The sequence below is a fragment of the Dendrobates tinctorius genome, unplaced genomic scaffold (genome assembly GCF_039654945.1).
Source record: "Dendrobates tinctorius isolate UK_male_01 unplaced genomic scaffold, ASM3965494v1 ptg000075l, whole genome shotgun sequence".
Taxonomy (NCBI): Eukaryota; Metazoa; Chordata; class Amphibia; order Anura; family Dendrobatidae; genus Dendrobates; species Dendrobates tinctorius.
Genome location: NW_027361743.1, coordinates 44,237,210 through 44,479,467, shown reverse-complemented (window position 1 = coordinate 44,479,467; position 242,258 = coordinate 44,237,210). Strand labels below are relative to the sequence as shown.

Genomic DNA, 242,258 nt, shown 5'->3' with positions numbered 1-242,258 from the left:
TGAAACGAAACCCGACCCTAGGATGAGGTTGGCCAAGAGGTCGGCGACTTACGCGCCAAAGTCGCGTTTCAAAAGTTTGTTTTGCGCTCTTTTTCAGCCAATCAGGATCCACGGACACTGTGGGCAACGTCATGACATAGGCAGGGGTCACCACCATCTTTCAGAAGGGCATGCAAGTGATTGGCTTGCTTTGGTGGGCGTCACAGGGGTTATAAAAGGGCGTGCACGCCGACCGCCATCTTACTTCTGCCAATCTTAGCATAGGGAGAGGTGCTGCTGCTGATTCTGTAGGGAGAGCGTTAGGCAGGGAAGAAGAAAAAAAAACTGCTTCTGCTGCTAGCGATTTTGCCTGTACAACACACCAGTCACTGTGTGTGCAGTGCAAGGGGAGGCTATATAGTGGTGGATCAGCGGTGTTGGTTGTTAGGCTGCCTTCTAAGGCTTCCTGACAGCTGCATTGCTGTTTACCCATTGCTCTGCAAACTGCTTTTTTAAAAGCAATCCCAATTTTTTTTTTGTCCTGCTGAGGTACTGAGCGTGCATTTTTTCACACCATACAGCGGTGTACGCTCCTCACACAGTACCGTGTAACGACTGTTATCACAGCCACAGTGAAGCTATCTGTGTGTCACTCTGTGAGAATAAGTCGAGGACATGTTCCATTCTTACAGACCTGCACCTACTAGTTTTGTCTAGCTTTCAAACAGTTAAATATATTTGCTGTTTGATCACATTCAAAACTATAGAGAGACAGCGTGTGTCAGTCTGTATACTTAAAAAACACGGAGCTTGACAATTTTACGTACACCGGACAGCCGTGTACGTGCACGCTCCTCTCAGTACCGTGTAATGGCTGTTATCACGGCCACAGTGAAGCTATCTGTGTGTCACTCTGTGAGAATAAGTCGAGGACATGTTCCGTTCTTACAGACCTGCACCTACTAGTTTTGTCTAGCTTTCAAACAGTTAAATATATTTGCTGTTTGATCACATTCAAAACTATAGAGAGACAGCGTGTGTCAGTCCGTATACTTAAAAAACACGGAGCTTGACAATTTTACGTACACCGGACAGCCATGTACGTGCACGCTCCTCTCAGTACCGTGTAATGGCTGTTATCACGGCCACAGTGAAGCTATCTGTGTGTCACTGTGGAAGGATAAGTGGAGGACTTGTTCCGTTCTTACAGACCTACACTCTAGGGAGATTCCTTTTCTGCCCAATTCTACATACACCTTGTAGTTTGTGATACACTAGCCAATTTCTGCCTGTGGCATAGCGCTCTGATATTCAGTGGGCCTCACACAATCCAAAAGTATCCCGTGTCCACTAGTGTGTGCAGAAATTCAAAATCTCCCTTATCCTGTAGTCACTTTTTTCACACCTGTGCCATCGAGCCTGTGACATAGCGCTGTGAAATTCAGTGGGCCTCACACAATCCATAAGTGTCCAGTGTCCACAAGTGTGTGCAGAAATTCAAAATCTCTGTGATCCTGTAGTCACTTTTTTCACACCTGTGCCATCGAGCCTGTGACATAGCGCTCTGATATTCAGTGGGCCTCACACAATCCATAAGTGTCCAGTGTCCACAAGTGTGTGCAGAAATTCAAAATCTCCCCTGTCCTATAGACACCTTGTACCTTGTTTTACATTACTATATAGTTTGATGGATTTTGTCTACATTTCTACAAAAAATGAGGAAGGCTGGTGGAAGAGGCCGTGGAATTGGGCGGGGGTTGGCAGCTGGTAATGATGGTGTTGGTGGTGGATCTGATGGTAGTGGCAAGAGCAAAATAGGACCGAATGCAGGAGGTGTTGAGCCTGCGTCATTGTCTGGCTCCATAAGGCTTCGAAGGCTTAGTTTTCTAGGAGTTGGCAAACCGCTTTTAAAGCCAGAGCATCAGGAAAAAGTTTTGTCTTACATTGCTGACTCAGCCTCCAGCTCTATCGCCTCCTCTTCTGAAGTTGTAAAAAGTAAAAGCACTGAGTCGTCATTGGAGGCTCATGTTCATGAACCACACCTTTCCTTGTGTCCTTCACCCCAACCAAGATTGAAGGATGACGCAGGCCATACTACTGATTACTCCATGGAGCTGTTTTCACATACCATGCCTGGATTATCAAGAGAAATGGTGAATTACCCAGGCCAAGATGAATCTGACATGGAGTGCACTGATGCACAGCCGCTGATAGATGATTCTGCTGGTACATTCACTCAGAGCACTGCATTGTCCTCGCAGTGTACAGAGCCAGATTCTGACCCTGATGAGACTCAGGTGCCCCTTCCCGCACACTATACCACCATACACGGAGACACAGAGGAAGGTGCACATGACATTGAAGAGGAGGTGATGGATGACCCAGTTGTTGACCCAGATTGGCATCCATTGGGGGAAGAGGGTGTTGCTCCTATAGCTCAGATGAGGAGCATCCACAGCAGACATCGACATCGCAACAGCTGTTATCTGGCAGGCCCGGAGCACTCCAAAGACAGGTTCCAAAAATCAAAAGAGTTGCTGGACAGCTTGTCCAGAGGGTCAAAAGATCACAGCGTGCTAGGCCGCAAAATGTCTGCCAAAGTAGGAAGAGTGCAGTGTGGCACTTTTTTGAACAAAATCCTCATGATCAGGCCAAGGTTATCTGTAAGAAGTGCGCAAAGACCTTTAGCCGAGGGAAAAATCTGAAAAATTTGAATACCAGTTGCATGCTTAGACATTTAACCAGCATGCACTTGCAAGCGTGGACACAACACGAAACCTCAAGTGCCACATGTGCAACTGATCAAAAAGAAGGTAGTCAGCAACGATACATTGTTTCCCCCACTGTAAGCCCACCGGTTAGCACAGCAGCAAATGTTGAGGTATCGTTGCAAGGCCACAGCAGTCAGGGAATCCCACTGTTATATCAACGAAATACTGAATCTAGGCCATCAGAAAGAACACCAACTCCATCACCATCATCAACCCTCTCTCAGTCCGCCCTGTCCACCGCTACTTCCACCATATGCAGCTCTCAAGTCCAGCTCACCCTCCCAGACACTATGAGCAGGTCAAGAAAGTACTCAGTCTCTCATCCGCGTACACTGGGTTTGAACGCCCACATTGCCAAACTAATCTCGTTTGAGATGATGCCCTATCGGTTGGTGGAAAGCGCAGCTTTCCGCGAACTCATGGCCTATGCAGTACCACGCTATGACCTACCCAGTCGCCACTTCTTCTCTCGCAAAGCCATCCCAGCCCTCCACCATCATGTAAAAGACCGCATTGTCCATGCACTCAAGCAGTCAGTGAGTGGAAAGGTGCACCTCACAACTGATGCATGGTCCAGTCGGCATGGCCAGGGCCGTTACGTGTCCATCACTGCGCACTGGGTTAATGTGGTGGATGCAGGGTCCACAGGGGACAGCGGTGGTGGGACAGTGCTGCCTGGCCCACGGTATAGGAAACAGTTGGCTGTAGGCGTTCGACCTTCCTCCTCCTCCTCCTCCTCCAGAAGCGAAAGCTCGTCCACAGAGCACAGTCGTACGAGTACTCCATCTGCAGCTGCCACTGTTGCACACGAGGTGTCCCCCTATCGAGCAGCTAGTGGAAAGCGTCAGCAGGCTGTGTTGCAGATGATGTGTTTGGGCGACAGACACACCGCCGAGGTGCTGGCCGAGTACTTGAAGCGACAAACTGAGTCATGGCTGGGCAGTGTACATCTTGAGGCAGGCAAGGTAGTTATTGATAACGGCCGTAATTTTGTGGCAGCCATAGCCCTTTCAAAACTCAGCCACATACCTTGCTTGGCTCACAACTTGAACCTGGTGGTGCAGTGCTTCCTCAAAAATTATCCGGAGTTAACAGCCCTGCTCCAGAAGGTGCGAAGAATGTGCGCGCACATCCGCCGGTCGCCTGTACACTCCGTTCATATGCAGATGCTGCAGCGATTGCTCCACCTTCCCAACCACCGCCTCATTATCGACATTGCAACAAGGTGGAACTCCACCCTGCACATGGTGGAGCGGCTGTGCGAGCAGAGGCAGGCCATAATGCATTTGTGGGAGGATACACGGCCAGGCACTTTGAGAACAGACATGGAGTTGACAGGTGTGCAGTGGTCGAAGCTGAAAGACCTCTGTAAAGTCCTTCAGTGTTTTGAGGAATGCACACGGCTGGTAAGCGCAGACGACGCCATCCTAAGCATGAGCATCCCACTTATGCGTCTGCTCATGCAAACTTTGACGCACCTTAAGGAGCAGGCGTCTGCAGCCAGTGTTGACGAGGGAATCCTTGATGACATTCAGCCATTGTCTGCTCAGGGACCTCTTCTGGACGAGGTGGAGGAAGAAGAGGAGGAGGAGGATGATGATGGGGATGATTACTTAGGGGAGGAGGATGCATCTCGTGGGGCAAGTGAAAATGTTGGCGTGGCAAGGTCTGGTACAGGGTTTGTGCGTGACTGGAGGGATGTGGAAAGTGCTCCTCCAACCAGCACTCGCAGTGCATCATTGTCACCGGGAACATTGACCCACATGTCAGATTATGCCTTGCAGATCCTAAAAAGGGACCCCCGCATTGCCAAAATGATGAACGATGACGACTACTGGTTGGCCAGCATCCTGGATCCACGCTATAAAGGCAAATTACAAAACATCATGCCACAGGAGAACCTTGACCTAATATTGGCTAATAAACAAGCAACGCTGGTAAATCGGTTGCTTGAGGCATTCCCAGCACACAGCAGCGGTGATGGTTCTCACACGAGCCGTACGGGCCGGGGGCAGCTTGGCAGAGGTGTTCATGGTGCACACAGCAGAAGTGGCGTTGGAGACAGGGGTTTCATGACAATGTTGTGGACTGATTTTTCAAGTACCGCTCACACAACTGGTAATACTGCATCGATGGAAAGTGACAGGAGACAGCAGTTGTCAACTATGGTTACAAACTACTTTTCCTCCCATATCGATGTTCTCCCACACAGGTCTTTCCCCTTTTACTATTGGGCCACTAAACTGGACACCTGGCCTGAATTGGCACAATATGCCTTACAGGAGCTCGCTTGCCCAGCTGCAAGTGTGCTATCGGAAAGAGTCTTCAGTGCAGCTGGATCAATCCTGACAGAAAAAAGGACCCGTCTGTCAACCCAAAATGTGGATGATCTAACCTTCATTAAAATGAACCATGCATGGGTTTCCAAGGATTTTGTCCCACCTTCCCCTGATGACACATAAAGTGACAGAAAAATGGCTTGCTTTGGTCCACCTCTTCCTGGGACTTGACCTATTTCGCCTTTTGCATCAGCTGAATGTCCAACATCAACATATGCCACTTTCTAAAACTCCCTAACTGTGCTGCCCCCCCCCCCATGGCCGGGGTCACCACCTAGCGCACGACACCGGGCGAGTGCCGTTGCCCTGGACAGGTGGGTAGGCCGACTCTTGGGCGCGGGCACTGGCACAGGGTCCCTCATAGTGCAATCAAGTGTCTCTGACGGTGGTGGTGCACACCCGCCGTCAGACACACCGCCCTACTATGAGGGGCCCAGTGCCAGTACCGACGCCCACGAGTGGGCCCCCCTTGCTTGGGCAGGGCCCCAGCATTTGCAATCTTTACCTCTCCCTGCTCCTCCGCTGTGTAGTCTGGGCCGTCAAATCCATACTGTGCCTGACACCGTCTGAGCCTGCCTCCTGATGTATAGACATATATTTTGAATGTGTACGCTATCCATACATATTATCCGGGGATACGGTACCCTTTCTCACCTTTGTGCAATCACGTGCAAGCCATACTGGGCCTAACACCGTCTGAGCCTGCTTCCTGATGTATAGACATATATTTTGAATGTGTACGCTATCCATACATGTTATCCGGGGATACGGTACCCTTTCTCACCTTTGTGCAATCACGTGCAAGCCATACTGGGCCTAACACCGTCTGAGCCTGCCTCCTGATGTATAGACATATATTTTGAATGTGTACGCTATCCATACATGTTATCCGGGGATACGGTACCCTTTCTCACCTTTGTGCAATCACGTGCAAGCCATACTGGGCCTAACACCGTCTGAGCCTGCCTCCTGATGTATAGACATATATTTTGAATGTGTACGCTATCCATACATGTTATCCGGGGATACGGTACCCTTTCTCACCTTTGTGCAATCACGTGCAATCCATACTGGGCCTAACACCGTCTGAGCCTGCCTCCTGATGTATAGACATATATTTTGAATGTGTACGCTATCCATACATGTTATCTGGGGATACGGTACCCTTTCTCACCTTTGTGCAATCACGTGCAAGCCATACTGGGCCTAACACCGTCTGAGCCTGCCTCCTGATGTATAGACATATATTTTGAATGTGTACACTATGCTATCCATACATGTTATCTGGGGATACGGTACCCTTTCTCACCTTTGTGCAATCACGTGTAATCCATACTGGGCATGAGAACGGCTGGCGAGCTGTTAAGCAAGCTACAGCACCTGTGGTTTGCACACGTAAGTTTTTCATTTTTTCAGGAATGACGGTTAGGCCTAATTCCGGAACTGCGGTTGACCTGCACTTACTGGGAAATCATCGTTCGCGGGTAATAATTGTAATCAGTGATCCCCATCACTAACGTTGTTCAGCGGGTTATCTACACCTGTAAGCGACAAACGCTGGCCTTTTCAGTGTAGCGCACATGCAGCCAAGGACATGTAAGGGCATGACACACCAGTTATTGGCCAATCTCATGTGCCAGAGCCTCACGTGTCCCTCTAGTAAGCCGGACTCGGACCGCGGGGCATGACGGAGTCTCGTTCGTTAACGGAATTAAGCTTGCAATGTGTGCATCTTTTCTGTTGCTGGCATGGTTGAGGTTTCCCAGGTGGAGTCGAATTTAACCGTAGGCTCCACTCCTGGTGGTGCCCTTCTGGACATTCCTTTAAGGTTCAGCTTTGCAACCATACTGCCCACGTAAAACAAACACTTTGCCTTCATGAATGCTGTTTGGAGGGTCATGACTCGTGGGAATAACGCCGCCCAATCAGTTAACGTGCTAGAGAGATCCTTCGTTGCTCCCAAGCATGACATCACACTCCCTAGGAGGAAGGTAATGCCACTGTGGCGACCGTACTCCTGGGGGCGACACAAGTGCACTGATGCCCAGCCACTGCTCGATGAATCTGCTGGTACATTGACCCAGACCACTACATTCCCCTCGCACGCTACACGGCCTGAATCTGACCCTGATGAAACTCAGGTTACCCTTCCCATATACAGTTCCATCTTACACGGTGACAAAGAGGAAGCTGCAGATGAAAGTGCAGGTTCGGCCCACCCGCCATCAGACACACCACCGTACTATCAGGGGCCCTGTGCCAGTGCCGTCGCCAACGAGTGGGCCCCCCCTGCTTGCTCAGGATCACAGCACTTGCAAGGTTGAAATACTGTGCAGTGAGATGGAAGATGGGGACGACGAGGAGTCCAGACTAGTACAGGGATTCCCTAGCGAGGAGACTTATTTGATTGTTTTCAATGTTGGGATAGCAATTTTTGGGGAGCACTATACTCTGGAGAATGATAGATGGGGCCCACCATACACTGGAACATTCCAAAGGTGGACATCAGACACTGGAGCAGCATTTACAGGGCCCAATATACACTAGAGCATTAGAAATGGGCCCCATTATGTTTGGAGCATTATTTGGGCCCATAAGACAGTGGAGCTTCATCCATGGGGACCAACATATACTGTAGCATTATGTGGAGCTCATCATATACTGTTTCAAACATTATATGGGACCAATGATTCTGTATGGAGAAATAGATGGGCCTCGTCATGAGATGTAAAAAGTGAAGTATTTTTCATTGTACTATACCGCTATTTCTCTGCCGTATCAGAGCATGATGAGTTGTGGTATGTGTTAAAGGGGCGCTCTTTCGCCCAGGGCACATGAAAACCTGGAGCCAGCCCTACCCCCCCACAACTTTAGCCAAATAACCCCCATTTTTCAGTGCATAACTTGTATTATGAAGTTACTTAAGGATGACAAGCTTAAGTAAGAAGTATTGATGCTTTTGGCATTCAAATGGGCACTGTAGGTGTGTTTCCTGTCCTCCTCTCACTGACGACTTTTATTCCCCATTGACTTACATTGGGTTTCGTGTTTCGGGACGACCCCGACTTTTCCCTATAATCGGCCGATCTTGCTCTACCCGACTTTTGGAAAAGTCTGGTTTCACGAAACGAAACTCGACCCTAAAAAAACAAAAGTCGCTCAACTCTAGTAAGTAGTAGTAGTAAGGGTTTTCTGGGCTAATCATAACTTTTTGCAGTCATTCTGCCCACTTAAAGGGGTTGTCCCCTACTAGGACAACCCCTTCTGAAACTAAATGTTCATCCTCGATAAAATAATAAAGCCTATATTCACCTCCCGTGCAGATGCCGTTCTTCTCGAACCGTGATGCAGTTTTGTGATACCGGCGACCCCTCAGCTCTGGCGTCAGGTTCTCTACCTTTGTTTAAACTGAACATAAAGAGGAAGCCAGGGCTGCAGCTAATCCCAGACTTGCTGCTCTTCATGTTCAGTTTGTCTGAAGGTGGAGACATTGATGCCAGTGCTGATTAGGAGCCAGGCATCACGTGTCATTCCACCGCATCACAGACACGGGGATAGCGAGACGACACCACTCGAACGGAGCCAGCACGGGAGGTGAGTATAGGCTTTATTATTTTATCCAGGCAGAACATTTAGTTTAAAAAGGGGGGATACAGAACCACACATTGTTATCTGCTCTGACCTATGATCACATGGTCGCTATTGACCATTATCAGCCGGGTATCCCGGCGCATGCACACATTGCCGTACATGCCACCCGCACAGCCCACGGCAATGAAAGGAGGCCGCACATAGCCGGGAGGTGTGGGCACAGTCCCGGGTATGTGTGGACACCCATATGGATGCCAAAAACTGCGCACGCGCACACCACAGGCTATGACAAGTTAAAGACTCAGGTGAATACACAATGGTGGTATAATGTAACAACAAATCAGTTCCCTCAGATCATTAATGTATATGTATGACAACAATATAACTTGTTCCAGGAGCTGTGAATTGAATGTATCTATGTCAGAGGTAATCCAAGGTCAGTCCAACATTCAAGAGATAGAATTAGTGGGGAAGAAGATACCTGAACGGTAGAAGAAGAAACAGCCAACATCATGAAAAATAAAAATAAAATATAAGTAAATAAGACAATAATAACCTAGTTAAAAAAGAACATTTAAAAATGATACTATAAATTTAAAGAAAGGTGGTGAAGATCAAAAATTCATTTAACCCATTGGGGGTCATGATTCCCAATTCAACAATCCATTTAGTCTCTGTGAGATAGAATTTCCTTGATGTTGCCCCTGTGTATACCCCTATGGATGATGTCAATGCAATGAACCATAAAGGTCTTGGGATTACTCCCGTGATAATTTTGAAAATGTCATGGCACCATCTTTAGTGTTGTAGTGTTGACCACTGCATCAATGTCTCTCTCATGCTCTCTGACCCTTATCTGTAATTCTCTCGAATTCTTATGCATATTTTCCCGCAACCACATGTTGCATAGTAGACAACATAGCAATTTCCGCATGAGATGTGATTGATGGTATATTCACGGTCCTCAGAGGCAAAGGTAGTGCTGCGAGAGACATTGGCGCAGGGCAGACAGTGGCGGCATGGATAACAACAATTAGCGGGTCTTTTTGACCCAAAAACGTTTGATTTTGGTGCAATATAGTGACATTTTACTTTAAGCTTATGATAAACTCAGAAAAACCCTTCATGGGTCAATTCAGAACAGGCTATCGCTGACTTCATACATTCCTCTATACTGATTTCTCCTTACGCTGACCACCGAAACTTCACACAGTAACAATTAAATAGCAACTTGCTTCTCTGAACTCCTGTCAGTTAAACATTAGGTTGATGGCTTCCAAACTCAGCCATGTTCCTTAGAGCCATTCTGTAACCAACCCTTCCTACCACTCAAGTTCCAGATGTTATACTACAGGATTGAACCGTCAAGTCCTCACATGCCTCAGGGCAGCCAGTATTCCGCTACAAATACAGCTTGCTGGCCACTTTCAAGTTAATATGGAAAATGGAAACCTTCAAAAGGAACCTGAAGACCTACCTCTTCTGACAAGCCTACAACCTGCAGTAACCACCAATCAACCAAACCGCTACATGACCAGCTCTACCCTCCCCTACTGTATTCTCACCCATCCCTTGTAGATTGTGAGCCCTCGCGGGCAGGGTCCTCTCTCCTCTTGTACCCGTCATGACTTGTATTGTTTAAGATTACTGTACTTGTATGTATTATGTATACCCCTCCTCACATGTAAAGTGCCATGGAATAAATTACACTATAATAATAAATAATAACAATATCCCACAATTTTTAGTAGACCCAGCTATTGCCATCCCAGGGTTATTATTCTCTCCAACTCAACCAATGTTCGCTCCCTTTGTTTATCATCTCTCTCAAAGCCCCCGAAGACTCCCCACAACTGACTTCTTTAAAGTTGACAGCACACTCAGTCCATTTCACTGAAAGGACAACCCACACATCGTCCTGCAAGCTGTCCCACACTGACCGCTTCACTATCCCAGACCACTACCCTAAAATAGCAAAAGTTTTCCCAGTCAGCCTAATGTCTGCTCCAATGACTTTCCCCAAGCCTTGATAATGTCTTGATGGTAGATCTGGCCTATGAAACCCAAAAATGCAAATTAAAGGGATTATAAAGACTTAGGGAACAAGTCAGAAGTCACTTTATGTGACTGTAGATTTGTGAATCCTGACAGTGGGCACACTGTGCGCAGTGAGAATTCTCCAGTGTTGGAACAACAGGTCCATGACCGCAAGTATGCGATTTGCATACAAGTGGTCACATGCCGACTAGACATGCACAACCTCATTCAATGCAAGTGAATTGAGTGAGGCCAGACATGTCTAGTTGGAATTTGGCCAGAAGTATGCAAATCACATAGTTGCAGTCACATGATTGCCTGCTTACAGCGCCGGAACTGGAGAATCCTCACGGTGCAGTGGGCGTACTATGAGGTTTCACAAGTCTGCAGTCATGCAGCATGACTACAGACTTGTACCCCAAAGCCAGACAACCCATTTAAGTTACTCACTATACAGTATTTCCACAGGTTATTTGCCGCTCACTTAGGTCTCAAGCCCACTCTCTCTTGTGATTCAGACAACCAACACTTCATGAATATCAAGATAGCAAAAAAAGATAATGGCAAGCATAATATAGTGTGAAAAAGTAGAGAAAAGAATCTTTCCACTGGTAGGTTTCCAAAGGGAGTACACCACTAGATAAATTACCCACGATATGAATATGGGAAAAATTCTGGGCCAACTGCAGAACAATTAAATACAAAAAGCAGAACAGAAGCAGTCATGAAGTCCATCTGAGTAAATGAATCTATATCAGTCTTTATTGATCACAAACAACAGACAGATGGCTTTTGGCTTACAAACACTGATGTGAAATACTGATTAAATACTGATAGTGTGGCCATAGCCTAAGGGACAGATGGGGCTAAAAGCATAGTGAACAGAGACCAGCATCCATAGCATACCTTAGGGCAGGTTAAACCACGTTTAGTAGTGGAAATATCAGGACACATGCAATATAATAAAAGAGATCCACATTCTCAAAATTCAGACACATATATGTATATAGTAAGAGGCAATAAATACCTTAGTAAAGTGCAAAGGCAGAATCTCCCGTGGTCTACCCGCCCACCCGACGCGCGTTTCGGATGCGATTCCTTCCTCAGGGGGCGTGCTTGAATTTTGAGAATGTGGATCTCAATTATTATATTGCCTGTGAAGGGCTTGATCTTTATCTCTCAACGGGAGATCTTTAGATATACCGGATGGTAGCCAGATTGATAGTGTGTTGCCCGGGCAAGGTGACAGATCGACACAGAGACAGGTTATGTATCTGCAAGATGCCACGCTACGCCTGGCGAATTTTAATTAGGTCTAGCTTATATAATCATTTGAGTAGGCGGTTACATTACATCATCGTATTCCATTGGACAATTGATTATTCAAAAGTAAGCATAAATGGTTTCAACCAATCATTCATATTCGTTAACCAATCAGCTTGTATTCGGCCGTTAATTATTAGATACATTCGGGAATTTCCAGAAAAAGGTTAATACAGGTGTTGGTTATACAACAGCCTGATATTACTCTCATTAACCTGTCTTACTAAGGGTTCATAGCCCCTTTATCTATCTATTTCTAGGACTTTTGTACTCATTAGGGCTACGTGGAACTACTGATACATGAATCATAAGTGTCATAGAGGTGAGAGCACAGAATAACAGGATTAGGGTGAGAGTTGATTTCTTCTCTGTCAGCTAATATCATATAAGTATGGAGTGTGAGACCCTAAGAGTGTATGGAGGGACCCCATAGAATTATTGTTTTCTCTTTCACCTGTGTACTGATATTTCCACTATTAAACGTGGTTTAACCTGCCCTAAGTTATGCTATGGATGCTGGTCTTTGTTCACTATGCTTTTAGCCCCATCGGTCCCTTAGGCTACGGCCACACTATCAGCATTTCACATCAGTATTTATAAGCCAAAACCCGGAGTGGGTCAAACATGCAGAATTGGTGCACTTGTTCTATTATACCTTGTCCTCTGATTTTTCCTCACCTGGTTTTGACTTACAAATGCTGAGAAAAAACACTGAACAAATACTGATAGTGTGGCTGTAGCCTTAAGCCCCGGTCACACACAGCGATCTCGCTAGTGAGATCGCTGCTGAGTCACAAGTTTTGTGACGCAACAGTGATCTCACCAGTGAGATCGCTGTGTGTGACACTGACCAGCGACCGGCCCCCCTGCCGGGTATCGCTGATCGTGCTGGAATGGCCAGGACATTTTTTTGATCGTTGGTCTCCCACTGGCCAGCATGCATCGCTGCATGTGGCAGGCGGGAGAGCAGCGATCAGCGAGCTGGACGCTGGAAGCCAATGTAAACATTGGGTTTCTAAGCACCGCGCGGTGCTTAGAAACCTGATGTATACGTTAGATACCAGCACGCTTGTGCAGGGAGCTGGTAACCAAGGTAAACATCGGGTTTCTATGCGCCGCGCAGCGCTTAGAAACCCGATGTTTACCTTGGTTACCAGCTTCCTGCACCAGCGCGCTGGTATCTTAATGTACACTGTTGGTAACTAAGCGACGTGCGTCGCTTGTTACCCTCCTGTCGCTGGTGCTGATCGCTGGTGAAGCTGCCTGTTTGGCAGCTCACCAGCGATCATGTAGCGACACAACAGCTATCCTGACAAGGTCATATGTGTGACGGGGCCCTTTGTCTGTTGTTTATGTGATCAATAAAGAGTGTTATAGATTTATTTATTCAGATGGACTTCATGACTGCTTCTGTTGCTCTGCTTTTTGTATTTCATGAATATCAAGTCAGCTTCCAGCAGCTAGAATAATGCCGGCAACTCCTGCTTTATCTATACTGCTGACAGATTCTATGACAGATCATGATGGTGCGGTTGTGTACTGTAGCACATCACTCTACAGAATATTACAAATCAGCAAATTATACAGTAAAACAAATACAAGGCTAAAAAAAATCTGTAAACAAACTGTAAAACAAAAAGCTGAAGTAGATTTCACTTTCTGGCTCATCAATAAATAAAGATTTGCACGTTGCGGATTTGCTTGCGGAAATTTCTGCGCGGTTTCTACATCTCTTGGCAGAAAACGCAGTGGAAATTCTGCACATTTTTTGTGTGGATTTCATGTGTTTTTGATCCGGATTTGCATGCACATTTGGATTTGTTTGTGGATTTGTAAGCTAAAATAAGATTTATTAAAGAAATTTAAAAAATGTCATTTTCAAGTCCAACCTCCATTGTTGATGTACTTCAACCAAGATAGGCTCTATTCTAGATTCTTCGCCCACACACTCTTCTTCCTTCCGACATCGTTACTTTTTCATAAATCCGCTGTGTTTTTGGCACCAAATCCACACTAAATCCGCAAACCTTTTTACACCTGCGTTTTTAATGCAGATTTGACTGACTCAATGTAAGTCAATGAGTGAAAAACGCTGCAGATCTGCAAAAAGAATTAACATGCTGCAAAAATAAAACGCTGCAAATCACGACGTAAATTTCCGCATTATGTGCACAACAATTCCGGATTCACATTGATTAACCTTGCTTTAGGAATCCTTTGCGCTTTTGGTGCAATTCCGCGCAGAAAAAAAATGCTGTGGATCCGCAACAAATCCGCATCGTGTGCACATACCCTAAGGCATGCACCTCTAAATGAATTGGACGCAACTTACTGCGCTCCAGTATGCTGTTGATCCTGGACTTGCATATAAAATGCCTGTGTTTCTAAATTCCCCCACAGACTTTTATAAAGTGGTTGCCTTAGGCTGGGATCACACACAGCGAGATACGGCCGAGTCTCGCAGGTTAAAACCAAGCTCTGGCGCCGGCACTCCGGAGCCGAGCGTGCAGCCGCACAGCAATACATGGAGCTGCACGCTCCGCTCCGGAGTGCCGGTGCCAGAGCTTGGTTTTAACCTGCGAGACTCGGCCGTATCTTGCTGTAGTGTGACTCCGGCCTTATAGTGCTGCAAGCAGAAGCAGTTTTGTCTCTGTTGCATCGGAGGAGCAGTGGCTTTGAACCGGACAATTAGTGCTCACAATAGTGTGCAGATGTCAGTTGTCTGCTGGAGAACATGTGGGTAAGGCCGGGATCACAAATGCGAGAAACTCAGACGAGTCTCGCATGTTAATACCCGGCACTGCCGCCGACACTCGGGACACTGCATAGAAATACATGGAGCCACACGCTCTGTTCCCGAGTGTCAGCGGCAGTGTCGGGTATTAACATTCGAGACTCGTCCGAGTTTCTCGCATGTGTGATCCCGTCCTAAGGGAGCGACTGCAACAGGGGAGATTCCTGTTTATTATTTGCTTACACAGCCTATATATTTAGACTTTCCAGATTGCTACAGAGAAATGGCCTTGATGTTCTTCAGAAGCATAATATTTGAATGAACCAATAAAATGTACACAAGCATAAAAGCTGATGCCTTTCTAAGGAAGCACTAAAGCTGCCAATAAAAGGAGCAGAAATGGCTTGATAAAATAAACCGTCATATAATGTTCGTGCTCTCACGGGCAGTGCACAGAAATATGAGGGAATGGAAAGCAAAAATACTTTCTGAAGGCTCTATCTTTATTTCAAGCATATCCTATAAAGATGCAATATATCCATTGCGGACTTTCTCATTTATATGGCATTTATATATATATTTATATATTGTAAGGATAAAAGTTTACAGAGCCAACAGTGAGAAATCAGCAAATCTGTGACCTATGGGATTGCTTAGAATAGGACATATAATAGGAAAGCATATATACTAGGGTGGGCAATTAATTTCCAGACGGGGCCACATGAGAGACCATGACTGTTGTGGAGAGCCGAACCAATAGGCTGAATTAATTCTACTCAATATTAATATGAAAATAATAATTATAATTATTTTTATATTAATATTAATTGTATAACTTAATATTTAGCAGAACTAACTATGCTGGCACCCCTATATAAAGTATGAGCCCACACACAGCCCCCTATTTACAATATGAGGACACACATAGCCCCCTGTATACAATATGAGCCCACACACAGCCCCTATATAAAATATGAGTCCACACACAGTCCCCCTATATTACAGTATGAGCCTCCACATAGTCCACCTACATATACTATGAGCCCTTACATAGCCTCCTATACATAGTATTAGCCCTCACATAGCACCCTATATACATACAGTATGAGCCCTCAAACAGTCCCCTACATACAGTGTGAGCCTTCTCATAGCTTTCTATATACAGTATGAGCCCCTCACAACATATATGAATCCTGTTTACACATGAGCCCCAACATGACCCCATTATATAGTATGGGCTCCCACATAGCCCCCTATACACAGTGTGAGCCCCAAAAATGCCTCTCTATTTACAATATGAGCCCTTATATACATAGCCCCTATATACAGTACTAGCTGAAGAGCCCGGCACTGCTCGGGCATAGTAACTAACTGTGGTTAGTTATAGCAAATTATAATTATCCTCCATCCCATAGTCCCGTGCCCATATACCCATCATACATATCCTCCATCCCATAGTCCCGTGCCCATATACCCATCATTCATATCCACGATCCCATAGGCCCGTGCCCATATACCCATCATACATATCCTCCATCCCATAGTCCCATAAATACAATATGAGCTTTCACATAGTCCCCTATATACAGGCACATATTCCATACACATATGGAAAAAAAAACAGCACATACTAACTTCGCTTCCGTTCCCCCGGAGCTCTGCTCTAGTCTTCGGTGCACTGATGCCCCGCAGAAGCGATGTAGTGAAGTTATTGGGTTGTTGTCTCAGTCAAACATGCTGATTGATTGATTGAAGAAGGAGGCACGGTTCCTTCCTCCACCAATGCAGTGACCACTATCTGTATTCTCAGGATTCTGAGGCTGCAGATAAGGCCGGGATCACACTACCGTGTGTGATGCGAGAAACTCGCACGAGTCTCTCGCATCAACACCCGGCGCTACCGCCAGCACTCAGGACCGGAGCTGCGGCTGCATAGAAATACATGCAGCCACAGCTCCGGTCCGAGTGCCGGCGGTGGTGCCGGGTGTTGATGCGAGAGACTCGTGCGAGTTTCTCGCATCACACACAGTAGTGTGATCCCGGACTAACGTTGATATCAGGATGAGGGCAGCGAGGACAGGGGGTGGACAAGGGCCTGGTGCGACCTGTGGTCCACTGTTTTCAGCCCTTTGGCTGGCGGACTGGACTGGAACAGCCAGAGGGTAGGATGCGGCACACGGACCGCACTTTGCCTGGTCTGCTGTATAGTAAAGAGAAAGTTCTGAAAATTAGCTGTTTATATTTTAAATGCAAAATTGCCAAAAGCTAAGGAATTGATTTGTTTATGAATGTAGCAGGGCTGATTTAGTCATTTAACTGTTTCTTTTCTATAATAATATGAATTAAAAAGTTATTCCCATAAATAAAAGTTATCAGCTAGCCATAGGATCGACGAGGGTACGAGTGCTGGGAAGTGCCCAATCTGAGAATAAGTTGTACCTTTTAGAATGATTATTTATAAAAGGTATTTTCCACATCTAAAGTGTTTTCTGTATTATCAAAGGGTTACTATGGCATTTCTTTTTTATTGACTTTAACGGTTAAAAACAAAATTTAAGATTCCTAAAAACCGGATGTAAGAAATAATCTTTGTTTTGCTGTATGGTTTTAGATACGGTTGCTGCACAGCTTGACACTGCATGACTTATGGATATGGGACGGACCCCCACTCCATCTTAAAACCACCGTAACTACAGTAAACCTAGGCACTAGAATAAATACACAACACATTATTTTGGTTGTCAAAATGGCCACAGCTTTATTTAAATCAGAGGATTAAAGCAATCACAGTAGGAGTCAGGTGAAGTGCTGGTACATTGGGATTCACAAGTACTGTGATATCCCCAGCTGTCTGACATACAGAACCAGGCCAGACAGCCATAAAGGGGTGGCACGCACTGGCTTGCCATTCAAGCAGAGCCAGTAAACTTTCAGGGCACCAATGACCCTATTATCCTCACTCCTGTGCTTAACCCCTGTGCCCGCCCCTGATTGACGTTACCATTACAACGTCCTTGAGGCTGGCCACCAAAGCCGAGCCTGTTCACCACCATGAGGTTTTACATCCTCTATTATTTAAAATGAGTCCACCTTAACTTGTCTGCAACTTCCACCTGACTCCTAAACCGCCACCAGAGAGGCCATTTGACACCTTAAATGGACTCAACCCCCATCAACCATGCCTAACAAAGCCATCAACCATTTCTACATGCTATGGAAAGACTGTGCACACAAGTAATAAAAAATAAAATTCCAGAGCTCCGACAGATTAATTTTATCAATGCCATGCTACCAAGTTATGATCGATAACACGGTAACTACAGCAAAATAGCAGTTGCTAAACATCCTGCAATGAGGATCCCATAATGGGGAATGTGGAAAGTAAACCATAATTAAGGTCGTAGCCACAATCTGAATACCTGTATAATGACATCTGTCATGCCTCAAAAAACTAATATACTGCATGCATTGTAGCCAGCTCTAATAATTCACCAATTCACAGATTTTAGTTCTAGAAACCACCATTATTTACAGTAGCTGTGCAGTAAAATTTCTTAGACCCACTTACTATCACTACCCGAAAAGTGATGTACATATCAATAGAAAGATATTATAAATAGGGAGTAATTACAAACTATACACTGACGCTTCAGGGGTATGGACTGCGTCCAAGAGTGGAGCCACTGGGTCGCGGAACTGAGGCCCCCGGGACGAGCGCACCAGGTGGAACCAACCCCTATACAGGGACCGTTAGGGGCAGGTCCACGGGGGGTCAGACACCGCCACAGCTGTAACCTAGAGGGGCGGCTCAAGAGACTGGAATGACTACAGGCTTTAGACGTTTACCAAGGGACGGGACTCTGTGCAGGAGGAGAGAGGAGAAAGCACGGACGACTGACAGACAGTGGCAGGAGTACAGGACAGGGAACTGAGCAGACACTGGAGGATGGAACAGAGACAGGGTACCGGGGGACGTAGGCAGTGGCACCCGGACAGACAGGACAGAGGACGGGCAGGGAGACAGGACAACAACAGTAGCAGGGACAGCAAGACTGGGACTAGGAAGTGCACAAGACAAGGAAGACCTATAGACATGCTATAGGCGGCCAAATTAGAGCAGGTAGGCACACACAATAATCAGGCGTCCTCCCCTTATGGGAGACGCCTGATATATCCCCTGCTGGCGGGCGATTGGCTGACCGCTAATCGGTCGCCGCCCATCGCAGGGTTAAACAACCCGACGGCCGCGCGCCCACGACCTAATGTGCATGTGCAGGCCAGCAGCCGTCGGGAGACCAGGGAGGCGAGGCGCGCATGAGCAGGAGGAGAGGGGAAGCGCGCGTGAGCTGAAGAGGGGAGGAGGCGGCGGCACGCGACGGGCCGGGTAAGTAGCAGCCGCGGGGGAGCCGGTGCTGGGGGAACGGCGGCGAGCACGACCGCCGCCGTTACAGTACCCCCCTCCTTACATCTCCCCCTTCTGAGATTGGCTACAAACTTTTTCAGAATTTGTGGGGCATTTACATTCTCCCGAGGTTCCCAGGACCTCTCCTCGGGACCAAATCCCTTCCAATTGATAAGGAAGAAGGTTCTTCCCTTGACTTTTTTCATGGCCAGAATGTCTTTAATTTCAAAGACGTTATCGCCCCCCATTGGCTGAGGAGAAGAGATAGGAGCAGGACGGAACCGATTGAGAATGACAGGTTTAAGGAGCGAGACATGGAAGGCGTTAGGAACCCAAAGTGAAGCCGGCAATCTCAATTTGTATGCAGCATCGTTGATGCGTCCAAGTACTTCAAACGGCCCGATGTACCGAGGGCTCAACTTGTACGAGGGGACTTTCAGACGGATGTGTTTGGTTGAAAGCCAGACTTTGTCACCTGGATGGTAAGGTGGAAGGTCTCTCCGTCTTTTGTCTGCATGTTTTTTCATCCGGGCACTGGAATTCACGAGAGCCTCCCTGGTCTCTTTCCAGACTTGAGAAAAGTCAGTGGCGAGAGCATCTGCCGCAGGAACCCCCCGAAGACGTGGAAATGGGCAGCGGGACGCCAGGGTTCTGACCTGTAACCACAAAAAACGGTGACTTGGAGGTGGACTCATTAGGATGATTGTGAGCAAATTCTGCCCAGGGAAGAAGTGAGACCCAGTTGTCCTGGTGGGCGTTGGAAAAGTGATGCAGGAAGGACCTCAGAACTTGATTGACTCGTTCCACTTGCCCGTTGGTCTGAGGGTGGTAGGCGGAGGAGAAATCCAAAGATGTACCCATGAGCCGACAGAGGGCCCTCCAGAAACGAGAGGTAAACTGCACACCTCGATCGGATACGATCCGTTGAGGGAGTCCATGCAGCTTGAAGATCTGATGGACGAAGATCTCGGCCAACTTAGGAGCCGAAGGCAAGCCGGGTAATGGGATGAAATGGGCCATCTTGGAGAAGCGATCTACTACCACAAGGATAGTAGTACACCCAGCAGAGGAAGGCAGATCTGTCACGAATCCATGGCAATTTGCCGCCAAGGCGCCTCAGGAACAGGTAGCGGGTGAAGAAGCGGGCAGATTCCTAGGCACCTTGTTCTGCGCACAAGTAGTAGAGGATGCTACAAAATCTTTCACGTCCTGTCGAAGAGAGGGCCACCAATAGTAGCGGGAGAGAAGCAAGCGTGTCTTTTTGGTCCCGACGTGTCCTCCAATCTTAGACGAGTGCCCCCAACGTAGTACCTCCAGTCTTCTGCTCTGTGGAACGAAGGTTCTGCCAGGCGGAATGGTAGAGAGGCTCACGGGATTTTCGTAGGCTCAATGACATATGATGGATCCTCATCCAATTCTGGTGATTGATGAGACCTAGAGAGGGCATCCGCCTTAGTGTTTCTATTCCCGGGTCGAAAATGGAGCTGGAAATCGAAGCGGGAAAAGTACAGCGACCATCTAGCTTGCCTGGCGTTGAATCTTTGAGCGGACTGAAGATAGGCTAAGTTTTTGTGGTCAGTGAAAATAATAAAGGGATGAACCGCCCCCTCGAGCAGATATCGCCATTCCTCCAGCGCCATCTTTATAGCGAGCAACTCCTGATCTCCGATTGAGTAGTTACACTCGGCAGAGGAAAAGGATTTGGAAAAAAACCCACAGGGAACCAGACGTCCGGATGATGCCCGCTGGGAAAGTACTGCCCCAGCCCCGGTGGAGGAGGCAACCACCTCTAGGATGAAGGGCCTGCTGGCTACAGGACAATGCAAGATTGGTGCAGATGCAAAGGAGCGTTTCAAAGCAAGGAAGGCGTCTTCTGCCTCAGGAGGCCAGGAGTTCGATTTAGTTCCTTTACGGGTCAGGGCCGTGATGGGCTTGGTCACGGAGGAAAAGTGGGGAATAAACTTTCTGTAATAATTTGCGAATCCCAGGAAGCGCTGAATGGCTTTCACACCGACAGGACGAGGCCTTTTGAGGACGGCAGAGAGCTTCTCGGGATCCATCTCCAGACCAGAATCAGTGTTAATGTAGCCCAGGAACGGCAACGAGGTTTGCTCAAACAGGCATTTCTCCAATTCCGCATAGAGATGATTCTCCCGAAGGCGTTGCAAGACCAGGCGAACACTTCTTCGATTCGAGGATTAATCGGGTGAGAAGATGAGAATATCATCTAGGTACACCACAACACAGGAGTACAGTAAATCCCGAAAAACCTCGTTGACGAATTCCTGGAAGACTGCCGGGGCATTGCAGAGTCCAAACAGCATGACCAAATATTCATAATGGCCATCGCGAGTATTGAAAGCCGTTTTCCACTCGTCCCCAGCGCGGATTCGGATCAAATTATAGGCTCCTCGCAGATCCAGTTTGGTAAAGAGCCGGGCCCCCCTCAGCCGGTCGAAGAGCTCTGGGATCAGCGGAAGAGGATACCGATTTTTAACAGTGATATTGTTCAGCCCTCGATAATCAATGCATGGCCTGAGGAATCCGTCTTTCTTTCGGACAAAGAAAAAGCCCGCGCCAGCAGGAGAAGATTTTCGGATGAAACCCTTGGCCAAATTTTCCTGAATGTACTCTGTCATGGCTGAGGTTTCTGCTGGAGACAGGGGGTACGTTCTCCCCCTAGGGGGGGTGGCTCCTGGAATCATCTCGATGGGACAGTCAAAAAACCGATGTGGCGGCAAGGAATCTGCTTCCTTCTTACTGAAGACGTCGGCATCCGCGTGATACGGAGCTGGGAGTCCTGAAAGGTCGACTGGCTCCTGAGGCGGGTGAGTACGGACCACCGACAACAGACAGCTTTCCTGGCAAGTATGACCCCAGCGCAGAATCTCCCCAGAGCGCCAGTCCAGAACCGGTTCATGCAACCTGAGCCAGGGTAAGCCAAGGAGAACGGCGTGAGACAAGTTGGGGAGGACATAGAAAGCTATCTTCTCCTGATGAAGAGCTCCCACTCAGAATTCCACTTCGGCAGTAACCATGGTGATAAGTTTCGGAAGTGGTCTGCCATCCACAGAGGAAATCGCACGTGGGTTTTCCAAGGTAACCACCGGAATCTGAAACTTGTCCACCACCTCTACCCGAATGAAATTACCAGCCGCACCCGAGTCCACATACACCTCCACAGATCTACGCTCCCGACCTAGCATAATCAAAGCAGAAATGGTAAGGGGCAGAGAGGAATTAGGGTCACCTAGGGAGGCCTCTCTTACCTGGCCTAGGTGGAGGAGTTTCCCGGTCTCACAGGACAGGTCCGCAGAAAATGATTGGCTCCGCCGCAATACAGACAAAGGCCCTCCATCATCCTCTCCCTGCGCCATTGCTCAGACAATCTTAGACGGTCAACCTGCATGGGCTCAGGGGCGGAACTGGTAGAGGGTGCTGAGGAACGCGGAATAGGGGCTTGATAGAGCCTAAAGGGTCTCTTCTCCCTGGCTGCTTCGCGAGAACGTTCTAGGAACCGGAGATCAATACGGGTGGCCAGGGATATGAGGTCCTCTAGAGTGGTGGGGGTATCCCGACCAGCAAGCTCATCCTTTATTTTGCCAGAAAGGCCCCTCCAGAAGGCTCCCACCAGGGCCTCATTATTCCACCCAAGTTTCGAAGACAGTGTCCGGAAGCGGATGGCATACTGTCCCACGGTGAGCGAACCCTGACGTAGGTTAAACAGAGCCTCAGTAGTAGAAGCCAACCGCCCAGGCTCGTCAAACACCTTGCGGAACGTGTCAAGAAAATTTTGGATACTAGAGACCACAGGATCATCCCTCTTCCACAAAGGATTCACCCAGGCCAAAGCCTCTCCCTCAAGGTGGGACACGATAAACGCCACCTTAGCACGGTCAGAGGGGTATTGCTGGGGTAACAGCTCAAAGTGCAGTCTGCACTGGTTCAGTCAGCCCCGGCATAGCTTTGGATCCCCGCTATACTTGGGGGGGTTTTCCCAGGCGAGGTGGGGGGTGAGATGCTGGATCCCGGGGTTGGACCGAGGCAGCCGCTGAGGACTGTAGGGACAGTAGGAGGTCATCGACGGACGCCATGTAGCTTAAGGTGTGGGACTGGGCGTCGCGCTGCTGCGCTAGCTCCTGCTGGAGACCTGCTAATATGGAAGCATGCCCTGGGTCGGCAGTTTGAAGGGCGGAAAGCCGGGTGTCCATGGACTTCATAAAGGACATAATGCGGGTCTGGTTTTCCCGTAAAAAAGTAATTCTTTTTGCGTAGCGGCCGCGGCTCCAGCGGGGTCCATGACCTGATTATACTGTGACCCTTCAGGGGTATGGACTGCGTCCAAGAGTGGACCCTCTGGGTCGCGGAACTGAGGCCCCCGGGACGAGCGCACCAGGTGGAACCGACCCCTATACAGGGACCGTTAGGGGCAGGTCCACGGGGGGTCAGACACCGCAACAGCTGGAACCTAGAGGGGCGGCTCGAGGGACTGGAATGACTACAGGCTTTAGAGGTTTACTAAGGGACGGGACTCTGTGCAGGAGGAGAGAGGAGAAAGCACGGACGACTGACAGACAGTGGCAGAAGTACAGGATAGGGAACTGAGCAGACACTGGAGGATGGAACAGAGACAGGGTACCGGGGGACGTAGGCAGTGGCCCCGGACAGACAGGACAGAGGATGGGCAAGGAGACAGGACAACAACAGTAGCAGGGACAGCAAGACTGGGACCAGGAAGTGCACGAGACAAGGAAGACCTATAGACAAGCTATAGGCGGCCAAATTAGAGCAGGTAGGCACACACAATAATCAGGCATCCTCACCTTATGGGAGACGCCTGATATATCCCCTGCTGGCGGGCGATTGGCTGACCGCTAATCGGTCGCCGCCCACCGCAGGGTTAAACAACCCAACGGCCGCGCGCCCGCGACCTAATGCGCATGTGCGGGCCAGCAGCCGTCGGGAGACCAGGGAGGTGAGGCGCGCATGAGCAGGAGGAGAGGGGAAGCGCACGTGAGCTGAAGAGGGGAGGAGGCGGCGGCACGCGACGGGCCGAGTAAGTAGCAGCCGCGGGGGGACCCGGTGCTGGGGTGGTTACATACACAATATAACATCAACATTATAACCGACCATAAAATAACATTCAGAATATCTGGAAGTAGTAATTTAAATAAACCTAAAGCAGAGAAGGTCTACAAAGGCATTATTAATAACCCTGCCACGCCATTGTTAATTGTTTTTCATGCACTTGATAACATTAACTGTTGACCTTTCCAACTGGGTCAAAGGCATAGGAATAGGCATATTGCCCTTCATGTTAATGCACTTGATTACTTTACCCTTAGTCACTCCCACTGACTCAAGGGCACACAGATTAGGTACATTGCTCTTCAGTTTCATGCACTAGATAACTGCATTGTCTAGACCACAACCTTGAAAGAAACATTGAAAGAAACATGGTTTGGTCAATATAAACAGTCAAAAACCGTGCCTCGGCATTCTCAAGTCACATGAAAAAAGAGAGAGGGTCCTTGAAGCTATAGATTGTATTGAAAAGCATGCCTACCTTGTTCTCTTCTCCCCTCCAGCCGCTGTTCCTGGCTCAGAGGAGCCAATTTATTCTGTAGGCATGCAAAATATGATTGCCATGACCCCAGGGACTTTACCCTAACAGGGTCCTATAAAATATAAATGCTTCTGGAGACCAGGGGGCCATATCGTGATGGTCACCCTTCCATACCAGGGGGCCATACCCGAGATGGTTACCCCCTCCACACCAGGGGGCCATACACGAGATGGTTACCCTCCACACCAGGGGGCCATACCTGAGATGATTACCCCTCAAAACCAGGGTGCCATACCTGAAATGGTTACCCTTCCAAACCCAGGGTGGGGGGGGTCATACTGTGATGAACACCCCCCCAAACCAGAGGTCCATACTTAATATGGTTACCCCTACTGACCAATTTATAAAAAACTTCAAGGACCCACTAAAAGGAAAAAAAAACAAATAACTGTTTTTTTTGTTTTGTTTTTTTTAATTTTAAAATTTTTAATTCTTGTTCTTATTAAAATAAACATAAAATAAACATCAAAGCATAAATAACATTAACACGCTGGGGGTAGTCCTTGAAGCTCCCAAATCTGGTGATTACCAAACATAAAATGTACCAACAATTACTCCCAACCGTTACGCCACTAGCTTGGGAGCACCATAGCCACAAGGGTTCCAATGTTCACTTGAATTTCCTGGGGATCCGACAAACCCTTGCCAAAACTCCCCTCCACCTTTCACCAGGTCCAGAACCATATTAACTTCCAAAAAGAGTAATCCATATCCCAATGGATCCCCCAGACCAATTTCTAACCAACGTCAAGGGCCCCCGCAACCACCAGGCTCCAAGTAATCCACTCAGGCCTGTGCTATCCGCCATCTTAAGTAACATAAAATAAGCACTTGGTGGGTATACACCGATCCCTTTTTTTTATTTTTTATTTATTATTCACGCCTTTATTAAAACAAACATACAATAAAACATCAAAGCATAAATAATATTAACACGCTGGTAGGAGTCCTTGAAGCTCCCAAAATCCGGTGATTACCAAACATAAAGTGAACATAAAGTGTACCAACAATTACTCCCAGCCGTTACCCCACTAGCTCGGGAGCACCATAACCACAAAGGTTCCAATGTTCACTTGAATTTCCAGGGGATCCGACAAACCCTTGCCGAAACTCCCCCCCACCATTCACCAGATCCAGAACCGTATTGAATTCCAAAAGGAGGAAAACCATATCCCATTGGATCCCCCAGACCATATTTAACCAACTTCAAAGACCCCTCCAACCGCACAAGATGTGAGATAAGTGAGGGTGAAAACCATGCAGGTTTACAACCAAGGTATACAACAGGTTAATAATGGAAAATACCCCATCGTAAGGTCCAGAAATAGACAGAGATGGGCAATGCTGTGTTATATGCTGTAACAAAAAATGAGAAGCCGCCTGCTCCTCTACAGCAGTTACAGACAGACTCTAATCACCAGCTGCGCATAAATGGTAAGAAGTATGTAGGTCTAATATAAGCTGCCTGCAGCCATAGGTGAGTGAGCAGAAAACTGCAAGTTCTGTATCCCAGTCACTCTACTACATACAATTACAATAGACGAGAAACAGGGCTGAAAACTGGGCCCATGATGTGTCCTCCAGAGCAATGTGCAGCCTCACACTAGGAGTGCCTCCTCACCGCCCGCCATGTGCTGAGTTATTACTGCCCACTCACTGCCCGCCATGTGCTGAGTTATTAGTGCCCACTCACTGCCCGCCATGTGCTGAGTTATTAGTGCCCCCTCACTGCCTGTCATGTGCTGAGTTATTAGTGCCCACTCACTGCCCGCCATGTGCTGAGTTATTAGTGCCCACTCACTGCCCGTCATGTGCTGAGTTATTAGTGCCCACTCACTGCCAGCCATGTGTGGAGTTATTAGTGCCCCCTCACTGCCTGTCATGTGCTGAGTTATTAGTGCCCACTCACTGCCCGTCATGTGCTGAGTTATTAGTGCCCACTCACTGCCTGTCATGTGCTGAGTTATTAGTGCCCACTCACTGCCCGTCATGTGCTGAGTTATTAGTGCCCACTCACTGCCCGCCATGTGCTGAGTTATTAGTGCCCCCTCACTGCCTGTCATGTGCTGAGTTATTAGTGCCCACTCACTGCCCGCCATGTGCTGAGTTATTAGTGCCCACTCACTGCCCGTCATGTGCTGAGTTATTAGTGCCCACTCACTGCCAGCCATGTGTGGAGTTATTAGTGCCCCCTCACTGCCTGTCATGTGCTGAGTTATTAGTGCCCACTCACTGCCCGTCATGTGCTGAGTTATTAGTGCCCACTCACTGGCTGTCATGTGCGGAGTTATTAGTGCCCCCTCACTGCCTGTCATGTGCTGAGTTATTACTGCCCACTCACTGCCCGCCATGTGCTGAGTTATTAGTGCCCACTCACTGCCCGTCATGTGCTGAGTTATTAGTGCCCACTCACTGCCTGTCATGTGCGGAGTTATTAGTGCCCCCTCACTGCCTGTCATGTGCTGAGTTATTACTGCCCACTCACTGCCCGCCATGTGCTGAGTTATTAGTGCCCACTCACTGCCCGTCATGTGCTGAGTTATTAGTGCCCACTCACTGCCAACCATGTGCGGAGTTATTAGTGCCCCCTCACTGCCTGTCATGTGCTGAGTTATTAGTGCCCACTCACTGCCAGCCATGTGCTGAGTTATTAGTGTCCACTCAAATGTGCCGAGTTACCCCACGATTATTTATTGTACACATGATAAAACATAAACCATTCAGGCCTGTTCTATCCACCATCTTAGGTAATATAAAATAAGCTCTTGGTGGGTACACTCTGATCATGCAACATACGAGGGAGACAATATACAGAAACAGGATGGATATATCTGGCAGGACAGCATGTAACATAAGAGGAATAAAGGCAGCAATAGCTACAGAAATTAAGCACTAAGCTGGAAGTCATGCCAGATTATATGTACAGCCAGGAAAATGACCTGGAGACACAGGATGTCTATACCCAGCATGATCCGCATATAGCAGAGTGAGGAGTGATATCATGTATACAGACCTGTGGTACAGGTTACAGCACAGGGATGGAGCCTTTACACATATACCACATATAGTGAGTAACCTGGTTATACTGGATCTGTACACCCAGCCTCACAGTATGTCACAGAGATGAGGTCACATACAGATAATCAGACTCCATAACTGGGAAGGGGGATAATCAGCACACAGCAGGGTCAGTATACAGTGCACTGACATGAAGTGCAGCCTCTCATCATCATACATATCATACCATCCCCCGACTGCTCCTCTCACCAGTGTCTCTAAGGCCTGTTTTACACATCCGTTTTTTAGGTCAGTTGAAACCCGCCAAAATGGCGGAAAACGGATCCGTCGGCAGATTGAAACAAACGGGTGTCAGCAGACCGTCATTTTGACGGATCCGGATAAGGGAGAAATTTAAAGGAAACTGTGCGAGACAGAGAGAGAGAGAGAGAGAGAGAGACTACATGAATTGCTGAGGTAATATTGATCCCATACATAATGTAGGAGATGATACTACACTGGTACATGATGTCTGAGGTGAATGTGCTCCTATCAGCTGTCATCTGAGGTGATAACCCCCAGTATTATACTCCCTGAAACTGCAGACATGCTTCCTCCTGTTCATCCTGTGCAAGAAAGAGGGAGAGACACAGATTTCCTACTCTATATAAGCCCCACCCTCCTCACAGTAACCCACCAGGCACAGACATACTGGGCTTCTTACTCTGAAAGCAACATCACTCTTGCTTAAAATCTATACCAAAAAAGCTGCAGGAGTAAAGGTCCACCCATTCCCAAGTCATGTCCTCCTCTGCCTATGGCTCCAGTGGTTTCTTTACCACGTTAATAAGACACTAATGCTCTTTTACTCCAATGCTGTGAAGCAGTGACTATATTTCCTTCTCTAGAACTGGGAGCAATGCTGGCATATAACAGGGCACATTTCCAGATTTTTCCACTTAAAGGGTTTGTCTCAAGTTGTGCTTTTTACCAGCATGCCGCTCTCCAGTGTTAGCGTGGGTGGTCAGGAGCCGGAATCTCCAGGAGTGGACCCTCTGGACCGTGGCACCGAGGGCCCCTGGGCGAGCTGCCAGGTGGAACCAACCCCTATACAGTCATGGCCAAAAGTTTTGAGAATGACACAAATATTAATTTTTACAAAGTCTACTGCTTCATTTTTTCTAATGGCAATTTGCATATACTCCAGAATGTTATAAAGAGTGATCAGCTTAACAGCAATTACTTGCAAAGTCAATATTTGCCTAGAAAATGAACTTTATCCCCCAAAACACATTTCAACATCATTGCAGCCCTGCCTTAAAAGGACTAGCTAACATCGTTTCAGTGATTGCTCCATTAACACAGGTGTGGGTGTTGATGAGGACAGGGCTGGATAACAATCTGTCATGATTAAGTAAGAATGACACCACTGGACACTTTAAAAGGAGGCTGGTGCTTGGCATGATTGTTTCTCTTCTGTTAACAATGGTTATCTCTAAAGAAACACGTGCAGTCATCATTGCACTGCACAAAAATGGCCTAACAGGGAAGAGTATCGCAGCTAGAAAGATTGCACCTCAGTCAACAATCTATCGCATCATCAAGAACTTCAAGGAGAGAGGTTCCCTTGTTGCCAAAAAGGCTCCAGGGCGCCCAAGAAAGACCAGCAAGCGCCAGGACCGTCTCTTAAAAGTGTTTCAGCTGCGGGATCGGGCTACCAGCAGTGCAGAGCTTGCTCAGGAATGGCAGCAGGCAGGTGTGAGTGCATCTGCACGCACTGTGAGGCGGAGACTCTTGGAGCAAGGCCTGGTCTCAAGGAGGGCAGCAAAGAAGCCACTTCTCTCCAGGAAAAACATCATGGACAGACTGATATTCTGCAAGAGGTACAGGGAGTGGACTGCTAAGGACTGGGGTAAAGTCATTTTCTCTGATGAATCCCCTTTTCGATTGTTTGGGACATCTGGAAAACGGCTTATTCGGAGAAGACCAGGTGAGCGCTACCACCAGTCTTGTCTCATGCCAACTGTCAAGCATCCTGAAACCATTCATGTGTGGGGTTGCTTCTCAGCCAAGGGAATGGGCTCTCTCTCAGTCTTGCCTAAAAACACAGCCATGAATAAAGAATGGTAAGAGAATGTCCTACAAGAGCAACTTCTCCCAACCGTCCAAGAGCAGTTTGGCGATCAACAATGCCTTTTTCAAAATGATGGAGCACCTTGCCATAAAGCAAAGGTGACAACTAAATGGCTCAGGGAACAAAACATAGAGATTTTGGGACCATGGCCTGGAAACTCCCCAGATCTTAATCCCATTGAGAACTTGTGATCAATCATCAAGAGACGGGTGGACAAACGAAAACCTTCAAATTCAGACAAAATAAAAGCATTGATTTTGCAAGAATGGACTGCTATCAGTCAGGATTTGATCCAGAAGTTGATTGAGAGCATGCCAGGGAGAATTGCTGAGGTCCTGAAGAAGAAGGGTCAACACTGCAAATATTCACTTGCTGCATTAACTCATTCTAACTGTCAATATAACCTTTTGCTACTCATAATATGATTGCAATTATATTTCTGTACGTGATAAAAACATCTGACAAACACACATAAAAACCAGAGGCCAGCAGATCATGTGAAAATATATTTGTGTCATTCTCAAAACTTTTGGCCATGACTGTACAGGGACCGTTAGGAGCAGGCCCAAGGGTTCAAGCACCATGGTAGCCGGTACCGAGAGGGGCGGCTCAGAATGGACTGGAGTAGGAGTGCGGAACTGAAGTGTAGACTTTAAGGCTGGAATATGGAGAAATGGCTGGAACGGAACACGGAGACAGGACTGGAGTAGGACTGTAGTGGTGTGAATAGCTGGATGGAGCAGGAACACCGGAGGCAGGACTGGAGTAGGATGGAAAAGGAACGCTGGCGCAGGACTGGAGTAGGATGGAACTGGAACACAGGAACAGGACTGGAATAGGATGGAACTGGAACGCTGGAGCAGGACTGGAGTGGGATGAAACTGGAACGCAGGAGCAGGACTGGAGTATACTGCAGGGAACACGGGAGAAAGGGCTGCGAAGCTGCTGCAGGAAACACCGCAGATGGAACCGAGAGGCTGCAGAGAGCACAGGAGGAAGCAGAGCCCAGTGTGCAAGGTAACACAACAATCAGGCGCCTCCCTCAGGGGGAAGCGGCCTGATATAGCCCCGTCTGGTCTGCCATTGGTCCGAAGGTGCTTCCGGGTCAGGGCACAGCCGGAGCACAAGGAGCAGCAGGCGAGCCCGTCAGAGGTGACCGTCGTGGCCGTCAGGTGGAGAGGCTGCGGCGTGGGAGCGGAGACCGGCTGCGGCGTGGGAGCGGAGGCCAGTATGACTGAGCGGTGTAACATCCAGTTTCTTTCACCTAGCTGCCTTGTGTGGTGGACTCTGATCCCTTATTGGCAGTTCAGTAGCTTCTGCTTGCTACTGTGACACATTAACAGTATGTCATATCTACACTGTTATCACCATATTTGCATTCAGAGATAAGAATGCCGAAAGGCCCCGTTACATTTAGCGATGCACCAGCGATCCCGACAAAGATATGACCCAGTCAGGATCGCTGGTGCATTGCTAAATGGTCGCTAGTGAGCTGCCAAACAGGCAGATCTCACTAGCGATGCAGCAGCGGTCAGCGGTTGATACTTACCTGTCACACGCAGCTAGGGCGAAGTCTTCCGCCTGCATCCATGGAGTCGCTCGTCGGCGCCAGCAGGAAGCCGGCGACAAGAAATGGACCAGGCCGATCTCGCGCGATCAGCAATATCCAGCGGGGAGCCAGGTCGGAGATAAGAGTCACATGTAGCGAGATCGCTACTGATATCGCTGTTACGTCACAAAATCGGTGACGCTTTAGCGATATCACTAGCGATGTCGCTATGTGTGAAGGGGGCTTAAGTATGCACACAGCTCAAATGAGCAATCAAAAGAACTGCTGTGGAAATTGCAGATGGTGCAGATTGTGGAGACCACTCCCACATTCCTTTAAATGTCACCTGATGCATCAGCTGACTGTTGGTTATACAGGTCCTTTTGGATGCCAACCGTGCTGAAGTCAGGAGGTTGCTGGTGCAGTGGTACTTCAGCTGAATGCTGTTTTCTGGTGCCATAATCTACTGTGCGGTGCATTGCAGCAGAGAAAGCTAAGTGTGGTTTTTGTTACCCTGTTCCTTTTGCGGTCTGTGTATCCTTACCTTGTGTTGTATTAGTGCAGCGGTGGGACCCGTGTCCGCACTTGACAATTCCCTACTTAGGGATACGTGCAGGGCAAGTGAAGGCTAAGGCAACGGTTTGAAAGAAGCCATATAGGGATGTCAGGATAGACCAGGGCACATTCTCAGGAGAGTGCAGGAGGTGTCCATTTCCCCGTTCCCTATCGCAGGGCCCACCGTTGTAAATGTGTCCCCGGTGTTCCCTTGTTTGTTTCACCATTTAGTGACCGACCGATTGTTGGGTCGTGTCACACAGGGCCAGTCACTTCATGACATTTCCACTCCTTGTGAATCACCCCCAAATTTTTGAATGGCCTTTTCTTAACAATCGTTTCAAGCCTGCGGTGATCCTGGTTGCTTGTGCATCTTTTTCTACCACACTTTTTCCTTCCACTCAACTTTCCATTAATATGCGTGGATATACTGTAGCACTTTGTGAACAGCCAGCTTCTTTAGCAATGACCTTTTGTGGCTTACCCTCCTTGTGGAGTATGTCAATGACTGCTTTCTAGAAATCTGTCAAGTCAGCAGTCTTCCCCATGATTGTGGAGCCTACTGAAACAGACCAAGGGACATTTTTTAAATGTTTAGGAAGCCTTTGTAGGTGTTTTTGTTAATTATTCTAATTTACTGAGATAATGACTCTTGGGTTTTAATTGGCTGTATGCCATGATCATCAACATTAACCGAAATACACTAGAAATAGATCTCTCAGTTTGTAATGACTCTATACAATATATGAATTTCACTTAGTGTATTGAAGAACTGAAATAAATTAACTTTTTCATGATATTCTAATATTGTGAGAAGCACCTGTACATACAATATAATATGCAGGAGATGTAAATCCAAGTATAAATAGAGTAGGGCATGTGGTTACAAAAGCAAAGTAATACACAATTTAAATGTAATTAGAATCATACAACCCTAACACGTCCACAAGCCAGTGTCCCGGTGGGGAAGTGCATGCATGAACATCATAAGATCCTGCAGGGATATATGTGTGAATAAAAAAAGAAGCTACCTTAGCTTGGTATTGTGGTGCCACCACCCCAACACGCGTTTCGGCTGGCGTGCCTTCTTCTGGGGGAGTCATGGAGAATATGGATTATTTGCAAATTTTGTCCTCTACTGCTCCCTGCTTGCTGTCTGGTCCTCTGTCGTACCACATCTCCAGCCTGGTGTTCACTCTAAAAAAAAGAGCTTCTCCCTGGGAGCATGCCATGGAGTTCGCTGATGTTTTCCTGGGCCTACCCATGGCTGTATGTCCCGGCCTAAAGTGAACACTGGGCTGCAACTTCCATCACTGCACATACGTAGTTGCCTCCACAAGGTCTGCTTATACAATTGAAGCATGGATGACAGGACAGCAGGCAGGGAGCAGCGGGATTGGATGGAGAGGTGAGTATAACTATTTTTTCTATATTTTTACATCTTACATTTATTTTGCTGCCAAGGACTGGATAGACCCAAGAGCATAAGAACATCTCTACAAATTTAATTTCCCTGTGAAATCTGCACAAACAGCTGAATTTGAATTTTGACAGATACACCCATCTCTAGTACATATTCAATCAATGCAACTGTGTAATAAAAGTCAAGACAAGCCTTTCAGAGCGAGAGTCAATCTTTGTAGCTGATCTCTGCTCTGATCAGTAGATGAGGAGCCATCTCCACTAAGTAAGAAGTCCCTAATAGGGTATTAAAATGAATTTGCATTACTCTAGAGATCTTTGAACAAAAATAAGTTCCACAATTAGATGTCCTAAATAAAATGTTCCTGTGCTGAGATAATCCTATAAATGTGCCAGTAACAGTTCTGCAGCACAGGACTAGGGTAGAAGGGAATAAACTGACCCTGCACTGCAGCTAGGCTGATGCCCTACGATGGGGTGGGTGACCCATTCCTTGTGAATAGACCCACGGACGATCCTAGGCTAATCTCAAGCGAAGACCTATAGATAGGGGGAAGGGGATCCCTGCAAGATATAAGGACTGGGTGCAAAAATGGGTCACCTCCTAACAGAAAACACAAAGAAGGCTGCAGAAACAAACTGAAAACAGAACCTAAGGCTAGCGGAACCAGAGGTCCCAATACTGCACTAGTTAAACACACAGAAAGCAAAGCAAGGCTCCAAGCCAGATTTCAAGTGGATTAACACTGTTGTCCAGCAAGGAATGGTAGACAGGTGCAGACTAATAAAGGGTGATACAACCACCTGACCAAAGGCAAACCCAGCACCAGGGGAAAAAGACCAGCAGCCAGAACCCTACAAGAAAATGGCGCATAGTCACAAACTGAGCAGATTCTAACAGTACCTCCCCTTTAACGAGGATCCCCCGGATCCTCTAGGCCGAGCCTTATTCAGAAATCTCCTGTGAAAAGCCTTAATTAATCTTGAGGCTGAGACCTCCCCAGATTTCACCCAGGAATTGTCCTCGGGACCAAAACCCTTCCAGGACACGAGATACTGTAAGCCTCCTCTGTGCCACCTGGAATCAAGAATGCGTGAAATCTCAAACTCACAGTCCTCATCATTTGGAGGAGCAGACCTTATCAGGTGTGTCAACTTTGTTCAGCAAAGATACATGAAAAACCTGAATTAATTTTCCACGACGAAGGAATGTCCAATCTGACTGCTGCCGAGTTGACAATCTGAACCACTTTGAAGGGTCCTACAAACTTAGGTCCCAATTTTTTAGAAGGAATCTTTAAACGCAGATTCTTAGAGGACAACCAAACCATGTCCCCAACAACAAACCTCGCCTCCCTTCTTGTCAAAATATTTTTAGACCTCCTATTAGCCAGATTCAAATTATGGCACACACTGGTCCAAACCCTTTCCAAATCTCCAGAAAAACTCTCCTCCTCAGACACCGCTGCCCCAATCCTAGAAAAAATGGGTGCTCCCTAGTACAACAAAAAAAAGGAGAACACCCAGCCGAAGAAGACATATGATTATTGAGAGCAAACTCAGCTAATGGTAGATATTCCGACCACATCTCCTGATTGTCTGCTACAAAACATTTTAAAAACTGCTCAACGTCCTGGTTCTCTCTTTTGGTCTGCCCATTGGACTCCGGATGATAACCCGATGAAAATGACAAATGTCACAAAAGGCACGCCAAAAATCGAGCCACAAACTGTGGTCCCCTATTGGAGACAATGTCCGTGGGGACACCATGGAGTCTGACTATCTCTTTCACAAATGCCCTGGCAAATGTCTTAGCGCAGGGTAATTTATTAAACGGGACCAGATGACACATCTTACTAAACCGGTCTACCACGACCCAGATGACAGAAAACCCCTCAGAGACTGGCAGGTCAGTGATAAAATCCATTGCAAAATGCGTCCATGGGGAACTAGGAACCTCTAGTGGGCACAGCAACCCTGCCGCTGGGGCATGAGAAGCCTTAGACCTAGTGCACATGGTACACTGACGCACCCACTTGACAATTTCTCTTCACCACCCCGGCCGCCAGAAATTCCGACCGATCGACTTTCTAGTCTCGGCAATCCCTGGATGACCAGCCAAACAAGACTCATGACATTCAGCAAACAAAGCTCTCATCAGGGCTTTAGACACAAATAATTTCCCATATGGAGTGTTGGTTGGTGCAGCATCTTGAGCTTTAAAAATGTTATTTTCCAACTCAGAACCTAAATGTCATGATCCATGCTGGATCATGACACATAACATGTAACCTTTTTTATTTCCTTAAGCTGTGTGCTTAAGTTTGGTTTTGCCCCCGGTGGCCATTAGGATTATTACACAGTGGTGTCTTTTGTTCTAGTTTGCCCCCGGTGGTGGTGAGCATCATTGCACTCTGGTTTCTTTAGTATAGTGCATGTGATATAAAGCAGGTGTGATTGCTGGCTCTTACCTATAAAAGAGTGTCAGGTGTTGCAATCACTGTTGGTGATAGTTTTCATTTCAACCAACCTTGGTGGAGGAAGGATCTAGAGAGGTCCTGGCAGCTCAGTCAAAGCCCTGTTGTGGAAGGAGTCAGAGGGGATTTCCTTGCAGCTCTAACAGAGCTTGGTGGCAGCTATTCAGGAGGAAAGCTGCATTCTGGTGGTGGACTCTGTTGCTGGGAGCAAGAGCAGCAGAGCAAGGCTAAGTGATGTTTCCCTGTCTGTATTTTTCCCTGGTGTGTATTAGTACAGCGGTGGGGCCAGTGCCTGCATCACCCTGCTCCCTAGCAAGGGATAGGTGTAGGGTGTGCTAGGGTGACAGGTATCCTGATTGGCGCCCGGTGCGGAACCGGCCTAGGGAATGTTAGGAGTGTGAGGGACACTGACTCAGAGGAGTGCAGGAGGTCTCCACGTCCCCGTTCCCTATCGCAGGGCCCACCATTGTAACTGTTGCCCCTTTCCCCGTGTCTTGTTGTTTTAGTTACCGGCCTGCGGGCCGTGTCACACAGGACAGTTTCACGTGCCGTGTCGTGTTGTTTCAGTTACCGGCCTGCTGGTCGCGTCACACAGGACAGGTCCACGTGACACTAAAGCTGCCACCACCACCCTTTTCTGCAGAATGGATTCCTCCTTTTCCGTATAAACCGCTGGGGAGAAACTTCAAGAAAAAGTATCAGCTTTAACATTCTTTGTCCCCAGGATATATGTCACAGAGAAATGGAACCGGGCAAAAAATAATGCCCACCTAGCTTGAAGAGCATTCAAACATTTAGCAGCATCCAGATAGATCAGATTCTTATGATCAGTGAAGACTTGTGTAGGATGTCTAGCGCCCTCCAAAAAATGTTGCCAATGCTCAAACGCAAACTTAATAGCCAGCAATTCTCGGTTCCCAACATCGTAGTTGAGCTCCGCCTCCGAAAATTTCTTAGAGAAGAACGCACTGGGATGTACCCCATCCTCTCCCTCCTGTCACAGAATGGCCCCCACTCCTACTGATGAGGCATCCATCTCTACCAGAAAGAGTTTAGTCTCGTCTGTCTGGATCAGCACATGAGCAGAGCTGAACTTCTCCTTGAGATGCTCAAAGGCCTTAACAGCCTCAGGGACCATTGGACAGTATTGGCACCCTTCTTAGTCAGATCAGTAAGAGGTTTGGCGATAACAGAAAAATTATTTATGAATTTTCTGTAACAATTAGCGAACCCCAAGAATCTCTGAATTGACTTCAAACAATCAGGTCTAGGCCACTCCAATATCGCCTGAACCTTCACCAGGTCCATCTCAAACCCATCACTGGAAACAATGTACCCCAAAAAGCTAATTTTCTGAACAGCAAACTAGCATTTCTCCAGTTTAGCAAAGAGTGAGTTTCTCTCAGAATCTGCAGAACCTCGCGGACTCTCTGGCAATGTGACTCCAGATCGGGCGAGTAGATCAAAATATCATCCAAATAAACAATAACACTCCTACCAATCAATGGTCTCAGAATGTCATTGATGAAATTTTGAAAGAACGCCGGAGCATTTGTAAGGCTGAAAGGCATAACTAGGTACTCAAAATGACCTTCTGGGTTATTAAAGGCTGCCTTCCATTCATCGCCTTCTTTGATCCGCAGCAAATTATATGCTCCACGGAGATCAATCTTGGAGAACCACTTGGCTCCAACCAATTGGTTAAACAAATCCGGGATTAGCGGCAAGGGGTAAGGATTGCGCACAGTGATCTTGTTAATCTCCCTGAAATCCAAACACGGCCTAAGACCCCCATCTTTCTTTTTGACAAAAAAGAATCCCACAGCCACTGAGGACTTGGAGGGTCTTATATGACCTGCAGCAAGACTAGTCTGCAGGTATTCGTTTAAGGCCTCCCTCTCGGGGATCGTCAGATTAAATAAACGACTCTTAGGGAGAGTGGCGCCAGGGATGAACTCAATAGTGCAATCATCATCTGTGTGGTGGTGGAGCTTGTGACTCAACTTCAGAAAAGCCTTTCCAGAATTACTGAATGGGTTCAGGTAGCTCATTTTTCACCACAGCAGCGATGTGTACATCACAACATTTCCCATAACACCCCTGACCCCAGGATCTTATAGTATTTGACAACCAGTCCAGTACAGGATTGTGCACTTTAAACAGGGTAACCCCAGAATGACTAGAAAAGGCCATTTATCAAGTACAAACAGATCTAAAGATTCCTGGTGCTCCATAGTCACAGTGAGTGGAAACCCGGTGACCTTTTGGGAAATGCACCCATGCTCTAGCAGAGTGTTATCAATCGTAAGTACAGGAAAAGGGGATGACAAAGGTACAGACTCAATCTTATACTCGTCAAGAAATTGTTGATCGATCAAATTCAGTGCAGACCCACAGTCCACCATCACTTGAAAATCCATAGAATGACCATGACAGATAAAGAAACTCCTGCGGACTGTAAAAATACAATACAAACGGGGGGGTTACTCTGAGCCCTTTTTTTTTTTTCTTTTCCTGATTTATGCGACCTTCACATTGCTTGATAAAATGGTCAGTCTTACCACAATAAAGGCAAACGCCCTCAGAGAACCTTCTCTCCCTTTCCTGGGAATGAGAGGACATCGCACCAAGTTGCATCGGTTCCCCGTAGTCCACGGGGGACTTTTGAGAGACAGGACCCAGCAGAATTGAATCCTCATTCTGCCTGTCTCTCAGTCTTCTATGCACCCTCATGGCTAAGTGCATTGCAGCCTCAAGCGTAGCAGGTGCAGGGTAGAATCATAGAGTTGGAAGGGACCTCCTGGGCCATCTGGTCCAACCTCCTGCTCAAAGCAGGATTCGCTAAATCATCCCAGTCAGATGTCTGTCCAGCCTCTGTTTGAAGACTTCTATTGAAGGAGAACTCACCACCTCTCGTGGCAGCCTGTTCCACTCATTGATCACTCTGTCAAAAAGTTTTTTCTAATATCTAATCTGTGTCTCCTCCCATTCAGTTTCATCCCATTGCTTCTAGTCTTTCCTTGTGCAAAGTTGATCCTTCTACAATGTGACAGCCCTTTAGATATTTGTAGACAGCTATTAAGTCTCCTCTCAGTCTGGTATGCAATGAGCAAGTCTTTAACCCTGCAATTCAGATCTGCTAAAAATTGACTCTTGAGTGCTGGGTCATTCCAGCTGACTTGTGCAGACCATCGTCTGAACTGAGTACAATATCCCTCAGCATCACCAGAACCCTGTTTCAGCCATCTGAGTTTAGCTTCAGCTGTAGTGACCCGATCGGGATCGTCATAGATTAACCACATAGCAGAAAAATAACACTTCTACTGACATTAAACAAGGGTCATCTGGACGCAATGAAAATGCCCAAACTTGCGGCTTCCCTCGCAATAAGGACATAATCCCCACATGCTGTAATTCAGCTCCTGAAGACCTCGGTCTGAGCCGAAAATAAAGTAAACATGCATTTTTGAATGAAAAAAATTCCTGCCGTTTACCAGAAAAACATTCAGGTAAAGTCACTTTAGGCTCTTCGGGGCGGACCCCTGGGCAATTACTCACGTGCTGTTGTAAGCCGGAAACCTTCAACGCTAACCGTTACAAGCGTTGAGCGAAATCTTGAACGCTGTTCATATTGCATTTTTTTTTTTTTTTTTTTTTTTTTTTTTTATACTTTCTTGGTCTGGACAAACTGTTACAGTTCTGCAGCACAGGACTAGGGTAGGAGGGGATAAACTGACCCTGCACTGCGACTAGACTGATGCCCTACGATGGGTTGGCGACCCATTCCTTGTGAATAGACCTACCGACGATTCTAGGCTAATCTCAAGCGAAGACCTATAGATAGGGGGAAGGGGGTCCCTGCAAGATATAAGGACTGGGTGAAAAAACGGGTCACCTCTTAACAGAAAACAAAGGCTGCAGAAACAAACTGAACTCAGAAACTATGGCTAGCGGAACAAGAGGTCCCAAAACTGCACTAGTTAAACACACAGAAAGCAAAGCAAGGCTCCAAGCCAGATTTCAAGCGGATTAACACTGTTGTCCAGCAAGGAATGGTAGACAGGTGCAGACTAATAAAGGGTGATACAATCACCTGACCAAAGGCAAACTCGGCACCAGGGGAAAAAGACCAGCAGCCAGAACCCTACAAGAAAATGGTGGATAGTCACAAACTGAGAAGATTCTAACAGTGCCCACCTGATGAACGCTACACAACTTACGTATGCCAACCTAATGCACTCTACACAACTTACATATGCCAGCAGGATACACTCTACATCTACACAACTTACATAGTGTTCTCCAAAAGCAACATGACACCTGCAGACCGTTCCATCAAAGTCTGCATTCCAAAGCATCACTCTTTGCTTTAAGAGCCCTATCTTATGCCCAAAGAGTAGTTTTCCACCTCATATTGGTATCGAGGTACTCATGAAAAATTGCACAACACATTGAGGTCAATTTCTCCTGTTACCCTTGGCAAAATAAAAATTGGAGGCTAAAACAAAATTTTTGTGGGAAAAATGTGATTTTTTAAATCAACGGCTCAAGGTTATAAAACTTTGTGAAGCACCTGGTGGTCAAATATGCTCACCACACATCTAGATAAATTCCCTGAGGGGTAAAACAACATTTTTGTGGGAAAAAAACAAATTTTTATTATAAAAATAAAGCTGCAAAATTCTGTGACAATTCTGAGACATCACCAACCACACAACTGAGAAACCAATACCATGGCCTTGTGGAAGACGAAAATGGCACACCTAAGGATGAGGTGCTATGACCAAGCAAAGAAGAAAAGGGCACATAGCAACACCCAGAAGTGACAAAAAAAGTACAGCCAAGAAGCAAAGAAGAGTGGTAGTGGTGGGAGACTCACTACTGAGAGGCACAGAAGCAGCCATCTGCAGACCGGACGTAACCGCAAGAGAAGTATGCTGTCTCCCAGGAGTGAAGATCAAGGATGTGACCGATAGGATACCAAAGCTCATCAGTTCCTACGAAGTCCACCAATTTCTTCTGATACATGTTGGCACCAATGACACTGAAAGAAAGGACCTACCGACAATCTGCAAGGACTTTGAAGAGTTGTTGAAGAAAGTAAGGTAACTGGATGCATAGGTAGTTTTTTCTTCTATCCTTCCAGTAGATGGGCATGGCACCAGGAGATGGAACAGGATGTGCAAAAAATAAAAGGTAACCAGCTTCCCCCACTTTCTTGGCTAGTAGTGGTGCGTGGAAGCTCGGATATTTCGTGAAGCCACACGAGGAGTAAATTAATAATAAAAAAGTTTCCAGCTTCCATATATACAAAAATGTATTCAAGGCATATGTCATGATCCAGGACGGGGTTTCGCTTTGGCCCGTCCTGGTCAGACAGGGGGTTAATTTTTTCTGCCTCTCTCTGGCAGAGGGCGGCTATTTAATGCTCACTGGACCTGGGTCCGGTGTCAGTTATACTCCTGCCCTCAGCTGAGTTAAGTGACCTCTTGTATACGTGTGCCTTGCGCCTGATAACTTGTTGCTTGTTTGGTTGTGATCTGGTTCTGTCCCTGTTACGAGTTCTGCCTGACCCTCTTGTACCGCACCGTCCTCTCGTGTATGACCCTCTGCTTGTGACTCGACTGCTCTCTGCTCGTCCCTTTTGTACTGCACCGCCCTCTTGTGTATGACCTTTGGCTTCGTCTGACCTCCCATCTGCTTGTCCCTCCTGTACCTCGTTCACCCGTATTGTGTATGATCTCTGGTTTGCCCGACTCTGAGTGTTCTTCCATCTTAGCAAGCAGGACGCTAAACCCCGCCCCCTTGTGGTCACATGACTGTAGGTCCTGTGCCTGCTTGCTAATACCTCAGCGTTCAGGTCCTGTGCGTCTGTACTTTCCAGCTGTTACTGTATATACTACCACCCACCAATCAAGTTGCAACACACATGGTGTATAATCACAATAAAATTACATACCAAAAAAACAAAACACAAGCAATAGTTAAAAACAATCTAATATAAGATGTATTACCAGATATGGTACAATATATACATGAACAATTCCAATGTGCAACAAAGAGAGAAAAAAAAAAAGTTTGTACATATCAATACTGAAACATAATCTCTTTGCATGCATTCAATCCATTTGGGACACAGGTTTTAAGCTGAAACATCCAGAAAGCTTCTCTCATCATAAGGCGTCTTTTAAGATCACCGCCTCTCAACGGAACACACACTTTCTCAATTCCCATCACTTGAAATGAAGAAATATTTCTTTGATGTTGGAAAATAAAATGTTTAGAGGCAAAGGTATATTCCGATTGGAGCTGCCAAGAGAAATTATGTGTTCAGAAATTCTTATTTTTAACTTTCTCGTGGTACAACCCACATAATTCAGTTTGCAATCTGTGCACATGATCATATATACAACATTCTTAGTATTGCAGTTGATAAACTGCCAAATTTTAAATTGATGCACATTTTTACTATCTGAAAAAAAATGTATTACCTGAGAATGTGTACAGGTCCTGCATCTGGCTTCACCACATCGGTAAAATCCTTCATGTTGTAGTCAGGTGCGTTTATTGCATTGGACATCTGAAAAACTGGGAGAAATTATATTACCTAATGTGGCTGCTCTTTTAGCCACTATATGGCAACCCTCTGACAAAATAACTGAGAGTATCATCCTCATGTAAAATTCCCATATTTTTACGAATAATTCATTTAATGGCATTAAATTGTGGACTAAAATTAATGGAACACACCCGCTTTTTTATTTTTTGTATTATCCATACTATTATGACCACATATTTTTTGCGAATTCAATAAATCCTCTCTGTTTTTATTATTTACAATTTTTTAGCGCGATCCAATGCCCAATGAGGATAAACTCTTTTTTTGAGTCTATTACAACAAGAATGAATTTCTTGTGTCGGCATCAGTGTGTCACTACAGTTTCTGGTAATTCTGGTGAGTTCCCCCACCGGAATTGCTTTTATAGTATGCTGGGGATGACTACTCCTGGCATGTAAGATATTATTCCCCACAAGTGGCTGTGGGAGAGGGACCTCTTTCTGTCAGATGAGGATGCGTCAATGTGCCGTGTCCCCCTGTGGACGCAGTACATTGATGACATATTCTTCATCTGGCAGGGCAGCTCCGTCGACCTTGCGCAGCTTATCTCGAAGTTGAACAACAATGACCGTAATATTATACTTACTTTTACATCTGATGCCAATGAATTGGATTTTTTGGACGTTACTGTAAGGAGGGATCCCTATGGGACGCTGCAAACAGACATATTTAGAAAGATTACCGCGACTAATTCCTTATTGCACGCCTCATCCGCACATCCGAAACATGTCATTAAGGCAGTACCCATCGGTCAATTTTTACGACTGCGCCGTATCTGTTCTACGGATGAGACATTTTTTCATCGTGCGGATGAGCTCCGTCAAAGATTCTTAGAACGTGGGTATAGCCGGAGATCCATCAAAATAGCATTTAATCGAGCTAAGCATGCTACTAGGCAGAATTTATTATACAGATCAGGGATATCCAATGCGTCCAAGGGAAATCAAATTGTTAGGTTCATTACCACTTTTAGTTCTAGATCAGAGGCTGTTCGTTCTGCCCTTGATAAAGCATGGCCTATTCTTCGCATTGACCCAGTCATTAACAGGATTACTACAGAGAGACCAGCTATGGCGTTCCGACGGTCTAGAAATTTAAGGGACCATCTAGTTATGAGCCACTATTCTGGGGACTCTAAAACTACATTTCTGGATGGTTACACCCCCAGGATTGGTTGTTATCCGTGTGGCCATTGTGTTGCCTGCCCCAACATTTTGCGTTGTACTGAATTTAACAACTCTAGTGGAGACCAGGTCTTCACTATTAGACAACGCATTACTTGCACGACTAGATATGTCGTATACTATGCTACGTGCCCCTGTGGCCTTATTTATGTAGGCCTGACTACGCGCCAATTTAAGGTTCGAGTCAGGGAACACGTGTTGGGGATTCAGGCGGCTCATGGCCACACGGATACCTCCGCCCTGAGGACTATACCTAGACATTTCAAGGAGCGCCATGACTGTGATTCTACCCTGCTTAAGGTACGGGGCATTGAGGCCCTGAAAATCGATATTCGAGGTGAGGGTCTCTCTAAAAGACTGAGTCAATTAGAAGCTAAATGGATTTGGAAACTGAAAACAGTCCATTCATATGGCCTTACCGAATGTCTTTCATTCGTTCCATTTTTGTGATTTAAATAAATTTCTTTACTCTTTTCCTCATTTTTCCTCCCCCTTCCCCCGCTGAAGTGCTGTTACACTCTTGGAGTGACATATGTTGTGTTATTTTTAATATTGTTTTTATTTCAGTTTTTTAGATTTGGCATCTTTTTGGCTGTGTTGTCTGGGTCCGAAATATCTTTTGGAGGCTTCAGATAAATGTGACAGTCTTTCTGACGAATAGGATGACATTTTCCTGCATAAAAAGATGAAGATGTGATTCATTTGCTGCCAGCTCTTCTACTGTGTATGGGTGGACTTGTATACACTCACTGGCCACTTTATTAGGTACACCTGTCCAACTGTGTGTTAAGACTTAATTTCTAATCAGCCAATCACATGGCGGCAACTCAGTGCATTTAGGCATGTAGACATGGTCAAGACAATCTCCTGCAGTTCAAACCGAGCATCAGTATGGGGAAGAAAGGTGATTTGAGTGCCTTTGAACGTGGCATGATTGTTGGTGCCAGAAGGGCTGGTCTGAGAATTTCAGAAACTGCTGATCTACTGGGATTTTCACGCACAACCATCTCTAGGGTTTACAGAGAATGGTCCGAAAAAGAAAAAAAATCCAGTGAGCGGCAGTTCTGTGGCCGGAAATGCCATGTTGATGCCAGAGGTCAGAGGAGAATGGGCAGACTGGTTCGAGCTGATAGAAAGGCAACAGTGACTCAAATTGCCACCCGTTACAACCAAGGTAGGCAGAAGAGCATCTCTGAACGCACAGTGCGTCGAACTTTGAGGCAGATGGGCTACAGCAGCAGAAGACCACACTGGGTACCACTCCTCTCAGCTAAGAACAGGAAACTGAGGCTACAATTTGCACAAGCTCATCGAAATTGGACAGTAGAAGATTGGAAAAACGTTGCCTGGTCTGATGAGTCTCGATTTCTGCTGCGACATTCGGATGGTAGGGTCAGAATTTGGCGTAAACAACATGAAAGCATGGATCCATCCAGCCTTGTATCAACGGTTCAGGCTGGTGGTGGTGGTGTCATGGTGTGGGGAATTTTTTCTGGGCACTCTTTGGGCCCCTTGGTACCAATTGAGCATCGTTGCAACGCCACAGCCTACCTGAGTATTGTTGCTGACCATGTCCATCCCTTTATGACCACAAAGTACCCAACATCTGATGGCTACTTTCAGCAGGATAATGCGCCATGTCATAAAGCTCGAATCATCTCAGATTGGTTTCTTGAACATGACAATGAGTTTACTGTACTCAAATGGCCTCCTCAGTCACCAGATCTCAATCCAATAGAGCATCTTTGGGATGTGGTGGAACGGGAGATTCGCATCAGGGATGTGCAGCCGACAAATCTGCGCCAACTGTGTGATGCCATCATGTCAATATGGTCCAAAATCTCTGAGGAATGCTTCCAGCACCTTGTTGAATCTCTGCCACGAAGAATTGAGGCAGTTCTGAAGGCAAAAGGGGGTCCAACCCCTTACTAGCATGGTGTACCTAATAAAGTGGCCAGTGAGTGTATGGTGGCCATTTGTATACATCGCAATGTTTAGCTATACATATCATTGTCTACAAGTATGTTTAGCTATATATATGAGGGTAATCTGTAATAATGAGGTTGACAGAGATTGTGCTATTTACCATTTACTTAAATAAACCTTATACAAATTTGCAATAGCATCATTTCTGATGTAACTCCTCCCACTGGGATTGTAATGGGATTGAGTATATTTTTATAATGATGTTTTTTGATAGAACTGATATATGTTATGTATTCTGTTATAATCTTTATAGAACTGGAATATGTTAGGTTATCCTATATTTGTTATCAAACTACCACTACTCATATATTTAGAAGAAAAATAATTTGATGTTTGGTAACAATAAATTTTTATATAAGTATACTGATGTTTACTATGTCTGCCATCAGTTATGACTCCACCTAAGATGGCCGCAAATATTTTATGGTCGTCTGCGCATGCGCGGATGACCCCATCTATTTATGATATTGGATATTTGTCCAATATGCCTAATACAACTATTATGTGATTAATCTGATGCTTGTAAATATTTTGCGCTTGTTCTGGTTAAATATGATGCTAGATACTATGTCTCCTAGTTTGCCATCTGTTATGCCCCCATCCAAGATGGCCGCGACCATTTCATGGCCGTCTGCGCATGCGCGGGTGACGCGTGCCTAGCTCCACCCCCATCCACCCGTGGTCTGGCGTCTGACATCACGGGGCCCCGTGCATTGTCGTCGCCAGCCCGGATGTGTTGGTGGGTTGGTGGTCGGTTGCTCCCCTGATTGGCGCTCATGCTTATTTGGACCCCTATTTAAAGTACACACGGTGGCCTTTTTGACACACCCCCTGAGGAAGGAAGCGGTTTTGCTTCCGAAACGTACGTTGGGCTGTTTTCCTTGCGCCAGTGGTCTAGTGTCCCGTTTAGGTATGAGTACTATGTCTGTATTTTAATTTCCTATACCCCTTCTTGGGTTGCCTGACGGTCTGGGGATTTTACCCTTTACGCTGCTATGACTGGTCGGCCTGTGTATACTATATATGGAGATACATTTTACCATATTGACATACCGTAGGGATGCTATGTACCTCTGTGCGTTCTTCTTGTGTCACTCTTGTCATGCCAACTTTTATCTGTGTCTGTAATAAAGATTTATGTGATTTCTATTTATCTTGGATGTCTATGCACTGTTTTTTCGGTTGCTTCTTTAAGTGGCTTACAATGTGTAGAAGTAATGATGGGAGAGCCTGGAATACTTTGTAATTTCAAATCTAAAAAAGAAATACAGGTGGAATCCAACTGATAAGTAAAACGCAAGATGCAATCATTATTGTTTAAATACCCGACAAATTCCGGTATGGCAGACACATCGCCCCCCCCAAATAAAGAGGGCGCCATCAATGTATCTGCCATACCAGAAAATGTCGGGCACAAACACATTCTCTACAGTATATAAAAATCTTTCTTCCCAATATGCCATAACCAAATTGGCGATGGAAGGTGAGTGTTTTCCCCCCCATTGAAACTCCCTTACACTGGAGATAATAATGATGGTTGAACAAAAAATAATTGTGCTTTGAAATAAAACAAATTGCCAAAATGATATAGTCACTTAAATACTTGGAATAATAACTATATTTATCCAGATGGAATTGAACCGCTTCGATAATGATATGTTGTGGTATGGATGTGTACAAAGAAATAATGTCACATCCTAACCAGTGAAAGTTTTTTTCCCATATGATTTTAGACAATTGATTCAAAACTTGTTTTGAATCCCTCAGAAAACCTGCTGTGCGAATGCACAGGGGCTGTAAGAGGGAGTCAAGCCAATGACTTAAATGTTCCATAAGGGAACCAATGCCCGAAACTATTGGGTGCATTGGGGGAGGATTCACATTTTTATGTACTTTTGGAAAACCGTACAAAATTGGAACCACTGGGTGTTCAACTTTAATGTATTCAGATTGACTTTTAGTTAATAACCAAAGTGCAATTCCCTCATCAACAAATCTAAATAATAAGCAATGACTTCGCAGTGTTGGATGTTGATCTCCATGAGTTCATTCATCCTCATTTTTCACAGTCTTCTACTAGGCATTGCTCCTACTGGCCAGTTTCCTACTCCACACTGATGAGGGGCAACACCCCGAAACAGCTGTCAATGGATGGATACCATGTTTTGGCACAGGTGGTTTCCTTCATTGAAGACTGCCCTTCCCATGGTTGTTCCTTCCTGGGGAAAGACCTGGCTAGTCATTGCTTGCGTTGAGAAACAGATGGTGTCTCTGCGGCTTGTGTTTTGCATGTTACACAGGACTGGCGCATAGCAAATGTGATACCAATATTCAAAAAGGGCTCTAAAAGTGAACCTGGAAATTATAGGCCAGTAAGTCTAACCTCTATTGTTGGTAAAATATTTGAAGGGTTTCTGAGGGATGTTATTCTGGATTATCTCAATGAGAATAACTGTTTAACATATCAGCATGGGTTTATGAGGAATGACTTTTGTCAAACCAATCTAATCAGCTTTTATGAAGAGGTAAGCTATAAACTGGACCAAGGTGAGTCACTGGATGTGGTATATCTTGATTTTTCCAAAGCGTTTGATACTGTGCCACACAAGAGGTTGGTACACAAAATGAGAATGCTGGGTCTGGAGGAAAATGTGTGTAAATGGGTAAGTAACTGGCTTAGCGATAGAAAGGAGAGGGTGGTTATAAATGGTATATTCTCTAACTGGGTCGCTGTGACCAGTGGGGTACCGCAGGGGTTGGTGTTGGGACCTATTCTCTTCAACATACCTATTAACAATCTAGTAGAAGGTTTACACAGTAAAATATCGATTTTTGTGAATGATTCAAAACTATGTAAAGCAGTCAATACAAAAGAAGATAGTATTCTGCTACAGATGGATCTGGATAAGTTGGAAACTTGGTCCGAAAGGTGGCAGATGCGGTTTAACAATGAAAAATGTAATGCTATACAAATGGGAAGAAGGAATCAATATCACCATTACACACTGAACGGGAAACCACTGGGTAAATCTGACATGGAGAAGGACTTGGGGATCCAAGTTAATGATAAACTTACCTGGATCAGCCAGTGCCAGGCAGCGGCTGCCAAGGCAAACAGGATTATGGGGTGCAGTAAAAGAGGTCTTGATACACATGATGAGAGCATTATACTGCCTCTGTACAAATCCCTGGTTAAACAGCACATGGAGTACTGTGTAAAGTATTGGGCACCAGTGCTCAGGAAGGATATAATGGAACTAGAGCGAGTACATAGCAGGACAACAAAATTAATAAAGGGGATGGGGGAACTACAATACCCAGAGAGATTAGCAGAATTAAGATTATTTAGTCTAGAAAAAAGACAACTGAGGGGCGATCTAATAACCTATGTTGTGCAGTGAACGCTGTGACAGCTAGGGGGTGCTGTATGGGTCATGCACACAGGCATATCCATTCTGGTAATGGAGATAGGATGGTAAATGACCGTTTTATGTATCCCAGGGTGGGTGGCCCTGTGATGGAAGCTTGAACGTGTGTTGATCAGCAGAGGTACTGCTGAGGTTTTTGTTACAGTGTATCAGGGAGAGCTTCCAGGTGGCTGGTGAGATGGGTGGAACCAGTCACCTACAAACCCACCCAGGGGCATGTGTCTAAACGCCCATAGTAAGCCTGTATATATGTGTGTATGACTGGGTGTCTGAAATAGGACCTGCAATGAGGTCATACCCATGTGATCCGGTGGGCGTGGCTACGGACCATATAAGGTGACCAGGCTAGGTCACATGAGAGAGAGTGCCTGGATCTGATTGGTCCATGTGGAAAGGTCCCGAAAGGCTGATGTGCTGGAAGGTGTGCTGCCTTCCTGAAGAGCACATGCGGAGGCCGCTGACCATGTGAGGCCTGTGTATAATGGCCTGCGTGTGTGTGACAGTTCCCAGGAGGGAATGGACGTCCGGAGTGAGAAGCAACTAAGTGGTAACTCCGGACAGGGGGAAATAACTGTGAGGCTATAGAGCCTGGTTGCTGGAGAAAGCACAGCCTGTGTGACCACAGGGCTGAGAGCGCGGAGCTCTATCATGAACATTCTGTTGTTGGATATAAGACTGTTGCCGTATATGGTTTATGCTGATTAATAAACCGCATGGACTGATTTATGTGAAAAACCCGTGCCAGACCTGATTAATCGGCTGCCAAGCGAGAATCCCCAACATGAACAATAGGCGCTACCTTACAATTGGTGGAGAATACTACGGGCACTGTTGTAACCTTGTTGCTAGGGGCAACGGATGAGGTCTACAGATTCAGTTGCTAGGAGCAACGGTTCTAAGAAGCACATGTTGCAGTGCTGGCGACTCTGAGCCAGGAGAGCAGACGGTCTTGAAAACCATGAGTTATGCTGACCGGGGTCAGTGAGAGAAATGTCTACAGGATACCCCTGCGGTAGAGGGATCTGAGAACCTGCATGGCCGTCAGGTAACGGTCGTGAAAACCGTTTGATACTGACCGGGGTCAGAGAAAGAGACTGTGGATAAATTGTGGGATACCTCTGAGGAGAATGAGGAGAAGAGGCATCCGGGAACCTGTGTGGACAACAGGTAACAGACAGGAGTCTGTGGTATGCTGACCGGGGTCAGGGAAAAACTGTTTGAGAAGACGCTATAGGGTGCCTCAGTGGATAAGAGGTACCCGAGAACCTGTGTGGCTGACACCAGCTGGTAATGGACAGGAGTCTGTGAGAGACTGTGTATGTGTTTTTTGTTTTTTTTTCTCTTCTCTTTCCTATAAAGCTGAAGGTGTTGCTGTGACTCAGGGGGTCAAAGTTTTTTCAAGGCAGCTTGCGGTGGCTCAGTGGGGTCACGAAGGTGACAAGCGTCTAGTGGTAACTTGGTGGGGTTACGAAGATTGCGGTGGATCGGTGGGTCCACGAAGACAGCACAGCAGGAGCTGCAGTGACACCAGCAGCTGCTTGTGAGCGGCAGCCTGATGTGCAGGTGATTGGTGACAGCAGGAGCTGTGGCAGTGGCAGCAGGAGCTGGTGTGGCGTCGTGCTTAAAGGGCCAGTACAAGCCCGAACAGACATAAACTCTATTGTGTGAACTCGGGCCTAAGGCATGTAGAGGAGACATGGGGAATTTCCGAAAGGGGGCGGTGACCCAAACTGGGGTGGTAACTAGAGTTGAGCGACTTTGGTCGGATCAGGTTTCATGAAACAAAATTTGTTTCAGGTAAAATTGGTTCGACTAGGGCAAAAAAAGCCGGAGTTTCGTCCAAAACCCGACCCCAATGCAAGTCAATGGGAAATAAAAGTCGGCATTGAGCAGGTGACATTCATCCACTCAATGCAGACTTTTATTCCCCATTGACTTGCATTGGGGTCGGGTTTCGGACGAAACTCCGACTTTTTTTGCCCTAGTCGGACCAGTTTCATCTGAAACAAATTTTGCTTCCTGAAACCCGATTCGACCAAAGTCGCTCAACTCTAGTGGTAACCTAAAAAGGAGTGGAGTCCCAGGGGGAGGCGGAGTCCAGAAAGGGGATAGTGGCCCAAAAGCGGGAGGAGCATCCTGACATAAAAGGGGTGGGACAGATGAACTGTTGCCAGGGATAAATGTCCTATGTCTGTCCAGTCTGCCTGGTGAACTACCCACCCGACACGATGCTACAGGGGTGTGGCCTCCAGATAAATAACGAAGATGTGGTTGGTCTGGTCGACCCTGGGAGTCCGGTGACTCTAAAGAGGGTTGCTCCTGAGATACCCGGCAGAAAGGTTGGGATCACTTGCAATCACGGGGGCACTAAGGATTGTCCAGTGGCCAGGGTAGTCTTTGAGACAGGCTGGGACATTGCGGGACAGGATGTCGCGATAATCCCGAATCTGTCCTATCCAGTTGTTATAGGCCGGGACTCTAGACTGTTCTCTGGCTTGTGGGAGAGGGGAGTTCCTCTACAGAAGGGGGATGGAGACCTTTCTACTGTTGGGCTGGCAGACATTGAGACAGTGACGCCTCCTAAAGTGAACAGGGCAGATGTAGGAGTGACCGGAGGAAGGGGTGCGTCTGCCCAACTTACGGACCTGATGTCTTGTGACATGACTGATGGTGAGCTGGTAGATAAGATGACTGGAGCGGACACGTGGTTAGAGGGTAACTGGAGGGTTTACTCGGCTGATCGGGGTGACTCCGACTCTGGGGGTGTCTGTGGCTCTAAGGTAGAAAGGGAGCGCAGACTGGAGGACCTGGAGAAGGAAGTCTCTGAGCTCAGAGGTCGCTTGTCAACGTGGCAAAGTATGAATAAGACCCTCAGAGAAGATGTGGAAGTGCTCAAAGAAGCAGTAAAAGATCTTCTGCAGGAGAAGTTGGTGGTTGAAGACTTACAGCGGCCGAGTGCGAGTGATAACAAGACGGAACTGCCAGTACCCATCTTGGCAAAGGGTCTCAAAAAGGGTAAATCTCATGAAACTTTTGAGCTAAGAGCTGAAGAAGACAGTCACCCGGTCGGGACAACTGTAAACCCGGAGCCATCTGTCCAGGAAGAGAGTAAGCCCACGTTCTTCAAGTGCGTGATCGAAGTACCCGTGTCATGATCTCAGTGCGGGTTTGACTCGCACACGTGGGGTTAATGTCTGGAACCAGTGCTGATGACTGGCATTTCTTGGGGTTAAAGGTTGTGATCCCGATGCAGGCTTACCTGCACACCTGGGGCTATGATTGTGGCCTCTCCCTGGTTCTGGGAGAGGTTTCTTATAGCCTCAGGACGCTCCCATCCCTGTCAGTTATACTCTTGCCCTTGGCATAGTGTGGTGACCCCTGAGTGTGTTTTTTGCTGTGTTCTGGTTGCTTGATAATCTGTGTATGACTCGGTCTGTTCTCTGGATATTGCTTTGGATTCTGCTTGGTACCTTCTATGTCTGTTTGGTTTTAACTGCGGCTTGGTCCTGACTATCCGCTTTGTCTCATCCTTGGTTACGGCTATCTCTGTGTATGAACCCTGTTTTGATTGACTCTGAGTAATTCTGTATAGTGTCTTTCCATCTCACTAAGCAGGACGCTAAGCCCCGCCCCCTTGCAGTCACATAACCGTAGGTCCCGTGTCTGCTTGCTAAACTTCAGCATCCACAGGTCCTGTGCATCGGTACTTTCTGGCTGTACCTGACCCCGGTACCCCTTCAGTGCAGGTGAGTCCCTGCTCAGCGGAGGCTGCACGCCGGCGCTGACAGGATCCTGACACTCAGGACACGCGTACTGGCTCAGTGAGCAAGTACAGTGCGGTGTTCCTGACAACCCGAAGATGTACAAGAAGCCTGTACTGGTGAAGGTGTGCATGAGGCTTTAAAAAGGCAGTCCAAGCATGTAGTGTGAACTGGACACCAGAGACTTGACTGACTGTAGATCAATAAAGAGATGCAGAACATCAGATGGCAGCAGCCTTCGACCCAAGGTATAAAGACCCGAAGGGTTCCTCCAAAAAGTGAAATGGTAGGTGGCCGAAGACTGTCAGTAAGGCAAGAACGTCAAAAATCGGCAAGTGGCAATTGTACTGGTAATACGAAACTGAGAGACCTTAGCTCCTGTGAGACACTAAATGGGTCAGACTCAGGCCAGAGAGTTGACGCGACTGTAACTGTGACTTCTGACTGTACCCACCGGAAGAGCCAGCCAGTGAAAGAAAGGTCGGTTGACGGAGTGCACTGCAGAAAGGTGGAGACTAAAAAGAGTGTCTGGTCACGCAGATGGACTTTGACTGGAAGGCCAAAGCCCAAGGCCGATATACTGACCGCTTGGGGGTGGAGGAGGCCTAACATAAATATGAGGCCGCATGATGCCCAAAACAGACGGAGATGGTCCTCTCGACTTGTAGGGCAACGTGACATGGGTGCGTGGTGTCGAGACCCCTGGGTGATGTCAAGTGTTCAACCCCACAAGTTTGAACAGAAGGGGGAGGTATGTGGTGCAGTGACTGCTGTGACAGCTAGGGGGCGCTGTATGGGTCATGCACACAGGCATATGTTATGAATGAGTCACCATAGGAGGCAAAAGCAGAAATACAAGCTAAGTCCAGAAAACCAGAGAAGTTGGCAACTATCAGATTGCAGACCCCTGAACCTATCAACACAACTAGCAGTAGCCGTGGGGGGTTCCTACGATGCCCTAGACCCCTCGATCACAGCCGGAGAAATACATAGGCCTAAAGAAAGAAAGAGGAAATCTAAACTGCCCCGAAGCAGACCCCAAAGCAATAGGCAGCCCCCAACATATAATGACGGTGAAGCAAGATGAAAATACTAACACAGACAGAAAGATAGACTGAGCAAAGACGGGGCCCCAAAACTACCTAGATAGGAAAGGACAGGAAGGCTGCTGTCTGCAATCTGCCAAAACCCTATCAAAGACATAAGCAACCAGCTGATATGAAAAAGGCCCTGAAGCAGCTAGGCTTCAAAAACTGAATCAGCACTCAGGTATTTTCAGAAGACAGAGCTAAAAGAATTCAGCACACCCCAGCAGGGAATGGCAGAAATCCAGAAAAACAAAGCAAAAACAAAGTCAAAGCACAAAAGCAAAAGGCCGAGCAGCAAACTTAGCTTTGGAGGAGCAGGAATTCAGACTGGTCTCCAAGGATCCCACAGAGAAATCACCCGCAGGGCAGAAGGGCATCGGCAGCCTTATATCCAATCCGTAACTCCACTCAGCCAGTCATCATCGTCAGCCTCAGGTGTTTGACAATCAGGCTCACTACCTTTCTTTACCAGAAGAGGGAGTTCCTCGGGCCTCAGTAATGAAGGGGAAAATGAACTCACAACAGGCATATCCATTATGGTAATGGAGATAGGATGGTAAATGACCATTATGTATCCCATGGTGGGTGGCCCTGGCATGGAAGCTTGAACATTTGTTGATCAGCAGAGGTACTGCTGAGGTTTTTGTTACAGTGTATCAAGGTGAGCTTCCAGGTGGCTGGTGAGATGGGTGGAACCAGTCACCTACAAACCCACAAAGGGGCATGTGTCTAAACGCCCATAGTAAGCCTGTATATATGTGTGTATGGCTGGGTGTCTGAAATAGGACCTGCAATGAGGTCATAGCCATGTGATCCGGTGGGCGTGGCTACGGACCATATAAGGTGACCAGGGTAGGTCACATGAGAGAGAGTGCCTGGATATGATTGGTCCGTGTGGAAAGGTCCCGAGAGGCCGATGTGCTGAAAGAGGTGCTGCCTTCCTGAAGAGCACGTGCGGAGGCCGTTGACCTTGTGAGGCCTGCGTATGTGTGACAGTTCCCAGGAGGGAATGGACATCCGGAGTGAGAAGCAACTAAGAGGTAACCCCGGACAGGAAGAAATAACTGTGAGGCTATAGAGCCTGGTTGCTGGAGAAAGCACAGCCTGTGTGACCACAGGCTAAGAGCGGAGCTCTATCATGAACATTCTGTTGTTGGATATAAGATTGTTGCCGTATATGGTTTATGCTGATTAATAAACTGCATGGACTGATTTACCCGTGCCGGACCTGGTTAATCGGCTGCCAAGCGAGTGTCCCCAACACGAACCATAGGCGCTACCTTACACCATGTATAAACATATAAGGGGACAATACAAATATCTATCCGAGGATCTGTTTATACGAAGGAAGGTGATGGTCACAAAGGGGCATTCTCTGCATATGGAGGAGAGAAGGTTTTTTCACCAACAAAGAAGAGGATTCTTTACTGTTAGGGCACTGAGAATCTGTAATTCCTTGCCTGAGGAGTTGGTGATGACGAACTCAGTCGAGGGGTTTCGAGACAGGCCTGGATGTCTTCCTGGAGCGTAACAATATTGTATCTTACAGCAGGGTTCCCCAACTCCAGTCCTCAGGCCCACCAACAGATCATGTTTTCAGGATTTCCTTTGTATTGCACAGGTGAAGCAATTATCTCCTGAGCAATACTAAGGAAATCCTGAAAACATGATCATTGGTGGGCCTTGAGGACTGGAGTTGGGGAACCCTGTCTTACAGGTTAGGTTCTTTAGAAGGACGTAGATCTGGGGATTTATTCTGACAGCATATAGGCTGAACTGGATAGACAAATGTCTTTTTTTGGCCTTGCTAACTATGTTACTATGTTACTATGTGGGTTGAAGAAGCTCACTACATGTCTAGAGAAATTCCTTGAGGAGTCTAGTTTCCTAAATGGGTCACTTGTGTGGGATTTCCACTGTTTTGGCACATCAGAGGCTCTACAAATGCGACATGACGCTCGCAGACCATTCAATGTCAATCCTGCCTTTCCAAGCCCTGCCGTACACCCAAACAGTTGTTCCTCCCCACATATGGGGTATTGGCGTACTCAGGAGAAATCGCACAACACATTTTGAAGTACATTTTCTTCTGTTAGCCTTGTAAAAATAAAAAATGGGGGCTAAAGCAACATTTTTTTGTAGGAAAAATGTGTATTATTATTTCCACTGCTCAGGGTTATAACATTTTGTGAAGCACCTGGGGATTTAAGGTGCTCACCACACATCAAGATAGATTCCCTGAGGGGTCTAATTTTTGAAACAGGGTCAATTGTACGGGGTTTCCACTGTTTAGGCATATCAGGGGCTCTCCAAACATGACATGGTAAACGGAGTATAACGCCATAGAGTCAATAAACATAAATGGTTATAATATCAAAAATTATTCGGTGTGGGGAAAATTATGGAAAGGTAACCATGCTTACCCATAAGGAAAGTGCATATGCGTGGTGTCCAGCCCCAGAGCCCCTACGCACGTTTCGTGCTGGGCTTCATCGGGGGGCATGCCATAATTTTCCCCACACCTTTTTGCACAGCAGCACTTTACTGGAAGGTCCTGTATGAATTCCCCATGTCTTTGGGTATGTACTTCACTTTGGTAGTAACACTAGATGGCCAAGTGTGAGACTCTTCAGCATGGGTATCAGTCTTTATGCAGGTTTTTGGGGCCATGTATTATCATTTTTTGTACCATTGCATTTACAATACATGTGCGGTGTATCCATCCCCTCTCTTTCTTAGTGTCATATCCGACATCTGATCATATGATTGTATTTTGTAATGTACACCTTTTATGCACCTGTACTAATAAAGAGCGAATAATTTTTGATATTATAACCATTTATGTTTATTGACTCTATGGCGTTATACTCGGTTTTCTATGTAGGTTCATATATTTCTAAGGGAGTTGTCCTCTTGTTTATGCCATTATGAACGTTCTTTTTTCTAGATAGGAAAAAGTATCATGTTCATTGCTATGTTGGATTATGTTAAAACATGACATGGTGTCTGCTCTTGATTCAAACCAATTTCAAAAAGTCAAACGATGCTACTTTCCTTCTGAGCCCTACCATGCACCCAAACAGCAGTTTTTCCCCACATATGGGGTATTGGCGCACTCAGGAGAAATTGCATAACAAATTTTGGAGTCAATTTTCTCATGTTACCATTGAGAAAATAAAAAAATTGGGAATAAAACAACATTTTTGTGGGAAAAAGTTAAATGTTCATTTTTTCCTTCCTTATTGTTTTAATTCTTAAGAAGCACCTGAAGGGGTAATAAACTTCTTGAATGTGGTTTTAAGAACTTTGAGGGGTGCAGTTTTTAGAATTGTGTCACTTTTTGGTATTTTCTGTTACATAGACACCTCAAAGTCACTTCAATTATGATGTGGTCTCTAAAAACATGGTTTTGTAAATTTGATTTTGTAAATTCTCAAAAATGAGAAATTGCGGATCAACTTTTAACCCTTCTTACAAAAAATGATGTTTCAAAAATCATGCAGATGTAAAGTAGACATGTGTTAAATGTTATTTATTAACTATTTTGTGTGAAATAACTGTATAGTTGAAGGGCATAAAAATTAAAATTTTGAATTCGCCAAATTTACGATATTTTCACAAATAAACGCAAGTCATATCGAACAAAAGTTACCACTATCATGAAGTACAATATGTCACGAGAAAACAGTTTCAGAAGCAGCGGGATCCATTGAAGTATTTCAGAGTCATTACCTCATAAAGTGACAGTGGTCAGAATTAAAAAAATTGTCCTGGTCAGGAAGGTGAAAACAGGCTGGGGGGGTGAAGAGGTTAACAAAAACAGTTGCATAATGATATTTTTGTCTTTAAGTTTTCTAACTGTGCAAAATTTTAATAATTTCAATACGGAAATCTATCTATCCAACATATAAATATTTTATTGGAAATTAAGTGATGTCTGCGCAAAGCTTTTTTAATATCCCATGAAAGATTTGAAGTGTGCAATTATGTCTGTGATTTCACACCGTGTATAAAAAGGCTGATTGCTAGCAAGCGTAATTTGATTTTCCACCATATATCTGCAAGGCATCTATAATCCAGTCATTTAATTAGATGCCTCTGAGCAGCTTGATTTTCATTTATAGAAAAAGAGTAATGCTTATTCTCTAAGAAGACTAAATGCAGTAATGATAGCTATTCATTTCTAGTAATTTTTCATAGCGTACGTGGTCATTCTTAGATCTATATTTCATTGACCTACACATCTAAAATGTTATCATTATACTTCTTTACTCAGGGTATGTGGACATATTAGGTACTGCAGACAATTTCGCGTCAAAAATGTGCTCCTTGGCAGGAAAAACAATACATATAAAACGCTCTTTTGACACTATTTTTATGCTTTTCTCATTTATTAGAATGGGTGAAAATGCTGCAAAAATACTGAAAAGAAATGACATGCTGCAGATTTCAGAAATGTCACTCTAGTAGAGACTAGAGATCCTGACCCCGTAGTCCCTAGTGGTTCCTGTGTGAGCTAAGATGGCCCTAATCAGACTAGACAATGGCAAGTCATACCTACATTGGGTACGGAAAGTATTCATACCCCTTTATATTTTTCACTCTTTGTTTCATTGCAGCTATTTGGTAAATTCAAAAAATTTCATTTCATTTCTCATTAATGTACACTCTGCACCCCATCTTAACTGAAAAAAAACAGAAATGTAGAAATTTTGCAAATTTATTGACAAAGAAAAACTGAAATATCACATGGTCATAAGTATTCAGACCCTTTGCTCAGTATTGATTAGACGCACCCTTTTGAGCTAGTACAGTCATGAGTCTTCTTGGCAATGATGCCACAAGTTTTTCACACCTGGATTTGGGGAACCTCTGCCATTCTTCCTTGCAGATCCTCTCCAGTTCCGTCAGATTGGATGGTGAACGTTGGTGGACAGCCATTTTCAGGTCTCCCCAGAGATACTCAATTGGATTTAGGTCAGGGTCTGGCTGGCCAGCCAAGAATGGTAAAAGAGTTGTTCTGAAGCCACTCCTTCGTTATTTTAGCTGTGAGCTTAGGGTCATTGTCTTGTTGGAAGGTGAACCTTCAGCCAAGTCTGAGCTTCAGAGCACTCTGGAAGAGGTTTTCATCCAAGATATCTCTGTACTTGGCCACATTCATGTTTTCTTCAATTGCAACCAGTCATCCTGTCCCAGCAGCTGAAAAACTCCCCCATATCATGATGCTGCCACCACCATGTTTCACTGTTGGGATTGTATTGAGCAGGTGATGACCAGTGCCTGGTTTTCTCCACACATACCACTTAGAACTTTTTGGTGATAATTCTATCTTCGTCTCATCAGACCAGAGAATCTTATTTCTCATAGTCTGGGAGTCCTTCATATGTTTTTCAGCAAACTCTAAATGGGCTTTCATATGTCTTGCACTGAGGAGAGGTTTCCATTGGGCCACTCTGCCATAAAGGCCTGAATGGTGGAGGGCTGCAGTGATAGTTGACTTTTGGAACTTTCTCCCATCTCCCTACTGAATCTGTGGAGCTCAGCCACAGTGATCTTGGGGTTCTTCTTCTTCCCAAACTTTAAGGATTATGGAGGCCACTGTGCTCTTAGGAACCTTGAGTACTGCACAAATTCTTTTGTAACCTTGGCCAGATGTGTGTCTTGCCACAATTCTGTCTCTGAGCTCCTTGGCCAGTTCCTTTGACCTCATGATTCTCATTTGGTCTGATATGCACTGTGAGCTGTGAGGTCTTATATTGACAGGTGTGTGACTTAACAAATCAATTCCTATCAGTTTAATTAAACACAGCTGGACTCCAATGAAGGAGTAGAACCTTCTCAAGGAAGATCACAAGGAAAAGGACAGCATGTGACTTAAATAAGAGTGTGTGAGCAAAGGGTCTGAATACTTATGACCATGTGATATTTCAGTTTTTCTTTTTTAATAAATTTGCAAAAATTTCCACATTTCTGTTTTTTTTCAGTCAAGATGGGGTGCAGAGTGTACATTAATGAGAAAAAAATGAACTTTTTTGAATTTTCCAAATGACTGCAATGAGATAAAGAGTGAAAAAATTAAAGGGGTCTGAATACTTTCCGTACTCACTGTATGCTGCCTGAAAGGTTATCAAGTGCTTCAAGTACCGGAGAGCAGAGCAGAATGCAAATTACTTACAATAGGGAAAGTGTTCTGAAAAAAAAGAGATCCTACAGTGATTATAACAAACCACAAAATATGAACTAAAGGATTAAGTATGTACTTTTGGAGAATATGCCACCTACTTCTTAAAAAGAAACTGTAGATAGGTGCAGGGTAAAGAATAAAAACAGCAGAGAGATCAACCCTAGCCAATCTTCCATTGACTGGCTTAAACTACAGTAGTATGGCTGGACATCCAAATGAGACTATCACCAGCAGGAAATACCAGCAGGAGGAAAGTATACAAAACTGCACCCAAAAGGTGATAGGGCAGACAAATGAGTAAATTAAACACCTGTTACATTAAAAAGACTGAAGCTAGGATAACAGAAACTAAACAACCAGAGAAAATGTGTATCTGCTAAGGCTCAATGAAAAGAGAAGCCTACCAGAAACCACAGGCTAAAGGGTTTGAAACGTAAGACATTTATGCATTCACTTTCTTAAGTTTTCAGAATTCAGGTTTATTAACCTTTTGGACAGATCAAAAGCATTGTAGTTGTTCATTAATAAAAAGGAGTCAAATTGCCTAATAATTGTGCGGACAGTTTATGAGCTGTAGTACAATAACCATTCATAGACAAGAGTTCAAAAAACAGTGGTGTCACAGGTCCTAAGTGAAACAGGACTAAACAATCTTCTTTCCAGAGGATCAGACTACACAGGGTTTATTTATAATTTGCAACCATAAAGACACATAGGTTTGCAATAGAGCTGTAGGCATAACATAATAGGTTTTAATCCAGACAATTTGCAAAGTTGATTCATGAATTGAATGTAGCAGAGCTGTAATACTGGAGGAGCATTACAAGGCTTAAAAGTCGCCTGACATTGGCATGCCAGGCTTGGCATGTCGCTCTCCACAAGAAGAAACGTTACCCCCTTGATACCGATAAGACACCTCTCACCTAGCCAAAACAGATCTTACACTTTGCACTGATGAGGGGCAGCACCATAAAACAAATTGAGATTCTGGTTTTGATTTTATCCTAAGTCATGTTGCAATTCTCGTTAAAGGATCAACATTGACTTTTAGGATTGCTGCTTCCAATAGTTTGCTATAGAAGGTGCAAAATACTTAATGATTTCTCACATAATAATTCACTAAAGAAAATCATCAAGTGACTTACTCCAACTGGACTGCGATCCTTCCAAGATAATAGTCTTTTTTTCTAACACAATACAGACCAGATATGATTTCCATTACTCAATATTTGCAGAAAATCTTCAATTGCAATTTTTGCTTTATTCAGACTTTTCTGCTACAAATTTCACTTTCATTAATAATATTCTTTATATTCATTTGCACAGCAGCCAGATAACCTTTGATGCATTAGATAAATGGGATGTCCAGGGACATTCACATCATGCAAAAGAAAACTGCGTTGGTCTGATGACCCGTGGATACATGTAAAGACATCTATATAGGGAAAGACAATTCTGCCACTTTAACAAAGTAAAGTTATATGAGCTTGTATACAATATTTTGGTCATGGTGTGACTCTTTATTTATTGGATACAGTGGACGTTTTTTTAAGAGTGGCTTCGGATGTCCATACGCAGACATGATGGAAAGCATGCAGAAATACATGGGAGGCAGTTTATTAAGATAACTTTACCTACACAGTGGCAACAAATATTAAGCTTACAAGTATTTTATGAGGCAAACTTCTTTTGGTCACAAATGTTATCCCCAGCTCTAATTTGAATAGAAGCTTATCTTCAGTACCCAGGATTGGTCACTAAACTGTGGTAGAGCCATGGTGCTGAGATCCATAAACTCTCTACATCCAACCACTGGATCGAGCAGGTGGAAATGTCAGTTGTCAGAGCCTCACTGATCTACAGGGTGATTCACTCACTACTTTACCCTGAAAAATGATCGTAACTTCTTAGGCTATGTGCACACGTAGCGTTTTAAAAAGCTTACTAAAAACCGGACTCCTTCCCAGAAATCGCGCGTTTTTTCCCGCGCGATTTCACCGCGATTTTACCGCGATTTTCGCGTGCGATATTCAAGCACTTTCCAAGCGATTTGAAGCATCACTTGGAAAGTGATTGACAGGTTGGTCACACTCGTCAAACATAGTGTTTGACGAGTGTGACCAGGTTTTTACTATTGAGGCCGCCTATGCAGCATCAATAGTAAAAGATAGAATGTTAAAAAAATAAAAAAATCGGGGTATATTTACCTTCCGGCGTCCCGCGCTGCATTCCCGGGCCTCAGCGTTCCCAGTAATGCCTTGCGAGACCTGTGATGATGTAGTCTCGCGTTGCTATAGCGATCTCGCGAGACCGCTAGAGTCACGCGAGACTACGTCATCACAGGACTTTGCCGCAAGGCATTACTGGGAACGCTTAGGCCGGGAATGCAGCGCGGGACACCGGAAAGTAAATATACACCGATTTTTTATTTTTTATTCTTTTTTTACAGGGGTATGGTACCCAGGGCCTGGAGGACAGTCTCCTCTCCTCCACACCGTGGGTACCAACCGCACATGAGACGCTTAACTTCCCGCATGGTGGGCATAGCCACATGCGGGAAGTAAGCAATTCTCATGCATTCCTATGGGTGCGGAATCGCGGCAATTCTTTGCGATTCCGCACAAAGAATGAACATGCTGCGATTTTTTCCGCGATGCGATTCCGCCGCGGAAAAAAGTGCAGCATTAGCACAGCATGTGCGGAATGCCATAGGAATGCATGGGGGCATTCTGTACACGATTTTTAAGCGTTTTCGCAGCGTTTTCACACCGAAAATCGTGGCAAAAACGCTTAAAAATCGCTACGTGTGCACACAGCCTAAAAGATATATCTGACCGTACTGAATTATGGACTGTACATACTTTGGTTCATGAGAAGTGAGAGTGCAATGATTCTCAGCGACAGTGATGAGAAACATCCTCGTGTCAATTGGCCTCGCAGACTTGTCACCCAGCCAGTCTTCTCCACTATGAGAGAATTCTTGCACGCCTTTTTGTGCGTCGGTAGCTTATATGTGGTACTTGCATTTAACTCCTGCCAAATTCCTTCTTCATTTGTTAACACTATATAGATACAGTTTGGAGGAGCATGTTTCTATTGTGAAAACTTATTGAAAAACTCTTCTTAAACACGTGCCAAAGTGAGTTTCTCAAGAAGTTTGGAGGTCGAAATCTGCCGTCTAAACCGTGTATATGTAAGAGTGGTGAGGATGGAGTTCTACTCCCCTGACATTCCCTGGTGGTTAAGTGTATTAAAATGTATTTTACATGTATTTTTACTCTACTGTATTTAAGAGTTATCCTTCTGTGGCTGTAAATTCCTGTTCGAAGAATAGACAGGGTTAACGGTAAAGGATGGCCCAGGTTGGGAAGGAGGATCGGGGATTGTGGGCTATAGAGAGGAATAGGAAGTTCAGTTAGTAAGTTCAGACAAGGGAATAAATAAAGGCACCCCTCTGGTCAAGTGATCTTCACCACGGTGTGTATGTGTGTATATGTGTGGAAGAGAAGAACAGAAGAATCTGTTCAGTTTGTGACTATCCGCCATTTTTTGTAGTGTTCTGGCTGCTGGTCGTTTAGCCCTGGTGCTGGGTTTGTCTTGGGTCAGGTGATTGTATCATCCTTTATTAACCTGCACCTGTCTTCCATTCCTTGCTGGACAACAGTGTTAATCAGCTTGAAGTCTGGCTTGGAGCCTTGCTTTGCCTCCTGTGTGTTTAATTAGTGCAGTGCAGGGACCTCTGGTTCTGCTAGTCTTAGTTTCTGTTTTCAGTTTGTTTCTGCAGCCTTCTCTGTGTTTTTCTATTAGGAGGTGACCGTTTTTGTACCCAGTCCTTCGATCTTTCAGGGACCCCCTTCCCCCTATCTATAGGTTTTTGCTTGAGATTAACCTAGGATCGTCGGTGGGTCTATTCACAAGGAATGGGACGCCCACCCCATTGTAGGGTATCAGCCTAGTCGCAGGGTCAGTTTTCCCCCTCCTTCCCTAGTCCTGTGCTGCAGAACCGTAACAATTTATTCCTGAGAGTAAAGAGTGAATCTGACAAATAGTCAAAAACCTGACCATAAGGAGTGATGAAAGATTGTACAGTAGCTACACCATTAGAGTGCCTATGAATGAAAACAGTTTCCACTATAGAAATGGTGAGTAGAGTATTGCCTGTGTGTGAGGGATTGATAAATGGCAACTTTGAATATAACATACAGGACACAGGTGTTTCAAAGACAGTTAACAACACTGCTGTCATTAGCAGTGACCAAGAGATGGGACAGATATAATTTCAAATATAATGTATACTGAGGAGAATAAGAGTAACAATGTTTTGAACTTTTGACTTTCAGGTTCCATATCTCACCATCCACTACTGCTTCTAATGTGAGACTGCAATTATTTTATAGATAATCATCTTGGCTATCTCATACATAAATTTTACTTGCAACTATTTAGCATATTAATAGTTATGAAAATTCTTGTCATGTCACTGCTTGTTACTGTTTTGCTCCTGGTGGTAGAAAATCTTTTACTTCATGTATACAACAAATTACAACCTGGTCTCACATTCCCTAATAGCTCAATGTGTTATTAGGCTGATTCCCAAGTAAAAGGTCACTGTTTAAATTCGCTGAGCAGCCATGAAGAGCATTTCCCAAGAAAAGAGAATTTTAAAGATGGACATGGTTGGAGTAGTGGTATTGCAACCACTAGCGGCAACACTGGCAGGTCTCGTAGTCAGGGCTAGCCAGGGTCGGTACACAGGAGCAGCAATGTAGTTAAAGGATCAGCGGGTCACGTAGTCAGAAATAGCCAGGGGCCTGTACATGCAGAAGCATACAGTTAGTTAAAGGATCAGCAGGTTGCATAGTCAGGAATAGCCAGGGGTTGGTACACAGTAGCAGCAGTATGATCTTGGAATTAAGCAGCAGGTGAATGGAAAGCTAGACTAAAGGCTGGGCACTCAATCTCGCAAGGAAGGAAGTGCAATGCCAGGTTTAAGTAGTATGTTCAATCTTGGTGGAGCCACTCAGGAACTCAGGGTGGAGACAATCAGAAATAACACAGGTACTAGTATCTTGAGTAGCAGGAAATTGTTCACTGTGCTGAATAGCTTAGAGGGAAGAGCTGCCACCTGGTGCACAAGAGCTTCTGGGTTTGAGTCATAACAGAGAAACAGCATCATCCAGCTCATCGATAGTGGACTCTCAGCAAAGAAACTGCAAACTGCATCATGTGAGTGCCATGACAGTTGGAAGAATGCAAAATGAAATCCATCCATTCAAAAGCCAAGAGGTGGACGTCCAGGCAAAATATCGGAGTCAACAAGTCGGTGCATCACAAGGTCTATCAGATCACAAAAAAGATAGGGAAGGGAAAGGGAATTTGTGCTCACCAAAAATAGTCCTGTAAGCCGGTCGTGCCTACGGATCAAATGGCTGACCACCATGTGTAACAAGCATAAGAAGAAGAAGATCTGGCACTGGAGACTTGATAAAATCAACAGGAAACTTTATTCACATATATCCAAAATAAAACCAGAAGGGGAAGGAACCCCCACGCCTTACGTGTTTTGAACCTCACAGCAGGTTCTTCTTCAGAGGCATAAACCAGAATGAACTGAAAACTAATTATAAACATTCCCAACCAACCGAGAGACCCCACACATGTGTGTAATCAAAGAGGCAAGCAATTAAGCCCTCAAATCACTGGTGGGGTCACTCCCTTGCTTGAAAAAAACACCTAAACATTAAATTACATACAACAAAACACGAGATGTACGAAAAAAAAAAAATCTACATTACATACATAGAAATATGGATAAATGACAATATACAAATGATATAATAATTATTCTACTCGTAATGCATAGAAGTTTACAGTCCTCAAGGGGAGAAAAAGGAATTCAAATTCAGTACTCAATAAAAATACATATCATTTCTATAGTTTAAACCTTGCGGGTACCGTGCATCAAGCGCAAGTATCCAAAATGCTTCCCGACAATGTAATAAATGCTCCCAATCACCCCTCCTAGGGGGTTTCGCTACCCATTCAATTCCCTTCACTCTGAGACCACATAAGTTACCCCCATGAATTTCAAGAAAGTGTTTGGATAAGCCAGACATATTCTTGCGACTAGACATGGACTCTGGATTGGAAGCAGTAATGTGCTCACCTAATCTCTTCTTCAAACTACGTGTTGTACAACCAATGTAATAAATACCGCACAATATGCATTCTGCCATGTACACTAAATGTGTAGTGTTGCAATTCATATAAGTTTTGATTTTATAAACTTCCCGTGTGCTATGATTAACAAACTTGTCTGCGATATCTATATAATGGCATAAGCCGCACAATTTTTCACCACACTTATAGTTACCCAAATAATTAAGCCACGTTGGTTTGGTGCAATTGGATGAATAGAGCGAGGGAGACAAAAAATGGGTCAGATTTTTAGGTTTTTTTAGGACACACCTATATCCTCCAGCTAATATTTGCGATAAAACCGGGTCTTGGTGCAGCAAAAGAAGATGTTTATGTAGAATTTTAATAACACCTTTATAATCTGAACTGACAGCCATTGAAAAAGTAGGAATATTATTATTATGATTAGTGTGTGATGTGCCACTTTGCAATAAACTATTCCTAGTTTTATTGTCCACCTTCTTAATGGCCCTATTTAACATCCACCCTTTGGAACCTCTTTTGGACAGCCTGTTACAAATTTTACGACTCTCAGACTTATAGAGGACGTCATCGGAACACGTTCTTTTGGCACGGATTAGTTCACCCAACAGTAAATTACGTATCACATGTGGCGGGTGACAACTATCTGCATGTAATATGGCATTACCGCTAATGTCCTTTCTAAAAAGGGAAGTATGTATATTCCCCGTGTTGACATCTCCCATAAGTTTCACATCAAGATACGTTGCACAAACACCATGTACTTCATAGGTAAACCTAATATTTAAGGAATTATCCCCAATATACCTAAAAAAATCCAGCATGTCTGGAGAGGGAGACACGTCAGTGCGACCAGACCACAAAAGGATAACGTCATCGATGTATCTCCCCCACCACAGAATGTTGTCTAAAAAGGGATTATCCAAAGTGTATATATATTTACTTTCCCAAAAGGACATGTATAAATTGGCCAGGGTGGGAGAAAGTTTGGACCCCATCGGACAACAACATACCTGAAGATAATATTGGTTATCAAACTTGAAAAAATTAGTGCTCAAGAGATGTTGTAATGCCATGATAATAAATCTTTTAAGATCAGAACCAAAATTACTTTTCTCAGTCAAAATAGTGGAAACAGCAGACAATGCCAAATCATGAGGTATGCAAGAATATAAAGCAACAACATCGCAAGTTATTCAGGAATAATGAGGCCCCCATGTAACTTCCCGAAGTGCCTGCAATAACTGTTTGGTGTCTCTAATGTGAACCGGCATTTTAAAAACCAAAGGTTGTAGTTTCCTATCTATCCACTCGGAGAGTTTTTCATTAACCCCTCCAATACCAGCCACTATAGGTCTAAAAGGTGGAGGGAACACGCCCTTGTGAGTTTTAGGCAAGGCGTGGAATACAGGTCACACTGGTTTATTCACATATAAAAACTCTGCCATACATTTATTCAATATTCCTAACGCGAGACCCTCTTGCAGAATTAAAGTTTTATCGCAAATATTAGCTGGAGGATATAGGTGTGTCCCAAAAAAGGCTAAAAATCTGAGCCATTTTTTGTCTCTCTCGCTCTATTCATCCAATTGCACCAAACCAACGTGGCTTAATTATTTGGGTAACTATAAGTGTGGTGAAAAATTGTGCGGCTTATGCCGTTATATGGATATCTCAGACAAGTCTGTTAATCATAGCACACGACAAGTTTATAAAATCAAAACTTATATGAACTGCAACACTACACATTTATTGTACATGGCAGAATGCACATTGTGCGGTATTTATTACATTGGTTGTACCACACATAGTTTGAAGAAGAGATTAGGTGAGCACATTACTGCTTCCAATCCAGAGTCCATGTCTAGTCGCAAGAATGTGTCTGGCTTATCCAAACACTTTCTTGAAATTCATGGGGGTAACTTATGTGGTCTCAGAGTGAAGGGAATTGAACGGGTAGCGAAACCCCCTGGGGGGTGATTGGGAGCATTTATTACATTGTCGGGAAGCATTTTGGATACTTGCACTCAGGGCCGGCCTGAACGTATAGGCGAACTAGGCGGCCGCCTAGGGCGCCGACCCAAAGGGGGCGCCAGAGAAAAAATAGAAAAAATTATAAAAAATTTTTTCAAAAGGCAAAAAGTTTTAGGGATGGAAAGAAAAGTGTACATATTTAAGGGCAAATATGATGCAAGAGAGGTTGGTTGGGTTGGCAACAATTTCGATAGAATCTGAAGTTGCTAAACAAATTAATCTCGGTGACTTAGTGTCATCCTTTTAAAAAAAAAAAGACAAGGAAACAAAAATTTTAATTACCTATGGTCGTTTTTGTTTTGTGTTATTGATTACTTTGTATATATTTGTCCTATACAACTTCTCAGAAGATTAAAGAGTTAGGAGGGAGTTAATTAATCGCTGTTGTTGTGGTTTATTTTGCTCCTAAATTTATATCCCATGTTTTCATCTACTGCCAAGAATAGTAGGGGCGCAACAAAATAGCTTCGCCTAGGGCGCCGTAATCTCTCGGGCCGGCCCTGCTTGCGCTTGAAGCACGGTACCCACAAGGTTTAAACTATAGAAATGATCTTATGTATTTTCATTGAGTACTGAATTTGAATTCCTTTTTCTCCTCTTGAGGATTGTAAACTTCTATGCATTACAAGTAGAATAATTATTATATCATTTGTATATTGTCATTTATCCATATTTCTATGTATGTAATGTAGATTTTTTTTTTCGTACATCTCATGTGTTTTGTTGTATGTAATTTAATATTTAGGTGTTTTTTTCAAGCAAGGGAGTGACCCCCACCGGTGATTTGAGGGCTTAATTGCTTGCCTCTTTGATTACACACATGTGTGGGGTCTCTCGGTTGGTTGGGAATGTTTATAATTAGTTTTCAGTTCATTCTGGTTTATGCCTCTGAAGAAGAACCTGCTGTGAGGTTCAAAACGCGTAAGGCGTGGGGGTTCCTTCCCCTTCTGGTTTTATTTTGGATATATGTGAATAAAGTTTCCTGTGGATATTATCAAGTCTCCAGTGCCGAATCTTCTTCTTCTTCTTATGTCTATCAGATCACAGCTGTCCATGCAAGCACCATGCGACACATGATACACAAGTCTGGAGTGGCAGCCCAAAAAAAGGTGAAGAGACGCCTCGACTTCAATATCGTTATAAGAAGCATCAGCTTGAGTTTGCAAGAAAGTATGAAAAGTGGACAGTAGAAGAATGCAAATGGGTGATTTAGAGCAATGAGACAAAAGTCACCAGACTAGGCTCTGATGAGTGCAAATGTGTCTGGAAGAAACAAGGGATAAAAGGGCTAACGGATCGAGAAATTGAAGCAACTGTCATGTTCGGTGGAGGAAGCCTAATGATATGAGGTTGTTTCACAGCTAAAGGCTGTAAATTATTCAAGCTTTCAGTGTTGAAAGCCAAACGTGAATTTACAAAATACTAGCAAAATAATAAAAAATAAAATTTGAATTTTTAAGGCCAATGCAGTGACATGACAAGAATCTGCATAACTAATCATATGAAAAAAATAGTTGCAAGTCAAATTTATCTACGAGATTGCCATCATTTTGTAGACAATCATCTTGGCTATCTCACGTTGGAAGCAGTAGTGGATGGTGAGATATGGAACCTGAAAGTCAAAAGATTGTTACCCTTTTCTCATCAGTATATGTGGCTATCTAATTGGAAGAACAGCTGCTGCAGAGAAAATTAAATTATATTCTCCATGCAGCCGCGTGCTTTCAGTTATGTGGGTGTGCCGTAATCACTCCCTCTTTTTCTTGACTGACATCTTGCTCAGAAAACAAGCTGCAGAGCTGCTTGTAAGTCTAAGATCAGGGTCAAGATTACAGTGCATACACTCAACACAATGACTGGAAGCTAGCAGCAGCTGGGAGAATATAACTTCACTTTCCCCTCTCACTTTCAATTACAAAATCCCATACAGTATATATTTATTTTACTCATTTATATAGCGCCTTTAATTCCACATCACTATACAGACATTATGGGCACGGTCACCATTATTTTCCCTATCAGTATTTCTTTGTAGTATGGGAGGAAACCGGAAAACGTGGTGGAAACCCACGCAAACATACATACAAACTACCGGTATTTGCAGATGTTGTCCTTGGTGGAACTTGAAGTCAGGACCCCAGAGCTGCAAGGCTGCAGTGCTAACCACTGAGCCACTATGCTGCCCTATATAAAATATTTACCTGCAGAATAGCACTATGGCTGCATGTAAATCACTCATTTATATCACTGAGAGGTTCTCTTTAAAATGAAGTACAGTGGCATATAATATGGGTACGTAGTGTATTTATGTTTAAATTTAGAGGTTCTCCTTGTCTCCTTACCTGGCATTCAGGGAGAGTCATTCATAATTTTAAATGGACTCATGAGGCACAACCTTATACATCTGCAAGTAGAAAAGATGCACAAGAGCGATGAGTTGCGTAATTATTGAACAAATCTCCATTATCCTCTCGTCACTTTGGTCACAGGCAGCTGTGCCATCGAGCGTGTCACATAGCGCTCAGATATCAGTGGGCCTCACACAATCCACAAGTGTCCAGTGTCCAAAAGTGTACGCAGAGATTCAAAATCTCCATTATCCTCTCGTCACTTTGGTCACAGGCAGCTGTGCCATCGAGCGTGTCACATAGCGCTCAGATATCAGTGGGCCTCACACAATCCACAAGTGTCCAGTGTCCAAAAGTGTACGCAGAGATTCAAAATCTCCATTATCCTCTCGTCACTTTGGTCACAGGCAGCTGTGCCATCGAGCGTGTCACATAGCGCTCAGATATCAGTGGGCCTCACACAATCCACAAGTGTCCAGTGTCCAAAAGTGTACGCAGAGATTCAAAATCTCCATTATCCTCTCGTCACTTTGGTCACAGGCAGCTGTGCCATCGAGCGTGTCACATAGCGCTCAGATATCAGTGGGCCTCACACAATCTACAAGTGTCCAGTGTCCAAAAGTGTATGCAGAGATTCAAAATCTCCATTATCCTCTCGTCACTTTGGTCACAGGCAGCTGTGCCATCGAGCGTGTCACATAGCTCTCAGATATCAGTGGGCCTCACACAATCCAAAAGTGTCCACTGTCCACAAGTGTGTGCAGAAATTCTAAATCTCCCCTGTCCTATAGACACCTTTTACCTTGTTTTACATTACTATATAGTTTGTTGGATTTTGTCTACATTTCTACCAAAAATGAGGAAGGCTGGTGGAAGAGGCCGTGGAATTGGGCGGGGGTTGGCAGCTGGTAATGATGGTGTTGGTGGTGGATCTGATGGTAGTGGCAAGAGCAAAATAGGACCGAATGCAGGAGGTGCTGACCCTGCGTCATCGTCTGGCTACATAAGGCCTCGAACGCTTAGTTTTCTAGGAGTTGGCAAACCGCTTTTAAAGGCAGAGCATCAGGAAAAAGTTTTGTCTTACATTGCTGACTCAGCCTCCAGCTCTATCGCCTCCTCTTCTTCAGTTGTAAAAAGTAAAAGCACTGAGTCGTCATTGGAGGCTCATGTTCATGAACCACACCTTTCCTTGTGTCCTTCACCCCAACCAAGATTGAAGGATGACGCAGGCCATACTACTGATTACTCCATGGAGCTGTTTTCACATACCATGCCTGGATTATCAAGTCAAATGGTGAATTACCCAGGCCAAGATGAATCTGACATGGAGTGCACTGATGCACAGCCGCTGATGGATGATTCTGCTGGTACATTCACTCAGAGCACTACATTGTCCTCGCAGTGTACAGAGCCAGATTTTGACCCTGATGAGACTCAGGTGCCCCTTCCCGCACACTATACCACCATACACGGTGACACAGAGAAAGGTGCACATGACATAGAAGAGGAGGTGATGGATGACCCAGTTGTTGACCCAGATTGGCATCCATTGGGGGAAGAGGGTGCTGCTTCCAATAGCTCAGATGAGGAGCATCCACAGCAGACATCGACATCGCAACAGCTGTTATCTGGCAGGCCCGGAGCACTCCAAAGACAGGTTCCAAACATCAAAAGAGTTGCTGGACAGCTTGTCCAGAGGGTCAAAAGATCACAGCGTGCTAGGCCGCAAAATGTCTGCCAAAGTAGGAAGAGTGCAGTGTGGCACTTTTTTGAACAAAATCCTCATGATCAGGCCAAGGTTATCTGTAAGAAGTGCGCAAAGACCTTTAGCTGAGGGAAAAATCTGAAAAATTTGAATACCAGTTGCATGCTTAGACATTTAACCAGCATGCACTTGCAAGCGTGGACATAACACCAAACCTCAAGTGCCACATGTGCAACTGATCACAACGAAGGTAGTCAGCAACGCTACATTGTTTCCCCCACTGTAAGCCCACCGGTTAGCACAGCAGCAAATGTTGAGGTGTCGTTGCAAGGCCACAGCAGTCAGGGAATCCCACTGTTATATCAACGAAAGACTGATTCTAGGCCATCAGAAAGAACACCAACTCCATCACCATCATCAACCCTCTCTCAGTCCGCCCTGTCCACCGCTACTTCCACCATATGCAGCTCTCAAGTCCAGCTCACCCTCCCAGACACTATGAGTAGGTCAAGAAAGTACTCAGTCTCTCATCCGCGTACACGGGGTTTGAACGCCCACATTGCCAAACTAATCTCGTTTGAGATGATGCCCTTTCGGTTGGTGGAAAGCACAGCTTTCCGCGAACTCATGGCCTATGCAGTACCACGCTATGACCTACCCAGTCGCCACTTCTCTCGCAAAGCCATCCCAGCCCTCCACCATCATGTGAAAGACCGCATTGTCCATGCACTCAAGCAGTCAGTGAGCGGAAAGGTGCACCTCACAACTGATGCATGGTCCAGTCGGCATGGCCAGGGCCGTTACGTGTCCATCACTGCGCACTGGGTTAATGTGGTGGATGCAGGGTCCACAGGGGACAGCGGTGGTGGGACAGTGCTGCCTAGCCCACGGTATAGGAAACAGTTGGCTGTAGGCGTTCGACCCTCCTCCTCCTCCTCCAGAAGCGAAAGCTTGTCCACAGAGCGCAGTCGTACGAGCACTCCATCTGCAGCTGCCACTGTTGCACACGATGTGTCCCCCTATCGAGCAGCTAGTGGAAAGCGTCAGCAGGCTGTGTTGCAGATGATGTGTTTGGGCGACAGACACACCGCCGAGGTGCTGGCCGAGTACTTGAAGCGACAAACTGAGTCATGGCTGGGCAGTGTACATCTTGAGGCAGGCAAGGTAGTTAGTGATAACGGCCATAATTTTGTGGCAACCATAGCCCTTTCAAAACTCAGCCACATACCTTGCTTGGCTCACACATTGAACCTGGTGGTGCAGTGCTTCCTCAAAAATTATCCGGAGTTAACAGCCCTGCTCCAGAAGGTGCGAAGACTGTGCGCGCACATCCGCCGGTCGCCTGTACACTCCGTTCGTATGCAGAAGCTGCAGCGATTGCTCCACCTTCCCAACCACCGCCTCATTATCGACATTGCAACAAGGTGGAACTCCACCCTGCACATGGTGGAGCGGCTGTGCGAGCAGAGGCAGGCCATAATGCATTTGTGGGAGGATACACGGCCAGGCACTTTGAGAGCAGACATGGAGTTGACAGGCGTGCAGTGGTCGAAGCTGAAAGACCTTTGTAAAGTCCTTCAGTGTTTTGAGGAATGCACAGGGCTGGTAAGCGCAGACGACGCCATCCTAAGCATGAGCATCCCACTTATGCGTCTGCTCATGCAAACTTTGACGCACCTTAAGGAGCAGGCGTCTGCAGCCAATGTTGATGAGGAGGAAGAGGAGGAGGGAATCCTTGATGACATTCAGCCATTGTCTGCTCAGGGACCTCTCCTGGACGAAGTGGAGGAAGAAGAGGAGGAGGAGGAAGAGGATGATGGGGATGATTAATTAGGGGAGGAGGATGCATCTCGTGGGGCAAGTGAAAATGTTGGCGTGGCAAGGTCTGGTACAGGGTTTGTGCGTGACTGGAGGGATGTGGATTTGCCAGAAAGTGCTCCTCCACCCAGCACTCGCAGTGCATCATTGACACCGGGAACATTGGCCCACATGTCAGATTATGCCTTGCGGATCCTAAAAAGAGACCCCCGCATTGCCAAAATGATGAACGATGACGACTACTGGTTGGCCAGCATCCTGGATCCACGCTATAAAGGCAAATTACAAAACATCATGCCACAGGAGAACCTTGACCTAATATTGGCTAATAAACAAGCAACTCTGGTAAATCGGTTGCTTGAGGCATTCCCAGCACACAGCAGCGGTGATGGTTCTCACACGAGCCGTACGGGCCGGGGGCAGCTTGGCAGAGGTGTTCGTGGTGCACACAGCAGAAGTGGCGTTGGAGACAGGGGTTTCATGACAATGTTGTGGACTGATTTTTCAAATACCGCTCACACAACTGGTAATACTGCATCGATGGAAAGTGACAGGAGACAGCAGTTGTCAACTATGGTTACAAACTACTTTTCCTCCCATATCGATGTTCTCCCACACAGGTCATTCCCCTTTGACTATTGGGCCGCTAAACTGGACACCTGGCCTGAATTGGCCCAATATGCCTTACAGGAGCTCGCTTGCCCAGCTGCAAGTGTGCTATCGGAAAGAGTCTTCAGTGCAGCTGGATCAATCCTTACAGAAAAAAGGACCCGTCTGTCAACCCAAAATGTGGATGATCTAACCTTCATTAAAATGAACCACGCATGGGTTTCCAAGGATTTTGTCCCACCTTCCCCTGATGACACATAGGGTGACAGAAAAATGGCTTGCTTTGGTCCACCTCTTCCTGGTACTTCACCTATTTCGCCTTTTGCATCAGCTGAATGTCCAACATCAACATATGCCACTTTCTAAAACTCCCTAACTGTGCTGCCTCCCCCCCCATGGCCGGGGTCACCACCTACCGCACGACACCGTGCGAGTGCCGTTGCCCTGGACAGGTTGGTAGGCCGACTCTTGGGCGCGGGCACTGGCACAGGGTCCCTCATAGTGCAATCAAGTGTCTCTGACGGCGGTGGTGCACACCCGCCGTCAGACACACCGCTGTACTATGAGGGGCCCAGTGCCAGTACCGACGCCCACGAGTGGGCCCCCCTTGCTTGGGCAGGGCCCCAGCATTTGCAATCTTTACCTCTCCCTGCTCCTCCTCTGTGTAATCTGGGCCGTCAAATCTATACTGTGCCTGACACCGTCTGAGCCTGCCTCCTGAGACATATATTTTGAATGTGTACGCTATCCATACATGTTATCCGGGGATACGGTACCCTTTCTAACCTTTGTGCAATGACGTGCAATCCATACTGGGCCTAACACCGTCTGAGCCTGCCTCATGCTGTATAGACATATATTTTGAATGTGTACGCTATCCATACATGTTATCCGGGGATACGGTACCCTTTCTAACCTTTGTGCAATGACGTGCAATCCATACTGGGCCTAACACCGTCTGAGCCTGCCTCATGCTGTATAGACATATATTTTGAATGTGTACGCTATCCATACATGTTATCCGGGGATACGGTACCCTTTCTAACCTTTGTGCAATGACGTGCAATCCATACTGGGCCTAACACCGTCTGAGCCTGCCTCATGCTGTATAGACATATATTTTGAATGTGTACGCTATCCATACATGTTATCCGGGGATACGGTACCCTTTCTAACCTTTGTGCAATGACGTGCAATCCATACTGGGCCTAACACCGTCTGAGCCTGCCTCATGCTGTATAGACATATATTTTGAATGTGTACGCTATCCATACATGTTATCCAGGGATACGGTACCCTTTCTAACCTTTGTGCAATCACGTGCAATCCATACTGGGCGTGAGAACGGCTGGCGAGCTGTTAAGCAAGCTACAGCACCTGTCCAGACAAGTACAGGGATTCCCTAGCGAGGAGACTTATTTGATTGTTTTCAATGTTGGGACAGCAATTTTTGGGGAGCACTATACTCTGGAGAATGATAGATGGGGCCCACCATACACTGGAACATTCCAAAGGTGGACATCAGACACTGGAGCAGCATTTACAGGGCCCATTATACACTAGAGCATTAGAAATGGGGCCCATTATGTTTGGAGCATTATTTGGGCCCATAAGACAGTGGAGCTTCATCCATGGGGACCAACATATACTGTAGCATTATGTGGAGCTCATCATATACTGTTTCAAACATTATATGGGACCAATGATTCTGTATGGAGAAATAGATGGGCCTCGTCATGAGATGTAAAAAGTGAGGTATTTTTCATTGTACTATACCGCTATTTCTCTGCCGTATCGGAGCATGATGAGTTGTGGTATGTGTTAAAGGGGCGCTCTTTCGCCCAGGGCACATGAAAACCTGGAGCCAGCCCTCCCCCCCCACAGTTTGTAGCCAAATAACCCCCATTTTTCAGTGCGTAACTTGTAATATGAAGTTAATTAAGGTTGACAAGCTTAAGAAAGAAGAATTGATGCTTTTGGCATTCAAATGGGCACTGTAGGTGTGTTTCCTGTCCTCCTCTCACTGCCGACTTTTATTCCCCATTGACTTACATTGGGTTTCGTGTTTCGGGACGACCCCGACTTTTCCCTATAATCGGACGATCTTGCTCGACCCGACTTTTGGAAAAGTCGGGTTTCACGAAACGAAACGCGACCCTAAAAAACCAAAAGTCGCTCAACTCTATTTATTACAATTATTATACATTAAAAAATCCCCTGAAATAGCGATCTGAATGTACGCCATCTATTTGTCTGACGTCGCAGGCGCATTTACCACAATTTCAGCTTAATAAAACTCTGCATAATTGCATAGTTATTAACTTTCTATTTCTACCTGTTAAGCCATTGTATGAGTCAGGAATGAAACAGAGTGAGTGCAATTGTCAGTGCTACTCTGCACGTTCTTTCTCTTGAGACTCGTTTGTGTCATTTTGCTCCAATCCATCATAAAGAGTCCTTTTTGATATACGTTTTGCCTTTCATATGTGTGGCATTCTCCTTTTTAATGCCATCACCCTGCAATTATCCATCTAAATATCAACTTCATTCAAACAGGATCTAATATAGTGTCTGGTTAACTCACGATTATACTTTTGACATGAACTTATGATTATACTATTTGACAAGAATTTTGCGTTGGTTATTATACAAAATTATTATGCTCCTTAAGGTATGTGTGGACAAAGATAATAGGAACAATATCAAACTTGGAAAATTGACGAAAGTCCAAGATATGACATCTTTATCAAACTATCAGTATTAACTGGAATTTTCTATTAACTGACAAGTTAATATTGCTTCATGTTTAACCCGCTTCCCCTTCTATTTCTTGTTAAAGGATATTTGAAAATTGACAAAAACTAAGGGAAGGATGAAAAGAAGAAAAGCTACAGGATGAAATAAAAATGCAAACAATTTACACATACTGTACTGGTCAAATGTTTAGACACATATTCATGCAATGTTTCCTCTTGTTCTTATTGGAAAGGGCACATTGTAGTTTCAATCTGATGACCACAAAGGAAAATATCGAAACAAAGAGTGCAAACAAATATGTGAAATAAAACAGAAATACAGAATATGTGTTGAACCTATTCAACATATCGCTCTTGTACTCTAATGACATGCCCTCTCTACACATTTATTTGTGTATATATATTTATATATATATATATATATATATATACACACACACACACACATACAAATATACTACCGTTCAAAAGTTTGGGGTCACCCAGACAATTGTGTTTTCCATGAAAACTCATACTTTTATTAATCAAATGAGTTGCCAAATTAATTGAATATCTAGTCCAGACATTAACAAGATTGGAAAAAAGATTTTTATTTGAAATAATAATTTTCTCCGTCAAATTTTGCTTTCGTCAAAGAATGCTCCCTTTGCAGCAATTACAGCATTGCAGACCTCTGGCATTCTAGCAGTTAGTTTGCTGAGGTAATCTGGAGAAATTTCACCCCATGCTTCCAGAAGCCTCTCCCACAAGTTGGTTTGGCTTGATGGGCACTTTTTGCATACCATACGGTCAAGCTGCTACCACAACAGCTCAATGGGGTTGAGATCTGGTGACTGCGCTGGCCACTCCACTACAGATAGAATACAAACTGCCTGCTTCTTCCCTAAATAGTTCTTGCATAATTTGGAGGTGTGCTTAGCCAATATTAATCTTTTCCTTTTATTAGCCAGTCTCAGATATGGCTTTTTCTTTGCCATTCTGCCCTGAAGGCCAGCATCCCAAAGTCGCCTCTTCACTGTAGACGTTGACACTGGCGTTTTGCGTGTACTATTTAATGAAGCTGCCAGTTGAGGACCTGTGAGGCGTCGATTTCTCAAACTACAGACTTTAATGTACTTGTCTTGTTGCTCAGTTGTACAGCGGGGCCTCCCACTTCTCTTTCTACTCTGGTTAGAGCCTGTTTGTGCTCTCCTCTGAAGGCAGTAGTACACACCGTTGTAGGAAATCTTCAGTTTCTTGGCAATTTCTCGCATGGAATAGCCTTCATTTCTAAGAACAAGAATAGACTGTCGAGTTTCACATGAAAGTTCTTTTTTCCTGGCCATTTTGAGAGTTTAATGGAACCAACAAATGTAAAACTCTAGATTCTCAACTAGCTCAAAGGAAGGTCAAGTTTATAGCTTCTCCAATCAGACAAACTGTTTTCAGCTGTGCTAACATACTTGCACAAGAGTTTTCAAGGGTATTCTAACCATCCATTAGCCTTCACACAAAGTACCATAAGAACACTGGAGTGATGGTTGTTGGAAATGGGCCTCTATACATCTATGAAGATATTGCATTACAAACCTGACGTTTGCAGCTAGAATAGTCATTTACCACATTAACAATGTATAGAATGTATTTCTGAATCATTTAATGTTAGCTTCATTGGAAAAACTGTGCTTTTCTTTAAAAAAAAGGAAATTTCTAAGTGACCCTAAACTTTTGAACGGTAGTATATATATATATATATATATATATATATACGGTGCCTTGCGAAAGTATTCGCCCCCCTGGAACTTTTCAACTTTTTCCCACATATCATGCTTCAAACAAAAAGGTGCCAAATGTAAATTTTTGGTGACGAATCAACAACAAGTGGAACACAATTGTGAAGTTGAACAAAATGTATTGGTTATTTTAAATTTTTGTGGAAAATAAAATACTGAAAAGTGGTGCGTGCAATATTATTCGGCCCTGTCACGGACCGGGGGTGTGACCTTTGGCCGCACACGGCTATCACAGGCACAGTGGGCTTATCTCAGTTATCCCACCGCTGGCACCATGTGATAAAAACAGCAAGCTAGCCTTTCCCTAACAATTTACCGCAGGGGGGTTTATTTTTCCCTCCATTGCCACAATATATTACAAGCTGTCGGGATTTATGTATATCCCACTTTCCAGTTCCACTTTGGAACTTGCAGCTCTCCGGCACCCCCCTTACGCTCAGGTCAGTCAGGGAACTACACCTAGGATAATTAGCCGCCGGACGGACTACTTGTTGTGCAATGGCTATTAGGCCCGCTTGCAGTGAGGTAGTTATAAATGCTTTGGCCGCAGCCACAAAGTCAGCTTATAAAACCTGCTCAGTCACTGCCAGTGCTACCCACCTAGCCAGAACACACTTCGCTGCCACCAGCTTCCTATTTGTCTTATTAATATGTAAAATTAATAGAGGGGTACGAAGCAAACCCAAATCAGTAGCGCAATTAGCTTACAGGCACGTGAGTTCGTCACAGAGCAAAGAGACTGATCTATTAAATTTTATAGTTTATTCCCAAAAGATGGTCAGTGTTTACAGAAGATAAAAAGGTTTTACAATATGAGACAATAACAGTATGTACAATGCAACTACAATAAAATGGATTTAAAAAACAGAGAAACTAACATATTGCTTAGATCATTTCAGGCAGAACCATGCTGGGGGTGGAGCCATATGTCATAGTTCATGGATGAGGTCTTGTGGCAACAGGTCACAAGCAGCAACTAACTGGGGGGGGCTCAGTTGCAGACTTATACATCTGGGCTTGTGACATCACCAAACAGACTGGCTTGTGACAGTCCTCCCCTTTGCTTCCACAGTTACAATCTGGCTAAAAAACTTATCACAACCATAACTCGCAGAGGGTACCTCATATAGAAACGCACATAGTATCATCTTTCCCAGCTTGTCGCTGGCATTTATCCAAAACCAAACTCGAACTAGTTATTCCACACTGTTCAGGAGAAATCCTTTTCTCTGGTTCTGTTGGTGCTAGAATTTAGCAAGGACCACTGTAGTGAAGCCCGTTCGGAGCACATCCCAATTTGTCATTTTCATATTTCTGTCGTAACCTGGCAACTTTTTATGACCAAATGATTAGATTCTCATTATTGTCTATGAGAGTTGCTGCACATGTTGGAGACAAAGAGACCCCGTGCTGGGAGGCGGGAAGCCAGGGACTGGTAATTCAAGTTACACTGGTTGCGTGTGTGAGCTGTGGGGGAGGAACAAAGGGGTGAGTGGCTGCTGTCTCAGGTTACAGGCTGCCAGTGAGCCGAAATATGCAGGCAAAGGGAAAAGAAGAGGGGGGTCAAGCCCGCACACTGACATAGCAGAGCTCAGTATGCGAATAGAGGATTCTGCAATGTGATATTCAGGGGAATTTTACGTCATTGTTTACATCATCGTTACAGGCCCCTTTACTTTCAGTGCAGCAAACTCACTCCAGAAGTTCATTGTGGATCTCTGAATGATCCAATGTTGTCCTAAATGACTAATGATGATAAATATAATCCACCTGTGTGTAATCAAGTCTCCATATAAATGCACCTGCTCTGTGTTAGTCTCAGGATTCTGTTTGAAGCACAGAGAGCATCATGAAGACCAAGGAACACAACAGGCAGGTCCGTGATATTGTTGTGGAGAGGTTTAAAGCCGGATTTAGATACAAAATGATTTCCAAAACTTTAAACATCCCAAGGAGCACTGTGCAAGCGATCATATTGAAATGGAAGGAGTATCATACCACTGCAAATCTACCAAGACCCTGCTGTCCCTCTAAACTTTCATCTCAAACAAGGAGAAGACTGATCAGAGATGCAGCCAAGAGGCCCATGATCACTCTGGATGAACTGCAGAGATCTACAGCTGAGGTGGGACAGTCTGTCCATAGGACAACAATCAGTTACACACTGCACAAATCTGGCCTTTATGGAAGAGTTGCAAGAAGAAAGTCATTTCTCAAAAATATCCATAAAAAGCATCTTTTAAAGTTTGCAACAAGCCACCTGGGAGACACACCAAACATGTGGAAGAAGGTACTCTGGTCAGATGAAACCAAAATCAAACTTTTTGGCAACAATGCCAAACGATATGTTTGGCATAAAGGCAACACAGCTCATCACCCTGAACACACCATCCCCACTGTCAAACATGATGGTGGCAGCATCATGGTTTGGGGCTGGTTTTCTTCAGCAGGGACAGGGAAGATGGTTAAAATTGATGGGCAGATGGATGGAGCCAAATACAGGACCATTCTTGAAGAAAACCTGTTGGAGTCTGCAAAAGACCTGAGACTGAGACGGAGATTTGTCTTCCAACAAGACAATGATCCCAAACATAAAGCAAAATCTACAATGGAATGGTTCACAAATAAACGTATCCAGGTGTTAGAATGGCCAAGTCAAAGTCCAGACCTTAATCCAATCGAGAATCTGTGGAAAGAGCTGAAAACTGCTGTTCTCAAACGATCTCCATCAAACCTCACTGAGCTTGAGCTGTGTGCCAAGGAAGAATGGGAAAGAATTTCAGTCTCTCGATGTACAAAACTGATAGAGACATACTCCAAGCGACTTGCAGCTGTAATCGCAGCAAACGGTGGCGCAACAAATTATTAAGTTAAAGGGGCCGAATAATATTGCACACCCCACTTTTCAGTTTTTGAATTTCCACAAAAATTTAAAATAACCAATAAGTTTCATTCAACTTCACAATTGTGTTCCACTTGTTGATTCTTCACCAAAAATTTACATTTGGTATTTTATGTTTGAAGCATGATATGTGGGAAAAGGTTGAAAAGTTCCAGGGGGCGAATACCTTCGCAAGACTCTACAGGTAATGAGTGGATGACATAGCAGTCTCTTAAAGAAGAAGTTATAGGTCTGTGAGAGCCAGAAACCTTACATGTTTTTAGGTGACCAAATACTTATTTTCCAACATGATTTGCAATATAAATCTTACCAAATCAGACAAGGTGATTTTCTGGATTTGTTTTCTCATTTTGACTCTCATAGTTGTGGTCTACCTATGATGCCAATTACAGGCCTCTCATCTTTTTCAGTGGGAGAAGGCTCGGACCAGTAGCGTAGCTACCGGGGGGCAGAGGGGGCCATGGGCCTGCTCTCTGAGGGGGCCCACCCAGAGCTACGCTACTGTAACTGTATTGGCTTGCGCAGCAGGCCAATACAGTTACATTCTGCGGCACAGCAGGGAGAATCGATCTCCCTGCACTGCCGCCCAGCCGCTATTGGGCCCCTGAGCAGGTGGGGGGTTACGCTCCCTCTCCCATCATCCCCCTTCTCAGCGTCTGACTCAGACACTGACACCGGGCGCGATGACGTCACTACCCGGCGCCTGCTGTCAGGAGACATGCGGGCACTCCGAGCAGAGCAGAAACCAGGAGGAAGAGAGGTGAGTATTGGATTTGTTTTTTTTATGGGGCTGCATCATACTATACAGGCTGCCTGTGGGGGTGCACTATATTATACAGGCTGCCTATGGGGGTGCACTATATTATACAGACTGCCTATGGGGTGCACTATATTATACAGGCTGCCTATGGGGGTGCACTATAGTATACAGGATGCCTATGGGGTGCACTATATCATACAGGCTGCCTATGGGGGTGCATTATATTATACAGGCTTCCTATGGGGATGCACTATATTATACAGGCTGCCTATGGGGTGCAATATACTACACAGGCTGCTTATGAAGGTGCACTATATTATAAAGGCTGCCTATGGAGATGCACTATACTGTACAGGCTGCCTATGGGGGTGCACTATATTATGCAGGCTGCCTATGGGGTGCACTATACTGTACAGGCTGCCTATGGAGGTGCATTATACTATACAGGCTGCCTATGGGGAGTGCATTATACTATATGGAGGCCTATGGGAGTGCATTATACTATATGGAGGCCTATGGGGAGTGCCTTATACTATATTTGGGGCCTATGGGGAGTGCATTATACTATATTGAGGATTGTCTGGTGCATTATACTATATGGAGGCTATCTAGGGGGCCATCATACAGTGTGGAGATTAGTGTTGGAGCTATCAAACAGTTTGGGGGATACTAAGGGGTCAGTATATATACAGTGAGGGAGCATTAGACTGTATAAGAGAGCATCATATTGTGTAGAGGAGAGCTTTAGAGGGGGAGACTCAGGACATTATTAAATGTAAAATGGGCACTTATACTGTATTTTTCGCTTTGTAAGATGCACTTTTTTTCCCCCAAACGTGGGGGAAAAAATGGGGGTGCATCTTAGAAAGCGTACATGCCTTACCGATACCGTGGGTGTAGGCTGCAGGCTGGGATGAGGCTGGGATGAGGGGGGTTCCCGGGTGTTGCCGGGTTCCCGGCGGTTGCTAGCCGGTGCTGCGGGTGTCTCCGGTGCCCAGCATTGCTGCGTGGGTGTTCAACGCTGCCCGGGGCTCTGCCAACATTTTGCGACAGACCAGAGCCCCTGCACTTCCACGGTTCCATGTGTCAGCAGAGCCCCTGGCAGCACCGGACACCCACACAGCACCACTGGGCACCCGGAGACACCCGGCAGCAGCACAAGACCCCCCAGCAGCACAAGACCCCCCAGCAGCACAAGACCCCCGCAGCAGCACAAGACTCCCGCAGCAGCACGTCACACATCGGAGACCCCCGTCATCCCTGCCTGCGGTCTGCAGCATCACCCCAGCAGCGACCCTGGGACCCTGCTTCACCACAGCCACCACCCCCGGTAAGCAATAAAATGCAAGGATTAAAAGAAGCACCATTTTATTAAAAAATATTTTTTTCTTATTTTTCTCCTCAAAATTTTGGGTGCGTCTTATAATCCGGATCGTCTTATAATCTAAAAAATACGGTAAGTTTTTTTGCAGGATTCCTTCAGATTTTCCTTCAAAATGCACCATTTGTGTTTGGTGTCCCCAGGTATTATGACGTTGTCCCAGTCTATACAATTAAGCTCTTCCCTTAATTTGTTAAAATTAGCTTTCCTAAAGTTCCAGGTTTTGGCATTTCCCCTTTTGAATGTTTGATTGAAAATTACATTGAAACTTACCATGTTATGGTCACTGCTTCCCAAATGCTCCCTGACCTGTAGATCTGAAATTGTATCTGGTCTACTTGACAGAACCAGATCCTGCAGATTACCTCCCCTGGTCGGTTCATCTACCAGTTGAGAGAGGTATTTGTCCTGAACTGTGGATAAGAAATTGTAACTTTTAGCAAAACCAGAAGATTCTATCTCCCATTGAATGTATGGAGAGTAGTGTTGAGCATTCCGATACCGCAAGTATCGGGTATCGGCCGATACTTGCTGTATCGGAATTCCGATACCGACTTCCGATATTTTTTCAATATCGGAATTCGGCATCGGAATCGGAAGTTCAGTTGATTGACGGCCTGACGTCATCATGATGCGCGGTGTGTGCGCATCATGATGCGCCGTCATTTCGGGCCTTCCGGGGGTCTCTGCCGGCCTGCCGGGGGGCTGTGCCGGCCTGCCGGGGGGCTATGTGGACTGCCCGGGGTCTGTACCGGCCTGCCGGGGGGCTGTGCCGGCCTGCCGGTGGTCTGTGCACCCTGTGGGGGTCTGTACCGGCCTGCCGGGGGGCTGTGCCGGCCTGCCGGGGGGCTGTGCTGATGTCCGGGGGTCTGTGCAAGCATCGTCCGATGGGACTACAAGTCCCATCGGGCGATGCCTGCTACCATGACAGTGATTGACACATTAGCCAATGATGGGACAGTAGTAGTCCCATCATCCGGCTAATGTGTTAAATGTTAAAAAAAAAAAAATACTACATACATACTACATGCATGCTACATACATACTACATGCTACATACATACTACATATATACTACATACATACTACATACATGCTACATACATACTACATGCATGCTACATACATACTACATGCTACATACATACTACATGCATGCTACATACATACTACATATATACTACATACATGCTACATACATACTGCATGCTACATACATACTACATACATACTACATACATACTACATGCATGCTACATATATACTACATGCATGCTACATACATACTACATGCTACATACATACTACATACATGCTACATACATACTACATACATACTACATGCATGCTACATACATACTACATGCATGCTACATACATACTACATGCATGCTACATACATACTACATACATACTACATACATACTACATACTACATATATACTACATGCATGCTACATACATACTACATGCTACATACATACCACATATATACTACATACATACAATACATACTACATACATACTACATGCTACATACATACTACATATATACTACATGCATGCTACATACATACTACATGCTACATACATACCACATACATACTACATACATACTACATGCTACATACATACCACATATATACTACATACATACAATACATACTACATACATACTACATATATACTACATGCATGCTACATACATACTACATGCTACATACATACCACATACATACTACATACATACTACATGCTACATACATACTACATGCATGCTACATACATACCACATACATACTACATACATGCTACATATATACTACATGCATGCTACATACATACTACATATATACTACATGCATGCTACATACATACTACATGCTACATGCATGCTACATACATACTACATACATACTACATGCTACATACATACCACATATATACTACATACATACAATACATTCATACAATACATACATAGACATACAGTACATATAACATAGAGTAACATACTTACCAATACTTGTCACATTGTTCCCCGAAGCCATTGTCTTTTCCGGAATAAATATTAACATAACAAACCACAAAAATACTCACCCACGATCCGAAGCAGTCCACGAGTGTGTCCCACGACGATCTTGGGTAGAGAACGGCAGCATCAGATGATGCTGCCGTTCTCTACGGGCTGCAGGAATCCAATGACGGAAGGTAGGTATCCTTCCGCACTGTATTCCTCCGCCACTTAAAAAAAAAAAGTCCCTAGTCTCACTTTATGCCATTGCTGCGTGGGAATTTCCCACACAGCAATGGCATAAAGTGAGACTAGGGACTTTTTTTTTTAAGTGGCGGAGGAATACAGTGCGGAAGGATACCTACCTTCCGTCATTGGATTCCTGCAGCCCGTAGAGAACGGCAGCAACAGCTGATGCTGCAGTTCTCTACCCAAGATCGTCGTGGGACACACTCGTGGACTGCTTCGGATCGTGGGTGAGTATTTTTGTGGTTTGTTATGTTAATATTTATTCCGTAGACGACAATGGCTTCGGGGAACAATGTGACAAGTATTGGTAAGTATGTTACTCTATGTTATATGTACTGTATGTCTATGTATGTATTGTATGAATGTATTGTATGTAGTATGTATGTAGTATATATGTGGTATGTATGTAGCATGTAGTATGTATGTAGTATGTATGTAGCATGCATGTAGCATGCAGTATGTATGTAGCATGCATGTAGTATATATGTAGTATGTATGTAGCATGTATGTAGCATGTAGTATGTATGTAGCATGCATGTAGCATGCAGTATGTATGTAGCATGCATGTAGTATATATGTAGTATATATGTAGCATGTATGTGGTATGTATGTAGCATGTAGTATGTATGTAGCATGCATGTAGTATGTATGTAGCATGCATGTAGTATATATGTAGTATGTATGTAGCATGCATGTAGTATATATGTAGTATGTATGTGGTATGTATGTAGCATGTAGTATGTATGTAGCATGCATGTAGTATGTATGTAGCATGCATGTAGTATATATGTAGTATGTATGTAGCATGTAGTATGTAGCATGCATGTAGTATATATGTAGTATGTATGTAGCATGTAGTATGTATGTAGCATGCATGTAGTATATATGTAGTATGTATGTAGCATGTAGTATGTATGTAGCATGCATGTAGTATGTATGTAGCATGCATGTAGTATGTATATGGTATGTATGTAGCATGTAGTATGTATGTAGCATGCATGTAGTATATATGTGTTATGTATGTGGTATGTATGTAGCATGCATGTAGCATGCATGTAGTATATATGTAGTATGTATGTAGCATGTAGTATGTATGTAGTATGTATGTAGCATGCATGTAGCATGCAGTATGTATGTAGCATGCATGTAGTATATATGTAGTATGTATGTAGCATGTAGTATGTAGCATGCATGTAGTATGTATGTATGGAGCATGCATGTAGTATATATGTGTTATGTATGTAGCATGTAGCATGCATGTAGTATGTATGTAGTATGTATGTGGTATGTATGTAGCATGCAGTATGTATGTAGCATGCATGTAGTATATATGTAGTATGTATGTTGCATGTAGTATTTATGTAGTATGAATGTAGCATGTATGTAGTATGCATGTTGTATGTATGTAGCATGTAATTTTTTTTTTTTTTTTACATTTAACACATTAGCCGGATGATGGGACTACTACTGTCCCATCATTGGCTAATGTGTCAATCACTGTCATGGTAGCAGGCATCGCCCGATGGGACTTGTAGTCCCATCGGACGATGCCTGCACAGACCCCCAGAGCCTGCACAGACCACCGGCAGGCCGGCACAGCCCCCCGGCAGGCCGGCACAGCCCCCCGGCAGGCCGGCACAGCCCCCCGGCAGGCCGGCACAGCCCCCCGGAGCCTGCACAGACCACCGGCAGGCCGGCACAGACCACCGGAGCCTGCACAGACCCCCTGGCAGGCCGGCACAGCCCCCCGAAAGGCCCATACAGACCCCAGAGAGGCTGTACAAGGGCAGGAAAGGGTTTTTCTTATTCCGATACCGGAAGTCCCATAGACTTGAATGGGACTTCCGGTATCGGAATCGGCGATACCGATACTTTTTTTAAAGATCGGCCGATACCATCCGATACGATACTTTGAAGTATCGGACGGTATCGCTCAACTCTAATGGAGAGTTAAAACCCCCCATTACAAGAACACTATTACTGTTTGTGTGGCACAAAGGAACTGCCCCTCCTCCTGAGGTGTAGTATCCCACTCTCCAGGTAAGATGGAACACCTGACTAGCCTCCAACACCTGCATCCCACACAAACAGTAGTGTAGCAGAGCAACCTTCATGGCTCCCTGCTTGGAACACAAAGAGTGCTGGGAGGTGGGTGGAGCTTAGACTGCACAAGAGAGTGGGAGACCCGGACTGTGGCCCTGGGCGCCCAAGTAATGGCGATATGTGAATGGTGAATAGTTCGTGATGCCACCTGTGGTGTTCGGCAAGGGAGGTGTTAAGCCGACGCTACAGACAGATCCTCTGGAACAGATGGTGTGGTGCAGCAGTGATGGTATAGCCCTCCACAGGCAGGGCTGATGTCCCAGGGCAGTGTAAATGTGGGGACACTTAGATGGTGTAGTGTCCGGCGCTGGGGATGTAGCAGTGTCAGGCGGGCGGACGCAGGAAGGAATGGAGGACTGGAGGACACCAGGGCATGTAGTTCCAAAGATTTACTCACAGTCCATAGTGCCCGCTTCCGTGCCGTGTCCTCCAGGTCAGGGACTCAGTCAACCTCCAGGCAAGAAGGAAAGCTCCCTTCCACACTCCGACAACTTATGTGCCTTTTCTGAACGTCTCCTCTATAGCGCCTTTAAGTGTGAAGATCTCCTAGTACTGAGTTACACTGGAGTTCCTCCTGACAGATGTTCCCAAGAACTCTACTTGCACGGCAGACAGCTGTAGCCTGCTTCGGGGACTCTACTCCTGAGTCCCGGCTCTCTATCCATATTGCTGATGTGCCCTCAAGTCTTAGATGGGAGTAGTGCATTTACAGCCCACTACTCCACCGTTGTCTGCTGCAGAACCATTAGTGTTCATACAACCTCGGGACCGGGCCCCGGCCTTGCGCTTAGAAGTTCTAGGCAGGGCTCTTCCTCTTACCCACATCATCTGTGTTCCCTTTATCTCCTACGTTCCATACTTGTCTTTCCCTTCTATGGAAGCTCAGGCTTCAGGTCAATGTCCTTCTCCTTCTTTCCTTTCCTTTCCCGTGCCAGCTGGCTCAGGTCACTAAGGCAGCTGCAGCACTCCTTCCTCCATCCCTTCTTCCAGGGATCCCCACTCCTCCCGAGTGGCTTCCATCCTCACTGACCTCTTGTCAGACTGACTTGTAATCCTAAACCATCCCCTTTTATGTATCCTAAACTCCACCCACCTCCCAGCACGTTTAGTGTTCCAAGCAGGGAACCACCAAAGGTGCTCTGCTTCTCTCTAAGCAAGGAGCCGCAATGTGGTTGTGCTGAACTACTCTATTGTGTGGGGTGCGAGTGTTGGAGCGTGGTCAGGAGCCCCCAACTTACCTGGATGGTGGGGCACCACACCTTAGGAGAAGGTCCAGTACCCCTGTGGCGACTGAGCCTCAGGGGCGCCACAGATCCCCTGAGAGGGATGGAGTGATGGTGGTGCTGCAGCAGACTCCAGTGACCTGAAGCTGCTGGCACAGGAAAGAGCCATAGAAAGCCTGATTCTTCAGAAGGAAGATAGTTTAGTATGGAATGTAAGGTGAAGAGAACTAAGGACTAGTATGGCGCCCCTGAGGCTAAGTCGCCACAGAGGTACTGCACCTTCTCCTAAGGTGTAGTGCCCCACCAACTAGGTAAGTTGGGAACTCCTTTCCACACTCCAACACCTGCATCCCACACACAGGATAGTTCAGTAGGTCCGCCTAGCAGCTTCAGGCTGGGGGTAGCAGAGCACCCTTTGTGGAACCCTGCTTCGTAACACGAGATGTGTTGGGAGGTGGGTGGAGTTAGTATAAAAGAAGGGGAAAGTAGAGAATAGTAGGTCAGTCTGACAGAAGGTCAGTCTGGGGTGAGTCCCAGAGAACTTCAGTTCTGAAGTTCAGTTTTGAGTTCAGTTTGAGTTCAGTTTAGAAAGAGTGCTGCAGCTGCCTCAGTGATCTGAGCCAGCTGGCACAGGAAAGAGAAGAGAAAGAGAAGGACGTAGACCTGCAACGTCCGCTTCCATAAGAGAGAGAAGGAACAGCATGGAACGAAGGAGTAGGAGAACAGAGAGGAGTTGTGGGTTGAGAGAGTACCCTGCCTATAGGTTCTCAGCGCAAGGCCGGGGCCCGGTCCCCGAGGTTGTATGGACACTTATGGTTCTGCAGCAGACACCGGTGGAGTAGTTGGCTGTAAATGCACTACTCCCATCAAAGACTTGGGACACAACAGCAACTGGATAGAGAGCCAGGACTTCTGAGAGGGAGTCCCCGATAGAGGCTACAGCTGTCTGTCATACAAGTAAGGTTCTAGGAACATCTGACAGGAGGAATTCCAGAGAACTACGGTACTGGAGTTCTTCACACTAAAAGGCGCAATAGAAGAGTCGTTCAGGAAAGGCACATGTTGGCGGAGTGTTGGAGAGGAGAACCCTGACTTGCCCGGGAGGTTGATTGAGTCTCTACCCCGGAGGACACGGCACGGAGGCAGGCACCAGTGGGTTCCATGAACTGTGAGTAAAACTTTGAAACTGCAAGCCCTGGTGTCCTCCATTCATTCGCCGTTAACACCTTCAGCGCCGCCACATCTGGGTACCAGCATCTATACCATTCTGCGCCTCTCCTCATCCATTGCACCTACACTGCCCTGGGACTACAGCTCCACCTGTGGGGAGCTATACCATCTATGCTGCACCACACCATCCGTCCCAGCGGATCTGTACGCAGCGTTGGCTTACCATCTCCCTTGCCAAACACCATGGGTGGCGTCACAAACTATTCAAATAAACTTTAACACCATTAACATCACCGCCATCGATATTGGGCGCCCAGGGCCACGGACCGGGTCACTGCTGCTGTGACACATTCCCCCTGACACCGGCCCGGTACCGAGTACCCCGCTGCCCTGGGTGTGAGGGCGACCCACTAGGGTCAGAGCAGAACCCTTCCTGAAGTTTGAAGCACATGGCCGGGGTCCAGTCCCCGAGGCTGTTTGTGAAACTAATGTTCCAGCAGCAGACACCGGAGGAATAGGAGCTGTGACCACTCTATTCCCACAAAATACTCAAAGACACAGTGGCAACCTATGTGTGAGCCGGGACATGACGGATAGAGTCCCCGAAGCAGGCTACAATCACTTGTCATGCGAGTAGAGTTCCAAGGAACATCTGAGAGGAGGAACTTGGGTTTAACACACAACTACAAGTACATCAGCATAAGCGCTAGAAAGGAGACGTTCAGAACAGGCACACGAAAGGGAGAGCTGAAAAGGTTAATTCCATCTGCCTGGGAGTTGGCTGAGCCCCTGATCTGGAGACTGCAGCATTGAAGCGGGCACCTGTCTGTGCCAAGAACGTGAGTAAAAGAACTGGAACTGCATTCATCTGTCTCATTGCCTTCTTCCTGCGCCAACCCCCTCAGCACTGCTACATCTCTGTGCTTAACACTGCACCATCTCCTTCTCCTCTCTATCTCCTCATTTCCCAACCTCATCTACTCTGCCCTGGGACTAGAGCCCTACCTGTGGAGGGCTACAACATCATTGCTGCACCACACCATCTGTCCCAGAGAAGCAACCCAGCAGCGCTGGTCAAACTGACCAGAAACCACGGGTGGTGTCACGAATCATCTCAATGACTTTATCCCTATCACTCTACCCCTTTTACATTGACCGCCTGAGGCCACGGAACGGGTCATTGCCACTGTGACATCTCCCATTGTAATCAACGGGCCCGGCGTCGAATACCCCACGGCCTCTGAGGCCGAGTCATTTGCTGCCTTTTTAACTTGTTGCAGCATTTTATCCTCAGCTATATTAGGAGGCTTGTTGCAGCACATGGTTATTTCCAACAGGATAATGACCCAAAACACACAGCAATACAGCATCCAATAATTTCTAAGAGCATTGGACTATTTTGCAGTGGCTTCTATGAGATCTAATCTAAATCCTATTGAACATCTGTGGAAGAAGCTGAATTCTGCAGCCTGGAGAAGATACCATCATACACGAAAGACGAGGAGCAATTTGCTCACAAGAAATGGGCCAAAATACCTGTGGACGGGGGGGCAGAAGTCTCACTGAGAGTTACAGAAATCATTTGTTTGCAGTGATTATCTCAAATTGTTGTGCCACAAAATATTAAGGGTATCAAGCTTCATAAGGTCATTTTAATAAGTTTGATTTTTAAAATTTTCCGTTGAACAAAAATTCAAAAGTCTGATTCTCATTCATTAGTTGATATTCAGTAAATTTAAAATTACCTTTGTCAGTTTGAAGTTATTTCAATGGCCATTGTGGGTTGAATGACATGCGTACCTTCATCTGTATATAGAGAACTATCTAGTTCCTACAAATACAGCAGCATTGTATAGTACTATCATGCTCCTTCCAGTGGCTATGGAGTCATATATTTCCTGAATTATAAATCACTAATAATGAATATGAAATAATATTTGTCTACCGGTACATTTTAAAGGTTTCTGCCTATACTGTGCATCTACTGGTAGTTTCCTGGTGGTACTTAGTATCATGTGTCTATAATTTACGAACGTGTCTACCATTATCTCAATAGGTAATTAACAGTTTTTTGCCTACCGGTAACCCTATAAGGCACTGACCATCATCTGCCGACCAGCAGCTCTATAGAGTGTATGTTACCATTTATGTACAGGTTAAGCTTCTGCCTTCTGCTATATCCCCCTGGCTGCCGCGGTCTTCTGGTTATCACATCTGAAAAGCTTTATAAATCGAGATGAGCGAACCTGAACTTATAAGTTTGAGGTTCGTACTGGACTGTTAGGCTAAATGCCCACGTTGCAGAAAAGCTGCGGAAATGTCCGCAGCATTTCTGCAACTCCCTACCGCGGGTAAAATGCATGCGGAATTCGCATGCATTTTCCCGCAAAACACAAGCTTTTTGCAAGCATTTTTAGCTTGCAGAATGCTTCCACTTTCCAAGCGATTTGAAGCATCGCTTGGAAAGTGATGGACAGGTTGGTCACACATGTCAAGCATAGCGCTTGACAAGTGTGACCAACTTTTTACTATTGATGCTGCCAGAAGGTGAGTATATCCCTATTTTTAGACAGCCTCCTCTCCTCCAGACCCTGGGTACCATCCGCACATGAGACGCTCACTTTACGCATGGTGGGCATAGCCACATGTGTAAAGTGAGCGTTTCAATGCAGTCCTATGGCGGCGGAATCGCCACGATTCCGCAGAAATAGTATACATGCTGCAGATTTTCCCGCTATGCAATTCCACAGCGACAAAATCAGCAGCATTGACACAGCAACTGCGGAATCCCATAGGACTGCATGGGAGTGCTTTTTGTTAGTGTTTTTAAGCGTTTCCGCTGCTGCAAAAACACGGCGGAAATGCATAAAAAACGCAACATTGGACACACAGCCTAAGTGTCCTATGCTAATCGTCGAACACGGACTACTCCTGCAAGTCTGTGGCAATGTTCGGAGTTCTGGAGGAAGTCCAAAGGGAGAAAGAGAGAGACACTTTTCAGGTCCCCATTGTTTTCAATAGGGTTCGGTTTCTGGTTCAAGTTGGGGTACAGGTCTAGTACTCGAATTGAACTTGGGAATAAAGTTTGGGTCGGGTACCAGAACCCAAACTTCCACGGGTCCACTCATTCCTATTTATAAAGAAGAATGACAATATATCACCCACCATATGATGTGGCTTGAGGCATCAGAAGAGACATGCCGCCTTCCTCTCACTGTATTCAGACAATTAATATAATTATGTGCATATTTCAGTATTCGGTACCATTTCGTTCACAAGGAGTAGGCATAGACTAAAGTACACGCATTAGACACATTTCTTATACTTTGTAATATTTCCTTTCATTAGCTTCATAAAATATCCATTACAAGTAATTAATAACTAATGAAATGAAAATCCCATTTCATTAAGTTGTAAAATAGTTAAACTATTTTACCGCAAAGTTAACTGATGAGATTTGTAGGGGCAGCGAGGAAGGATTTATCCTTATATACAAATGCTAGACTGCCCTCTAGTGGTGACGTTCTCACTACACAGCTGAAAATGTTTGGCTAGAAGCATTGGATCTAGTGATGAGCTAATGAGTCGTGTGCAACTTGTGACCAGCGATCAAAAATCCAGCACATCTGAAAACAACGAGTCACGGTTAGTGTTGAGCATTCCGATACCGCAAGTATCGGGTATCGGCCGATATTAGCTGTATCGGAATTCCGATACTTAGTTCCGATACTTTTTTCATATCGAATACCGGAATCGGAAGTTCCCATAATGCTAGGAGCCCGCTCGATTTGATTCAGCCAATGGGGATCCTCAGAAGTGTGGGCATATCCTGTTAGGCATGTAGGCATGTTAACTACTGGCATGGCTGTGATTGGCTGCTGAAATGATGTCATGATGCACTATAAAAAGCGCTGCAGCCGCCATTTCTGGTCACTCTGCTGTGAATTCAGTTAGGGACAGGCTGCTGTTGAAGACTGTGAGGGACAGTTAGAAATAGCGATTCCACAAAACATATAGTGCTTAACCCAGGCTACATAAACCACCACTGTAGCTTGCTTTTCCCTAGCAGCGCTGTTTTCACAGCTGTCTGCAAGGGCTGTGTGAGTGCAGACCCACGCTGTGTAGTGTGTCCTGCAGGCACGTCTGCTTGTAGGCCGGCCAGCGTGTGTCTCTGCCTCATACACATTTTTCTTTTATTGCTGCTTTTTTTTTCTCCTGTATAGTGTGCTTCCATACGTATCCATATACGTTGGTTGCAAACACTAAAGGAGTGGACAGCGGAGCCTTTCAGCAGCCTTTCAGTGCTATAGCCCATTTCTCTGCACTGTTTTTGGCTGTCTGATAGGTCTCTCTGTGTGTGAGTGCAGCTCACGTTGCAGTGTGTTCTACAGCCACCGCTAGCTGTAGTCCGCTCAGCGTGCGTCACTGCCTCATGCATAGTCCTTTTTTTGCAGCTAATTTAGCCAGATTTTTGCTCCTATATTAGTGTGCTTCCAACCGCATCCATTGTTATTGGTTGGTTGCAAACACTATATAGGATTAGATAGAGGAGCCTTTTTGCTGGCTTGTGCCCTTCAGGGCCAGCCAGGCTAGTATCACCCTATTTTTTGGAGCCTCATCAATTGCATTGTAGGTTAGCTTCCTGCATTGTAATCGCTCCAAAAAGTTTGTGATACTATAGCTTTCAAACTTTGGTCACATCCTTTCCTTTCCCCCCACCCAAAAAAAAGGAAATAAAGTTGACCAAACACTCCACTTTACAGTTGTCTAGGCCACATTAGATCATATTAAAGTGTAGTACACACACTCTTAGTCAAATTAGTGTTTCTTATACTGGTTTGCAGGTGTTCAGGAATAAGAACACTAAGCCACCCCTTTTTTCCTTTTCTGCCTATCTTTATCAGTCTACCAAGATGAAGAAGGCAGGGAGTAAGGCACGTGGTCGTGGCTGTGGAGTTTCAGCAGGGAGAGGACGGGGGGATTCAGCAGGGAGAGGACGTGGGGATTCGGTATCTGCTGCGGCCACCAGTGACCCGGCATCCCCCACTTTTACCAGGCAACAGTCCTTCATGCGCAGCTTTGTAGGACCTCGCCGTACCCCACTGCTGCGTGACGAACAAATTGAAGCCGTTGTCGGATGGATGGCAGCTAACGCATCCACTTCAATGACTTCCGCATCCTCCCAAGGCCAGAGCACTGAAGAGCAACCATCTGTCTCTTCACCACCTGCCAAATTGCCCAGGCAGTCTGAGAGCCCTGGACAGGAGCCATCTCAATCTTTACTTCTGTTCTCAGAATCTGTTGGCTTGGAAAGAGGTGGCCAGCCAAGCAGCATTCTAGAGCGTGAAGAAGAGGGAGTATGCAGTGATGCGCAACTGCTTTGTCCCTCTGAATCTGAAGAGGCGGGTGGGCCAGTGCCTATGGTCAGCACACCTCAGTATGCATCAGATGATGATGAGACTCAGTTGCCAATTTCTGGTGCGTACGGTGCTGGCGAGACAACCCAGGACCTGCCGGTGCTTGAAGAGGGGAGTGGAGATGATGAGGTCCTTGACCCATCATGGCGTCAGCCACAGGAAGGTGGTGGGAGCAGCTCTGAGAAAGAGATTCCCCGAATGGCCAAAAGAGGAGGGAGAGGGCGGGGGCAGACTTGGTTGCCTGTAGCCTCCACTTTGGCACCCGTGAGGAGCAATCCTCTTCCAAAACACAAAACGGGCGCTCCCAGGACTTGCAGTGCGTGGTCTTTTTTTGACACAGTTGCAGATGACATTTGCTTTGTCAAATGCAAGCTGTGTCATCAGAAAGTGAAACGAGGGAAAAATGTGACCAACCTCAATACCACAAATATGTGGAAACATGTGCGTACCAAGCACGAGGTGGAGTTACACAGACACACTGAAGATGTAGGCCAACCTTCAGCAGCACCTACCACCTCTTCAGCTCGTGTTGGGGCCTCTTCCTCCAGCTCACACACAGCTGGTTCGGCTTCCTCACTGGAACGCCATGGAAGAACCACTGCCACTGTTGTCCAGAGACCCAGTGAAATTCCACCCACTGAACCACGTTCGCAGTCATCAGCACACTCCCAGGCCACTCACCAGCAATCGGTAGCACAGGCATGGGAGAAAAAGCGGCCATACTCGGCAAACCATCCCCGAGCACTGGCTATGAATGCCGGCATTGCCAAACTACTGGCCCTTGAGATGCTGTCATTCAGGCTGGTGGAGACTGACACCTTCCGGAACTTTATGTCATTGGCAGTTCCACAATACAATGTGCCCAGCCGCTTTTATTTCAGCAGGCAAGCTGTCCCTGCCCTGCAAAAGCATGTGGAGGGAAAAATTAAAAATGCGCTACTAAATGCCGTTAGTAGCAAGGTCCACCTGACCACCGATGCGTGGACCAGTAGCCATGGACAGGGACGATACCTTTCCCTCACTGCCCATTGGGTCAATGTTGTGGAGCCGGGTACAGATCTGGAGAGTGGCTCTGTACGTATTCTGCCAACTCCAAGGATTGCAGGAATGCAGTCTGTACATATTGAGTCCTCCTCCTACTCTAGTTCCTCGGAATCAGCACTGCGTGAGCCTGTTAGGCCAGATATGAGCACAGGTGTGGCCAAATGTCAACAGGCCGTCCTTAAATTAATTTCTTTGGGGAATCGGAGCCACACAGCACAGGAGCTCTGGAATGCCATCAAGCAGGAGAGCGATGTGTGGTTTGTGCCAGCGAATCTCCAGCCAGGTTTGGTAGTGAGTGACAATGGCCGAAATCTAGTGGCAGCTCTGGGCCTTGGCAACCTCACTCACATACCATGTCTGGCACACGTGCTCAATTTGGTCGTGCAGAGCTTTCTGAGGGACTATCCGGATCTTGATGCACTGCTGCACAAGGTTCGCCTAGAGTGTGCTCACTTGCGGCATTCCAGAATGGCAAGATCGCGCATTGCATCTCTGCAACGCCGATTCCGCCTGCCAGAACATCGCATCATATGTGACCTCCCCACCAGGTGGAATTCAAAGTTACATATGTTGGAGCGGTTGTGTGAGCAGCAGGCAGCAGTAATGGAGTACCAGCTGCATCAGGCGCAAACAAGTCGCACTGTGCGCCGGACACACTTCACCACCACTGAGTGGACCACTATGAGGGACATCTGCCAAGTTTTGCGTGCCTTTGATGACTCCACGCGGATGGCCAGTGCAGATGATGCACTAATCAGCATGACTGTCCCCCTCATCTGTCTGCTTCAAAAAACCTTACAAGCACTAAGTGAGGAGGTTTTTGAAGAGGTCGAGGATGAGCAGAAATGCCATCTGCTTCTGGCAAGTCTGCGCAACGTGCTTCCACACAAAGGCCCAGGCAGGGGACACTTAGTGAGGAAGATGACGAGGAGTCAATGGAGGAGGAGGAACACATCTCTCCAGAGGAGGGAGGTACACAAGGCTCTAGTAGTCAGTGTGTACAGCAAGGGTGGGGTGATGCTGAGCAGGCAGAGATGCTGCCTCAAGCTGGGGACAGCGTTTCCGGTCTAGTTGGCAGTCTGCAGCACATGGTTGATTTCATGCTGCAGTGCTTGTTAAATGACCGCCGCATCGCCTACATTCTCCACACGGCTGATTATTGGGTGTACACCCTCCTAGATCCTCACTACCGGGACAACTTACAAAGCCTCATACCACAGTTGAACCGGGAGCGAAAAATGCGGGAGTACCAAGAAACACTTGTGCAGGCCATCATGTTCTCCATTCCCCCCACAAGTGTTGCTGGTAGTGCTTTTCAAAGCAGCCATGTGGGTAGAGGCAGTGGAGGAAGCTCTGCACAAAGAGGTAGCAGAGGCAGTGCCGCAGGACAAGGCAAGGCCAGTATGGCCCAAATGTGGAAAAGTTTTGTGGGACCGCCACAAACGGCTACACCATCACAGACGGCTCCAGTCAGCAGGAGGCAACGTTTCCGTCAGATGGTGACAGACTACTTGTCGTGCCCTGTTAGTGTTCTCCCAGACGGCTCTTCCCCGTTCAAGTATTGGGTCTCTAAGCTGGATACATGGCCAGAGCTTAGCCAGTATGCATTGGAGGTGCTGGCTTGCCCTGCTGCCAGTGTATTATCGGAACGTGTCTTTAGTGCTGCAGGTGGTGTGGTAACAGACCGTCGCACGCGACTATCCGCCGATAATGTTGACCGGCTTACTTTTGTGAAAATGAACAAGGCCTGGATCTCACCTGAATTTGCCAGTCCTCTTCCAGAATAAATAATTGGCTGGCAACAGGATCCAGGTCTCCTGTTGTGTTCATGTTTCTATGACCTGAACTTTATTTCCTGGGCTACAGCAACGCCCGTTGTTGCTCAGAAGTGCTGTCCGCACAGACAAAACACTCGCTCATGTGTAAGTGGGGTTCGGTAACGTCAGCTGATCCCCTGCTGTGTGTATGGCAAAGTGTCCTGCTCCCTCCACAGTCAAACAACCTCAGATTTACACCTGGCTCCAAGTAGGCCTCGGCCTACTACCTCATTTTCCCTGGGCTCCGACAACGCCAGTTGGTGCTCGGAAGTGCTGTCCGCACAGACAAAACACTCGCTCATGTGTAAGTGGGGTTCGGTAACGTCAGCTGATCCCCTGCTGTGTGTATGGCAAAGTGTCCTGCTCCCTCCACAGTCAAACAACCTCAGATTTACACCTGGCTCCAAGTAGGCCTCGGCCTACTACCTCATTTTCCCTGGGCTCCGACAACGCCAGTTGGTGCTCGGAAGTGCTGTCCGCACAGACAAAACACTCTCTCATGTGTAAGTGGGGTTTGGTAACGTCAGCTGATCCTCTGCTGTGTGTACGGCAAACTCTCCTGCTGCCTACAACTTCTGACTACCTCTGATTTAATATGTTCTCTGATTTGCCCTCTGTCTCCACTCTGTTTTGAGTATTTCCTCCGGCCTACAACACCGCCTGTTTCTGCTCTCAAGTGCCGTCTGCACAATCCACACTTGTTCCTGTGGTACCTGGGTCCTGTAACATCTGCTCATCTCCAGAGTTGAGCACGGCAATGTCTCCTGCTTTGTCTACATTCCCACTACTTGTAGTGGAAATGTGGACAGAGCAGGAGACATTGCCTGACTCACCTCTAGGGAGAAGCTGCTGTTACAGAACCCCAGTAACACAGGAACAAGTGTGGGTTGTGCAGACGGCATTTCAGAGCAGCAACTGGTGTGGTTGGAAGCCAGCGGAAATACTCGAAACAGAGTGAAGACAGAGGCCTAATTGGAGTACGTTGACAGTTAGTAGTAGTCTAGAAACAATCGCAAACTGCCACCAAGTAGGCCTCGGCCTACTACCTGATTTTCCCTGGGCTCCGACACCGCCAGTTGGTGCTCAGAAGTGCTGTCCGCACAGACAAAACACTCGCTCATGTGTAAGTGGGGTACGGTAACGTCAGCTGATCCCCTGCTGTGTGTATGGCAAAGTGTCCTGCTCCCTCCACAGTCAAACAACCTCAGCTTTACACCTGGCTCCTAGTAGGCCTCGGCCTGCACCATGATTGTCCCTGGGTTCCAACAACGCTAGTTGGTGTTCGGAAGTGCTGCCCACACAGAAAAACACACTCGTTCATGTGAAAGTGGGGTTCGGTAACGTCAGCTGATCCCCTGCTGTGTGGAGGGCAAAGTGTCCTGCTCCCTCCAAAGTCAAAATACCTCAGCTTTACACCTGGCTCCTAGTAGGCCTTGGCCTGCACCATGATTGTCCCTGGGTTCCAACAACGCTAGTTGGTGCTCGGAAGTGCTGTCCACACAGAAAAACACACTCGTTCATGTGAAAGTGGGGTTCGGTAACGTCAGCTGATCCCCTGCTGTGTGGAGGGCAAACTGCTGCTGCCTCCAAATTGTAACTATTTCAGATTTAAACATTCTCTGATTTGGCCTCTGTCTCCACTCTGTCTCTAGTATTTCCCCTGACCTCCAACACCGCCAGTTCCTGCTCACAGTTGCCGTCCACGCATTCCACACTTGTTCCTGTGTTCCTGGTGTTCTGTAACGTGAACTGATCCCCCAATGTGTGTCCGGCACTGTCTCCTGCGCTGTCCACCTTCCCACTGCAAGTGGTGGGAATGTGGACAGAGCAGGAGACATTGGCAGACAAACATCAGGGGATCTGCTGACATTACAGAACACCAGTAACACAGGAACACGTGTGGATTGGGCAGACAGCTACTGTACGCATAAACTGGCGGTGTTGGTAGTCACGTGAAATCCTGGAAACAGAGTGGAGACAGATGCCTAATTGGAGCACGTTGACAGTCTGTTGTAGCCTACAAACAATCTAAAACTACCACCAAGTAGGCCTCGGCCTGCACCCTGGTTCTCCCTGGGCTCCAACAACGCTAGTTGGTGCTCAGAAGTGCTGTCCACACAGAAAAACACACTCGTTCATGTGAAAGTGGGGGTCAGTAACGTCAGCTGATCCCCTGCTGTGTGGAGGGCAAAGTGTCCTGCTCCCTCCAAAGTCAAAATACCTCAGCTTTACACCAGGCTCCTAGTAGGCCTCGGCCTGCACCATGATTGTCCCTGGGTTCCAACAACGTTAGTTGGTGCTCGGAAGTGCTGTCCACACAGAAAAACACACTCGTTCATGTGAAAGTGGGGTTCAGTAACGTCAGCTGATCCCCTGCTGTGTGGAGGGCAAACTGCTGCTGCCTCCAAATTGTAACTACTTCAGATTTAAACATTCTCTGATTTGGCCTCTGTCTCCACTCTGTCTCTAGTATTTCCCCTGACCTCCAACACCGCCAGTTCCTGCTCACAGTTGCCGTCCACACATTCCACACTTGTTCCTGGTGTTCTGTAACGTGAGCTGATCCCCCAATGTGTGTCTGGCACTGTCTCCTGCGCTGTCCACCTTCCCACTGCAAGTGGTGGGAATGTGGACAGAGCAGGAGACATTGGCAGACAAACATCAGGGGATCTGCTGACATTACAGAACACCAGTAACACAGGAACACGTGTGGATTGGGCAGACGGCTACTGTGCGCATAAACTGGCGGTGTTGGTAGTCACGTGAAATCCTGGAAACAGAGTGGAGACAGATGCCTAATTGGAGCACGTTGACAGTCTGTTGTAGCCTACAAACAATCTAAAACTACCACCAAGTAGGCCTCAGCCTGCACCCTGGTTCTCCCTGGGCTCCAACAACGCTAGTTGGTGCTCAGAAGTGCTGTCCACACAGAAAAACACACTCGTTCATGTGAAAGTGGGGGTCAGTAACGTCAGCTGATCCCCTGCTGTGTGGAGGGCAAAGTGTCCTGCTCCCTCCAAAGTCAAAATATCTCAGCTTTACACCTGGCTCCTAGTAGGCCTCGGCCTGCACCATGATTGTCCCTGGGTTCCAACAACGTTAGTTGGTGCTCGGAAGTGCTGTCCACACAGAAAAACACACTCGTTCATGTGAAAGTGGGATTCAGTAACGTCAGCTGATCCCCTGCTATGTGGAGGGCAAACTGCTGCTGCCTCCAAATTGTAACTACTTCAGATTTAAACATTCTCTGATTTGGCCTCTGTCTCCACTCTGTCTCTAGTATTTCCCCTGACCTCCAACACCGCCAGTTCCTGCTCACAGTTGCCGTCCACGTATTCCACACTTGTTCCTGTGTTCTTGGTGTTCTGTAACGTGAGCTGATCCCCCAATGTGTGTCCGGCACTGTCTCCTGCGCTGTCCACCTTCCCACTGCAAGTGGTGGGAATGTGGACAGAGCAGGAGACATTGGCAGACAAACATCAGGGGATCTGCTGACATTACAGAACACCAGTAACACAGGAACACGTGTGGATTGGGCAGACGGCTACTGTACGCATAAACTGGCGGTGTTGGTAGTCACGTGAAATCCTGGAAACAGAGTGGAGACAGATGCCTAATTGGAGCACGTTGAAAGTCTGCTGTAGCCTACAAACAATCTAAAACTACCACCAAGTAGGCCTCGGCCTACACCATGATTGTCCCTGGGCTCCAACAACGCCAGTTGGTGCTCGGCAGTGTCTTTGGCACGGGGACTCCCTGTTGCCCAGCCTGGTTCCAGCACGCCTGCTGTTTCCGGGTAGTGTCAAGGTCACTATGCCACCAATCCGTTGTCCTGTCGTCTTGCGGCCGGGTTAGCCGACTCTACGGTGCCTGCAGTTTAGGTGACTCCTATGTGGGCTGCGGGAACTGGCACTGAAGGCTGGATCCGTAGTGCCAATGGGACATGGACCCCCTGTAGGACTGTGGGTTTCGGTAACTGCGGCCGGCTTGCGGCCTGGCTACTTTGCTTTCAATGGGTACCTTCTGCTACCCACCCGGGTTCCAGCACTGTCTGCTGGTTCTCGCCAGAGCCTTTGGCCTAGGTGCCTCCATCTCGGTATCCGAGGTCCAGCACCGTCAGCTGGTCCTTGGTAGTGCTTTCTAGCACAGGTACTTCCTGCCTAGTAACCGTGGTCCAGCACCGTCAGTTGGTCCTCGGTAGTGCCATTGGCTCTTGTTCCTTCTGCTACCCATCCGGGTGCCAGCACTGTCTGCTGGTTCTCGCCACAGCCTTTGGCCTAGGTGCCTCCATCTCGGTATCCGAGGTCCAGCACCGTCAGCTGGTCCTTGGTAGTGCTTTTTAGCACAGGTACCTTCTGCTTAGTAACCGTGGTCCAGCACCGTCAGTTGGCCCTCAGTAGTGCCATTGGCTCTTGTTCCTTCTGCTACCCATCCGGGTGCCAGCACTGTCTGCTGGTTCTCGCCACAGCCTTTGGCCTAGGTGCCTCCATCTCGGTATCCGAGGTCCAGCACCGTCAGCTGGTCCTTGGTAGTGCTTTTTAGCACAGGTACCTTCTGCTTAGTAACCGTGGTCCAGCAAAGTCAGTTGGTCCTCGGTAGTGCCATTGGCTCTTGTTCCTTCTGCTACCCATCCGGGTGCCAGCACTGTCTGCTGGTTCTCGCCAGTTTCTCAGCCTTCTTGTACCTTCTGCTACATTTCCAAGATCAAGCTTTTTGAAATTGTCTTTGGTAATCCTTATTGATCTCCATGACGACGACCCTGATGATGACGACCCTGAAGACCACACCAAAGAAGACCAGAAATATGACCCTAAATAATAAGACCAAGAGGACAAAGAACATGAAAACAACCACCAAGATACAGAACAAAAGACAGAAGAACAAGAAGCAGAAGAAGCAAAAGCAGAAGAACAGAAAGCAGAAGAACATTAAGCATAAGACAAAAAATCAGCATAGAAGAAATCAAAATTATAAGCAGAAGAAGACTAAGCAGTAAATGGGGGTGAGTCCGTTCCTCCTCGTGGTGCCCCTGGAAAATGCCTGCTGCTGCAGGCCAAACTGAACGCGGACAAATCCTGTTGTAAATCTTTTGTGACAGGCAGAACGTAAGGTGTAATCTTATAACTTTTATAGATAAGTACTACAGGAATGCCTGTCACCATAAGAAAATGAAGAAAAAGAAGAATAGGAAGAAGATGAAGAAATAGCATATGAAAATTAATAATAGCTGAATAAGAAGAATATGAAGAATGGAAAAAAAAAAATTAATGGGAAGAAGGTGAAGAAGAAGAAGATGAATAAGGTGAAGAAAAAGTTGATGAAAAAAATGCTACTGCTGCGGATCATGAAGGAGAAAGTGTGGGAGAAGTACAAAAGAAGGTGAAGAGCATGGAAGTTGCGAAACATACATATCTGACTAAATATAAAAAAGTTAACATAGTCAATATCTTTTTAACTCCGAACGTCTTGAAAAAAAAAAATTGGAATTAATGCTATGCCATGTGATTTGAATAAACCACTATGCTTTTAATGTCTCCTCCACCTCCCACAATACATTCTACATGATTCTTATTTGTTTTCAATTATGTAGAATTAGCCAACAAGGAAATAAAGGCCTTTTTTTAATTCCGATACCGGAAGTCCCATTGACTTGAATGGGACTTCCGGTATCGGAATCGGCGATACCCGATATTTTTTTCGTATCGGGCGATACCATCCGATACGATATTTTTGGGTATCGAACGGTATCGCGCAACACTAGTCACGGTTGCAGTATGTCGGAAGTCACAACGCGGCACCATTCGAAACCATAAGGCTATGTTCAAACTTTGCGTTTTTGGTGTGTTTTTTAGCCTGTGTCTTAGGGTATGTGCACAAGTTGAGTATTTGCAGCTGATTTTTCTGCACAAAAAACAGTGTTGGTAGGAAGAATGCTGTGTAAAATATGTGCATTTTTTACACATTTATGATGCATTTTTAATGTGTTTTTACTTGCTTTTTTTCTCTCCATTCATTTGAGAGGGTGAAAAATGCTGCAAAAAATCTAAAAGAACTGCCAAGCTGCGGACTTGAAAAAAGCACTCTGATGGTTTAAATCTGCAAGGAAAAAAATATGCAGCTTGTGCATGAGATTTCAGAAAGCTCATTTACTTTTCATAGAATCGTAGAGTTGGAAGGGACCTCCTGGGCCATCTGGTCCAACCCCCTGCTCAAAGCAGGATTCGCTAAATCATCCCAGTCAGATGTCTGTCCAGCCTCTGTTTGAAGACTTCCATTGAAGGAGAACTCACCACTTCTCGTGGCAGCCTGTTCCACTCATTGATCACTCTAACTGTCAAAAAGTTTTTTCTAATATCTAATCTGTGTCTCCTCCCATTCAGTTTCATCCCATTGCTTCTAGTCTTTCCTTGTGCGAATGAGAATAAAGTTGATCCTTCTACAATGTGACAGCCCTTTAGATATTTGTAGACAGCTATTAAGTCTCCTCTCAGTCTTCTCTTTTGCAAACTAAACATTCCCAAATCCTGCAACCTTTCCTCATAAGACAGGGTTTGCAGACCGGTCACCATTCTGGTCGCTCTTTTCTGAACTTGCTCCAGTTTGTTGATGTCTTTTTTAAAATGTGGTGCCCAAAACTGGACACAATATTCCAGATGAGGTCTGACCAAAGAGGAGTAGAGGGAAATAATGACTTCACGTGATCTAGACTGTATGCTTCTGTTAATACATCCTAGAATTGCATTTGCCTTTTTTGCTGCTGCATCACACTGTTGACTCATATTCAGTCTGTGATCTATTAGTATGCCCAAGTCTTTTTCACATGTGCTGTTGCTTAGCCCTATTCCTCCCATTCTGTATATGCTTTTTTCATTTTTATTACCCAGATGTAGTACTTTGCATTTTTCCCTGTTAAAAACCATTCTGTTAGTTGCTGCCCACTTCTCCAGTTTATTTATATCTTTTTGAATCCTCTCTCTCTCTTCTCTACTATTAGCTATCCCTCCTAGCTTTGTGTCATCAGCAAATTTCATCAGTTTACCCTCAATTCCTTCATCTAAATCATTGATAAAGATGTTGAACAATACAGGGCCCAGGACAGAGCCCTGTGGTACCCCACTTGAGACATTCTTCCAACTGGATGTGCAGCCATTTACGACCACTCTTTGGGTCCGATCACTAAGCCAATTATGAATCCACCTAACAGTTGCCTTGTCCATTCCATACTTAGACATTTTTTCAATAAGGATTGTATGAGATACTTTGTCAAATGCTTTGCTGAAGTCAAGATATACTATATCTACAGCATTTCCTTGATCCACCCAATCAGTGATTCCATCATAGAAGGAAATTAAGTTAGTCTGACATGACTTATTAGTTACAAACCCATGCTGACTCTGTTTAATCACTTCATTCTTATCCAGGTACTGACATACATGTTGTTTAATAATTTGTTCAAAGATCTTTCCTGGTATAGAAGTCAGACTCACCGGCCTATAGTTGCCTGGGTCCACCTTCTTCCCCTTTTTGAAGATAGGAACAACATTTGCTCTTCTCCAGTCTTCTGGGACTTCTCCTGTTCTCCAAGAATTTTCAAAGATTATGGAGAGGGGTTCAGAAATTTCTTCTGCTATCTCCTTCAGTACTCTGGGGTGTAATTCATCTGGACCTGGTGACTTGAATTCATTTAGGTTAGCTAAGTGTTTCCTCACTATCTTTCTGTTTATAGATATCCTGGGTTCTTCTATTCCCTTAATAGGACAGTGAAGAACAGTTGATGTTACATTTCCTTTCTGAGAGAAAACAGATGCAAAATAGGAATTTAAAAGTTCGGCCTTCTCAACATCCTGTCTTACCATTTCATCATTTTCATCCTGTAAAAATCCTATAGCATCTTTGACTTTTCTTTTACTTTTGACATATCCCCAAAATCCTTTATTATTGCTTTTGACATCTCTTGCAAGCCTCAATTCATTGTCAGCTTTAGCTAATCTGATTTGTTCCCTGCAGGTTCTGCAGACAGCATTATATTCTTCTTTAGATATGCCTCCCTCTTTCCATTTTATAAACATTTTTTTCTTCCTTTTTAGCATGTGCTTAAGTTCTGTGTTCATCCATCCTGGCCTCCTTAAATGCTTCCTATTCTTCCCTCTTTTTGGAATTGTTAACAATTGTGCTTTGAGAATTTCATTTTTCAAGATTTCCCATCCTTCCTGGACATTTTTGTCTTTAAGGATATCCAGCCATTGGATCCCTCCAATTCTCTTTCTGAATCCCTTAAAATCTGCCTTTCTGAAATCTAACCTTGACGTCTGAGTCTTCACATGTCTTCCTCCTCTAGTTATCCAAAATTCTAAAATAGCATGGTCGCTACCTCCTAGGGTCCCAGCCACTTTTACCTCCTCAACCATTTCCTCCCTGTTTATAAGGATTAGATCCAAGGTAGCAGTTCCCCTTGTTTTCTCCCCTACCTTTTGGAAGATAAAGTTGTCAGCAAGAGAGGATAAGAATTTCCTTGACCTGTTAGTATTGCCTGAGAGAGATTCCCAACAAATGTCTGGATAGTTGAAATCTCCCATGACAACTATGTCATATTTTTTGGAGAACTTGGCCATTTGATGCATAAAGAGTTCATCCATATCTTCAGCTTGCACAGGCGGCCTGTAGTAAATGCCTACAATGGTGTCCTTTCCATTGTTCTGTCCTTGTATTCTTACCCAAACAGTTTCCACAGTACTCCCAGTCTCTGAAGCTTCAATCTCTGTGCAGATATACGCGTTTCTAACATACAATGCGACACCTCCTCCTCGTTTATCAAGTCTGTTTCTTGAAAATAAGTTGTATCCTTCTAGTCTTGTATTCCAATCATGTGTATTGTCCCACCAAGTTTCAGTGATTCCAATGACATCATATTTCTTTTCCTGTGTTAGTAGTTCCAATTCTCCTTGTTTGTTGCCCATGCTTTGTGCATTAGTATAGAAACATTTTAGTTTGTGATTGGTTTCTCTTTCTCCAATATTTTTATTATTTAGATTCTTTTGTCTTTGTTCTTCCTTTCCACTTCTAATAGCAGAGTTCTCAATAGCATTTTTCAGATGTATGGCTTTTTCTGGTCTTTTGCTTCCCTTCCCATGTTGTTCTAGTTTAAAGCTCTCCTTACAAGTGTAGCAAGGCGACTTCCAAATACATGTTTTCCAGTCTTCGTAAGGTGCACCCCATCTCTAGCAAGTAGTCCATCATAAAAGTAATTCACTCCGTGATCCATAAATCCAAATCGTTGCTGATGGCACCATCGACGTAGCCAGATGTTCACCTGCAGAATCTTATTCCACCTCCTTGTTCCATGGCCATCCACTGGGAGGATAGAAGAGAAGACCACCTGCGCTCCCAGTTCTTTCACTTTCTTGCCTAAGTCTTCAAAGTCTCTGCAGATGGTTTCCAGGTCATTTCTTGCGGTGTCATTTGTCCCCACATGTAGTAGCAGGAATGGGTAGTCATCTGTAGGTCTGAGGAGTCCTGATATCCTGTCAGTCACATCTTTAATTTTTGCACCTGGAAGACAGCACATTTCTCTTGAAGTTATATCCGGTCTGCAGATAGCAGCCTCTGTTCCTCTCAACAGGGAATCCCCCATGACCAAAACTCTCCGTTTCTTCTTCACAACATTTTTCTTTCTCCATCCAGGAGGACTCTGAAGGCGTACAAGGTTGCTGTTTGTGGGCAAAGTCTTATCCTGATGTATTTCTTCATCGCTTTCCTGTGTAAGAGCCTGGTACTGGTTACTGAGAAGTATGGGTGCTGACTGCCTCCTGATCCTCCTGCTTCTCTGGGTCACATGCTTCCATTCCTCTGTTTCTTCAGGTGCATTTCGAATTTCTTCTCTTTCTGTAACATGAAGAGATAATTCTGCTCTGTCCAAGAACTCTTCACCTTCCTTAATGATCTTCAACGTAGCTAACCTCTCTTCGAGATTTTGCAACTTTTCCTCCAACAGGGACACAAGCTTGCATTTGTGGCATGTGAAGTTTGGCTTTTCCACTGGTAAATCTGTGAACATGTAGCAAGAAATGCAGCTCACCAAATGGCTCCTGGCCTCTTCCATATTGAGATTTCTTAAAAACGATGAAAGACGAGCCAAAATTCGGCTGTTGGCGCGTGGTTTTTCCGATTTCCTCTTTTCAGCTGCAACGGCCAAAACCCAGTGATCGTTGAGCTCGCGGAGACTCTTCACTTATCCCAGAAGGCACTGGTAATATGCAAATGATCTCCTCAAGACTCTTCCCCTGGTTTACATTACTTTTCTAGTAATGCAAAACGCTGCATTTTTTCCACAGCAAAAACACAAGGGAAAGGACAAAAATGCAGCATACGAACAAGCCCTTATGGACAGTAAGAGGATGCGGTACCTCTACTATTGCATCCAGTACAATACTGTAGCCAGGTTTCCTACAAGGTCTTAACCGCTTCACCCCCAAGGGTGGTTTGCACGTTCATGACCTGGCCAATTTTTACAATTCTGACCACTGTCCCTTTATGAGGTAATAACTCTGAAACGCTGATCCCAGTGACATTGTTTTCTTGTGACATATTGTACTTCATGTTAGTGGTAAAATTTCATTCATATAACTTGCGTTTATTTGTGAAAAAAAAAATGGAAATTTGGCGAAAATTTCGCAATTTTCCAACTTTGAATTTTTATGCCCTTAAATCACAGCGATACGGCACACAAAAAACTTGATAAGTAACATTTCCCACATGTTTACTTTACATCAGCACAATTTTGGAACCAACATTTTTTTTGTTAGGAAGTTATAACGGTTAAAAGTTGACCAGCGATTTCTCATTTTTGCAACACCATTTTATTTTTACGGACCACATCACATTTGAAGCCACTTTGAGGGGTATATATGATAGAAAATACCCAAAAGAGACACCATTCTAAAAACTGCACCCCTTAAGGTGCTCAAAACCACATTCAAAAAGTTTATTAACCCTTTAGGTGCGTCACAGGAATTTTTTGAATTTTAAAAAAAAAAAATGAACATCTAACTTTTTTTCACAAAAAAAATACTTCAGGTTCAATTTTTTTTATTTTACCAAGGGTAACAGGAGAAATTGGACTGCAAAAGTTATTGTGCAATTTGTCCTGAGTACGCTGATACCTGATATGTGGGGGGAACCACTGTTTCGGCGCATGGCAGAGCTCAGAAGGGAAGGAGCGCCGTTTGACTTTTTCAATGAAAAATTGTCTGGAATTCAGATCGGAAGCCATGTCACGTTTGGAGAGTCCCTGATGTACCTAAACAGTGGAAACCCCCCACAAGTGACCCCATTTTGGAAACTAGACCCCCCAAGGAACTTATCTAGATATGTGGTGAGAACTTTTAACCCACAAGGACTTCACAGAAGTTTATAACGTACAGCGGTACAATTAAAAAATCATATTTTTTCCACAAAAATGATCTTTTCACCCCCAATTTTTATTTTTCAAAGGGTAACAGGACCCTAAAAGTTATTGTGCAATTTGTCCTGAGTATGCTGATACCCCACATATGGGGGTAAACCACTATTTGGGCGCATGGCAGAGCTCGGAAGGGAAGCAGCGCCATTTGACGGTTTTGGCTGGAATTGAGATCGGACACCATGTCGCGATTGGAAAACCCCTGATGTACCAAAACAGTGGAAACCCCCCACAAATGACACCATTTTGGAAACTAGACCCCCCAAGGAGCTTATCTAGATGTGTGGTGAGCACTTTGACCCCTCCAGTGCCTCACAGAAGTTTATAACGCCCGGGCGTGAAAATAGAAAAATCTTATTTATTCGTATTTTTTCCACAAACATGATCTTTTAGTCACCAATTTTTTTATTTTCCCAAAGGTAACAGGAGAAATTGGACCCCAAAAGTTGTTGCCCAATTTGTCCTGAGTACGCTGATACCCCATATGTGGGAGAAAACTACTGTATGGACACATGTCGGGGATCGGAAGGGAAGTAGTGACGTTTTGGAATGCAGATTTTGATGGAATTGTCTGCAGGTGTCATGTTGCCTTTGGAGAGCCCCTAATGTACCTAAACAGTGGAAACCCCCCACAAATGACGCCATTTTGGAACCTAGACCCCCTAAGGAACTTATCTAGATGTGTGTTGAGCACTTTGAACCCCCAAGGGCTTCACAGAAGTTTATAATACCCGGGCATGAAAATAAAAAAAATCATTTTTTTTCCACAAACATGATCAATTAGTCCCTAATTTTTTATTTTCCCAAGGGTAACAGGAGAAATTGGACCCCAAAAGTTGTTGTCCAATTTGTCCTGAGTAGACTGATACCCCATATGTGGGAGAAAACTACTGTATGGGCACACGTCAGGGCTCGGAAGGGAAGTAGTGACGTTTTGGAATGCAGACTTTGATGGAATGGTCTGCGGGTGTCATGTGCGTTTGGAGAGCCCCTGATGTACCTAAACTATTGAAACACCCCACAAGTTACCCCATTTTGGACACTAGACCCCCCCACGGAACTTATCTAGATGTGTGGTGAGCACTTTGAACCCCCAAGTGCTTCACAGAAGTTTAGAACACCTGGGCGTGAAAATAAAAAAATCATTTTTTTCCACAAAAATGATATTTTTGCCCCCAATTTTTTATTTTCCTAAGGGTAACAGGAGAAATTGGACCCCAAAAGTTGTTTTGCAATTTGTCCTGAGTAGGCTGATACCCTACATGTGGGGGTAAAACACTGTTTGGGCGCATGGCAGAGCTTGGAAGGGAAGGAGCACCATTTGACTTTTTCAACTCAGAATTGGCTGGAATTGAGATCAGACTCCAAGTTGCATTTGGAGAGTACCTGATGTGCCCAAACAGTGGAAACCCCGAATTCTAACTCCAACCCTAACCCCAACACACCCCTAACCCTAATCTCAGCCCTAGCCCTAGCCCTAACCCTAACCCTAGCCCTAACCCTAAAGGGGGTTTTACACATCACCATCACGTCACCGATCACGTCACATCATCACGTCACCGATTTTGTGACGTTATAGCGATATCGCTATCGATATCGCTATGTGTGATACTTACCTCCGACCGGCTCCCCGCTGTCCATCGCTGATCGCGCGAGAATGTCCGGCTCCATTTCTCGTCGTCAGCTTCCTGCTAGGCTTCCTGCTGTGACGACAAGCGATGCATGCGGGCGGGAGGACGTCAGGATCGCTGTGTGTGAAAGGTGAGTATCGTGCGCTGCGTCACTGCTGCATCGCTGTGAGGTCTGCCTGTGTGACAGCTCACTAGCAATTATTTAGAGATGCACCAGCGATCCTGACCGGGTCAGATTGCTGGTTGGATCGCTGGTGCATCGCTAAATGTAAAAGGGCCTTTACCCTAATGGGAAAATGGAAATAAATACATTTTCTTTTAATTTTATTATTTTTCCCTAACTAAGGCTGGTTTCACATTTGCGTTTTTTAGCGCTGGAAAAAAACGCACATGTGCGCATGCGTTTTTTCCCCTATATTTAACATGGGTGCGCATACCTGCGCGCTTGTTAGCGCATGTATGCGATTTTCATGCGCTGCGTTTTTTTGGGGTGTGCGTTTGTATTTTCCAGACGCAGCATGTTGCATTTTTTGGCCCTGCAAAAAAGCGCATGCGCACATATGCGCACGTTTTGCGCTAAAAATGGCCATTATAGCCTATGGATGCGCATATGTGCGCACTGGCATGCTCATGTATGCGTTTTTTTGCATATGCGTTTTTTTTTTTTAAACAAGGAATTTAGGGGTTTGGGTTAGAGTTAGGGTTAGTTAAGGGGGTTTAGGGTTAGGGTCAGGGTCAGGGTTAGGGTTGGGGTTTGGGTCAGGGTTAGGGTTAAGTATGGTTTGGTTAAGGGTTAGGGTCAGGGTTAGGGTCAGGATTAGGGTTAAGTATGGTTTTGTTAAGGGTTAGGGTCAGGGTTAGGGTTAGGGTTAGGGTCAGGGTTAGGGTCAGGATTAGGGTTAAGTATGGTTTTGTTAAGGGTTAGGGTCAGGGTTAGGGTTAGGGTCAGGGTTAGGGTTAGGGTTAGGGTCAGGGTTAGGGTTAAGTATGGTTTTGTTAAGGATTAGGGTCAGGGTTAGGGTCAGGATTAGGGTTAAGTATGGTTTGGTTAAGGGTTAGGGTCAGGGTCAGGGTCAGGGTTAGGGTTAGGGTCAGGGTTAGGGTTAGGGTTAGGGTTAGGGTCAGGGTTAGGGTTAGTAAAGTCATGGTTTGGGTAGTGTGAGGGGCCACCTAAAAATGTTGGAAAAAAACGCAAACGCGGTAAAAACGCACTAAAAACGCATACAAACGCATAAAAACGCTGCGTTTTTTTCATGCATGCTCATAAAAATGCTTGAAAAAAACGCAGCAGTTGTATGCGTTTTTTCAATGCGTTTTTTTGCGGGAAAAACGCGCTGCAAAAAAAAGCAAGTGTGAAACTAGCCTTAGGGGGTGATAACGGAGGGGTTTGATTTACTATTTATGGCGGTTTTTATGTTTGGCAGCTTTCACACGCTAAAAGACGCTTTTTATTGTAAAAATAGTTTTTGCATCACCACATATTGAGAGCTATAATTTTTCCGTATTTTGACCCACCGAATCATGTGAGGTCTTATTTTTTGCGGGACAAGTTGACATTTTTATTGGTATCATTTTCGGGCACGTGACTTTTTTTATTGCTTTTTATTACGATTTTTGGGACGCAGAATGAACAAAAACCAGCGTTTCATGAATTTCTTTTGGGGGGTGCGTTTACACCGTTTCTCGTGTGGTAAAATTGATAAAGCGGTTTTATTCTTCGGGTCAGTACGGTTACAGCGATACCTCATTTAGGTCTTTTTTTATGTTTTGTCGGTTTTATGCAATGAAAACTATTTTATATAAAAAATTATTTTGGCATCGCTTTATTCTGCGAGCTATAACTTTTTTATTTTTTTGCTGATGATGCGGTGTGGCGGCTCGTTTTTTGCGGGATGAGATGACGTTTTCAGCGATACCATGGATATTTATATGCATCTTTTTGATCGCGCGTTATTGCACTTTTTGCTTGGCGGTATGATAATCAATCATTATTTTTTGCTTCGTTTTTTATTTTTATTTTTTAAGGGGTTCACTAAAGGGGTTAACTAATGGGACAGTTTTATAGGGCAGGTTGTTACGGGTGCGGCGATACCTAATATGTGTACTTTTATTGTTTTTTTCTATTATTTCCAAAAAATGGATTTATTGGGGGAATTTTTTTTTTTCTAATTTATCTGGCGATTTTTTTTAAAATTATTTTAACACTTTTTTTTTTTACTTTATTACATAGTCCCAGGGGGATATATGTAAAAACTCAGGAGGGCACTACGGAATAAGATATGCGGATCAACCAGCAGTCAGTATAAACACAAACTGAGAAAATGGAGAAAAAGCTACTGACCAAAAGCCCAGAGCCCCTGATGAAGCCACCTTTTGGTGTGCGACAAGAGTAGGGCACTCCACAAGCTCCCCCTTTGTAAGTGGCATTATATAGGGATTATGCAGGCAGGATTCAATCTTGGTCATTTTAGTCTCTTGGCTACACCATGATTGCTATACTTTTCATCTATGCTCAGTACCCTATGGTGTTTATTCTCATGGCTCAGTTGCTTACATTTGTTATTACTTGCATTCATTATTGTACCATAGTCTATTTGGATGGATTATTCAATGGATCATTATGTTTAGTATTACATCTCTGAACATTTCTTCATTGCAGGTGTGCTATTGTATGTGATATATTCTAGAGCCTTTTTTATGTATGTCCACTTACTGGAGGGAGCTCTTTGGGCTTTATTATAAGCCTTTGTGATAGTTTCATGTCATTGTATGACTTTTTAAATGTTTTTACATGGATGTTGTCTTTTTGTTACCAATAAAATTTGTAATTTTGCAGTGATCCCTGCATTTTGGTCAGTAGCTTTTTCTACATTTTCTCATAGTCCCAGTGGGGACATCACTGTCCTGTGACAGATCGCTGATCTGTCACATCACAGATCACTGTGACAGATCAGCGATCTGTCACAGGCACTGCTGCAGACTTCCTCATGCCTGCGCTTTGCAGGCACTGAGGAAGGCAGCTCCCTGCCCGCCCCCGTCACCATCTTGGATTCGGGGGCCTGCAGGGAAGGGGCCCCCCCGCAGCAGCGCTGCACATTGCGCTGCCGTGGGGGGCTCAGGTAAGCACGGAGGGAGCCCCCTCCCTGCCGATGCTTCCCTTTAACCCCCGGTACACCGCGATCATGTTTGATCGCGGTGTGCAAGGGGTTAACGTTTCGGGGGTGGTCCATGACCGCCCCTGACACATTGTGCCTGGTGTCAGCTGTGATAATCAGCTGACACCCGGCCGCGATCAGCGGCGCTCACCACGTGGGCGCCGCTGATCGCTGAGATGTACTATCCCGTCCATGGGCATAGGGGCCCGGGTCCCATGGACGGGATAGTACATCTGATTCAGGAAGGGGTTAAGGCCCCGTTACACACAGTGAGATCGCTGATTTTGTGACGCATCAGCGATCTCACCAGCGATCTCGCTGTGTGTGGCATGCATCAGCGACTGGCCCCCCCGCCGGGTATCGCTGATCGCGCTGGAACGTCCTGGGCCGTTTTTTGATCATTGGTCTCCCACTGGCCAGCGCGCATCGCTGCGTGTGGCAGCGGGAGCCAACGATCAGCTACGCTCCCAGCACTGTAAGCAGACGCTGGGAGCTGGTATCTAAGGTAAATATCGGGTTACTAAGCGACGCGCGTCACTAAGTTACCCGATGACCTTAGAAACCTGCTGCTCGCAGCTCCCGGCGTGAGCATGTAGGTTTCTAAGGTACCAGTGGCGTATCTAGGAGGGGCAGCCGGGGCAGTTGCCCCGGGCGCAGCCAGCAGGGGGGCGCAGTTGGGCCGCCTAATGCAGCGGTCCGCAGTGTCCTCCCTGGCGGCTGCGTTCTGCCACCCCCCGTCTGAGAGTCGGCGGTTCTCTGTGTCAGCTGTCAAGCTGACAGCCGGCGCAGAGAAGGAGGCCGTGCCGGCTCCCAGGGAACAATTGTACTGGCGTCTATACAGACGCCAGTACAATTGAAGCTCTGATGGCCGGGCCAGAGCGACGTCAGCATCGTGATCAGGTCATGTGATCACGCTGCTGACGTCACTCCCCGGCGCCCTAAGCAAACGCTGGTGGTAAGTGTGCTCCTCTGTGGAGCTGAAGAACTACCGAAGATGGGAGATGAGGGGGAGTTAATGAGTGGAGATGGGGGGGATTTGTAGAGGGGATGGCGGTTAATGTGTCGGGGTATTTAGAGTGGGGATGGGGGTTAATGAGTGGGGATGCCATGGGGTTAATGTGTGGGGGGATTTGGAGTGGAGATGGGGGTTATTTAATGTGATGGGGGTTAATGAGTGGGGATTGGGTTAATGTGTGCGGGGCTTAATGAGTGGGGATGGGGGTTAATGTGTGCGGGCGTTAATGAGTGGGGATGGGGGTTAATGTGTGTGGGGGTTAATGAATGGGGATGGGGGTTAATGTGTGGGGGTATTTGGAGTGCAGATGGTTATTTAATGTGTGGGGGGATTTGGAGTGGTGATGGGGTTAATGAGTGGGGATTGGGTTAATGTGTGCGGGGGTTAATGAATGGGGATGGGGGTTAATGTATGGGGGCATTAATGAGTGGGGTTGGGGTTAATGTGTGGGGGTATTTGGAGTGCTGATGGGGGTTAATGAGTGGGGATTGGGTTAATGTGTGGGGGGATTTGGAGTGGGGATGGGGGGTTATTTAATGTGTGGGGAGGATTTGGAATGGGGGTACTTAATGTATGTGGGGGATTGGGGATGGGGGGATTTAATGTGTGGGGAGATTTGAGGACACAAAATAAAGAGTATGTATGAGGAAACAGTATGGGGAGCGAATGGGTTAATGTATGTGGATGGACACAGTATGGGGAGTCAGGGATATGTGTGAGCAGACAGTATAGAGAGTGAGGGGGTAAATATATGAGGAGACAGTATGGTGAACAGAGGGGATGTTAGAGGAGACAGTATGAGGAGGGAGGGAATAGTGTGAGGGGACAGTATATTGCAGATATTTTTATTTAGGGGCATTATAATGACACTTCTATCTTTAAGGGCGTCGTGTGGAGATTTGCTGCAGAAGACCGGAGAAGATGGACGTCTACAGAGACGAGATGTGGATGAGAAAACTCATCATGGGGTCTAGAAGAAAAGGAGACTGACTGCAGAGACGACATCATCTATAAGGTACTTGGATGTAAATGTTATTTGTGATACTGACTAATTCTCATGTTTTTATTTGTTAGGAACATTAAAGGGGTTGTCCAGGTTTGTGCTGAGTCTGCTGTCATTCTATGTGACTGCAGACTTCTGAATTCTCACAGTGCTCACTGAACGCTGTCAGGATTCTCTCATGCCGGTAATTTACATACATGCGGTCACATGCTGACTAGACATGTGTGGCCTCACTCAATGAAAATGAACAGAGCGAGGCCGGGCACGTCTAGTCGGAATGTGGCCAGAAGTATATAAATCACATACTTGTGCTGACATGACGGTACATCGGCAAGGGAGAATCCTAAAAGTGTGCAGGGCATTCGTTGTGAGAATTCAGAAGCTGCAATGTCAGGATTCAGCTCTGCAGGTTCCAGTGTCATCACATGGACACTTCACTCATATGCGATTTTCATAGGTATGGTCCTGTGACAACGAGCTTCTCTTCCTGCTTCTCTCAGTTTTTTACTGAACATTGAGAGCATTAGGAGGAGCAGCTCGTGGCTACATGGCTAAGTGTGCAAGTCGCATATGTACTTGGGCGGGGGGGGGGCGCCGAACCGAATTCTTGCCCCGGGTGCCAAAAAGCCTAGATACGCCTCTGTAAGGTACACATTGGGTAACCAAGTGACGCGCGTCGCTTAGTAACCCGATATTTAACTTAGATACCAGCGTCCTCGCTGGTGCTGATCACTGGTGAAGCTGCCTGTTTGGAAGCTCACCAGCGCTCATGTAGCGATGCACCAGCGATCCTGACAAGGTCGTATCGTTGTTGGGATCACTGGTGCATCGCTATGTGTGATGGGGGCTTTATTCAGATATCTGAATTGATCGTTTCTTATCATGTAGAGATTACAGATTTCCTCCATTTTTGGCTCCTCTGACCATTTTCTTTGTGTATATTTTTTATCATCAATATATCATTGTTTATTCTCATAAGCAAAAAAAAAAAAATCAAAACTTCTCTTTCCCATTAACAGTAGAAAACAACCAGCACTTAAGGGGTTTTACACATAGCGATATCGCTAGCAATATCGCTAAAGCGTCACCGATTTCGTGACGTAGCAGCGATATCGCTATGTGTGATGCTTACCTCCGACCGGCTCCCCCGCTGTCTGTCGTAGATCACGCAGCTCCATTTCTCGTCGGGCGCTTCCTGCTGGGCTTCCTGTGGCGCCGACGAGCGACACGGGCGGGAGGACGTCAGGATCGCTGTATGTGAAAGGTAAGTAACGACCGCTGCTGCATCGCTGTGAGATCTGCCTGTGTGGCAGCTCACTAGCGACCATTTAGCGATGCACCAGCGATCCTGACCGGGTCGTATCGTGGTCGGGATCGCTGGTGTATCGCTAAATGTAAAGGGGCCTTTAGATGACTCATGGATAGCACTAATGTGATGTCCTTGCATTTCACAGACCAAATCAATTTGAATGTAGTTTAAATTGTGACGCAGACCAAAAACAGCCATGTGGATACCCAGTCAACAGAAAAACATGAATATGTGATCAGCTCCATAGACTTTAATGTGAACATGTGTAAAGTAGTGAGACGTTGGCTGACACTCCCTGAAGACATTGCTATAGTTATTTTTGATATAATGAAGTGCTATACTAATATATTCTTGTATATTGGTGTTTGATGAAACTGCTTAAAGGGAATCTGCCAGGTTTTTGCTGTGCAATCTGATAGCAGCATGATGTAGAGACAGAGACCCCGATTCCAGCGATGTATCACTTAGCTTAGGGGGTCCAATAGTTGTGATAAATTCCCAGTTTTCTAAGCTGCAGATCAAGCAGAGCTCTGAATGCTGAGCTGTGTATAACTTTACCCATACCACTGATTGACAGAAAGCATCAAATCAGCGGTGGGGGTGTGAATAGACCAGAAATCATGACACAATTAGTCATCTAGTGATAATCTCCTGCTGTTAAAACACTGATTTTATTGAAAACAGCAAAACACAGCTGAGTAAGTGGCACATCGCTGTAATCCGGGTCTCTGCCTCTACATTAGGCTGCTCTCAGATTGCATAGCAAAAAACCTGCTGACATATTTTGTTTACTGTATGATTAACCCCTTTCCGACATTAGGTGTAATAGTACACCGATGCCGAACTCCCGTTTTGTGCGGGCTCCACCTTTCCAGACACATGACAACTGATCTATACAGCTGACATGTGCCCGCAACAGCCGCGGTGGAACGAAGATCCACCCATGGCTGTTAAATAGTTAAAAGCCACCGTCAATCTCTGACAGCGGCATTTACTCGCATTGCTTATCCCGCCCATCAGTCACGTGATCGTAGGTCACGGATGGGTCAGCATGACAACCAGAGGTCTGCAGCAGACCTCGCTGTGGTTGGCATTCATAGTAAGTGAGCATTTCTGCTACACACAGGCGATCTGATCATCGCGTGTGTAGCAGAGGCGTTCAAAGTTCTCCATGTAGTCTATTGAAGCATGCAAAAAGTAGAAAAAAAGTTTTTAAAAGTATAAAGAAAAGTTAAAAAATATAAAAGTTCAAGTAACATCCCTTTCGCCCCATTCAAAATAAAACAAGAAAAATATATTTATATATGTAATTATATATATATATATAAAGTATATATATATATATATATATATATATATATATACACACACACACACACACACACACACACACACACACACACACACACACACACTTGGTATCGCCGAGTTCAGAATCACCCGATCTATTGATATAAAAAAATAATAATTTGATCGGTAAACAGCAAGAAAAAAAAATTCAAAACATCAGAATTACAGTTTTTTGGTCGCCGCTACATTGCAAGAAAATGGAATAGTGAGCAATCAGTAGATCATATCTACACCAAAATGGTATCAATAAAAACATCAGATTGGCATGCAAAAAATAAGCCCTCACTCAACCCAAGGCCATAAAAAATGGAGACGCTACAGGTCTCTGAATATAGCGCCTTTTTTTTTTTTTTTACGAAAATTTGGATCTTTTTTTCACCACGTAAATAAATAGAAACCTAGACATGTTTGGTGTCTATGAACTCGTAATGACCTTGAGAATCATAATGGCTGGTCAGTTTTAGCATTTAGTGAACATGATAAAAAAAACAACTGTGGAATTGCACTTTTTTCTGCAATTTCACAGCATTTGGAATTTTTTTTCCAGTACACAATATGTTAAAACCATTGGTGTTGTTCCAAAGTACAACTTGTCCTGCAAAAAATAAGTCCTCACATGGCCATTTTGACAGAAAAATAAAAAAAGTTATGGCTCTGGGAAGATGGGGAGCAAAAAATGAAAATGAAAGCCCAAACACACCTCTGTTTGTTAAGGGGTTAAGGACTCCAAATGTAAATGTATGGGGAAAATGAAAGTAACATTTCAGGCCAAGGTAAGAGTTAGGCCTCTTTCACACTTCAGTCTTTTGACGTTAGTCGAAATCCGCCGTTTTTAGAAAAAAACGGATCCGCCTTTTTTTGACGGAATCCGTTTTTTTCTCATAGACTTGCATTAGCGATGGATGGCTGTCCATTTCATACGTCATTTGACAGATCGGTTGGAAGCGTCTGTCGTCTGGGGTAGATGGACTTTGTAACGTTTTTTGTCTGTGTTGAAAAGACGGATCATGACGGATCCTGTGCCATCAGTCGTTGGCTATAATGGAAGCCTATGGGCTCAGGATCCGTCGCTGTCAGTCAAAAACGGACTCCAGGGACGGATTCCGTCTTTTGAAACTGAGCATGCCTGGAAGATTTTCGCTGTCTTTATTTTAACCCCTACGGCTACATTTTCCATTCTGGAATGAAAAAATTCTCTCTCTCTCTCTCTCTCTCTCTCTCTCTCTCTCTCTCTCTCTCTCTCTCTCTCTCTCTCTCTCTCTCTCTCTCTCTCTCTCTCTCTCTCTCTCTCTCTCTCTCTCTCTCTCTCTCTCTCTCTCTCTCTCCAAATTCTGCAACTTCAACGGATCTCGACGGATCTGTCAAAAAATGGATCCGGTGCATCAGTGTGGTGCCCCTGAGGGTTCAGTCGCCACAGAGGTACTGCACCTCCTCCTGAGCTGTAGTATCCCACTCCCCAGGTAAGATGGTAACACCTGACCAGACTCCAGCACCTACACCTTAGAACAGCAGAGCACCCTTTATGGCAGCTGCTTTGGATCATGAAGGGTGCTGGGTGGTGGGTGGAGCTTAGATTGCACTAAGAGGGGAAAGCTGACAGGAAGTTAGTCAGAAGATCCTAGTAGGGGGATGGAGAGAGGACGTGTTTGCAGCAGCCTCCTGTGAGCTGGAGCTGTTGGCAAGGAAAGAGAGAGAAAAGGAAAGATCATTTGTTCAGAAGAAAGATAGAAAAGTATGGAACGTGAGGAGGAGAGAGAACTGGGATCGGAGCAAGAGCAGAGCCCTTTCCTAAGTTTAATGTGCCAAAGTCCGAGCGCCGGTATCCGAGGCTGTGTGATACTAATGATCCTACAGCCGAAACCGGAGGAATAGAAGTTGTGACCACTTTATTCCCACCTAAGACTCGACGACACAGCAGCAACGTGTGTGAGCCGGGACATGATTTTAAGGAGTCCCCGAAGTAGGCTACAGCTGCCTGTCATGCAAAAATAGAAAGAAGAAATGGAGTAACCATACCACAACATAAGAGTATGAAAAAAGTAAGAACAACTTTTATTATTTTACATTAAAAAAGTATCAAACATTCATAAATACATGAGCTGAAAATAGGGAAAAAGACAATCCTGACTACAAAAAGGGTAATCACCCCTACCTTAAATAAGAGTGACAATACGCCAAAGAACCACATACATAAGTATACTTAAATAAATATCTCAATAATATATATCTGGCCCAAGGGTACTACATGCAGTATCAGTGCCATAAATGACAGCGGTATGTGCATCCATAAAAGTTAATCTGTTAATACCAAGATCATACCCAGTGCCCAAGTGCCATAGCCACTCACCCATAGTAGCGTTGTAAAGGAGGGGAGACAGCCCACTCAACCCCGATGCGTGTTTCGCCACGGCTTTCTCAAGGGGAGTCCCCGAAGTAGGCTACAGCTGCCTGTCATGCCTGTCATGCAAGTGGAGTTCTAAGGAACAGCAAGAAAGAGGAATTTGAGCTTAATTCTTAACTACAAGTACTTCAGATTAGCGCTAGTAAGGAGGCGTTCAGAAAAGGCACATTTGGAAGGGAGTGCTGGAAGGGTGTATAACATCTGCCTGGGAGTTGGCTGAGCCCCTGACCTGGAGGACACAGCACTGAAGTGAGCATCTGTCTATGCCAGAAACGTGAGTAAAGCATTGGAAATGCATTCTGCTGTATCATTGCCTTCTTCCTGCGCCAACCCCTTCAGCACTGCTACACCATCTACCTCAACATCTACTACTGCTGTCCTGGGACTATAGCTCTGCCTGTGGAGAGCTATTACATTTTTGCTGCACACCATCTGTCCCAGAGGATCTGCACTGCAGTGCTGGTCCCCTTCTGACCAGATACCACAGGTGGCATCACGAACTTATCCATACATAAACTCCATTCAATTCCACCTATCTTACATGGACACCCAGGGCCATGGACCAGGTCACTGCCACTGCGACACATCCCCTTTAAGACACCGAGTAATTGAGGAGAACAACCCCACTTGCCCTGGGGGTGATCCATTTTGGCGTCACGAACAGGATTACAAAGCCCGGTGCCACCGGGTCCTGTGTGCCGAAGATTTGACTGATTTGAGAAATGCTAAACCTAAAATGTGCAAAGGAACAGATTTATTGAACTGTGAATTGGACTGTTATTTTGACTGTAAAGATGGCATCCTTGGCGGTGAAGTGAGGTGTGCCATCGTGGGCGGCACCCAAGAAAGAGCGCAAAACGACATGAACCTCCCCTGCCTGTACTTCTATGCTACTGTGTCATGGCCGACCCAAAGAGGGGTCCGGATCCTAGCCTGGTATGGCGGCAAAGGAAAAAGACACCGCCGCCAGGGGGTGGAGAGAAGCTCTGTGGCGGGAAAAGGAGCCAAGAAGAAGACCCAGTACCAGGAGGCCATGATGGAGAGCAACAGGAGGCCTGTGGAGTGCGGTGGAGAGATGTCAGCTTCTCCCGGCTCCATGGAATCAGGCTCCAGTCCATCAGACCTCAACCTGTTGCAGCTGGAGAAGGAACTGGAGGAGCTGCACAGGAGATTACAGGAGAAGCAGGCTCTGCTGAAGCAAAAACGACAGGCTGCCCAGGAGAAGTCCGCCATCTTGGTACCCTCACCATGGGTACCTACAGACAGTCCCCAGGTACTTTCACCGCCCGTACCCACCTGCCCATCACCGTTACCATCATCACCGGTACCCGCTGCTCCACCAGTCTCCCCGTCACCGGAGGCTGAAGATGAGGATCACAGCGGCCCTGGAGGAGCAGGTATGTCTGCCGCCTCTGGGACGTGGGAGGCCCTGCTAGGCCACATCGGAATGCCACCGACCCCAAAAATCCAATCAGGTCATCCTAGATGTAGCCTGGGACTGGGAAATGGTGCACAGGGGTGGTATCCTGGAACCTGTTCCTATACCACCATCACCTACCACCGCATGCAGCAGGCTGGCATTCCTCAGGGAAGAAGTGGAGGAACTGAGTCATCAATTCCAGGGTGCAAAGCCAACTGCAGTGGAGAAGTGGAAAGCGTCCCTGCTGAAAAGAGTGAAGTTAGTGGAGCCGCGTCCCATCCGGCAACCCCTGATTTCCGTGGAGGAGAAGGCTGATAATAAGATGACACCACCGGCAGGTACGGCTGCAGTACCGACAGCCTGTTCATTAACCCCTTTGGTACCCACTACATTATCTACGGCTGCAATTCATTGCAGACCCAACGTGCGTGATCAAGCTACCCAAACCTTGGTAGTAGGGCCTGAGCAGCTGGTGGTTGCAGGTGTCACCATGCATCACGGATTTCCCCTGCCAGGGATTCGCCAGCCTCACATGCTACCCTGCAAGTGACAAAAGCCAGACGCTTCTAGTCCATAGGAAGCAATACTAATCAGGAGAACTGAACTTGAACTAATGTAAATAGTTTACCCAGGAGGGTATTTAATCAAGAGTATTCCCAGTTTTCTCTAATTAAGCACAGACTGTAGAGATCATGAACGCCGAGTGATCCAGACACTCTTATTTGTAAATAGTTAAGCACCTCTTTAGGTTCTCCTTCTTGGTTTTACTTGTGCCTTTTAGGAACATTAAGTGATCATCAAGTCATTATCAATTCATCATAACAGCAGACCTGAAGAAAAACCCCCTTGGGTGTGGCCAAAGACAGGGTCTAAAGGGCAAGACCAGAATGTCCTGCAGCCCACCCAGGACCACCGTTGGAGGTTTTGAGGGGGTCCTCCACAAAGTATAAGGACACTTGAAGATACCCCGGCTGGGATAATATCTGTCATTTATCATTGATTATTACAGTTTTTGTACCAAGCAAAAGTGTTATTATGATTGTAATGTATGTTAATCATAGGATGTTTTATAGTAACACATACTGTATACATTAAGTATTGATAAAAAATTTTGGTAACAGATACCATTTAATGTGTAAATGTAGCATGACAATGAGAATCTGAAAGCACTTTTCGGTAGAAAGAGTATTTGTAGCAAGTGATGAACCTTAGTTTGGCGGTTGTCACTAAAGAGTTTTTGATACTGTGAAAGTAAAATAAAATATGACAGAGAATAGCACTTTGACTTGGTAGTGAACCTTAGCAACGGTTGCTACCTACAGAACTTAATAGGATAGTATAAGATAGAATGTATAGTTATTAGATAAGATATAAGTTTAAATAAATTTATGTTCAGTAACGTTTAAGCAATAGTTTCTCTCCTTAGGAGAAGATGTTTTATAACAACTGTTAACTACTGTTAGTTTAAAAAGAAAAGTTTGGACGTTCCAATAATACCTTTGTCTTCTCATCTGTTTACAGCCCACGGACGTGCTGTGGTTAACGGGTGGGGTATGTGGCGCCCCTGAGGGTTCAGTCGCCACAGAGGTACTGCACCTCCTCCTGAGGTATAGTATCCCACTCCCCAGGTAAGATGGTAACACCTGACCAGACTCCAGCACAGACACCTTAGAACAGCAGAGCACGCTTTATGGCAGTTGCTTTGGTTCATGAAGGGTGGTGGGTGGAGCTTAGATTGCACTAAGAGTGGAAAGCTGACAGGAAGTTAGCCAGAAGATCCCCGGAGGAGGATTAAGAGAGGATGTGTTTGCAGCAGCCTCCTGTGAGCTGGAGCTGTTGGCAAGGAAAGAGAGAGAAAAGGAAAGATCAGTTGTTCAGAAGAAAGATAGAAAAGTGCGGAACGTGAGGAGAGAGAACTGGGATCGGAGCAAGAGCAGAGCCCTTTCCCAAGTTTAATGCGCAAAAGGCCGGGCGCTGGTATCCAAGGTTGTGTGTGATACTAATGATCCTACAGCAGAAACCGGAGGAATAGAAGTTGTGACCACTTTATTCCCACCTAAGACTCGACGACACAGCAGCAACGTGTGTGACCTGGGACATGATTGTAAGGAGTCCCCGAAGTAGGCTACAGCTGCCTGTCATGCGAGTGGAGTTCTAAGGAACAGCAAGAAAGAGGAACTTGAGCGTAATTCATAACTACAAGTACTTCATATTAGCACTAGTAAGGAGACGTTCAGAAAAGGCACATTTGGAAGGGAGTGCTGGAAGGGTGAATTCCATCTGTCTGGGAGTTGGCTGAGCCCCTGACCTGGAGGACACAGGACTGAAGCGGGCATCTGTCTATGCCAGAAACGTGAGTAAAGCATTGGAACTGCATTCTGCTATGTCATTGCCTTCTTCCTGTGCCAACCCCTTCATCACTGCTACATCTCTGTGCCTAACACTACACCGTCTACCTCAACATCTACTATTGCTGCCCTGGGACTACATCTCTGCCTGTGGAGAGTTACTACATCTGTCCCAGAGGATCTGCACTGCAGCGCTGGTCCCCTTCTGACCAGATACCACAGGTGGCGTCACGAACCTATCCATACATAAACTCTGTTCAATTCCACCTATTTTACATGGACACCTGTTATGATTGAGTCACCGTAGGAGGCAGACACAAAAATAGAAGCTACGTCCAGAAAACCAGAGAAGTTGGCAACTATCAGATTGCAGACCCCTGAACCTATCAACACAACTAGCAGTAGCCGTGGGGGGTTTCTACGATGCCCTAGACCCCTCGATCACAGCCGGAGAGCTAAATAGCCTAAAGACAGAAAAGGAAATCTAAACTGCCCCAGAGCAGACCCCAAAGTAAAAGGCAGCCCCCAACATATAATGACGGTGAAGCAAGACGAAAAAACACTCACACAGATAGAAAGATAGGCTGAGCAAAAGATGGGGCCCAAGCTAACTAAACAGAACAGGAAAGGAAGGTTGCTGTCTGCAATCTGCCAAAACCCTATCAAAGACATAAGCCAACAAGCTGATATGGAAAAAGACCCTGAAGCAGCTAGGCTTCAAAAACTAAATAAGCACTCAGGTATTTTCAGAAGACAGAGCTAAAGGAATTCAGCACACCCAGCAGGGAATGGCAGAAATCCAGAAAAACAAAGCAAAACAAAGTCAAAGCACAAATGCAAAAAGCTGAGCAGAAAACTTAGCTTTAGAAGAGCAGGAATTCAGACTGGTCTCCAAGGATCCCACAGAGAAATCACCTGCAGGGCCGAAGGGCGTCGGCAGCCTTATATCCAGTCAGTAACTCCACTCAGCCAGTCATCATCATCAGACTCAGGTGTTTGATAATCAGGCTCACTACCTTTCTTTACCAGAAGAGGGAGTTCCTCGGGCCTCAGTAGTGAAGGGGAAAATGAACTCACAACAGACACCCAGGGCCACGGACTGGGTCACTGCCACCGCAACACATCCCCTTTAAGACACCGGCCCGGTACCGAGTGAGGAGAACAACCCCACTTGCCCTGGGGGGTGATCCATCAGTTTTTTGGCAATCTTCACTGGATCCGTTTTTTCACACTTTTGCGGATTTTGTCTGATGCCAAAGGACTAAACTGTGAAAGAGGACTTAACAGTTAGCAGGCCCCACAGATGAGAGGAGGTTTAGGAGTAAGAGTAGCTATCTAGAGTTGAGAAGAGAGTGAAGCCAGTCACAGGAGTGTGCCAGCTTAGGTTGCATACTGAGTGTATATGCAGGGGTAGTAAAGGCTGTAGTTATACTGGATAAAGTAGCTGTCAGGATCTTAATATGATCAGAACATACTGGATTCTAAGAAGTGGAAAGACAAGAAAGGAGAACCCAGCTGCAGTGGCTACAGTCAGGAGTCCAAGGAGGTATAACTGTGGGCTGTGAGTAACCCTGAGACAGCATAGTGGAAGAGGGGCCGAAGAGGCAATATGGAGTTGGGCCTCAGGGCAGTACACAGTGGCAGACCACAATTAAAGTGGAATCCGGATGTGGATATAATGCATGCCACATTTTTCAGATTTATATTTTTAAAATATTTAGAAAACTATATATAATTTCCTTTACACATCACAAATACTTGCTACTTTGTGTTGGTATATCACATAAAATCCCAATAAAGTACATTTAAGTTTTTTAGGAATAATATGAAAAAAATGTTGAAAAGTTCATACTTTTTCACAGCACCACAGTAGTGCGGGTGCAGCCACCCTAGCAAAGATCAATCCATCCAGATGAAACCTCCATGGTTACTTACCGGTAGCCGGTTTTTCCGGAACCCATGACAGCACACCTGAGAGAGGGATCCGCCCCGCCAGGACAGGAGCCTACTGAAATATAAGGGGCGGCACCTCTCCCCCACTTCAGTTTGTTACAGAGCATTGAGAGGACTTCCCGACTGAGTTCACACGTGGCGTTTTTTTCGCGTTTCCGTGGCGGTTTTAACCGCTCGATTTTGCCGCGAAAAATGAGCATCTCATGCATTCCTATGGGATTCTGCAATGCTGTGCTAATGCTGCGGTTTTTACCACGGCGGAATCGCTTTGCGGTAAAAAACACAGCATGCTCATTAATTTTGCGGAATCGCGGCGATCCCGCACACATAGGAATGCATTGTTCCGCTTACTTCCCACATGTGGCTATGCACATCATGCGGAAAGTAAGCAGAACAATTGCGGATGGTACCCATGGTCCGGAGGAGAGGAGACTGTTCTCCAGGCTTTGTGTACCATATCCCTGTAAAAAATTGTATTTAGAATTAAAAAAATGGTGTTATTTTTACCTTCCGACGTCCCGCGCAGCCTTCCCGCCTCTCTCCACGCTCTCGTTCCCAGTAATCCTTTGCGAAAATGCCCGTGATGGCGTCCGTTCTCGCGGGATCGCGAAGTCTCGCGGTCATTCGCGTGGCGTCATCGCGAATAACCGCGAGACGTCGCGATCCCCCGAGAACGGACGCCATCGCGGGCATTTTCGCACAGGATTACTGGGAACGGCTGCGCGAGACGTCGGAAGGTAAGAATAACACCTTTTTTTTTTTTTTCTTTACATTCTATCTTTTACTATTGTTGCTGCATAGGCAGCCTCAGTAGTAAAAAGTTGGTCACACTTGTCAAACACTGTGTTTGACGAGTGTGACCAACCTGTCAATCAGTTCTCCAAGCGATGCTACAGATCGCTTGGAAAACGCTAGCATTCTGCAAGCTAATTACGATTGCAAAATGCTAGTTTTTCCGCGGGAAAATCGCGGGAATTTAAAATGCGATTTTCCAGCTGAATGGAATTCTGGAATTCTCGCGGTACTTTCCGCGAGCGTTCCGCTACGTGTGAACTTAGCTTAAGTCACAAGTTTATCCAACACCACATCACACAAATACACCCTATTACCATGCACACCCATACGGTGAAAAGGGGGGAGAATATACGACTGCTGTCATGGGTTCTGGAAAAAACGGCTACTGGTAAGTAACCATGGTGGTTTTCCCTTCACCCATGACAGCACACCTAAGAGATTATTGGAGACTTCGAAACACCTTAGGGAGGGACCACCGCTTGCAGCACCCTTCCACCAAAGGTCAAGTCAGCAGAGGAGGATTGGTTTAATCTATAGTGTTTAACCCCTTCCTGACATCCGACGTACTATCCCGTCCACGGTACCTGGGCCCGTATGACCGTGGACGGGATAGTACGTCTACCACGATCAGCGGCGCCCACGTGGTGAGCGCCGCTGATCGCGGCCGGGTGTCAGCTGATTATCACTTTATGTAATAAAGTAAAAAAAAAAAATTTAAAAAAAAAAATGTAAAAATAAATTTAAAAAAAATCGCCAAATAAATTAGAAAAAAAAAAAAATATTCCCTCAATAAATCCATTTTTTGGAAATAATAAAAAAAAAAAAAAAAAATAAAAGTACACATATTAGGTATCGCCGCGTCCGTAATGACCCGCCCTATAAAACTGTCCCATTAGTTAACCCTTTTAGCAAACCCCTTAAAAAATAAAAATAAAAAATGAAGCAAAAAATAATGATTTATTATCATACTGCCAAACAAAAAGTGTAATAACGCGCGATCAAAAAGACGAATATAAATATCCAAGGTACCACTGAAAACGTCATCTTGTCCCGCAAAAAACGAGCCGCCACACAGCATCATCAGCGAAAAAATAAAAAAGTTATAGCTCACAGAATAAAGCGATGCAAAAATAATTATTTTTTATATAAAATAGTTTTCATTGCATAAAACCGACAAAAACATAAAAAAAGACCTAAATGAGGTATCGCTGTAACCGTACTGACCCGAAGAATAAAACCGCTTTATCAATTTTACCGCACGCGGAACGGTGTAAACGCACCCCCCCAAAAGAAATTCATGAAACGCTGGTTTTTGTTCATTCTGCGTCCCAAAAATAGGAATAAAAAGCGATCAAAAAATGTCACGTGCCCGAAAATGGTACCAATAAAAATGTCAACTCGTCCCGCAAAAAATAAGACCTCACATGACTCAGTGGGTCAAAATACGGAAAAATTATAGCTCTCAATATGTGGTGATGCAAAAACTATTTTACAATAAAAAGCGTCTTTTAGCGTGTGACAGCTGCCAAACATAAAACCCGCCATAAATAGTAAGTCAAACCCCCCGTTATCACCCCCTTAGTTAGGGAAAAATAATAAAACTAAAAAAAAAGTATTTATCTCCATTTTCCCGTTAGGGTAAGGCTGTGTGCACACGCTGCGGATTAGGTGCAGATTCATCCGCGCGGATTTTGTAAAATCCGCAGGTGAAACCGCAGGTCAAAAGACCTGCGGTTTTACCTGCGGATTGCTCTGCGGTTTTGTCCTGCGGTTTTTCATCTCCTCAATAGAGGAGATGGCAAACCGCAGGAGAATCCGCAGAAAGAATTGACATGTCAATTCTTTCTGCGGATTGAAAACCGCAGATAATCCGCGCGGAAAATTCCGCACCGTCTGCACTGCGGTTTTTGATTCCCATAGGGAATCATGGTACTGTACACTGCAGCAGAAACTGCTGCGGAACTGCAGCAAAATCCGCAGCGTGTGCACACAGCCTTAGGGTTAGGGCTAGGGTTAGGGCTAGGGTTAGGGTTAGGGCTCAGATTAGGGTTAGGGGTGTGTTGGGGTTAGGGTTGGAGTTATAATTGGGGGTTTCCACTGTTTGGGCACATCAAGGGCTCTCCAAATGCAACATGGCGTCTGATCTCAATTCCAGCCAATTCTGAGTTGAAAAAGTCAAATGGTGCTCCTTCCCTTCCAAGCTCTGCCATGCGCCCAAACAGTGTTTTACCCCCACATGTAGGGTATCAGCCTACTCAGGACAAATTACAAAACAATTTTTGGGGTCCAATTTCTCCTGTTACCCTTAGGAAAATAAAAAATTGGGGGCAAAAATATCATTTTTGTGGAAAAAAATGATTTTTTTATTTTCACGTCCGAGTGTTATAAACTTCTGTGAAACACTTGGGGGTTCAAAGTGCTCACCACACATCTAGATAAGTTCCATGGGGGGTCTAGTGTCCAAAATGGGGTCACTTGTGGGGAGTTTCAATAGTTTAGGTACATCAGGGGCTCTCCAAACGCACATGACACCCGCAGACCATTCCATCAAAGTCTGCATTCCAAAACGTCACTGCTTCCCTTCCGAGCCCCGACGTGTGTCCATACAGTAGTTTTCTCCCACATATGGGGTGTCAGCGTACTCAGGCCAAATTGGACAACAACTTTTGGGGGTCCAATTTCTCCTGTTACCCTTGGGAAAATGAAAAAATTGGGGACTAATTGATCATGTTTCTGGAAAAAATACGATTTTTTTATTTTCATGCCCTGGCATTATAAACTTCAGTGAAGCCCTTGGGGGTTCAAAGTGCTCACCTCACATCTAGATAAGTTCCTTAGTGGGTCTAGTTTTCAAAATGGGGTCATTTGTGGGGGGTTTCCACTGTTTAGGTACATTAGGGGCTCTCCAAAGGCAACATGACACCCGCAGACCATTCCATCAAAGTCTGCATTCCAAAACGTCACTACTTCCCTTCCGAGCCCCGACGTGTGCCCATACAGTAGTTTTCTCCCACATATGGGGTATCAGCATACTCAGGACAAATTGGACAACAACTTTTGGGGTCCAATTTCTCCTGGTACCCTTGGGAAAATAAAAAAAATGGTGACTAAAAGATCATGTTTGTGGAAAAAATACAAATTTTTTATTTTCACGCCCGGGCGTTATAAACTTCTGTGAAGCACTGGGGGGTTCAAAGTGCTCACCACACATCTAGATAAGTTCCTTGGGGGGTCTAGTTTCCAAAATGGTGTCATTTGTGGGGGGTTTCCACTGTTTTGGTACATCAGGGGTTTTCCAAACGCGACATGGTGTCCGATCTCAATTCCAGCCCAAAACGTCAAATGGCGCTGCTTCCCTTCCGAGCTCTGCCATGCACCCAAATAGTGTTTTACCCCCACATGTGGGGTATCAGCGTACTCAGGACAAATTGCACAATAACTTTTAGGGTCCTGTTACCCTTGGAAAAATAAGAATTGAGGGTGAAAAGATCATTTTTGTGGAAAAAATATGATTTTTTAATTGTATGGCTTTATGTTATAAACTTCTGTGAAGCCCATGGGGGTTCAAAGTTCTCACCACACATCTAGATAAGTTCCTTAGGGGGTCTAGTTTCCAAAATGGTGTCATTTGTGGGGGGTTTCCACTGTTTTGGTACATCAGGGGTTTTCCAAACGCGACATGGTGTCCGATCTCAATTCCAGCCCAAAACGTCAAATGGCGCTTCTTCCCTTCCGAGCTCTGCCATGCGCCCAAATAGTGGTTTACCCCCACATGTGGGGTATCAGCATACTCAGGACAAATTGCACAATAACTTTTAGGGTCCTGTTACCCTTGGGAAAATAAAAATTGGGGTGAAAAGATCATTTTTGTGGAAAAATGATTTTTTAATTGTACCGCTGTACGTTATAAACTTTTGTAAAGCCCTTGTGGGTTCAAAGTTCTCACCACATATCTAGATAAGTTCCTTGGGGGGTCTAGTTTCCAAAATGGGGTCACTTGTAGGGGGTTTCCACTGTTTAGGTACATCAGGGACTCTCCAAACGTGACATGGCGTCCAATCTGAATTCCAGCCAATTTTGCATTGAAAGTGTCAAACGGCGCTCCTTCCATTCCGAGCTCTGCCATGCGCCGAAACAGTCGTTCCCCCCCACATATCAGGTATCTGCGTACTCAGGACAAATTGCACAATAACTTTTGCAGTCCAATTTCTCCTGTTACCCTTGGTAAAATAAAAAAAATTGAACCTGAAGTATTTTTTTTATGAAAAAAAGTTAGATGTTCATTTTTTTTTAAATATTCAAAAAAATTCCTGTGACGCACCTAAAGGGTTAATAAACTTCTTGAATGTGGTTTTGAGCACCTTAAGGGGTGCAGTTTTTAGAATGGTGTCACTTTTGGGTATTTTCTATCATATAGACCCCTCAAAGTGGCTTCAAATGTGATGTGGTCCTAAAAATAAAATGGTGTTGTAAAAATGAGAAATCGCTGGTCAACTTTTAACCCTTATAACTTCCTAACAAAAAAAAATTTTGGTTCCAAAATTGTGCTGATGTAAAGTAAACATGTGGGAAATGTTACTTATCAAGTTTTTTGTGTGCCGTATCTCTGTGATTTAAGGGCATAAAAATTCAAAGTTGGAAAATTGCGAAATTTTCAAAATTTTTGCCAAATTTCCATTTTTTTCACAAATAAACGCAAGTTATTTGAATGAAATTTTACCACTAACATGAAGTACAATATGTCACGAGAAAACAATGTCAGAATCACCGGGATCCATGGAAGCGTTCCAGAGTTATGACCTCATAAAGGTACAGTGGTCAGAATTGTAAAAATTGGCCCGGTCATGAACGTGCAAACCACCCTTGGGGGTGAAGGGGTTAAAGAAGGTTGATGGTGAGGTCCAGGTAGCAACCTTACAAATTTGATCAATCAATACCTCTGCCTTTTCAGCCCAGGAGGTCGCCACGGCTCTGGTGGAATGAGCCTTGATGCCGTCAGGAATCGGAACACCACTAGCTGAGTAGGCTATACTAATGGCCTCCCTAATCCATCTTGCAAAAGTTCCTTTTGATACTCCATAGCCCTTTCTGGCACCCTGAAAGGCTACAAATAGGGACTGGGACCTCATCCACTGGCTAGTGACAGATATATATTCTAGCAGGGCTCTCTTAACGTCCAAATTGTGGAATATTTCCTCCCCTGGATTTTTTGGATTCTCACAAAAGGAAGGAAGGACAATCTCCTGACTTCGATGAAAATCTGAAACTACCTTAGGTAGATAAGCGGGGTCTGTTTTTAATACCACCCTGTCCTGAAAAACTTGTGTATAGGGTGGATTTACTGAGAGAGCCTGCAAGTCACTTACTCTACGGGCCACTAAAATAATCATTTTTAGGGTAAGATTCTTTATGGGTAGTTGTTGAATAGGCTAATATGGTTCTTTTGTAAGGGACTCTAGTACCAGGTTTAGATCCCAAGGGGCTATTCTAGGTATTGGGATAGGTCTAGACCTATGGCAGGATTTAATAAATCTAGCTACCCATCTGTTTGCTGCCAAATTGCAGTTATAAAGCGCGCCCAGTGCGGATACTTGAACTTTAAGAGTATCTACCGCTAACCCCAGCTGTAATCCTGATTGTAAAAAATCCAAGATGGCACTAATTGGGGGCTCTAGCTCTAACGGCTTACCTAGGAACTGCAGGAATTTATTCCATGTTCTGCCGTAGATATCAGTCATTACTGGTTTCCTACTTTTTAGCAGGGTGGCCACCAACCCGGGAGAGAACCCTCTATCCATTAGAAGTGACCTCTCAAATTCCACGCCGTCAGATGGAATCCCTTGACCTGAGCGTGGAATATTGGACCTTGAGCTAGTAGGTCCGGGATTTCCGGCAGAACCCATAGATCTGAGAGGGACATCATTCGCAGCAGAGATAACCAGGGCCCTTTTGGCCAGAATGGGGCTATTAGGATCACCCTGGCTTGATCTTTCCGACTATTGTTGGGATCAGAGTCACTGGGGGAACGCATAGGCTAGCCTGAAGTCCCACGGAATCTGCAATGAGTCCACCGCCCATAGCTTTTCCCTTGGGTTTAGTGAGCAGAATCTCTCCACTTGCCTGTTGTTGTTGTTGGCGAAGAGGTCTATAACCGGTTCCCCCATAGCCTTATTATCTTTTGAAAAACGGACCGATTTAGAGCCCATTCCCCTTGCTTCAGTGTATTGTGGCTCAGGAAATCGCCTTCTATATTTTCTGCCCCCTTTATGTGCAATGCCGTTAGAGAGAGTAGGTGCTGTTCTGCTCTGTGAAAAATGTCGCTGGCTACCTTCATTAGGGAGTGTGATCTTGTACCCCCCTGGTGATTGATGTATGCCACTGTTACTTTGTTGTCCGACATGATACGGACATTGCGGCCACTGAGTAGGGGAATAAAGTCTCTTAGGGCTTTGCTCACTGCCCACAGTTCTCTCAAGTTGGAAGATGCACCCTTTTCTTTAGGCCCCCAGGACCCCTGGGCCACATGACCCCTTAGGTGTGCCCCCCACCCTGAGGAGCTTGCGTCTGTCAGAATTATGTCGGTTACTGGTCTGTCCCATGGCATCCCTGATGCCAAGTTTGTCCTGTCTAACCACCAGTTGAGAGAGTCCCAGACCTCTAAGGAAAGCTCCAGTCTTCCTTCTAAACGCCCTCTCAGCGATCTTTGTGCTGACAGAACCTTCCCTTGAAGCTGTCGGGTGCATGATGCCCTGTGCCACTGACATCAGTGGCCGGAAGACACCCGTGGCTCTCCCTCGCCAGGCACTCTGAGGGAGCGAGACAGCGGGCACATGCGAGGGAAGGGAGGCGCGGTGGAGCCTCCAGCTGTCAGGAGTTGCCGCCCAGGGACTGCGCTTCCAGAGGCCCGACGGCCGGCGCTACAGGAGAGCCCTGTTCTTCCCGCGCTGGGACGGGTCTGGGACCTTTCACATATGACAGGCACCGCCGCTGTCAGAGGGATTCCTTTCCAGGACAGGAACCCAACTGAAGCAGGGGAGAGGTGCTGCCCCTTATATTTCAGTAGGTTCCTGTCCTGGCGGGGCGGATCCCTCTCTCAGGTGTGCTGTCAGGTGTGCTGTCATGGGTGAAGGGAAAAAGTAAGGGCTCATACTCACATGTGAGAAACTCGGACGAGTCTCGCAGGTCAATACTCGGCACTACCGCTGGCACTCGGATCGGAGCTTTCAGCTGCATAGAAATACATGCAGCTGCTGAATGCTCCAATCCGAGTGCCGGCGGCAGTGCCAGGTATTGACGTGCGAGACTCGTCCGAGTTTCTCGCATGTGAGTATGAGCCCTATAAAATGGAACAGCAGCACACCAAGCAGTATATGGAAAAAAAATGGTTGTCACTTAGCCCATCGTGGCAGTGGCAACGTTTCTGTTATGAGGTATGAACCTTTCTCAAACAATGATACAAATGGCATATATTTAAAGGCAAAGTTGTATAGACTTACAGCCTATTAGTGAAGCCCATACTAGTAGGGCAAAGACACACTGCCGTATTTCTCGTGCGAGAATCACATTTTCTCCTGACCTGAGCTTAACAGCTGCATAGTAATCCATCACGCTGTCATGCTCAGATCAGGAGAGGTGCCAGCCAGTCCGTGCAGTGTGATGCAATTATCGCACGAGAAATACGGCAGTGTGTCTCTGCCCTTAGATTGTAAAATATGGCATCTCTTCTCATGGGATACACTTACTGCTGGGCAGCCCGCCTAATCTAATAGTATGGGGTCACTAATACACTGTAAGCCAGATACTGTGCATTACCTGTGTGTGACCAGCAACCTATACAAACTGCTTTTGTGCAAGTGTAGCGAGATGGACCGGGCCAGTAACATCCCTAGTAATACATCTGGCAGTGCTTCTCTCATTTCGGGGCCTGAACTATTGAGGCTGTCACCCTTGTTGCCAGGAGGAAGACTTTCTGACCAGGACAGTACTGGGCACCTGACTGCAGGGGGCGGGACAGATATAAAAGTCTCCAAGCATGGAAAAACAGGGTGTTTGGCTGGAAGGCAGTGTGCACAGTAGTGGAAGGTTTGCTCACTTTCCGCAGCACGATATCAGAAGGCCAGGCCGCTTTACTTACTGCCACCCCAGATGCCGATGGACTGCAAGCAGCCTATGACTGTGGGCTTGCTCACCTCTCAGACCGACGTGACGTCCCGTACCACACCGCTGACTGTATAGAAAGCGGGCTGCAGGCCTGATCAAGGGGACCACGCAGGGTCGGACAGTATACGCCCAACTTCCACCACTGAACTTTGTCCATCCAAAGCAGCCCCGCAGGCTCCTTCTCTACCGACACCTTGTTCCAGGACTGCGAAGCTACGTATCGGAGAGTCAGGACACATTGCCGCTGTCAGGAGACAGTGCCTCACGTTCCTCCAGGGCCAGGCAAGAGACTTTACGCATTGTCTGAGGTGCCACCGTTGGATCTTCAAGGCTCCGCCCTCAGAAAATATCAGACTGTTAAGTTTACCTTTTTGTTGAATATTCACTCCTGTGTTGAATCCCAAACTCCCTCTTTCACCTTTTTATCTCCCTACGAGGAGCAACACCTGTAATAAATACCCGTTAACCCTTGATCTGCCTCCTGCTTGTCACTGCATCCCGTGTTCCTGCTGTTTGGCTCTCACAATCTAATACTAAGTAATCACTCCCTCTATGAATTGGTAGGCTGTGAGTGGTTGTCTCATCAGTATTTTGGTCCTGTGTTGCCACCATCTTTACTACATGAGTTTATTGCATCCTGAGAGTGCATTAGTTCTGAAACTTGGGCAGGTAAATACTGCTGTCCCTTTTGCTGTATTAAAACATCTCTATGAAAACCTAGCTGCCTTCCCTCGGGTCTGATATCTGCATGGTAGGCCCCCCAATGCACATAAGAATGTCCAAATAGCCAGGCTAAACATGGACCTCCATCTGCAATAGAAAAACCAAAGAAATATACCTAACTACCAAAAAATCATCAATGCCTACCCTTACAACAACTACAGCCGTTATATTTTAACATAAACTTTTTTCCTAAAATCGGGAAAAGTTGGTAACATTGGGTAAAAGATAGACTAAAAGCCGGCAATTCATTAGCCACATACAGTATAATCACAGCATGACAGGTTAGAATAGAATAGATAGAATACATAGATATACAGTGGGGGAAAAAGTATTTAGTCAGCCACCAATTGTGCAAGTTCTCCCACTTAAAAAGATGAGAGAGGCCTGTAATTGACATCATAGGTAGACCACAGCTATGAGAGTCAAACGAAAAAAACAAATCCAGAAAATCACCTTGTTTGATTTGGCAAGATTTATTTTGCAAATTATGGTGGAAAATAAGTATTTGATCATTAACAAAAGTTCATCTCAATATTTTGTTATATATCCTTTGTTGGCAAAGACAGAGGTCAAATGTTAAAAACTAAAAAAAATTAAAACCGAAAACTAAGCCAGATTCTCTGTAATAGCACCCATATTAACCCCTTCCTGGAGTAATTTTTTAAAAATATCAGAATTTTTTTTGTAGGGTCTATATCTAATTCACGATACATAGTATTGTCTGTCAACATCTCCAAATTTAATTTTTCATATAAACTTGCACCAAGTAATACTACCGCTCCACCCGCATCCGCTTTTCTGATCATTCTCAGCTGCCTCAAGGCATTTTTTCGGCTAACCGTAATGGTGATGTCTCTATGTGCAATGTTATAGGGATAGAAAAGGTTGCAAAGCCATTAAGGGGAGGTGATCACCGTAGGAAACTACTAAATTGCGAGTCTTCGTGGATATACACCCTGAAGACTAGAACCCCCATGGGTATGAACATCAAACAGGAATTGACATATCATTATGTTTGAGTATTATGTTGTTTTGGTTTTTTTTCTCTGCAAGTTTTTAATTTTTATTATATATTTTTGTTGTTTTTTTACACTTGGTGTTTCAGGGATACTATTCACGGTTTATGCTTACTTCTGTTACTATGTCTATTCATTACTATGGAACAGGTGTTTACTAATGATTGTTAGACGTTTCACCTGTGGTAGCAGGCTCTAGCGTATATAACTGACAAAGGAAATTTTTCATGTTAAATAATGAATAAAGGTACTGTCACACTTAGCGATGCACCAGCAATCCCGATCAGCGATATGACGCGGCCAGGATCGCTGGTGCATCGCTAAGTGGTCGCTAGTGAGCTGCCACACAGGCAGATCTTGCCAGCAACATCGCTGGGGACGGGGGTCGCTACTTACCTGTCACACTAGGCGATCCTGACGTCCTCCCGCCCGGCTCCACGCTCGTCGCTCGTCTCTCCACAGGAAGCGCCGCAGGAAGCTGACGACGTGAAACAGTCCAGGACGTTCTCGCGCGATCAGTGATAACCAGCGGGGGAGCGGTCATAGGTAAGTATCACACATAGCGATATCACTAGCAATATCGCTATAACGTCACAAGTTATAGCGATATTGCTAGCGATATCGCTTAGTGTGACAGGCCCTTAAGAGCGTTTGAGCTCGAAACGCGTCTGCTTATCATCCCTGGGGATTTATGTGATTATGCCTTTGTTATGAAGTTGGGGTTTTAAAAGTTTTCTAATAAATGATGAATTTCCAAGGACCCAAGAGCTGGATTTTTTTCCTCTTTTAATTGAACTCCCTGCTGCACTACAGATCTTCCGTGCTCAGACTCCTGGAGGATTTAGGGGTGAGCTGACCTTTTTCTTTAGCTTAGAATTATCACCAAAAAGTTCTATCTTCGTCTCATCAGACTAGAGAATCTTATTTCTCCTAGTCTGGGAGTCCTTCATGTGTTTTTTTAGCAAACTCTATGCGAGCTTTCATATGTCTGGAACTGAGGAGAGGCTTCCATCGGGCCACTCTTCCATAAAGACACGACTGGTGGAGGGCTGCAGTGATAGTTGACTTTGTGGAACTTTCTCCTATCTCCCTACTGCATCTGTGGAGCTCAGCCACAGTGATCTTGGGGTTCTTCTTTACCTCACTCACCAAGGCTCTTCTCCCATGATTGCTCAGTTTGGCTGGACGTCCAGGTCTGGGAAGACTTCTGGTGGTCCCAAACTTCTTCCATTTAAGGATTATGGAGGCCACTGTGCTCTTAGGAACCTTGAGTACTGCAGAAATTCTTTTGTAAACTTGGCCAGATCTGTGCCTTGCCACGATTCTGTCTCTGAGCTCCTTGGCCAGTTCCTTTGACCTCATGATTCTCATTTGGTGTGACATACGCTGTGAGGTTTTATATAGACAGGTGCGTGCCTTTACAAATCAAGTCCTATCAGTTTAATTAAACACAGCTGGACTCCAATGAAGGAGTAGAACCATCTCAAGGAGGATCACAAGGAAATGGACAGCATGTTACTTAAATATGAGTTCAATTCAAAGAAAGCCAAGATGAATGGCACTAAGGCCGGGGTCACACTAACCGATGCAAAATACGGTCAGTATTTTACATGCGTAATACGGATGAATGGCCCCTACACAGTGCTCCGTATGTCATCCGTAATCAAGGTGTGGTCGCGTATTTTGCGCATGTAAGCATCCGTATGTAATCCGTATGGCGAGATTTTCTCTCAGGCTTGCAAAATGGACATATAATGGAGCCCTATGACAGGGTTTCTATCAGAAACCAAAGAATAGATATAGACACATAGAATGCATATATATATATATATATTCTATGTATTCTATGTGTCTATATCTATTCTTTCGTTTCTTTAAACTGTCAGTGTGAGTTTACTGTATAGTGCACTGAATTGCCGGCTTTGCTAAAAGACACCGGGTGCGTATTTCTCGCAAGTCACATGTGTGGTCCGTGTGTAATCCGTATTTTTTGCGCACCCATAGACTTGCATTGGCGTACTACGGGCGTAGTACGCTGACAATTGCAGCATGCTGCGATTGGCACGGAGCGTAGAATACGGATGAGAAATATATGCCTGGTGCGAGGGACCCCATAGAGAATCATTGGTCCGTGTCTAATGCGTGCTTTTAGCGCCTCTCACTCGGCCGTATTCCTCGCCAGTGTGACCCCGGCCTAAGGCTCTAATCCACCAGCAACAAGTCGAGGATCAATCACACTCACACAGCGTATAAAACACTGCTGGGAATAGCGGTGCTCAGCATCAGAAAAAACATGCTAAATTTGTAAAAGAAGGAAAAAGATGCGGCACTCACCCAGATTTGCAGTGCAGTGTTTCTTTATTCAACCATTAAAGGTCACACAATAAAGGACGGGCAGATAACATGAGGCATGTGGGGAAAAAAGACAGACGACAGCCGTTTCGCGTACACTGACGCTTCAACAGGTCCGGGTGTGTAATTATGTGATGTCATTTCCTTAAATAGGTCTATGACTAACAACAGGTGAACATTTAAAAAAACATGAATGGACATTTTCAATTAAAAACAAGTAACATAATTACATCTTTATGCTGACTGCAGGAACATTCACAACAAGAAATTTTTTCAAAAGAAGTGTATAAAGATCCTTACAAACAATTTTTTTCTTTACAGAAATTTTTTTTTTGTTTACAAAATTTTTTTCAAAATTTTTTTTTTTTCTCTCTTTACAAAAAAATAAACAGATCCAACCTATCATTTAGTCCTAAAGGACCCTGCATTTTAGATTTAATTATCCATCTGGCTTTGTGTCTCATCAATAATTTATTATGATTACCACCTTGTGGTGGAAATTTTACAATTTCTAAACCAGCAAAGCGTAATAATTCAGGGTTGGAATTGTGTTTTTCTTGCATATGTTTTATTAAGCGCAAAGACCCTTTTCCTGTACTAATCGAATGATAATGTTCACGGAATCTTGTTGCAAGTGGTCTAATAGTTTTTCCTATGTAAAAAAATGGTGGATTAGAGCCTTGGTGCCGTTCATCTGGGCTTTCTTTGAATTGAATTGCATACTTGTTTTGAGAACTGAGCACAAGGTCCATGCTTTTTGAGTTTTCACCTGTGAATTTATAGCAACATGGATTTTTCTGAAGACACTATGGATCAGGCTGAACACTGCAACTAAACAAGGACTGTTAGGGTACGTGCACACGCTGCGGAATCCGCTGCGGATTAATCCGCACGGATTTTGCAAAAAACGCAGATAATCCGCAGGTCAAAAGACCTGCGGATTATCTGCGGTTTTGCCTGCAGTTTGGTCCTGCGGATTCACCATCTCCACAATGGTGGAGACAGGAACCCGCAGCGGTTTCCGCAGAAAGAATTGACATGTCAATTCTTTCTGCGGATTCAAAACCGCAGCAAATCCGCTCGGATTTTTCCGCTACGTCTACACAGCAGTTTTTTAATACCATTCATTTGAATGGTACTGTACACCGCAGCTAAAACTGCTGCGGATCCGCAGCGGCTAAAACCGCAGCGGAAACGCAGCGGAATCCGCAGCGTGTGCACCCAGCCTTAGCTGGCAGAGAGGATGCGGGGGTATTTTTTGCTGACTGTAATTACAAAGAAGAGTTGCATATCATTAGCACTAAGACCCTGGAATCTAAAATCTCTTCCCTTGCTGAAAAGGAAATCCGGTTGTTTTGGACTATAAAGTCACTTAAATCTTACATTGAATGTGAACGAGTACCAAGAGGACTTCGAGTTTTCAAGGAAATTTCACAGTTCAGTAATGATATGGAATTTTTGAAAGAATGGGAACTCATTCATTTGGATTGTTCTCAAAAGTTATTAAGATTAGTCATAAGTCAAAATGAAAAAGAATATGCGGTTTTATGTGAACAGTTGGAGAAAGCAAAAAAGGAATTATAAGTCAGAACACCAATTTTTTTAATAAATTAGAACGGAAATTAGTGGTCATTCAAATGGGAACTAAACAAAAGAAAAAAAGAAAAATTTCTGTGGGATAAAATGGATTTTGATATTTTTTTCATGGAATTCTACAAATAAAAAAAAGAGCTTTTTATAATAAAAATCGATCTTTGAGATTAAGAAAGAAAATAGTTTATTCTGATTGCTGGATCACGGACTCTGATTCTAGCGCTACGGAGGAGATGATAATTTGTCCAAAAGAAACAGCAGGATCGTCAGCCCCTTTAGAAAAAAGACAAGAAGAGGGGGCAGAAATCAGAAATTCCAAGAAAAAACGCAAACAAGTAAGGCCTGTTTCACACTTCCGTTTTTTCAAATCCGTCAAAATCCGTTGTTTTCCGTAAAAAAACGGATCCGCCATTTTTTGCAGGATCCGTTTTTTCTGTCCCATAGACTTCCATTACGGTTACAGCGGATCCGTCAAAAAAACGGATCCGTTTTTTTAAAAACGGATCCGTTGGCATCCGTTTCCGTCAAAAAAACGGAAACGGATCCGTTTGGCGGGTCACAAAAGTTGTGACTCAGCAGCGATCTCGCTAGCGAGATTGCTATGTGTGACTCCCGCTTAAGGGACTGAATTTCTTGCTACCTGAACCTTTCGATTTAACGGACTTTAAAATTGAGCTTTTTAAATCAATTAGAAAGTTACATTTATATAAATCTTTTGTTAATGTCAATGAGAACAAAGTCAATAGTGATCAGATTAAGGAGAATCCTGTTACTATAGGAACTTAAAGGGGGTTTTACACATAGCGATATCGCTAGCAATATCGCTATGTGTGATACTTACCTCCGACCGGCTCCCCCGCTGTCCATCGCTGATCGCGCGAGATCGGGCGGCTCCATTTCTCGTCGTCTGCTTCCTGCTGGGCTTCCTGCTGTGTGAGACGAGCGACGCTGGACGCGGGCGGGAGGACGCCAGGATCGCTGTGTGTGAAAGGTGAGTATCGTGCGCTGCGTCGCTGCTGCATCGCTGTGAGATCTTCCTGTGTGGAAGCTCACTAGTGATCATTTAGCGATGCACCAGCGATCCTGACCGGGTCGTATCGCTGGTCGGATCGCTGGTGCATCGCTAAATGTAAAAGGGCCTTTAGGCTTCATGTTTCAGTCATCTGACGTAATAGATGTTAATGATATTATTACTCTGATGAGCATAGCTGATCCGTCAGTGAGTAATGAGTCAGTCAGTAAGCAACACCAATTCTTTAATCTCTGTAGAACCTTTTATAGGAGGGGTAAAATCTAATTACATGCCCCCAATTTCTCCAGGTAATGTCATCGATTTATTTCAGGATTTAGTAATAAGAGATGTGGAAGCTGTTTATTATGATGCACCTAGAAAAAATTTGCTGGATAAGGAGTTGAAGGCTTTACGTGATATAAAGGGAAGCTTTGTCCCAATTGGAGGATAGACCGACCTGTGTCCCTTTGGATTGCAATCCGACAGAAAGATTTAAAAACAAATTGAGAACTTTTTTGAGAAAAAATGTTGAAAATGGCGTTTTATCAAAAAAGAGAGCTGAAAATTTGATGCCTGATTTCCCAGAGATTGCTCATTGGTACAGCATTCCAAAGATTCATAAGTCTATTACGCAACCCCTGGGTCACCCCATAATATCGGGCATTAATTCATTGACAGAGCCGCTATCACAATATTTAGACTGGCTCCTTAAACCATTACTTTCTCAGATTCCTTCCTACGTAAAAGTTTCAGGGGATTTTATCTCCATTTTAAAAAACTTTGATTGGCAGTCAAGTTTTTCTTTAACCACAATTGATGTAGTGAACCTTTATACACGGATTCCTCAAAAAAATGCTATTGAAGCTATTCATTTGAAGAAAAATATATTACAAATATTTCCAATCCTTTTTTAAAACACATCTGCATCTTCCTGAGAATTGTGGATGATATTTTCATCATATGTGATGGTTCTCAGAATGATTTTGATAATTTTGTTAAATACCTAAACGAAAGCAATGTGGATAACATGCGATTTACCTCCTGCTTTGGACAAAAAATATAGAATTTTTAGATGTAAAAATCGATATTGTCGATGGTAATATGATCACCAGGGTACATAGAAAACCAACCGCGACTAATTCACTCTTACATTTTAATAGTGCACATCCCATGCACACAAAAGAGGGCTTCCTTTTAGTCAGATGGTTAGATTAAGGAAACTGAACAATAACGATGATATCTGTAATAAACAAATTGAGGAATTAAAAACACGTTTGTTGAGGAGAGGTTATCCCATTTGTGTTCTGAATGAAGCTCATGAACAGGTTAAAGCTATATCTCAAAGCAATTTATTAAAGAGGGTCACTAAATGCCATAAAAAACAAATACATAGTGAAATAAATCCACAAAAGAGATTTTTCTTTAGCTTTAAACATAGTTCCATTGATAGGGTTATACACACAGCCATCAGAAAAAATTGGCATGTTTTGCGCTCTGATAAAGATTTGCAGGAAATCTGTACTATGGCTCCGCAATTTGCATATAAACGCACTAATAATATAGCTGATCTTATAGTTCATAATCGTTTGTTACCTCTTGATAAAAACTGGTTACAAAAAAATTCACCAAAAGGGAACTTTAAATGCAGTAACTGTAATTACTGTCACTTACATATGACTTCCAATCCCCTAAAAGTCGGACCCGTTCAGCATAGAGTAAAAGATTGTATTTCTTGTAAAAGTAAATTTGTTGTATATATTTTGTTTTGTCCTTATTATTTTTTTACATAGGAAAAACTATTAGACCACTTGCAAACAAGATTCCGTGAACATTATCATTCGATTAGTACAGGAAAAGGGTCTTTGCGCTTAATAAAACATATGCAAGAAAAACACAATTCCAGCCCTGAATTATTACGCTTTGCTGGTTTAGAAATTGTAAAATTTCCACCACAAGGTGGTAATCATAATAAATTGTTAATGAGCCAGATGGATAATTAAATCTAAAGTGCAGGGTCCTTTAGGACTGAATGATAGGTTGGATCTGTCTATTTTTTTGTAAAGAGAGAAAAAAAATAAAATTTTTGTAAAAAATTGTGTAAACAAAAAAAAAAATTTCTGTAAAGAAAAAAATTGTTTGTAAGCATCTTTATACACTCCTTTTGAAAAAATTTCTTGTGATTGTTCCTGCAGTCAGCATAAAGATGTAATTATGTTACTTGTTTTTAATTGAAAATGTCCATTCATGTTTTTTTAAATGTTCACCTGTTGTTAGTCATAGACCTATTTAAGGAAATGACATCACATAATTACACACCCGGACCTGTTGAAGCGTCTGTGTACGCAAAACGGCTGTCATCTGTCTTTTTTCCCCGCATGCCTCATGTTATCTGCCCGTCCTTTATTGTGTGACCTTTAATGGTTAAATAAAGAAACACTGCACTGCAAAACTTAAATATGAGTGTCTGAGCACAGGGTCTGAATACTTATGATCATGTGATATTTCTGTTTTTCTTTTTTAATAAATTTACAAAAATTTTTACATTTCTGTTTTTTTCAATCAAGATGGGGTGCAGAGTCTATATTAATGAGAAAAAAATGAACTTTTTTTAATTTGCCAATTGGCTGCAATGAAACAAAGAGTGAATAATTTAAAAGGGTCTGAATACTTTCTGTACCCACTGTAGATATTGGAAAAAACTTTTTGACAGCGAGGGTGATCAGTGAGTGGAATAGGCTGCCACAAGAGGTGGTGAGTTCTCCTTCAATGGAAGTCTTCACACAGAGACTGGACAGACATCTGTCTGAGATGGTTTAGTGAGTCCTGCATTGAGAGGGGATTGGACATGGTGATCCTTGAAGTCCCTTCCAACTCTAACATTCTATGACTCTATGATTCTAGGGGCTACATTCTTAGCTTCCCGAAGGGGAAGGAGACCTATTCTGCTCATTACACACCCCTAGCAGTACTTATGGGAAGCAAACAATGATGCATACTTTTTATGCTATAGACACAACAAATTACGTTAAAACACCAATGCCCTGTCATTGTAGTGTAAAATTGATTCCTGGGATAACTCCTTTAGCCATTAAATCCAAAAAGTACAAAATTATTGTCTTCAGAAGATTATATAACAAGGGATATTACATGTACAATGCCTGTCTGGAGAAAAAAGTCTGGGAATTTCCTCTTAGGACCAGGCTATATTACTGCTTAGTGTTTCTATTCGTATAGTGGAATATTTTTAGCAGACCTGATCTTTGTACCAACGTTTCACACGATTCGTATTCTAATATACAGAAAACAAAAAGTCTATAAAAAAAAGCCGATACTGTATTAACCAGTGGAAATGTTTAGTGTAACATTAAGGCAGAGGGGAGAGCGGGATTACGGCGTCATTGCGGATCCTTCTTTTCTTTGTTCCTCTTTCACTCTGGTTTCACTTTTTTTTACTATTGCCTTTATACCTATATGGTCAATAGTAAGGGCAGCGACCCCAACATTGATTGCAGAATTTACTGCATCATCAGTGGCTTGACCTGCATCTTTTCCATACCTGAAAAAAAGTCAATTAGTTTTGTTTCTCAAGTAAATTGTTAAAGAATAAATATGTAAAATTTGTACATCTGTGCAATTAATGTGCCAGTACAAGTTCTCCAGCTAGTATACGTAACCCATGTACTACAGGCTCAGGCCATACAGATAGTAAAATGTCACCATATTATGGAGGGATCACTCTACTTTGTGCTTGATATTTGGTAAAAGGCCTAAACCAAGATTGATCAGTAAAAGGAAAAAGGGGGCAGGATTTTTTTTCCCCTCTTACTGCTCTTCCTGGAAAAATAATTGCACATTTGTGAAAAGATAATTGAACATTGATAGGACGCAGCATTGTTAAAAAAATGTACTTGCTGTCAAAAATTACAAGGAATTAACAGAATATAAAATGTTGTTCCCAAGACAGTAAGTTGTCACCTATCCGAATGATGATGATAACTAGGGGTCAGTCTACAGGAGCACCCTGTAATCATGAGATTGGGACCTTAGACTATGAGAATTGGACTCAGCAGAGTATAGACCTCCTCTATTCTCAGCACTGCCACAGCTCATTCATCAGTGGCTCTCAGCCTGGACAGTCGCATCTTGGCACCATCCAGACTGAAAACTATTTATCCTTAGACATGGATTACGCATGGGACAGAACAACGGACAGGTGAGGGATACGGTTGTTTTTTATTTTTGTTTTATTACAGGAGACGAGGACGTCAATGGAATGGGCAAAAGGTGAATATAACTGTGTTTGTTATTTTTAAATAAAAAAAGGAAAAGTGTGTCTTGTTTTTATTTCAATTAAAAGACTTTATACTTGCTGTGCATTTATTTACAATACAACTATGGGATTAGTAATGGAGAGGTGTCTTATACATGCGTCTAATAGATGCGCCTTATCTGGGTGGCTGTGGACTTATTTTTAGGCTACAGAGAGGGGCAATATCCATGGCCCCTTACCAGCCTGAGAATACCAGCTTCCAGCTGTCTGCTTTAGCAAGGCTGGTTGTCAAAAATGTGGTGGATCCCACACCTTTTTAAAATTTGTATTATTTAATGAACCCCTTTCCGACATCAGACGTAATGATCCGTCCATGTGTGAATACAGCTGGGTGTCAGCTGATTCTGATAGCTGACACCCGACACTAAGTGCTAGGAGTGGCCACAGACAGCTCCCGTCACTTTAACCCCTGAAATACTGTAATTGAACACGATTGCAGCATTCCGGGAGCAGGCAGAGGGCTGCCAGCCCCTCTGCCTTTGGATCGGAGATCCCAGATTGTTGCCATGGTGACCAGATGTCGTCATGATCACATCCGGGTCACCACAGCTAGGAAACTTGCTGATCGTGCACAGTGCATGATAAGCAAGTCTCTCTGTCAGTGCAGAGCTGACAGTTTCTACAGCATGGGATGCTGCTACATCTCCATTCTGCAGAAGCGATCAGCCTGCAAAAATTATAGTCCCATAGTGGAACAAAGTAAAAAAAAAAGTTAGAAAAAAAGTTAAAACAATTTTTTAAATAATTATAAAAATATATTTTTTTTAAATCAATAATAAAAAAAATCAAAAGATATTGTATCTCAAAATAATTGAATGAAAAAAAACAATAATGGTACACATATTTGGTATCACCACGTCGGCAATGTCCCGACCTATAAAACTGTCCCACTAGTTAACCCCTTTAATGAACACCATAAAAAATAAACAAAAAACAATGCTTTATCATCATATCGCTGAACAAAAAGTGGAAAAAAACCCGACCAAAAAGACAGATATAAATAAACATAATACCACTGAAAACATCATTTTGTCCAGCAAAAAACAAGCCACCATACAGCTCCGTCAGCAGAAAAACAAAAAAGTTATCGCTCTCAGAATAAAGTGATGTAAAAATAATTATTTTTTCTATAAAATAGTTTTCATTGTACAGTATAAAAGCGCCAAAACATAAAATATAAATGAGGTATCGCTGTAATTGTACTGACCTGAAAAATAAAACTGCCTGAAAAATGTCACACACAGAACGGTATAAACCCCTCCCCCCAAAAGAAATTCCTGAATTGATGGTTTTTGTTCGTTCTGCCTCACAAAAATCAGAGTAGAAAGTGATCAAAAATGTCATGTGCCCGAAAATGGTACCAATAAAAATGTCAACTCGTCCCACAAAAAACAAGACCTCACATGATTCCATGGGCCAAAGTATGGAAAAATGATAGTTCTCAAATTGTGGTGATGCAAAAACTAATTTTTTGCAATAAAAAGTGTCTTTTAGTGTGTGACTGCAACCAAATATAAAAAGCCAATGTAACTCTGGTATCGCAGTAATCACACCAACCCGAAGAATAAACTCGCCTAATCAATTATACCACATGAGGAACAGCATAAAAAAAAGAAAGCAAATTCTTCACATGCTGTTGATTTTTTCATTCTGCCTCCCAATGATCGCAGTATAGCTCTGCGCACATTTATCCTGCACTTTGCGTTGAGCTCTTACATAGGGGCATCCATGTAAATCTCTGAAATACGTGATTCAGACAGAACCTCTGGTGGAAAGTTCCCTATAATGTGGCAGATGGAGGCACTGTGGACACCATGTGACCTGTGATCTGGTGGTGTCCGTTTTTTTAGGATTGCATAAAAGTGCTGTCGGCCACAGTTTTGTGCACTTCTGAAAAAAAAGACACCGCTGAACAGAGGCCAGATGAAATCCAGAGTAACTCTGCTGCCTCATTACAGGGAATGGATCCCTTGGGTGCTTCATTTGAATCACGTCACTCGGAGATATAGATGGATGTCCACATTTATCTGGTCATCATAGAGTGACAGATATATGTGATCCCAAACGTTATGTAAGATGTTCCCAATAAAAGCTCAGCTCAAGCCACCAAAAAGCAAGACCTCAGTCAGGTCTGTCATCTGTTAATGGAAATATAGGGGGCTTCCACGTTACTTGTAGCACAAGTCTCTGGAAAAGCGAAATGGCTCCTCAACGGTCAAAAGAAATTCAGCAAATTCCCACATATTGCGTCCACGTTTGACATTTCTGTAGTGATGAGAGTCCGAATAACTTATGGGAGCATGCCTCCAGAAGCACAGGCTGGGCATATTGTACTGGTGACTGCAATGTACTGGTCACTACAGCGTACTGGTTATTACAACGGCAGTTTGCAATTTTCACTCGGCAGCATTCATTGCTGCTTGTTTGTGGAAAATACCCATGGAATCAAAATTGTCACTATACCTGTAGATAAATTCCCCAAGGGGTATAGTTTCCGAAATGGGGTCACTTAAAGGGGGATTCTGCTCTTCTAGCAATGAGGGACTCTGTATATGGTAGTCCGCAAACTTTTCTACAAAAATCTGCGCTCCAGGAGGCAAATAGCGCTCCGTTCCTCCCGAGTCTTTCCATATGGCTAAGTAATACTGTACAGCCACATATAGGGTATTGCCACTTTCAGTAGAAATTGTGGGACAAATTTTGGTGCCATTTTTACCCACTTCTTGTGTGAAAATATAAAATCTGGGGCTAAAACTAAATTTTGGTGGTAAAAATGTAGTTATTTTTTTCTTCATTGCCCAATGGTATAAAATTCTGTGACACACCCGTGGTGTCAATATGATCACTGCACCCCTAGACAGTGGTTTTCTTCCTCATATGGGGTATTGGCATGTTCAGGAGAAATGACAACAAATTTTTGAGTACATTTTTGCCTGTTACGCTTGTAAAAATTTTAAAAAATTGGATCTGAAGTCACTTTTTTGTGTGGAAAAAAAAGTTTAAAAAAATTTTTTTCTAAAAATTCCTGTGAAGCACCTGAAGGGTTAATAAGCTTCTTGAATGTGGTTTTAAGCACCTTGAGGGGTGCAGGCATTAGAATGGTGTCACTTTTGGGTATCTTCATTCATATAGACCCCACAAGTGACTTCAAATGTGATGTGGTCCCTAAAAAAATGGTTTTGTAAATTTTCTTGGAAAAATGAAAATTCGCTGGTCAACTTTTAACCCTTATAACTTCCTAACGAAAATAAATTCTCAGGTGCCAGTATGTGTAATACTGAGGCGGCACACGGTTGCCACAAATATTACACACATAGACACGGATATCTCCGGAAATATCAGAATGTGTGAAAGAGGCATAACAGAAATTTATACAAATTTGTGAACTATGTTTGAGAGAAACAGACCTTTTATGAACATAGAAAAAGTCTTAGATCTTTGAGTTCAGCTCATGAAAGATGTGAGCAAAAACAAGAGTGTTGAAATTATATTTTTGTCCAGTATAGATTCACCTTTGGTAATAGCTCAAAAAATATATTGGAACTGCTTGGATAAATTCATATTTGCAACCATTTAAGTGGAGCTGTCAGCAGAATAAAATATTGAAATGTTTAGGTAAAAGCAGTTGTCAAAAAAAATAAAAAGTTCTATTAGTTGATAGGCGCTTTTGCAAATATTTTGCATCATTTTGGCTCATAAAACGAAAGCATTAACCCCTTCCTGCTCAATTATACGTATACTATTACATCATAGAGCAAAAACTTGCCATTTTTTGTTGCTGCCCCTCCCACAAAAAAAACACCACACAGGTAGTCAGACCTACTTGTAGTTGACCGTATGCACAGTCTCGGAGGTCACACTCTTGGTGATGTTCTTTGCGGCGTGCTCTAAACCCAGCCAAACTGTTGCAAATCCTTTAAATAAAGCACAAGAAAAATTTTACTGATTTTACTGTGGGAGGTGGATCAACAAAACCACAAATAATATCTTTATAGCCATGATGAATATACCTTGCACTCCGCTTGCTGCTACCACCATAGCGCCATCCAAAGGAGATTTACCATTCTTGTCTTTCTTCAGTGATTCAGGGAGCAGTTTGCTGCCATATTTCTTCACGTGTGGCCCCAGCTCTCTCCCAACACAACTTGCAACAGCACAGACCCCATCCACTAGGACAAAGAAACTCCCATCAGTCTTGGATATTTAGCAAAACAATCAAAGGTAAAGCAGACATGACTTGTTACCAAGTATACATTCATCTATCAAAAAAAGTACCCAAAGCTCCATTACCTAGGATCCATTTATCATCAAAGTTCAGGGGCCTAACTACAGTGGGTGCACTGGTTGCAGTTGATCTTGTCCCTGGAGCCTAGGGTTGGCAGGCTGACCAAATGGTCTGTTTGGTGCATTTGATAAATCAATACTAGTAAAGAAATTATCTGAGAATGTGATAATAATCGCCGCCACCACATATTTTAAGCTGCAACCCGTCTTAAGGGCCTTTTACACATAGCGATATCGCTACGTGTGACACTCACCTCCGACCACCCCCCCTGCTGGATATCGCTGATCGCGCGACACCGTTCTGGGCCGTTTTCTCGTCGTCAGCTTCCTGCTGGCATCCCACTGGCGCCGACGAGCGACGCATGGACGCGGGCGGAAGACGTCATCAGAGCTGCGGTGTGACAGGTAAGTGACGACCGCCGATGGGCTGCTGTGTCACTGGTGAGATCTACCTGTTTGGCAGCTCACTAGCAACCATTTAGCGATGCATCAGCGATCCTGACCGGGTCATATCGTTGTCGGGATCGCTGGTGCATCGATGAATGTAACGGGACCTTTACTCGTGTCAGGATGGGCTATAACCTGAAGAAACACCACCTGGGATGTGAACTATCAGAGGAGTAGCATTGTAAACAAACCCATCTGATCTGTCTCTTCAGCTGCGGAGCAGGGCTGTAACATGAGAAAAGAAAAACTTCTCCTAGACTGATCACATTGGGGTTTTTCCCTCTGGCTTTATCCTGCCCTGTTCTCATTTGTAAACTCATTCTGCTGAGTCAGTCTGATAGCTTTACAACATGACACAGAGACTGACTGAGCATGAAGTCAGACTGGGCTGAGTTCACACGTGGCGTTTTTTTCGCGTTTCCGCGGCGGTTTTAACCGCGCGATTTTGCCGCGAAAACGCGAAAAATAAGCATCCCATGCATTCCTATGCGATTCCGCAATGCTGTGCTAATGCTGCGGTTTTTACCGCGGCGGAATCGCTTCGCTGTAAAAAACGCAGCATGCTCATTATTTTGCGGAATCACGGCGATCCCGCACCCATAGGAATGCATTGTTCCGCTTATTTCCCGCATGTGGCTGTGCACACCATGCGGAAAGTAAGCAGAACAATTGCGGATGGTACCCACGGTCCGGAGGAGAGGAGACTGTCCTCCGGGCTTTGGGTACCATATCCCTGTAAAAAATAGAATTTAAAATAAAAAATATTGTTATTCTTACCTTCCGATGTCCCGCGCAGCCTTCCCGCCTCTCTCCACTCTCTCATTCCCAGTAATCCTTTGCGAAAATGCCCGCGATGGCGTCCGTTCTCGCGGGATCGCGAAGTCTCGCGGTCATTCGCGCGACGTCATCGCGAATTACCGTGAGACGTCGCGATCCCGCGAGAACGGACGTCATCACGGGCATTTTCGCAAAGGATTACTGGGAACGGCTGCGCAGGACATCGGAAGGTAAGAATAACACCATTTTTTATTTTTTTTTACATTCTATCTTTTACTACTGATGCTGCATAGGCGGCCTCAGTAGTAAAAAGTTGGTCACACTCGTCAAACACTATGTTTGATGAGTGTGACAACCTGTCAGTCAGTTCTCCAAGCGATGCTACAGATCGCTTGGAAAACGCTAGCATTTTGCAAGCTAATTACGCTTGCAAAATGCTAGTTTTTCCGCGGGAAAATCGCGGGAATTTAAAATGCGATTTTCCCGCGGAATGGAATTCTGGAATTCTCGCGGTAATTTCCGCGAGAGTTCCGTTACGTGTGCACATAGCCTGAAAGTAGACAAAAAAACTCACACCCCTCCATTGTGCCAAGTTAGCTGAGGTGGGGGAGGATGTTTCTCCTGTTACAGCCCTGCTCTGCAGCTTAGTGAGCAGAGTAGGTAGGTTTGTTCACGATGCTGCTTCTCTAACACTTGGGATAGCTCGTAATGGTATTTCTTCACCCTAAAAGCAGTCTTTGCAGCTTGATACAGTATATGTGATGGCGGCCATTTTTGTCACATTCTTGGAGAACCCCTTTAAAAAGACCTGTTGTTGGAGATTTTGCCTTGTGGCACAGAATCTTTAAGTTATGCAATTGACAAGGCTTTACCCCCTACTATTCACTTCAAATAAGTTTTAAAAGGAAAACATATGGTACTTTATATCTTTACCTAGGAAGTGACTGACTTTAACTGCTCCTCCGGTGGCTTGCTTGGCTACGTTAAGCCCTTTGGCCACTGTGGGATTGATCTCCATAGGTTTATCCCCGGGCTGTATGTGCTCTCTTAATTTGGTAGCGCCTTTGTGAATGTTTTTTTCAGACAATTCTGCTCCTTTAATGAGACCTGAACTCAGCCAAGAAGCTCCTAGATAACGAAAATAAAATATTAAAAAGACATTGAACCATAAAATTGTGTTGCTAAGTCTGCATACCAGCAGTACAGAAATGTTATTAACAGTAAAAAGTTTGCAATTTCGCATTTCTACACTTGGGGTTTCCAAATCCAGAAGTCATGTTTTAGACACATGGCCGACACTGATGTGATTTTTGCAATGTAGAGCAGCAAAGATGGAGTACAAAGTGTAATAGAGTATGCCTTTTTTGATGGATGTCATGAGGAAAAACATCATCTGATACATTACATTGTATGGTCATCAAATGGGGATAGACATCTCCCATTATGGTCAGCAAACTGCCTCCCAATCGGACATCCAACCAAAGCAAAGCATTCACAGCATCAATGCTCATCTTCTTAAATTTACTGGCACACCATCAATATACAGGGAATAAAGTGCAAGTAGAAGGTTTCAAGCCCTTGTAACAACTGGGGCTTGGAGTGAACCTTTGGGATTGAGGACGCCCTATTTTTCAAATGCATCCATTGAGAGTTGGTGCTGACATGTGCATAATTAAAGGGGGTTTCAGGGCTGAACATTTCTGAAGTCACCATATGCGACTGCCGAATCCCGACACTGTTTAATATCAACACTGTCAGGATTCCCCGATATTGTCAGCTTGAGTTGTCATCATGTGACCCAAGTATGTGATTGGCTTAGTCTTGGTCATGCTTCCCAAGGCTGGTGTCCACAGGTCAGGACCCAGTCATTTGTCTGCCCTTATTCTCACGAAGGTTAACTGACACATGGTAAGGTTTTTAATATTAAATCATGTAGGACCATCCCAAAAACGGGTCATCTTGGCAACAGTGGGATACCTTTTATGGTATTTTTGATCAAATACAGTGTTACCAAGAACCCTTACGTTATTTAAATGCACTTTTGCTTTTTACTAATTTAGTTAAAATAGGGTTTATGTTCATTTTGCATCTTGCAGGTTTTGTAAATTTTTAATACGTAGTAAATTGCAAAGTTGCTTTTTTTGCCAAGCAATTCTACCTATTTAACAAGATAAGACTAACCCTTTATTGATCAATATGTAACAACGTGTATAAAAGCATGAGAATGGTCCCCTTGTGTCTTTCTGTCCCATTCATGTACAGTTTACTGCACTGCCCTACCGGCAGCGTGGCCGTGTTCATGGACCAGTGTCATGAAGATGCTGGAACATGGCAGGGACGCCAGAATAATAGGTATGAAATTCATGGCATTGCTTAGGAATGTGTGTACTTCTACTTCTTTCTATATCATAAAAAGAATTTAACCAATTCCATAATAATGTTACTACATTTCTTTCAGCTTCTTCTCAGATGTTTTTGCCCCTTTTCTTATGAAGAACTGTGCATCGGTAATAGTCATGGCTCCGGTATCTTTACCTTGGAGAATTCCCTGGGCCACCTTCTCACTCCATGGAGGTTGTTCTTCCTTCTCTTTGGGTGTCGGCTCAGGCTCGGGCATAGAAATCCCGTGTATTGTCTGAGTCAGGTCTATGACTTCACCTGATGCTTCACTGGGCTTCATAGGAGAAATAACACACAATTCAGTAAACCTCACCACGAGCCGATACAGCTGTCCGGTCTGTGTAATATTTAGCTTTTCTTTTTTTCCATATGTCGTAGACCATGTCGACCCCCTCTCACCCAAGTGGATCCCTTGGGGTCTGGGACACTTTGTACAGCACGATATTATCTATGCATTTATCAGTATCTCCCTTGGACGTACCATAACTGCCAGCCAAAAATCAGCTAGTGGTCTACCCCAATCCTCAATATAACTATACAGGCATGGCTTAGTTGTATTATATGGGGGGGAGGGGATTTAAGTTTCAGGGTCAAGGCGTACCCCTCTTATGTAGTTGAGATCTACGTCCAGAAATGGGTCAGAAATGTGCATTTTCTGTTTTAGAACAGTTGTGAATCAAGGGACGGAAACTTATATTCTTCTACCAGATTGCAGGCTCCAGATTACACCATGTGAGGTTTGGAAACATTTTATGTACAAAGACGACATTGTCCCAATTGAAGGCACATTGAATAATTAAGGACACGCTCCAAAATGTACGTATCCATCTACTAAGATGACTGGCAGGACTTATTCCTGCAACACTTCTGAGAAAAATCAAAAAGAAAAATTAACACAGACATTAGGATCATCAGCTTACAGTAGATCTATCATCAGACTATGCGACCACATGTGAGGGCAGGTTACTTGTGCCATTTGGCTAATGGGTGTAACCAGAGCAGACCCTTATGAGTCTGGTGTAGCCATGAGAGGAAAGCTTCGCCCACCCCGATTAACAGGTCACTGTTTGGTCACATACACAAGAGTCATCAAACATGTGACTTTCATAGTAGAAAAAGACAGCAGGATGGCACTCACTGTTCTCTTGAAATGATTCACTTTATTTCATATTGACAACAGGTCCTGTTGAAGTGCATTGTGCACGAAACGGCTGTTGTCCGTCTTTTTACATCTCTCCCGTGCCGATGCCTATGCTTTGTCAATATGAAATAAAGTGAATCATTTCAAGAGAACGGTGAGTGCCACCCTGCTGTCATTTTCTACTATGATATTTCATGTTTTTCTCATATGGATAGAGCACCCGTTCAATAAGGGTTATAGGTGTCACACTGATAGCGGTTACAAGCAGCCTTGCGGGTATTTCTTATCCAGGGACAGTGCCGGATGTTTCTTTCTTTCCTTGGATTGATATTTGCGAAACATGTGACTTTACTTTTCAATTGCTCCTATTAGCAAAACAGCACAATATTTTTGTAGCAGTTTTTGCTGCAAAGATGACAGATCTGTCACTATTATACGGCCTCCACATGGATGATATATTATGAGGACAGATCTGCTTTAGCTCCTGGTTCCTGTAGGCGCAATGTAGAAAATACTTAAGTCACTCTATCAAATTGATATAATAAAACCAGCAATTAAAACTTTGTTCTGCCCAAGCCATGTACGTCGCCTGACTGGTGTGAATGTCCTTGCTTTTCACTTACTTGAATTCTCAGGTCGGACATCTGTTTCATTAGGTCTTCAAAGAGCTCCAGATCTGCTGCCGGGAGCTCAGCGGAGAGAACTACCCCCACATAAGAGCCGGGGAGCTGCGACATCAGGTCTGGGAACATGTACACCCCATTATTAGAGAGTAAGACTGGAGACTGGTCAGACATGAGCGGGTACAGCCAGTCACACACCTGCCAAACAAAACGAGTGTAGGCGTTATTCTACAGAGATCTTCATTTTTGCACCCTCCTATGTAACATTATTAAATGGGGCCACTCATGTCTTTAAATTGCAGGTGCGATTGGATCTGCATGCTTGACTACATCGCGGACGGCTGCAGGAGCAACTTTCTATCATATGCACTATTTTGGGCTGTAAATGTGGACCAGAGTAGTGTATGATATGTAGAAAAATTGGCCATGTGCGCTAGAGATACAGGTTAAGCAGGTTGAGCATGAACTTTATCTGATTAATCTTTTTGCACCACCACAATGACAGATCTATTTGTGTAACACTGCTTCTATCGCCACGCCCTGATAAAGTCTTCTTTCACAGAACCTACAGCAATGGCGGATAGATAGTAGCAGAGACCCGACGCAACACTTACAGATGCATCTGTGGCGCCCCGGAGGGTTCAGTCGCCACAGAGGTACTGCACCTCCTCCTGAGGTGTAATATCCCACTCTCCAGGTAAGATGGGAACACCTGACCAGCCGCCAACACCTGCATCCCACACAACATAGTAGTGTAGCAAAGCACCTTTGGTGGCTCCCTGCTTGGAACACAAAGAGTGCTGGGAGGTGAGTGGAACTTAGGCTAGTTTCACACTAGCGTTTATAAGCGCAGCGACGGCCTGCGCACGGCCGCCGCTAAGCCCCGCCCCTGCCGCGCCCCCGCCGGTAGCTCCGCCCACCGGCGCATGACGCTTCATGCGCCCTGCGTCCCCTATCTTTATCACAGGGGGCGCAGGCCGTGCGCAGTATGCGTTTGGCGGCGCATGCGCCTTTTTGACGGTGCGCCGACGCAACCAAACTGCAGCAGTTGTCATCACTTTATTCCCACCCAAGGCTTGGAGGCACAACAGCGATGTGAGTGAGCCAGGACTTGATAGCAAGGAGTCCCCAAAGCAGGCTACAGCTGTCTGCCATACAAGTAGAGTTCAAAAGAACATCTGAAAGGAGGAATTCAGTGTAACTCAGTACTGTGAGTACCTCAAATAAGCGCTAGTGTGGAGACGTTCAGAACAGGCACACAAAAGGGAGAGCTGGAGAGGTTAATTCCATCTGCCTGAGAGTTGGCTGAGCCCCTGATCTGGAGACCACAGTATTGAAGCGGGCACCTGTCTGTGCCAAGAACGTGAGTAAAATAACTGGAACTGCATTCATCTGTCTCCTTGCATTATTCCTGCGCCAACCCACTCAGCACTGCTACATCTCTGTGCCTAACACTGCACCATCTACTTCTCTTCACTATCTCCTCATCTACACCAACCTCACCTACTCTGCCCTGGGACTACAGAACTACCCGGGAGGGCTACAACATCATTGCTGCACTACACCATCTGTCCCAGAGAAGCAACCCTGCAGTGCTGGTCAATCTGACCAGAAACCACGGGTGGCGTTACGAATCATCTCAATGACTTTATCCCCATCACTCTACCTTCTTTTACATGGATGCCCAGGGCCACGGACCGGGTCACTGCCACTGTGACATCTCCCATTGAAATCAACGGGCCCGGCTCCGAGTACCGCATGGCCCTGGCGGGTGACCCATTTTGGCGTCATGAACAGGATGACGAAGCCCGGTGCCACCGGGTCCTGTGTGCTGAAGATTTATTGGATCTAAAATTGCTGAAAATGTGCAAAACAACCAAAATGATAGACTGTAAAATGGACTCTCAAAATGGCCACCAGCGTGGTGAAGAAGGGCGTGACAACATGGGTGACCCTAAGAAAAGAGCGCAAACTGTCCTGGGCCTCCCCTGCCTGAACTTCTATGCAACAGCAACATGGCCCACCCCCAGAGGGGTTCGTATACTGGCTTGGTATGGAGGCAGAGGAAGAAGGCGCCGCCCCAGGAAGGAGGAGCAAAGCCCTGTGGCGGGAAAGGAGCCCAGGAAGGAGAGAGAATGCCAGGGCGCCATATTGGAAGAAGCACGGAGGCCTGAAGAGCGTGAGGAGGCTGAGCTTGTCTTCCCCTGCGCACTAGCCGAAGGCTCCGATCCTGCTTCCACAATGGACCGCCAGCAGCTGGAGGAAGAAATTGCCCAGCTGACCCACCAACTGCAGCTGAAACAGGAAGCTCTGTGGACCATGAACCTGCAGCGCGCCCAGGAGGGGCCTGCGCCAACGGTACCTCCACCACCGGTACCCATCACCGCTGCACCAGCCTCACTGCCGGCAGCGTCTGCTACATCCGCGGCACCCGTAGCATCGCCGCCAACATTTGCTGCCGCCTCCACCCTGGCACCACAGCTGGATGCCGCTGCCTGCCAGGAGAAGTTACCCGAGGGCCTGGGAGCTGAAGAGGAGATGGCGACTGCACTCCTACCTGGACCTAGCGCGGCCACGCAGGTCCCACCGGAGGCCCCTGCAGACCTGGAGTCAGCATCCGCTCCACCACCGTCGCCGCCCGCTGACCAGGCAGCTCCAGTGACCGCCGCTGCCACCGGATGCCATCCAGTGTCTGTACCGGAGATGGAACACCACCCGGAGGCACCAGGTATGACCGCCGCCCCTGCCATCGGGTTGCCCCCTGAGTTTCCATTTACTGCAGCAAACAGGCCTGTACGTCGCATGGGGCAAGTGGAAGAACTATGTTCTCAATTGCAAGACACTAAGCTGACTGCGATGGGGAAGTGGAAGAAGTCCCTGCTGAAAAGAGCAAAGCTGGAGCAGGCGCGCCCCATTCAGCATCTTGTGATCTCGGCAGAGGAGCCTGAACAGCTAATGGGCATTACCATGCATCACGGGTTCCCCCTTCCAGAGATTCATAATTCCCGCGTTTCACCATACAAGCGGTCACAGGCAGCAGTTCCACCAGCTGTCAGACCAAAAGCCAAGGCAGCAGATATACCACTTGAAGCTGCTGAGCTACCACCACAGGCAGCCACTAACCTAACTCCTTGGGAGAAGGAATACCTTTAGTTTGTTAACCCACCAGGAGGTGGAAAAGCAGACAGTCTTCCCTGGAAGCAAAAGAAACCAGCTTCCACCACCCCAGGAGGGGACCACCAATAAAGAACATGCTCACAAATGACTGCAACTAACTGAACTGTCTGAACTGTTACCCAGGAGCATATTGGCACCGTTGTGCCCTCATTTTCTGTGTTTTCCCAGTTTTTGCCTAGTTTTTGGCATCGTTTTTCCCTTTTATACAGAACTGCAGTGATCATGAACTTGAAATGAGTCACAAACTTTGTTGTAAATAGTTGTGCCTCTTAAGGTGCTCTCTCTTGGCTTTACATGAACCTTCTTCAAACAAGGATTACCTCAGACCTGGATTTCTGCTCCAATTCCAAGGACACTGCAAGAAATCCTGGCTGGGAGCAGTGTCCAGCACGTGCAAGAATTATTGTTGTCTTACTGTGAAGTCTTTTATAATGTGCCTTTTGAAAATGTTGATAGCAGTAGAGTATAGTTATGGCATTAGAACAGATTTACTATAGGATTTAGTTGGTAGCAATATTTAATAAAAATGTGAAACTCTGAATAAAAAAAATTTGAATTCCGGTGACGAACCAGGAGTTAGCGGTTGTCACCTACGGGTCTAGAAGAAACAGTAGAATGTGAAAATGTTAAATTATAGGTAGTCTGTTAACGTGTTCTGCAACGTTTAAGAGTCAGTGCCTCTCATATTGGGAAGTTTAGTTTAAAAATTGTTCACTTGTTAAAATGCATTTTAAACATTTTTGTATGTTCCTTATGTAACATCTTAATACTACTTTTGTTTACAGCCCACGTACGTGCTGCGGTTAACGGAGGGGGTATGTGGCGCCCCTGAGGGTTCAGTCGCCACAGAGGTACTGCACCTCCTCCTGAGGTGTAGTATCCCACTCTCCAGGTGAGATGGGAACACCTGACCAGCCGCCAACACCTGCATCCCACACAACATAGTAGTGTAGCAAAGCACCTTTGGTGGCTCCCTGCTTGGAACACGAAGAGTGCTGGGAGGTGGGTGGAACTTAGACTGCACAAGAGAGTGGGAGAATATTAGGAAATAGGTCAGTCTGTGAGAGAAGATCCCCTGAGAGGGATGGAGTGAAGGAGGTGCTGCAGCAGTCTCCTGTGACCTGGAGCTGCTGGCACGGGAAAGAGATATAGAAAGCCTGATTCTCCAGAAGGAAGAAAGATTAGTGCGGAACGTAAGGAGAAGAGAACTAAGGACTAGGGTCAGAGCAGAGACCTTCCTCAAGTTCTAAGCGCATGGCCGGGGTCAGGTCCCCGAGGTTGTAAGGATACTGATGGTCCTGCAGCAGACACCGGAGGAATAGAAGTTGTCACCACTTTATTCCCACCCAAGACTTGGGGGCACAACAGCAATGTGAGTGAGCCAGGACTTGATAGCAAGGAGTCCCCGAAGCAGGCTACAACTGTCTGCCATACAAGTAGAGTTCAAAAGAACATCTGAAAGGAGGAACTTCAGTGTAACTCAGTACTGTGAGTACCTCAAATAAGCGCTAGCGTGGAGACGTTCAGAACAGGCACACGAAAGGGAGAGCTGGAGAGGTTAATTCCATCTGCCTGAGAGTTGGCTGAGCCCCTGATCTGGAGACCGCAGCATTGAAGCGGGCACCTGTCTGTGCCAAGAACATGAGTAAAATAACTGGAACTGCATTCATCTGTCTCCTTGCCTTATTTCTGCGCCAACCCACTCAGCACTGCTACATCTCTGTGCCTAACACTGCACCATCTACTTCTCTTCACTATCTCCTCATCTACACCAACCTCACCTACTCTGCCCTGGGACTACAGCCCTACCCGTGGAGGGCTACAGCATCATTGCTGCACCACACCATCTGTCCCAGAAAAGCAACCCTGCAGCGCTGGTCAAACTGACCAGAAACCACGGGTGGCGTCACAAATCATCTCAATGACTTTATCCCCATGACTCTACCCTCTTTTACATGGATGCCCAGGGCCACGGACTGGGTCACTGCCACTGTGACATCTCCAATTGAAATCAACGGGCCCGGCTCCGAGTACCCCACGGCCCTGGCGGGCGACCCACATCTCATAAAATTAGAATATCATCAAAAATGTAATTTCAGTTCTTCAATATAAAAAGTGAAACTCATATATTATATATAGTCATTACACACAGAGTGATCTATTTCAAGTGTTTATTTCTGTTAATGTTGATGATTATGGCTTACAGCCAATGAAAACCCAAAAGTCATTATCTCAGTAAATTAGAATAATTTATAACATCAGCTTGAAAAAATGATTTTAAAATCCGAACTGTTGGCTTCCTGAAATGTATTTTCAGTAAATGCACTTAATACTTGGTCGGGGCTCCTTTGGCATCAATTACTGCATCAATGCGGGGTGGCATGGAGGTGATCAGCCTGTGGCACTGCTTAGGGGTTATGGAAGCCAATGGTTGCTTTGAAAGCAGACTTCAGCTTGTCTGCATTGTTGGGTCTGGTGTCTTATCTTCCTCTTAACAATACCCCGTAGATTCTTTATGGGGTTAAGGTAAGGCGAGTTTGCTGGCCAATCAAGAACAGTGATACTGTTGTTAGTAAACCAGGTATTGGTACTTTCGGCAGTGTGGACAGGGGCCAAGTCCTGCTGGGGAATGAAATTTACATCTCAAAAAGCTTGTCGGCAGAGGGAAGCATGAAGTGCTCTAAAATGTCCCGGTAGACGGCTGCGCTGACTTTGGTCTTTATAAAACACAGTGGACCTACACCAGCAGATGACATGGTTCCCCAAACCATCACTGATTGTGGAAACTTCACACTTCACAGCCATAATCATCAACATTAACAGAAAACAACACTTAAAATAGATCACTTTGTTTATAATAACTCTGTATAATATATGATTTTCACTTTTTGTATTGAAGAACTGAAATAAATTCACTTTTTGATGATATTCTAATTTTGTGAGATGTACCTGTATATCTGCTTTTTAACAGGAACATAGGCTCACACAATTTGATCACATTGTACTCCACCTCAGATTTAGAAGTCTAGTCTATATAGACATAATGCAGTCCTGAATGTTTATATTCACTGTTCACATCTACCTTGATACAGATATATATCTTTGTACCGTGTTAAAAAGTAGATAGAAGAATATTTAGACTTGAGAGTCCTCAGTGGTTGATACCTTTTAATGGCTAACTGAAAAGATGTTAACAAATTGCAAGCTTTCGAGACTACTCAGGTCTCTTCATCAGGCATTGACTAATACAAAATCTGAAGAATCACAACACAGAACCAGACGCAATCAGAGGGCAATAAAACCTTCACACTGCTTATCTATGAACTACTCCAATATTTATGCTTATCGCTTCCCCATAATGACTATTCCACTTCACATCACTTGTCTTACCTATTGGGTTATTTATGTGCTGTCTTGTGTATAAATATGTGATTCTTCAGATTTTGTATTAGTCGAGCCTGATGAAGAGACCTGCGTAGTCTGGAAAGCTTGCAATTTGTTACCATCTTTTCAGTTAGCCATTAAAAGGTATCAACCACTGAGGACTCTCAATTCTAAATATTCTTCACATCTACCTTGGCATGCTCAGAGTGCGGTTGTATTGGTTGGTGTGCTGTAGCAAAGGAATCACACCTGTTCATTTATTTCACTTTGCTCAGAGGCGCTGGTCAATATAGTTTTTTTTTCTTTTGGGAAGGGGTGGTGGGGGAGTAAGTGACAACCTTCCTATTTGATGAGCACTCCTTCCATTTTATCTTAGTCTGTTTTTAATTAGAGATGGATCCTATATGCCCGTTACATACAGTGGGTACAGAAAGTATTCAGACCATTTACATTTTTCACTCTGTTTCATTGCAGCCATTTGGTAAATTCAATAAAGTTCATTTTTTCTCATTAATGTACACTCTGCACCCCATCTTGACTGAAAAACATCAGAAATGTAGAAATTTTTGCAAATTTATTAAAAAAAACTGAACTATCACATAGTCATAAGTTTTCAGACCCTTTGCTCAGTATTGAGTAGAAGCACCCTTTTGAGCAAATACAGCCATGAGTCTTATTGGGAATGATGCAACAAGTTTTTCACACCTGGATTTGGGGATCCTCTGCCATTCTTCCTTGCTGATCCTCTCCAGTTCCGTTAGGTTGGATGGTGAACATTGGTGGACAGCCATTTTCATGTTTCACTGTTGGGATTGTATTGGGCAGGTAATCAGCAGTGCCTTGCTTTCTCCACATTTATCACTTAGAATTATCACCAAAAAGTTCTATTTTTGTCTCATCAGACCAGAGAATCTTATTTCTCATAGTCTGGGAGTCCTTCTTGTGTTTTTTAGCAAACTCTATGCGGGCTTTCATATGTCTTGCCCTGAGGAGAGGCTTTTGTCGGGCCACTCTGCCATAAAGGCCCAACTGGTGGAGGGCTGCAGTGATATTTGATTTTGTGGAACTTTCTCCCATCTCCCTACTGCATCTCTGGAGCTCAGCCACAGTGATCTTGGGGTTCTTCTTTACCTCTCTACCCAAGGCTCTTTTCCCACTATTGCTCAGTTTGGCTGGACAGCCAGGTCTAGGAAGACTTCTGGTGGTCCCAAACTTCTTCCATTTAAGGATTATGGAGGCCACTGTGCTGTTAGGAACCTTGAGTACTGCAGAAATTCTTTTGCAACCTTGGCAAGATCTGTGCCCTGCCACAATTCTGTCTCTGAGCTCCTTGGTCAATTCCTTTGACCTCATGATTCTCATTTGGTCTGACATGCACTGTGAGCTATGAGGTCTTATATAGACAGGTGTGTGCCTTTACAAATCAAGTCCCATCAGTTTAATTAAACACAGCTGGACTCCAATGAAGGAGTAGAACCATCTCAAGGAGGATCACAAGGAAATGGACATCATGTGACTTAAATATGAGTGTCTGAGCAAAGGGTCTGAATACTTATGACCATGTGATATTTAATTTTTTCTTTTTTAATAAATTTGCAAAAATTTCTACATTTCTGTTTTTTTCTGTGAAGATGGGGTGCAGAATGTATATTAATGAGAACAAAAATAAACTTTTTTGAATTTACTAAATGGCTGCAATGAAACAAAGAGTGAAAAATTTAAAGGGGTCTGAATACTTTTTGTACCCACTGTATATAGAACTTGGCCCTGGAGAGGCAAGTTTGTTAGTCTAGGAACCCTTATTGTTTGATGGGCACAGTTTTATCACAAGTTGCTCAAATTTATAAATATATAATGTTGGCAGATAATATATAACCAGTGGCCCTAGTACTAAAAGGTTTTGAAGGTACTACAACTCCTTCTTTTCTTGCATATTGTGCCAAATGTACAGTTTACCTGGAGAAAAGCAGGAGGGCGGTTCGGGTCCATTTCACTACTGGTGTCCATAAACTTAATAATACGGAGATACCCTGGATATGAGGGGGTGCTCACCAAGCCACCGGGTGTCACATAGAAAATCTGGACTCCCCTGGGTATAAGGATCAGTTCTTCTGCGTCTACTCCCAGACTCTGCACTGGTGGTGGCTGTGTGGGTATAGCATAAAACTCATCCCCAAATATTGAATGTTCCCCAGACTCAGTCCCATAAGAAACAGTGTAATGTCCATCTGTGGCCTGGGGGGTATATACTGGGGGGGCGGAGACCACCGCTACGTGTGGATCCATTGCTGCTCCACTGTTTTGTGCTATAGACGAGACTCCATTCACTGGCTCTGAAGGGAATGGCGGTAACGTCGGCAGTGTTGGCCATTCAGGTTTTTCCTTCTCTTTTGGTGGCAGTGATGGATATACTGTTGGCACTGGGGCAGAGGCACCCACAGTGGGAGGGTTTGCAGGGGGTCCCGACATGCTCTGCTGTAAGATATTCAGTCTGGTATTGATGTTCTCCAGGGTCTCTCGCATCTTCACTTGCATTTGTCTGGCGGCATCCCACGCTGGTCCGGTGCACTCAGGTCCTTGTAAGGAGACACTTAGTCCTCTTATCAGATGCTCCTGGCCTTGCTTGTAATAGTTGCGAGCTTCTTCCTTGTATCCGGTCTCATCTGTGTTCAAACCTTTGTTAAAGTAGTCAAACGCATTCCTGTATTCTTCCTCAATACTTCGTATTAAAGCGTTGTCCTGCATCTCCGCTAGGGGCTGCTTTTCCATTACTGAAACAAACAAAAGTGCAACAGATCAGAAAAAAATATAACTTCAACACATAGAAATGGCATCACTATCCATACGACTGATTATTGCAGAGTTGAAATCATCATTCTATCTTTTTACTGATGCAGGATATGGACACCTTTAGGGGAAAGTTTTATTTTTTTACTTAAATGCAGATTTTGGGGGCCTAAAAACAATATTTGCAATTGAGGTTTTTTTTAACTTTTGCAAGGAAGTGCTGATAAATTTATTTTTTTGCACTAGACGGAAGCGACTGCCTCCATACTTCCCAAAGGTTGGACCTACCAGGAAGCAGATCATGGAGCATTCCAGCATTAATACCTTATAAAGTGAAACAGACTAATGTATTCTTCAAGTAAAATTCCAATGAAGTGCAAAGATATAGTCCAGCAAGGCTATATACAAAATAAAGAATTAGACTTACCGGTGATTCGGTTTCTAATAACCCATCATGACAGCACACAGGAAGATGTCATCTCACCCTAATAGGGACAGGAAACGCGAAAGAGGTCAAAAGGCCCCTCTCACCTCCTTTCCCCAGTGTTATTATGAAGGACCACAATAGTATGACAGCTTTAAATCATATTTATTACTACTGGATTCAATAATTGAGCAAAGGGAGGTAATTACACGTGCTGTCATGGTGGGTTATTAGAAACCGAATTACCGCTAAATCTAATTCTATTTTCTCTAATAACCCCCCCCCACAACAGCACACAGGAGGAATACCAAAGACTAATGTCTAGGGAGGGAAAACCGCCTGGAGTATCTTTCTGCCAAACGATAAATTCTTAACGGATGTCGAGTCAAGTCTAAAATGCTTGACAAAGGTGTGGACAGATGACCAGGTAGCAGCAATGTATACAGAAGGGGAAATAAGTATTTGATCCCTTGCTGATTTTGTAAGTTTGCCAACTGATAAAGACATGAACAGACTATAATTTTAAGGGTAGGTTAATTTTAACATTGAGAGATAGAAGATAAAAAATAAAATCCAGAAAATCGCATTGTGTAAATTATATAAATTTATTTGCATTTTGCAGTGAGAAATAAGTATTTAATCCCTCTGGCAGACAAGACTTAATACTTGGTGGCAAAACCCTTGTTGGCAAGCACAGCAGTCAGACATTTTTTGTAATTCATGATGAGATTTGCGCACATGTCAGGAGGAATTTTGGTCCACTCCTATTTGCAGATCATCTCCAAATAATGAAGATTTTGAGGCTGTCGCTTGGCAGCTCAGAGCTTCAACTCCCTCCATACATTTTCTATTGGATTAAGGTCTGGAGACTATCTAGGCCACGCCATGACCTTAATGTGCTTCTTTTTGAGCCACTCCTTTGTTGCCTTGGCTGTATGTTTTGAGCCTTTGTCTTGCTGGAAGACCCAGCCACGACCAATTTTTAATGTCCTGGCGGAGGGAAGGAGGTTGTCACTCAGGATTTTACCGTACATGGCTCCATTGATTGTCCCATTGATGTGGTGAGGTAGTCCTGTGCCCTTAGCAGAGAAACACCACCAAAACATAATGTTTCCACCTCCATGCTTGACCGTGGGGACGGTGTTCTTTGGTTCATAGGCAGCATTTCTCTTCCTCCAAACACGGCGAGTTGAGTTAATACCAAATACCTCAATTTTTGTCTTATCTGACCACAACACCTTCTCCAAATCACTCACAGAATAATCCAGGTCTTCATTGACAAACTTCAGATGGGCCTGCACATGTGCCTTCTTGAGCAGGGTGATCTTGTGGGCACTTCAGTATTTTAAACCTTTATGGAGTAATGTGTTACCAATGGTTTTCTTGGTGACTGTGGTCCCAGCTGCCTTGAGATCAATAACAAGTTCTCCCTGTGCAGTTTTAGGCTGTTTTCTCACCTTCCTCATGATCAAGGATACCCCACGAGGTGAGATTTTGCATGGTGCCCCAGATCGATGTCGATTGACAGTCATTTTGTATTTCTTCCATTTTCATACTATTGCACCAACAGTTGTCTCCTTCTCACCCAGCATCTTACTTCCATTCCAGCTTTGCGCAGGTCTATGAACTTGTCCCTGACATCCATATAAAGCTCTTTGGTCTTGCCCATGTTGTAGAGGTGAGAGTCTGCCTGATTAATTGTGTCTGTGGACAGGAGTCTATTATAAAGGTGACTATGTAAGATAGCTGTCTTTATTGCACGTAATGAGTTGATTAGGAGCGCCTAACTGGTCTGTAGGAGCCAGAACTCTTAATGGTTGGTAGGAGATCAAATACTTATTTCTCACTGCAAAATGCAAGTAAATTTATATAAAATTTATACAATATGTTTTCCTGGATTTTATTTTTTATATTCTATCTCTCAATGTTAAAATTAACCTACCCTTAAAATTATAGACTGTTGATGCCTTTGTCAGTGGGCAAACTTACAAAATCAGCAAGTAATCCAATACTTATTTCCCCCACTGTGTTTGACAAAGTCGTTTGCTTTTTCCGCCCATGAGACTGCAACTTCTCTGGTGGAATGAGCTGTGAACTTCTGTGGAGGTGTGAGATTCTGAACCCGGTAAGCTTCCACGATTGCTATCTTTATCCAATTTGCCAGCGTAGTCTTGGATGCCTTCTTTCCCCTATTCTGACCATAGGGTTGGATGAACAGATTATTATCTTTCCTCCATTATTTGGTTACGTGGAGATAATGTAGTACCACTCTCCTTACATCAAGAGCATGGAACTCTTCTTCTTTCCTGTTCTTTGGGTTCTGACAGAAGGAAGGTAGTATTATGTCCTGATTCTTATAAAAGTATGAAACTATCTTTGACAAAAATGAAGGATCAAGAAGGAATACTAGCTGGTCTTCTAATATCTTCAGGTAGGGCTCATTTATTGAAAGAGCCTGTAACTCCCCCACTCGTCTGGCTGTTGTGATTGCCACCAGGAAAGCCATTTTCCAGGACAGCTTGTCCAGCATTATTAATTATAAGGGCTCAAATGGTGGAAGTGTTAATCCTTTAAGAACAATATTCAGGTCCCAGGTGGGGACCAGATTGATCGGCAAGCGCCTGGTCTAAGTATGAACTCAATGTCTCCACCTGAACTTTAAGAGTACTGTGTCTGAGTCCTTTTTCCAAGCCTTCCTGTAGGAAATCTAGGATCTGGGCATTGTTGGCCTGTCGGGGATCCGGTTTGTTTGCTGCACACCATGACACAAACGTCTTCCAGGTTTTGTGGTATATGGCGTTTGTCACTGGCTTCCTACTTTTTTCTAGGGTGTTTATGACTCTCTCAGAGAGACCCTTGGGTCACAGAGGGAGGAGCTGTAACTGTGCCCGCTGCTAAAGAGAAATTAATATTAACTTCTCTTATAGTGCGCACAGTGACACCCGCTGCCGCCTTCCAGATGACATCCTTCTCACCTTCCTGCATGCCCTCGCTGCACCTTGTTGGTTCCGGCGCCAGCAGCATTTCTGCATGAGCGATCCGATGGCCCCGCGCATTAAAGTAATGAATATGCATGTGTCTCCACTCCCATAGACGTGTAGTGAATATTCATTACCTTAATGAGCAGGGCTACATGATCGTTCGGCAGGAAGAGCTGCAGGCGCCAGAATGAGATACTGCAAGGGCGCAAAGGCAGGTAAGTAGGATGTTTGTTTGTTTTTTAATAGGAAACACGCATACAGGGATAGGGGATCAGGAGCCATGCATACAAGGACAACGATGGGGGAGCCATGCATACAAGGATAGGGACTGGGGAGCCATGAATACCAGGACAGGGATTAGGGGACAATGCATACGCAGCTTATACTCGAGTCAATAAGCTTACCCAGTTTTTCGTGGCGAAATTAGGTGCCTCGGCTTAAACTCGGGTCGGCTTATACTTGAGTATATGCGGTAATTGAAAAACAGACTGCTGTGAAAAAGAAGACTGAACTAATCACCACACATGAACATACCATCAAGAAATACAAATAAGAGAATTAACAAGCAAGAGAGACAATTAAGTATTGCATACCGCAGCAGAATACCATGATAAGGGACTAACGTATGGCATCATACATGCAAAAATAAACTATTTCTGTAAATATAGCACAATTCATTTTTAAAGTTCAAACCATAAGGAAATTTTGTATTTAACTGCAAAAACCAATACGCCTCGCGTAACGCAAACTTTTTTTTTAACAGTTTACTCCTCTGACCGGACATTCCACCCTTTCAATGCCGAAAGCAAGAGCTGAGAAATGTCACCTCTATGCACGGCACAAAAATGTTTAACTGCCCCTGAATAACTAGCGTTATTACCATTAATATTAGAGACATGCTCAGCCATCCTTCTTTTCAATTTTCTTGTAGTATATCCATTGTATTGGAGATTACAGCTATTGCAACTGATACAATAAATGACATGACTAGAGCTGCAATTCAAAAATGATTTAATGTGGTGTAATGTGTCATTACACTGTAATGTGTGCTTTCTATGCTCTGCTAAAGAGCATGCAGAGCAACGGTTTGCGGGGTACCAGAAAAAAAAAGTAATAGAAAGCCATGATGTAGATGTTTTAGGGCTGCGAGGAAGACTGGGTGATAGTAAATCACCAAGAAAGTGACCTTTCCTAACAACACATTTGATGACTGACTCAGTAATAATAGGAAGAGTGTCATCTTGGTTCACCAGCAAATCATTGTACGTGATATGCTGCACCTGTTCAAAAGTATGTTTAATGTTGGATTTACTACAACCCCTTCTGAGAAGTCTGTGATTGATCACAGAACTCTCTTTCAGAGAAATGTCATTGCTGTCATATTCTTTTAGATCTATTAAACTCCCCTTTAGGAATAGCATGAATTGTGTTTTTGAGGGTGGAGTTCGAGGACAGTAAATTAGTGTTCCAGCAGTGCTTTTGTGGTAAAGGGAAGATTCAACTCTGTTGGTAATTGTATTACCTTACCAAAGATGACAAGAAAAGGAATGTCAACAGACAGGTCCCTGTCACTGAAGCATAAATTGCACTTATTAGAATTGAGATAAGATAAGAAGGTACGATATGTGGATGTGTCCCCCTGCCTCTCCATGAGCACATCGTCAACGTATCTCCCATACTTATCTATGGACATATGAAAAGGGTTGTCAGAAAAAATAAAAAATTGCTCCCACCAGGAAACAAACAAAATAGTTAGTGAAGGTGAAAATTTTGAGCCCATGGGGGGACCAAGAATTTGAAGAAAAAAATGTGACTGGAACATAAAAAAATATGTTTTAACACATATTGCAGGGACATCAACATAAAATTGTTTTAACTGTGATGAATATACATTATATTTGTCAAGATGGTATTTAATCGCAATCAAAGCTAGAGAACCAGGAATATAAATTTACATCAAAAGTAGCAAATTTGAAGGTGGACTTACATATGAATTGATCAAAAATGTGCAACACCATAGGATGTGTCCCTGAGAAAACCTGAGGTCTTGGCAATAAGAAGTTGGAGATGGCCATCAAGCCACTCTCTGAGATTTTCATTAAGTGAGCCTATTCCTACAATAAAATGACAAACAGGAGTGGAAATATTTCCTTATGCAATTTAGGTAACCCATGCAAAATTGGAATGATGGGGAAATCTGGCAATAGTCATCTGTGAATTTTGTTGGTAATGATGCCCATTCTTAAAGCCTCATTTAAACATCTAGACAATTTTAGTTTATAGGAGTCAGTAGGATCCGATCTCAACTTGACATTAGTGGCGGCATCATCTAGAATCGAAAAAAAAAACATGTTGCAAAATAATGCAGTATCACGGACAGCAATGCAGTCACCCTTGTCAGATTGACAAATTGTAAGGTTGAGACTGTTCGGTAGCTCCCTCACAGCCCCAAACTGGCAGTCAGAAAAATTCTTACAATGTTGTGTGCAATCTTTTTAATTCACCTTCAACCAGAGACAGAAAAAGATCTAAATAAGGAGCTCTAGATTGAAGAGGGTAATACACCAGATTAGAAGGAACAATACTAATGTCACAGTCTTGTGTTTTGTAATCCTCAGATGTCAAATCCTGGAGTGAGGTTAAAGTAAGCAGAGCATTCTGTTCTGCAAATGTGAGGGACGCATCATTTGGAGGCAGAGCTCTAGCTGCACATATGTCCTTGTCCAATGCTTGTTGGTGTTCAGAAAAAAAAAATCCACAAGCAAAAGACACATCTGCACATAGTGCTCCGTACTGAGGAGTCGTGAGCCGCTGTATGACCCGACACTCCCCACTGAACATTGCCCCCTTAGGCTCAGTGCACATGGCGTCTTTTTCAGGTGGATTCCATTCGGAACCTGCCTGAAAAAGTTCTGAAGAAGATCTCTATGAAATGGAAATAGTGACCTGCAATGTAAAGCAACATTGCCCTGCACGTCTTATGTCACTTCTATTACCACTCTAGGGTTCCCTAACTCTAAAGCCATTAAAAGATGGGACGTTCCCATCATTGGGCGTCTTCTGCTGGGAAATCACCGGCTCCATAAACTATAGAGAAAGACGTCAGAGCTAGAGCTACAACAAGAATGGCCGCAAAGTCTAAAAGCGGCATCATCTGGGAAAACTCTGCAACTATATCTAAAAGATGCCATTTGCACAAAGCCTTAAATGGAATCTGTCACCCCATTTTTGGCCTATCAGCTGCGGCCACCGCCATCAGGGACTTATCTACAGCATTCTGTAATGCTGGTCCGATGGGTGTCGCGGTCAGGCGCCTCCCATCTTCTAGCGATGACGTCCTCCATCTAACTTCTGCCGCGGCTCCTGTGCAGGCGCACTGCTCTGCCCTGTTGAGGGCAGAGTAAAGTACTGCAGTGCGCAGGCGCCGGACCTCTCTGACCTTTCCCGGCGCCTGCGCAGTGCAATACTTTTCTCTGCCCTCAACAGGGCAGATAAAGTATGCGGCAGAAGGAGGAGGACATCATCGAAGGAATATGGGAGGCGCTGGACCGGACCGCGACACCCACTGCACCCGCCCCCCAGTGAGTATAATCTAACTTGTTTTTCTTATCTTTCAGGTTACATCAGGGGCTTCTCTACAGCATTACAGAATGCTGTAGATAAGCCCCTGATGGCTGTGGCCGCAGCTCATAGGCCAAAAATGGGGTGACAGATTCCCTTTAACGTGACATTCCCACGCTGAGCTTTGATGTTGCAGATTTTCTGCACCTATTTAGTAAAATAAGTTTGTTTTTTTAAAATATATAGCATAAAAAAACTCACCAAATACTCATCATGGGAACATAGCCTAATGGGGGCTTTCTGGCTTTGAAAAATCTGTCCATCAGCTGCAGGTTGCATAAAGTAAAAAAGAACTTTAGTCACTCTCCCCGGGTCCAGCACTGACTCTCCGCCGCTGCTCCTGGTGTCTGTTATTGTCTGCAGCATTGACATCATGTTGGCAGCACTGCAGACAATCAGTGAACTCATACAACACAAGCCTCTGAGCTCACTGATTGGATGCTATGCACACTGCAGATAACTTTCAAGGGGGAGGGGTTACATTGTAGGAGGCAATATATTAAACACATTTCCCAGAGTGATACTATGTGTCTTGCACTTGAATAGTAGCGTTACACACAACTAGACACACAGATGTAACAGTCGAGCTTTAGCTTTAGAGCTGCATTACAAGCAACTAGGTATGGGTCATGGGGGAAGTTTTCCTGCAGTCCTAAGTAAAAGCACATAATGCATTATTGTAATCTAATAATCTCGTCTCTGCTACGTGTGTAACAGATATCTGCACAGGACTGGTTTAGCAGGAATAAGGCTGTAGTAAAGGTCACATGAGAGCACTGTAGTAGAACCAGAAGTCACAGAAGAGTTGTAGTATGAGCTACAGGTGTAATGTCCTGTGTCCCCATCCCACCACCGTCCCCAGCCTCCCATCACCAGGTGCTACTTACAGCAGGGTATGCAGGTGCTCCTCTCTGTGTGAGCTCTGTCACTGATCTGTCAGTACTACACCTCTTCTTTTACACAACACTGCTAGACCGCCCATTCTTCCTGCATGCACCTGGAACATACATTCCTTAAAGGGGCAGCATAGTAACATAGTAACATAGTTTTGAAGGCTGAAGGAAGACCTTATGTCCATCTAGTTCAGCCTATTTTTAGTGCAGCTGTTCTGCATTGTTGATCCTGGGGACGGCAAAAAACCCACAGAGTAGAAGCCAATTTTCTCCATAGGGAAAAAAATTCCTTCCCCTAAGCTGGGTCAACCATCTACCTATAATATTCTGTTATTCGTAACCTCCTATACTGTTACTTACAAGAAAAGCATCCATTCCTTTCTTAAATTCATTCAGTGAGTTGGCCATCACCACTTCCTCAGGAAGAGAATTCCAGAGCCTCACTGCTCTTACTGTGAAGAACCCTCTTCTATGCTGGTGCAGAAATTGTCTTTCCTCCAAATGAAGAGAATGCCCCCCTTTTCTTGTGACAGTCCTTGGTACAAACAGTTCATTGGAGAGATCTCTGTATTGCCCTCTGATATACTTGTACATATATATTAGGTCTCCCCTAAGTCTTCTCTTTTCTAGAGTAAATAGACCTAATTTTGATAACCTTTCTGGGTATTCTAGTGAACCAACTCCATTTATCATTTTAGTAGCCCGCCTTTGAACCCTTTCAAGTTCAGTAATGTCTTTCTTGAGCACCGGCGTCCAAAATTGCTCACAATACTCCAAGTGTGGTCTGACAAGTGATTTGTACAGGGAGAATTATGTTTTCATCTCGTGTCCCCAGACCTCTTCTAATGCATCCCATGACCCTATGACCCTATTTGCTTTGGTGGCAGCTGCCTGACACTGAGCACTCCAATTTAGCTTCTTATCTCAACTGAAAGCAATGGCAATGTACTGAAAAATTTGTCAGCTGAAAAATCATCTCTTTGTCGTCTGTCCTTGTTGTTACCCCCAGTATAAATAAAAGCAATATATTTACTTATGATGATGTTCATTCATTTAATTAGACCAGAGGCCAAGCCATATTATTGTCACTAGTGTGACATGTCCCCCTGGAAGACCGGGACGTAGATGGTCATGTCGGGTAAATAATCGCAGGTCTGCTTTAGAGATGGTGTGATCTGTGTCCAATATTAAATAGATTTAGTTTCCTATGGTGCTGAAGATCTTAATGACCCTTTCTATGCTGGCCAGAAACATGCAGCTACATTTCAATTTCTTCTGATCTGGTCATTACATCTTCCTATAAAAACTGGCAAGACCTTCTTGTCCCTGCCGGAGAAAGATTTGTCTTCCTGTGCTGAGTGCTAAAGCTAAGTAGTTGGAGTGGAGTTGTTGTAGTATTTATTTGTAGTTTGCTGTAGTACATGTGTCCTTATCTCCTGATTACTGTTCCCATTTAGTTTATTCCTCCCTGTCCCTATCCTTCCTATTGTTGGTTAGTGCATTTGTATGAAAGAGGTTTTCTGTTATAACCTGTTTTTCTTTGTGTCTAGTTTACCTTACATTTCTGTCCCATGCCTCATGGAGTGGGGGAGGGGACATATCAGGGTTTAACAGGAGCATAGTAAGGTCAGAAACCAGGGCCTCTCTGCCTTCAAGTTCAAGAAACCCCTCCCCCCACCCCAGACAGGGATAGTTAGGACTCCAGTTCCAGGGACAGTTTGAGGCTTCTCTTCCTTCCCCAAAGACCAAATTATGTGCACTAGTTTAAGGCTGGATTCAGACACTGCTTGTTTGTATTGATTTTTAGTTGCAGAAAATAGAAGAAAATATGCCACATATGAACACGCTGAAAGAAAGTCAATGCAAAAAAAGCTATCCCGAGTCCGCTCACCTGATGCTCAGCAATGTAAAAATGACATTGCTGGGCGCATGTTCAGTATTTTGCTACTTTTTTTAAGCGTTTCAGGGATAGAAAACTAATGGAAGTAACATGTTTATTCTTTGAGCATGTTCTGCTTGTAGTCCTCCTACTCTCCTGATGAAGATGCAGGGTAAAGGCGACAGCTTAGAAACTGCTGCAAAATAGACAGAGGAAACACTGCCTTTCTCCTGAAGTAGCTTTGGGAAAACTCAGACGCTGCTCCGGCATCTAAAAGATGCTGTGTGCACATAGCCACTTAAATGAAACTCTCCAAAATCTTCCTAAAAAACAACTCCTCAAAAACTTCTTGTTTCTGCTAAAAAACTCAACAAAAAGATTCAATGTGAACACACCCCAAAGCTGATTTCAAATTCACAGTCTGTGTTTGAATTGGGAGACCCTGCTCAACCACTATGTCTCCTGACCTGAACTAACTGCCTCACATCTGCTTATGAGGTTAGCAAATTATGCGGTTTGGCTGGATCCTTTAGGCCGGTTTCACACGTCAGCAGCTCCGGTGTTGTGAGTTCATTGTCTGGTCCACCAGTTGTGAGTTCTCCTTCTAGGCTCCCTCTGGTGGTAACAGGAGGTAGTGAGGCTGATTTAATCAGTAGCGATCTGCCACCAGATAATGAGGATGACGATTGGACCTCATGAATCTCAGACTGGATTTAAGACAGCCGACGCCCTATTCTGGTTCTGGTGATTCCTTCTGGCTTGTCAGGTCTTGGTTTTCAGCTCTGTTCCAGTCATCTAAAGCTAAGTTTTTCTGCTAATGTTCACACTTAATTTTGTTGTTCTATTCAGTTTTTTGTGTGGTCAGCCAGCCCCGGCTGGGGCTGCGCTAAATTTCCACTCTTATTTATCTGTATTTGCCAATTTGCTTTTTGTCCCTTATTAGATTGGCCTCTTTTTGCTCTGTCTCAGAATATTTCAGAGTGCTGATATAGTGGGAGAAGTCTAGTGACTTCAGGGTTAATTTTGCTATCAGAAGTGTTGGACTTTATTTTTGTAGGGTTTTTTGCAGATTGCAGACAGTGTCTTTCCTTTCCTAACCTTTCTAGTTAGTTTGGGCCCCATTGTTTGCTCAGCCTATTTTCCTGCCTGTGTTTGTGCTTTCATCTTGTTTCACCGTCAATACATGTGTGGGCGCTGTCTTTCCTTTGGGGTCTGCTCTGGGGCAGTTAGTTTTCCCCTTTTCTTGCTTCAGGCTTATTTAGTCCTCCGGCTGTGACGAAGCGTCTAGGACCATCGTAGGTATGCTCCACGGCTACTGCTAGTTGTGTGGTTAGGATCAGGGATCTGCAATCTGCGTAGTTACCAACCTCTCTGGTTTTCTGTGACTTAGCTTGTTTTGTTTTTTTCTCCTCGGTGACCCATTCATAACAGAATCACCAGCCATACCGCAGATTCTAGGGTACTCAAAAGCAGGAGAGAGTTGTTAAAAAAAAAAAGAAAAGAAAAGTGTCAGATTTTTTTTTTATATATTTTTTCCTTTTTCTCTGGGGCCGTAGGAGGATTTTTTTTTTTCCTAATGGAGATTAAGCAATTGTCTGATCGTGTGGAGCAACTTGCTGCTGAAGTGCAGGGAATTTCCACCTACCTCATTCAGTCACATGCTGCTGAACCTAAGATCCCTACTCCTGATGTGTTTTCTGGGGATCAGTCTAAATTTCTGAATTTTAAGAATAATTGTAAATTATTTCTGGCCTTGAAGCCTAACTCATCGGGGAGCTCTGTGCAGCAGGTTAAAATTGTCATCTCCTTGCTGTGCGGCAATCCCCAGGATTGGGCTTTTTCTCTGACACCTGAAAATCCTATTCTGACTAATGTGGATGCATTTTTTCAAGCCTTGGGGTTGTTGTATGATGAACTTAATGCTGTTGATCAAGCTGAGAGAACCCTGTTGGCATTAAACCAGGGTAAGGATTCTGCAGAGATATACTGTCAAAAATTCTGAAAGTGGGCGGTCCTCACTACATAGAATGATAGTGCATTGGCAGTTCTCTTTCGGAAGGGTTTATCAGAGACCGTAAAAGATGTTATGGTGGGATTTCCTATTCCCTCTGCTCTGTATGATTCTATGTCATTAGCCATTCAAGTTGATCGGCGTTTACGTGAACATAAAACTACATGGGAGGCGCTGCCACCTTTTGAACAAACGTCTGAACCTATGCAATGTGATGGGGTTTTGTCTAGGGCGCAACTTCAGGAGTTTAGAAGGCGTAATAAGCTGTGTTTTTTTCTGTGGAGACGTCTCTCATACTATTTCTGTCTGCCCTAAACGAGAGAAACGTTTTGCACACACATTTGCTGTGGGCAGTGTACAACCTAAGTTTCTTTTGGCAATTACTCTGATCTGCTCCTTATCCACATTTTCCACGAAGGCTTTTGTGGATTCAGGAGCAGCGTTGAATCTGATGGATTTGGACTTTGCTAAACGTTGTGGTTTTTCCATGACGCCTCTGCGGAGGCCTATTCCTTTGAGGGGTATTGATGCTACTCCTTTGGCGGAGAATAAACCTCAGTTTTGGACCCAGGTGACAATGCGAGTTGCCCCAGACCACCAAGAAAATTGTAAATTTTTGGTGCTGCATAATTTGATACTATTTGATACTGCATAACATGATACTATTGTTCTGGGTTTTCCTTGGTTGCAAACTCATAATCCAGTTTTGGATTGGAAATCTGGGTCTGTGGTGAGTTCAGGGTTGTCAGTGTGTTCTTAGGACGCTCCTGTTTTCTCCACCTCTCCTCAGTCTCATGATATTCCTGATTATCTAGCCGATATTTCTGATGTATTTAGTGAGAGCAAGTAGGCGTCTTTGCCTCCTCATAGGAGTTATGACTGTGCAATTGAGTTGATGCCTGGGTGTAAATTTCCCAAGGGTCGGCTTTTCAACTTATCAGTACCCGAACATGATGCTATGCGATCCTATATTAAGGAGTCGTTAAGGGTCATATTAGACCATCCTCGTCACCTTTAGGTGCTGGGGGTTTTTTTGTGGCCAAAAAAGATGGTTCATTAAGACCGTGTATTGATTATCGTTCCCTTAACAAGACGACAGTTAAATATCAGTACCCGTTACCTCTGATGTCTGATTTATTCTCTAGAGTTAACCCCTTAAGCCCCAAGGGTGGTTTGCACGTTCATGACCGGGCCAATTTTTACAATTCTGACCACTGTCCCTTTATGAGGTTATAACTCTGAAATGCTTCCATGGATCCCGGTGATTCTGACATTGTTTTCTCGTGACATACTGTACTTCATGTTAGTGGTAAAATTTAATTCATATAACTTGCGTTTATTTGTGAAAAAAACGGAAATTTGGCGAAAATTTTGAAAATTTCGCAATTTTCCAAATTTGAATTTTTATGCCCTTAACTCACAGAGATACGGCACACAAAAAACTTAATAAATAACATTTCCCACATGTTTACTTTACATCACCACAATTTTGGAACCAAAATTTTTTTTTTGTTAGGAAGTTATAAGGGTTAAAAATTGACCAGTGATTTCTCATTTTTGCAGCACCATTTTATTTTTACGGACCACATCACATTTGAAGCCACTTTGAGGGGTCTATATGATAGAAAATACCCAAAAGAGACACCACTCTAAAAACTGCACCCCTTAAGGTGCTCAAAACCACATTCAAGAAGTTTATTAACCCTTTAGGTGCGTCACAGGAATTTTTTTAATATTTTTAAAAAAATGAACATTTAACTTTTTTTCACAAAAAAATACTTCAGGTTCAATTTTTTTTATTTTACCAAGGGTAACAGGAGAAATTGGACTGGAAAAGTTATTGTACAATTTGTCCTGAGTACGCTGATACCTGATATGTGGGGGGGAACCACTGTTTCGGTGCATGGCAGACCTCAGAAGGGAAGGAGCGCCGTTTGACTTTTTCAATGCAAAATAGGCTGGAATTCAGATCGGACGCCATGTCGCGTTTGGAGAGCCCCTGATGTATCTAAACAGTGGAAACCCCCCACAAGTGACCCCATTTTGGGAACTAGACCCCCCAACGAACTTATCTAGATATGTGGTGAGAACTTTGAACCCACAAGGGCTTCACAGAAGTTTATAACGTACAGCGGTACAATTAAAAAATCATATTTTTTCCACAAAAATGATCTTTTCACCCCCAATTTTTATTTTTCCAAGGGTAACAGGACCCTAAAAGTTATTGTGCAATTTGTCCTGAGTATGCTGATACCCCATATGTGGGTGTAAATGACTATTTGGGCGCATGACAGAGCTCAGAAGGGAAGCAGCACCATTTGACTTTTTTGGCTGGAATTGAGATCGGACACCATGTCGCGTTTGGAAAGCCCCTGATGTACCAAAACAGTAGAAACCCCCCACAAATGACACCATTTTGGAAACTAGACCCCCCCAAGGAACTTATCTAGATGTGTGGTGAGCACTTTGAACCCCCCAATGCTTCACAGAAGTTTATAACGCCCGGGTGTGAAAATAAAAAAATCGTATTTTTTCCACAAACATGATCTTTTAGTCACCAATTTTTTTATTTTTCCAAGGGTACAAGGAGAAATTGGACCCCAAAAGTTGTTATCCAATTTGTCCTGAGTACGCTGATACCCCATATGTGGGAGAAAACTACTGTATGGGCACACGTCGGGGCTCGGAAGGAAAGTAGTGACGTTTTGGAATGCAGACTTTGATGGAATAGTCTGCGGGTGTCATGTTGCTTTTGGAGAGCCCCTGATGTACCTAAACAGTAGAAACCCCCCACAAATGACACCATTTTGGAAACTAGACCCCCTAAGGAACTTATCTAGATTGTGGTGAGCACTTTGAACCCCCCAGTGCTTCACAGAAGTTTATAACGACCGGGCGTGAAAATAGAAATATCGTATTTTTTCAACAATCATTATCTTTTTGTCCCCATTTTTTTATTTTCCCAAGGGTAACAGGAGAAATTGGACCCCAAAATTTGTTGTCCAATTTGTCCTGAGTACACTGACACCCCATATGTGGGAGAAAACTACTGTATGAGCACACGTCGGGGCTTGGAAGGGAAGTAGTGACGTTTTGGAATGCGGACTTTGATGGAATGGTCTGCAGGTGTCATGTTGCCTTTGGAGAGCCCCTAATGTACCTATACAGTGGAAACCCCCCACAAATAACCCCATTTTGGAAACTAGACCCCTAAGAAACTTATCTAGATGTGTGGTGAGCACTTTGAACCTCCAAGTGCTTCACAGAAGTTTATAATGCCTGGGCGTGAAAATAAAAAAATCATTTTTTTCCACAAAAATGATATTTTTGCCCCCAATTTTTTATTTTCCTAAGGGTAACAGGAGAAATTGGACCCCAAAAGTTGTTTTGCAATTTGTCCTGAGTATGCTGATACCCTATATGTGGGGGTAAAACACTGTTTGGGCGCATGGCAGAGCTTGGAAGGGAAGGAGCACCATTTGACTTTTTCAACGCAGAATTGGCTGGAATTGAGATCAGACGCCATGTTGCATTTGGAGAGCACCTGATGTGCCCAAACAGTGGAAACCCCCCAATTCTAACTCCAACCCTAACCCCAACACACCCCTAACCCTAATCTCAGCCCTAACCCTAACCCTAGCCCTAACCCTAACCCTAACCCTAATGGGAAAAAGGAAATAAATAAAAAAAATTTATTTTATTATTTTTCCCTAACTAAGGGGGTGATAACGGGGGAGTTGATTTACTATTTATGGCGGTTTTTAAGTTTGGCAGCTGTCACACGCTAAAAGACGCTTTTTATTGTAAAAATAGTTTTTGCATCACCACATATTGAGAGCTATAATTTTTCCGTATTTTGACCCACCGAGTCATATGAGGTCTTATTTTTTGCGGGACGAGTTGACGTTTTTATTGGTTCCATTTTCGGGCACGTGACATTTTTTGATCGCTTTTTATTCCGATTTTTGGGACACAGAATGAACTAAAACCAGCGTTTCATGAATTTCTTTTGGGGGGGTGCGTTTACATCGTTCCGCGTGCGGTAAAATTGATAAAGTGGTTTTATTCTTTGGGTCAGTACGGTTACAGCGATACCTCATTTAGGTCTTTTTTTATGTTTTGTCAGTTTTATGCAATGAAAACTATTTTATGTAAAAATAATTATTTTTGCATCACTTTATTCTGTGAGCTATAACTTTTTTATTTTTTTGCGGATGATGCTGTATGGCAGCTCATTTTTTGCGGGACAAGCTGACGTTTTCAGCGGTACCATGGATATTTATATGCGTCTTTTTGATCGCGCGTTATTGCACTTTTTGTTCGGTGGTATGATAATAAATCATTATTTTTTGCTTCGTTTTTTATTTTTATTTTTTAAGGGGTTCGTTAAAGGGGTTAACTAATGGGACAGTTTTATAGGGCGGGTCGTTACGGACGCGGCGATACTAAATACGTACGGGTCACGGTGGATTCCGGGGCAGAAGGGAACTTTATGTCTTCGTCCTTCACCCAACAGCACGCTATCCTGTTTGTACCTCTTCCTCGCCCAGTGTCCATCAGGGAGGTCAACGTGGCGACCTTATCAACCCAGATTACCCACCAAACAGCAGCCCTTAGGTTCTCAATTTCACCGTCTCACCAGGAGATGCTTTCTCTGCTCATTATGCCAGAGGGCATCATTCAGGTGCTCCTCGGGGTTCCCTGGCTCCGTTGCCATTCCCCTCATATAGAGTGGTCCTCACAGAGAATACTGGGATGGAGCAAAAACTGTGTGGGAAGGTGCATGGGGGAAAGCATCCAAGTAGCCTCTGCGGAGGTGCCTGCGGATCTTTCCACGCCCCCTACTGGAAGTCTGAACACCGTGGCTCCGGTTGTCCTCGAGTCAGTGCCGCCGGGCAAGACCTTTGTCCCATCTCTAGAGTTGAGCGACTTTGGTTGGATCGGGTTTCATGAAACAAAATTTGTTTCAGATGAAACTGGTCCGACTAGGGCAAAAAAGTCGGAGTTTCGTCCGAATCCCGACCCCAATGCAAGTCAATGGGGAATAAAAGTCGGCATTGAGTGCATGAATGTCATCCGCTCAATGCCGACTTTTATTTCCCATTGACTTGCATTGGGGTCGGGTTTTGGACGAAACTCCAACTTTTTTTGCCCTAGTCGGACCAGTTTCATCTGAAACAAATTTTGTTTCATGAAACCCAATCCGACCAAAGTCGCTCAACTCTACCCGTCTCACTTACGGTCCAAGGTTCTCGCGTGGGCACACGCGTCCAGGGTGGGTGGTCATTTTGGCTACAAGCAGGCCACAAAACTCCTGGCAAGGTCTTATTGGTGGCCGCACAGGGCTTGGGACACTAAAAAATAAATTCAGGCATGCGCCTCTTGTGCTCGAAGCAGCTCCTCTAAACAGAGGCCGGCTGGGTTACTGTATCCCTTGCCTGTGGCAGACCGGGCAGTGGAGGTTCGTGACAGCTTGAGTCGCACCCCGCTCAAGTGAGAATGTAGATGCCGCCGACACACATCGGCGCCCCGCTCCAACTTCTGCTCCTGGCGACTTAGCCATCCCTGACGCCTTCTTTTGGAGGGCTCAGGGGGGACGGGGCCCTAGGGGGGGTAATGTTAGGCGTCGGATTCCTGCAGCGGCTCAACAGGAATCCAGAGCCTCACATTCTGCGGTCTCCCATTATCTATCGACCGCAGAGGAAATTGCTCAGCAATCCCGGCATCCCAGATGCTCTGCTCAGACCAGCACTGTGGCACTGGTTGGTGCTGCCACCTCAGCAATAGCAGCGAAGGTTGTCCTGCAGCAAGCCACTCCAGAGGCTAAGCCCTCTCATCGCGCTACCGGGCATGCTCACGAGACGATCTCCCATTGGAGATCGAGAGTCACGTGCTCAGGTCCTTCTCCTGATCTGATTGATCCATCTCAGAGATCTGGAAGGTCCCAGAAGCGCACGGCTATAAAAAGCCTGCATGGCCGAGCGGCCATGCGCTAGTATAGATTCTAGTTGCTACTATGTGAATGATGATGGATGCAAGAACCTGCGAATGACTCATTAAGATCCCCTTCCTCTGATATTACGAGTGTGTATAAGGACGTAGGTTTAGAGTCTGCGCCAGCCAGTGGCAAGCTGCAAGCCACAACAGCATCCTCCACAGTGCTAGCGTCCGACAGTGTGCCTGCTACCGGGCATTGTCGATTAGCAGCAGTGTCTGTCGCCACGCTGCAGTCTGCAGCACCTCTTGGCGTCCGCAGTTGCGCTGCCGCACGCATGGTAAGTCTAGACGGACTCTGACCCTCTGCCTAGGGCTCAGCTCCTGTGACCATATATCGTGCGTGCACTTATCTGAGACCTGTGAGTCCAACATGCTCAGCATTTATGTTAATTCCTTAGGCATCTCTGTGAAGCTAACAGAGTACGCCAAGCGCGCACCGGGTGACGTCTAACCCGCATGCAATATACTGCCACATAGCGCGTCTGCCATTATCTAGCAGCGGTTTAACACCTACTGCACGGTGGACCCCGAGCGGCGAACGCACTTTATTATTTATTTATTTAGTGCGTCCCACCGTTCCTAACATCTGCTTTGTCCCAAAGTGTCCACCCACCCTGGATGGGTGAGCCCAAGAGAGGACCTCCAGTCGCAAATGTCTTGCCCGGAGGCACCGACTCAAGGGCGACCGGAGCCAGAGTCCTCTCAGAAGGGACAATTAGCCAAGGCTCCTCATCCTCCTCCTCCGCTGACACCACGGAGCGAGATAGAGCATCGGCCCGGACGTTCTTCTCACCGGCAAGGAAATGAGGGGTGAAGTGGAACCGGGAGAAGAAAAGGGACCATCTGGCCTGGCGAGTATTCAGCCACTGGGCTGTCTGTAAGTAGACCAAGTTCTTATGGTCGGTGAACACCTGGAAAGGGAACCGAGCCTCTTCCCCCTTCCAGGAGGTGTCTCCACTCCGAGAAGGCCAATTTCATTGCTAGCAACTCCCTGTCTCTGATGGAATAGTTCCTCTCCAGCGGTGAAAAGGTTTTGGAATAGAAGACGCAATGTGCTTCCGACCCTGAGTGTCCTTCTGAAAGAGGACCGCTCCAGCACTGACGGAAGAGGCATCCACCTTCAAGATGAATGGCCTTTCTACATCGGGACGATGTAGAATGGGAGCGCTAGCAAAGTGGGACTTGATGGAGGAAAAGGCCTTGGAGACCTTTTCCGACCATAACTTGGGGTTTGCTCCCTTCTTGGTGAGGGCAACCAAGGGAGCTACCTAGGTGGAGAAGTGGGGAAGAACTGGCAGTAGTAGTTCACGAACCCCAGAAAGCGCTTCACCGCTTTGAGGGAGTGGGGTTTCTGCCAGTCCATTACCGCCTGCAGTTTGGCAGGATCCATAGCCAAACCCTGAGTAGAGATAATATAGCCCAGGAAGGGCAAGGACTCCTGCTCAAACAGGCACTTCTCCAACTTGGCGTAGAGGGAGTTAGCTCGCAAGCGGGCGAAGACTTTGCCAACCTCTCTCCTGTGGGAGTCCATATTTGGAGAGAAGATGAGGATGTCATCCAGATAGACAACCACTGAAGTGGAGAGCATATCTCAAAAGATATCATTGACAAAGTCCTGGAAGACGGCCGTCGCATTACAAAGACCAAAGGGCATGACCAGATACTCATAATGGCCATCCCTGGTTTTAAACGATGTCTTCCATTCGTCCCCCTCACGGATGCATATCAGGTTATAGGCCCCCCGCAGATCTAATTTGGTGAAAACTCTCGCTCCTCGTAATCTATCGAACAGTTCCGATATCAGGGGCAGAGGATACTTGTTCTTAACGGTGATGGCGTTGAAACCCCTGTAATCGATGCAGGGACGCAGTTCTCCATTCTTCTTCTGGACGAAGAAGAATCCCGCCCCCACTGGTGACACTGACTTCCTAATGAATTCTCTTGCCAGATTCTCCCTGATGTATTGAGACATGGCCTCTGTCTCCGGGAGAGATAAGGGGTAGACTCGACCCCGGGGAGGCTCAGTATCCGGCAAGAGGTCAATAGGACAGTCATAGGGGCGATGCGGTGGAAGGGTTTCCGCCACCTTTTTGGAGAACACGTCCGCATACTGTCGATAGTGTTTGGGGAGCGAGGAAAGATCTGCGGGAACCTCGGTAGAGGCAACCTGGACGCACTCCCTCAGACATCGACCCTCACATGATTTACTCCAACCAAGAATTTTCCCCGAGGACCACTCTATATGGGGAGACTGATACCGCAACCGGGGTACCCCTAGAAGGACCTGGTCGATACCCTCGGGCATGACGAGGAGAGATATCGTCTCCTGATGAGATGGAGACACCGAGAGTATCAATGGAGCGGTCTGGTGGGTAACCTGTGAGGGCAGAGTTGCGTGCCATTGAGCAAAGGCAGATGACATAAAATTGCCCTCCGCTCCGGAATCCACGCAAACCTCCAACATCAGAGTGGAAGAACCAAACTCAAGCGTCCCCTTATAGAACAGCTTGGAGGAAAACACTGCAGATTCTAGTGAGCCGCCTCCTACGGCCACTAGACGCGAGCGTTTTCCCGGCCGCTGTGGGCCCCTGTTGGCTGGGTGACCAGACTGCTGGCAACTGTGACAGACCACGGGTACTCGCACGGAGCGGGACCTGGATCCCACGCGAGAATCCCCCCTGGCCTCTTGGAGCTCGTACGCCCGATTGGGAGGTTCCAGAGGTTTAACAAAACTAGGTGCCAACTTAAACCTCTGCCTACACTGGGACCGCTCCAACCTTCGCTCCGAAAAACGAAGGTCTATGCAGGTGGAGATGGTGATAAGCTTCTCCAGTGTGGTGGGAATCTCCCTGGTGGCGAGAGCGTCTTTTACATGGCCAGTCAGACTTCTCCAGAACACCGGAATGAGGGTCTTATCTGACCACGCCAGTTCTGAAGCCAACGTCCGGAACTGGATGGCATAATGGCTGATCAGAGACGAGCCCTGCGATAATGCCTGCAGCTGGATCGCGGTATCATGGGTGACTCGTGGTCCCAAGAAGACCTGCTTCAGAGGGCCCAAGAACTGTGAGGCACTCTGCACCACATGGTCACCACGCTCCCACAGCGGTGTGGCCCATTCAGAGCCCTGCCCGACAGGAGGGAAATAACAAATCCCACTTTAGTCTGCTCGGAGGGGAATCATGCAGCCAGCAGCTCTAGCTGTACGGTACATTGGCTGATGAATCCCCTACAAGAAGTACTATCGCCCGAGAACTTCTCAGGCAATGGGAGGCGGGACAAAGTCGGGGCAGGGATGGCAGGGGACACACAGGAGACAGCCTCCGTGGCTGCCTGAACAGCGACTGCGGTAAAATCCACAGCTGAGGCTGAGCGCTCAAGAGCCGCAGTGACTGTTCGTCCGCCATTACTAGCCAGACCCTGGCGCTAGCATAATGTTAGACTGGCGGAATGCACCAAATACTAAAATGATAATGAGGTGCGTTCGCCGAGCGGCCATGCAAACCTTTTATAGCGGCGTCCTTCTGGGATCTTCCTGATGGTCCAATCCGAGCTGGAGAAGGATCTGAGCATGTGACTTCCGATCTCCAATGCGACATCGTCCCACGGGCATGCTCAGTGGATCAAAAGGAGGACTTAGTCGCTGGAGTAGCAAGCTGCTGACCAGCATGCGTTGCTATAGCTAGACCAGAGGTGGCAGCAGCAACCAAACCCACAGCGCTAGTCTGAGCAGAGCGCTGGGTTCGATGAGTCTGCTGAGCAGGCTCCTCTGCGGCCGGAGAGGAATGGGAGACCGCCGAAGTCAAGGCTCGGGATTCCTGGTGTGCAGCGTCAGGAACCCGACCCCTAACACTTGCTGCCTAAAGCTGTGCTCAGTCCTCGGCTCTTTTCTGTTCCTTTGGCTCTTGCCTGTATAGCAGACAGCTGCCTGTTGCAGGTGTCACTACTTCACTGTGGCTCTGGCTCTGGTCTGTTGCTGCTATGCCTTCAGGTGTTATGGTGGGGCCAGGGGACCTGCAATCCCCTGCACTCCGGATTTAGCTGTCAGAGCTTCAGCACCTACACAGCCACGGACTCCGGTGTCCGGTCTTTAGCACTTGACCCTGAGGGTGAGCTCTACTCCTCAGGTCCTTTATTCACGTCCTCCCTCCTCTCTGTCTCCCTCAGACTCACTAAACTAACTCCACCCCCAGCCCAGAACTTGCTGAAAAGCTCCCCTGAAACTGGGTTTAGAGCTCTCCCTTCTGGTCTGGAGTAGGAAAGTGTTGTATGCTGTTGTACCTGGCCAATGAATCCCTCCTTGCCTCCAGGCATGACATCACCCCCCCAGGAGGGAGGCAATGCCACTGTGGCTACCGGACTTCTGGGGTGCCACATTAGGGCATAACTTAACCCCAATTAGTGATAAAGATATAAAAGTTACATATTCCGAATGTCCACCAATAGATCTATAAACCAGTGAAATCTCTAGGATCCAAACCCAACAGAATCCATGGAATGGATTTCTCTGTAATCAGGTCATGTATCCACTTTGTGTTTATACTTAAATGAGCCCCCATGTCATGCTGAGCATAATGATAGTTTTGTCTTTCGTCTATGAGGTTCATCCTAGGAGATATGGGTAATTGAATATTTCATATCTGTTCAGAAAAGGGAGTTCCCCAGCCACCCAATGAGGTCAGCACAGTGGGAGTGCCTTAAGTTTGAGTAGATATAAGACACAGCGGCGGGACTAGAACGTTCTCACTGTCTCTCTTGGCCTGGAAGTCACCTAGCAGATACTGTGCCTGATGCATTGGGACATATGCTCCTACTCCATGCCACATGGCTTACCATGGAATGATATAAGACAAATGTAAGGTTTTTTTATTTTCATACCTTTTATTTTGTAGTTGCTTTGCGTATATTGTAATTGTCTCCCTTTATAATATTTTGTATACTTTTTGGAAACACTGCCTACTTTTTGGAGTAAAATTTCAAATTACTATCTTCATTTCTCCATGCTCTATAATAAACTTTCACATCTCCTGGGGCTAAATTAACACTACTGTTCAGGTCGGCCCCTGACCCAATATTAATTAAAGGGGCTGGTGGCAGCGAAGCGTGTTCTGGGCTTTTGGGGAGACTCTTGCAGTGATGGACAGAGTTTGATAAGTGTATACCCCGCCTGTGATGGGATTAGTCAGTTCCCTCACTGCAGCCTGCCTATTAGCCCGTGCACAATGAAGCGGCCCATCTGGCGACTACTTATCTTAGGTGCAGTTCCCTGACTGACCTGAGGGTAAAGGGGGCGCCAGAGAGCTGCAAGTTCCAAACCGGAACTGGAAAGTGGGATAATAAATTCCCCTAAGAAGGAACTGGAGGCAACCAACACCCCCCGTTCGCAACAAATTGAATTACAGGGTGGCAGTTATGAAATATCCCCCCTGGGATTCCTGACATATTGGCAGAGCGGTGGGATATACAAATAGATCCCCCTGTAGTTCATGACATATTGGTGGCAGCAGTGGGATAATAGAGCATTAGTGATTTGGTTTGAGCAATCATTCCTCTCACTAAAAACTTGCACGGTTCTTGCGAGGACCCTGTGCAAAAAAGTTTTGTAGAACGAACTCAGTGTTTATTAGTCCTGAGACAATACAGTGTGTATAGCAGGTACACCCTCCCCTTCTCTTCATTTTTCTGTCCTGTCTTTTATTTGGCAACCATGGTTAAGCTGGGAGGTGCTTTTTATAAGCGGCAGTCCAAGGACACTCTTAGTGCCCTGTGCATGTCGAAGCAGATTTACCCCACAGACAAAACCAAAGACCAAATGGTTGCGGAGCTGGTGTGACTGGAAGCAGACCAAGCCCAGAGCCAAAGCGCTGCTGCAGAGGTCCAAGTGGTGCAGGCTGACCCTACCTGCAGCTGGGGTTGCGTGGACCACTTTCTGCAGCTGATCCAGCAAGCCCAAGAGAGAGCCGAGCAGGAGTCGGAGAGAGCCGAGAGGGAGGCCCAAGCTTGGAGGGCCCATGAGCTACAGATGGCCCAACTCGGGGTATTACCCTCCACCACCTCCAGCCGTGAGCCCAGGAGAAGTCCTCCTTTATCTACCCCTTCGGTCATGCCTTTTGGTATGAAGAATGTACTGGCCACCTTGCAGAGGATGGTCAACCACCTGCTTCAGGGACTGGAGAAGTACGCGGTGGCGTACCTGGATGACATTGCCATCTTCAGCTCCTCCTGGGAGGAACACCTTCAGCATCTCCAGGAGGTGCTCAAGCGTACTCGCCAAGCAGGCCTAACCATCAAGCCGGTAAAGTACCAGATGGGCATGCGCGAGGTCCACTACCTAGGGCACCGGGTAAGCAGGAGTTCTATGAGGCCAGAACCTGGGAAAGTGGATGCAATTGCGTCCTGGCCCACCCCCAGGACCAAGAAACAGGTGATGTAATTCCTTGGCACTGCAGGGTACTATAGGCACTTTGTTCAGAACTATAGCAGCCTTGCAAAGCCCTTGATGGACCTCACCAAGAAGAGGCTATACCAAACAGTCGACTAGACAGATGGCTGTGAGGTGGCCTTCCGGGCTTTGAAAACAGCCCTGAGCAATTCTCCTGTGTTAAAAGCAATCGACAGCAGTTGACTGTTCCTGGTATGGACCGATGCAAGCAAGTATCGCCTCGGTGCTGTGCTTAGCCAGGTCAACTCGGGGAACCAAGAGCACCCCGTGTTGTACCTGAGCCGGAAGCTTCTGCCGAGGGAAGTGGCGTATTCCACCATAGAGAAGGAGTGTCTGGCCATAGTCTGGGCCCTGCAACGTTTGCAGCCCTACCTGTACGGTCACACATTCACTGTGGTGACCGACCATAACCCCCTGAGCTGGCTGTAATCTGTGTCTGGTACCAACAGAAGATTGCTATGCTGGAGCCTTGCCCTCCAACAGTATGACTTTGCAGTGAAACACAAAAAGAGCAGCGAGCATGGCAATGCCGATGGGTTGTCCCACTGGGGAGAACCTGCCGAGGTGCACATGGTGGAGTACCGAGAGATGCTGCCTTCATAGCGCAGTCCAAAAGGGGGAGGTGTCACGATATTATAAATATGCCATATTTTAAGTACACCTCTAAAATATTCTATTGCTTTACTGACACACACACATGCTGCAGATTTGACCCACCCTCTCAGCCCCTTTCACAGGCTGTAGCTCTCTCCTCCCCCCTCACTCCAGCTACACACACTGATGTAATGTGAGCTGCTGAAGCTGACAGCCACCCACAGAGAAGCTCTGAAACCACCTGGTGAATTCTTTGTTCTTGGAAACTTAATAGTAGGGCATAACTTCAACCCAATTAGTGATAGAGATATAAAAGTTACATATTCCGAATTTCCACCGATAGATCTATAACCCATTGAAACCTCTATGATCCAAACCTAACAGAATCCATGGAATGGATTTCCCTGTAATCAGGTCATGTATACACTTCATGTTTATACTTAAATGAACCCCCATGTCATGCTGAGCAGAGCATAATGATAGTTTTGTCTTTCTTCTACTAGGTTCACCCTAAAAGATATAGGTAATAGAGTATTTCATAACTGTTCAGAAAGGGGAGTTGCCCAGCCACCCAGTGAGGTCATCACAGTGGGAGTACCTTAAGCTTGAGCACAGATATAAGACACAGAGGTAGGACTAGAGCTGCTCTCTCTGTCTCTCTTCGCCTGGGAAGTCACCTAGCAGATACTGTGCCTGATGCATTGGGACATATGCTCCTCCTCCCTGCCACATGGCTTACCATGGAATGATATAAGACAAATGTAAGGTTTTTTTCCTATTTTCATCCCTTTTATTTTGTAGTTGCTTTGTATATATCGTAATTGTCTCCCTCTATAATATCTCGCATACTTTTTGTAAACACTGCCTACTTTTTGGAGTAAAATATAAAATTACTAGCTTCGTTTCTCCTTACTCTATAACATACTTTCATGTCTCCTGGGGCTATATTTAGGCTACTGTTCGGGTCAGCCCTGGGCCCTGACCCAATATTAATTAAAGGGGCTGGTGGCAGCGAAGTGTGTACTGGGCTTTTGGGGTGAATCTGGCAGTGATGGACAGGGTTTGATAAGTGTATACCCCGCCTATGACGGGATTAGTCAGTTCCCTCACTGCAGCATGCCCATTAGCCCGTACACAGTGAGGTGGCCCATCTGGCGACTACTTATCCTAGGTGCAATTCCCTGACTTACCTGAGGGTAAGGGGGGCGCCAGAGAGCTGCAAGTTCCAAGCCGGAACTGGAAAGTGGGATAATAAATTCTCCTAAGAAGGAACTGGGGGCAACCAAACACCCCCCAGTTCGCAACAAATTGAATTACAGGGTGGGAGTGATGAAATATCCCCCCTGGGATTCCTGACACATTGGCAGAGCAGTGGGATATACAAATGGATCCCCCTGTAGTTCATGACAGTATTACTCTTGCAATGCTGCTCCAACTCCCCTCTTTTTTTCATTTTTTTTTCACGATGTACGTCGAACCACGTGAAGGGAAGGTAACGGATCCCGAGTGTACTTCAGGACAGGAAATCCCTGGGGCTGACATAACCCATAAACATTGGGATAGTCCAGAAGAGATGCTAAAGGTGCACTTTATTAATGAAACAAGAAATAAGAAGTGTTGGTCCTGACACTGGGTGTTCAATCTGATGAACATGAACTCTCCAGTAAACTTTTGATGGTTAAATGAACCAGGTGTCTCCTGAGTTATGTGAGGCGGCTGCTGAAAATGGAGGCCTAATGACAGAGGAGGTCTGCGGCCTACAAGTGAGTGTGATGCACCTCACATTTGACAGCACATTGAGGCTGGGACATGATTTCCCTGTAAAGTGCAAGGGCATTACGGAGCAGCAGCTCGTCCACGATTACCGCCTTTGGTCACTTTCCCAAAAAACAACATATCCTAAGGGTAAAATTGGTTTTCATGGAGAATTTTGGTCAATCGACTGCCTTAATTTTTTGTCCTCAGATCTTCAGATTGAAAACTCAGTCATACCAAGGGATGTATTCCTCCAAAAAGATATTAATTTGGCACCTTCAGCTTCAAGGACCCCACAGCAGCTGTCATGTTTGCCACCGCTATAGTAATGCCTATGGCCTTACCTTTTTTTTGTAGGAGGTAAGAGCCAAAGAGATCAGTTTGGAACATGGAATGTTGGACATATCGAGAGAGGCTTACTGTTAAGAGCATATTAAAGATCCTCGTTAGTGTAAACTTTGGCTCATTTATTCTAGCTCTTGGCAACCTTGGGTAGCCCACTGGAGGATGACTTAGTGGCTAATACAGGACACAGCAGTTTTAATCTAGAACTGGTGTATAACTTCGCGATACAGAATTCCAGTACAGAGCTTGATGGTTACACTTCACAGCTGAGGTATTGGGCTTGTTGGTTACATATCAAAAGTAGTAGTAGATAAAGTTGTTGGCTGATTATTTTATTGGATTCATCTCCTCCTTGCAAACCATGATTCTGCATTGGAAGAGACAGATTTTTTTCAATTTAAGATCTCTATATGCAGAGCAATCAACAGTGGAGAGTTATCACCCTTGCTTCTTGATCTGTTTTTATGAGTCAATGTCCCTTTGAAAAATACCGGCGCTCATTGTGACATCTACAAATAATCTAATTATATTCCTATCACAAAGCTGAAATTTTTCCCTGCATTGGCTATGACACTATGTTAACTAAATGTAGATCCCAATCTGATCTTCAGGGACCTATTGTGCGAGTCACATTCCCATTAATTTCCCAGAAGAAATAACATGGCTGTGTGCACGCATTCAGGGTTGGCAGGAGAAAATTCTCCTGCATGTCCTAATGTGTTGGCAGGAAGAATGCTGCATAAAATAATTTTTTTTGCCATGCTTTTGTTGCGTGTTTTCCCCCTCTCATTAGTATTGATAAAATACGCTGCAAGAATTGATATTATGCAGATTTTAATCAGCTGCAAATTTGCAAGGAAAAAATAAGCAACGTGTGCAAGAGACTTCAGGGATCTCATTCCTTTGTTTGTACTGTAAAACCTTGCATATTTCCCATAATAAAAATGCAGCGTGTGCACATAGCCTTACAGTTAGTTTGTGAGACGGAGGCTGAATAATTTATATTATTGGGCGGCAGAGATTATAGTTAATGGCAGAGCAGTGCTGCTTATCACTTTATATTTTGATTATTGCGTGGCTAATAGTATAATAATGGTGGGGAACATATCTGTATTCAGGGGAGCAGTGTGGGAGAGACACATGTATGTATACAATATACAGTATGTGTCCTTGTTATTTTCAGGGCTGCGACGATCATTGTGACAAGACGAGTCGTGGCTGGGAGATGTTGACATGAGGGTCTGACCAGATGGAGGAGAAACAGCAGAAAAAGGCTCTAATCAGACGAGACAAAAGCGGTAAGTTGAATGTAAATTTTATTCTGTATCTGCACTGTGTGACTTGGAGTGATGATGTTATCTGTAAAATCCCTTATTCTACATTTTTACATTTGGGTGGTGTGCTACCAGATTGTTTTATTGGATGGCACATGGACTCGTAGAGTTTTATAGATCCATTTACAAGTCCTTGAAAATCACAGCTCTGAAAATGAGATCCGTAAGGGTCAGAGAATGTTTTGTTTTGATCCGATTTTGCAGATCAGAATAGGACATGCTCAGTGCATCTGTAAAAGTGGTCAGCACACTGATATGGCACACGGATACAGGAATGTAGCCTTATTATTACAACAAAAGGTATCATACCTGCTAATAATCACTAATAAATCACAAACATGATGAGTGGGCGACTCCCCATTAGTTAGAACGCATAAGAGATGCTAGAGTCCAAACGCCCAAGGTAAAAAACCTTTTAGACAATGAAAAAATTGTCACTTTTTAATCAAAAATGTACAATCTATTTGTTTCATTAATAATTTACAAATTTACATACAAAATCAATCTAAATGAAAGTACGTTCAAGGTGAGAAACACATAAGCAGAAACATCAGGTTTTAAAGATTGCACAGAAAGAGCACCAAATAGTGCATAATAATTGTAAACAGTACCTGGAATTCAATATTGTGAGTTTAACCCCTTCCTGCCATCAGACGTACTATCCCGTCCATGGGACCCGGGCCCCTATGCCCATTGACGGGATAGTACGTCTACAGCGATCAGCGGCGCCCATGTGGTGAGCGCCGCTGATCGCGGACGGGTGTCAGCTGATTATCACAGCTGACACCCGGCACTATGTGTCAGGGGCAGTCACGGACCGCCCCCAACGCGTTAACCCCTTGCACACCACGATCAAACATGATCGCGGTGTACCGGGGGTTAAAGGGAAGCATCGGCAGGAAGGGTGCTCCCTCCGTGCTTCCCTGAGCCCCCCACGGCAGCGCAATGTGCAGCGCTGCTGCGGGGGGGGGCTCTTTCCCTACAGGCCCCCCGAATCCAAGATGGCGACGGGGGCCTGTAGGGAGCTGACTTTCTCAGTGCCTGCAAAGCGCAGGCATGAGGAAGTCTGCAGCAGTGCCTGTGACAGATTGCTGATCTGTCACAGTGATCTGTGATGTGACAGATCAGCGATCTGTCACAGGACAGTGATGTCCCACCGGGGACTATGTAATAAAGTTAAAAAAAAAAAAAGTGTTAAAATAATTTTTAAAAAATCGCCAAATAAATTAGAAAAAAAAAAATATTCCCCCAATAAATCCATTTTTTTTAAATAAAAAAAAACAAAACAATAAAAGTACACATATTAGGTATCGCCGTGTCCGTAACGACCTGCCCTATAAAACTATCCCATTAGTTAACCCCTTTAGCGAACCCCTTAAATAATAAAAATAAAAAACGAAGCAAAAAATAATGATTTATTATCATACCGCCAAACAAAAAGTGCAATAACGCGCGATCAAAAAGACGCATATAAATATCCATGGAACCGCTGAAAACGTCATCTTGTCCCGCAAAAAAACGAGCCACCATACAGCATTGTCAGCGAAAAAATAAAAAAGTTATAGCTTGCAGAATAAAGCGATGCAAAAATAATTATTTTTTATATAAAATAGTTTTCATTGCATAAAACCGACAAAACATAAAAAAAGACCTAAATGAGGTATCACTGTAACCGTAATGACCCGAAGAATAAAACCGCTTTATCAATTTTACCACACGCGGAACGGTGTAAACGCACCCCCCCAAAAGATATTCATGAAACGCTGGTTTTTGTTCATTCTGCGTCCCAAAAATTGGAATAAAAAGCGATCAAAAAATGTCACGTGCCTGAAAATGGTACCAATAAAAACGTCAACTCGTCCCGCAAAAAATAAGACCTCATATGACTCAGTGAGTCAAAATACGGAAAAATTATAGCTCTCAATATGTGGTGATGCAAAAACTATTTTTACAATAAAAAGCGTCTTTTAGCGTGCGACAGCCGCCAAAAATAAATACCGCCATAAATAGTAAATCAAACCCCCCGTTATCACCCCCTTAGTAATGGAAAAATAATAAAATTAAAAGAAAATGTATTTATTTCCATTTTCCCATTAGGGTTAGGGCTAGGGCTAGGGTTAGGGCCAGGGTTAGGGTTAGGGCTAGGGTTAGGGTTAGGGCTAGGGTTAGGGATAGGGCTGAGATTAGGATTAGGGGTGTGTTGGCATTAGGGTTGGAGTTAGAATTGGGGGGTTCCACTGTTTGGGCACATCAGGTGCTCTCCAAATGCAACATGGCGTCTGATCTCAATTCCAGCCAATTCTGAGTTGAAAAAGTCAAATGGTGCTCCTTCCCTTCCAAGCTCTGCCATGCGCCCAAACAGTGTTTTACCCCCACATGTAGAGTATCAGCGTACTCAGGACAAATTGGACAACAATTTTTGCGGTCCAATTTCTCCTGTTACCCTTGGGAAAATAAAAAAATTGGGGACTAATTGATCATGCTTGTGGAAAAAATATGATTTTTTTATTTTCATGCCCGGGCATTATAAACTATGAAGCACTTGGGGGTTCAAAGTGCTCACCACACATCTAGATAAGTTCCGTGGGGGGTCTAGTGTCCAAAATGGGGTCACTTGTGGGGAGTTTCAATAGTTTAGGTAGATCAGGGGCTCTCCAAACGCACATGACACCCGCAGACCATTCCATCAAAGTCTGCATTCCAAAACGTCACTACTTCCCTTCCAAGCCCCGACGTGTGCCCATACAGTAGTTTTCTCCCACAAATGGGGTGTCAGCGTACTCAGGACAAATTGGACAACAACTTTTGGGGTCCAATTTCTCCTGTTACCCTTGGGAAAATAAAAAAAATTGGGGACTAATTGATCATGTTTGTGGAAAAAATACGATTTTTTTATTTTCATGCCCGGGCACTATAAACTTTTGTGAAGCCCTTGGGGGTTCAAAGTGCTAACCACACATCTAAATAAGTTCCTTAGGGGGTCTAGTTTCCAAAATGGGGTCATTTGTGGGGGGTTTCCACTGTTTAGGTACATTAGGGGCTCTCCAAAGACAACATGACACCCGCAGACCATTCCATCAAAGTCTGCATTCCAAAACGTCATTACTTCCCTTCCGAGCCCCGACATGTGCCCATACAGTAGTTTTCTCCCACATATGGGATATCAGCGTACTCAGGACAAATTGGACAACAACTTTTAGGGTCCAATTTCTCCTGGTACCCTTGGGAAAATAAAAAAATTGGTGACTAAAAGATCATGTTTGTGGAAAAAATACGAATTTTTTATTTTCACACCCGGGCGTTATAAACTTCTGTGAAGCACTGGAGGGTTCAAAGTGCTCACCACAAATCTAGATAAGTTCCTTGGGGGTCTAGTTTCCAAAATGGTGTCATTTGTGGGGGGTTTCCACTGTTTTGGTACATTAGGGGCTTTCCAAACGCGACATGGTGTCAGATCTCAATTCCAGCCAAAAACATCAAATGGCGCTGCTTCCCTTCCGAGCTCTGCCATGAGCCCAAATAGTGGTTTACCCCCACATGTGGGGTATCAGCGTACTCAGGAAAAATTGCACAATAACTTTTAGGGTCCTGTTACCTTGGAAAAATAAGAATTGAGGGTGAAAAGATCATTTTTGTGGAAAAAATATGATTTTTTAATTGTACAGCTGTATGTTATAAACTTCTATGAAGCCCTTGGGGGTTCAATGTTCTCACCACACATCTAGATAAGTTCCTTGGGGGGTCTAGTTTCCAAAATGGTGTCATTTGTGGGTGGTTTTCACTGTTTTGGTACATCAGGGGTTTTCCAATCGCGACATGGTGTCCGATCTCAATTCCAGCCAAAAACGTCAAATGGCGCTGCTTCCCTTCTGAGCTCTACCATGCGCCCAAATAGTGGTTTACCCCCACATGTGGGGTATCAGCGTACTCAGGACAAATGGCACAATAACTTCTAGGGTCCTGTTACCCTTGGGAAACTAAAAATTGGGGGTGAAAAGATCATTTTTGTGGAAAAAATATGATTTTTTAATTGTACCGCTGTACGTTATAAACTTCTGTGAAGCCCTTGTGGGTTCCAAGTTCTCACCACATATCTAGATAAGTTCCTTGGGGGGTCTAGTTTCCAAAATGGGGTCACTTGTGGGGGGTTTCCACTGTTTAGGTACATCAGGGGCTCTCCAAACGTGACATGGCGTCCGATCTGAATTCCAGCCAATTTTGCATTGAAAAAGTCAAACGGCGCTCCTTCCCTTCTGAGCTCTGCTATGCGCCGAAACAGTGGTTCCCCCCAACATATCAGGTATCAGCGTACTCAGGACAAATTGCACAATAACTTTTGCAGTCCAATTTGTCCTGTTACCCTTGGTAAAATAAAAAAAATTGAACCTGAAGTATTTTTTTTTGTGAAAAAAAGTTAGATATTCATTTTTTTTTTAAATATTCAAAAAATTCCTGTGACGCACCTAAAGGGTTAATAAACTTCTTGAATGTGGTTTTGAGCACCTTAAGGGGTGCAGTTTTTAGAATGGTTTCTCTTTTGGGTATTTTCTATCATATAGACCCCTCAAAGTGGCTTCAAATGTGATGTGGTCCATAAAAATAAAATGGTGTTGCAAAAATGAGAAATCGCTGGTCAATTTTTAACCCTTATAACTTCCTAACAAAAAAAATTTTGGTTCCAAAATTGTGCTGATGTAAAGTAAACATGTGGGAAATGTTACTTATCAAGTTTTTTGTGTGCCGTATCTCTGTGATTTAAGGGCATAACAATTCAAAGTTGGAAAATTGCAAAATTTTCAAAATTTTCGCCAAATTTCCATTTTTTTCACAAATAAACGCAAGTTATTTGAATGAAATTTTACCACTATCATGAAGTACAATATGTCACGAGAAAACAGTGTCAGAATCACCGGGATCCATAGAAGCATTCCAGAGTTATGACCTCATAAAGGGACAGTGGTCAGAATTGTAAAAATTGGCCCGGTCATGAACGTGCAAACCACCCTTGGGGGTGAAGGGGTTAAATTCTGGGGGTCTGTCTTACCGAGTCAATATGATGGACTTATGGTCCTTACATACGTAGCGCTCACTAATATACTAATTAGGCAAGGGACAAGAAGTCTGTGCTGAGTAAAACAATGGTATTTTATTCTATTAAAATCAGAGATTTTAATGAATTAACATAAATTTGCACATGAATTTTAGCAGCACTAGTCTAACATTACATGATCAATACATCATCTATTCATAGAGAAAGTAAGCATCAATATATTACCGGATATTGTAGCATCACTCCTCTATCGGGGGACTCGATTGGCGAGGAGGAAATATCCCGTAAAACTCCATCACAGAAGATATGCGTCCATAAGTCTCCTGGAACGTCCCTACTCGCCAGTGGAAATTCCCTCGGTTATATACAAACTGTTCGTAGATATGAATCTAGTCCTGCGCACTACAACTTCTACAAGTAATGTTTACACAAGCTGTACAGCTGCGCAGTGAACATTTCAACTCGTGCTCTGCTCGTGTTATGCAAGCGCTGTATGGTTGTTTTCACATTCCTTCTGCATGTTCTAATCATGTACTCAGAGAGGTCATTCAGCGGTCAAATCCCCAGTCTCTTGTAATGTTGTACTGAATACTTTTGAAAAGGAATAATAAGACCCGTGATCACCTACGTACCATCTGGATACCTTTTCTAATATCAATCATGCATCATTCATATCACATAATTATCACAGGGTCTGAGCGCTAAATCAAAAATAATGGTAACCTCATAGTACTGCCCACAGACAAAATTCAATATTATAGGTTTAAATTCTAGAGAATTGAGAGCTAATGCACATGTCATGATCCAGTCCAGAGTTTTTCTGCTGTCTTCTCTCTGGACTGGTCATGCGGGGGTTAATCCCTCTGCCTCGTTTTGGAGCTGGATGGACTATTTCAGTCCCCTGCAGCCTGCGGGACAGTGTCAGCTATAGTTCATGCTTCCAGGCTAGAGTCGCTAACCCTTATACCCTAGTCATCCTTCTGCCTCTGACTTCACATACTTGTGCATGACACGGTCTGATCTCTGGACTCTGCCTCTTGTTTTCCGTCTCTGATACCACACTCTCTCAATGGCTTGTACCCCGACTACGTTTTACGTCTCACGTTTTTGGATACTACGTTCCTGGTAGGCTCTGACTTCTGGCTTGTCTCTGACTACATGTATTGCTGTGACCTTTGGTACTTCTGCTCCTGACAGTTTCTGATTTGGCTTGTCTGGCCACTCTTTCATTACCTGTAACACCTGTGCTGCAGCTCTATGTTGCTACACTGTGTGTGTGCAATCTCTCTTCCCTCACCAGCAGCCTTTGGTGGAGGTGGCGCTATACTGCACTGCAGTAGTACATTGCATTATAGCTGACCCACACATTTAAAGGGGATTTTGCATTTTTTTTCCTCTGGTGATGGATCCGCTTTGCAACTTGGCAGATCAAGTGTCCAGGTTGACACAGAAGATGTGGGTTTTTTCGGTGGAACATTGGGCCCTTGCCACGTCTCATACTCTCTTACAGAAAAAACTGACGGAGACTGTTAAGACTAGAGTTGAGCGACTTTTGGTTTTTTAGGGTCGCGTTTCGTTTCGTGAAACCCGACTTTTCCAAAAGTCGGGTCGAGCAAGATCGTCCGATTATAGGGAAAAGTCGGGGTCGTCCCGAAACACGAAACACAATGTAAGTCAATGGGGAATAAAAGTCGGCAGTGAGAGGAGGACAGGAAACACACCAACAGTGCCCATTTGAATGCCAAAAGCATCAATTCTTCTTACTTAAGCGTGTCAACCTTAATTAACTTCATAATACAAGTTACACACTGAAAAATGTGGGTTATTTGGCTACAGTTGTGGGGAGGGAGGGCTGGCTCCAGGTTTTCATGTGCCCTGGGCGAAAGAGCGCCCCTTTAACACATACCACAACTCATCATGCTCCGATACGGCAGAGAAATAGCGGTATAGTACAATGAAAAATACTTCACTTTTTACATCTCATGACGAGGCCCATCTATTTCTCCATACAGAATCATTGGTCCCATATAATGTTTGAAACAGTATATGATGAGCTCCACATAATGCTACAGTATATGTTGGTCCCCATGGATGAAGCTCCACTGTCTTATGGGCCCAAATAATGCTCCAAACATAATGGGCCCCATTTCTAATGCTCTAGTGTATAATGGGCCCTGTAAATGCTGCTCCAGTGTCTGATGTCCACCTTTGGAATGTTCCAGTGTATGGTGGGCCCCATCTATCATTCTCCAGAGTATAGTGCTCCCCAAAAATTGCTGTCCCAACATTGAAAACAATCAAATAAGTCTCCTCGCTAGGGAATCCCTGTACTTGTCTGGACTCGTCGTCGTACCCATCTTCCATCTCACTGCACAGTATTTCAACTTTGCAAGTGCTGTGATCCTGAGCAAGCAGGGGGGGCCCACTCGTTGGCGACGGCACTGGCACAGGGCCCCTGATAGTACGGTGGTGTGTCTGATGGCGGGTGGGCCGAACCTGCACTTTCATCTGCAGCTTCCTCTTTGTCACCGTGTAAGATGGAACTGTATATGGGAAGGGTAACCTGAGTTTCATCAGGGTCAGATTCAGGCCGTGTAGCGTGCGAGGGGAATGTAGTGGTCTGGGTCAATGTACCAGCAGATTCATCGAGCAGTGGCTGGGCATCAGTGCACTTGTGTCGCCCCCAGGAGTACGGTCGCCACAGTGGCATTACCTTCTTCCTAGGGAGTGTGATGTCATGCTTGGGAGCAACGAAGGATCTCTCTAGCAGGTTAACTGATTGGGCGGCGTTATTCCCACGAGTCATGACCCTCCAAACAGCGTTCATGAAGGCAAAGTGTTTGTTTTACGTGGGCAGTATGGTTGCAAAGCTGAACCTTAAAGGAATGTCCAGAAGGGCACCACCAGGAGTGGAGCCTACGGTTAAATTCGACTCCAACTGGGAAACCTCAACCATGTCAGCTACAGAACAAACAGAGAATATGGGAAGCAAGATGTGCCACAGTCCGCGCTGCTGAATCCACAAAATCACCTGAGATGCAAGATGTAGTAACAAAGTACTGCTTTATTCCTTCCTACGCGTTTCGGCGCCCTTCCTGGCACCTTCCTCAGGGATATTACTCCAGCCATAGGAGCAGGGAATTTATAGCCCCTTCCATTAGCAATTATGGGTGTGTTCTGTTTACATATGATGTACATATGATGGCTGGTGTAATATCCCTGAGGAAGGTGCCAGGAAGGGCGCCGAAACGCGTAGGAAGGAATAAAGCAGTACTTTGTTACTACATCTTGCATCCCAGGTGATTTTGTGGATTCAGCAGCGCGGACTGTGGCACATCTTGCTTCCCATATTCTCTGGCAGTTTTTCCACTTTGGAGTGGTCGGTGGAGGTCCTGCAGCAGCTGATACTGTGTTATGTCTTCAAGCCAGTTGTGGGTCACACAACCGGAATAGGTGAGTGGAACTGCATTACACCACTCACATCGTAGTGTCACTAGTGATAGGGCACTATTGCACCTCTTGTTCCCCCACCCTTTTTGTATAGCTACAGAACAAATGCACACATTGCAAGCTTAATTCCGTTAACGAACGAGACTCCGTCATGCCCCGCGGTCCGAGTCCGGCTTACTAGAGGGACACGTGAGGCTCTGGCACATGAGATTGGCCAATAACTGGTGTGTCATGCCCTTACATGTCCGTGGCTGCATGTGCGCTACATTGAAAAGGCCAGCGTTTGTCGCTTACAGGTGCAGATATCCCGCTGAACAACGTTAGTGATGGGGATCTGTGATTACAATTATTACCCGCGAACGATGATTTCCCAGTAAGTGCAGGTCAACCGCAGTTCCGGAATTAGGCCTAACCGTCATTCCTGAAAAAATGAAAAACTTACGTGTGCAAACCACAGGTGCTGTAGCTTGCTTAACAGCTCGCCAGCCGTTCTCACGCCCAGTATGGATTACACGTGATTGCACAAAGGTGAGAAAGGGTACCGTATGCCCAGATAACATGTATGGATAGCGTACACATTCAAAATATATGTCTATACATCAGGAGGCAGGCTCAGACGGTGTTAGGCCCAGTATGGATTGCACGTGATTGCACAAAGGTTAGAAAGGGTACCGTATCCCCAGATAACATGTGTGGATAGCGTACACATTCAAAATATATGTCTATACATCAGGAGGCAGGCTCAGACGGTGTTAGGCCCAGTATGGATTGCACGTGATTGCACAAAGGTTAGAAAGGGTACCGTATCCCCAGAAAACATGTATGGATAGCATACACATTCAAAATATATGTCTATACATCAGGAGGCAGGCTCAGACGGTGTTAGGCCCAGTATGGATTGCACGTGATTTCACAAAGGTTAGAAAGGGTACCGTATCCCCAGAAAACATGTATGGATAGCGTACACATTCAAAATATATGTCTATACATCAGGAGGCAGGCTCAGACGGTGTTAGGCCCAGTATGGATTGCACGTGATTGCACAAAGGTTAGAAAGGGTACCGTATCCCCAGATAACATGTATGGATAGCGTACACATTCAAAATATATGTCTATACATCAGCAGGCAGGCTCAGACGGTGTTAGGCCCAGTATGGATTGCACGTGATTGCACAAAGGTTAGAAAGGGTACCGTATCCCCAGATAACATGTATGGATAGCGTACACATTCAAAATATATGTCTATACATCAGGAGGCAGGCTCAGACGGTGTTAGGCCCAGTATGGATTGCACGTGATTGCACAAAGGTTAGAAAGGGTACCGTATCCCCAGATAACATGTATGGATAGCGTACACATTCAAAATATATGTCTATACATCAGGAGGCAGGCTCAGACGGTGTTAGGCCCAGTATGGATTGCACGTGATTGCACAAAGGTTAGAAAGGGTACCGTATCCCCAGAAAACATGTATGGATAGCGTACACATTCAAAATATATGTCTATACATCTGGAGGCAGGCTCAGACGGTGTTAGGCCCAGTATGGATTGCACGTGATTGCACAAAGGTTAGAAAGGGTACCGTATCCCCAGATAACATGTATGGATAGCGTACACATTCAAAATATATGTCTATACATCAGGAGGCAGGCTCAGACGGTGTTAGGCCCAGTATGGATTGCACGTGATTGCACAAAGGTTAGAAAGGGTACCGTATCCCCAGAAAACATGTATGGATAGCATACACATTCAAAATATATGTCTATACATCAGGAGGCAGGCTCAGACGGTGTTAGGCCCAGTATGGATTGCACGTGATTTCACAAAGGTTAGAAAGGGTACCGTATCCCCAGAAAACATGTATGGATAGCGTACACATTCAAAATATATGTCTATACATCAGGAGGCAGGCTCAGACGGTGTTAGGCCCAGTATGGATTGCACGTGATTGCACAAAGGTTAGAAAGGGTACCGTATCCCCAGATAACATGTATGGATAGCGTACACATTCAAAATATATGTCTATACATCAGCAGGCAGGCTCAGACGGTGTTAGGCCCAGTATGGATTGCACGTGATTGCACAAAGGTTAGAAAGGGTACCGTATCCCCAGATAACATGTATGGATAGCGTACACATTCAAAATATATGTCTATACATCAGGAGGCAGGCTCAGACGGTGTTAGGCCCAGTATGGATTGCACGTGATTGCACAAAGGTTAGAAAGGGTACCGTATCCCCAGATAACATGTATGGATAGCGTACACATTCAAAATATATGTCTATACATCAGGAGGCAGGCTCAGACGGTGTTAGGCCCAGTATGGATTGCACGTGATTGCACAAAGGTTAGAAAGGGTACCGTATCCCCAGAAAACATGTATGGATAGCGTACACATTCAAAATATATGTCTATACATCTGGAGGCAGGCTCAGACGGTGTTAGGCCCAGTATGGATTGCACGTGATTGCACAAAGGTTAGAAAGGGTACCGTATCCCCAGATAACATGTATGGATAGCGTACACATTCAAAATATATGTCCATACATCAGGAGGCAGGCTCAGACGGTGTTAGGCCCAGTATGGATTGCATGTGATTGCACAAAGGTTAGAAAGGGTACCGTATCCCCAGATAACATGTATGGATAGCGTACACATTCAAAATATATGTCTATACATCAGGAGGCAGGCTCAGACGGTGTTAGGCCCAGTATGGATTGCACGTGATTGCACAAAGGTTAGAAAGGGTACTGTATCCCCAGATAACATGTATGGATAGCGTACACATTCAAAATATATGTCTATACATCAGGAGGCAGGCTCAGACGGTGTTAGGCCCAGTATGGATTGCACGTGATTGCACAAAGGTTAGAAAGGGTACCGTATCCCCAGATAACATGTATGGATAGCGTACACATTCAAAATATATGTCTATACATCAGGAGGCAGGCTCAGACGGTGTTAGGCCCAGTATGGATTGCACGTGATTGCACAAAGGTTAGAAAGGGTACTGTATCCCCAGATAACATGTATGGATAGCGTACACATTCAAAATATATGTCTATACATCAGGAGGCAGGCTCAGACGGTGTTAGGCCCAGTATGGATTGCACGTGATTGCACAAAGGTTAGAAAGGGTACCGTATCCCCAGAAAACATGTATGGATAGCGTACACATTCAAAATATATGTCTATACATCAGGAGGCAGGCTCAGAGGGTGTTAGGCCCAGTATGGATTGCACGTGATTGCACAAAGGTTAGAAAGGGTACCGTATCCCCAGATAACATGTATGGATAGCGTACACATTCAAAATATATGTCTATACATCAGCAGGCAGGCTCAGACGGTATTAGGCCCAGTATGGATTGCACGTGATTGCACAAAGGTTAGAAAGGGTACCGTATCCCCAGATAACATGTATGGATAGCGTACACATTCAAAATATATGTCTATACATCAGGAGGCAGGCTCAGACGGTGTTAGGCCCAGTATGGATTGCACGTGATTGCACAAAGGTTAGAAAGGGTACCGTATCCCCAGATAACATGTATGGATAGCGTACACATTCAAAATATATGTCTATACATCAGGAGGCAGGCTCAGACGGTGTTAGGCCCAGTATGGATTGCACGTGATTGCACAAAGGTTAGAAAGGGTACCGTATCCCCAGAAAACATGTATGGATAGCGTACACATTCAAAATATATGTCTATACATCAGGAGGCAGGCTCAGACGGTGTTAGGCCCAGTATGGATTGCACGTGATTGCACAAAGGTTAGAAAGGGTACCGTATCCCCAGATAACATGTATGGATAGCGTACACATTCAAAATATATGTCTATACATCAGGAGGCAGGCTCAGACGGTGTTAGGCCCAGTATGGATTGCATGTGATTGCACAAAGGTTAGAAAGGGTACCGTATCCCCAGATAACATGTATGGATAGCGTACACATTCAAAATATATGTCTATACATCAGGAGGCAGGCTCAGACGGTGTTAGGCCCAGTATGGATTGCACGTGATTGCACAAAGGTTAGAAAGGGTACTGTATCCCCAGATAACATGTATGGATAGCGTACACATTCAAAATATATGTCTATACATCAGGAGGCAAGCTCAAATGGTGTCAGGCACAGTATGGATTTGACGACCCAGACTACACAGCGGAGGAGCAGGGAGAGGTAAAGATTGCAAATGCTGGGGCCCTGCCCAAGCAAGGGGGGCCACTCGTGGGCGTCGGTACTGGCACTGGGCCCCTCATAGTAAGGCGGTGTGTCTGACGGCGGGTGTGCACCACCACCGTCAGAGACACTTGATTGCACTATGAGGGACCCTGTGCCAGTGCCCGTGCCCAAGAGTAGGCCTACCCACCTGTCCAGGGCAACGGCACTCGCACGGTGTCGTGCACTAGGTGGTGACCCTGGCCATGGGGGGGGAGGCAGCACAGTTAGGGAGTTTTTGAAAGTGGCATATGTTGATGTTGGACATTCAGCTGATGCAAAAGGCGAAATAGGTCAAGTCCCAGGAAGAGGTGGACCAAAGCAAGCCATTTTTCTGTCACCCTATGTGCCATCAGGGGAAGGTGGGACAAAATCCTTGGAAACCCATGCATGGTTCATTTTAATGAAGGTTAGATCATCCACATTTTGGGTTGACAGACGGGTCCTTTTTTCTGTCAGGATTGATCCAGCTGCACTGAAGACTCTTTCCGATAGCAAACTTGCAGCTGGGCAAGCGAGCTCCTGTAAGGCATATTGGGCCAATTCAGGCCAGGTGTCCAGTTTAGCGGCCCAATAGTCAAAGGGGAATGACCTGTGTGGGAGAACATCGATATGGGAGGAAAAGTAGTTTGTAACCATAGTTGACAACTGCTGTCTCCTGTCACTTTCCATCGATGCAGTATTACCAGTTGTGTGAGCGGTACTTGAAAAATCAGTCCACAACATTGTCATGAAACCCCTGTCTCCAACGCCACTTCTGCTGTGTGCACCACGAACACCTCTGCCAAGCTGCCCCCGGCCCGTACGGCTCGTGTGAGAACCATCACCGCTGCTGTGTGCTGGGAATGCCTCAAGCAACCGATTTACCAGAGTTGCTTGTTTATTAGCCAATATTAGGTCAAGGTTCTCCTGTGGCATGATGTTTTGTAATTTGCCTTTATAGCGTGGATCCAGGATGCTGGCCAACCGGTAGTCGTCATCGTTCATCATTTTGGCAATGCGGGGGTCCCTTTTTAGGATCTGCAAGGCATAATCTGACATGTGGGCCAATGTTCCCGGTGTCAATGATGCACTGCGAGTGCTGGTTGGAGGAGCACTTTCTGGCAAATCCACATCCCTCCAGTCACGCACAAACCCTGTACCAGACCTTGCCACGCCAACATTTTCACTTGCCCCACGAGATGCATCCTCCTCCCCTAAGTAATCATCCCCATCATCCTCCTCCTCCTCCTCTTCTTCCTCCACCTCGTCCAGGAGAGGTCCCTGAGCAGACAGTGGCTGAATGTCATCAAGGATTCCCTCCTCCTCTTCCTCCTCATCAACATTGGCTGCAGAAGCCTGCTCCTTAGGGTGCGTCAAAGTTTGCATGAGCAGACGCATAAGTGGGATGCTCATGCTTAGGATGGCGTCGTCTGCGCTTACCAGCCGTGTGCATTCCTCAAAACACTGAAGGACTTTACAGAGGTCTTTCAGCTTCGACCACTGCACACCTGTCAACTCCATGTCTGCTCTCAAAGTGCCTGGCCGTGTATCCTCCCACAAATGCATTATGGCCTGCCTCTGCTCGCACAGCCGCTCCACCATGTGCAGGGTGGAGTTCCACCTTGTTGCAATGTCGATAATGAGGCGGTGGTTGGGAAGGTGGAGCAATCGCTGCAGCTTCTGCATACGAACGGAGTGTACAGGCGACCGGCGGATGTGCGCGCACAGTCTTCGCACCTTCTGGAGCAGGGCTGTTAACTCCGGATAATTTTTGAGGAAGCACTGCACCACCAGGTTCAAGGTGTGAGCCAACCAAGGTATGTGGCTGAGTTTTGAAAGGGCTATGGTTGCCACAAAATTACGGCCGTTATCACTAACTACCTTGCCTGCCTCAAGATGTACACTGCGCAGCCATGACTCAGCTTGTCGCTTCAAGTACTCGGCCAGCACCTCGGCGGTGTGTCTGTCGCCCAAACACATCATCTGCAACACAGCCTGCTGACGCTTTCCACTAGCTGCTCGATAGGGGGACACCTCGTGTGCAACAGTGGCAGCTGCAGATGGAGTGCTCGTACGACTGCGCTCTGTGGACGAGCTTTCGCTTCTGGAGGAGGAGGAGGAGGGTCGAACGCCTACAGCCAACTGTTTCCTATAACGTGGGCTAGGCAGCACTGTCCCACCACCGCTGTCCCCTGTGGACCCTGCATCCACCACATTAACCCAGTGCGCAGTGATGGACACGTAACGGCCCTGGCCATGCCGACTGGACCATGCATCAGTTGTGAGGTGCACCTTTCCACACACTGACTGCTTGAGTGCATGGACAATGCGGTCTTTCACATGATGGTGGAGGGCTGGGATGGCTTTGCGAGAGAAGAAGTGGCGACTGGGTAGGTCATAGCGTGGTACTGCATAGGCCATGAGTTCCCGGAAAGCTGCGCTTTCCACCAACCGAAAGGGCATCATTTCAAACGAGATTAGTTTGGCAATGTGGGCGTTCAAACCCAGTGTACGCGGATGAGAGACTGAGTACTTTCTTGACCTACTCATAGTGTCTGGGAGGGGGAGCTGGACTTGAGAGCTGCATATGGTGGAAGTAGCGGTGGACAGGGCGGACTGAGAGAGGGTTGATGATGGTGATGGAGTTGGTGTTCTTTCTGATGGCCTAGAATCAGTCTTTCGTTGATATAACAGTGGGATTCCCTGACTGCTGTGGCCTTGCAACGACCCCTCAACATTTGCTGCTGTGCTAACCGGTGGGCTTACAGTGGGGGAAACAATGTAGCGTTGCTGACTACCTTCGTTGTGATCAGTTGCACATGTGGCACTTGAGGTTTGGTGTTGTGTCCACGCTTGCAAGTGCATGCTGGTTAAATGTCTAAGCATGCAACTGGTATTCAAATTTTTCAGATTTTTCCCTCGGCTAAAGGTCTTTGCGCACTTCTTACAGATAACCTTGGCCTGATCATGAGGATTTTGTTCAAAAAAGTGCCACACTGCACTCTTCCTACTTTGGCAGACATTTTGCGGCCTAGCACGCTGTGATGTTTTGACCCTTTGGACAAGCTGTCCAGCAACTCTTTTGATTTTTGGAACCTGTCTTTGGAGTGCTCCGGGCCTGCCAGATAACAGCTGTTGCGATGTCGATGTCTGCTGTGGATGCTCCTCATCTGAGCTATTGGAAGCAGCACCCTCTTCCCCCAATGGATGCCAATCTGGGTCAACAACTGGGTCATCCATCACCTCCTCTTCAATGTCATGTGCACCTTCCTCTGTGTCACCGTGTATGGTGGTATAGTGTGCGGGAAGGGGCACCTGAGTCTCATCAGGGTCAGAATCTGGCTCTGTACACTGCAAGGACAATGTAGTGCTCTGAGTGAATGTACCAGCAGAAACATCCATCAGTGGCTGTGCATCAGTGCACTCCATGTCAGATTCATCTTGGCCTGGGTAATTCACCATTTGACTTGATAATCCAGGCATGGTATGTGAAAACAGCTCCATGGAGTAATCAGTAGTATGGCCTGCGTCATCCTTCAATCTTGGTTGGGGTGAAGGACACAAGGAAAGGTGTGGTTCATGAACATGAGCCTCCAATGATGACTCAGTGCTTTTACTTTTTACAACTGAAGAAGAGGAGGCGATAGAGCTGGAGGCTGAGTCAGCAATGTAAGACAAAACTTTTTCCTGATGCTCTGGCTTTAAAAGTGGTTTGCCAACTCCTAGAAAACTAAGCCTTCGAAGCCTTATGGAGCCAGACGATGACGCAGGCTCAACACCTCCTGCATTCGGTCCTATTTTGCTCTTGCCACTACCATCAGATCCACCACCAACACCATCATTACCAGCTGCCAACCCCCGCCCAATTCCACGGCCTCTTCCACCAGCCTTCCTCATTTTTGGTAGAAATGTAGACAAAATCCAACAAACTATATAGTAATGTAAAACAAGGTACAAGGTGTCTATAGAACAGGGGAGATTTTGAATTTCTGCTCACACTAGTGGACACTGGATACTTTTGGATTGTGTGAGGCCCACTGAATATCTGAGCGCTATGTCACAGGCTCGATGGCACAGCTGTGACCAAAGTGACTAGAGGATAAGTGAGATTTTGAATTTCTGCAGACACTGGACACTTTTGGATTGTGTGAGGCCCACTGAATATCTGAGCGCTATGTCACAGGCTCGATGGCACAGCTGTGACCAAACTGACTAGAGGATAAGTGAGATTTTGAATTTCTGTGGACACTGGACACTTTTGGATTGTGTGAGGCCCACTGAATATCTGAGCGCTATGTCACAGGCTTGATGGCACAGCTGTGACCAAAGTGACTAGAGGATAAGTGAGATTTTGAATTTCTGTGGACACTGGACACTTTTGGATTGTGTGAGGCCCACTGAATATCTGAGCGCTATGTCACAGGCTCGATGGCACAGCTGTGACCAAAGTGACTAGAGGATAAGTGAGATTTTGAATTTCTGCAGACACTGGACACTTTTGGATTGTGTGAGGCCCACTGAATATCTGAGCGCTATGTCACAGGCTCGATGGCACAGCTGTGACCAAAGTGACTAGAGGATAAGTGAGATTTTGAATTTCTGCAGACACTGGACACTTTTGGATTGTGTGAGGCCCACTGAATATCTGAGCGCTATGTCACAGGCTCGATGGCACAGCTGTGACCAAAGTGACTAGAGGATAAGTGAGATTTTGAATTTCTGCAGACACTGGACACTTTTCGATTGTGTGAGGCCCACTGAATATCTGAGCGCTATGTCACAGGCTCGATGGCACAGCTGTGACCAAAGTGACTAGAGGATAAGTGAGATTTTGAATTTCTGCAGACACTTGTGGACACTGGACACTTTTGGATTGTGTGAGGCCCACTGAATATCTGAGCGCTATGTCACAGGCTCGATGGCACAGCTGTGACCAAAGTGACTAGAGGATAAGTGAGATTTTGAATTTCTGCAGACACTGGACACTTTTGGATTGTGTGAGGCCCACTGAATATCTGAGCGCTATGTCACAGGCTCGATGGCACAGCTGTGACCAAAGTGACTAGAGGATAAGTGAGATTTTGAATTTCTGCAGACACTGGACACTTTTGGATTGTGTGAGGCCCACTGAATATCTGAGCGCTATGTCACAGGCTCGATGGCACAGCTGTGACCAAAGTGACTAGAGGATAAGTGAGATTTTGAATTTCTGCAGACACTGGACACTTTTGGATTGTGTGAGGCCCACTGAATATCTGAGCGCTATGTCACAGGCTCGATGGCACAGCTGTGACCAAAGTGACTAGAGGATAAGTGAGATTTTGAATTTCTGTGGACACTGGACACTTTTGGATTGTGTGAGGCCCACTGAATATCTGAGCGCTATGTCACAGGCTCGATGGCACAGCTGTGACCAAAGTGACTAGAGGATAAGTGAGATTTTGAATTTCTGCAGACACTTGTGGACACTGGACACTTTTGGATTGTGTGAGGCCCACTGAATATCTGAGCGCTATGTCACAGGCTCGATGGCACAGCTGTGACCAAAGTGACTAGAGGATAAGTGAGATTTTGAATTTCTGCAGACACTGGACACTTTTGGATTGTGTGAGGCCCACTGAATATCTGAGCGCTATGTCACAGGCAGAAATTGGCTAGTGTATCACAAACTACAAGGTGTATGTAGAATTGGGCAGAATAGGAATCTCCCTAGAGTGCAGGTCTGTAAGAACGGAACATGTCCTCGACTTATTCTCACAGAGTGACACAGATAGCTTCACTGTGGCTGTGATAACAGCCGTTACACGGTACTGTGTGAGGAGCGTACACCGCTGTATGGTGTGAAAAAATGCACGCTCAGTACCTCAGCAGGACAAAAAAAAAAAATTGGGATTGCTTTTTAAAAAGCAGTTTGCAGAGCAGTGGGTAAACAGCAATGCAGCTGTCAGGAAGCCTTAGAAGGCAGCCCAACAACCAACACCACTGATACACCACAATATAGCCTCCCCTTGCACTGCACACACAGTGACTGGTGTGTTGTACAGGCACAATCGCTAGCAGCAGAAGCAGTTTTTTTTTCTTCTTCCCTGCCTAACGCTCTCCCTACAGAATCAGCAGCAACCTCTCCCTATGCTAAGATCGGCAGAAGTAAGATGGCGGTCGGCGTGCACGCCCTTTTATACCCACTGTGACGCCCACCAAAGCAAGCCAATCACTTGCATGCCCTTCTGAAAGATGGTGGTGACCCGTGCCTATGTCATCACGTTGCCCACAGTGTCCGTGGATCCTGATTGGCTGAAAAAGAGCGCAAAACAAACTTTTGAAACGCGACTTTGGCGCGTAAGTCGCCGACCTCGTGGCCGACCTCATCCTAGGGTCAGGTTTCGTTTCATGAAACCCGACTTTGCCAAAAGTCGGCGACTTTTGAAATTGACCGACCCGTTTCGCTTAACTCTAGTTAAGACTGTGCAGGAAACCACCCATCATGCTGTTAGTCGACCTGGTGATTCAGTTGATGTTGTTGTGCACTCTCCCAAACCCTCGGTTAAGCTTCCTAACACCTTTTCTGGCGAAAAAGATGCATTTTGTACGTTCAGGGAGAGTTGTAAATTATTTTCTCTTAGACCTTGATCGTCTGAGACTCAGCGGGTATGGATTATTATCTCCTTACTAAAGGAGGATCCCTAATCTTGGGCTTTCTTGCTGCCCCCTACTGCCCCTGAGAAGATGTCGGTAGATAGGTTCTTTGAGGCCCTAGAGCTTATCTATGACAAAACGGACCATGTCAGTGTGGAAGACGACAGTTATGGGTCTGGTTCAGGGAAAGTGCTCAGCTTAGTCGTACAGCTCTGAGTCCCGTCGATGGTCCACTGAAGTGTCCTGGGATGACTCCGCACTGAGATGTCAGTTTAGGTGTGGACTGGCGGATTACCTGAAGGACGCTCTGTTCTCCATACACCTTCCAGCTAATTGAAGGAAGCTATGGCTCAGGCTATCCGTATGGATCGGAGGCTGTGGGAGAGAGGTGTCGCACAGCGAGAGGTTCCGTTGCTCTCTGCTTTTCTCTTTTTGCCGCCATCTGAACCCATGGAGGTGGGGTCCGCAAACCTCGAGGAGAAGGAGAGGAGATGGCGGCATGAAGGAAAATTGTGTTTTTATCACGGAGATCCTGGACATTGGAAAAAGGACTGCTCCTACTGTCCACCGACCAATAAGTGGCTGAGTTTGTGTGGTTGTCATGGACGTCACCCAGACACTCAGGTACCTTTTTCTGCATTTTCAAAAATGTTGGAAGAGGAACTTTGTTGTGTGAGTGGCTCCACGTCCACTTCTGCCTTCGTGGATTGCGGGTCGTCCATGAACTTTATTAACTATGACTTGGTGTCCAGGTGTAAGTTAGGGACAGTTAGGTTGGAGACTCCTATTCATGTTGTTGCTATTGACTAAACACCAATGACTAAGAATGGCATCAACTTTGTTTCAGAGGAGTTTCTCCTTAAAGTGAGTTCCTTGCACCAGGAATGTATTTCATGTTTTGTTATGGACAATCTGCCTGCAGGACTGGTGTTGTGGTTCCCCTGGTTGCAATTACATAATCCTGTGATAAACTGGGAATCTCGGGGCATTTTTAAATGGGGTCCCAATTGTTCTCTAAGAAATGTCTTGTTCCTGTATCTGTGTCTTATGTCAGTCTGGAGGGTATTCCAGAGTACCTGAAGGACTTTGAGGATGTATTCTCTGAAAAGGAGGCTGAGGTTCTACCACCACACCGCCCATTCGATTGTGCTGTTGATCTTGTTCCCGATGCCAAATTGCACAAAGTCCGTCTGTACAATCTCTCCGCCCCTGAGAGGGCCGCTATCAAGGAGTACATCTCTGATAGCCTCAGTAAGGGGCACAATCGGCCATCTGTCTCTCCTTTGGTGGCAGGGTTCTTTTTCTTGAAGAAAAAAGATGGTGGTTTTCGCCCATGCCTCGATTTTCGAGACTTTAATAAAATCACTATAAGAAACACTTATCCCCTCCCACTTATACCCTATTTGTTCAATGAAATGTCGTGGGCCAGGTGGTTCTTTAAGTTGGACCTCAGGGGGCATACAATCTCATCCATATGAGGGAGGGGGATGAGTGAAAAACTGCATTTCTCACCTCTGAGGGTCTGTTTGAAAATGTGGTTATACCCTTTGACCTGACTAACGCGCCAGCAGTATTTCAGAATTTCATGAATCATGTTTTCTCAGATTTTATTGGGCGTTTCATGGTAATTTATTTGGATGACATCCTCATATATTCTTCTGACAAACAGAGTCACATGGGCCACCTCTGTACAGTTCTTCTGAAGTTTAGAAAGAACTCACCATTTGCTAATCCAGAGAAGTGTTCATTTTTCACTCAGGAATTGTCCTTTTTAGGGGTCATTTTGTCTGCTGAGGGGTTTTGTATGGACCCTAGGAAGGTACAGGCTATTGAGGATTCCCTCTGCTAAATTGGGCCCCAAGTTTATTGGCCCTTATGAAATTTTAGAGGTGATTAATCCTGTGGCCTTTCGCCTGTGCTTGCCTCCGTCGTTGCGGATCTCCAATGTATTCCATAAGGTGCTTCTGAAGCTGTTGGTGCCTTTCTCAGGTGAGTCTTCCTCGCACCTACCACCTGGAGGACTGAGGAGTGTATTATACTATATGGAGGACTGAAGAGTGTATTCTATTATATGGAGGACTGAGGAGTATATTGCATTATATGAAAACCCAGTGCTAACTATAATGCATCCCGTGTGAACAGAGGCCACAGTTTACAGAACCATTTGGGTCCAACTGCATCCTGAAAAGATAAAAAGTGCACAAAAACATATCAATATATGTAAGGTATTGGTTAATATTATGGCCATAATACGTAAGCTGGCAAACTAACGTCAAAGTTCCTTACACTTGCCAGTTTAACCAATACCTTACATATATTGATATGTTTTTGTGCACTTTTTATCTTTCAGGGTGCAGTTGGACCCAAATGGTTCTGTAAAGTGTGGCCTCTGTTCACACGGGATGCATTATAGTTAACACTGGGCAACCCCCCCATATGGTGTTACTAAGAGGCTGTGAACCATATGCTCTGGATTCCCTGTGTGAACTTTGCCACATACGGATTAATTTTTTTGCACTGGTGGGCCACACGGCCAATCCCTGATTGTAGGCTGGCTGTTTCATTAGGTATTATTGCACCTGTGCAGTTGCCATTTTACTTGGGTCCGCTGCACCCTGTTAGTGCATTTGTATTGAGGCCTGTCTATACAGGTAAAAAATGTGAAAAATGAGGATGAATGAACTCATGGAGATCAACATCCAACACTGCGGAGACACCATCACATGTTTCTCAACGCAGTGATTCTAGAGCAAAGCCCACATCCCTTATGGGAAATATGTAAAAATATGCAAAACACAAGCCGCGGAGACACCATCACATGTTTCTCAACGCAGTGATTTTAGAGCAAAGCCCCCATCCCTTATGGGAAATATGTAAAAATATGCAAAACACAAGCTGCGGAGACACCATCACGTTTCTCAACGCAAGCAATGACTAGCCAGGTCTTTCCCCGGGAAGGAACAACCATGGGAAGGGCAGTCTCCAATGAAGGAAATCACCTATGCCAAAATATGGTATCCATCCACAGACAGCTGTTTCGGGGTATTCCCCCTCATCAGTGTGGAGTAGGAAACTGGCCAGTAGGAGCAATGTCTAGTAGAAGACATGTGATGGTGTCTCCGCAGTGTTAGATGTTGATCTCCATGAGTTCATTCATCCTCATTTTTCACAGACTTCTACTAGACATTGCTCCTACTGGCCAGTTTCCTACTCCACACTGATGAGGGGCAGTATCCCGAAACAGCTGTCTATGGATGGATACCATGTTTGGGCATAGGTGGTTTCCTTCATTGGAGACTGTCCTTCCCATGGTTGCTCCTTCCAAGGGAAAGACCTGGCTAGTCATTGCTTGCGTTGAGAAACATGTGATGGTGTCTCCTTGGCTTGTATTTTGCACATGTCTATACAGGTAAGCATCTCTGCCTGTTTTGGTTTTTTTATATTGCATTATATGTAGGACTGAGGAGTGTATTATATTATATTATATGTAGGACTGAGGAGTGTATTATACTATATGGAGGACTGAGGAGTGTATTATACTATATGGAGGACTGAGGAGTGTATTTTAATATATGGAGGACTATAGGGAGTATCTTTTAATATATGGAGGACTATAGGGAGTGTATTATACTATATGGAGGACTATAGGGAGTGTATTATACTATATGGAGGACTATGGGGAGTGAATTATATCTGTATGGAGGACTATGGGGCACATTATATTATATGAAGGCCTATGGGGTGTATTATACTAAACAAGCAAAATGCTGCATATTCATCAAGTGATTGGATTGTTTATGCCAGAACAAAAATCATTGTTCTCAGCAGCACATTGCCGGTGAAAACTGCAGATATGCTGCTGATAACATGATACTGTATGGGGACAGATTGATCTGATAGTGATTGTTCTGTTACCATCATTCTTCCTCAGTCAGTGTAAAGAGGCCAGGAAACAAGTGGCAAACGACTTCAATATTAGCTGCTGCAAAGGCAATTAAAATAATGGGATACATTAAAAGAGGCATAGATGCTCATGAGGAGAACATGATTTTACCTCTATATAAGTCACTAGTGCGACCACACTTAGAATACTGTGTACAGTTCTGGTCTCCAGTGTATAAGAAAGACATAGCTGAACTGGAGCGTGTGCAGAGAAGAATGACCAAGGTTATTAGGGAACTAGGGGGTCTGCAATACCAAGACAGGTTATTACACTTGGGGACAATACAAAGACCTTTCTAATGATCTTTTTACTCTTAGACCTGTGACGGGGACAAGGGGGCATCCTCTACGTCTGGAGGAAAGAAGGTTTAAGCATACTCACAGACGCGGATTCTTTACTGTAAGAGCAGTGAGACTATGGAACTCTCTGCCATATGATGTTGTAATGAGTGATTCCCTACTAAAATTTAAGAAGGGTCTGGATGCCTTTCTTGAAAAGTATAATATTACAGGGTATATACACTAGTTTCCTTAATATTGCGTTGATCCAGGGAGCTAGTCTGATTGCCGTATGTGGAGTCAGGAAGGAATTTTTTTCCCTAATGTGAAGCTTACTGCTTGCCACATGGGTTTTTTTTGCCTTCCTCTGGATCAACATGTTAGGGCATGTTAGGATAGGATATGGGTTGAACTAGATGGACTTAAAGTCTCCCTTCAACCTTAATAACTATGTTACTATGTAATATTGTCGATCACACTCGTTTAGCGACCTGAATTCAGCGCATGTAAATACAACAGAAATGCTTCTGTGTGATGTGCAATATGTTAGCATTTGGGGCCCCGTTTTAAACTTTTACCTAGGGCCCCACTTTGCCTAAAACCGTCCCTGCGTGTAAACATGCCGTCCGTGTGCTGTACGTGTGCTGTCCGTGTGCTGTACGTGTGCTGTCCGTGTGCTGTACGTGTGCTGTCCGTGTGCTGTACGTGTGCTGTCCCTGTGTTGTAGTGTGCCGTCCTTGTGTTGTAGTGTGCCGTCCTTGTGTTGTAGTGTGCCGTCCTTGTGCCGTCCGTGTGCTGTACATGTGCCGTCCAAGTTTTACATTGAAAATATGTGAGAAGCGTTCTAAGTTCCTTTACAGTATCTCTACTGGAAAAACACGGATGGCACATGGACGACACACTGATTGAAAACACTGATGATACCGATATCGGTGTAAAACGTACTTGTTTTACATGAACATTGTCTGTGGAATATTTCAGGATTGGAGACACCACTTTGAATTTTGTTCATGACTCCAATTTGTCTAAAACCGGCCCTGTATATATGTATGTGTGTATGGCAATATATATATCTGAAGCTTTGTCTACATAAAAGGAGGGGGGCCCAGACACATTTCTTCAGCAGGGGCCCCAACTGTCAGTGTCCACACAATCCTAGTCAGTTTTACCATATGGTGAACACGGTTAATAGAGAAAAAACAAAGGTGAAATTGCACTTTTTTGCACTTTTTTTTTGCACTTTCAACGCATTTGGATTTTTTTTCACCGTTTTTCAGTGCACTATGTGGTATAATGAATGGTGTCATTGAAAAGTACAATTCATCCCGCAAACACAAGCCCTCATATGGCTATATTGATGGAAAAATAATAACGTTATGGCTCTTGGAAGAAGGGGAGGAAAAAAGTGATGCGCTTGGTGATGTCACGTCAGTGTTCTACATGGAATGTTGATGTCACACAAGTTGTGATGTCACAGTATGAAGAGCTGATAAAAGTTCCGCTCGCTGTCACAGGCTTTGAGGGTTTTTAGAGTTTGTGGAGTGAAGGTTTTGCTTTTTCTGTTGAGCAAAATGTGTAAAAATATGCGCAAACGTCGCTTTATTATCGAGTCTGATACAGAGGATGACGGCATTATTGACCAGGTGAGTGGCAGCATCGATAGGAAATGATTTAGTCTTAGTTTTTCCTCCTGGGTGTTCCTCCACCAGTGCCCATGCTGTGACGTGTAATACCGCCCTGTGGTACATTTAGTAGTGCCCATATTTCAGTGCACAGCAGTAGTTCCAGGCCTGGAATTCTCAGTGATTGTGATTTATGGAAATTTCAAGTTATAAAAATGTCGTTATTTTTCTCTTTTCCTTTCCCAGGTTCCGGTTGATAAAAAATGCCGCACAGTTTCTGTGTCCGACATACAGGACGGCAGTGGTGATGAGAATCTCCGTCAGGTGAGCGCTCACTTCTCTCCAGCGCTGTCTGCGGCTCCGGGCATCTGGCGGAGATCGGTGGACGCCGCATTCTGTGATTATACCGCTATATCGCTGCTTCTCCCTCAGTCTCACTGTTTGGGTCTTTGTGTTTATTTCAGTATCGTCCACTTATTCCAAGGTCTCCAATTAGCCTTGGATATGAAGATGTCGGCTCTGGCTCCCACCTGCTAAATACAGAGTCAGGTCTGTAATAAAGTGTCTGGAAGGATCATAAACGCCTTCCTGTCAAATAAGAAATGAGACTTTTTATTGAATAGGAAAACTGAACGACACAGAAGTAAATGACGATATTTGTTCTTTTCTCCAGAGCACAATTCTCCCCGATCCAGCTTGGTAGAAGAGAAGACAGCGAGGTAATGTATTCCTATATAACAATATTATCTGGGTCATGTTCATGCTATCTGGTCGCTAGGTGGCGCTGTTATTGGTATTTTCTCCCATAAATTGTCAGCTGTGTGTCTGTAGGTCGTGTATGGCCTTAGTATATAACCAGTATTGATGTGTGATCCTCTCTGATGTTCTGTGACCAGGAGACAGGAGCGTCCCATCAATTACTGTTTCCTGAGGGATCTGTCTTCTCCCAAATCCATATATGTCACCAACTTCCATGAGAACAAAGAGAAGTTGATACGGCGTCTGTACAAGTTTTATAACAGGACCGTCTTTGAGAACAAGGTATTAAGTTATAACACACAGCCCGGAATAGGGAGATACAGGGATGAAGGGATAGACCTAGGGTTAGTGTATCCAGTGTATATAGTATATACCTCTATATTCTATAGGTATAGGGTAATATGGGGATATTGAATGGAGGGTTAGAGATAGGGTTAGTATCCAGTTTAAATAGTATATACCTCTATATTCTATAGGTATAGGGTAATTTGGGGGATAGTGACTGGAGGGTCAGACCAAGGGTTAGTGTACACAGTGTATGTAGTATATACCTCTATAGGTATAGGATGATATGGGGACAGTGACTGGAGGGTCAGACCTAGGGTTAGTGTATCCAGTGTATATAGTATATACCTCTTTATTCTATAAGTATAGGGTATTATGGGGGATATTGAATGGAGGGTTAGAGATAGGGTTAGTGTATCTAGTGTAAATAGTGTATACCTCTATATTCTATAGGTATAGGATGATATGGGGATAGTGACTGGAGGGTCAGACCTAGGGTTAGTATCCAGTGTATATAGTATATACCTCTATATTCTATAGGTATAGGATGATATGGGGGATAGTGACTGGAGGGTTAGACCTAGGGTTAGTGTATCCAGTGTATATAGTATATACCTCTATATTCTATAAGTATAGGGTGATATGGGGATAGTGACTGGAGGGTCAGACCTAGGGTTAGTATCCAGTGTATATAGTATATGCCTCTATATTCTATAAGTATAGGGTAATATGGGGGATAGTGACTGGAGGGTCAGACCTAGGGTTAGTGTATCCAGTGTATATAGTATATACCTCTATAGGTATAAGGATGATATGGGGACAGTGACTGGAGGGTCAGACTTAGGGTTAATATCCAGTGTATATAGTATATACCTCTATATTCTATAAGTATAGGGTAATATGGGGGATATTGAATGGAGGGTTAGAGATAGGGTTAGTGTATCCAGTGTAAATAGCATATACCTCTATATTCTGTATTTTCTCCTTCTTTACGCTGTAGCTTCCTGCATATATGGACATAAGCTGGAATAAAAGGCTGTGCAAAACGGCCGCTCGCACCGGCTTCCGGGAGAATAATGGGCAGCGCTACGCCATCATCCAGTTATCGGATAAAGTCTGCGATTCTGCAGGTAGGCTTCACATCAGGCACAATTTATAGATTTGTTGTCTGACATCTTCTATACATCTTATTCCTGATTGCAATTAAATGCTGCTTTGTCCTCAGAACGACTCCGAGACACAATGATCCATGAAATGTGTCATGCTGCATGCTGGGTCATCGATGGCAATGGAGAATATGCCCATCACCAGCTATGGGAGCAATATTGTGGGAAGGCCGCAGAGAACCACCCTGACCTCCCACCCATTACTGTTCTCCACAGTTGGGAGTACCACTACCCGGTGATATACGTATGCCCAAAGTGCCCGTACAGGTAAGATATAACTCACATAAACCACGGATAGACGGGAGCCTGATGCTGGTCCTGGGTTGAATGTGTTAGTTACTATCACTCTCTCCTTCACGGCTTCTGCAGGCAGACATGAAAGGTCTCTGTCATTGATGTTGGATGTGATTGCACATTTAGGATCAGTCTTTAATGTAAGCTTTATCTCCTACCCCAGAGTCGGACGTTGGACGGATTCTCTCGACACCAAGAGGTTATGGTGTGGCTACTGTAATAGCAAGTTGGTTCTTGTAACCTGAGAAGATCCAACAGTGACCACCCAGATCTATCATCAGTCCGACCATAGGCCCGGCCAATATGGCAACACATAGATCAAGTCTTCCAGAAGACTGGTGGAAAGTCACATCTCAGTCTTCCACCATAGTAACATCTCATGGGCAGCACGGTGGCTCAGTGGTTAGCACTGGTGTCTGCAGTACGTGGGTCGTGGAAGCAAATCCGACCACGTACGTCTGCATGGAGTTTGTATGTTCTCCCCGTGTCTGCGTGGGTTTCCTCCGGGTTCTCCGGTTTCCTCCCACACTCCAAAAATATACTGATAGGTTAATTGGCTTCTATACAAATTGTCCCTAACCTGAATGATGGGGAAACAAATCCATCATTAAATACAAATGTCTTACGCAAACAAGTTTCATGCTGTCAATCATGATGTTGGTATTGTCAAGTATTTACCTCGTAAGGGGATATCAAACATCTATGACTTACCCCCAAAACCCCACCGTGACCATGAAATGACCACCCCCACCTCGGCGCCCACTAATACACAGACACCGGTATTTCTTTTGGAATTTTATGGCCACAGCAGCCTTTTATTATAACAATAACCAAACAATAAACATTGTATCATAAACAACATGAGTACAATGAATTTAACCCTGGAAGGAGAAGTCCTTGAAGCCACAAGATCGTGGTGAAATAGTCCAAATATTGTGAACAACCCCCGACCATTTGCTCCCAGCCGTTACCCCACAGGCTTGGGAGCACCAGCACACCAATAGATGTTGTCCACAAACTCCTTGGGGATCCGCCCTCTTCTGACAGAAAACTCCCCATCCACCTTTCACCAGATCACGACCAGCATACCTTTAAACGAAGGAGGCCCTACCCACAGAGTCTCCAAAACCAATTTCCACCGACTTCAAGGACTCCCCCTCCCCCAAAACCGCCATGACCCAAAATAGAATCACGTACTACCAACCCAAAAGAAAAAGGGAGGGAGGGTGGGACTGTTCAGGAGCTGGGAAAACAGGAACAGACGGCGGGCACCCCCCAGACCCTGCCTTAAATACCCCTTAGCTCCCCCTCCCCTTTAACCCTTCCCCTTTCCTCACTAACTTCCAACCCCCCGTCATGTTGGCCTCCGCCCACGCCTCCTCCAGGGGGGGTTAGGTGGCTCACTCCGGCCATTTCTTTCAGTATTCAGCCCATTTACAGAAATATTTAGCTAATAGAAATGTGTTGGATCCAGCTTGAAGCCTAACTTTGAATGCAGCTCCTGATGTTAATGCAGCCAAATGCAAAATGTAGATTTTCCTTTCCTGTATCCAGAGCTTGTGCTTTCTCTGTCATCAGGGCAATATCTTAATATATCCCCCATTCTATAATGTATCCGTCTACAGAAGTACTTTGCGCTCCATACTCATATTCTCAGATTGGATTCAGATGAAGAAAGAAGCAATCTCAGCAGAGTTCTTCCGCTTTCCTAATGTCTTATGCAAAATACAACATTTCTGGAAAATGTCGCCATACCCGCATGAAATGACCTGTGCCTTTAGCCCATCTCCGGGCTGTGTGAAACTTCTGTCTTGGGTGCATATAGTAATCCATAGACTGCAGATATTGCACATCTATAATAAGTAATATATCTGATATCAGCGCCAAAGTGAGAGTCACAGAGGAGTCAAGGGCACCCGCTGGCATTCAGGGTTTTTTCCTGTTCATGATAACAAGCCAATACCTTTGGTGTATGAGCCAAAAACGTTGACCACACCCAGGGGCATAACTACCACGGTCGCAGCAGTCGCCACTGCGACCGGGCCCAGGGGGAGGCAGGTCAGACCATGATATCTCCCAACCATCCCGATTCTCACAGGACAGTCCCGTTTTTGATCCCCCCCGCGTCCCGCCCGTGATTCTATTCTTCATGCACTGCACTGAGCCACCACGCCCCCCCATGCACCCCATCCTCGCCCTCCCAGACACACCCACCGCAGCCCCCCACAGCCGACAGTGACGTCCTAGGCTGTTCTTTTCTGTGCACACAGGACCTGGGATAAGGTCACAGGAGGAGAGGAGTCAGGGGTCACATGATCAGTTGCCTCATTATCTGCAGGACTCTGCTGTGCTGGTTGTCATAGTGCTGGATGAGGTAAAGTTTCTGTGTGGGGTCAGGAGGGGTTTACAAGGTGGATGTAGCGGAGCCGTGTGTGTTTGAGGTGTACGGAGCAGAGCTGTGTGTGTATGAGGTGTACGGAGCAGAGCTGTGTGTGTATGAGGTGTACGGAGCAGAGCTGTGTGTGTGCGAGGTGAGTGGAGCCATGTGTGTACGGAGCGGAGCCATGTGTGTACGAGGTGTACGGAGTGGAGCCGCCTGTGTACGAGGTGTAAGGAGCGGAGCCATGTGTGTACGAGTTGTACGGAGCGGAGCCGTGTGTGTAAGAGGTGTACGGAGTGGAGCCGCCTGTGTACGAGGTGTAAGGAGCGGAGCCATGTGTGTACGAGTTGTACGGAGCGGAGCCATGTGTGTACGAGTTGTATGGAGCGCAGCCGTGTGTGTAAGAGGTGAGTGGAGCCATGTGTGTATGAGGTGTACGGAGTGGAGCCGCGTGTGTACGAGATGTACGGAGCGGAGCCACATGTGTACTGTACAAGGTGTATGGCGCGGAGATGTGCGTGTATTTTGGCATGGGGGGCCCCATTTGAAAGTTCACACCGTGGCCAATAACTTTGTACTTACACCACTGACCACACCTCTTCTATGGTGCCACACACGGGCATATCAGAAGCACTGGGTGCGAAGATGCTCCTCTGTGTTGGCCAAGGTGTTTATATACAAGGCTTGGTAATCTAACTGAATGTTACCCAAGGCAAAGGAAACCTTAGTGCCACTGGTGCCACTGAGAGTGGTGGACTGTACTATTGTGTTCCTGCCCCTGAAGTCACCGTGAATATCACATGTGATATAGTGTGAATAATGTTATGCGTCTTTTACATACATTGTGTCATGTGAAATGTGAACTATGTCCTGAGGTTTTAGAGTAAATCGTGGTATGGACCATGGCAGTATGCATAGTGCTGATACTGTACAACAAAGAGTTAGATATAGATTAGGATTTAGGACATAAGAGAGTGTAATTTGCTTAGCACATACGGATATAAAATAATGGCTGTAGTTAGCTGAAACATAGAATAAGATACAGTTAATGTTTTGTACTAGCCCACAGTGAGAAGGGAATAGTGCTAGTAAAAGTGGATTGCTTCTCGGTATGGTTCAGATAGGGACGTATAGTAACCAAGTTCAAGCACAGTGGGCTGCTAGGGCCAGCATGCACCTAATGTTTAGAGCAGTAGGAGGCCTTACTGGAATCCCTTGTTAAGATTTTCTGCAATGTTCGGAATGCAAAGCTCCATACAGGTACTATGAAAAGTGCCTTATCTTCTGGTGTACAGGGGAAAATGTAGAAGGCATAGGACTGACACCAAATAACCCAGTAATACACACAATTAAGGGCATATAAGAGAGGCAAGTGGTGCAAAACTCTAAATTTATTGTATAAAAAGTGCAATAGAGAGTGGACATAAAAACATACATATGACTCTGCCTGAATTTATAAAGCCTTTCTCGCGTTACGAACCCACTTGATCACTCTGCTGAGCTTTTCCCTTCAGGTTACCAGTCAGTTCCTTGATCTAACCGTTATCACTTCAACAGATTCAGCACATCAGGTATTTATCTCCTGGGATAGCTTGTTCTCACTCTATCTCTGTGGGATGGACCTGCCACTGGGCATTATATTATTCTTCATTAACATGTTATAACTTCGGGCAGAGTCATATATATTTGCAGACTTAATTGTTTCATGTACTAACAGCTATTTATTTATACTTTGTATTATGGCTTGATTGCTTTTAGTTCTTGGATGCTTTTAGGCTATGTGCCCAAGTTGCAGAAAAGCGGAATTGTCCGCAGCATTCCTGCAACTCCTCACCGCGGGTAAAATGCATGCAGAATTCGCATGCGTTTTTCCGCAAACCACAAGCGTTTTGCAAGCGTTTTTAGCTTGCGGAATTGAAGCGCTTTTGCAAGCAATTTGAAGGATCGCTTGGAAAAGTGATTGACAGGTTGGTCACACTTGTCAAGCATAGTGCTTGACAAGTGTGACCAACGTTTTACTATTGATGCTACCTATGCAGCATCAATAGTAAAAGATGAATGTTAAAAATAATAAAATAAAAAATATGGATATATTCACCTCCTTGTGGCCCCCGATCTCCTCAGCAGCGATCCCGGTCCTCAACAGCGCTGCCGGCAAGTTCCGTTCCCAGGCGTGCTTTGCAAGAATGACCTTGGATGACGTAGCGGTCATGTGACCGCTACGTCATCGGAGGTCATTCTCGCAAAGAACGCCTGGGAATGGAACTTGCCGGCAGCGCCGCTAAGGACTCCGGGGGCCGACAGAAGGTAAGTATATCCCTATTTTTCATTTTAATTCTATTTTTTATAGGAATATGGTACCCAGGGCATAGCCACATGCGTAAAGTGAGCGTTTCAATGCTATCCTATGGCAGCGGAATCACCGCAATTCCACTAAATTAATGGACATGCTGCAGATTTTTCTGCTATGCGTTTCCGCACTGCATTGGCACAGCAACTGCGGAATCCCATAGGATTGTATAGGGATGCGTTTTATTAGCATTTTATAAGAGTTTCTGTGGCGCCCCTGAGGGTTCAGTCGCCACAGAGGTAATGCACCTCCTCCTGAGGTGTGGTGCCCCACCATCCAGGTAAGATGGAGACATCTGACCACACTCCAACACCTGCACCCCTCACCACAAAGTAGTGTAGCAAAGCACCTTCGGCGGCTCCCTGCTTGGAGTGTATCATAGCACCCCTTGGTGGCTCCCTGCTTGGAACACGAAACGTGCTGGGAGGTGGGTGGAGTTTAGTTCGCATAAAAGAGCGGGAAGAGTTGAGACAGTCAGTCAGTCTTTCATTCAGTCAGTGAGTGAGGATGTAGAAGGACAGAGAGTGAGAAAGAGAAGATCCCCGGGAAAGGGATGGAAGAAGGAAGTGCTGCAGCAGGCCACAGTGATCTGGGTCTGCTGGCACAGGAAAGAGACAGAGAAAGGAAGCTTGATTCTCCATTGGAAGGAAGGATTAGTACGGAACGTAAGGAGAATAGGAGGACTAAGGATCAGGGTTGGAAGAGAGAACCCTTCCCAAGTTCACAGCGCAGGGCCGGGGCCCGGTCCCCAAGGTTGTATGGATACTAATGGTCCTGCAGCAGACACCGGAGGAATAGAAGTAGTGACCACTTTATTCCCACACAAGACTTGGGGGACAACAGCAACGATAGTGAGCCGGGACTAGGTAGTAAGGAGTCCCCGAAGCAGGCTACAGCTGTCTGCCATACAAGTAGAGTTCATAGGAATATCTGACAGGAGGAACTCCAGTGTAACTCAGTACTGTGAGTTCTTCACTCAAAGGCGCTATAAGAGGAGACGTTCAGAGAAGGCACATATGTTGGAGGAGTGTTGGAAAGGGGTACTTCATCTTGCCTGGAAGTTGGCTGAACTCCTGACCCGAAGGACAAGGCACGGATGCGGGCACCTGCACCACAACAGACTGTGAGTAAAGCTTTGGAACTACATACCCTGGTGTCCTCCACTTATTCCCGCGCCAACACGCCCAGCACGGCTACATCCCTTGCGCCCGACACTACACCATCTAAGTGTCACTTCACCTACTCTGCCCTGGGACTACAGCCCTGCCTGTGGAGGGCTATAACATCACTGCTGCCCCATACCATATGTTCCAGAGGATCTGTCTACAGCGTCAGTTTACATCTACATTGCCGAACACCACAGGTGGCGTCACGAATCACTTATAAACTTTCCCCTTTTTACAATGGGTGCCCAGGGCCACGGGCCGGGTCCTAGCTGCCGTGTTAAAAGCAATCGACAGCAGTTGACTGTTCCTGGTACGGACCACCATAGAGAAGGAGTGCCTGGTCATAGTCTGGTCCCTGCAACGTTTGCAGCCCTACCTGTACGGTCGCATACACTTTCACTGTGGTGACCGACCATAACCCCCTGAGCTGGCTGTAATCTGTGTCTGGTACCAACAGAAGGTTGCTATGCTGGAGCCTTGCCCTCCAACAGTATGACTTTGCAGTGAAACACAAAAAGAGCCATGAGCATGGCAATGCCGATGGGTTGCCCACTGGGGCGAACCTGCCGAGGTGCACATGGAGGAGGAGTACCGAGAGATACTGCCTCCATAGCGCAGTCCAAAAGGGGGAGGTGTCGCGATATTATAAATATGCCATATTTTAAGTACACCTCTAAAATATTCCATTGCTTTACGGACACACACACATGCTGCAGATTTGACCCACCCTCTCAGCCCCTTGCACAGGCTGTAGCTCTCTCCTCCCCCCTCACTCCAGCTACACACACTGATGTAATGTGAGCTGCTGAAGCTGACAGCCACCCACAGAGCAGCTCTGAAACCACATGGTGATTTCTTTGTTCTTGGAAACTTAATAGTAGGGCATAACTTAAATCCAATTAGTGATAGAGATATAAAAGTTACATATTCCGAATGTCCACCGATAGATCTATAACCCATTGAATCCTCTATGATCCAAACCTAACAGAATCCATGGAATGGATTTCTCCGTAATCAGGTCATGTATCCACTTCGTGTTTATACTTAAATGAACCCCCATGTCATGCTGAGCAGAGCATAATGATAGTTTTGTATTTCTTCTACTAGGTTCACCCTAAAAGATATAGGTAATAGAGTATTTCATAACTGTTCAAAAAGGGGGAGTTCCCCAGCCACCCAGTGAGGTCAGCACAGTGGGAGTACCTTAAGTTTGAGCACAGGTATAAGACACAGAGGTAGGACTAGAGCTGCTCTCTCTGTCTCTCTTGGCCTAGGAAGTCACCTAGCAGATACTGTGCCTTATGCATTGGGACGTATGCTCCTCCTCCCTGCCACATGGCTTACCATGGAATGATATAAGACAAATGTAAGGTTTTTTTTATTTTCATCCCTTTTATTTTGTAGTTGCTTTGCATATATTGTAATTATCTCCCTCTAATAATAATAATCTTTATTTTTATATAGCGCTAACATATTCCGCAGCGCTTAACAGTTTGCACACATTTTCATCACTGTCCCCGATGAGGCTCACAATCTAAATTCCCTATCAGTATGTCTTTGGAGTGTGGGAGGAAACCGGAGTACCCGGAGGAAACCCACGCAAACACGGGGAGAACATACAAACTCCTTGCAGATGTTGTCCTTGGTGGGATTCGAACCCAGGACCCCACTGAGCCACCGTGCTGCCATAATATCTCGTATAGTTTTTGTAAACACTGCCTACTTTTTGGAGTAAAATATAAAATTACTAGCTTCGTTTCTCCTAACTCTATAACATACTTTCATGTCTCCTGGGGCTAAATTTAGGCTACTGTTCGGGTCAGCCCTGGGCCCTGACCCAATATTAATTAAAGGGGCTGGTGGCAGCGAAGTGTGTACTGGGCTTTTGGGGAGACTCTGGCAGTGATGGACAGGGTTTGATAAGTGTATACCCCGCCTATGACAGGATTAGTCAGTTCCCTCACTGCAGCCTGCCCATTAGCCCATACACAGCGAGGTGGCCCGTCTGGCGACTACTTATCCTAGGTGCAATTCCCTGACTGACCTCTAGGGTAAGGGGGGCACCAGAGAGCTGCAAGTTCCAAGCAGGAACTGGAAAGTGGGATAATAAATTCCGCAAACACCCCCCAGTTCGCGACAAATTGAATTACAGGGTGGGAGTGATGAAATATCCCCCCTGGGATTCCTGACACATTGGCAGAGCAGTGGGATATACAAATGGATCCCCCTGTAGTTCATGACAGTATTACTCTTGCAATGCTGCTCCAACTCCCCTCTTTTTTTCATTTGTATTTTCACGATGGACGTCGAACCACGTGAAGGGAAGGTAACGGATCCCGAGTGTACTTCAGGACTGGACAGGAAATCCCTGGGGCTGACATAACCCATAAACATTGGGATAGTCCAGAAGAGATGCTAAAGGTGCACTTTATTAATGAAACAAGAAATAAGAAGTGTTGGTCCTGACACTGGGTGTTCAATCTGATGAACATGAACTCTCCAGTAAACTTTTGATGGTTAAATGAACCAGGTGTCTCCTGAGTTATGTGAGGCGGCTGCTGAAAATGGAGGCCTAACGACAGAGGAGGTCTGCGGCCTACAAGTGAGTGTGATGCACCTCACGTTTGACAGCACATTGAGGCTGGGACATGATTTCCCTGCAAAGTGCAAGGGCATTACGGAGCAGCAGCTCGTCCACGACTACCGCCTTTGGTCACTTTACCAAAAAATAACATATCCTAAGGGTAAAATTGGTTTTCATGGAGTATTTTGGTCAATCACCTGCCTTAATTTTTTGTCCTCAGATCTTCAGATTGAAAACTCAGTCATACCCAGGGATGTATTCCTCCAAAAAGATATTAATTTGGCAACTTCAGCTTCAAGGACCCCACAGCAGCTGTCATGTTTGCCACCGCTATAGTAATGCCCATGGCCTTACCTTTTTTTTGTAGGAGGTAAGAGCCAAAGAGATCAGTTTGGAACAGGTAATGTTGGACATATCAAGAGGGGCTTACTGTTAAGAGCATATTAAAGATCCTCGTTAGTGTAAACTTTGGCTCAGTTATTCTAGCTCTTGGCAACCTTCGGTAGCCCACTGGAGGATGACTTAGTGGCTAATACAGGACACAGCAGTTTTAATCTAGAACTGGTGTATAACTTCGCGATACAGAATTACAGTACAGAGCTTGATGGTTACACTTCAGAGCTGAGGTATTGGGCTTGTTGGTTACATATCAAAAGTAGTAGTAGATAAAGTTGTTGGCTGATTATTTTATTGAACGCATCTCTTCCTTGCAAACCATGATTCTGCATTGGGTGAGACAGAATTTTTTTATTTAAGATTCCTATATGCAGAGTAATCAACAGTGGAGAGTTATCACCCTTGCTTCTTGATCCGTTTTTATGAGTCAATGTCCCTTTGAAAAATACCTGCGCTCGTTGTGACATCTACAAATAATCTAATTATATTCCCATCACAAAGCTGAAATTTTTCCCTGCATTGGCTATGACACTATGTTAACTAAATGTAGATCCCAATCTGATCTTCAGGGACCTATTGTGCGAGTCACATTCCCATTAATTTCCCAGAAGAAATAACATGGCTATGTGCACACATTCAGCGTTTGCAGGAGAAAATTCTCCTGCATGTCCTAATGTGTTGGCAGGAAGAATGCTGCATAAAATAATTTTTTTTGCCACGTTTTTGCCATGCTTTTGTTGCGTATTTTCCCCCTCTCAGTACTGGTAAAATACGTTGCAAGAATTGACATTATGCAGATTTTAATCAGCTGCAAATTTGCAAGAAAAAAATAAGCAACGTGTGCAAGAAACTTCAGGAATCTCATTCCTTTGTTTGTACTGTAAATCCTTGCATATTTCCCATAATAAAAATGCAGCGTGTGCACATAGCCTTACAGTTAATTTGTGAGATGGAGGCTGAATAATTTATATTATTGGGCTGCAGAGTTTATAGTTAATGGCGGAGCAGTGCTGCTTATCACTTTATATTTTGATTATTGAGTGGCTAATAGTATAATAATGGTGAGGAACATATCTGTATTCAGGGGAGCAGTGGGAGCAGAGAAACCCCCACAAATGACCCCATTTTGGAAACTAGACCCCCCAAGGAACTTATTTAGATGTGTGGTGAGAACTTTGAACCCCCAAGTGCTTCACAGAAGTTTATAACGCCCAGGCGTGAAAATAACAAAAACAATTTTTTCCACAAAAATGATATTTTTGCCCCAAAATTTTTATTTTCCTAAGGGCAACAGGAGAAATAGGACCCCAAAAGTTGTTTTGCAAATTGTCCTGAGTAGGCTGATACCCCATATGAGGGGGTAAAACACTGTTTGGGTGCATGGCAGAGCTTGGAAGGGAAGGAGCACCATTTGACTTTTTCAACTCAGAATTGGCTGGAATTGAGATCAGACGCAATGTTGCGTTTGGAGAGCACCTGATGTGCGCAAATAGTGGAAACCCCCAATTCTAACCCTAACCCCAGCCCTAACCCTAACCCTAGCCCTAACCCTAACCCTAACCCTAGCCCTAACCCTAGCCCTAGCCCTCACCCTAATGGGAAAATGGAAATAAATACATTTTTTAAATTTTATTATTTTTCCCTAACTAAGGGGGTGATAACGGGGGGTTTGATTTACTATTTATGGCGGTTTTTATGTTTGGCAGCTGTCGCACGCTAAAAGACGCTTTTTATTGTAAAAATAGTTTTTGCATCACCACATATTGAGAGCTATAATTTTTCCATATTTTGACCCACCGAGTCATGTGAGGTCTTATTTTTTGCGGAACGAGTTGACGCTTTTATTGGTATCATGTTTGGGCATGTGACATTTTTTGATCGCTTTTTATTTCGTTTTTTGGGACGCAGAATGAACAAAAACCAGCGTTTCATGAATTTCTTTTGGGTGGTGCATTTACGCCGTTCCGGGTGCGGTAAAATTTATAAGGCGGTTTTATTCTTCGGGTCAGTACGGTTACAGCGATACCTCATTAGGTCTTTTTTTATGTTTTGGCGCTTTTATGCAATGAAAACAATTTTATATAAAAAATAATTATTTTTGCATCACTTTATTCTGCGTGCTATAACTTTTTTATTTTTTTGCTGATGATGCTGTATGGCAGCTCGTTTTTTGCGGGACAAGATGACGTTTTCAGCGGTACAATGGATATTTATATGCGTCTTTTTGATCGCACGTTATTGCACTTTTTGTTCGGCGGTATGATAATAAATCATTTTTTAAGGGGTTCGCTTAAGGGGTTAACTATTGGGACAGTTTTATAGGGCGGGTCGTAACGGACGCAGCGATACCAAATATGTGTACTTTTATTGTTTTGTTTTTTTTTATTTCCAAAAAATGAATTTATTGGGGAATATTTTTTTTTTTTTTTTTTTAATTTATTTAGCGATTTTTTTTTTATTATTTTTACACTTTTTTTTATTTTTTTTTAACTTTATTACAATGTCCCAGGGGGGACATAACTGTCCTGTGACAGATCGCTGATCTGTCACATCACAGATCACTGTGACAGATCAGCGATCTGTCACAGGCACTGCACAGGCTTCCTCATGCCTGCGCTTTGCAGGCACTGAGGAAGCCAGCTTCCTGCAGGCCCCCGGAGGTCCCCGTCGCCATATTGGATCCGGGGACCTGCAGGAAAGGAGCCCTCCGCAGCAGCGCTGCACATTGCGCTGCCGTGGGGGGCTCAGGGAAGCACGGAGGGAGCCCCCTCCCTGCCGATGCTTCCCTTTAACCCCCGGTACACCGCGATCGTGTTTGATCGTGGTGTGCAAGGGGTTAACGCGTTGGGGGCGGTCCGTGACTGCCCCTGACACATTGTGCCGGGTGTCAGCTATGATAATTAGCTGACACTCGGCCGCGATCAGCGGCGCTCACCACGTGGGCGCCGCTGATCGCGATGACGTAATATTCCGTCCATGGTAATTAGGTCCATGGTCACATGGACGGAATATTACGTCAATTGTAGGTAAGGGGTTAATCAAAAATGTACAATCTATTTGTTTCATTAATAATTTATAAATTCACATTCAAAATCAATCTAAATGAAAGTACGTTCAAGGTGAGAAACACATAAGCAGAAACATCAGGTTTTAAAGATTGAACAGAAAGAGCACCAAATAGTGCATAATAATTGTAAACAGTACCTGGAATTCAATATTGTGAGTTTAAATTCTGGGGGTCTGAGCGTTAAATCAAAAGTAATGGTAACCTCATAGTACTGCCCACAGACAAAATTCAATATTATAGGTTTATATTCTAGAGGATTGAGAGCTAATGCACATGTCATGATCCAGTGCAGTTTTTCTGCTGTCTTCTCTCTGGACTGGTCATGCGGGGGTTAATCCCTCTGCCTCGTTTTGGAGCTGGATGGACTATTTCAGTCCCCTGCAGCCTGCGGGTCAGTGTCAGCTATAGTTCATGCTTCCAGGCTAGAGTCGCTAACCCTTATACCCTAGTCATCCTTCTGCCTTTGACTTCACATACTTCTACATGACACGGTCTGATCTCTGGACTCTGCCTCTTGTTTTCCGTCTGATACCACACTCTCACAATGGCTTGTACCCCGACTACGCTTTACGTCTCACGTTTTAGGATACTACGTTCCTCGTAGGCTCTGACTTCTGGCTTGTCTCTGACTTGTCTGCTGCACTGTGTTACTACACTGTGTGTGTGCAATCTCTCTTCCCTCACCAGCACCCTTTGGTGGGGGTGGCGCTATACTGCACTGCAGCAGTACATTACATTATAGCTGACCCACACATTTAAAGGGGATTTTGCATTTTTTATTCCTCTGGTCATGAATCCGCTTTGCAACTTGGCAGATCAAGTGTCCAGGTTGACACAGAACATGTGGGTTTTTTCGGTGGAATATTGGGCCCTTGCCACGTCTCATACTCTCTTACAGAAAAAACTGTTAAGACTGTGCAGGAAACCATCCATCATGCTGTTAGTCGACCTGGTGATTCAGTTGATGTTGTTGTGCACTCTCCCAAACCCTCGGTTAAGCTTCCTGACACCTTTTCTGGCGAAAAAGATGCATTTTGTACGTTCAGGGAGAGTTGTAAATTATTTTCTCTTAGACCTTGATCGTCTGAGACTCAGCGGGTATGGATTATTATCTCCTTACTAAAGGAGGGTCCCTAATCTTGGGCTTTCTTGCTGCCCCCTACTGCGCCTGAGAAGATGTCGGTAGATAGGTTCTTTGAGGCCCTAGAGCTTATCTATGACATACCGGACCATGTCAGTGTGGCAGAGGACACTATTATGGGTCTGGTTCAGGGAAAGCGCTCAGCTGAGTCGTACAGCTCTGAGTTCCGTCGATGGTCCACTGAAGTGTCCTGGGAAGACTCCGCACTGAGATGTCAGTTTAGGTGTGGACTGGCGGATTGTCTGAAGGACGCTCTGTTCTCCATACACCTTCCAGCTAATTGAAGGAAGCTATGACTCAGGCTATCCATATGGATCAGAGGCTGCGGGACAGAGGTGTCGCACAGCGAGAGATTCCGTTGCTCTCTGCTTTTCTCATTTTGCCGCCATCTGAACCCATGGAGGTGGGGTCCGCAAACCTCGAGGAGAAGGAGAGGAGATGGCGGCATGAAGGAAAATTGTGCTTTTATCATGGAGATCCTGGACATTGGAAAAATAACTGCTCCTACTGTCCACCTACCAATAAGTGGCTGAGTCTGGGTGATTGTCATGGACGTCACCCAGACACTCAGGTACCTTTTTCTGCATTTTCAAAAATGTTGTTGGAAGTAGAACTTTGTTGTGTGAATAGCTCCACGTCCACTTCTGCCTTCGTGGATTGCGGGTCGTCCATGAACTTTGTTAACTCTGACTTGGTGTCCAGGTGTAAGTTAGGGACAGTTAGGCTGGAGACTCCTATTCATGTTGTTGCCATTGACTAAACACCAATGGCTAAGAATGGCATCAACTTTGTTTCAGAGGAGTTTCTCCTTAAAGTGAGTTCCTTGCACCAGGAATGTATATCATGTTTTGTTATGGACAATCTGCCTGCAAGACAGGTGTTGTGGTTCCCCTGGTTGCAATTACATAATCCTGTGATAAACTGGGAATCTCGGGACATTTTTAAATGGGGTCCCAATTGTTCTCTAAGAAATGTCTTGGTACTGTATCTGTGTCATATGTCAGTCTGGAGGGTATTCCAGAGTACCTGAAGGACTTTGAGGATGTATTCTCTGAAAAGGAGGCTGAGGTTCTACAGTGTGGAGTAGGAAACTGGCCAGTAGGAACAATGTCTAGTAGAAGACATGTGATGGTGTCTCCGCAGTGTTGGATGTTGATCTCCATGAGTTCATTCATCCTCATTTTTCACAGTCTTCTACTAGACATTGCTCCTACTGGCCAGTTTCCTACTCCACACTGATGAAGGGCAATACCCCGAAACAGCTGTCTGTGGATGGATACCATGTTTTGGCATAGGTGGTTTCCTTCATTGGAGACTGTCCTTCCCGTGGATGTTCCTTCCCGGGGAAAGACCTGGCTAGTCATTGCTTGCGTTGAGAAACATGTGATGGTGTCTCCACGGCTTGTGTTTTGCATATTTTTACATATTTCCCATAAGGGAAGGGGGCTTTGCCCTAGAATCACTGCGTTGAGAAAAATGTGATGGTGTCTCCGCAGTGTTAGATGTTGATCTCCATGAGTTCATTCATCCTCATTTTTCACATTCTTCTACTAGACATTGCTCCTACTGGCCAGTTTCCTACTCCACACTGATGAGGGGCAATACCCCGAAACAGCTGTCTATGGATGGATACCATGTTTTGGCATAGGTGGTTTCCTTCATTGGAGACTGCCCTTCCCGTGGTTGTTCCTTCCCGGGGAAAGACCTGGCTAGTCATTGCTTGCGTTGAAAAACATGTGATGGTGTCTCCGCAGCTTGTGTTTTGCATATTTTTACATATTTCCCATAAGGGATGGGGGCTTTGCTCTAGAATCACTGCGTTGAGAAACATGTGATGGTGTCTCCTCAGTGTTGGATGTTGATCTCCATGAGTTCATTCATCCTCATTTTTCACAGTCTTCTACTAGACATTGCTCCTACTGGCCAGTTTCCTACTCCACACTGATGAGGGGCAATACCCCGAAACAGCTGTCTGTGGATGGATGCCATGTTTTGGCATAGGTGGTTTCCTTCATTGGAGACTGCCCTTCCCGTGGTTGTTCCTTCCTGCGGAAAGACCTGGCTAGTAGAGTTGAGCGAAACGGGTCGAAAAATTTCAAAAGTCGCCGACTTTTGGCAAAGTCGGGTTTCATGAAACGAAACCCGACCCTAGGATGAGGTCGGCCACGAGGTCGGCGACTTACGCGCCAAAGTCGCGTTTCAAAAGTTTGTTTTGCGCTCTTTTTCAGCCAATCAGGATCCACGGACACTGTGGGCAACGTGATGACATAGGCAGGGGTCACCACCATCTTTCAGAAGGGCATGCAAGTGATTGGCTTGCTTTGGTGGGCGTCACAGGGGTTATAAAAGGGCGTGCACGCCGACCGCCATCTTACTTCTGCCGATCTTAGCATAGGGAGAGGTTGCTGATTCTGTAGGGAGAGCGTTAGGCAGGGAAGAAGAAAAAAAAACTGCTTCTGCTGCTAGCGATTTTGCCTGTACAACACACCAGTCACTGTGTGTGCAGTGCAAGGGGAGGCTATATTGTGGTGGATCAGCGGTGTTGGTTGTTAGGCTGCCTTCTAAGGCTTCCTGACAGCTGCATTGCTGTTTACCCACTGCTCTGCAAACTGCTTTTTTAAAAGCAATCCCAATTTTTTTTTTTGTCCTGCTGAGGTACTGAGCGTGCATTTTTTCACACCATACAGCGTCAGTGGGCCTCACACAATCCAAAAGTGTCCAGTGTCCACTAGTGTCTGCAGAAATTCAAAATCTCCCTCATCCTGTAGTCACTTTTTTCACACCTGTGCCATCGAGCCTGTGACATAGAGCTCTGATATTCAGTGGGCCTCACACAATCCAAAAGTGTCCAGTGTCCACTAGTGTCTGCAGAAATTCAAAATGTCCCTTATCCTGTAGTCACTTTTTTCACACCTGTGCCATCGAGCCTGTGACATAGCGCTCTGATATTCAGTGGGCCTCACACAATCCAAAAGTGTCCAGTGTCCACTAGTGTCTGTAGAAATTCAAAATCTCCCTTATCCTGTAGTCACTTTTTTCACACCTGTGCCATCGAGCCTGTGACATAGCGCTCTGATATTCAGTGGGCCTCACACACTGCCGTACTATGAGGGGCCCAGTGCCAGTACCGACGCCCACGAGTGGGCCCCCCTTGCTTGGGCAGGGCCCCAGCATTTGCAATCTTTACCTCTCCCTGCTCCTCCGCTGTGTAGTCTGGGCCGTCAAATCCATACTGTGCCTGACACCGTCTGAGCCTGCCTCCTGATGTATAGACATATATTTTGAATGTGTACGCTATCCATACATGTTATCCGGGGATACGGTACCCTTTCTCACCTTTGTGCAATCACGTGCAATCCATACTGGGCCTAACACCGTCTGAGCCTGCCTCCTGATGTATAGACATATATTTTGAATGTGTACGCTATCCATACATGTTATCCGGGGATACGGTACCCTTTCTCACCTTTGTACAATCACGTGCAATCCATACTGGGCCTAACACCGTCTGAGCCTGCCTCCTGATGTATAGACATATATTTTGAATGTGTACGCTATCCATACATGTTATCCGGGGATACGGTACCCTTTCTCACCTTTGTGCAATCACGTGCAAGCCATACTGGGCCTAACACCGTCTGAGCCTGCCTCCTGATGTATTGACATATATTTTGAATGTGTACGCTATCCATACATGTTATCCGGGGATACGGTACCCTTTCTCACCTTTGTGCAATCACGTGTAATCCATACTGGGCGTGAGAACGGCTGGCGAGCTGTTAAGCAAGCTACAGCACCTGTGGTTTGCACACGTAAGTTTTTCTTTTTTTCAGGAATGACGGTTAGGCCTAATTTCGGAACTGCGGTTGACCTGCACTTACTGGGAAATCATCGTTCGCGGGTAATAATTGTAATCAGTGATCCCCATCACTAACGTTGTTCAGCGGGTTATCTGCACCTGTAAGCGACAAACGCTGGCCTTTTCAGTGTAGCGCACATGCAGCCACGGACATGTAAGGGCATGACACACCAGTTATTGGCCAATCTCATGTGCCAGAGCCTCACGTGTCCCTCTAGTAAGCCGGACTCGGACCGCGGGGCATGACGGAGTCTCGTTCGTTAACGGAATTAAGCTTGCAATGTGTGCATCTTTTCTGTAGCTGGCATGGTTGAGGTTTCCAAGGTGGAGTCGAATTTAACCGTAGGCTCCACTCCTGGTGGTGCCCTTCTGGACATTCCTTTAAGGTTCAGCTTTGCAACCATACTGCCCACGTAAAACAAACACTTTGCCTTCATGAACGCTGTTTGGAGGGTCATGACTCGTGGGAATAACGCCGCCCAATCAGTTAACCTGCTAGAGAGATCCTTCGTTGCTCCCAAGCATGACATCACACTCCCTAGGAAGAAGGTAATGCCACTGTGGCGACCGTACTCCTGGGGGCGACACAAGTGCACTGATGCCCAGCCACTGCTCGATGAATCTGCTGGTACATGGACCCAGACCACTACATTCCCCTCGCACGCTACATGGCCTGAATCTGACCCTGATGAAACTCAGGTTACCCTTCCCATATACAGTTCCATCTTACACGGTGACAAAGAGGAAGCTGCAGATGAAAGTGCAGGTTCGGCCCATCCGTCATCAGACACACCACCGTACTATCAGGGACCGTGTGCCAGTGCCGTCGCCAACGAGTGGGCCCCCCCTGCTTGCTCAGGATCACAGCACTTGCAAGGTTGAAATACTGTGCAGTGAGATGGAAGATGGGGACGACGAGGAGTCCAGACTAGTACAGGGATTCCCTAGCGAGGAGACTTATTTGATTGTTTTCAATGTTGGGACAGCAATTTTTGGGGAGCACTATACTCTGGAGAATGATAGATGGGGCCCACCATACACTGGAACATTCCAAAGGTGGACATCAGATACTGGAGCAGCATTTACAGGGCCCATTATACACTAAAGCATTAGAAATGGGGCCCATTATGTTTGGAGCATTATTTGGGCCCATAAGACAGTGGAGCTTCATCCATGGGGACCAACATATACTGTAGCATTATGTGGAGCGCATCATATACTGTTTCAAACATTATATGGGACCAATGATTCTGTATAGAGAAATAGATGGGCCTCGTCATGAGATGTAAAAAGTGAAGTATTTTTCATTGTACTATACCGCTATTTCTCTGCCGTATCGGAGCATGATGAGTTCTGGTATGTGTTAAAGGGGCGCTCTTTCGCCCAGGGCACATGAAAACCTGGAGCCAGCCCTACCCCCCACAACTTTAGCCAAATAACCCCCATTTTTCAGTGCCTAACTTGTATTATGAAGTTAATTAAGGTTGACAAGCTTAAGTAAGAAGAATTGATGCTTTTGGCATTCAAATGGGCACTGTAGGTGTGTTTCCTGTCCTCCTCTCACTGCCGACTTTTATTCCCCATTGACTTACATTGGGTTTCGTGTTTCGGGACGAACCCGACTTTTCCCTATAATCGGCCGATCTTGCTCGACCCGACTTTTGGAAAAGTCGGGTTTCACGAAACTAAACTCGACCCTTAAAAACCAAAAGTCGCTCAACTCTACTGGCTAGTAATTGCTTGCGTTGAGAAACATGTGATGGTGTCTCCGCGGCTTGTGTTTTGCACATGTCTATACAGGTAAGCATCTCTGCCT

The 242,258-nt window shown here is 45.2% G+C and overlaps 1 protein-coding gene and 1 long non-coding RNA gene across 2 annotated transcripts; both read right to left on the bottom strand.

Annotated features, from left to right (window-relative positions):
- Positions 1-41,915: 41,915 nt before the first annotated feature.
- LOC141096539 (uncharacterized) lies at positions 41,916-141,689 on the bottom strand. Its single transcript, XR_012233709.1, has 3 exons — positions 141,560-141,689; positions 42,428-42,524; positions 41,916-42,245 (listed from the first exon to the last, which is right to left on the bottom strand). It is a non-coding gene; the product is annotated as an uncharacterized lncRNA (long non-coding RNA).
- Positions 141,690-142,152: 463 nt separating this feature from the next.
- LOC141096538 (spartin-like) lies at positions 142,153-175,511 on the bottom strand. The gene is made up of 8 exons (XM_073583230.1): positions 175,446-175,511; positions 166,702-167,516; positions 158,185-158,382; positions 156,556-156,694; positions 154,954-155,148; positions 152,523-152,681; positions 152,336-152,426; positions 142,153-147,738 (listed from the first exon to the last, which is right to left on the bottom strand). Exons 2-8 carry the CDS (start codon positions 167,512-167,514, stop codon positions 147,570-147,572), a joined length of 1,764 nt encoding a protein of 587 aa, XP_073439331.1. The 5' UTR covers positions 167,515-167,516; positions 175,446-175,511; the 3' UTR covers positions 142,153-147,569.
- Between the last annotated feature and the right edge of the window lie 66,747 nt (positions 175,512-242,258).

Bases quoted from the DNA above. Each gene is read 5' to 3' on its own strand.
- LOC141096538 (XM_073583230.1), bottom strand. From the start codon at position 167,514: ATGGAAAAGCAGCCCCTAGCGGAGATGCAGGACAACGCTTTAATACGA. The intron at 155,149-156,555 runs GTAAAGATACCG...TTCGTTATCTAG, and splicing joins GGCCCAGGGAATTCTCCAAG to GAGCTTCTTGGCTGAGTTCA. The intron at 147,739-152,335 runs GTAGGTCTGACT...ACTTTTTTTCAG, and splicing joins GTGCATACGGTCAACTACAA to GTATGGAAAAGATGCAGGTC.